The following is a 288,358-nucleotide window of genomic DNA, read 5'->3' on the forward strand; positions in this document are numbered from 1 at the left end:
AATTGGGTATCTAGTTAATGTGCCCCCAGTAAAGTACATTCTTTTTAACTACATGTATATTGGACAGGAAAAACTGAGCAACTGAATAGCTGAACATACATAAGATGTATATATCTAACCACTTCTTGTGGTCATGTACATTTAAAAAAACCCCTTTCATATTAAACCATGCCTATTTTATGTGAAAGAGTTTGATACAAGTGTGTATCCACAGGCTGCATTTGTCACTCTGCAAAATTCCTGAACTGTGAAGAGACATTATGTGTTTTCACCTAGTACTGTGGCAAAACTATATAATCATCAGAAACAAGAAACAAGTGCAACAATTCATACATCACTTTTTCATTTTTAATTTAGTTATTATTGAATGGTTACAGAGCAGGCACTACATTACTTCAAAACACTGTCAAGTATCTTTGAAATAAAACTGAAAAATAACCTCTTCAGCTCAGTATACATACACGCATATACACACACATACACAAATTTATTTAGAAAATCTGTACATACGTGTTTTTCAGGAAGCAATTCAAAGAACCGTACCACAAAGAATTAGTTTCTGTACTCTGACACACCACAAATTATAACCCATTTTTCTGAATATAGTGTTTAAAGACACAAAATGCCATGCGGTGCTATTTAGTAGAAAATGAACCGGTAAACAACCTATTCAGTGCTAAAACAAAACACAGACCTCCTTAAATAAAACAAATGCAAATTTATCGGAAATCAGAAATACTTATTGTCCTTGAGTTAAGCAGGCCCCAGGTACTTGTGTTTCCTTAAGCCTATATCCCCTTAGTAGACAAGAATGAGGAAGTATTTGACTGCGAAAATCCAGAATACTTTATTTCCTATTACTGGCTGCAAAGATGGTTCAAGAAAGGAATATCCTTGTTGAATCTGAGTCTGAAAGTCCATCTTCTTGATTAACTGCCTCGTAATCACCCACATTTTCAGCTAATTCAATGTCTTGATCATCATTACTCTCTGCACTGTAATCAACTTCTTCAAGGAAACGAGGCTCATCTTCCTCCAAAACATATGTAGTGGGGCTACAACGAATAAGAAATTGCATTAATATAATGAACAAGAAGTTATGTGATTCACGTTAAAAGTTTTATTTGGAACAATACAATCAGACAATGTCCTGTCTCTTATCCTGACATACCATAATCCAAAAATTACCTCAGAAAAGGGGTGGTTTACTTGAAATCCTGTTGATTTTTTAATTGCACTTAAAAACAGCTGGGACCCCAAACCACATCTGTAAAACCGTGAACTAATTAGTCAGTCATACACAACTCATTATCCAAATGTGCCGTGACAAATGAGCTACACATTATAGACCTACACTAATAGCCTGTAAGAACTTCATACAAATATAGCAGTATCAGAAGTTGTTGCAGAAGGATACAACTGGGTGTTCTAAACAAAATTGCTTCCACTTAGGAGAGAAAAAGAGTGAGGAAATTAACCTGTATCTTTGGTAAGATGCATCTTTCATTTTACAGGTGGGGAACTCAATATACCACAAGGATACACGTTTTGCATTAAGAACCTGTGGAAGAACCTGCAAAGGGATACAATTTTTCTGTGCTTTCATCCTGTGATGCTTTCCGGCCTACGAAGTCACTACCTACCAACACTTCTTCTAAGAAGAAGAAGAAAAAAAAAAAAAAGGGAAAATAAAAGTTTAAATGTTTCATTTATTTAAAGAACAAAATGAAAGGAACTTCACCAAATATATCACGTTCCAACAAGTGCACAGCTTTGTTGCAACTTCTATTTCTAATCACTTAACACAGTGTGCACAGAGCTTGACTGACACCCAGGCTGATCAGTGAGGATATTGCATCCCATTAGCATCATGCTTCATATTTAAGAAAAGTCAGATTTTTTGGCTGCAGAGACCCGATCCAGTTCTGCTCTGTTTTGGTTGAATTCCATTTGGGAGTTCCTATAGTTTGGCCTTCTGCCGTTCTGCTGTTTTGCAGTGGCCTCTGGGCCTTTCTGCCTTTTTTCTTTGTGCTCCTCCCCACCCTCCAGCTCGGCTGTTCGGGACCAGGGTGCTCTGTCTGGGACTGGCTTTTTGGCATGGGCAGGGTTCATGAGGAATGGCATTGAGTATATTTTATTTTATATTCTATTCTCCATTTTGAAGATTATTATTAGTAGTGTATTATTTTGTTATTTTATTAAACTGTTTTTATCTCAATCCACAAGTTTCTCCCTTCTTTTTCCAATTCTCTCCCCTCTTTGGCAGCGGGGGATTGAGTAAGTGACTATTGTGGTTGCAATTGCTAGCTGGGTTTAAACTGCAACACACAGATACTGATTTGTTAGCATTTGTATGGGAGGAATCCGCACTGCAATTGCAGGATAGACTGTGTAATTCAATTCATGGGAAATGGAGCTATTAAATCTGAATGTTGGCCCAATATTAACTAATAATTCTGAATACTGAAAGAGAAAACTACAATGAGCTATGTCAATGACAAATATTTTATTAACCACTAACAACAGGATATTAATGTATTACAGTAGGCACTTATAAAAATTCATGTTAGTGAGGTATAATATAGAACAGTAAAGCTCTTTAAAAGTTCTATCCACTCTTTGTCATTATTGGAAATTAAACTCACATAGCTGACTCAGTTAAAAAGAAAGCAACCAAAAAAAACCTATTTTAAGGAAAAAGCACAGAACCGGACACACAAGCAAACCAAATAGTTAATCTCTTCAAAGTGGCTTGTCAGTTCATAGGATATGTCCTACTTCATAGTGCCTTGAAAACTAGACAGGTATATGTATTAAATATAGACTTTTGTTTTATTTGTACAAATGTATTTTAGTTATTCACATCTGTGTTAGCATGTAGGCACGCCCCTAACTTCTAGAAGTTCAGTGACTGTGCAGTCTTGAAGACAGTATGTCTGGTGTAACACATTTTAGACATTTGCTCTGGCATGTGTACATTCAAAATTCTCAACCAAAACTGAGGGATGCTTTTCTATGGCATTTCCCATTTAATAAAATAAAAATTAACATTATAAATTACGTTCTTGGTTCAAGAAAAGTGCCATTACTTCGCAGTTTAACCTGAGCTAACAATCACAACCATGATAGCCACTCACTCACTTCCCCTCCACCCCCCCAAATAGGGGAGGAGAATCAAAAGGGAAGGAAGAAATTCATGGATTGAGATAAACACAGTCTAATAGAATAACAAAATAGTACTAATATACCACCACTACTAGTAATATCTATATATCTATCTATATCTATATATATATATATGTAATGGAACTATAAAATGGACTAGTGGACTATAAAAAAGATACTCAATGCAATTCCTCACAAACTCCATCTGGCTAGTCCTGGGAAGAGAGAGCACCTGAGTGCTGAACAGGAGATCCCAGGGAGAGAGAAAAAAGCAAAAGGACCCAGAGGCCACTGCAAAATGACAAAACGCCAAACTAAAGGAACCCTCAAATGGAACTCCACCAAAACAAAGCAGAACCTGAACGGTCCCTGTCTCTCCAGCCAGAAATTCAGCTCTCCTGAAATACAAAGCATAAGGCTAATGGTATGGAATACTCTCACTGATCAGCCTGGGTGTCAGTCAAGCTCTGCCGCATCCATGCTCCCCTTCCCCGCTGCCTCACATCTGCAGACAGAGAGCCCAGAAAGGCCTTGGCTACTGGACCACAACTAAGATATCAATAAGTTCTTACATTCTCTTTGTTCCAATCCAAACGCACTGGAAAGTTACTTAAGAAAAACATTAACTCTGTCCCGGGTGTTCTGTTGTTGTTCTCAAACTAAATCCTAACAACGACGGTGCCAGCTACAAAAAGGGAATGTTTCTAACTACGTGAAGAAAATTAACTTGCTTTCAGTCAAACCAGAACAAATTAGAGTAGGTGAACTTACGTTATTTTCAAAGCTACATAAACCTTTAACACAAAACTGGCTCTGATAACTGCCTCATCATTATCTTAGCTTTCTACTACCTTCCAGGACAATGCAAAATAATTCTCAATAATTTATTATAGAAAACAAATATTGTGATTACAATTATTAACATTATTTTTTCACACTCCCTTTCCTGAGTCTTCATTCCTTACATAATGGTATCTGAATACTTTCTATATTCAAAAGAAAAACCTGTGTCACATACAAGTCATGTACATTTGCCTTCCCATGTTTTCTTCTGATCTAGAAAATGTTAACTTTGGATATTTAGCTCTCCGGCAATCTTTATTCCAAAGGTCAGCATGAATCTGTAAAGCGTAATTATTACTCTCCTGTTTTGCTGAGGCTGAGTCACAAGAAATGTAAAAATCAAAAGAACTGAAAAAAATTCTTGCTGTTTAATCAAATTCTTTATTTGCCTCCCTGCCGCTCCCCACCCTCGGCATATGTTGTGACAATATATTTTTAGCTGCCGTCATGCTGATTCTATGGATTTTAATTTCCTAACTTTTCCCTTGGGCTGTCTCTAATTAACTTGCTCAATAATTCCTCTTCCTCTACTCCTACACCTCCTGCTTTTCCTTTTAAAAGGAAACCATTATTTTTCTCAGGTTAGCAGAAGTTGTTTATTACACAACTACAGTTCCGTAATGTAAGGGGTGCCATAATCTGTGTATTTTCTTTGAAGTCACAGCAATCAAAAGAGAGTACAATATGAAAACCTGAAGTTTTGAAGACTTGTTTACCTAAACAACGTGTTATAGGTAAAAAGATGAACTCCTGATTAACACACTTTATACAATACTGTGGTCATCATCCCTTTCATTTAAGGAAAAGTATTTTCTACATCATCTGCCATTGAACACACTGCATTTAGGAAGGAATACAACTTTTTACAATTACAATATCTTGCTATGTTTTTTCTTATTTGTATTAATGCTCCGAACATATTAAAATATACTATGTTAGTGAATAGGTTTATTTTTTCAAATTAAAATTTTATTTGTCCCTCAAATGATATACTTGGATTTTTCATTATCCATATGACTCAATTACAGACAAATTCATGCACAAGCCAGATGCAACCATGACCGATTTCAATCCCATCAAGATCAGCAGTTTTCTGAGACTACAGGGGAAGTATATACATTTTAAAACTTTGAAAGAAAAAAAAAATTATAAATATTCACTGCCAAACTATGGAGAGTTGCAGCTACCTGAGGAGCTGGGAAAGGAAGGAGAGAAAAAAACTGAACAACTAATGATTCCTTTTAAAACCGCATTTCCAGGGCTGTGAAAATTGTAGAGGAGAAAAGACAGTCAGGAAGTATCACAAGGGAACTGTTTCTCTATACTTTTCCTTTTAATTTCCCTTTTCGATCTACAGTGTCTTCCAGGGATCAGCAATGCTGCTGCAGCAGGCACCTCACACAGGCGGGTACATGTGCCATCCCCTTTAGGAGCTCTTCACCTATGTGTTTTTCCCAAGTAGTAAGGATATTTCCTCAAGGGAATTTCCAAAGCTAAAGGGAAGAACAACACGTCCAACTCTTTTCTAAGCCATAAAAAGCTGGGTATCCATATCCTCACTTTTGGAGTTACAAAATTTCACTCCACAGCTTAATAAAAAGTAATATTAGCACTTTGTGCTGCTGCCCTGAAATACTTCTTGTGAAACTCAAAACTAGATTAAATTAGTTGGATTCAGCAATCGTTGACTGTAGCCCACACTAATATTTACATCATACCACCAGGAGTGGAATAAAAGCTTGAAAGACTGTATGAAGAATATATAACAACTTGTTCATCATACTTTTTTCCTCTCCTGTATTACTAGTTTCCTTATTTTTCCCTAAAGAAGACAAACAGTACTCTGATGCTACAGCCTACACAGAACCAAAACAAATCTCTCCCACTTAGGTCAGAAGAAGGTCTTGGTGCATGGGCACTGCCACCAGGTCCACCAGTAAAATTCTGGGTCTTATTTTTGATAGCTTTTTCTTCCACCCTTGTGAAAGGGGCAAACAGGACAAAAGTTGCAGCATAAAATGACTTCTTTTAAACTAAGTTGTACTCCTTTTAAACTAAGGTACTGGAAGAAAGGCAACTAAAAGCCCAAATGCTTTGAGAGTAGCATGCAAAAAACTTTTACTCCCAGGTGAAGGGGATTAGAAGTATCCAAATGTCTGGGCAAAGTTATTAAAGAGTTATTAAGGGGGAGAGAAATAAAGTAGGAGAAATCCAGTTTCCTTCTGACAGCCTAGAGAAAGACCCTTTGCAAGATCTTGGACACATCTCACCGCATGTACTCCCCACCACTTGCCCCACCAGTCTGATGTCTTTTCTCAAGTGTAAGACTAAGTGCAGGAAATGGATTTTTATCAGTTTTTTTTCTTTCCCACGGCTCCTTTTGGCAGTCTTCTTTTTCTACCATTTTCTAGACATGCTGGGTCCCAAAAGCTCAGTCTGCTTCTCTGCTGTAATTAAATGAAATTAACAAACAAAAATACACCATGTTCTAGAACACACCAATAAGCCTCAAAACAATCAATGAAATGACTAGAATTTCCAAAAAGAGGTCAAGTTATTGCGCAAAGGATAATTTCAGTAAGTCCTAACAGTTAGGCTGCAGTCATGTGTTTTTGTTTCAGTGCATACAGACCCTATCAAACCTGTCAGCATAACAACTATAATTCTTACTACAAGATCAGAATTACATTTAGTCTAATCTTTTTCATTTGGAACTTGGGAGGAAACATTGGCAAATGGGTTTGAAATAATTAAAAAAAAATAAAGTGTCTAATTCATCACTTAAAATGTTAAAGTGCACTGCCAGAGGGAAATAAATCTACTTACTGCTTTATTTTTCTTTAGTCAAAAATGTTTCAGACATAGTTCAAAATGAACTCATGGAAACTCAGCCTATGTGTAATGAAATACAGGTGGTATATTTTAAAATATTAACATTTACTTGGTCATTTTAAGTGCAACCAGTACAACTAAAATGAATTTGAGAAACCCTCAAAGTGCTTCTGTGTGTTTAGTCTTTAATGTTTAAACTTGCCTGCTTATGCTCTGAAGCATTAAAACTGTAGTTTTGTTCAAAGCAACATCAGTAAAATCCAAAATATAAAGGAAATAACTACAATCATCCGTTGCTCTACTCTAACATTACAGAGACATTACCACTATGTAAAACTACTCTTTCATACTTCTTATTAATGAATTTTCTACCTGCATTTTCTGTGAGTAGCTTCTCATTCACCTCTAATGTTAAGTAGTGAGCAGTGAATCATGTAAGTACAAAGAAAGTATAAGCAGTACTTTTGTTATAATAGAAAAATGGGAGTGTAAGTCTGTGCATATAAAGCAAGGAATTACATGACTATCTTCTGATCCACGACTGCCTCTGAAGATAAATACAAATTAGCTTTATAAATTTTACTAAACAGAAGCTCTTTATTTATTCCTAGCACCCAAGTGAATAGATACCTAATAAATACATAACTCAGCTGATAGATATTTTTAATATCTTGCCTAGAGCCATGCAGCAACACTGAAACTTCAGCACTTTGGATATAAGGGTTGAATGGATACACAGATGAGAAATGGACAACATACTGCACAGACTGGGCATACACGTTTCAAGAGGTGTAAATAATAATCTATTTTTAAAGCAATAAGAGGCAAAAATTTAAATATATCTTCTGTTAATTACAGAGAGAGAGACTTCTGCCGCACAGAAAAAGCAAACAGTTCCTTATGGGGGTGGGAGGGCAGAAAGGAAACCCAACCAAGCAAACACTTCCTCCAAACAGCAGTGAGATCTCACGCTGCCAGGTAGCCCAATTCCGTGCTTCAGCTGCAAGGGTACCTAGAAATACCAACCATGCACTTCACTACATTTCATTATCATTGGACTGCGAAGTGGAAAAAAGAGCTCAAGAGTTTGGTGAGCCTTACTAGGTGCCACTAGGAGCTGGTAGTCATTGTATATCTAAGGAAATGAGTTGCAGCCTTCTAGCAAACTTCTGGAGGGCCTCTCACACCCCAAGATGACAAGAAAAATTATTATGGAATCTGAGTAAACTGCAACATCTAGAAGAAGTGTCCAGTCTTCTTTTTCACTGTTCAAGGGAAACAGAGCATCGTTTTGAAAACTTGTTCAGTGGTCATACAAAAATATGCTTCAATAGAACATAACCTCCTCCCCACCGCAAGCCCCAAACAAACTATGAAAGACCAGGCGGAAATCCATGCTGAACCATACTTTGGCTGTTAAAAACTGAGTATTCCTCAAGCTTTCATTTTGAGAAGGAAAGATCTCAGCAACACCTGTCTACTATTTCCTCGTCCAGTACATCCCGAGACAGTACAAATTACCAAATGACGACCGTGTCAGCTACAAAAAAGGAATATTTCTAACTGCATGAAGAAAATTAAATCACTTTCAGTCAAACCAGCACAGTCCCTTTACAAAGAATAAAAAAAGATAATGTGCAACCATATATGATTATAAGATTTTTATTGCTAGTAGCGGAGGTACTGTGTACAAAATTATAGTTTCTTGCTTAAGGAAAAATGATGTATACACATGGCTTCTAACGCACATTACACAGATTTAAAATTTAAAAAAATCAACCCAGTTAGTTGCACGGCAAATGTCTGTTATGCATAGAGATGGGTCATTTCTGTCTCAGAAGGATATGACAGTAATAAAAAAAAAAAATTTCTTCATATTGTTCTAGATTTACTAGCGAAATATTTTGCCAGGCTAAGTATTAGGTGCTAAAATATTTTCCACTGTTTTTAATTAGAGATGATTGCTTAGTTAATTTTCGTTAAACAAATCTATCTGACAATGCACCAGCAGGTACAGACAAATCAGTGGCTGTACATAAGGTTGCCATAGTTATGCATAAACTTTAAGAAAATTCACCCTTGAAAAAAAAGGACAGTGTGATATTAGGTCAATATTCCAGTAATGAAACTGACAGGAGTACAGTTTGCACTTTTCTCTGAAGAACTTTCCCTTTTAAGTGTCTGATTCCACTCCCACTTTTTAAATAAAAAGCATTTCCATTGAATTCAATTAACTAAGTCTCTGTATAAATAATTATGATTATCAAATCACTTTTAAGATGGGGTCAGAACGTATAAAGTCAGTTTCAATGCCACATTTTAAAGACAAGTTGTTGGAATTTACAGGTTTAGTTTTTCCATCACAGAATCTCACATACTTTATAAAGTATAATACTTTATATCTATAAATGTGCACTGAGAGCAAGGTACCTATTTTCTCACTTTATGCTACATATTTATCTATTCTAGTGTTATTAAAGTAGATTTATATTAATAGATTTATACTTACTACTAAATTTAAGATATAAAGCTATCAGACATTAGCAAAATCTAAACAGGGTTAACAGATTTCTTCAATCAAGTGCAATACTTCCTATGTCGATGTTCCTTATCTGATAAAACAATGTAATTCTAACCATGCACAGAATCTGATTTTTTCCCATGATCTTAATTTCTTTAGCACAGAGCATTTCGTTAATACCCTTCACCATCTGTAACAGTGTAACATGCAAAGCTCAAGATTAGGGGAAAATATTTTTTTTTTTTACTTTTTTATATAAAAATTAAGTTTCAAAACATTGAATGAAATTATTCAATGATCTCTCTACAACTTAAAATTTGTCTTGCTGTACAATTACTTTTGCAATTTTCATGACCTGGTCTTTTGGGATGGAGCCTGAACCTTCCTGGTTTTTTAAGTTCCTGAGTACCAGTTACCTTCCTCACAGAACAGGATTATAAACAATCCCATGTACAGTCTCAATAATATTTACTTTATTATGAGTCTCATGTTATTTTTCATCTATGCTCACATGTGCTAAGTCAACTACATTATGTTTTTGCAGTAGTCTGTTATTATTGCTTTCCGTAAATGCAGTATAAAACAGTCCCCATGCCCCTCTATTCCACCAACAAAGCATAAATTAGGTCAGAAGCAGTTTTCCCAATCTCCAGCATGGTCGGACTTTACATGCAACTCATTTTGGTACATAAGAGTTTTTCAAAGAACCTGATCAACTTGTGTACCAGACTAACTACTGAAACCCTGTTCCAGAATCAGACCATAACCATTACCTTTACTGTAAAGTTTAGTTTCACTGAAAGTGGAAAACCTCTCTCGATAAATGACTGTGCTGATGTCCTGGTTTTGTTAAAAACAAGACCGGTTCTCTTTTAGTGATTTTTCTTTCAGTTAAGTTCTTCTAGGTGGCTGTACTTTTCTGAGTTTTAGCCTGCATATTTTTCCTAGGATGCTGTACTCTGTGCTGATAAAAGACCAACAGAATGCTGAAGAAGCTCCTGTTTATATTTATTACTATGGTAGCTAAGAAAACACTGATAAGTTTTCCCACATTCCATTGTGAGAGGGGCGTGTTTGAGTAGGGGTGGATGGAACAGGTGACTAGAACTGACCAACTGAGGATCAATTAAGTATTCCACCCCATAACCATCATACCCCCTATATAAGAGCATGATCACGAGGGTCACTCTCTCTTCGACCATGGCCAGCATCTGGAGAGGACCCTGTCTCTCTGTCTGTGATCTACAGGCCCTGCATCCCTGCAAACAGGTTCCAGTTTGCTGTGAAGTCCCACCCATGACTTCGGGGGGTCCAGAGCTGCACCTGCTGGAGCCGCCAGCTCCACACACCCAGCTCCTGCTGTTGGAGTGATGCCAACTCCACACTGAGCACTTGAGATTGGTTTTGTATATTCTGTATATATTCTCTACTTATTAGTAGCATTTAGTAAAACCCTTTAAAATCCTCCAACTTGAAGTGTAAGTCTCTCTTCCTTTCCCTTTATCTTTCTTATCATCTTTCCTATCTAAAGGAAGGGTGGCGAGAAATGAGGGGATAACAGGGAGCGTCTGCCACAGTTTATTGCCGCCTTGCCTTAAACCTTGACAGCTGATCTACTGAAAGGTTCAAAAATATTAGAAAACATTAACTCTGTTCCTAGTTTAACGTAAGAACTAGCACCAACACTTAAGCCAGGCACCGGTGCTTCTTTAACACAACTGCACCTAATTGTCTCCTGTTTGCAGATCAGTTAACCAGAGTGCTAACACATAACGAATTGCTTCTGCCCCCCCACTACCCAGGAAAGGTCAAGAACTATAGTTACGTTTCTCACTCACTTTCTTCAAATGTCCTTAGAACTGAATTTTTTTGTGCATGTGTTCATGTAAAGCGGTATATTAGAAGGCTGACCGGTACAGGACTCCTCATCCTTTTTTATCCCATTCTGTCACAAAAGTGTTTCTGATGTCTTTAGCTCTCCAGCAGATACTATGGACTCATGGACAACATTCCTCAATTCAACAGGTGCTATTTTAAGGCCACTCCATCATGAGTAACATTAACAAGCTGAGAAACCCAGCACATAATGATTTGTCAAAGGACAGCCACTAACTAGCTGTGAACTGGGATGCTAACTTTCTCCAGAGAGACAACATAAAATACAGATTCTGTATCTGAGGCAGCAATTAGTATCAAGATATGTGGAAATCTGGGTCTGTTTCTCAAGTTCACCCTGATTATTAATTACTCACAACCACATCCTGATTCAAAATGCTGTAACTGAGGTTTAGTATTTAAAAATATACATTTATACTGAATCTTTGTTCTACTAAAACTGACAATGATGTAACACTTTTGAATGGGAAAAATATACTCTCATTAATATGTAATAGTAGCTGCAAATGAAAGGAAAAAAAGTAAAACTTTAAAAAACTGGACAGTATTATAAAGAGGCATAACATGTCAGTATTAAATTTTGAAGTTCAGCATGTTGCACCAATGCACACAAGGAAGTCAAGAAAGCAACACATGCCTACTGTTCAGAGGCTATCTACAGTAGCTGTCAAGTGAAACATACAGCAGAAATGCCAAGGCACGAGTAGCTTGGCTGTGAAAGTTCTGAGGGAGAGAGATGCAACTAGATGGTGATGTTAAAGCCTTGTATTCTCATTATCTAAACTAGCACTCCAATTTGAAGCTGAACACAACACCAGCACTCAGTGTCTTTTGAGGACAGACTTAAAGACCGCCCCTTCGCACAGAACAGCTGAGGTGGGAAGGGACCTCTAAAGGTCATCTTGTCCCACAGCCCTGCTCACACAGTGCCACCTACAGCAGCTTGCCAAGGATCACATCCAGAGAGCTTTTGAATATCTCCAGGTATAAAGAGCCCATATCCTCCATGGGAGACTTGTTTCAGCACCCTCACAACAAATACATAACACCATCATATATGTATATACCAGGCTTAAATGGAGTTTCCTCTATAGTTTGTGCTCATTGCCTCTTAACCTGTCACCAGACACCACTGGAAAGAGCCTGGCTCTCTCTTCTTTACAACCTCCCTTCAGGTATTTGTACACCTTGATAAGATGCCTTCTGAGCTTTCTCTTCTCCAGACTAACAGTCTCTGTTCTCCCAGCCTTTCCTCCTATGGGAGATGCTTCAGTGCCTTCATCATCTTAAGGGCCCCCACTGGACCCTCTCCAGTATGTTCATGTCTCTGGTACTGTGGAACCAAGAGTCTGAAACAATACTCCAGGTGTGGCTTCATCAGTGTCAAGGAAAGGGGAATAAACACATCCCGCAACCTCCTGGCTACACTTCTCCTAATGAAGCCCAGGATACCATTATTCTTCTTTGCAGCCAGGGCACATTGCTGGCCCATGTTCAATGTAGCATCTACTATGACCCTCACTGCCTTTTTCTGCAAAGCTGCTTTTCAGCCCCCAGGATGTACTAGTGCATGAAACTGTTCCTCCCCAGGACTTCGTACTTCCTGCTCTGGCAGGGGGATTGGACTGGATGATCTTTCGAGGTCCCCTCCAGTCCCTAACATTCTGTAATTATGTGAGTGTGTGCACACTGTGGAGCATTGGTCTTGTGTGGTCATACAGTAATAACAACCCTAACTGCTATATCAAACCTCTAGTTTATTAAATATTGCTGGAGTGCTGACTGATTTGGAATTCACTTCCCAACCCCCCACTCCAGCTTGCCTTGGTTTCTGTAATTTGGTTGCGTTTTTGGTTCTGAATTAAAGGTGATCTAACCTTATTATTTGCTTGGAGTTGCTTTGGGGTTCTTCTGTGACACATGTGGATATTTCAGTGAATTATATGAAAGGAAATTAGCAATAGTACACAATAGCCTAGCTAGAGCTTCAGAATTGGCAACTTAATAAGCTCACTACTGATCAGATACATTCCTTTTGTGACCCAAACCTTATTTCACATCTTAAACTCTTTAAATGTTGTTATAGATCTCTACCAAAGGAGAAAACGTTTTTTTAAAATAAAAAAGTTTGGAAGAAAAACTTAACAGTTATTACTGTGCTTTTAACTCATGTACTTAAAGTTTGTCTAAATACATTTTTAATGCTGTAGACAGTAATATTAAAAATGTTCACAGAGACAATTGAGACCTAAGACTTACTGAGTTATACTGCATATAATAACTCTCTGATGACATTAAAATTGCCAGTGTTTATCCCAGCAACAACTGTGACACAGAGTCTAACTCCATATTTATAGTTTTCTTCGAAAGTCTGAAGCAACTGAATTAATACAATAGATTTCATGTATATATTCAGATTGTTGTTACACTAACAGGTCACAACACATGAACATGATTTTTGATGAGTACAAGAACATTTTTGAGAGAATCTTTACCTCATTTGAGAAATGGACTTTTTTCCTGAAAGAAAAAGAAGTAAATATAATAAATGTGTACTACCTTGTCACTTTACAGCTCGACTCAATCAGCTCATTTTCAAGATCCAACAGACTAGAAGGCAGATCATATTCCAAAGGTGAGGACATTCTTTTTAAACGCAGCAAGCCAACACAGAACTTTGCTCCCATCTCCTCCAGTTCTCTTGTCCCTATCTGCAATCCCTAATTTAAAAATAAGATTTAAAAACACAAAATAGGTACATGCAGATGGACCCACATATACTGTAGAATTACTATTTAAAACACATTGTTATTTTATTTAATATACACTGTTGCTTTAAAGACAGAACAAATAATAACTGTAGAGTAAACAGAAAGGGTATCAGCAAAAATTCAGAGAATAACTACAAGATTCCTCTAATGCTGAATGGACATTTCCGTACACATCCACATTTCTTTGGAGCTGCCTGGTCTATTCATGTAGCACATCAATATTAACAGGGCTTAACCCAGTGGTACTGGTAGAGTGACAGAGATCATGTCCAAGTTTGTGAGTATAAATTATTTTTAAAACCTAAGACAAAATTTATAAAAAGGGATTTCAAATATAAGATTCTTCAATGGAAGTTCCATCAGAATGCAAAAATGAGTTAATTTACATTGTAGCTGTAATCAAGCTAATTGCTATGTTCTGACACCTAAATAAGACCATTTAAGGCAAAAAAGTTACTCCTTCACACAAACTTCTCTTCCCCTGCTATAAGTTAGAAGCTACATGTGTTAATTCTGAAAGCATTTATTCATTTAGTAATTAAAAATAACAAAGTATCAAGAGCCATAGCTGTTTTCTAACTTGAATGACATACGAAGGCATTCTCCTCTGCAAAGAGTATTTAGGAGGCAGAAATTATATCATAATCTCCAAGTTTACTTATGTGATAAAGCCTCCCATCAGACAATTCTACACTTCTAATTTAGCAGCGTGATATGTAGGGACAGAACCTCTGACCTCAACTACTTTATGAAAAGAGAATGATATTCCAGAGTGATCCTGAACAATTATGGAATTGGCTAGTACTGACTGTACATACATTAACAAATTCAATGTCACAACCCAGTTCAATCTCACCCTTTGCAAATCCTGTATCTCAGGAGAATTTCAAAGGATTTTAGTTTTAGAATCTCCTAAGCCTCTTAAGGTAAAGGGTAGTTAAAAGGAGTTTTGACAAAACCAGCAGGGAATGTGAAGAACCAGGAATTGAAGCTAAATCACCAAGTAGGAAAATACATGAAGCCAAAAGAATGGAGTAGGATTTTTTTTTACTAAAAGCTAAAAACCAGACACATATATGTTGCCAAACTGACACTGTATTTTAAAATGCAAGTTTAAAAGAAAGTGTTATGTTGCTCTAGAAATGGTACAGTCTGCACATTCTTCATGTACTTCTGTTTTGAAGATACAAACACAATAAATGGAAAGCTGGATTTTATTTTTCATGTGAGTTCTTTTTTTTCCTCTGTACTCTTCAGAAAGAAGGTGCCTTTTAGTTACAAAAAAGCTAAAGTTACATCCACTATTCTAAACAGTGCCGTCTCCAGACAAATGGTGCAGAAGAAACCTGTTAGCAGTGAACAAGAGTTGGATATTTGAGTATTATTGTTAATTGTAATACTACTTACCTCTTTTATAATGCTTCTGTGCTGTAGGTTTCAAAGCACTTTATTAATAAAGGAAGAATTATCCTCACTTTACAGATGGAGAAATGTAGGCAGAGAGGGTTGAAGCGATTTGCACAGTGTCTCACAGCATGTCACTGACCCCGCTGGGAACAGAAATCAGTTCTCCTCACTCCCAGTGCAGTACCTTATCCACAGAGGCCAATTTTTTGTTTTTGTTTTGTGTTTGTCTGCACGTCATTAACATTCGAAGACCCCAATCATAGCTGGGGCTCCACTACGCTAATCACAGGAAGACACAGTCCCTGCCCCAAAAAGATTAAAATAACATTAAGGACAAGAGGCAACAAGTATGCAGAAGAGGAAGGAGAAGGGTAACAGTAGTTTCACTGTTACGCAGATTACTAACGTGCACAACTTGATGGTTCAGAAACTTTTCCAATCATTGTCTAGATCTGTTGCTGAAGAAGTTATCGTTAGTTGGCAGATTCTTCATAGACAGTGTAATAAGAGTGGCTTTAAGTTGAAAAAGGGCAAGAGTACAGTATGAAAGTGCAAAGACAGTTGTTAGAAAGATACATAGCGTGTGCATGTTCCGTGGCTGCTATTTTCAGCACAGCAGAAAGAGGATGCAACTACAGAGAGACCTAAATGGATCATATTGGAGGTGGATAAATGTGAAATGTTTGGATGATACAGTTTGAAGGGTCTACATACTTGTAGGCAAAAGCCCATGCCGAAGTCTAGATTGGCTTCTCTAATTTCTTAAAATCATAATGGAGAATGCAGTACCACACAGCTGCCAAATATCAAATTTCTTAATCCACTGTTATCCTTCCATCAGCCAAATGTCTAAATTTCCAAGAAACAAGAGACACAAGTTCTATGTCAGGAAATAATAATGAAGAATTGCCCTAAATGAGAGACCTGAGGTGAAGTTAATTTTCACTGAAGCCTTAATTACACTCCTCTTTCTTGATCTTCTAATCACCTTCATCTGTTGTTCTAGTACCTCTAACTGTGGTCTACTGAAGTTCCTTAAGTGTCACAATCACTTATTTCAAGCACAAGTTACCTGGAAGTAGCTGCTCTTTAAAAAAAAAAAAAAAAGCACAAAACTTAATTCTTTTTTCTTTATATTTTATATAACTATCTTTCTTCTAGATAGTAACATTTTGGATGGCTGGTTGAAGTCTTCCTTACTAAACATTTCATGAAAACATCTTCACGTGAATGGAGCATCTTGGTGATGAACTTTCACAGAACCATAGAATTATAGAATCATTTCAGTTGGAAGAGACCCTCAGGACCATGAAGTCCAACCATATCCTAACCTAACTCTAGCACAAAACCATGTCCTTAAGAACCTCGTCTAAACGCCTTTTCAATACCTCCAAGGATGGAGGTGTTGCTACCTGAAGGCAAAGATGGAAAACAAAGGCATAACAGACTGTGACCTCAAGCTGAGAGGAATATTCCTGTAATATATACTTCATAAATGAAAACAGCCATAGTAAGATTCGGAGAAGTCAGTTAGACAGTATAACATCTTGTTCTTCTGCCTTCTTATTCAGCAGAGCCTACAAAGATGTGACCATTTTTGAGAACTCAAAATCCAGAGACTGAAGAATCATGGTGATGAAGTTGATTGACTGAATTCTTGTCTCCTGAAGTCTTCTCTTCATGTGCATCATAAAATTGCCAGACAACAAAAGCTTGATTAACTTAAAAATTCAGTAATACCCTCAAACGTATTAATCTCCAATTAGGAAAGGGACTGGTTTCAGTTTTCAGGTGGTTTGAATTATTGAAAAAATTGTTCTTTTGTCTAGCATCTTAGTTATCCCTCTACAGCAGATACTGGAGCATCTTTTCACCTGAACATTTGCTGTTCAATATCGTGAATCACAGATGACTGAGTAACATTTGCTGCAAAAAATCTCAATGCTCTAACAAAGGCCCAATGCAAGCAGTTAAAACAAGATTGCTTCCAGCAATAACTCTGTCACCAGGAATCCTAAATTCAGGTAAGAATTGCTAACTTCAGTTCAACAGCTTCCCGGCTGGACACAGTCTACCATAATTGTCTGAGTAAAATGAACAAGAATAAAAAGAAAAAATGATGTCCTGATATTATCCAGCTTTTGCAAAGACTCAGCATTTCTTCTACAAAGAACAGAATTGTTCAGTAATACTCTTTGTGCTTTGAACAAAATTCAGTGATTATGTCAAACCAGAAGAAGACTGGAAAAGTGCTTCAGATCTTTAGGTGATACACAGTCCAGATCCTAAGATCTGAATTGTCATGTCCTTTTAGGTGGGAAGTGGAAAGGGAGGAAATTTCTACAGTTTGACTGCTCTCTGTGTTTCAAAATAACATATTGTGGTGCTAATTAGATGACGTATTTCTTAAGCTTATTCACAGAGTTCCTTGCCGCACTGTCTCCATCAGAAAAAAAAAAGACTGTACCTTTTCATGTCTTTGACCTTCTCATTGGAGAAAGGTTTCTCTTTTCCTGTCCTGTCTAGTCACTTTGGCCTCTTGGATACATCTTCTTAATAAGTCTGAGCATTATCATAGTAAAAAAAAAAAAATGAAGAATCTTCCTGTATGTTCAGAGGATGACTAAGGCCTCACAAATTGTTTTATTCCAAATAAAATGAATGTCAGAACAGCAGTTTGATCTCATCATCTAGCTTATATTACATAGAAGAATATTCTTCTGAGTAAATGATTTTTCCACAGACTTCAGCCATTTTTTTACTTCTTTACTGAAGAAGGGTTTTTCAGGTTAAGTATCTTGAAAGTTTGTCCACAAAACATCTTCAATTCACGTTTCTTAAGAACTTTCTGCAGCAACACTGCTACAGTGATGAAGGTTCATGTTTAAGAATATTCTGGAAGTTTCAAAATAAGTAGTTTGGATGAGTTATCCTTATCTGAGGCTTGTGGTCATTTTCTTGATTAGCATTCCTAAATTCTATTTTCAAGCAGAGGGAACCGTGACTTCTTCCATGAATGTGATTTTAAAAACTTGCTTCAATTTGTAGCTAAATTTAGCCCAGTGACTAAAGCTGAAGATCAGACATTAGGGTGGTTTTTCTCCTTTTTTTCCCTAAGAATATTTTATTTGAAGTAAGTTTTTTACTAGTGAGATACTACAAACAGAATGACCATTTGTTTTCAAATATCCAGCCCTGTTAACACTTTGGAAGGAGACAACTTGAAAACAAGTTTGAAGTCAAGAAGACAAACAACTATGATGACTTCAGAAATGTGTAATTTGTAGTCCTGGTAACCTGAAAGTATTTTGATTCATGAGCCTGTTTCTGCAGCTACACAGGAAAATTCTGTAAGGGACACTACTAAATATCTGCTGAAGAACCATGAACTGCCATGGTGAAGTCTGAAATTGCCACATGTAAAGAAATTTTTATTCTATTATTGACATTTATTACTAGTGATTTTAACAATCTACTGGAAAGAACAGTTCTGATTTTTTTTTTTATTACATGCATTCATATATGTTACAAGGAATAATTAATATTTGTCTTGTTAAAACAGCCAATAAACAGAACATACTTGTGGGGTGGGTTAAGTGACAGATGAAGACTATTCTGCAACCTATGATATTGTAAAATACATACTTTCACTCTAACATTAGTGTACACAGATCTTAGAAGAGTTTTAGAAGTTTAAAGCAAGCAAGCACGTGGGGTTATAGAACAAGATAGCAATGCAAATGGAAGAAATTATAAAGCAAGCACAGTTTAATGGTTATATTTTCTTACCTTATATTTGCCCTGGTCACATCCACATAATGTGCTTTCCATTGTGTAGCTCCTTTGTACTCCTATCTCTCTCCATACAACAACTCGTGCTGTTGATTCCTTGGACTTTTCCACCACAAAGCTGCAGCTGCCCATGCAGAATGCTGGGGCAGTTTGACTCAGGATCTTGGGGAGTGCCTGCAGGACAATAATTTCGAAAATACTGTGACTATTTTATTTCACTTATGGAAGCACTTGGGGAATATGCAATCACAAACTGTTATCAGAAAATTCTGCTGCAAGTTCAATTAAAAGAATAAGAATGAAAACATTTTTCCATCTTGAGTTTTCAATACCCAGTGTGTTCAAGTGACAACAAGTTTGACACTTCCTACTTACTAAAATCCTCTATTTCAGCTTCAACCACTAAAATGGAGTGTTAGTCATGTGGGTAAGGAGCAGGATACAAAAGAATTCTTCAGGTGATAACCATCTCCTCCTAATTCACTGAGATAACTTTGCTAACTAAGTGTACTACACACTCCATTTGATCCAGTTTTAGACCACTTCAACAATCCAATTTTCAGATTTAACACAGGTAGTATTTTATTAATACATAAAATTCATCCAAATTCAGCAAAGCACTAGGTGCATATTTAACTTCAAGAACATGAATCAAAGTTCACTATAACTGTTTACACGATGGCTTTGGAAAAATAAACCATTTTGCAAAATGTATGTATTTGACTAATGCTAAATAACTACATTCTCTCCAGCTTTTACTTGCATCAGTTAAGCCAAATCACATGACCACTTTGAATTCACTGTTTCAATAGCATATATACCATTATTAGTGTAAGCTTGCCCAAATATTTCAGTTCACCTTTTGAAACCAAAAGGCTTTTCCCCACAACTCTCATTGCGTATTGTCTTCTGCGCACTGGGACAGTGCAGCTGAGGTGACAAAACCCCGCATAAACATGTTGAGCAGCAGCCATGAACGGCACCAGATTCAGAATTCAGGAAATGATACAAGAAAATCAAGGAGAGAGAGAATTTTTGTAAAAGTGAACAAGAGTTGAGAAAAATCTGAAAGCATCTGTACTCGTTTACATTCACAGATACACAGCAAGCGCTTTAACGTGCATTCACATGCTTTCAAGTTTAAGTCTGCATCTCCTCAAAAAAAACACGGCCTTTGGAGGCAATAGGTTGCACAGATTTGCAGTTGCCACAAGGCGGCAGTGGAGTTACACAGAATAAAGAGGCAACAATTCTTGAAATCTTTCGGCGTTTTCGAAAGCTTATACAATGCAGTGAATGTTTTTTGTGCAAGCTTGTTATCTATATATATTACAGGCACATGTCTTAACTACACATCTTTATAAGAGGAACTTTGCCTATTTCCATACACAGAAATGGGCATTTCCCAGAGCAATTCAGTTTTTTATTTTCTTGCTGTTAGAATATTGTTTGCCATGCTTAAATGACTTTTTTTCATTCAGTAATTGTAAATGAACAGAAGCCTATTTTCCACGTATTTACTGTAACAGTAATGTTGAACAACAAAAAAAAGCATATATTTGTACAAAGACACCCCTGCCCCCCCAAAAAAACACTCTACTAGCATCAAATCCTTACCTGTATTGGTGCACAATGCTTAAAGCCTTTTGAAATACTTTGAAGTACACTCATGAACTAAAATTATTTCATTCTAAGTAAGTCTTCTTATGTTATAAGGTCACTATGTACACAGAATAATATCGGGAAGTTATCTGAAAAGTTATTACAAAGTGAAAAAAAAAAATACATCTATTTTACAAGTGAAAAAGGTACAAATGTCAAACTTACCCTGTAACCAGGGTCTTCTATCACATCGCAAGAGGCAACATTAACATTTGTGTGCCACATTGTCTCTTTGACGCTGCAGCCATACATAAACACATTCTTTTTACGAGAGTGACCATGATAATCACAGTAGACCTACAACAAAAATGAAGGTAAGGCATACAGAATTAACATCTTATAAAAGTAATAGAAGGACAAATAAAAATTTTTATTTGTACTACTGAAAGTTCCAAAGAATGAGGAACCTATATAATTTACTTGTGTGTTAAGACAGAAAACATAGGATTCATCTCAGGAAGGTTTAACCTTCTACCCTAGCAAATGAAACAGGTTTAGGTCTAAAGGTTTGCAGAAGACTGGTTCTCCAAGTAAAATTTAACTGTGGCAGAGTTTAGAAGACCATATTGAAATGTTTACTTTACAAACTAGCTACACAGACACGGTTAAAAAGATTCAGAATTGCTTACACACATATACTCACCAAAGGTAAACGTTTTATGGCAGCCAGATATTGCAGTAACCCTTTAGCATGGTAAATAGTGGGATGCAGATCTGGATTTGGTTTTTGCCACTGCCTGTTTAAATCTTCTCCACTTAAAGAGCAACGGTGGCTATTGTGGGGGGGTGGAAAAACGCATCATGTAGTCTGTATTATCATACTTTTAAATAAGCCTCCCCCCCACCTCAAGTTTTCCTTGTCACCAATGCTTTTTTGGAATGAGTCTGGTAAGCAATAAACTTCAGTTTTCTAACATCCCAAACAATGGAAGGGTTTAAGGTTTTTTAAGTTATGTTACACAAAACTTAGAAATAAAGTAGCTTCTTATATGAAGTCAATTGTAATCTTGCTTAATTGCTGTTGAAACCGAAGTGTTGTGCTTCTATTCTAGTTCAAAATCAGTAATTTCGAATATATGCTATCTTGACAATTTTGCTGTCTTGACTTCTGTAATACAAAAACTAACATCAACCAGAAATCTATGACTTGAAATATAAAGTTGCTAGGAGACAAGTAGCTGTGAGAAAAAAGAGAAAAAACAAACCAAAAAAACAGCAAACAAATAAACATCATCTCCGTATTCAGTCAATTATCAGCAGTAACCTTAAACTTGCAGAAATTTGTGTTCACGCAGTCATATTTGGTACATTTGTCTTTAGATTGTGTCTGTTTAGACAGATTTCTTAATTGTTCCTGTACTAAACTTTCGCCTGTATTCAGAATGATTTAATTCCAGGTGTTATGTTTTACACATGTTTTTACATATATAAAGACCGGGTTTTATTAAAATCCATAATTGGTTTGATTTTATTATTTTGTTCACAAAATCTTCTAAAATAACCACCAATAATTACATCAGAAAAAACTGTAAATTCACCATCCCAAAATTTCCATATCATATGAATTCCCTGTAACCAAGGAAATATAGACTTCTGAATGCTTACTTATCACAGTATCAAAAGGTTCTGAAATATCCCTTAAATGTCTTAAGAAAAGTGGTAGCAAGTGAAAGAATTACCATAAATAACTTTAATTACATCAGGATATTTTCTTACCCTTTCTCTTGCATACCTATTAACTTTCCCCCTTTTAATAACATTTCACAACAGCCATTTCCATAACATCCTGATAAAAACTATAATATAAGAAAGAGAAAAATTACATAAAAAGCTTTATCAGATACAAGGACTGTTCTTTTTCATGAGAACCACAAACTTGTTCAGTTTTTCCTCAAAGAAGCTGTGCTGTTATGTAACACTATAACTACCTAACACTGTAGTTTAAAGAGACAATTAAAATGCCACAACAAATCACATAGGAATGTTTATCAGCCATGAATAAATAAAAATTTATTTTATAAAACTGAAATTCATGGAATAATGCATCTGCCTTTAAAAAGCAAAAAAAAAAAGGAAAAATCCTAGCAATTCTGTAAGTGGTTTTTTTCGTATTAAGTACATTGCATTTGTATGTTGCTGGGATTAATATTTTTTTTTTTAAATAACAGATGCAAAGACTCAGTAGTACAAGTTACATATTTGTGAGTAAACTTATGCTTACTTTCCATTGATGACACCATCTGGATTGAGCATGGGAATAATTTTGAAAATGTAAGACTCTCGTAAACATTGGGCACTTGGATTATTGCTCATAAGGTATTCCAGCGTTCCCTTCATAACCCAGCTCGCATTAGTCTCTCCAGGATGTACACGAGCAGAGAGGAAAACATAAGGACGATTCCCTAAAAAAAGTACAGAAGTACAGTTTGTTCATTGAAAACAGGCAATAGCCAGCCTCATCTATTACAAGGCAAAATACAGTACCAGTATTATTGATAGAGTTTGCCAGAACATTGTTATAAGGACAGTTAACTACATAACTCTCACAATGGAGCTCTACATTCAACCAATTATACAGTCACAACCAGTTCAAGCCAATAATTATGATGACTTTGATGCCTTTTTTTCCAATAGCAATACCGGAGTGGAGGAACAAACCAGGAATGCTGTCATAACTAAAGATCCTTTTTAATCACAGTAGCTTAGATATAAGCCTTGTGTGAGATTTTTTGGCAAGCAAATAACCTGAGCATCTGGAGGAAAACATTACTCAGAAGACAGGTATTCTTTTCGAAGAAGTGTTGTCTGCAAAATGTAACATACAAAAATATCTAGCAACTGATTTAAAATATATTAATATATATACTCTTATATATCCAGACATAAATATCCTTATTTGACTACCACAAATAAATATTAAATACAAAGTAAATCCTGAGTATTGATGCCTCTTAATTTCATGAAATTCATTAACCTTGTTTTACATAGCTATTTTTACAATGCACAACAGTTAATACTATTTTTTATAATAGAGAGATAGTTTTACATTATTTTCAGATGATGACAAAGAAAAGTCATACTTACTGAACTGACAGATATGTTCATAGTAATTGGACTCTGGCATGGCTGTAATAGTGACTAAGGGACAACTGTTGCCAGCCAAAGTCTCACAGAGAACATCTTGCCGAAAATATATCTGTTGAGGGTTGTGCATAGATTCCAGCTTGTGAAGATGCATCTTCACCCCAAAAATAATGAAAAAATACTTCAAATCTTTTGCAGTCACATACCGCAGCCTATTCCACACATACTATTTAATCAATCTTTCTGTTTTTCTAAACAATGTTCAAGTTTCCATCATACATGAAATATCATCCCTTACACATCTGACTGACCGAATACTTCTCTTTACAGAGCCTGTTTTTTAAACTGCTTCAAGAAGATGAAGGCACAGAAGGAACATTATTTTTCTAAAAGACGATACTGTAAGGGTATGTGGAGAGTAAGAACCTCTGCTGCATTAAGGTTATCTGATTAGGGACTTTCTACTGCAGAAGGGGATAACCCAAACCATAGCAAAGACTAAAGTCTCTAACTGATGGGCCATTAAGAATTCACAGGCAAAGCTTTGGAGAGGGGTACCTGAGGGATAAGGGGAAAACAAAAGGAACAAAAGGATTTGGGATATTCGAGGGGAGCCTGTGGAAAACATATGCACCTGATCCTTACAGTCTGCTCTGAGCTACCTCTCTGTGCAGCCCCACTCCTCATCCCATGCATTCAAGTGCTGTCTGGACTAGGTGCAACTAACAAGACACGTGCGAGTGGATTTGGGATTGGTAACTGGAATAATCAAAGGTCTCAGCATCAGTAGCTGCAGAGGCTAGACCTCTTGGAAGCATCTCTGTTGTCACCACAGACTTTGTGTCCAAATTGCCACCTACTATTGGCATTGAAGTGAGTGGACTTGGTGCCAGCAGCTGGAGCTGCAGGCAGTGTTGGCATACTTTGTTCCATGGTGTCAGCAGCAGAAGCAAGAGGGGGTCAAAGTGCTAGCTGCTGGAGTGGGTGAGGGTCTTGGTGTCCAGCCACTGCAGCAAGAACAGTATGTGTCCCAAAAACTAGCTGGTGGTGTGATAAGGGTGAGTGAAGCAAGGGAGGGTGTCTCAGTGCCAGCACCTACAGTAGGAACAAGAGTTACCATCCCATGTGCCTGGTACCAGCTGTCAGGGGTGAGGGGCAGCACAGGCCTCTTCCCTGACACTAGTGTGGCATGGGGAAGTGCATGTGCAATTTGCCAGCAAAATTCAGGGTCAATTACCCAGAGAGTGTGAGGCCCCAGGTCGAGACAAGGAGTATCAGGTGGGCAGAGTCCATGCTGGCATCTGGGAGGAACCACAAGTGCACGAGTGTCTGTGAAACGAGTGTGTGAGTGCACACATCTGTTTGATAGTGACCATCAGGCTGGATTACCCTGCAAGTTGGATGCCTGCACAGTAGGTAAGAGAGACAGGGATCCAGGCAGCGGTATGGCACGGATGGGCCATGCCAGTCATCCACAAATGTGTGTGTGCTTGTTATTCTGAAGAGTGGGTGGGTGTGTACTTTTGACTAGTGAACAGCAATCCTCATCAGCTGGAGAGGCGGAATACTACTTGGGTGTCTGCAATTACCTTCTAAGCAACTCTTGATAGCGTTACACATGGGTGCTGTTGAAGGCAGCACCTTGTCTGTGCTAGTCTGTGCATGCAGCCATGATGGGGTGGGGCGGCATGCGCAAGTGCATGTGTATGTGTCTCTCTCTCTCTTTTTGGGATACATACTCATACTTGCTAGTGGCTGAGCCTACATGCAAGGAGGAAAGCAGCAGTCACGGTCCAGCAGCCTGGAACAGACACCCCCAGGTCCTTTGGCTGGGCTCCAGCAGCCAGGAAGGAGCTGTTGGAGGGCAGCTGCTCATGACATCCCTGACAAGTACCTCTTCCAGGTGCAAGCATGGCTTAGTAAAAAGCATCATGCAACGCTTTTGCACAGGGGCCACTGAATCCTCAGTTCGCTATTACTGCTAGGACAGAAACAATCAAGAGACATTGCAGACAAAAGTCTTGCTTAGTGCTAAAAGCTTCACAACACTTCTTTGGCCAATTCATTATCCTAAAAAGGTTTCTAATTGTCTTAAATATAGTAACATGGATAGGTCAGTTATGAAGAGTTATATGTAGAAAAGCAGGATATGAGTCATTTGACTCAAACACAAATCCTTCGTTCAGTTAGCACTGTTTCCAGTCAATTATGAATTACAATGCCCAGAAAACTCATTTAGCCCACAAGCAAATATCAATTTTATTTTTCCAGGGACTGTTCTTTAGAATAACCTACACATTTCACCAGTTTAAACACTAATATTTTATGAAAATTCTCCATTTTTACAAGCATTTTGATCTTTATAAAAATAAAAGAATTCACTTGTGAATGCTTATGTTTCACGTTGCCCAAAATATGTAACAGATCATAATCTTCTCACCTTTAGAGTTGAATATGTATATGGATAATGATAAGCAAAGTAGCAGACATCATCTTTATGCTGAAAAGTCACTGTGAATGTAATTGTGTAATACGATTTTCCTTTCTGACCTCCAGCAGCAATTGAACTTCTTGAAAAGTGATTCCTAAGTGTAAAACAAAGATAATAAACACATTAGAATGTTCTTTGTTAATATCATAATGTGTGTTCAGGAATAACCAATAAGACCCAGGAAAATTTTTAGTGATTGTCTCTCTCATCTGCTCACATCCAGCTTACATACACTGGTTCCCACCATCGGTAAAGATACTTCTTTATAGCAGTGATACACAATCATTCATATTGGAAAAAGGCAAGTAAACAAACCAAACAACAAGAACAACAAAGAGGAAGCAAACAACTGTTGTCCAAGAAACGTAATGTGTGGATATGCTTTATCACCTTATTCTGTGTTCCAGGACTGCTCTACAGTGATTGCACCACAGAATACAGGAGCCTAATTGCAAGCACCACATGATCAGTATTACTGGAAGTCACTATTAGGATTTCAAGAAAGCATGCATATATATGTTCCCTTAAAAGCTTCTCTGGAACAGTACGCAATTTCTGACAGAAGTACAGACGATGAACAGCATAAATGTTAGTAATGTGCTAAAAAAGTAAGAATCTATATATCTTAGCCACTTCTGCTACTCTTGGTGGTAACCCAGGAAGAAAACTCTGTTTAAAACTGAACTACTAAAATATAATTATCAAACTCAAAAGCAAATATTTCTCCTCAAAAATTGTACCTCATACTAACCTTCAGTGTAAGATTTGCTGTATGTTTGACTGGTGTACTTACTTATAGTAACAGATATCTGTCCCAACACGAGTCCAAGATGGTCGAGAATTTAATGCTTCTTGAACAGAATACATGAGGGGCTGCATACCTTAAATAAAAAATGCATCTCACTTTAACACTTAATATTAACCATCAAGATCTTAGCAGTAATGGACAACATCAACACTTACATGAAAGTGTATGAACTATCTATACTCATTAACTTGCCATCATAGAGTGTATTTTCATGAATGTCTGAGTATCGTACACTCTTTCAACCAGGGGACAGAAGATTCTTCCCTATCTCCCCTCATCATGTCCAAATTTTCAGAAAATAACAAATTAAAGAATAAAAAGAATCACACCTACAGAAGACCAAAAAAAAAATGTTTAAATGAAAGATGTAGTTAGCATGAATGGTAATCTACAAGAAGTCTTGGGTCCTCCTACACCCAACTCACCATTACGAAACGGATTCAAAGAGAATATTAAAAATTTGATATTACTACACATTCGGCTGGATAGCTGGGAAAAAAACTGATGTCTAAGGACAACTTTTTTCTAAAACAGTAACTCTTTAAAACATATTTTTGGAGACTATACTTACATCGAATTCTTAATATTTAGTTGGAGTAGAAAATAATACATACTAATTGAACATTGTTTACTAGTTAAATCAGCCAAATATGTTCAAATTAGCCAAATATATTCAGTGATTCAGTCAGTATCCTTAAAAAAAACAGAAGTAACCATCAGGTAAGCAAATGCAAAAATGAAGACCTAAACTGACCAAGATTAATAAATATTTAAAAGCATCTTATTACCAGTGAAACTACCTGATATTCTTGGATTTTATCAATGTGAATTGTACAATTATGAGAAAATAAGAGTATGCTGTTACTCTGTCCTAAGAGTTTGAGCTTGAGGCAGGAGAGGCGAGCTTCTCCTCCCTCCTTCCTAAAGAAAAAATTTCAGAAAATCCAGCAAGAAAAAACAAAACAAAACAAACTTCACAAAATAAATGGTTTTAAGCTGAATGACACACACACCCCGCCCGCTTCCCAACAAGTGGAAAATAGGCATATTCAGTAAGCCAGTACTTTTGGATGAGGTACATGCAGCAAACACTACTTGCAGGAGACTGCAAGGGTCACCTACAAAGGCCAGCCTTTCAAAGGAGACTTACTTTTCCTTCTCACATAACGTGCTTCTCTTCCCACCAATAAGACAAAACTATTTGAGAATGTCTCCACTCACTTTCACATCTGAAAATACACCTCTATTCAGAAAGCAATTAATGACACCTGTCATTCTTCTTCCACATATATGCATCAACAGGCTTTGATGCTGTCCCCCTGACAGTGGCCTTAGAACAAACTTTAGCTGCTGCCACCAGTAAATTTCTTCTGCTTTGGCCTGACTTACAACAAAATATCATTAAAATCTGGCAGCCAATGTTGTAAGACATTTTTCTTCTTTTTAACTGAAACTTGTCAAAACATTTTCTAGTAATACTATTAAAAAAGAATCTGATCTGAGAACATGAATATTTTACTGATCCTGAGGCAAAGGGAAGGAAACAGCTGAGCTGTTTAGCACAGGTATTTTTCTACATATTTCTTCTCAAAGTATGGGAAATGTATCTTACCGTAGTTAAATTGACTGTTTGACTTTTCACAGTTAATGATGTTAAACCGGTAACTGATGCCAGTTTTCATTCCACTGACTTCAAAGTAAAACCATTGATGATAATGATTGCTATTTATATCCGAGTTCAGAATTAGATCATACTCATTTCTAAAGATAAACAAAAACATATCAATGAGTCTTTTAAAAGCAGAAATAAAGGCCTTATGTGTGAAAAGAAGAGCTGAATTATCTTACTTTCTGATCTGAATAACTTTGCGCAGGTTTCCAGATTCAAATTTGGAATTAAACTTCAAAACATCTGCTTCCTCTGGTACTGAACAGCTATGAGGAGAAAAAGGGATCAAAATGAAAAAAACAAACTTAACTAGAACAAACACATTAAGTTTATTTTAGCCCTTGCTTGGTAATTTAGAAATTATCTTGAAGCTTCCTCTAAATACAGCCTGGACAGAAGAAACAGTTACATCAGATGAAACTATCATTGAAGTCTGTCAAAATAGTACTGCTTTAAGTATTATAACACAAATCATATCACAGAGTAAGCAGAACAGGCTTAGAAAATGCGCTGAATATTTTTTTCAGAAGGGTAAAAACTTACCTGAAATTATCAAGGTCATATACAACCCTGTCTATAATGTCATTTTGATGAATCAGTCTTTCAATATCTTGAGAGATTTTTGTCCTAAAATAAAAAGCAGAGTTCCCATTTAAAATGTTGCATACTGTTTTCAATCACAAAAGAGGAATTACCTCATACAAGAAAGATGACATGAAGACATTGGGACAGATTTTCAGAGAGATCTCAGCCTCAACCCCACTTATGTGCACAAGCTGTAAGTGTACTTAAGTTTGAACACCTGCATTCACAGCTGACTGAGTCCAACATTTTTATGTGGGGGAACTGAGTTTTCATGCACACAACCCACTGGGTTTTATCGTATGGAAAAAAATGCAACATTTCATACTTTGTACTAGAAGCAGGAATCACTCAAACATTACTTATGTTAATACTTAAATCCAGGACAGCACTTGGTAACATTAGTAACTTACGCGAGTCCTACCATAACTAAAATTAAAGGGTTTTAGAAAGTAGGCCGTGCAGTGAGTGTGTTAGTGCACTAGCTTTTCACCTCTGGAGATCTAGGTTCATTTATCGACTAGGTAACAAATAAGAATGAATTTGGTGATGTCAGTCAAATGCCAGGTGAATGTTTATCCAGATCATAAAACCATTGCACAACTGGCAGTATCTAGGTCCTGGTTTGGAAAAGTAAGAAATTGCTGCAGTTCAAGAATGAAATATAGTAGCAGAGCTGTGTTGAAAAGCTTGCACAGCACCTGCAATAAGAAGAAAAGGAAGCAGATTAACAATGAAAATAAAGGAACAGAGCGGCAAAGTACGTTCAGGCTGGAAATTCTCCATTTAATTAAAATAAATATTGTTAACAAATGAGAAAAAGAAGGTAAGTGCACAACTCTAGTGCCTTGTATTAAACCAAAACTAACTGGAAGAGTAAACAAGTCAGGACTCCAATGTACTGACAGAATTGAAAAGACGCTGACACACCACGATCTATCTGATCAGGTTCAGCTCAGGGCAGAAGTACAGATTTTTGATCTTGCACTTGATCTCACACAACTCCTTAGATCTCAGTATGCCTCAGGTCTAAAGGGTCATAAAACTTCCTGTCATCACAGGAGTTTTGCCAAGAGAAAATCCATTAACGAATATGAGGCATTCAAATACCAGAGCAATAACCAATGTAGACAAAAAGAAAGAAGAAATAGTTTCAAGATGCACAAAAAAGGAAAGGTAGCACCAGACATTTTCAGGTCCCAAAATAAAAAAAAAAAAGGAGGGTGGAGGGAGGGAGAAAGAGAATCTATTTTAAGATAATCAAAGGAAAAAATACAAAACCAACACTGTTGATGTGCAGCTCTGTGCTTATAGATTAGTCCTTTGTAGATCCTGATATACCTCATGATCACTTCTTAAGTGTCAGATGATCAGAAAATACTAAAGTGACTAGAAAATACGAAAGCGTGCAGCAAAAACACAACCTAAATTTTTAAGGAAAGGAAAAAACTAGGAATTTAAACTCAAATATACAGAGTATTGAATTATATAATAATTCTTTCCCTAAAAGGTAGAATGATATAAGCCACTTCAGTTATTCTCAATGACAACAGTAATTCAGTGAAACATTTGGAGAAAATTCCATGTTACTAAATGCAAACAAAAAAACAAAAACACACTCCAAAGCACGAACTCAAAAGCACTGCATCTCTGAGCATATTGCTAGACTAAACCTCCTCCCAAAATTCCACGCATTTGTCTAATAAAAGTAAAGAGAAAAAAAAACACTCTCACCTCGGCTCCCTCCTAACTTTTTCTTAAATTGTAATTTGGATGGATGGATGAAGGGAATCATTTGTTTTTTAAGAAAGACTTAGCTGATGAGCAGGTTTCAGTATAGGTTGGGAAATTACATATTAGAGAGCAGTGTAGGGGAAAGGGACCTGGGGGTCCTGGTGGACAACAGGATGACCATGAGCCAGCACTGTGCCCTTGTGGCCAGGAAGGCCAATGGTATCCTCGGGTGTATTACAAGGGGGGTGGTCAGTAGATAGAGAGAGGTTCTCCTTCCCCTCTACTCTGCCCTGGTGAGACCCCATGTGGAATATTGTGTCCAGTTCTGGGCCCCTCAGTTCAAGAAGGGCAGGGAACTGCTGGAGAGGGTCCAGCGTAGGGCAACAAAGATGATTAAGGGAGTGGAGCATCTCCCTTATGAGTAAAGGCTGAGGGAGCTGGGTCTCTTTAGTTTGGAGAAGAGGAGACTGAGGGGCAATCTCATTAATGCTTACAGATATATAAAGGGTGAGTGCCATGAGAATGGAGCCAGGCTCTTCTCAGTGGCAAACAATGAAAGGACAAGGAGTAATGAGATCAAGCTGGAACACAAGAGGTTCCACTTAAATTTGAGAAGAAACTTCTCATTGAGGGTGACAGAGCACTGGAACAGGCTGCCCAGGGAGGTTGTGGAGTCTCCTTCCCTGGAGACATTCAAACCCCACCTGGACACATTTCTGTGCGACCTCACCTAGGCGTTCCTGCTCCAGCAGGGGGATTGGACTAGATGATCTTTCGAGGTCCCTTCCAATCCCAAACATACTGTGATACTGTGATTAAGGAGAGCATAAATCCCACTGAATGCCAGAAAAGTGTGAACAGAGCCTTAGAAAACTTAAAAGCTTCTCCATGTCCCCCTACCAAACTCATTTTCACCACCCACCTGTAAACTATAAATTTCTAAAAAGATTAAGCACTCTTTAAACAGGTTTCCTTTTCAGAAATTTCTTACATTGCGGTAACAAGACTGAGTCATTTGTAGAAAACCGAATTCTTAGAACAGTGTGCCTTTAAAAGGTGATGCAGGATTTTTGATTGAAGTTTTTAGCATTATTACCTGATATTTCATTATTGTTTCACACAAGACCTAAAAAAGTTACTTTCAATATAGAAAAGACAACAAAAATAAAAAATTTACAAGTTACACTTAAATATACTCTAGAATTACCTTCGCAGTTTAGAAATCAGCTTTATGTATAGCCACACAAGTACTGTTTGTTGGTTAAAAGTCAGAGTTAATAAAGTGCTTTATATACACAAGAATAATGAGCACTGGAATTACAAATTTTATCTGACTTCACTGAATCTTACTCAGAATTAATTCAGAATAACTAAGTACTACAAAAATATACATGAAGATTTGCAAGATTTTCTTAAAATGCAGTTCTTAGGTGATTTCTGACTCAAGACTATCTCCCTTCTGATTCAGCTGAATGTATTTAAGAAATAAGCTTATAGGCAAGATTCTTCTTCAACACTGAATGGTGCTTTCTAGTAACAGTATATTCAATACATCACTAGTGTTTCAACACTTGATCATTTCAGTAGAAAGAACACTTTTTTACAAAAGTGGTGAAACAGCAAAAGGATTTTTAATTATACCACGTAAAGACACTTAATGTCTTTATTATTTTAATAGCTAAATGTAAACATGAAGAATCTCATGAAACTGGTTGAAGTATGAAGCTGAAAGCATTTAGCCTAATAATTAAGCTAGTGGTAAATATTATACCTACTATTATGTGTTCTGCTAACATGTTCATTTGTCTTTATAAGTAACTTGCTATCCATATGAGTCAGCTTGTCATACCACCTCTGCAAATTATTCTGAAAAGTCACATCACCCTTCCTCATCTTCCAACATGTCACAGTGAAGAAACAAAGAGGTGTGTTGATGTACTGTTTTTTGTTGGTTTGTTTTGTTTTTCATTCAGTGTTTATTGCACATCATTCGCCAGGACCTAATACACAAACTGAATCCTCAGCATTTGTTACCTCTAAATTCCGTTACACTGCAAACACTAAAACAAACACTTAAGTGTATTAATTTTTTTTCATTTTTCACAGTACATTTTCCTGAAAGATAGCTTTGTTAGAACAGCAATGAGAAGAGCTGAAGTATCTTTAAACCACTAACTGTCCAATCTTTGCTAAGACTTGAAGAGAGCATTCAGGCTGGTGGGTTTTGTGTGTTTGTTGTTGTTGTTGTTTTCAGTTTGGTTTTGTTGTTTTTTTTTTCTTTTCTTTTTCTGTGTGTATTGTTGGTGGTGGTGGGTTTTTTTGTTTGGTTTGGGGTTTTTGTTTGGTTTTGTTTGGTTTTGTGGGGTTTTTTTTGTTTTTTCGTTGTTGTTTTTTGTTTTGTTTTTTTTTTCCAAACTAAAGAATTGAGATGGGAGATGGTGGGAAGGCAGAAAGGGAGACTATAAATTAAACAGTATTTAGAAGCTGAATTACAGAATTCGCAATTACAGAATCAGATTGTGTTCTTGTTTATGGCTCTGCATCGATCAATGCTGCTCCACCTACCTTCAAACTGCTTCAGACTATTCAATGAAATAGTTTTAGACACCGAAGTAAATATTGTATATGTGACTGTTAATCTTACCCTAAAGACTGTTTCTCAAAGGAACAAAAACAACAACAAAAAAGGAGTATGGTAACTCACCTCTGCACTCCATATGGCCTCTCCAGAATAGGCTCCTTAAATGGGGGTGGAATATGGCCAAAATAATCTGGATAGGCCACTTCTGAATATTCAGGAATAGACTTTGTGTTTTTTACCATTTCAATATAAAGATCACAGTCATGAACTGGTGATACATCAGAAACCTCAAGCATGACTTGTTCCCCAGATGAACTAGATCTGGAATCCTCCTCCTCTGAATCCACTCCAGCACAGCAGAGTTTTCCCAGCTGGACAGATGATCCTTCAAAGAGGCTACTTCCACAAGGCGAAACATGTTCACAAGGTTTACTACAAGCAAGTGTGGTAAGGCTAGCTTTGCTTTCCTTCTTTATCACAAAACTTGTACTATAATACTGATCATTTTTTGCATTGTTCTGCAGACTGATTCTGTCCAAGCCTTTCACAATTTCTTGGCTTAGACACTGGCATGATGGAAGGAGGTTTCTTTCATCATCTTGCTGATGTAAACTACTGTCTTTGATCCTATCTTTCTTTGGTAGTTCCAGAAAGGCTGGCCTTCTATTGTATTCCTCTGTCAATAAAGGATTGCTTTCCTTCAAAGCAACTCCTTTGATTGACTGCTTTGCTTCAGCAGGGTGCTCCTCTCCTGCGGTAGGAACAACAATAGGCCCACTCATATTTGCATCAGGTACAAAAGGCTTTGGTTCCTTGGAAACTAAGTCACATTCCTTAAAAAATAAAAGAGAAAAAAAATAAAAAGCTTTATTTGAAAAAGTAGTAAACAGTTCCTAAAGTTTTGTTCATATTAGAAACCCTTCTCTTTCATTTTTTCTGAGGTATGTTTTGCAAAAATCAAAAATAAGTATAATTTAAAAAACACCAGTTATTATGTTTTAAACTTACCTAAATCTAGCAATAAAGTTTCAGCTTTTCCAAGAAAAAGGTGTCAAAGCAATAAACAAGTAGATCATCAATAACAATTTATCATGTAATTCAACAGCTATTTTAATGAACTACTTTAAAGAACTGCACAGCATTTAAGAAAATATCTCATGCAATGAATCTTTGTCAAAAGTCTCGTGTCCTTTCTTACCATTTTGCTTTCTGCAGTGCACAGTAATCACAGAATCACAGAATTATTTAGGTTGGAAAAGTTCTTTATGATCATTGAGTCCAGCCATTAACCTCACACTACAAAGTGCACCTCTAAACCACGTCACATCTTTTAAACACCTCCACAGATGGTGACTCCAACACTGCCTTGGGCAGCCTGTTCCAATGCCTGACAATGACTTTGGTGAAGAGATTTTTCCTAATATCCAAACTAAACCTTCCCAGCAAAATTTGCGGCCATTTTTTCTCACCCTTTCACTTGCTACTTGGGAGAAGAGACCAGCACCCTCCATGCTACAACTTCCTTTCAGGCACCTGCAGACAGCAACAAGGTCTCCTCTCAGCCTCCTTTTCTTCAGGTTAAATAGCCCCAGTTCCCCCAGCTGTGCCTCATCAGACTTGTGCTTCAGACCTCTCACCAGTTTCAGTGCCATTCTCTGAACTCTCTCCAGCATCTCAATGTCTTTCTTTTAGTGAGGGGCCCAAACCTGAGCACAGGATTTGTGGTGTGGCCTCATCAGCAGCAAGTACAGGGGGACGATCACTTCCCCAGTCCTGCTGGCCACACTAGTTTCAATACAAGCTGGGGTGCTGTTGATTTTCTTGGCCATCTGGGCACACTGCTGGCTCATTTTCAGCTACCTGTTGACCAACATACCCATGTCCTCCTCTGCCAGGCACCTGTCCAGCCACTCTTGCCCAAGCCTATAGCGCTACTTGGGGTTGTTGTGACACAAGTGCAGGACTTAGCACTCGGCCTTGTTGAACCTCATAAAACTGGCCTCAGTCCATTGATCCAGTCTGTCCAGATCCCTCTGTATGGCCTTCCTACCCTCCAGGAGATCAACACTCCCACCCAACTTGGTGTCGCCTGCAAGCTTACTGAAGGTGCACTCAATCCCCTCATTCAGATCATTGATAAAGAGATTAAACAGAACTGGCCCTAATACTGAGCCCTGGGGAACACCACTCGTGACCAGCGGCCAACTGGATTTAACTCCATTCCCCACAACTCTTTGAGCCCAGCCATTCAGCCAGTTTTTTACCCAGAGAAGAGTGCACTCATCCTGGCCATGAGCTGCCAGTTTCTCCAGGAGAATGCTGTGAGATACAGTGTCAAAGGCTTTACTGAAGTCTAGGTAGGCAACATCCACGGCCTTTCCCATATCCACTAAGTGGGTCACCTTGTCATAGAAGGAGATCAGGTTGGTCAAGCGGACATCAGAAAACAATTTAATTTTCCTTTATATCTTCACACAGTCCCCTTCTCTGATTAAAGGAACCCATAACATTTAACTAAACAGCTCACTATATAGCACTCTCATATGTAGCTCTAGAACTACAGACTCTCACTTTTTGGCTAGAGCAACTACCCACCCAAAAAAGATTGTCAAAGTGTATTCCAGAGTTAACCCATCACGATGAGTAATGCCCTGGGAATGATATACTTTACCTGAAAGTTTTCTGAAAGTTCTGGGAAAAATTGCTCATACATTTTCAGTTCTTCTATGGGTCTTCCCAATTCTTGTCTAGGTTTCAGTTTATCGATATCAGTCTCAATATCATCATTCTGAAAGAACAAATTAAGTTTCCATCCAGAATAAATGAACTTCTGAAATAATTGCATTCACCTTTTACTTCTGACATGGTGATGCTTTAAGAGCTGAATATCACTATTTAAAAAATTACCTAAACTGCATCTTTCACCATGAAGGTTTAAGCAGCTCAGTTTCATTAGCATGCCAATGCCTCCATTTCACCAGAAATATTAAAAACATCTCAATTTTCTTCCTTTCATCCAAGTGTATGATGCAAAGACATCAGACATCAGACTGCACTTAACATATGTCTTTGCATAATCCAACTGTTGTAACCTGGAACACTGAGATTTCATCTGACTGTAATGACAAAGGAATAACTGTTTCTATGGAAGATATTCCCCTCATCAGGGCTCATGAGAGCCTTGAATAATATTTATCATTCCAGTCCAGAGACAGGCAATTCAGTTCACTCCTGAATATATGTAACATAAAAATACAGAATACGGCAGTCCTGACTGGCAGCTGGAGTGCAGAACAAGACCTTCTCAAAGTGATACAACCATGAAAGGTCTTATCTGTACCTCTACAGTTCGCTGAATTTCAAAGCTACCTTACTGAAACACTGACCTAGTCCAGAGTGATGGAAAATGTCAGAGTAGTTCCTACATACTGAGCAGCTTAGGTGGGAATAGCAAGCTGAGAGAAACACACATCAGCAACAGAACATAGCTAAAAGAGTATGCTGTTCTGTTCCACCATACTCCAGACACACCACGTGTGAAGCAAACAGATTTTGATAAAACTCTTGAAGAAACCTGAATAATAAAGGTTGATATTTTCAAGAAGTATCCACCTTAAGTTTCATTAGTTTTTTTTTGTTTTAGAAATTGCCCTGAAAACCTCCTCAAGGTCCTTCTAACACTTAAAACATATGGCTGTATATATGACTCAAGCAATTTAAATAAAATAAAAAACTGTTATGCCCAAGTTTTGTGTATTAGTTTTGTCTCATACCAACCTTAAAATGTTGGTCCTTGTCATCATCATTTTCGGTTTCAATTTCTGATTCTGTTTCAGCATCGTCGTTATCATCGCTTTCATCTACTACATCATCCACTATGGTACAAAAGAGTTTTGTAAGGCACATTATATATTTACTGCAATACATATCCTCAAAAAAATTTTCTGTGTTCTGGGTTTATTTTCTTTTTTAGTTACCATGTGAGAAAACTGTATAAAGCAACTAGTAAACATTAATTACTATTACCAGATCTACAAAACAAAGTGCTTGTTTGACAATACTGCAGACTCAATTTATTACATTTCCACTCAGTTTTAAGTCAAAACAAAGATTTCTACTTTAAACAAAAGAAAAACCAAAAAACAAACACCTCCCCCTGCCCCCATAAAGACACATACGAACAAAAACATCAGCAAGACAGATGGCCATTAAAAATACTTCAAAATGTGGATGTGCCAAGAACATCTCAGCACGGCTTGAGGGCCACAAAAAATGAGATGACTAATACATTTTCCCAAAATGATAATGACTGTGTAAAAAAAAAAAAAAAAACAAAAAACCCAACCAAACGCTCAAGTCTCAGCAGCATTTAGTCATAGGAGCTATCGCTCCAGTACCACATAAGAGTGGGACAGAGCACCTTCTCCAACGTTTTTGGCTTGCTTAAATAGGGCCTAACAATTTTAAAAACAAAAACAAAAAACAAAAACAAACAAAAAAACCAATCTGAAACATGTCACTGGAGATTCAACCTGTTAGAAAAATACTCAAGAGTGGGCACTGCAACTGCCTAGCATGGACAGGTTGGGAACTTCAGATTATCCCCAAAGCATAAAGCAAGATGTTATTTTTCAGACATGTGGAACTATTTGGATACTAATGATTAATTTCTACTAGAGTTAGAGACAGTACACTGAAGGATCTAGGACTTCCTCCTTTTTTCAAAAAAAGAAAAACAAGAGGAAGCAAACTGTTACACGTGACAAATGAGAATTGGCTATCTCCCTAATATGTGGAAGTGGGCATTAACTGGTTATTCTGACACAGATTCTGCTTATTAGTGAAAATTTTTATCTTTTTCTGGATATCTCATGTAGTCTGAGTATCAGGGTTTTTTGTTATGTGTTCTAAAAGAGTGTTTTCCATGCAGGAAATCTGCCGATATTCACTTACAGATTACCCAAAATACTGTATTAAGTAGAGGTTTAATTTCTGTGGATTTTGGAACACACTTCTGAATCTATTTTCTATTTTGAAGACAAAATGAACTCTAAACACCTGCAGCTTGAATCTGACCCATATGAACCCCCATCACACAATGGTCTTCTTCAGATTAAGATCACATTTTGTTTCAGGAGATATATTATAGAGTCTGACTTTGCCTCTGCATTTTAGAGCAACTTTCTAACAGCAGCTTCATCAGTTGCTTACCCAAGTACCAAGCTGTTTCACCGTATCTGCAAATGCATTAACCATTAATTACCCAAAAAAAGAAAGGTTTTCACAATAGGATGAATTTATTTTCTACAAAGCACCATAAAAATGCTCTGCAGACAAGTGCTGCCTAAGAGACCACGACAGTCCAAGAAGACAGCTCTACTTTTCTCACCATGCAAATGAAGGAATAACCACAACAATTTTTAAAAAAACCAATGCTTCAAATGGCACATGTTAATCTGAATTCACTACATCCAGTTTACCAGAGTGACACAGAAATCAAGGAATATATGCTCCTGTAAAACAGGATGTACCTATATTACATTTCACATAGGAGAACATATATGGTGAGTTAAAAAGAGAGACCATTAAAGTTTGTAGACTAACATGTACAGTCTGTGCTCTACACTTCAGAGTTTGATAAACACCATGTTTTAGTTCCCTTTTTATATTTCATACCTTGGAAACATAACTATTTATGTGTAGACAAAATTTTCATCAGTTAAAACCTAACATTAGAAATTAGTGTTCCACACTAACAGTCACAGACCCTGTGCTAGCTAAAAAGAGTCTCAGAATCCAAGTTTTAGTGGAGAACACAAAAAATTGCTATTGATTTCACCTCACATAAAGCAATGTTAGACATACTCAAAGACAAAACATTACAAAATTAAGATACCATCAGGAGGCAAATTGTACAGCTGAGCCACAGGACCACTGGTAGGAATAACCGGGAGTTGGAAATGGAAAGCACTTTTAATCGTTGGTAAAGGAAGACGATTTTTAGGAAAACATTTTCTCATTATTAGGCTGGATGTGTTGACAAGAGGATCAAGAGTTCTTACTGCAAGGCACTCCTATTAACAGGAAAATAATTAAGACAACAGAAAAGTATCTCTCAAACTAATAAACAAATGACATTTCTTTTAGAGATTTCTAGAATTCACTAATAGCAAAGTATTTTGTTTACAATAAATTTTACTAGTATCTCCTTTGAAGACCCAAAGAATTTACACCAACTCAAATTCACTTTTTTTAAAAACCCAAGCTTCTAAATAAAAAGACTCCCCTTCAGTTTTTCTAAATTATGTTCGACAGTCCCTCCCAGAGACAGTCACAGCAAAATAAGAGCAAATGTGAATTTAATTCTGTATTCTTTCATTCTGCTTTAGTCCAGTACAGAAAATAATCCTTACCCCTATAATCAGGAATGACCATGAATATCATAAAATAACAAATTTGAGGTCAGGATGTGTTTTTAAAGCCAAAGAGGCAAAAACAACAAAAACACAACTGAGATAAACTTACTTGTGAAGTGTTGTAAAGAATTTTCATCCCATTGGCATCAATGAATGCTTTTCTTCCCAGTTTGATACTTGTAACGCTTTTAATGCACTGTAAAACTCCTTTACGTATCAGCATGTATCTGTGTCGACTATCATGATGGTGCCAATCAATATAAATCGTTAAAAGCACCTGCACATATCCTTTGTCTACTGCTCTCCTGGCATTTGTTTCTTTATAAAAGAAGTTAGGAAAGAAAATTAAAAATTGCCCACAGACTTCACTACTGTTTTCAAATAAATGTTAAAATTATTATTTTTACTCAAGTAACTGAATTGTTTCATTTTAAGTAGCATTTTAGTCATGCTTAGCAGAATTTTACATTAACCTAAACAGAAATGACTGAATAACTGAGGCCAGCAGTCCACACTTCATTCTTCAGACCAACACTGCATGTTATTTTCATGGTTTGCCAGAACAGTGCGTATTACACTTAAAGTCAATTGTAAGATACCATCAGCTAGCAAATCTAAAAAAAAAAAAAAAAAAGCATACCTATCTCCATGCACACACACCGTGTGTAGAAACAAGATTTGAAACAAACTTCTTACCTACCACTTGTAATCCATACAGTTTTGCAGCAACTATGACTCAAATTTGATAACTCAAAATACCTCTACCCTAAATACTGGGCAATCAGTATGACAACTGGACTCTACACACCAGAGATCAGTGTTTTTACAAAAAGATTTATTTATATTAAGTGTAGGAAGCTACAATGCCGAAACTCCTCACAACTGGGTAAGACATCTCAAAACAAACACACAAGAACTCCTGTTTTAAAGACACACTTTTTCAACATTGAATTTCTTTCCCCAACATTAAAGTTGCCAATTTACAGAATACTGACAATAATTTGGAAATATTTCTTTCCTTAAATTTCCTGAGGAGAAATTCCAAAATCAGTAAACACACAAATCTGTAAGACTACAGCATCACACTGATGAAACATAAAAAAACTCAGCATCCTGCAATAATCGGTACAAAGTTTCCTGTCATTCGTCTGAAATGGCTTTCTGCAAATCTAATCATGCCTCGGTTCTCCTCCAACTCCACTAAAACTACTAGGAATGCTGTATCTTTTATTTAACTGTTTGGAGAGAATGGGTTTTTAATTGCCTTATCAGTTACAATACTGGTGCAAAATCTACAGAGATTACATTTGTCAGAACCCACTGCTGCGAGCCAAGATAGCCAATGTCTGGGAACAAAGCATCATTTTGTTACCTTTGGTTCCATTTCATGAGCATAACTGACAGATTTGTCATTAGGTCTCAAGACCTAGTTACTCAGAAATGTACAGAAACCCTGTATTTTACCCTGCAGATATTTTCAGATGCATATATAAAGAAGATGCACTGGAGTTAAGCTATCGCTATCCATTACTGAAGGGCTGAGGTAACTGTGAAAAGTTATTTCTCCGCCTTGCATCCGGATCAGTTCTGCAGAAGCAGTACAGCCTTTCTGCTGCATAACTGAAGAGACAGTAACTAATTATTAAACATATATGTATATACCACACAAATCTTAAAGCACCAGAGACTGCAGATAAAACTGTAGCCTTATTTCTAAATTTCCGAGCCTTGATTTTGTTTTGGTCACAGACTTCATATTAGTTTTATTCTGTGTATATGTATACACGCAAATATATATCTCAACTAAACAAACAGTTTCTTGTAGTCAAACACTTACTTGATTTTAGCAATGCAGCAAGTGTGTCTAAAGCAACCCTGTCAACATAACAAGAAAAGTCAAAACAACAACCAACCAGTAAGCTTAATCTACAACACTGTGAAGCTATACAAAATATTTACTGCTAACAGATTTATTTGGCGTCTATTCTCATGTTTCCCTAGGTGCACTGTATCAGACTTTACTTTTAAAATTTGATTTTACTAAAATAGCATGCATCTCCACTATATTTGAAGTTGGACAGTGAAATTTAAAAATATCAATGCAATGGCTTGACAAACTTTCAGCCTTTTCAAAAAATACACCATAATTGACAATGTTTATGAACCATACTCAATGGATGAGACACTTCTGAAACTCCTGTTTTTATATTAGCAGTAGAACAAGTACTTCCACAAAGCAAAAGACACCATTTTAGAAAACTGTAGGTCAAAACTGGCAGCATATGACTATATTGAGGATTAATATTAATCAATCTGTACTATAATACAGGATTGGCAGTGTAGGATTTTTCTTGTACACAAAGATCTTGCCTCAGTTAACTCAATATGTACAACTAGAAAATGTATGTACTTATTTTTACCATGTTTGTAAAGATAGACTTCACACATCTGATCTTAGACCATAAACAAGGATATCACGATTACTCACATCATGGAATAGATAGTTCATATGTCTAATTTTAGCTGGGGCTTAAACAGGCAGGGCATTTTTTTTTTTTAAAGATACTCCAGTGACCACAAATACTAGATTTAGATAATATGACACTATTTTTTGTTCCAAAGTTAGAATGTGAACAACATGAGATTATTATTTTGCTAACCAGATGAAAAATTCAGTTTTCCGCAGGTATGTACTTCCAGAAGATGGTATTGTATAAAGGGCTACCTCCAGTTATCTATTTTTATCCTAAATCCACTTTAAAAAAAAAGAGAGGTGGAATATTACAGACAAAAAAATAACATTTATATTCTTTTAACAGTACTATAACTAGACATTATAATATTTTGTGTTACTCAACTGGGTAAATTTAAACCATCAGATTTGTAGTTCTCCTTCTCACCTCCTTTCACTTCAGCTTTCCAGTTACGAGTTGCATTTGGTTTATCTGATATTAATTTTTAATTTACATTTAAGTTTTGAGATGCATCTATGGTTTTTCCATATATTATATTAAAGAGACCTTACTTACTTCATAAGGCTTGTGTTCTTTTTACTAAAAGGGCCAATGATCTTAAACATCAGTTCTACTACTCCATGCTTTCCCAAGGACACTGCATTTACAGCTGAAAGAGTTAAAAGCAATCCGTTTTAAGATAATGTAATAAGAAAAGCAGCAGAAGAAAAAAAGATCAATATACTCAAACTAAAATCCATGAGAGTTAATTTTGAAGTACAAACCATATTAGACATGTTTGTGCTTTAACACATATAATGACAAGCAGATGCTGCTCTGCACATAATCAGTGTGATAATCCAATTCTGATAAAACTTGGAAAAGACAAAAAAAGCCCAAACCTTTACAAATAAAATAATGTACTGCTTCCAATGCTTGCTTCTGCACTTTTTGTTGGTAAGATAAACTAGAAAAATAATTTCCTTCTAAAAAAATATCACTTTTTATCAAGAAGCAGGGTTTCTAAAGCTTCAAGTCTAACAAGTTCTATGACTTGCTATTGTCCTTCATTACCAGGATAAACAGGCACATCCACCAAGATTTGAAAGCCAAGTGTTCACTGTAAAATTTAGAAATGCCACTGGTATAAGCTGTCCTGAGCTACATTACACATATATGTCCTCAGAAAATAAAAAAAAAATTTACTTGAAAGGGAGCAAATTAAAAGAAACGACGTTAAGACCTACATTTAAGAAAAGCATTCTAGATGTAACTATAGTTGAAGTAAAATGCTCATTGCAAATACAAACTGCTGAAACAGGCACAGAAATTCAATTCCTGACTTGAGTTTAGCTGTATGCAGTCCTAACAAAGAAGGAAGAGAACAACTAATAATTTAACACAATGTTTCTATAGACATATCAACAACAAAAGGGGGGCTAAGGAGAACCTCCATCCTTTAGTGGATGCATGGGGAAACATAGTGACAGAGGACAACAAAAAGGCTGAGGTACTAAATAACTTCTTTGCCTCAGTCTTCAACAGTCAGAACAGTTGTGATACACGTCCCTGAGCCAGAAGACAGGGACAGGGAGTAGAATGAAGCCCAAATAATCCAAGGGAAAATGGTCAGCAACGTGCTACACCACTCAGACAGAGACAAGTCAATGGGATCCATCCAAAGGTACTAAGGGAGCTGGCAGAGGTGCTCACTGAGCCACTTTACATCATTTATCAGCAGTCACGCTTAACCAGGGAGGTCTCAGTTGACTGGAGGTTGGCAAACGTGATGCCCATTTACAGGAAGGGCTGAAAGGAGGATCCAGGGAACTACAGACCTGTCAGTCTGACCTCTGTGCTAAGGAAGGTCATGGAACAGATCATTCTGAGTGACATCACATGGCACATACAAGACAACCAAGCAATCAGTCCCAGTCAGCATGGGTTTATGAAAGGCAGGTCCTGCTTGATCAACCTGATCTCCTCCTATGACAAGGCAACCCACTTAGTGGATGAGGGAAGGGCTGTAGATCTTGCCTACCTAGACTTCAGTAAAGCCTTTGACACTGTATCCCACAGCATTCTCCTGGAGAAGCTGGCAGCTCACAGCCAGGATGGGTGTACTCTTTACTGGTTAAAAAACTGGCTGGATGGCTGGGCCCAAAAAGTTGTGGTAGAATGGAGCCAAATCCAGCTGGAGGCCCGTCATGAGTCGTGTTCCCCAGGGCTCAGTATTAGGGCCAGTTCTGTTTAACCTCTTTATCAATGATCTGGATGAGGGGATCAAGTGTACCCTCAGTAACTTTGCAGGCAACGCCAAGTTGGGTGGGAGCTGGAGGGTAGGAAGGCCATACAGAGGGATCTGGACAAACTGGATGGATGGACTGAGGCCAATTGTATGAGGTTCAACAAGGTCAAGTTAAAACAAATCCTGCACTTGTGTCACAACAACCCCAGGTAGCGCTACAGGCTTGGGGAAGAGTGACTGGAAAGCTGCCTGGTGGAAAAGGGCATGGGGGTTTTGGTTGACAAGTGGCTGAAAATGAGCCAGCAGTGTGCCCAGGTGGCCAAAAAGGCCGACAGCACCCCAGCTTGTATTGGAACTAGTGTGGCCAACAGGACTGGGGAAGTGATCACCCCCCTGTACTCAGCACTGGCGAGGCCCCACCTCAAAGCTTCCACATTTTAAAAGTATTGAGACTTTATGAATTACATGTGCTCATGCGAATGTCCTAGAAACATAACCTTATCAATCAGCAAATCAGTTCTCTTGGAGGAATGTAGTTATGTTTTCCATTTCTTCCACTTACTTAAGAGGCTTAATGGCCATTTTGAGCTCTAAGGATAAACTTAAAGACCACCTGGCAGACAGCAGAGGCACTACAAGAACCACACTATTTTCATCAACTTCCTACTGCCTGCCCAGACAAGGAATTAGGCTCTTGCAGAAGACTATTAGTCCAGAAGCAGGGCACTTCAACACAAAAAAACAAGGGAAAGGTAAAATAAAGAAATAAAATAATTTCTCTGTGAACCAAGTTTTGAATTAACAACCAAGAACAAAATAAGAAAAAGTAAAAAAACCATGAATAATAAAGAGAACAATTATTTAATCTGAAGTGCTTTTGCAAGCACAACACTAGCATTTTTTAATCTTAAAGCATCAGCATTTATGCAAATTAAGATTACTCAAAATGTCGCACATCCAATAGCACTGCTCAAAACAATCTCAAATATATATAAATGTACACACACACTGAACAAAAACCAAAGATACACAAGAAGTACAAACATGCTTCGCAGCTTTCATTAGAATTCAAATAATTTTATATAAAAAGCAAATACTCAGATAAAAATAATTACTTCAAACATCAAACATTAAACAAGCACTTAGATCCATTTTTAATCATATCTAGGTAAAAATTTTAATATCACATGGGAAAGAAAATAATTATCTGCCGTACTTACAGTTAGTTGAGTAAACTCTTAATACTTGAAGACATGGTAATACCAGCCTGTGGTTCTGCAAATTCTGCTTCACTAAATTCAGTGGTATGTTTAGGACACCATTAATTCTTGCTTTCATGCCAATCTTTTTGTCTGACATGAAAGAAATGCAAAATCAATCACATTAATTTTGAAATCATTATCAAAATATAAAAAATAAATGAACTGTGAATTCTTTCTACTGATAATGTCAGCTCTGTGTATCTACTTTTCATAATTTTTTCCTCCCCTCTATTTTACTTCTCTTTTTATTCTCCTCTACCAATTTTGAATATATGGATGTTTACAAAATAGAATTTTTTTCTTAAGTTTCAAGTATAAAACTGTGAAGTGTTAAGCAATACTACTTAAGTATATTATCATCACCTTTTGGACCAATTTTTGCAAGAAGGGTATGAAGAAGCACCATTAATTCTTCGTTTAGTGGAGAGTCTTTGCTAGCAGTCAACAGCAGCTGCAATAAGATCTGTGTCCCTCCTTTAGTGACCAAGACGCTTGCTCTCCAACCACCACCTAGAAATTAAAACTCAACCGATTTCTCCAAAGCTAAAGAACAACTAAGTACCTAAGCTATAGTTATCATAAAGGAAGTCTTTAGAACAGCAATATTTTCTTCATATGTGACTGTACTATACAAGAAAATGCTGGACTTAGACTCATAGCAACATAAATTATTTGCATATAATCATTTGAAAGGTGACCTCAGTCTTCACGATCTTTTCATTCTGCATATAAATCAGCTTTAGCAAACGTCAGAAACAAGCAAACAAACAAAAAAACCCACCACCAAACACATGCACACACACCAAAAAAATCCCCAAAGACTGCAGAAGAAAACAGGAATACAATCACAAATTGCTTCTTAATAAAAACTTACCAACTGAGACTACCTCAATGAGAATATTCAATATATTTAGAATAGTTTGAGGATCTTTTGTATTCTGCAATAGAAACCACAGAGATTTCTTTGCTAAATGTAGAAGTTAAATACAGTGGTTTAAATACTTAAAGCTCAGACAAATTACCACCACAAAATTAAACAGAACTTAAGATATAGCCACCCAGCTAACCATCCCAGTATGAAGCCTGAATGAACCACAAAACCAATTAAAATCAAGTTTGTAGCACAGCATATTAATTAGAACTGACAGTCGCCAAATAATTTCTTAAAATATTTAAAAATAAAGGGAGAGAAATTCTTAAAGACCATATCAAATCATTACAGTACTACGAAAGTTTTGGAAACTAGCTAGGATAACAACATATTTAATAATATGGAGCCCTAAGATAAAAGGAAAATTTGCTATATACCCATAACCACACAAATTAAAAGGTGTTACCTCTAGGGTTGACAGGATAACGTCTATTCCAGTGGAGCCCTTAGAAGTCATCTCCTTCCTGGTTTTTTCTGCCAGCAGGAAAAAGATCATTTTTATTTTAATATATTAGCTTGAAGGAAAAAAATGTGTTCATATACAGATTGATCAGAAAATCTACACTGCAAATAATAAAACCTATTAAAAACTGCATATATATACATAAAACTAAAATAAATAAAATACTTAAGTGATTTTAAAACTCATTTTTGCTTTCACTTGTTCAACAATCTTGTCATGCCCTAGAAAAAAAAAAAATCTGTAAAGAAAAAAATCTCCAAGAAAGCTCTCTTCCAGTTACTTCTACCACTCATAGATATGTGAATACACACATATATATATACACTGTGAACTATTACTTAAATTGTAGCTGATGATACAAAATTTACTCAGTGTAACCAATACCATCCCAGATAGCACTGAACATGGCCCTAAACAGGTGTTATCAACAATCAGTGACAAAAACAGATGGAAAATCAAGTTCACCAAACAGAAACAAAAAATTAAAAGTCTAGCAAGGAAAAAATACAAGGCTCACCAGGAAAACTACTGAAACCACAAATGTAGACATTTACCTTGACTCTGAACCAGATGAAGGATCTTTGAGGTAACATATCTGGCATTGCCTGCTTCTCCTGATACAGTGTCCAAATTGATCTTCTCCAGCTGTGACAGCAAAGATGTAGTCCGAGAACTGGCAGAAATACTACAAGAAAGATTTTTTACATTAGTTTTTCCATCTAGATCAGAGGAAAAAACAACTAACAACAGAAATCCCATGTCAGTAAGGGGAGTGGCTAATGTGCCTTCATATTTTATTTCGATTGGAAAAAAGTCTGAATTTTCCTTAATTCTGGCAAATTTACTGATTTTGCAAAGCCTGCATTGCAGCAGACTAATTATATAGAACATCCGCAAGAGTAACTGTGAACAGAGAAATCAGTTGCAGCAAATAAAATCCAGATACAAGTACAAATGTTATTTACCTATGTCAATTACCGTAACTTACATTTAGTATAGTTTATCTTAAGTATCAGGATACTGTATCAAACCTGTCATTCTGGCCACAAGACTGCTTGTCTTACAGGCTGGTTTTTTGAAGTGAAAGAAAATATTATCATTCATAAAGTGAGCAAACCAGCAACCACCAGCTGAAGAAAAAGAACACCATTTTGAAGAAAAAAAATTGTAAGATGTCCAAAGCTATAATGAGAGTCTGGATTCATTCTGCAAACAAGGTTACTTTGGCCTGACATAAAATTGCCTTGAAAATGTATTTTAATGTAAGAAACAATTTCAAACCTCATTTTCATTATACATAGGTAGATTGCACAGAAAGAATAAATGTAAATATTTACAGTATTCAAAATAAAGTCAATCTAAAAATTGTTTTGTTTGGTCTCCAGTTTTAGATTATAACAATTATTCAGAATAGTCTTGAGATTCACATTCCCACATGAAAGTAAATTTTAGACAAATGTTTAATATTTGAATTATAGTAATGTAATTACCTAGAGGAAATAATGGTTTCCAAGGATTAAACTATCTTGACTTTTCACTTTTGTAACATTAGAGTCCCAAAATAATCAACAATAATTCATATTAAACACATACTGTTCTGACTATCTGCAATAAAACTTAAGTATATAACATCAGTTTTATAAATACCGTCAGTTTTGTTTATAACAATGAGGAATTATTACTCCTTAATATATATTTTACATTTGTGTAAAGGTATCACACCTAGAGTTAACTCTACTAAAATAATTAGTTTAGATGTGGACAAAAATGTTAAAATCAAGGAAAAAAAGTAGATGATGGCAAAGGATGTACCGCTGTGAAAGTAAATCGGTATAACAGCTGCTGAGGAAACTGCTTCCACCACTTTTATTTTTCCACACTGACATCTAAATAAGAAGCAGAAGCAAAAAATAGTTTGGGATTACAGATACTTACAAGATGTTAACATGAGTAATAAGAAATGGTTATACTTACTATAGAACTTAAAATAATTTTATATTGTGAAGTATATCACCTTCACTGTTATTTGATAGGTTTTGATTTTAAAGCATCTTTCGATGTAAAATAGATCTGTTCTGGTTGCTGAAATACTTTTGTAAAAGTAAAGCATCATCCCTACAAACCCTTCTCATTGTCCATATGTTAGTAAAGCTTCGAACACATACGTTGTATTCTAATGCCACTGTCTGGCTCATGGGACCTGTTACTCTCTCATACATGAAAAATCAGATGAATTTTCAAGAAAAACTCAAACCACCTTTGACTGTTGGCAGCCTCACCCATTCGGTTTGTTCTTCCACGATCCTCTGTGCAAAGAAGATAAAATCGTTGACCTGCAGCTACTCAGTTTCTGCTCCTTGACTCCCACGGACACAACCACTAGGTTTGCCATCTCCGTCTTTCACTACTTAACCCAAACCTCATGAGTTCTGAAGACAACCAATAATTACTATTCTGGAATGGATTTAGACTTCCTTTGAACATTCTAAAGTGAAGTTTACGTGGCTTATTTGATGCCAAATACTGTATGTCTCTGTAGGCATGAAACTCGTTCTCCATCCTAAACTCAAACGCCGTAGCTCAAAATGCCCCTCACACCACCATCTCACTTGCAGAAAGGAAGCTTGCCCTTCCTCTCAACTGTTGCCAAAGCATATAGCACAACTCTAGCTAACCAGAGAGCTTTGTGGATTTCCTTCTTCTCTGATTAGGAAAGCTATGAGTAGATATAGAGGAAGCAACTGCCCAGACAGTGAGGAACATGGGACTTCAGGCATTCACACTTGAAACAGAACTCCCTCAACAAGAAAGTATCTTCTCAAAGAAAATTTCCTCACTACAGGGACATTTCTTCCAGTCCCATCAGCTCCAAAAAGGTTTAGGCATTCTTACTCTGGTTATGAAGAAATGCTAGATTCACAGCTCTCCATTACTCACTGTACACTACCTCCACTACACAAACGCTATAACACATCATTACACCTTTCTAAGTGTCTGCTCACAATAGTAACTCTACTATGGCTGTTACGGCGGCTCATAGAAACTCAGTTACCTTAGAACAGTTTTCAGCTATTCGTCTTGCAAGAATCCTTCCAAAAGGTAACAGTCAAATGAAGTAATCAGAAGCCATCTGTTTCCCAACTGCACTTCCTTCCTTTTAAACTGCTGTTTGTAGTCGGTCAGCACACCAACATACCAGGAAGCATCTTCTTCTCCCACAGCAAACCAGCCTCCTGTATTTCAATATGCCACAGACAGCCTTTAAAAAACTACTTTAAAGGAGGTGGGCTTCTTGGGAGTTTGTTTTCTTTTTATTCCAATGCAAACCATTTCAATTTTTTTTTTCCCTCAACCAGTTCCACAGTTACCAAATAATCTTTAGAGAGCTGATACTTCGATTAGTCCAGAGCTATCTCTGTACATTAAATTCACCATAATTTATTCATGACTTAAGGAACAACTGTTTTGAATTGCAGGGATGGAAACTTTCATTTTAATTCAATAACCGAAGAAGAATAAACAGCACTTAAGCAAGCACTCTGCAAATATCTAATATTCTTTGTGATAGTGTACTTTACATACTATGATTAGTAGTATTTCCAAGAATAAACATTGCTGATGAAGAGTTTGACTTTGCTTATCATAATGCCCACGGAATTAACATGCCCTAAGTAGAAAAATGTAACAGTATATTTACTACTTCTTTTGATCCATCTCTCAAACAGGAACAACCAATCTCTGATATCAAGCTGTTCCACTGTTAATGTTGGCAAAAGCAAAGATGATTCTACATGCAAGTATGTAAATTCAAATTTTAAATCCATACCAAGACATAAAATGAATCTGCAGTAGAGCATGTCCTTCATGCAAATTCATCCACCCATTTAGAAAATAACTGGTATTTCAAAAAACCAAGACTGCAGCCAAAATTCCCTATTTTGCTACCTTTGGATTGCTTTTTTTAAAATCTGATCAGATGGTTTGATTTAAGAAGGTAGTGTAACGTGTGCTGGCTTAAGAAAACAGTAAGACTCAATTTCAGTTTTCAATAGACTTTCAATAGTTTCCTGATGCTTAACAGACACATTGCCTTCCATAGCTAATCTCATAACTTTTTCAAAAGTTTGCTAAAACAAGGTATCATTAAAATAACAAAGCAACTTTTCAACTCTTGAAATCTTCCGTAATCTCACTCTTTTTTTGTCCTAGCTGTGTGTTGGATTGTGGGATTGTTGGACAATGATATAAATCTTACGACAAAATCATGTGTTCTTACACAGTATTATATACTTGCCCTTTAATTCCTTCAGTAGAAATCATTTTATGTTTTGCCAATATTTGTATAAAGTTATTAACTGATAATGGTTTCAATTAAATTCAATGTATGTTTTATCTTTGAACATGTCGAACTAAATTCTTTCCGTTTAAAAAGTTATTTATTAAATTGGAAGCTACTTTATACTAATCAATATTGACTCCTTCAGTGTTCCAAGACATCAACTAACACATTCTTACTGGGGACCCACACATTATATTTTATTTATCTTATTATTAAGATGAAGACTGTTTCTTCACAAATCTCATATAGCTTGATGTTGAGAAGTCACTATAGGTTTAAATTTACCTTTTTTCAGATGATGTTTTTAGTTTGTTCATATCGGAAATCTGATTCTTCAAATCACCATCTCTGATAACCTGGAAGATATTAAGTAACTACAAATTATCAACATCTTTTGTTCTTTAATGATGACATACTACTACTATATTTCATGTGTCTACACTAGAAATACTAAATACGTTAACTCACATTGGTTATACTTCTTGACACTGTCACAAGCTGTTCTCTCTTCAGTCTATTTGACCTAGTTTTTAAAATAAATTCTTGCAATATAAGGATGAAGTATGATTCTGCTTTATAATTCAGTCCTACCAGACTCAGATAGTCTAATTCTCATAAAACAGAAATTTATATCAGTTGCTTAACAGACAATATTTTCATGGCTGTGACAAAATCTAAATGAACAAAGCTTTTGCTGAAGTTAGCAAATACACTTCTTCAAACTTACTTGACAGTGTTGTGAGATGCCACAACATACTTATGTCTGACTGCCGTTTCATAATTAGGATAACTAGGACTAGAGGCACAGTGAGAAAGATGGAGTGTTTGGTGTTCTTATTTAAGCAAGACCTGAATACATTTCTTGGACACAAACCATATCGTGCTAAGGACTCAATTTTCCTATCCTTTTAAGGAGTAGTGTCCTCAGGGTACACTGCTTCCTCAAACAGTGCCTCCAAGCAATTAGGGTTGCAGTCTACAGGACCATTAACTGAACCTCAGCACTTCCATTTGAGATCTCGTATGAATGACAAATACTCCCACTGTAAAAAAACAAAACCAAAAACAAACAAAAGCAGTGTTCTCAAATGGCACAGTGGTTAGTTTCGAGGCAGAACATGGAGGAAAGGGAAAAAACAATGTTCAAAGATATGAGTGGTGAGAATGAAAACAAAGCACTTGTTCTCTTGGTATATACAGTCAAGAAATTCAGTCAAATACACACACAGACCACCCCTCCCCCCAAGAGAAATCTGTAATACTTCTCAAAAATCCTTATTGTCAGTATATAAAATAATCAGGGGTTTATTACTGGTAAATTCCACTCTGCCATTGCTAAAAGCCTAAAGCAGATGAAGTATGAAGCAAGCTTACTTCCAGACTTACCTGAAAGCAGAACCTTTTCCCAGCAGCCAGGAAGTAAATGCTCAGCTTTTCCCAAGAATTCCAGCTTGACTCAAGTTAACAGGTGTCCTAGATATGTCCAAGTACCCTTCAAGTGTAAACTATCTCGACTTCCTTTAAAGACAATGAATAGTTACAAGAGAATAGCTGTGTCCACAACAATGCAGGCAATTTCACAAATTATAAATCTGGATTATTCAAACCAGGTTGCAGGTCTTACTGGGGGCAAAATTTTAGATTTAAGCAGCCAAGTGCCATTTTGCTTGCAGCGCTGACCCGCTGTCAGTGAGATGATGAACAGTCTGCTAGTGCCAACAGTGTGTACAGGTTATAGTGTACTGAACTGCCGTACAAGCAGAGCCAGCTACAGAGCTGAACTATCTTGAACTGCAAGGTCTTACTTTCTTTTTCTCTAAACTCACCACAAAGTATTTCAGTAAGCATCAAATGCTCTAGGTCAACGAGAAAAGACAAGCAAATAAGAAAAAGCAGAAGAACATCTGCAAAAAAACCCAGAAGGACCAGGGAGAAAAAGAGATAGAAATGCATATATATAAGCAATCCAGAGCGCTGTGGTGGAACATTTATGCATACTAAAGTAATAAAATCTCTCTTTAATATTTTATTAGGTGATGCAAAAGTGACTTCCAAACTATTTTAAAAGCTTCTAATATTATCCTTATTTTGAACAAAGGATTAATAGAAAGGTAAAGGCAGAAGGTGCGTGAATCTCAATTCAAACATACTTTTAAAACACATTTAATGCCTCTTGCCTGCCAGTGGTAGTAGAGCCGAGGGTAAATTAGCATCAGCTTTTCTACATTTGAAAGACAAAAAATGACATTAAAAGAAAAGAGCCTCAGGTTGGAGGGGAACAGAGGAGAGCAGGGAGTGTAGACTAGTTAAACTTCAAGCTGATGTATGCAGGATTCTGTGCAATCTCTCCCTGCCTTTTCACATTGTCTGTGCAACGTTATACCCTTCATCCTCCTACCTGCACAGGGGAAACAGGCAGCTCCTTCACAGGAAATTTCTCCAGACAGGCATGGTTCCAAACCACAAAGCTGCACTCACTGCAATAATGCTACCAAAACTAAGATAAATTAAATGGACTTAAGGAAGTTATACATAATTTTCACCTTTTCACTTCAGAGAAACAAAGACATGCCTTATGTTACAAGTATTTTCCTCCCTTCTTTGTGAATTCTTTGTCACTAAGCCACTGACTCACCTTCTCTGCTGATTCATCTTTTCAGCCCTATGAAACTCCGCCATCCACTGGCAAAGCTCTTGGGAAAGGGCAGGGGATACCCCCCAATATTGACCTTTCATGTAAGTTTTGGCATGTGCTGAAATGTAATGGAGTAACACAGAACCCAGACTCCTACTTCCTCAATAAATACTCTAACCACAAAGCTACTGCACAAAAAGGCAAGCACTATCACAAAAAATTATTTTGCTCAAGACAATGGTTGAAGAAACAAACTGGTACCATTTCGTTAAGACATCACATTCAAGCATGTCTATTAGGCATTACTGGGAGTGCCTGTTAGGCTACAGAGGACTCGTAAGAACATCATCTTCCTAAATATGAAGCCAATTTACATGCATTAGAAGAACAACAAGATGCTCAGCCTCCCCAAGCCAGCAATGGTTCTGGTCAGATATTGTAACAGGTTTCAGAGGACATTTTACTGACACAAGATGGATATCCACCTACATGGAGGGGGGGGGGCAGGAAAGGGGAGTTAGTAATTATGTTACTGTGCTCTTAATTATCAACACTACTACTATTCTACTCACACAGGTGACTGGACCTCAGGGCCTGTGCAAGAAAACATGACAGGATTATGACCAAGGTCACAGAATCCAGATGTCGCTATCCTGTTACATAAACAACCTCAACTCTAGTTCTCTTCATGTGAGCGAAGACACTTCTAGATTTGGGCTTCTCTTTACTGAATGCCAGGTTTGAGGTTTCCTCCCTTACTGCAACCCCTGAAGATCACACATCAAGTACTCATGATGTTTCTTGTCCAAGGTGTTCACTAGGGACACCAAACAAAACCCTCTTTCTTCCTTGATCTCACCTATCTGTATCTGATTCACAGTCAAAACTGGCTCCTGATTCTTCCAGAAAGCAGTGTCTCAGTCTCATTTTAGGCATGCATTTACTTACTGGTTTGGGGAAAGAGAAACTTGAAATGCAATTTGTCTCAGAAAAATAAGAAAATAAATGAAAATCCCCTTCTCTAAAATCAGGCCAGTGCCTGTCCCACTTCCCTTGTTTTGTCTTCTCTCCTAGAGAAATCTTTTTTTTATTTTCACACAAATATTGGGAACTTCATACCATAGTAGAAAGCCACCTAATTATCAAATTTACTCCCCATCATCTACCTAATAATGGAAAGAAGGAATTAAAAAAACTCAAATGCTACTAACCAAATACTTTGCATGCACTGCCACGTAGTTCTCTCTGCATCCTCTTTAAGATTCTGGTATTTAAACTGATGCATGTATTTTCGAGGAAAGTGAGCATACCCCTTACTTACTGCAAACCATCCAGGTGGCATTTCTACATGCTCTGAACAACCATCTTTAAAAAAAACTGAAGAAACCCAATTAAACTCTGCACAGTAGTGCATGGCTCTACTGCACCAAAACCTGCAGTTAAGTGTATTCACTGTAAATTGTTTTCCCTTTTATTTCCCATTAATATCTAACGGACAGCAAAGACAGTAGGCATAAAACCAAACTCCAATCCCTACTCTATGAAAAAAGGCACAGTCACCATTACAACATGTCAGTCCTGAACAGTTTCATTGCCATTTTTATAACATCACATCCAAAAGAAATTCTCATATGTTAAACACACAGTAACGTCACAGCTGAGTCTCAAAACTTTTAACCAACAGCAGCTCTGCTTTCATGGTTGCACTTTTTTTTCTTTTTGTTTTTCATTGGAACAGGAAGTTTCTAATATATAGATTTAAAACATATATCTACATTTGGGAATTACACTGGATTGTCTTGCCATCAAGCCCATTTTCATGCAATGGAAAATCTCCCCAAAAAGTATGTTCTCAAACAACCGCCATGAAAGACAAATCTACCAGTACCTGGCCAGCTAGTGGCAGGCAAAGGGGGCAGCACCAGTCAGACAGGACAAAATGACTCTGCAACAAAACCAGCCATGTTCAGTAACAACATGTATATAGCATGCCTGAGAAAGCCTGAGGCTGAAAAAACTCCAGTGTTCATGGTAAAATCCTGCAATTAGAACCCTCTCAGGGAAAATAAAGGTAATCTGTCTGCTACTGAAGCTGGGAGACATTCTCAGTTTAAATAAACAAAATTCACATGCTTCAACTGACAAAAACGCTTCAACATGGAACATGTCTGTCTTGGAAGCGTAAGTGTGACTAAAAAATTTAAAGTATTTTTGTATTTTATTTTCTTAAACCTTTCCCAATCCCCAAGCCCCGTTCTCTTCCCCCCCCCCAAAAAAAAACAACCAACCAAACAAAAAAGTTTAAAAAAAAAAAAAAGCCAAAAAACACAAAAAGCCAGAGACCTCTGAAATCTCTGAAATTTTCCCTGGTTAATATCAGGACATTCCTACTTTCCTGCAAAATGAAGACAGATCTTTTTATCAAATGAATAGTATACTTTATATATAAAGAAAGGCCTATTTTTCAAGTCTGTTCACTATATATTAAAATATTTTATGATCATAAATGAATTGCAAAAATCACATAAAGATATATTCCTGAAGAGACAAAACAAAGTTTCAGTTTTATTGTGTATATCTACCATAGTAAGTCTGCAAAACCTGTAAGATTGTTCATCTATATATATTTCCACATTTTGCTTTGTATCCAAAGCTAGATGCATCCCAAGGTGTTTTCAAAGCCAGAGCACAGACTTCACTTAACTCATCATGATACTATTGATTTGAAAGGTTAAAAAAAGTAACCAGGAACAAGTAAAAAGGAAGGAATCCAACATTCAGATGACAGAATTGTGTCAAAAAGCAATGAATTTAAAAAAACAAAACAGAGAAATGAGTATGAACTGGAAAAAAAAAAAGTAATAATTTAAAAATTCATCAAAACCTTCCACTGGATCAGGAGACTGCATTCTTGGGCATGCTACCTCTTACAGAAGTACATGTGGGTCCCCCCAGTCCCAGTGCAGATTCAACCAGAAGCAAACTGGCCTGTAAGAGGATATAATTTCACACACCCCGAAGTCTCAGAAGCTGTCCATAGGTCAAAATACTCTTTTTCAAGACACTGAAAAAGTCTGTTTAAACACGATCATATAAAAAAGACCACAACATTCTTTGGGCTCTAGGCAATTGTAATCCCAAAATACTACTTGTGGTTTACTTTTTAAACATACAAGTAAATTGTTTGCAGGAACAGACTATTTACCTAAGTAAACAGGTCCTGTATTCAAAATCTAGGATGTGCAGCAACATGTGACAGCAAGAGTCACCGTCCCAGTACCAAACAGCAAATTACCCAGAATTCTTGTAGAGAGCAGGTCAACACCATGACAACCAGCATCCTAAATATCCCTGCACAATATGGAAAACTGCAGTACGTTACTTGAGATTACACAAGAAACATTCACCAGGACGGCACAGTGCTCTTCCTTTGGCAGTAGTAAGAATCAGTCACTGCTACTAACACAGTCGTGCTGCCTCCATCTCATCTTCTTGTACCATAAGTAGGACAATCACCTTAACCAAAACATGAGACCTAATGTTATATTAAAACTCCACAGACCACTTCAAGATGCCAGTTATTTGTACAAAATGCTTCATATCCTGAAAGCTCAATCCACAGTAAAACACATAAAGATTTTGGGTATCTATAATCCAAATTTAAAACTCGAGTGATTTAAAACCTGGGGAAATCCTCCAAGCTTCACAATTAAATTTCAAGTTGGCAAATCCTACATTGTACTCAACCACAATCTAGTAAACAGAACACATATACATAAAGAGTTATAACTAATGTGGGAGTGAAAATCTGTTTTCTGAAGTTGCCTCTTCCTAGCCCAGTTCCTGAACCTTCTTCTGAAAGCACTGGGAAGCAAAAACATAGACTTCCCACCCCATCCCAAATCTGACTTAATGGGCATCTCATAGGACCTAAAGTCCCAGCCAACAGCCCAGAGAGAGAATTTTCAGTACTGGTTGTTTCTTAAATTAAATTGTAAATTAGGACAGAATGGTTTGAAGTACACACTAAACAGTTACCTCTTTCTAATACTTCAACATGCAGCAATACAAAAAGCTTTTAGTGTCATAAAAAAAAAAAAATAACATACCTACAATACATTAGAAGTGCTTCTTCTATGAGAAAAAGTTTCTTCAAGATACTACAAAAACTACAGATACTTGTCTTCCAGATGGAATTGTAAGACTTAATGTGCAAATGGCAGAAGATAACTGTTTATTCTATGACTAAAGCTAAGCAACTCCTCTGAGCAGAAAAAAAAAAAAAAAAAATCTAAGTTTTTGCAGGAAAAGAATCTGATTTTCAAACTCAAAATAAACCAAAAAGGCTAACAACCTTTGCTAGCCAAATAAAAAACACTTTTGAGAACAAGGTACTGCCTTTTCCTTGTACCTTTTGCTATAAATATGTATAGTAGGAAACAAATAAGTCAGTTGATTAGTTTACCCACTGCTGCATTATAGTACAGTACTGACTTTTTGATGTGACTAGATAAACTGCAGTAAACTCCAGACATTCAAAATGACATACATAAAGCTTTGCAGCAGGCTGAAGCACCAAAGCCCTGTACAGCAGCTTGCCAACTATGTAATACAGCTGATTACCAGTACACTGTTATGGAATAGACTGCCTTAGATTACTGAATTACTGGGTATACTGCTTCTTATAGAAGTTGATTAGAAAAGGCTTACATAGAATGCATTCAGCGTAAGTAAGTTTGCTTACTGTAACTTTTGAAGGCTGTGAACCCTTAAACTTTCTTCTTTCCTAAGTAAAAAAGTCTTCAAGCTAGAAGACAAGGGGAGCTACGACCCTGGAGATAATCAAAGGAATAGAATGGTGTCTAACAAAGGAATATTTTGGCTGTATGTACAAAATAGCAACTGGAGGTCAGACCTGTAATTGACAGCCTGCCTGACAAAAAATATGAGACCAAATGAAGAATGGGAAACTCCCAAACGCTAATTTTCCAGTTGGTTTGGAGAGACATGCACAGAGTGGGGGCTTGGATTGTGGGGGTATCATTGTCCAAGATTTTCCTGGTGAGGGTCCCTCTTCAGGAGTTCCCCAAGTCAAGCAGCTCTATGCTGTATCTTGCAAATAAACTAAACCAGGGAAAAGAAACTTCCCTAATGCCACTAACCAGAAAAAGAAATTCTGATACATGTAGCCAAAAAAAAAATCTGTAAATATTTAATAGGGATTCCCTTAAAAAAAAAAAAAAAAAAAAAAAATTCATTGGGAAAAGAGCAAAATAAGAAAATGACACTTTATTTCTTGCCTGAAAAGAAGCTCATAGAAAGTTACTAGCATAGCAAGCGTAAGGTTACTCCTCAAGACATGACAAACTTGCCATCACTAGGCTCACAGACTATCACATTCAAAACTTGCATGATTTAAGCTGACATAAATAATACAAAAGTCAGCTATTTCTTGCTCAGCTAGCATAACCCTTTTCATCAGGCAGAAGGTGAATGGCAGAGGGAGGAAGTGGCAGGGCAATACAAATAGCCAGGAGGGAAAGGACAATCATAGCAGAAACAAAGCATTTCTCTACTCCAAATACTGAACAAGAACTGGAAACCCAGTAACTTTCCCCAGCTCTTGGAAATGGTTCAGCGATGCGGTGCTAAATGTCAGAGGCACTTTCCAGCACCTAACCCAGTGCCTCTCCTTTGGCTTACATTGCCTTACACTGTCTTGATGGCTAAGGTCAGTCTGTAAAGAAACCAACCCAAATATCTAAACTTGCTTATAGTTCACCAGATGAGTTAGAGCAAACTCTCAAGCCTGGTTCTAATCCAGAAGAAAAATAGAGGAGTAGAGGAAAAACTGTGGCTCCATGTTGCAGATTTATCCCTTCAAATATGCTTCCAGCCCTTCAACCTCTGTAGTATGCGAAACCACAACCATCTTACAATCCATAAAACTTGCAGCAACAAATTCCCCTTCCAAAACCTTTATTTGTACCATTTAGCTTATGAATTATACGTGAAACAATTAGAACAGTATTACCTTCGTCCAGTATGCAAAACCCTGGGCATTTTGCTTCTCATAAATTGTAAGGTTTTTTTAAAGACATGCTGAAAATCAGTATATGCCTTTTAACACATGAAGCTTTTAGGATGACAGTTTCAGAACTGTCACCTCTGCAGCTGTTGCAAAAGAATGGAAGGATGTTTGAGTGCTTTCCTCCTCCCCCCCTACTTCATCTTTCTACATTTAACTGTTACAAAACTGTATTTCCAAATGTGAACTGTGCTGAATTGTCCATGTATCCAGGGCACACACTGAACAGTTCATAATCTTCTTGATGCTTAGCACAGGATATTTGACAGTTAAGCTGTGGATAGTGGCAGGGCTTGAAAACATACCTAGAGACACAGTGCCATTACAAATCTCTCCTAAGCCATCATCAAAGCAGCTGCCTTGCTCAGCGCTCTCACACTCACTCCAAAAATCCTCACTTGCCCTCTGAGTCCTTTAAGTTAGAGTTTAAACGCTTCAGTTACTGCAGTTCTATTCCAAAGCCAGGGTGACCTGAGCAGCATTCAGTTTTTTCGGACATAAGCAATTCATATCACAGTAGCAATCTCCTAAGAGCAAGCAGCTTGCAGATACTGGAATTCAAGGAGGAGTTTCAACTAACACATCAAGAGCCAAAAAACAGGTGGTTCCCAGCTATGTCCTGCAGAGTATCACCATGAATTTTAAATACTGTGAAGTCTCTAATCATAAGATACATTGCTGACAAGTTGTTGAGTGACAAGCTGAATGTGTTCCCTAGACTAAAACCTAAACATGAGGTGAAACAGCAAGCTCCTTCTGTAAGCCAAGAGAACTTCAGACAGCATTCTCCCGAGTCTTTCCTCTCTAATGTAGCTTCTCACACATAATTTCAGGCAAGTTGCTCCCAGCAGAAGTAAGCTAACTAATATAAATCAGCTGCTTGTCTACTACCAAGAGAACTGAATATTTTTCAAGTTCAAAAGCTTCCATTTGGAAGACAATTTGTGAATTTCTTGACTATGAAAACTTAAGTATGAGCACTGCCATCTCCAAAACCTGAACCGAAAGCTACACCTGGAATCAAGTAGCACTTTACACAAAACACAGATCAGGTATCACTTCACACACTAAGATTACTCCTTGGTTTGCAATACTTGCCTTCCTTAAAAAAAAAAATTTAAAAAAAAGTAAAAAAAATTACAGGAGAAACCTATTTTTATGAAGCTTTCAAAAGCAGTAATGTACTTCCCTTAATTTAGGCTGGCATAAAAAAATACCACAATAGTGAACTAAGACGTCAGAAACTAACAATAAAAATTGTTCTGCTGAACTAGGGGCATGTGATAAAATTATCTTGACATTGAATAGGAAGGTCTCCAGAAAAAGATATTATCTTGCCACTCCTCAGCCCCCAAAATAAAAAGATACTCCAGCACAGACTTGCACTCACAATGCACATCATGAGGTACAGTCTCCAGAAAAACTTAGGTCACAAGTATGATTTCATTCAAGGATTACCCAGAAGGTGGGGCTATGCCATCAGCAGCATCCTGTCACCCATCATTATATGCAGCAGTGAAATACACACTGAAAGCTACCTGAAAAACAAGGAAATATAACCTATAAATGCAGTTCACACATGCATTTCTCTAAAAGAACATCATCAGTGGAAATACACCCGTTGGAAAGCTAATTTCCTCATGACAGAAAAAATAAACACAGAAAAATCAACATTCATAGCACAAAGCAATACAGAAGTTTCATACTGTTTTCAGACCATACAGCTACATAGAAGAACCTCATCTCTGCCCATAATATACCACAGAAAACTTACAGCTGTAACTGTACATAATAAAAGCTCATCCAAGTCAGGATCCCTGAATATCTGACAAAGCTCAATGTCTGAAAGCAGTTTATGCTTAAGAAAAACACTATCCCACCCTATTCCTCAAATTCTCTGTCAAGCATTTGAACTGACACCTACAGAAATATTTGCTATACTGAATTTCCACAGCTGTAAGAGAGGACAGGAAAAAAACCAAAATGTTAAGCACTTCTACCAAAGGAGCTTTAAGCTAAACAGATGTTGAGCTGGCTATGTCGCATGGCACACGAAGAAAGTGTAATTCCAGACGCCGTGTTTTCCGCGCAGTACCTACACGAGGTTACACCGCCCGGGAGAGGAGGGGGCCACACAGCCACGGCGTTACGAGGCCAGCGAGACAGGGCGCCACCCACAGCCTTTCCGCTTCGCCAAGCATAAAAGTTTCTCTGTAATGCCACCTCGCACAGCGTGGAAGCGCGTCCGAACGCACCACGGACCGCATCGTACAGCGCGGACGAACAAACACCCTTCGGCCACCGGCAGGCTCAGTGCCACTAAAACACCGGCTCACCCGACCCCCCGGTCAGGCCCCGAAACCAGGCACCGCTCCTACCGTAGGGCCTGCAAGCACCTCCGCAGGTGCGAACACGCAGGGCGCGGCTCTCGGAGGGACCTGCCGTGCCCGTGTGACCTCACGTACACGCGCCGCTCCCCGCCAGGGCTGGGCCCGCCGCCCGGCACGGGAAATAAGCGGCACGGGGCTGGCCGCCGGACTGCGGGGCCCCGCCCCGGCCCACCCCGCTCTGCCTCGCCTCAGCCCCGGCCCCTCCCCGCGGGCGCCTCGCGTGGCCCTGTCCCCGCTGCGGCCCGGCCCACTGCGATGCCCCTCGCGGGGCTTCACCTTGGCGGCAGCCGCCGTCCCTGCGGGACCGGCGAGGCGGCAGGACCGGTGCCCCTCGCCCCGCGGCGCTCAGGCGGGGGCGCCGTGCCGCGCCGGGGCGGCGGCTCCGCGCTGCGCCTTCGCGCTCGTCATGCGAGCGGCGGCAGGAACCTGCCCGCACCGCACCGCAGCGCGTCACGGCCCCCGCCCCGCCGCGGCCTCGCGCAGGCGCCCGGCGCCGCCCGGCCTGTGCGGCAGCGCTACGCCGCCGGCCAGCGCAGGTCGGGGAGCGGAGCCGGCGGCGGCGGAGGAGGCTGGGAGGGGAAGCTGGACAGGCCCTCGTTCGGCCACGGGCTGCCTTCCTGCGGCCCGCATCGCATCTGGTGCTACGGCTGGCCTTCCCTGCGGCCACCGAGGTGCCTGGCAAAACTTAAAAGAAACAGCCCTTGAGTGAAGCCTGGTAAATTGAAATTCAGTTCACATATAATTTCTGCCCATGATAAAGGCACAGGTCCCTGACAGAAATACACAACGTTCCTTTCCCGATAACATTGTGTAACAATGGACTTACCCATTCTAGTTCTTATTCAGTAAAAAGCAGATTTAAGATCCTTTAAATTGTACAGACTTTTATTCACCTTTCCTTTCAAAATACACTTGGCTACGGCACCTGCAACTACTGTCTTACACACAATTTCTGGTATCACAAAGATACTAGAAAGTTTTCTACTGCCTAGGAAGTAACCGCATTTTGGGTAAGTTGGCAACTTTTCCTTAGGGCTGATTCAACTCAAGAATGGTTTACAGTTACTGCTCGTTACTCCTTTAACTCAGATGGTGCTACAATGTTATAAAGTCCTGCTTATCGTCCACACAACGGTCCACAGATGATCTGCACAGTGAACACACACATCAGTACCTTCCCAACACAGAACAAAGCTGCTTTCCTGGCAGAAACCACACAAGTTAGGTGCAGGGAACCACTTTTGCATAGCTGTGACAGGCAGGAGATACCAGTCCTCCCATCTGGGTCTGGTGTAGCCAAATTGCATCAGTCATTTCTACCCATTAAATCAGGAAAGTCAACTAGAGTTATGGTGGAGCTAATTCAAGTTTAAAGTGGTATAACAGAGTTCTTAGTCCATTATCATATGCACAAATGCTTGATTATGTTTTCTGAAGTCTCCTTCCCAACATATTAACATGAATGGATAGAAATAATTAAGCCATATAACCAGTCATCCTGATTTTATTACTCATTTGGTCTTTCTCCAGTGAATAATGCAACATTAATTATGCTTCCTAGAACTTGTAAACCTATGGGTTACAATCAGAAAATACAAGTATATTTGGAATGAGAACCCTCCCTCTCCTACCTTAGGTTACTTCAGTTTTCTACCATGAATTAGAAGAATGCAGGTAAACAGAACACAGGAATTTATCAGCACACTGGCAACAGGTAGGAACAGTCTCACTTGTTTCATAACAGTGGTTACATTGGACAAGAATTAAGAAAGAATATTTTAAAACAGCAAACAGTACAGCTACAAGTTTTCCGTGTAGTTCTATTAATGGAACTGTTTTAAATGCATAACTTCGTCTAAGGCAAAGCAAAAGATGTGGAATAAATTCAAGTATGACTCAGACAAAGACAAAAATAGTGTCAAGCAGGCTCTGGCAAGTAAAGAGCAAATAAGGAGGGTGTAGATAAAAATCTCTGTTTTTTTAAATCTGAAGTCCAAGTCACTTTACTTAAGTTAGTTAAGAAAATAATGTTTTAAAACAGCTCTGTATGTGTCCTGGCACATGAAAGAAAAAATAGGTACAAATGTGAGAATTCTCTACTGAATAAAGAACATACAGCAGTAGACCAAATTATTTTAAGACTGGCAAGAAGTGTAATTTAATTTAAGAAAGAACAAGTGATAGTAAGGTGCTTAATACAAATACTTGTACTGGTTACTGAAACCCATTAACTTTTCTCACTGTTAGTGTAAACAGAATGCAGAAGAAGTTTTCTTTTGGGGGGGAGATGAGAGCTGCAATAATCTTAATTACTTCACCCAAAAGATTGTTCTATGCAGAACTCCTATTTTTACTAGCAAATATCTGCTTGTGGGAAGTTAAAGTTCATTGATTGATTGAACCTAGGAGTTTGTTGTTTGTTTGTTTTTGTTGTTGTTGTTTGTTTATGTTGGTTTTTTTTTTTTGTTTGGGTTTGTTTTTTGGGTTTTTTTTTTTGGTAGATAAAGTGATTCCAACTTTAGGATTTATTTCTACAGAGAAGAAGTTTATCTTTAGAAAACCTGACTCTGGTGTACAAATGCAGTAGCAGGCCACTGCTGTTCTTATTTATGTAATAATTCTCTCAAATTCTGATGTGGTTTACTTACTGCAGAAATCTGCCCTACCTTTGTTTGGTTTTGAACACATTACTGTGTGCAAAAGTGAATAGTTTATCCATTGAATCTTTTCTAAAGATATACTTAAAAGTAACATTGAACAGAATGCAACTCTAAACACTTATGTGATGCTACGAAGTTAATATAATGGTTCATTTTTCTTTTGATTTCACAAAATTTCACTATTTCAAGTATAAGCTTTGACAGGCACACAAGACTACAGTAAACAATTAACATTTTATTTAGCCTGAGAAAATAACTAATCTGTGGTGTTCTGCAAATAGGATGAAGGCAAATTATATTGCCGTTAAATGCAAACTTGACAGGGAGCCAGGCACCCTTCCCTGCAAATAGCAGCAACACTAATACTGTCTTGTGGAGCAGAACAGGTTCCACAAAAAACTGAGTCTCCGATTTTGGTATTTGTAAAGAATTCAGTCATAGAAATATACTTCTTAACAGGACAATCCAAGCACTTAGAAAAAAAGTTAGAAATCTATGTCAATCTACGCACAATGTGGAAAGGCAAGGACCTCAGAGGTGCCCATCATAAGTTAAAAACGCAGCTTTTATGCTTACACAAATCATATTGCATTAAATATGCTGATGTTTACACAGACAAACAAGTTTTCAAAGACAGGGTCCCCACTCCCAACGGCATGTTTATAGTCTGTTAACTATGCAAGCTGTACAGTGTGACTTTCAGGATGGGGCCATACAGCTAAAAAAAATCACAGATAATTTTAAAAGTTAATGGTTATTCCCTCTGGGAGCAGGAAAAGCAAGGAGAAAAGAAAAAGTTATTCAATATATTTTAATAGGTAGCAATGTATAAACATTATTAGATCTTTTCGTTTTCCTTTGTAAATATCACCTGGCTAGTTGTTGTTCCCTATTAAATCTTAACCTGTAGTAGTCAAATCTGCCTTGTCTCTTTCTATACTTCTATGCACTGAACATATCCAGTCAGTTCCAGACAATGAACACTGCTATCAGCCCTCCTTAATTCTGAAAAAAAAAAATTCCCTCATTTGAAAGCAAACACTTGTCTCTACATACACACTGGAGAATTTATTTTTGGATTTTATCTCTAGATACGCAATTCTTCCTTGACTATTACAACACTTGGTACTTTTCCAACATAGCCTCTGTTCTTCTTCACCTTTGAGTAGATCTTTTGTGCTCTATTATGTCTGTATTTCAATGCATACAAAAGCATTTCAGTTTAACTTCACATCTGTGGTTCATTCAGCTACTTCTGCTTTTGTACGACGAATGAAATAACCCATCAATATTCTTTGTACAGAGTAATTCAGATGTATAGATTTGTATCCTGGTGGATATTTTAATCTAAGTGTTCTGGGGACTGGGGGTGGGAATGAGTGGGTGTTGTTTTTCAGTGCAAGAAGGGGACAAATTTCTAAAGCGATGTACCATGTTTCAAAGGCTCACACCAAGTCCACCACTTTTTTCCATATACCTACTGACAATCATGTTTAATTTATATATGCAGGATATTAACACAAGAATAAACCAAACACCATAACCAAGAGTGAGTTTCATGTGCTTCAGTAAACAAGAACCTCCATACTCACAGTTAAAAACAAAACAAAAATGCCTATCATTTAATTTGTGCACTAAGGGAAATATGTTGCTATTTCTTCATGTCCTGACTATGATCATAGGTATTTTCAGCTATATCAGTGCACCAGATTTTGACAGTTTATATTATGACAAAGCTGTCAGCTAAGTATTATAAAGCTGCAAACTGGGGCAGTTTTTCAGGTTGTTTTGTTTTTAGATAGGCCCTTAATCTGGAATAGCTTGTGGTAAATTCCTCCATATACAGAGATCCTATCCTCTTCCTTCATCATTATCACCTGGCTACTCACTGTTCCCAATTAAATCTTAACCCATACTAGTTAAATCTGCCTTGCCTGTTTCTGTACTCCTATGCACAGGCACGTTAAGGAACAGCAAGAATTAAAATAGACTTTGGCTCAGCTGAAGGTCACCTTCATTCTATTTATGAAAGTATTTGAATACCTTTACATCTCCATTTTCTTTTCCTCCCTGTACCTATTACTTCCCTTAATAAGGGCACGCAAAGAAACAGTAAGCTCCTGAAAAATCAGATGTACTTTAAGCAAGGCAAAAGGTAAAGAATGATCTTCAAAATTACTACAAGATACCTGCTTCTTGGAGTGAAAGCTAACCAAGCGACATCTCTTCCCACAATGAACTTAAGACACTTCTTGAGGGAGAGGAGGGTTCTCTGTGTTATTCAGAAAATGACAAATGATATAATTTTGTACAAACAGGTCAATGTGTAACTTTACATGGTTAAGATTCTTGGTCATTAGAGGAAGAAAGGATACTTACCTCCTAAATCTACTTCAATTTATTTAGCATGTTTTAAGAATAGCATCCAGAGCATACATTATAAACATAATTTATTGGTAAATTATATTTTTCCGTTTGATTTAATTAACCTTTGTGCACATAGTACTTCAAAGACTGTAGATGCCTTTTTGCTTACATTGGTTAAGATGCATTTTACAGGATTTTTTTTTTCTTAAGCAAACAGTAGAGGACAAGTTTGCTCATTTCTCCTCTCCAGTATACTTAACAAATTCATAATGCTTTAGTATGGGTTCCTGCAGTGTAAAAATATACTCTGTATTACAAAATCATACAAAATAAATCACTACCTTCAGAATTAATGTAACATCACTTTGGAAAAACAAAAATAGTAGGCAGTCAACTGACTACATCCTAAACTGGTACATGGTTAGCTGACACTTTTTTAAACAAAGCAGCCTATTTAAGTCAAGTATATGATGAAGTGTTCTTACTGTATTACAGGAATTCCACAATTAACACTGAAGCAAGTTTCTAGTAATTCTTACATTTAATCTATTCCCATTTCACCAAGAAGGAAGCACACAACATGTTCTAGACACAACTACCAAGAATTATCTGGAAGTTTCTTTTCTTTCCTGTTTCCTTAGCCTTGAGGACTACCCCACATGTGTGGGACCCACAAATGTGTGCATGACTAAGAAAAAGAGGGATACTTTTGTATTAAACACCAATGCATTTTAAATACTAATAACTTTTATAATCTGTCCCCCCAGAAAAATAACTGTGTGTCCAGAACTTAAAAATAAGTAAAAAGCCACTTCATTTCTCTGGATGTTCCCATGCAAGTGTCACATGGACCAGAAGTTAGATCAGCTCTTCACAGCACTGTCAGTGCACTTCATTGTATCGTGTCAGGATAAAGTGCTTTGATGTTCTCAAAACAAAACATCGCAGCTTAAGGGTTACTGCACTGAACATGTGCTAACTTTTTTAATTGCTATGCTTATTTCACACACACACGTAATCAACCTGCTGTTCATTTTTGATGTCTGGTATTTTTGCTAAGAGAAATGGTAACTGCTTACAGTTAGTTATGATGCATCCTTTGGTCTACTGAGAACTGGACTGAGATCGTCACGATTACTTCACAAAAACCAGCTCATAAGTGCTACTATTCAGCCTGCACAGAAACACAAATAGGTATTTGCTAACAGAGGCATTTGTAACAAACTTCAACCATACTACCTTTTCAGAAACTGATTTCCATTCAACATTGGAGTGTTTTATTAAATTCATAGTTAAATGATTATTAGAGATTATTATATGGGCTACAGCCCTTCCCTCTTGAAATTAACAATTTAATTCCCTAGAAAATCGTCAGTCTTTCTACAGAGCAGAGTGCTGGTCCAGGTATCACTGTTTTCTGTATTAAAGGAGATACACTCAGCTTTCATTTACAGATGTTTTAACCATTATCAGGTTCAATAATAATGATCTGCTCTTTGCTACCATAACCTTAAGATCCTTATAAGATATCTATTATGTACGGCTGCATATCACCCCAGGAATTATGTGTAAGTACAGTGTAGCTGTGAACCACCAGACATTTTAATAGGTATTGAACTAAAGACAATTCTTCCAGATGAAGTAGGTGCTGCCATCAGTTTAACAGAAGCTGACACCGAGTTTTCTCCTGTTGCTTTCTTCCATGTACAAATGCTCCGTACTTTGAGTACGTTGAATGGAAAGGGTGATGGGTGAAGTTAGCATTTTAAGATCTAACTACTTCCTCCTAACCTTGGAGGCAAAATCTACTTAAGCTAGCTTCTGCTTTGTTAGTAAAGCACATAAACTGCTGTCCTTTACGCTGGTGATCTTTGGCAGAAACACCTGAAGCATTCTGTTTGTGCATTTTGAAAAAAAAAATAATGATCAAACCCACTGTCAATGGCTCTAAAGATATAGCTCCTTTATCCATTTTATGCCAGCTTGTTCCCCCGTCCCCGCTGCCCTGCTCCCCAAACGGAATAACCATCACACCTGAGTAAGCTCTGCAGAGAAACACTGTTATGTAATCTCTAACAGATACGTTTAATTAAAATGGAGAGGGCGAAAGGAACGGAAGGAAACGGCTGACATTAAAAACCAAACAAAATAATAATGATATTAATATTAACCCCCACACTTCAAGTCTGCTTTCAATACGACAACTCAAATTCGGCAAACTGCCAGAACGACCGGCCCGGCTGCACCACGGTGGCCTCTCCACCCACGACCGCCAAACCCCGCAGCCAGCCCTGCACCTCCACCAAGCGGACCGGCACCGGGGTGCGACCAGCCGGCGGGCACCGCCAGGGACCGGACTGAGGGTGGGCACCAGCCGCCCGCAGAGGCGGAGTCCGGCCACCGCAAGCAGTGGTCCGCGACGCCGTACGGGACAGACCTAGAGACGGGGACTCTGCCGTCGCTAAGCGGCTGAGTCCCGCCCGCCTGCGGGGCCACAAGCCGCCAGGCCTCAGGCCGTTCATCAAGACTCCTTCCTCCCAGCCCAAGCCGGGCGCAGTCCTGCTCCTGCTCTGCGAGGACACTCCCACCGTTCTCCCCGGGGACTTCCCCCCGCCCCCCCACGCCTCTCCGACACAACAGGGCGGCTCAGGGCACCCTCACCGGCACCGAGCTCAGCCCGCTCCTCCCGCCTGCTGTAGCGGCCGCCGAACGCGGCTGCCGCCACGCGCCCTCCTGCCCTTGGTTGCCCCGCGCCCCAGCCCCCGCCGCGCGCCGCCGGTGGTGACAGGCGCGTGCACGTACCAGCGGAGGGGGCGGGGCGCGGAGGGGCCCTGCGGCGCGTGTGCGCCTGCGCCGTGACTCCGGGCCCGGGTTCGCGGGTTGGCGGTGGGGGCTCAGGCAGGCGTGGAGTGCAGGTGGGAGCGGGCCGGAGGCGCGGGACGCGGTAGGTAAGGCCCCCGGCCCCGCACGGGGAGGGTGCGGGGAACGGGGCGACGAGCGGCCGCCTCCAGCCTCCCGTCTCGCCGAGGCGCCAGAGTCAGCCCCGCAGAGGGAGAGAGGGAGAGAGGGAGGGAGGGACGGCGGGGCGAAGAGAGACCTCGGGGGCGGACGCGGCGCCGGTGCCCCGCGGTGGTGCAGGCAGTGAGTCGGGTGCCGCGCTGGCCCTTCCCCTGCGCCGAGGCGAAGAAGCCGCCCAGCCTGTCAGCGGGCAGCCGCTCGCCACGCCCGGTGGCCGCCGTGGCCAGGCTGTAGCTGACCCCGTGCCTTAGCATGGCCCTGTGGGCAGCGGGGCTGCCTGGGCCGGGGTGGCGCCGGGTTTGGCGACAGGTGACTTGCGGGAAGAGGAGAGCTCGGGAGAGTCTGTCAGTGCTGGCGTTAATGGCTGAAATTCAAACGTGATTTCCGTTTATTAGCTCCCCACGTATTTCGTCACCACAGCCCGCTGAGCTTCGCAGCACCTGCGGCCGCTTGCGAACCGGTGAGGTGCTGGCAGGGTGCGAAGGGACTCCTGGGGCAGCGTCCAAAACCCCTTCCATCCCCCACACCCCTTTGTTTTCCTTAATTGCCGGTGCCGGGAAGGTCTCGTGTCACGGGGGCCTTTGTCTGAAGCTTCCGTGGCGGCTTCGATGAAGCTGTTGAGAGCTCGCCGGGCTCGTAGGTGTCTCTTGCAAGATCCCCGACGAGATGGGAGGAGGTTGAGCATTGCTGTTGTCTCACAGGCAGACTGACTGGAAAAACATAAAATTCTTCAGGGCAGCCCCATGCATCGTGAGGTTGTAAAAGCAGAAAAACAGTTTGAAATAACTAGCTGGTGAAGTTTAAAAATTATATTCCGGTCTGATGTTGATTGATGGTGCTGAGTTAACCTCCATCATTTTCTGCTGAAAAAGTCAGAGGAAGCATGCCCATTTTCACAAATTTGTTTGGATACACATTGCATAAATAACAAATTTGTTTGTGGCCTGTTTTTCAGTTCCCTCTTTTTAGTTCCTTTCACAGGGTGGTGGGGGAACATGCATTTCTAATACTGTGAAATAACAACAAACAAAATTGTGGTATGTATGTCTGTTGTAAGAGAGGGTTTTGTAGCGTTGTTTACCATTGTATTCTAAATTTGACAGCATGCACTTTATTATGGCTCAATACTGCTAAAGTTTTGATGACCTTAGTTTTCAGGTTTCATAGCCCACAACCTAGTTGTAGAGAAACTGTGAATAAGAAAACATTTTTTTAAAATAATTATTATTAATAAAGTTTTTGGGGCTGTTTTTATGTAATGGTAGTTGTTTAAATGAAATCAGATTAGTTAGTCTCTCTCACCTGATTCTTGAAAAGAAAAAAAATTACTCTCATGAAGGACTTTCTCTAATTTGTGCGTAATATGCGGTGTCTCTGCAGATTTAAAGGTGTGGTATCATGGTTATGAAAGCTTCAGCTGAAGATGATGATGCAGGGTGGGAACTCGGTATGCCTAACAAGATGGAAAAGAATCATACAAGCTGGGTAGATATAACCCAGGATTTTGAAGAAGCTTGCAGAGGTGAGTTGTGCTGCTTGTGTTCTGAGAAAACTTAGAATCATTTGGAGGACTAAGCGTAGTTCTTTGGGGTGTTCCAAGCAGTAGTTTGGCCCAGGTTCAATCACCAGATGAATGGACTACATCAATATTGTGTTTCCCTGTGTTTAACTTGGAAACATCAGAAGAACCTCACCTTGCTTCGTCTTTCAGATTACATTATTATTTTTTTTAAAGTAAAGTTTTTTTTGTCTTATGCAGTTTTGAACCTGCTTTATGTCTTTGCAAAGACATTTTCCTGTCTCTTCTGTCAAATGTCAACCTGATTTATCCATGCAGAATCAACACTGTTTTTTTCCTGTATGTTTTTGGATCTATAGGGTCCAATGATGTCCTCATTTAATTGGTCAGTGCATTGTTTTTCATCTTTGAAACAAGGCTGAACTGCTGAGGACATGCAGTGCATCCCAATCACAGGGAAGCAGTTGCTTCCATTTAGACAGTGCCTTTGTTGTTATTAGATATTAGTGCTGGTTTACTGTGACAGCAGCCTTACTTTTTCAACTGATTTTATGATGACACTAGGGAAAAATAAACCTAAAACTGCAAATTACTACACAGACTATTACATCATAAGAAACACGGTTTAGTTATGCTACCAAATAATTAATGTATATTAGTGATATACTATTTGTACCCATCAAATATGTCTGAAGGCTTCAGCAAGTGTTTCAGTAAGCATGCCTGCGAAAAGTTAGATAGCTGCCTAAAGCAGCACAGAAAACTGCTGTCCTGTGTTCTAGGCTATTCAGATACTCTTATTTGGTAATGTGAAAATAACAGACAGGAATGAGGAAAGACTGTGGACAACCAGACTTTTTTTTCAGTCTTGCAATCATGAAAGTGCTTAGTAAGTGAAAGCAAATGAAGATGGAGTAGAAGTATCTGCCCTGTTTCCCACACCTTGTTTTCTCTTAGCATAAGACAGTTTGTTGAGTGACAGGACTATCCTGGAAAAGTTGTACTAGAAAAGTGATTGTAATTATTTGTTCTGATCTATTCCTTTGTAGAACTGAAGTTAGGAGAATTGCTTCATGACAAGCTGTAAGTATGCCTCTGGGATAGTTCTGGTTTTTAGGTGAGATTAGTGCAAATATATTAATGTTTACTATTAAGTCATGCAGTATCATGTATACTTTTTTAACTTTAAACAGAATAGTTGAAGTATTAAGAATGTAATTTGTACTCAGCAATATGTATATCATGCACCTATATGAATTCTGCACATTTCTCATGGTGCATGTATAACATTACATTTTTGGTTAATCGGTGTAGAAGTTTATAGCACGTCTTACGATCAGTGGTGTTGACCCTACTGAACTATTTTATGTGGACATTTTTTTATAAAAACATTCCAGAAAGACAGTAAACTATTAGATTTTGTTGCCTTAAGTGTCAATAACATGTTTAGGATAACCAATTCATGTACTTTATTGTAACTCTTAAATGACATGCTAAAACAGAAACTGAGAACTTTACAGATTAAGAAAAAATATATTTCAAAAAAACCCATGTGCTAAGATCTTACTGAATTCATTAAAAAATTATGTGAGATTTAAATATTTTAAAGATAAAAGTAAATTGTTTAGCCACATGAGTTTCTTCACTTGCATAAAAAATAAGTGCTTATTTAAGGCTAATAGCTCAGAGAACAGAAGCACACTGTTAAATGCAAACCTGCTTAAAAACGTGTGGAAGGATGTCACCAAGCAGTTACTAGAATCAAAGCACGTTTTTTGAGGTATAATTTTATACATGAGAGCATTTCAGAGCAAATATGCTTTTCAAAATCAGAATGTACTGCGCACATCCAATTCCCACAAAAATCCATATATGCAGATTGAGTCCTGAAAACCAAGTTTTTGGATCTAATCACTTTATGCTATTAGATAATGTTAGCTATTATGTCAGTGTTAACTCTTGCAAATCATGCAATTGTTTTTGCAGAGCACTGGCTAAATCCTGAACCAGGCCTTGCACATTAGCTGAGACTGTTCTTTGGAGGTGCTGTTTTACTCAGTTTTGCTCATAAACACTATAATTCAATTTCAATGGTATTACACTTATTTAGCACTCTAATAACATATAATACAGGTTCAGATATCAGTTAAAGATATTATTTGAATACAATAACATAAGAATAATGAGGATCCACAACATGAATGTAGTCAATCACAAGAAACAAAACTAGAGGCCTCTTACTTCATGGTACTCACAAGAAATAATCACTTGCCTGGGTTAGGTGAAGATTCATTCAAGGATACATCCACTAAATAACCACTCACCCAAATGAGGAGGTAAGGTGCTCTCTATCCTAGGAAGTCTCCTTAGATGGTGTTCCTGTCTAAGGAAAGGGCTCCAATTTACAGACCTGCAGCTCCGAGAGGACCACTCAAAGGGCGTCTTCACCAGGAACCCCGTTTTATAGTCTGGTCAGGTGTGGCTGTGGGCATTACAACATAGTCCAGAATCTTTGGAGCTTCTCTGGGCACCTCTGTTGTTGAGGACCCTGTCAGCTGACTGAGGGTCTCACCCCTCCTGTCCCACCAGCTGGTAGAGGTGAACTCATCCTGCCCTGAGGCAGGGGAGGATGTGACTGACAGCACCTTGGTACCACCCTAGTGTGTACATGGGGACAGGCACAGTGGGCCACAAAAGGTGCTAAAGAGCCGTCAGCCTCCTCATTGAAGGCTCCAAATCCCAGGGGAATGTGCAACTGCCACACAATCCAACCTGTGACCGCAGCCATCTGACAGTCTACTTTGGAGTGGTGGTGCAGTCACCTCTTGCCTCCAAAGTCAAAAGGGGGCATTCTGTTGGTGAGTTTGAATGCCCACTGTGGATCATCATACCTTATGTGTCATTTTCCTATTACACATTATCATTACAAATCAACCTACAATAGAATAGAATAATGCAAATTCTAACAATCACTGTTATTAACAAATACTGGAGAAAGTGGGTTAGCTGTACTAGTAAGGAAAACAAATGCACTGAAAGTTTTTTCACCAGTTAGTCCCCAGTCCAAATAGTGTAAATCTGTATCATTCTGATATGCCAGTGCCTCTTCCTTTGGTCTCTTCTGTTTCTTTGTTGCCCTCTGCTGCAGGGACAGATGCTGTATCTCTGGCATTAGGTCCTGCATCGTGTTTGTCCAACTCATAGTCATGTTTAACACATTTTGCAGGAAGCCATTTCAGTCCTGTTGAATGAAGAACATGCACGTATCCCTTTCCCCAGGTGATTAACTCTACAGGCCCTTGCCACTGACTGTTGTAAAGGGGATCCTGATACAAAACCTTTGGTCTCCGAGATAATGAATCTGGAACACGGAAGTGTTTGTCCACTGCTGTGATAGAGGAAGGAGGCATAACATGATTCAAAAAGTTCGAAGTATATATTGCATTGTCTAATTGTTCCTGAGGCGTCATATTCCCCCTTTTTTGTTTTAATAACATCTGTTCCAGTGTGGAATGGGCCTGTTCAATAATAGCGTGTCCAGGGGGAGAATGTGGAATATCTGTGACATGCAAAGTACCCCGTTGCTATAAAAAAATATTGTGTGGATCTAGCAGTGTATCCAGGACCATTGTCAGTTTAAATCTGATGGGTCATGGCCTATTAAGACCTGAATCCACTCTTTGTGTTTTTTGCTCAGAGTAACAATCAATTCTAGAAGCTGAGTAATAGTTTTATGGAAAGAATTGGAGGAAAAAAAAATCCATTCCAAGTATATCAGTCTGTTAGCATTCTCTTCATACTGTCCTACAACAGCCACAGATTGTTTTTCTGTTGTAACTATAGACAAATATGCAAGTCCAATCAAATGTGGTCAGCCTGTAAAGTTGTCAGAAAGCTGTTCATCAAAGTCTCTAACTCCATTTTGGCTTTTGTATTTATTGGGTATTGTTTTTCCTTACCAGATTGAAGTCCTGTTTGAGTTCTATCAATGTAGTGTTGGCTTTACTGATATTTTGTCTGCCCATACTATTGGAAATACAGCATCCAAAATTTCCTTGGAGTTTTCCTGCTTGCAGCAAGCAGATCTGCACCATCCAAGCATCTTCTTATGGGACATGCAACTGAACAGAATTCTCAGAAAACATTATTTAAGCTTAGAATTTACTTAACAAATCTTGACCCAAGAGAGGTATAGGGCTTTCTGGCAAATACAAGAATTCATCTGTTAAAACTTTGTTCTGAATTTGGCATTCCGTTGGTTTCAAAAAATAGTCTTTCTGTCTTTCTTTCCCACATTCTCAAAAACTATCATGGTGAATTTACTAAGAAGTCTCTTACAACTAGTTACCCCAGAATAAGTCTATTAACAAATATTTGGTTTAATTTCCCAGTTTCATTAGAACGACGTATCTGCTGGAGATGCCTTTAAATTTCACCCTCAGACTGCTCCACTCAGTATTACAACATCGTTGCAGTGGCAGGGAGAGAAAACCCCCCTTTCACCACTTCAAGAGCCGGCAGCCAGGGTTTTGTTTTTTGTTTTGTTTTGTGTTTTTTTTTTTTTTCTTTCTCTTGCTGCAGTTTAAATACAGGCAAGACCATGCAGGTGGCATTAATTGCTGGTGCTAAGGGAGAGCTGCCTGCTGAGTTTATCTTGCAGCTTGACACAGGCCTGAAATTTATGTTCAAGCACTACAGCACAGGCCTGGGATATTTTGCTTTTTTTATTTTTCCATTTCACTCCAGCCATAATACACTCTATATGCAAGTCTGATCAACTGAACAATAGTTACATTCCTCAGCCCCATTTACTGTTTGCAATGTCTCACAGATATCAATAAACAGCATATTAACCATCAATCCATTATTTTCATTTTCCTAGATCTAAATCAATTCATATTCTAGCAACTTTTAAACACAACCTCTTCCAAGTTCACATCCACCATAGCATTTAGTTTTATTTCCTATACCTCCAACTAGCACATAAATTCAACGCGAATCAGAGTTTAACAACTTAAATTCTTTTCTGGTCTCAAAATCATGAGATAACGATAAGAGCAATTACTCTAATGTGTAAGGATACATCCTAAAGGGGAGCAAGGTGGTATTTTAGTGGCAGAACCGGTTCCCATTTTGTGATTATCTCCCCAAACAAAATTCTTTTGGTACCAAATATAAATATGCAAATTAAAATACTGCGCTCAGATATGCAAACCAAACACCAACTTCAAATATACAGATGGATCACAGTTACACTGATTCAAGACAATATCTCGATTTTTGCATTGCACCTTTGAACCGCTTACTGCTCAGCCAGGTGGAGGCACCGCTGGGTCTCCCTGACAAAACAGGTCAGTGCACGCTGGAGCCCAATTGGCACCTGCTCCCCGCTGCCCTAGCCAGCTGGACTGGGCAAAGCTTTTATTCGTGCCTTGTCTGGGATGATACTACAGTTATCCCAAAATCAGGATTCTTTATCAGGTGCACGTACAAAAGAGCCATATTTTGTATACCGAGATGCGACACAGCCTATCACAGAGTTGCGCAAGTCTGGATGTTGGAATAAAGCTAGCATGCTAGAAAGAAAAGTAACAGCTGTCACACACAAAATCTTGTCATCACATTTATGCAGTAAAGAACTGAAGTACTCACCGTCTTCTGTATAATCACAAAATGTACATTTTGAGTCAATGGATTCTCATGATTTAGCAGTCTGTGAACTTACTGTTCCATGTAACAGGCAAAGACTTACTAAAATGTAATATGTTTAAACAGGTATCTACAAAGAAAACAGGTTAATAAGGAAAAGTATCTCGCAGAGTTCACCAAGTTTTCTATGACCTGTGTGTTATCAGTTAATTCTCTCCCAGCTTGTTGAAGTTCAGACCATTCCACCTGTAACACTGTCTGAAATGATTCAATGATCTCTTGTAGAGTTTTATTTTTGTCCTACTCTTCTCGCTTTAAAACAATTTTAATTGCAACAAACTGTTATACTTCAGGGGTCTATTCTCCGGACACTTTTCCCAATCATCTAACTGACACAGCAGCCACCATTGATTATAATATTTCATAAGATTTTCCTTCCTCACATTTCCAAGTGCTTTCCTATTCATGAAGGGGTTACTGTGTGCTGTATAAGCATCATGAAAATCTGAAAAAGGAGGTGCTGAGGGCAGTTTTAGACTCCTGATCCAGCTCCTCACAAATTTCTGCCTTATCTTTACACAGCTGGGATGGCATTAATGATGAATATAAAACTGACTATTTTTTGGGATCTACAGAGCCTTACTCAAAAGGATTTGTGCTGTCAAGACTCAAATCATTATCAACCTGCTCATTTGTGTTTTTCTGTCCATTCTCCCCTGTTTGCCCTTGCATTATTTGTTCTGCTGACCGCAACTGCGATAGTGCAGAGTACACAAATCTCAAAGTTACGTGCAAACCATCGGGAACTGTAAAACCATCACCTCACTCAGAAACCAAACTATATAATCTGTCCAAGGCCCTTTAGTTGGAACTGCTGTTCCCACAATGTGCTACATACAATATTTTTTTTACGTAATAAAGGCTTGTGCAGCAATTCTGATTAATATCTTATGTACCAAAGATGAGGCACTATATCCGTTCTTCTGTAGGTCAGTCTGCATTTGGTGTGGTTCTCTTGAAAGCTTTCGTGCCTTAACTATGAGTGACCCATTTTCACATGCAGTATTTTTTTTTATCAGTTTTCTTAACATGCTCATTTTGAACAAAGTTGCTATATTCAGTGTGTGTTATTGTCAGTCTGTGTCATACATATTGTCATTCATTTGTGGGGGACATATCTTGGGGTTTTGAATGTGGTGTAGAAAGAACAGCTGGTTCAGTTAATATCAATTTGTGATCTTTAAAAAGATTTTGTGTCATTATGTGTAGAAACAAGTGTTCATAGATTGGGATATTTATGGGATATTTAGCTCAGTAGTATTCTTCAACTTCAAAAAAAAGGCGAATAGCTTTACTTCTACACATAGATTTTCTTAACTTGTTGAGAGATGCTCAAACTCCTGAAAGCCGTGATCTCTGAGGATCAGTAGTGATGTTAACGTACTGTACCTTTTTGTCTGTGGTCAGAATACAGTGTACTCAGTTTATCATCATGTGTACTTTTACGTTGGCTTGTTAAGACGATTTTGTATAAAAAATTTACATTTAGAACTTTTTTTAATTGGTGTTCTTAGATTTGGTCTTTTTGAAGCCATGTCTGCCATTGAAATGATGGATCCCAAGATGGATGCTGGTATGATTGGAAACCAAGTTAATAGGAAAGTTCTTAACTTTGAGCAAGCTATTAAGGTTCGTATGACTTTCCTGGTTTTGCCTCCACTGTCTGTAAAAGTATGAAATAGTTTTATCAAATTGCAGTTAAGCACAACTCAGTGTAACTAATGTTTTCAGTCTTTACTTAAAATTGATTTTTTTTATTTTTGATAGTTAAGTAAGAAATAGCTTGCGATGTTTACCTTTTCGTTACTTACATTATCACAGTGACACTAATTCTTCCAGTGAAAAGTACTGTGAAACTTTTGGGTATTGATTCCCTATATAAATACATTTTTAGAAATGTTTTTTCAAGTCACCATGTGCTTCCTCAAAGCACATTATATTAAGATGTTTTGGTTAGTCCCTCTATAAGCTGAATGGAAGCAAGCTTCCTAACAAAAGATGAAAGTAACACTTCATGAGATTATCCATTCATTAGCCTTGAACAGAAGCTGACTAATTTAACAACGTTGAGAGTACAGATTAACTTTTGGTGCATGGTCAAGTTAAATTGGTGGAGACAGGTTGAAAGACTTTCTGTTATTTTGGAAAAAATAATGCACTCACAGAGGAAAGAATATTTTTTATTATAGACCAATGTTTTGAATGGACTAAGAGAATTATGTGTAAAATATTGGCTAAGTCATGTAGAATGTATGCAGAATTGCATACATTGGACAAATAAAATGAAAGAAGTAGGGCTGCTGCCTTTTTGGTCCTGACCTTGGAGGCAGTAAAACTTTACAAGTATCTGCAGTGTAAAAAGCAGTCTTCAAAGAATGGGTCCTGCATATTATTCCTTGTTCAGTTTTTATTATGATTATACATACTGTTTTGTGATTTAAACATTGACAGTTAACTCTTATTGGCTACTCATAAATCAGAAATTTTATTTTAGCTTTCTCTTTGAGCAGCTTTTCAGAATTTGAGGCACATAATGAAGCTGATCAGTAAAGCTAATGGTATACATGTATTCTGAAGTCTTAACCAAATTGTAGTTTCCTTTTCGGCCTTACAAATAATACGTGTTTTGCTTATAGGCTTCCATAGCTTTTAAGTTTCTTTTCTTTGTTTCTTAAGGATGGCACGATTAAAATAAAGGATCTCACTTCACCTGAGCTGGTAGGAATAATGGATACATGCTTTTGTTGTTTGGTAAGGATTTCTTTGCTCTTAATATTAGATTTTTTTTTGCTTTCAAAGTATAATCTCTTCTATCCAGTAAAAAGAAAAAAAAACCAACCAAACAACCAAAAAAAAAAAACAAAAACAGAAAAAAAACCCAACACGCACCAAAAAAAATCAAAAACAAAACCAGAAAAAACAACCAGTAGAACTCAAGAAAAGAAGATTCACCAAGCACAAAATACATACTTATATTTTAATGTCCATGTAGGTATTTGCATTGGCTCTTATAAGAGGTATAGTTTTGATTCTGGGATTTTTTATTATAAGAAATCATTATGGAGGAGAGCCGGTAGCATTTTGAATAACGTAAGAAGGTTTTATAGTTTGTGGTTTTTAAATGTATGGTATCTGGTTGCCTGCTGTGTATTGGTGTTTGTGTTGGCCAGTGAGCTTGCAGTAACCTACAGTACTTGTTGCTCATTTCTCTACAGTCAATATTAACTGAGCTTACAGGAGAATTTTGAAGAAATAAAAAAAAAAATACCTAAATCGATGTAGAAGGGAAATAAGTGAATTATCAGTTATTTGTTAATTGTGATTTTTTTCTATTTGTGTCTTAATTTCATCAGTAAACTACACAAATTATTTTCAGTTACTCTTTAAAATGACATCAATAAAATTAGTTTGCTTTTTAAAACAACAGGTAATATTAATTTGGTCAAAAAAAATGTAAGGGTCACTGTGTACTTGATATACGTAATTCATATTCTTCCCTTCCCACCCAAATACTGACTTTTTTTTTTAAAGTGAGAGCAGCCATTAAAAATCTGATACTACTGTGTTTGATGCTATTTCGAGACAAAAATAATGTTTTAAATTTCTGAAACTTTTCCTGTAGCTTAAAGCATCATAAAAGCAGTAGATAGAAGGATCGTGAAAAGCAGCTCTAAGTTGTAGAAAAAAACATGCACAGTATTGTTGAGTTGTTTCATAGCAAATTGCATTTTTCATTTGGTATTTATATAGAGGAACCTTTTGAATCTGATGGTCTCTTAGGTTAATGTCTTGTCTAAGTCACAGAGATTAGACCTGAACACCAGAATTTGATAGTGTTCTAGGGTTTAGTACCTTACTGCCTGCGACAGCCAGCAGACGGATAAAGGTTAAAGACTGAGAGAAATTCTCCTTCCCTTTTTTGCTTGATGGAAGGTTGCTGTGATAGGGACTTCCTTAATGACTCACTGAAGCACAGTAAGATGAAAAAAGAATGTAGATATAAAAATGAGGACTTGGATGTCATGAGTAAAAATTTAATGTTCTTTTCCCTAGATAACATGGTTAGAGGGACATTCCTTGGCACAGACAGTATTTACTTGCCTTTATATTCATAATCCAGACTTCATAGAAGATCCTGCTATGAAGGCTTTTGCTCTAGGAATCCTGAAAATCTGTGATATTGCCAGAGAAAAAGTTAACAAAGCTGCTGTTTTTGAGGAGGTATGTGTTTCAGTATCTTCTATGTAACATTATACGTAGGCTCCATAATGCAAATAAAACAGTGTATTAGAGAGATTTATTACTGTTTGACTCAAGGATACTATAGGAGCAGCAGTTAATCCTTCTAAAAGTATTAGACTTGATCTCTTTAAAATGTTTTCTTCAATGAAGGTGTTGCATGCTCTTTTCTGTTTTTTGCTTGAATATTGGAGTTACGTAAATATTTTACTCAAGAAGCAATGCAAGTCTTGTGGCAAATGAAATCAGTTTTACTTGAGGTTTTCTTCCTGTTCTTTTTTTTTTTTTTTTTTTCTACTTGAGATAACCATAATAGTCTTTTATCTGAAATGTCTGTCCAGCAGTGGAATCAGAGTCTGGTTTTCTGTGCCGAAGCAATTTTTATTTCCTCAGAGGTTGGACTAGTCCCTTCATATTGACTATATCTGAAATTGATTAAATAGTACTTGGCATTCATAGTTCTGGTAACATTTTGATAGGGTGACACTTGATGAAAATATGAAGGGCATACTGGTATTAAGGATTTATGCAGAAAATAATTACACCAAGCTGGATTTGGGCTGGAAAGTCACCCAAACCAAGGTGTATTCAGTTATGCAGAATGGAACCAAACTTTTATACCTGATATAGTTAAACAAAACCGCCCCAAAACAAAACAAAGAAAACCACACGCACACACACACACCCCCCACAAAAACAAACAACAAACCAACGCAAAACAGACAAAAAGAAAACCCTGGAGCCCAACTCGAAAATGTAACTACTGCTCTTTATATTTTACAACATACTGTTTTGATTTTTATTTTTTAGGAAGATTTTCAGTCAATGACTTATGGATTTAAAATGGCAAACAGTGTGACAGATCTCAGAGTTACAGGTAGAGTTTGTGCTTTCTGTGTGTCTGTCTAGCCAGTGTCTTTCTCTCAACCAAACCTAATGAATTGTTAGGAATCTCAGATGTTAAGGTTTTTTAATTAGTCCTGTGAAAATTGATGGCTTGGTAAAAAGATCAAATTATTTTTCCTTGAAGAAAAGGTTCAGCTGTTTATTTGTGAAATGCCTGAGCAAGGGAAGTGCATTTAGCTGTGCCAGCCAAGTGGCCGCATATGAGCTCATCCAGGACTGAAACAGATAAAAACCATTGAAAAGTGCATTGCTTGAATTCTGCTTCTCTGCCTTGGAGCTTGTTGTGATCTAAACAGATTGCTTTTGAGGAAAAAGCAATCTAGTAGTTCTAAAGCTATGGCTACGTATGTTGTTAGGTATATACATAAGTATATAAGTATATATTTTAATACACTTTTTGATACATACTTGAGCTTTCCCTTGATTTATTTTTACAAAATTTGTGAACACTTTAGCTTTGGGTCAGTCAGTCTATACCCTGATTTATCTATTTTTGCAAGACATCTCCACCATCCATCACAAGAATATTTTTTGTCTAATCTTTGGCTGATGGGTATGTAAAACACTTCAAAACTTGATTTTTCCTGCAAGACTTTTTTTCCTCTGAGTGGTGTATGCGTACCTAGGAATGCTTCTGTCACGGAGGCACCCCGAGGCTAATTTAAGGGACAACAGGGTCCAAAACAACTTTTATTAAACTGGTGAGGAACAGGGTTTTAGCACTCCGAAAGTGACTTAAATATAGGTTCGGGTATCAGTTGAGGAAAATTATTAAGGGGCAGCAACTAATACAACAGGCGGTCCACAGAGTGCATGCATGCGGCTTCACCCAAAACAATGCCGGAACCACCCCCGAGTCCCAGAGGAGTACACATTTGCCTGAACCCGGTGCGGGATTATTCTTAAAGAGATACAGGTAAAGCGTACGCTCGTGATTCCGCAAGCGTAAATTTATAATGCACTCGCAATTCTGTGTGGGTTAATTTACTTACACATGCGAATGTGCACGGAATACTACACGTGCTTATGTGGAAGCACGGGAGGAAAATACACTCGCGATTGTGCGAAGATAAATTTATAATACACTCGCAATTGTGCGAGGAAATAATTTAAAGTACGCGTGCAAATGTGCACGGAATAAAGTTACACTCGCGATTGTGCGAGGAAATAATTTAAAGTACACGTGCAAATGTGCACGGAATATAAATACACTCGCGATTGTGCGAGGAAATAATTTTATACGTGCTTGTATTAAGCATGGGAAGTTACACGTGCATATGTGCGCGGAAAGGATAAATATACTCGCAATCCTGCGAGGGGTTTTACTCACACCCGTGGCGGCAAGGCAAGCGGGGTCTCCATCCCGGGGACGAGAGACCGGCGACAATGGGCCCAGTCTCGACGAGAGAGTCCCGTTTTATACTGGCTGATCAGACCTGACTGTAGGCATTCTAGAAGCTTCTCTGCACCCCCACACCGTGTGTGAGGTGCCCCTGAAGCCTCCAAACATCCCCCACACTGGTCACAGGTGCCCAGCAGCTCACTGGTGCCTCAGCACTCCCTTCTCCTAATGGCCCTGGCCAGGGTGCTCTGGCCCAAACAAAAGAAGCTGTTAGCCTCAAGTAGCAGAGAGAGGGAGATGTGCCTACTCCCTCCATACTGAAGGAGGTGGGGGGAGAGAGGGGGGTTTGCACTCTGCCACAGCTTCTCAGCTTATAATTGTGCTGTGACTTTCCTAGGTATGCTAAAAGATGTAGAAGATGATCTCCAAAGACGAGTGAAGGTATTTTTCTCATGTTTTTCCTGTAAATTATACTTCAAATGTACTTTACATAGGCTTGGGGGAAGTAGTTGAGTTATGAAGAATGGAGCAGCTTTGTCTTTTAATGGTGGTGGTTTTTTTTGAGAACTGCCATTATGGTTTGTGTAACATGCTGGTAGTTTGCCTTCTAGCTAAAGATGCTGGAAGTCTTCAGACCTTTCCAAATTCTTTGATAGTTGCTTCACTAGTAGTAGGTGGAAGCATGGTGTAGAAGGTGGGCACAAAAAGTATAGATTTTATTTCTGGCTTTTGTGCAGATATACTACGGGATGTTAAAGAAGTCACTTAATCTTCCTTTACTACGGTTTGCAATATAAAATGTTTGTACAATTTCCTTACCTATTTGCAGAGTGGGCTGAGGTAGGAGTCATTGCTATAGGAGAGTGTTGGATCATTCAAGTACCTAGATTATATATTAAGAGGGTTTGAAATAGAGAACTGATTCTTTAGGGTTATTTAATGGGTGGATGTTCTGGAGAGGGTGAAGGGATTTTATCAGTAGCTTCCATTTGCGATTTTTAAGAAATTATTTGAAATGCCTTTACTTTCCAGAGCACCCGAAGTCGACAAGGAGAAGAGAGAGATCCAGAAGTTGAACTCGAAGTAATTAATTGTTTACTTTTTTCTGGATTTTGTGAATGAGTACATCAATACTTTAATCAGTAGTTATCAGCTCGTGAGACGTGTGTCATCAATGTTGCCACTACTGTCATATCTGAGCTACTCTAAACATGACCCTGAGCATATACCAGGCTAGCAGGTAGACTTTTGTGCTGCCATTCTGGATTGTTGTGATCGTTCTAGATGGATCCCAACCTCAGAATAGTGGTGCTACTGCAGTTCTGCCATTCATGCGCCTACCTCTCAAGAAAAAGCCATTAGCAAAGTAGGTGGTCTTATCTATCTTCTGCTTTCGTCCCTCAGTTTCCTTCCCAGCAGCTTTTAGTGCTGCTGGCAGCCTCCCTGTCCAGGGAGAAAGTAGGAAGAGAAGGGGAAAGCAGTGTAGCTCCTTCCAGAAAAAGTGATAATTGAAGTAGTTGATGTGGTTGGTTTAGAAGAGTGTGAGTTTCCTTTACTGGGAAAGGTTATTTTCTTCAGAAATTATTTGTAACATAGATCTTAAAAAAAAAAAGAAAAAAAAGTTGGTTTAATAATTTCTAGTTGTTCACTTAAGCTGAGGTTTCAATGATATTTGCATAGGAGATAGCTATACAGTCAGTGATTGTGCTTTACCCAAAGTATTATCTTATTTTTTGTGTTAGTGCTTCTCTGACAGCAGTACAGATTTCTTCTACGAATTTGATAACTTTCTACAAAATCATACTAGACACTGTATTTTTAAGGCTAGGGACCATGCCTCAATAAATCATTTTTTTAATAAGTTTCAGGATTTAATGTGTATTTATTATTAATATGCAGTATATTTTTATGACAGCATCAACAGTGTTTAGCTGTGTTCAGCAGAGTCAAGTTTACCCGGGTACTGCTGACTGTTCTGATAGCATTTACCAAAAAAGAGGTACGTTCATTTGGTGTTTCTGTGTTCGCGTTGTGATCCTGTGAATTACTCGTTTTTCATTCTCTAAGGTGAAGCAGTGTCGAGGGTTAAGATTGTGGGGTGACAATCAAACCCTGGCAGATGTATTGTTAACCTCCTCTCCCCCCCACTTCCCCCTTTTGCCCCTCCCTCTCCCCCCTTCCCACTCAGGACAGGCCATCGGGAGGGAAAGAAGGACAGAGAGAAGAGAGTTGGAAAAGTTAAAGATGTTTTACTAATGCTACTAATAAGAATAGAGAAAATAATACAAAATATACAAAACCAATCTTGTAAGTCTCAGCAACTGCAGAGCCAGCACCCAAAGTCCTGGATTAGATTCTGTAGCCAACCGGAGCTGGATTCAGTCTCTCACTAGGCCTCCGTTCACAGGGACGACCAGCAAGGTCCTCTCCTAATGTCAGCCATGAGGAAAAAAGGAAAAGGGGTGAGATCCTCGTGATCTCCCACTTTTATATGAAGTATTCACGTGAATGGCATGTTATACACTATTGGTCAGTCTCTCGGTCATCAGTTTCTCGTTGCCCCTCTCGCGAGATGTCCATCTGTGCTTATCAATAAGTTTGCATTCCATTGCTAGGTTTAACCAAAACATGTGTTGGGTTCTCCAGGAAAATGCAGCTAACATGAAGGCTTTAGCTGACAGGTAAAAATTCACTAAAAGAGAAACTTGTTTTTTAACAAAACCAGGACATTCCACCCCTTATAATATGCCATTCACTGAATACTTAAACCTTATCAATACAATCTATCAATACAATCTAATTAATCACTACTACTATATATATATATATATATATATATATATATATATATATATATATATATATGTACACATATATATATATATGTACATATATACACAGGAGTAATTAATCAGTGGACCATCCTTTGAAAAGTTCATTAAGTTCATTTTGTCACAACAGTCTCCCAGGGCAGGAAAAATCGTACAAGTGCATCTCGTGACCACTGTTTGTGGGTTAAGGACACCAACTTCGAAGAAGGTGTCGGGCGACACTTCAAGAAGCTAGCTCTGGTTTCATCATCACTATCTTGATCTGAAAAACACTTATTAAACACTGTTAGTACGGCAATTCACATCATACAGTTCAGCATTGCATATTTTCACCTAAAATCAAATCCCCTTGAGGTACATACCGAACTTCTCCATCCGTAAGCATCACCCACCAGGTGCTGCCAGGTCCCTGGGCAAAAACAGTCCCACGAATAGGTTTGCCTTTGCCTGAGGCAGGAGTAACCCAGACTGCCTTTCCTAACATATTTTTCATGTGTACTACAGGGACTTTATCTCCTTCTACAGTCCGTAGAATTTCTGATTGGGCAGCCCCGGCTCGATTGGTTGATCCCCTAGTGTTGACCAACCAAGTGGCTTTTGCTAAATGTGAATCCCAGTTTTTAAAGGTTCCACCACCAAGTGCCTTTAGTGTAGTTTTTAACAAACCATTGTACCTTTCAATTTTCCCAGAGGCTGGTGCATGATATGGAATATGATATACCCACTCAATACCATGTTCTTTGGCCCAATTGTCTATAATACTGTTTTTGAAATGAGTACCATTGTCTGATTCAATTCTTTCTGGCGTACCGTGCCGCCAAAGGACTTGCTTCTCAAGGCCCAAGATAGTATTTCGGGCTGTAGCATGAGGTACGGCATATGTTTCCAACCATCCAGTGGTTGATTCCACCATTGTAAGTACATAACGCTTACCTTGACGTGTTTGTGGAAGTGTAATATAATCAATCTGCCAAGCTTCTCCATACTTATAGTTTAACCATCGTCCCCCATACCATACAGGTTTTAACCGTTTTGCTTGTTTGATTTCGGTGCAAGTTTCACATTCATGAATAACCTGTGAAATAGTGTCCATAGTTAAATCCACCCCTCGATCACGAGCCCATTTGTATGTTGCATCTCTACCTTGATGCCCTGAAGCATCATGGGCCCACCGAGCTAGGAAAAGTTCACCTTTATGTTGCCAGTCCAAGTCCACCTCAGCTACTTTAATCTTAGCAGCTTGATCTGTTTGTTGGTTGTTTAGATGTTCCTCGGTGGCTCGACTTTTAGACACATGAGCATCTACATGACGAACTTTCACAGGCAGGCTCTCTAGCCGAGCAGCAATGTCTTGCCACAGTGTGGCAGCCCAAATGGGTTTACCTCTGCGTTGCCAGTTGCTTTTCTTCCATTGCTGTAGCCACCCCCACAAGACATTTGCTACCATCCATGAGTCAGTATAGAGATAAAGTATTGGCCACTTCTTGCGTTCAGCAATGTCCAAAGCCAGCTGGATAGCTTTCACTTCTGCAAACTGACTGGATTCACCTTGTCCTTCAGTGGCTTCTGTAACTTGTCGTGTGGGACTCCACACAGCAGCTTTCCACCTTCGATGTTTTCCTACAAGACGACAGGATCCATCTGTGAACAGTGCATACTGCTTATCAGTCTCTGAAAGCGTATTATATGGTGGTGCTTCTTCAGCACGTTTTACTTCCTCCTCATCTGGAGACATCCCAAAGTCTTTGCTTTCTGGCTGGTCTGTAATAACTTCTAATATCCCTGGACGGTTGGGACTTCCAATTCGAGCTCGTTGCGTGATCAGTGCAATCCATTTACTCCATGTAACTTCGGTTGCATGATGTGGAGAGGGAACTGTCCCTTTGAACATCCAGCTCAGCACCGGCAGTTGAGGTGCCAGGAGGAGCTGTGCTTTAGCGCCGATCACTTCTGAAGCAGCTCGAACTCCTTCATATGCTGCTAGTATCTCCTTTTCAGTTGCAGTATAGTTGGCCTCAGATCCTTTGTATCCTCGACTCCAAAAACCTAAGGGTCGACCTCGGGTTTCTCCTGGTGCTTTCTGCCAGAGGCTCCAGGTAAGTCCATTATCTCCGGCTGCGGTGTAGAGCACATTTTTAACATCTAGTCCAGTTCGGACTAGTCCAAGGGCCACCGCATGAGTTATCTCACGCTTAATTTGTTCAAAAGCTTGTTGTTGTTCAGGGCCCCACTCAAATTGGTTCTTTTTACGAGTCACTCGATAGAGAGGGCTGTAGTCAGGAACATGCATTCTCCAAAAACCTACGACGCCCAAGAAAGTCTGTGTCTCCTTTTTATTAGTAGGTGGAGACATTGCTGCAATTTTGTTGATCACATGCATTGGGATCTGACGACGGCCATCTTGCCATTTTATTCCTAAAAACTGGATCTCTCGTGCAGGTCCCTTGACCTTGCTTCGTTTTATGGCAAAACCAACATCCAAAAGAATATGAATTATTCTCTCACCTTTCTCGAAGACTTCTTTTGCTGTGTCACCCCATACGATGATGTCATCAATATATTGCAAGTGTTCTGTAGCTTCACCTTGCTCCAACGTGGTCTGGATCAGTCCATGGCAGATGGTAGGACTGTGTTTCCACCCCTGGGCCAAGCGATTCCATGAATACTGGATGCCCCTCCAGGTGAAAGCAAACTGCGGCCTGCACTCTGCTGCTACAGGAATAGAGAAAAATGCATTAGCAATGTCAATTGTAGCATACCACTTGGCTGCCTTTGACTCCAGTTCAAATTGCAGTTCTAGCATGTCAGGCACAGCAGCACTCAGTGGTGGTGTAACTTCATTCAGGCCACGATAGTCTACAGTTAGTCTCCACTCGTCACTAGACTTACGCACTGGCCAGATTGGGCTGTTAAAAGGTGAGCGAGTCTTACTGATCACACCCTGGCTTTCCAATTGACGGATCAGCTTCTGGATAGGAATCAAAGAGTCTCGATTGGTGCGATATTGCCGGCGATGCACCGTCATGGTAGCAATTGGCACCTGCTGATTGTCAACCATCAGCAGTCCTACAACAGAAGGGTCATCTGAAAGACCAGGCAAATCAGACAGCTGTTCAATTTTCTCAGTGTCCACAGCTGCTATACCAAATGCCCACCTATACCCTTTTGGGTCCTTAAAATACCCTCTCCTGAGGTAGTCTATACCAAGGATGCACGGAGCATCTGGACCAGTCACAATGGGATGCTTTTGCCAGTTTTTTCCAGTTAGGCTCATTTCAACCTCTACAACAGTCAGCTCCTGGGATCCCCCAGTCACTCCAACAATATTGATGGATTGCGTTCCTTTATAATTAGAAGGAATTATTGTGCACTGAGCACCAGTGTCCACTAAAGCTTTGTACTCCTGGGGTTGTGTTGTACCAGGCCATAGTATTTGTACAGTCCAATAAACTCTGTTATCCCTTTCCTCCACCTGGTTGGAGGCAGGGCACCTCTAATTCCTGTTTTGCACAGTCTCTGGGTGTGAATTAGAGGTTCCTTCAAGAGCATCAGAATCTCTTCTGCTCCTTTTGTAAGCTGGAGCAGCCACCTTCCTAGGAGTTTTTCCTTTTATCTCACGTACTCGTTCTTGAAGTTCTGAGGTAGGCCTTCCATGCCACTTATTCATGTTTTCTCCCTGCTCATGTAGGAAGAACCACAGTGAACCTCTTTTTGTGGGCTGTCTCTGCCCTCTCTCTCGAGATTGGAAACGCCTTCTCCTAACAGCTGAAACATAGGTTTGTGCAGGTCGTGAACGGTACAAGTCTTCTCTGAGCTCTTTGATTTCTTGCAACAGCTTTTCAAACCAGTCATCAGATTTTTCACACAGTTTCTCCACAACGGAGACACAAGCCTGTAGAGAACCAGCAAGGCTGTCCTCAAAGTACCGGAGCTGCTCAATCACTTCATTAATTTCTTGTACACCTCTAGCTGACCAGACCATTCCTGCCAATGACTTATCATATGCAGGTGGTGCACTTTGTACAAATCTGCGCCACATAGATTTTGTACAATTGATTCTATCTGGGTCTGTCCCCTCTTGGCTGTTTGGTCCTAGATAGATGATCTCTCGCACAGCTAATTCTCTCAGGAACTGGATACCTCTCTCCATAGTATTCCATTTCCCTCACTTGGACATACAATCTTCCTTGTAGGGAAATCTGACTTTCATAGCTGCCAGGAGTCGGGTCCAGAGAGTAGCGGCATTAGACTCTCTTGAAATTGCCCTATCAATGGTGGAATCTTTTGACAGAGATCCCAGCTGCCTGGCTTCACCACCTTCTAATTCAATTGTTTCTGCCCCATTGTCCCAGCATCGCAGCAGCCAGGTTAAAATATTCTCGCCTTCACGACGACTGAAGTCTTTTCGCAGATCTCTCAGCTCACCTGGAGAAAAGGACCGAGTGGTGGTCACTTCATCTCCACCCTGTCCTGATGATGGCTCTTGGGTTGATGTTGGCCCTGTGCCATCACCTGCTGCACGGGTAGTCTTTCTAGTGACTTTCTTACAACCAGCAACTGATGCTGATATGGGTTCACCATCATTTGATTCATTTTCAGAGTCTGAATGACTGTCACAGTGATTGCTGTGGTTACAGCAGCAACAGTGCCCAGTGTGTGAAGACGGGGGGGCTGCCTTGTTAGCCTTTGAGGCTGGAGAAGTAACGTTATCTGCAGCGACCTTGGCAGAGGAGCTCTGCGGAGGAGCTGTAGCTTCAGCCTGTGAAGCCGCGGTTGGGGGGGCAGTAGCTGCAGCAGCAGCTTTGGCTGTTTTGCCTTTTCTCGAGCGTCTCGGAGTGCTTTTTGCTAAAGCTTCCGAAGACGCACCGCAAATCTCAGGACTAAAAAGAGACGCAAACCTCCTATTGAACCTCATTTCTCTTAACAGTAACACAAACTGACACACGTTCAGCAAACCAGATAACACCATCACAGTTCTATCAAAGCTCCAAGGATATTCAAAGTTCTCTAAAACATTTGCAAACTGTCCTAGCGAAAACACAAAAGTATTGTTAGTCAGCCTTTCTAAATATTCGCTTGACCAATTAGCAAATATAGAGCCATTCTGCTCTTTAATCTCTCCTGGAGGTTTTTCAAGGTAAAGCAGAAGCGAGTAGAAATTCATTAGCGGCTGCAGTGTAATGAAATAAACCAGTGCCATACCACACAGAATCATCATGACCGCTATCCAGTTTCTTGTTGTTATATAATGAATACTTCGATTTAGAAAGAAACACCAACACAGATATGGGATCAGCGAGCACAATGTAGAAAATAACTGATACAACTTTTGCCAAAACATCTTTAAATCAATGTAATTCACTTTGCCTTAATACCACTAAATAATATCCAAATCAAACAGACGCGCCAGTATCACAACTCTATGAGTTGGCACCGTGCCAAGAAAATTGAAAGGTACGTCAGAGCGGTAGAAAAGCCAAAAATCTCCAAATTTACCCCTTTCTCTTGCCCCACGTTGGGCGCCAATTATCTGTCGAGGGTTAAGATTGCGGGGTGACAATCAAACCCTGGCAGATGTATTGTTAACCTCCTCTCCCCGCCACTTCCCCCTTTTGCCCCTCCCTCTCCCCCCTTCCCACTCAGGACAGGCAATCGGGAGGGAAAGAAGGACAGAGAGAAGAGAGTTGGAAAAGTTAAAGATGTTTTACTAATGCTACTAATAAGAATAGAGAAAATAATACAAAATATACAAAACCAATCTTGTAAGTCTCAGCAACTGCAGAGCCAGCACCCAAAGTCCTGGATTAGATTCTGTAGCCAACCGGAGCTGGATTCAGTCTCTCACTAGGCCTCCGTTCACAGGGACAACCAGCAAGGTCCTCTCCTAATGTCAGCCATGAGGAAAAAAGGAAAAGGGCCGAGATCCTCGTGATCTCCCACTTTTATATGAAGCGTTCACGTGAATGGAATGTTATACACCATTGGTCAGTCTCTTGGTCATCAGTTTCTCGTTGCCCCTCTCGCGAGATGTCCATCCGTGCTTATCAATAAGTTTGCATTCCATTGCTAGGTTTAACCAAAACATGTGTTGGGTTCTCCAGGAAAATGCAGCTAACATGAAGGCTTTAGCTGACAGGCAAAAGTTCACTAAAAGAGAAACTTGTTTTTTAACAAAACCAGGAAAAGCAGTTATTCTGTAGCTTCTGTAGATTTGAATTGATGTTGCTGCAGATAAAGTGTTGGATAAAGCCTTACAGTGGCCACCATTCAGTTTTTGTTCATTTTTAAAGAAAACACAGGAAAGGCTACTAGCTGACATTACTGTGACCTTGCAGGGAGACAGAATATTTATTCTAGAACACTTAAAGAAAAATATTTATGAGTTTTGGATTACTCTGTTCACACCCATGAGCAGAACTTTTTTTCCTTGAATTCTGTCCCCTTCTGTGGAGTTACCTGACAATGGGCAGTGTTTTTTCTGTCTCTAGAGAGTTGATAGCTCTTCCTTTTGTGTGATATTGCATTTTTATCTACACTGTTTTCATCTGAGAAGGGGAATATATTGGCTTTCCATGCAATTTGCCTGTTTTTTTTAAATAAAAGATTTCCTCATTGTTGAGTGGGAAAGGAACTGCCTGTTCTCGGGTAAGGAGAAAGAATCATCTGAGGTAAAGCTGCTTTTTCTCAAGAGCTTTGTCTTTATACAAAGATAAATATCTGTCTCTTGGTTATTGTTATTTCCATTTACATAAATAAATAAACATTTCTCTTGCTTAAGTGGCATGGAGTCTTTCCCACATATTTTGCTGTCAGAGCAGCTGTATACAGCTGCTTGATTAAATTGAAAGTGACGTGCACATATCATTGATAGACATCAGTCTTGAGGAAAAAGTGATTGGATGGTTGATAGCAATTGCATTCTGAGTATAGCCATTAGTTGTATCAGAAGACAAACTGACATGTAAGTGATCTACACTGACGTACAACCAAATTCTTTGTGAACTGCAATGAGTTAATAATCTGTGCAAAATCAGATTATCTTAGTGTCGCTAAAGTCAGATTACTTAAAGTATAAGTTATTTACATCATGGACTACTTTGATTTGAATTAGATCTGCTTAGCAACTTATTCTTTTAGTAGGTTTGTGGATGCTATAATACATTAATGTGTATTACTCAGAGCTACAGATCTTGTTCAGCTTCTATTAGATCTTCAGAGGTTTTAAACATCTTCTTTTCTAAAAGGAGTCAAGTTTAATTTGACTTGAGATTTCAAATATTTCAAGTTCCATCAGGGACTGTTAGTCCACTGTTTTTTAAGATTTTAGATTTTATGGAGAGCTGTTTTAAATGGTACCCAGTTTGCTACCAGATCTGGAGTCACAAGACATAAGAAAATTCAACATGTCAGCAGATCATGAATCAAGATTTCTAACGGACATCTGGTGCCTTCTAATGTTATATAGTGATTTCATTTTAGTCAATAGGTTGTGTTTTGTCTATATTGTCAATAATAGGATTTTTTTCTTTGCAGTTGGAGTTCTGCCTCATTCGGCAGAAGAGTTTTGTGGCCTTTTTTGCCCACCCCGCCCTCAGTCCTCCAAAAGCAGAAGTAGAGGACTTTTGTGTAGTTTATACTCAACTTTCAGTCATAATTATTGTTAAGGCTTATCTCATAGAACAAACAGTGTACTACTACTAAATATATGTATAGGTATGTAAAATATAAAGAACAATTTATTGCTCAAAAATCAGTTTAGTTGGGGTTTTTTTCAGAACTGGTTGTGTACAAGCATTAGAATCTTGATATTCTTTTTTTCTGATACTAGCATTAGTTCTGTGATCAAAATATGTTGAGTCATAATGTGAATAACTTGTTACCTGCCTTTCAGACAAGTGCAGTTGCAGAAGCTCAGAAACTAATGACTCAGGCAGCTGACTTGCTTTCTGCCATTCACAATTCATTGCATCATGGTATCCAGGCACAGAATGACACCACTAAAGGAGGTATCACATTTTAAGATTTTACCATTTTTTTCCTTTCTTAAATATGCCATGTTGATAAACTTTAGTATCTGCATATATTTTAAAAATAATTATTATTTACTTTGAACCTGTTAGGGGTTTGCATTGTTTGATCTTAATTTTATTTCGCTAAATGATGGTTCTCTGGAAAACAACAGTGTTGCTTCAATGCCAGAGATAGCGTGAACTTTTAATGAAGTGTATTGCACTTCAAATCAGTGTATATGCCTTTTTAAAATAAGAAAGACCACCTCACTGTCTGTACAGGTATATGCTGAGGTGTTGAGGGTTGGGTTTTTTTAAATAGCAATCATTGTCGCAGTTGGGTAGTTGGTGTCTCTGGAAGTTAAATGTTAGTTTAAAAGTTCATTTTGGCTAATTGAATAATTTGTATTATACTTTAAAGCTTGAAGTGAGTTCTGAAAACTCAGCTTATATGCAGCTTTTCTCTCTCCCCTCCTCCATTACTAGATCATCCTATTATGATGGGCTTTGAGCCTCTTGTTAATCAGAGGTTGCTGCCACCAACTTTTCCTCGATACGCAAAAATAATTAAAAGGGAAGAAATGGTCAATTATTTTTCCAAACTAATAGACCGAATAAAAACTGTATGTGAAGTAGTCAACTTGACTAATTTGCACTGTATACTGGTAAGCATAAGTATTTCTTATTTATAGCCAAAAATACAGTCTTAAAATGTAACTTGCAAAAAATCATTCCATTTACGCATACTGAGCTGCGCATATAAATTTTTTGGTGTTTCTCATTGTTATGTACAGTTTCACAATTTGGTGTTTTTCCTGATACTTAATAGTTTTCTTTTTTTGACAAAGACCTTTTCTCCTCTCAGATCTCCCATTTTTCCCCATAACCTGTTAAATAATTATACATGTTAATGGCAGAGTTCAATCAAGTTCATTTCCTTGTAACTGTCTTTGAAGAGCTGCATCTACAGTAGCAGAACTTCATTCCTTGCTATATTAATGATTTTTTCAGCTTCAGTAAGCTGTATTTTGCATATGTACCTATAACACGAGAGAACACTTAATACATTTTGTTTAAGCATGTAATTCCCCAAATAGCTATAAAGTAAGCACCTGCTTATGTTATTTCCTGAATAAGTGTTTTTCTCAGTTACTGCCTACAATTATTAGAAGATACTTAAATGCTTGAAAAAACTTGTTACCATGTATGTGTTCACTGACTGAGTAAAGAGTCACATATATGTCAGTTTGAAGATCAAGCAGAAGATCTTTTGTCTTCCTATTCCTGCTAAATTGATTAAACTAGTGTTTGCATGAAGCATCTGGCAACAGTACATTGTGGTTTTGTTACATACCTGGTTCAGTTATGTTGTGATCTTAACAGTTTAATAGTATCCTTTTTTCTATGCTATCATCCTTCTAATTATTGCATCTGAAGAAGAAAATTCAGAAACTTTTTGTTCTGTTCAATTAAATGTAATTTCAGGAAAAAATAGAATTTAGCTTCATAATGTGTTCTATTTTGTTCAGATTATTCATGCTTTCTTACAAGTTGTATAAGCTATGCTATGTGTATGTATGTGTGTTTATGTGTAAGAATTACAGGCGTATTTACAAAATTGCGTATATGTGTATATATAAAAATGCAAGTGTGTGTGTGTAAATATATATTAAAAAATTGGCATATTAACCTGAATTGTCTTTTTTTTCCTAAATGTAAATTAGGATTTTTTCTGTGAGTTTAGTGAGCAATCACCATGTGTTCTTTCAAGATCACTGTTACAGGCAAGTCCCAATCTATGTCTTTGAATAAAATACTTCTGCATTCATTCTAAATATGGATTCATAATCTTGTTTCAAATATTTAAATTATTTGTGTATCACTTATTAAGTGGTAACGAATTTTCTGGAGATACTTAACTATTAGGCATATGGAGGCTTATATTCTGATCTAATTTTTTAATACATTTTAAAATAATGTTGCTTAGATCATGTTAGTACATGCCAATTAAAACAGGAAGTGTTAAAATATTTTTTCTGCCATAGAACTGGGCCTGTACATGCATTTTTGTTCTCTCTATGCTGCTTCAGTTTGGGGCTATTGTTTGTATTCATTGTCCCTGTTTGGACTGAAATTCAGGTATAGACTGCCTCTATTGCTACAGCAGTAAAACTGATGGTTAGGGCAGAACAGTGCTTCTCACTGCTTCACTTAATCTTGAAAGTATAGAATATAACTATTGGCAAGTAATATGTTTTCACAGTGTGTGTGTGTGTGTGTGTGTGTTCTGACTTTCTACTACATGTGTTTGTGCAATCCCTGTGGATGCCTGACAGCAGAATTTTTTCCTGCGCCTGGTGGGGAACCATGTAGGAAAGGGACACACGACTTGTGGAAGAGAGTGAAATGAACATCAGAAGCAACTAATGAAAGCTGTAGAATCTATAGGGGTAGAAAAAAGCCTGCATTAGTCTGAAGAATTACCTTTATTTGCCTTCAGGGAAACCACATAACCTATTTTATACTGATTTCAGAAGCATCTATCTGATTAATCACCTTTAAAAGTCCAAGAAATAAAATGATTTTGCATGCATTGTCTTACACAAGTAATAGGACAATAATGGCAATACCGGAGAAGTGACAGATCCTGACATGCCTCTATTTCTGAGTCTGTAGCATTGTAGCTAGCTGAAACATTTTAATTCTTTAAGCAATCTTACAAGTTTCTGATATAAAATATGTACTGTAAGAGCTTTCTATTAATAATTTCTAAAGCATTGCTTTTAACTTAAAACATGTTTCTAAAAAACACATTTTCACTTTCAGACAACTTTTCTGGTAGATAACAAGAAGGTGTTTGGCACTCATCTCATGCAAGACATGGTAAAAGATGCTTTAAGGTCTTTTGTCAGTCCTCCAGTACTTTCCCCAAAGTAAGTGGATCTGAGTTTACTTGCATGTGTTTACATGTCTGATGTAAAAATACTTCTGCTTAAAAAAATAAGGACAAACCTATAAAGAATATATACATTTTGTACTTACGAGTGCTTAAGTATGAAGGAGTGACTCACTGTTGCTGCACTCACGTTTCTTTTTTAATTTTGCGGTACATAGACTGGTGGCATTTATAAGCATATGTATGTATGTGGATATTTTCCTTTTAGGTGTTGTCTTTACAATAGTCACCAGGCAAAGGACTACATTGATTCCTTTGTGACACATTGCGTTCGGGTAAGTGTTCATTCCAATTACAGCATCTCTGTGTGTATATGAGCACTTCCAAGATTTCCTTGCTTTTGAAAATGAGACCACAATTTTTAGATACATGACATGAAGGCAAAATTGCAGAAGTTGACCCTCTTTAAATGGTAACACTTTTTAAAAAGCCAGTATAGTCATTGCTGTTTGTTTTCTGTATTATGCTTCCAGATATCTCACTAACATTTCACTTTATTAGAAATCTGCACCTACTACCTCTTTAAAGGGTAGCTTCATGTCACAGGAAAATGCATGCACTAGTAAAACCAAAAATATTTTTACGTTCTCTCCAGTTTGAAGTTTTAAAATTGTTTTAAAAGTTTCAGTTATTGAATGCAGCACAATGAAAATATAAGAAAATCATAAAATAATAGAATGATTTAGGTTAGAAAAGACACATAAATAAGATCTTTGAGTCCAACTATTAAACTAACACTGCCAAGTCCACCACTAAACTACGTCCCTAAGCACCACATCTATGCATTTTTTAAACACCTGCAGGGATGGTGACTCCACCACTTTCTTGGGCAGCCTTTTCCAATGCCTGACAACCCTTTCTGTGAAGAAATTTTTTCTGATATCCAATCTAAACCTCCCCTGCTGCAACTTGAGGCCATTTCCTCTCATCCTGTCACTTGCTACTTGGGAGAAGAGACCAGCACCCTCCATGCTACAACCTCCCTTCAGGTAGTTGCAGACAGTGATGAGGTCTCCCCTCAGCCTCCTTTTCTCCAGGCTCAAAGTCTTTTCTGTAGTGAGGAGCCCAAAACTGAACACAGGATTCAACGTGCAGCCTCACCAGTGCCAGGTACAGGAGGACAATCCCTTCCCTAGCCCTACTGGCCACACTAGTTCTGATACAAGCAGGGGTGCTGTTGATCTTCTTGGCCACATGGGCACATGGATTTAGGCATAAGAAATATCTCTCTTACCCCGAACATTCTGTTCTGATCAGATTCCTAAAGATGCTTGCTCAATTTCAGGTTGACTTGTGTGGAGAGAAATAGGCTCTTGCATCTTGATGGGCAGTGGGCACAGGCTGAAGCATAGAAGGTTCCCTCTGAATATGAGGAGAAACTTCTTTACTTTGAGGGTGATAGAGCACTGCAACAGGCTGCCCAGACAGGTTGTGGAGTCTCCTCTGGAGACATTCATAACCCACCTGTACACATTCCTGTGTGATCTGCTCTAGGTGAATCTGCTGTAGCAGGTGGGTTGGAATAGATGATCTCCAGAGGTCCCTTCCAACCCAAACATTCTCTGATTCTGTGATCACTCAGAGAGCTTGCTTGCCTGCTAGCTCGCACTCCCTAAGGAGCTGTAAGGAACCCACCTCCTCATATAGATATATTAAACAAGTGCCTAAATCAACATCATAGTACTTCTGTAGCTTTAAACTTGTGTTGAAAATTTCAAACTACACTCTTGTTTCTTTCAGCCATTCTGTAGTCTGATTCAAATCCATGGACACAACAGAGCTCGTCAGAGGGATAAACTGGGTCACATTCTTGAGGAATTTGCTACCCTCCAGGATGAGGTAATGTCCTAGGCAGCAGGCCAGGAAACTTTTCTTTCCAGGTATATTCCTACTGGAGTGGAGCATGTGGTATTAGATCCTAGATCAATGAAGCGGCTCCTTTGTCCTAAAATTTTTAGGACAAGGATTCCTCAAATGCAGACCAGGAAGTCTATAGTATGCATCCAAAGACTTCCTGTTAGATCTATTGAACTAAAAGTTGTTGCATTTTTGAAGATTAACTTTGTCCAGTAAGTAGACTTCAAGTAACCCTGCTATGATGTCTGTAATTTACTGGCAATTGCCCTGCTTTTAGTCTCTGTCCTGCTTGTAACTGTCAGTCTGCAAGATGTAACCAGGGAGAGTTGGATGAGCCATGTTTACCAGACACCTTTGAAAATTCAGTCTTACAGCTATGTAAGATGTAAACTGCAAAATTTAATAACGAATTTTAAAATATATGTAAATTAAATCAACTGATTTTGAACATTTCTGAAGAATGGGAAGTGAAAGATTACAGGGAACGGTATATTTCTACTTGCTGGAAATGTATTTCTGCAGCACTGAGAGGCATGAAATAACACAATATTTTCCAATATGTGCATGCTGAGGAGAACAGGCAAGGAACTTGGAGCTGGGGGGGAGATTTTGTGGTCCAGGTTCTCTTAAGATGGTTTTGTTGGGAGTTTGTTGCAATACTGCAGCTGAGACACACTGGTTTCACTTTGTAACAGGTTGTATGGGTTGGTTTGTTCGGGACTACTGATAATATTCCAACTGTGAGAGACTTCATGTCTTCTTTACAATTACTTTTTAAGATGGAACTGGCTTTAGCAATATTTTGGTTTCCCTGGTGGGCCACAGTGTGTTTCTTGCCTGTTAAGTTCATAAATTAAAAAAAAAAAAAAATATTGCCAATATAGCAAAACTAATAACAGGTTGTAATGGGTTCTGAGTTTCAGTGTTCATGTGACTGCTAACAATCTGTATAGAAATACTCTTAAAATTTTAAGTTTAAAAAAACCTGATGTTATTGCTGTATTACTGCATAGAGTATTTGTGGATTTTCTGTGCAGCAGAGTTTACTTACGTGAGTAACTTTCCGGTTTTCTGACAGTTCTAGACTACAGAAGTGGCAATATCTGTAAAGACATATTTCTGTCTTTTAATCTGGAGCATGGTTTCACTGACCCAATTTGTATTCAGTTTTTAAGGGTTTTTGTTCTGGCAGAACTTGGATGCTGTTTCCGTCAAATGTTCTTCCTCCCCTGTTACTGTCCTTTCTTTTTCAATAGGCAGAGAAAGTGGACGCAGCACTGCATAGTATGTTACTGAAGCAGGAACCACAAAGGCAACATTTGGCTTGCTTGGGCACCTGGGTCCTCTATCATAACCTTCGTATCATGATACAGTATCTTCTGAGTGGCTTTGAGTTGGAACTTTACAGTATGCATGAATACTACTACATATATTGGTAAGAGGATGCTTTATTGACAGTTGTTGGAGGGGTGCTCTCACAGAGCTGTAATTGGGGGGGTTGGACTAGATGATCTTTTGAGGTCCCTTCCAATCCCAAACATACTGTGATACTGTAATTTCAAATACTTACATGAGTGAATTCAACTATGCTTTTTTAATCTCAGACTTTCTTAACACAGTATTTAGTTTACTTATTCCTTAAATTACGAGTGGAAAAAAAAATCTGTTGGGTTCTTTTCTAGACTTACTAAATAGTGTACAACTTCTTTTTTAAAATAGTAATTCACTTTCTATTTAGCTTTTTAAAACTGTCTTCTAATGACAATGAATGAAAAATGTGCCCATTTTGGCATAAAGGAGAATGCAGGAGGAAAGCCATTTATTTTATTCTTTTCTGTCTTTGTAGTACCAAGACCAATAGTCTTGTTGATGTCAAGTATTTTTAAAAACACGTACTGAGTTTTAAGTTGTGACTGTAGTCTGACAGCTGTCTAGGTAAAAATAACATTTTACTCTGAGTACATTTGAAGAGTCAACTGCCTGTAGTTAAGATGATTGCACTGTTATGGAGTCAAAATGCTTTTTTTTTCCACTTCTGTTCACATGGATTATTTTTCGTGGTGGGTTGGTCCAAAAGATAAATTATTTTAGATGGTTCATTTTTTGATTCAGCATTAAAAATTTGATGTTGAACCTTCCTATGTTGAAGTGCTTCTACACTTACATATTTTGGGGGGGTATACTTAACGTTTTGTGGGGTTTTTTTGTTTGTTTTTGTTTGGGGATTTCTTAGTTGGAGGGGGTTGTTGGTTGTGATGGGGTTTGCTTCATTTTTTTTGTTGTTGCTTTTTTGTTTTGCTCTATTATTTTTTCCTGTAAAGCTAGCAATAAACTGTTATTAAATAAGCTGTAAGCCTTCTTTCTGAGAGATTAGACTGAACTTCAGTGCATCTCATTGTGTTTCTAGGCTGTTTCATTAGTAAATTAATTGAGAAAATTAATATTCCATGTAGCTACTAAAGGTGGCAATATTCTTTAAGTTATACCTCAATAAATAATAAAAAGCTTTCTGTCAGATGGTATTTTTAGCTGCCAGTTTTTCCCCCACCATGTTAATAAAATCACTTTTGTTTGAAACTGTTGTGTCAACTGCTTTATCTCCTTACTCTAAGTAAAGAACAAAAAAGAGGAAATTTCTGAGAGGAAATATGCAAATTAATAATTATTTCTCAATAACTTTTCTTCTGAATTATGGCCACTTGTGAAGTATTATTTCTTCCTTCATGTGTTCCAGATCTGTAATTTCTACTCTTTTAGTTTCCCTAGTCCTTTTGAGCTGAAGTCAGTCAAGAGATTTATTTGATGTGCTTACTAAGAAATCATTCTTAAAGATTTGTCTTAAATCTTTTAGAATTGCATGTGGATTTCATGTTCCTGTGGGCTTGGTCCTTTTATTATTCCATGGCTTTTTAATGCTTGAAAAAAATCAGTAATAACCTTGTTTCTCGAAACAGTAATTCCTAACAAAAGTAGAAGAGATATTAACATAGTATCATTTTCAAAAATGCATCATTTACAGGAGGAAGAATTCTTGAAAAATTTGATCTTATGTGGGTTTTGAAATAATAAGAAGCTTAGACTTGACTTAGTTAATATGTAATTAATTTGCATACCTTGAGCTGTCTGTGATTGAATCTGTATGGATTCTTGTTTGGGGGAGTGGGAGGAACCAAAAAAAATGCAGAACACATGTTAATCTGTTGATTTGAGCCATGCAAAACAGGGTTTTTACTACCCTAAAAGTTGTCCTTTATCATTGGTTCTTTGAATAAACAACTTAGCATTCAGTGAGGATATGTGCATTATGAATACATTTTGTACTGTCATATGCAACAGCTACATACTGTTTTTACTGCAGGTATCTGTCAGAGTTTCTCTATGCCTGGTTGATGTCAACACTGAGCCGTGCTGACAGCTCTCAAATGGCGGAGGAGAGAATAATGGAGGAACAACAGAAGGGTCGTAGTAGTAAGAAAACGAAGAAAAAGAAAAAAGGTACCTAGGTGTAGAGTATAACTCAGACTTGTAGAATTAAAAATCAGAATTTATAGTCAACACTGATGTGGGTAGGAAAAATGTCCTCAAGTTTATGAAGGCTGAATGTAAAACCTTATGACTAAAAAGGTCAGTCACTGTGTAAGAATTGCGCATTTATTTATTTATTTTAAAATAGGTCTTTCAGAAAAAGCAGCTTATTTATATTCATAGCTTCACCAATCCTGTTATATGTTGTGTCTTGTGAGACATAATTAACAGGTACAGAGCCATTACTTTTGAAAAGTACTACTTTTCCACGGCCTGTAATTCCTCCAGAAGTATGGGGGTTTGTGACTGTAGCTAGATTCAAAGACTAAACTTTCAGTGTATTTCTGTAATTTCTGTTTGGCTTCAGAAGGTGTTCAAGCACGTTTCTTAATTTTACAATGTTGAGTTGTCCCGTTTCACTTCAGTGGTAGTACTGTTGTGTAAAAGCCCCTTTAGAAGCTCGTGCTTTCTCTGGTGTATATGCATGAGGGAAAACGAGAATTTCCCTTCCTATATCATAGCTTTCTGTCTCTGTGTTCAGAACTGCAAGCCTGCTATCGAAAAGGCATCCAAAACCAGTGTCTATATGGCATTTGGTACAGATTTGCCATGCCTAAGTGGCTACTAAGATTGTAGTATGTTGGAGTGATCTTAGCATTGCAAATAAACAATGTGCAGAAGCTCGCTTTCACTCTTTGCTGTTCTTTCTTTTTTGAGTGCTTATCCTTGTCTTCTTTTCAAGGGATACAATTAGATGTGACCAGCTCAGGGTAATAGCAACTAAATTCCCTTGTCTCTAGAAGTTCAAAAAAGTAGTACTGCATTTTATACTTTTTTAAAAGGTGCCAAGTATTGTACAATCTGGCACTAGTTAAATACTGGAAATGAAAGGGGAGCTTAAAGAATGTTATCAGAATGAAAATCTTTCTTAAATTGATAAAAATGCTTTAACCTTATAGTCTTAGAAGTTAAAAAAAAAATCCATGAACTAAACAAACATGTCTCTCAGCTACCAGTTTTAAATTCTAGACAATTGTTTAGTGTTGTATAGTGCCATACTAATGCCATGGACTGTCTGGACCAGTTTATCTTACTGATGGCAGTATGGTATTCCTTTGACTGCTAAGTATGTCTTTGAGATATTTTGTGTAATCAGAAGCCAGGTGAGCAGAAATGCATGTTTGTGCTTTTTATGTTTCAGTTTTCTTTCATTATTTTAAAACATAATTGGGAATTATATCACTTTCTGAAAATGTGAAAGAACTGTTTCCTTCTGAAATTAATATGTGTACTTACGTTGAATAAAAAAAATATTTTGTGTGATATTTGCAGTTCGCCCTCTCAGCAGAGAGATCACCATGAGTCAAGCATACCAAAATATGTGTGCTGGGATGTACAAGGTAATTTATTTGTGCTTGCTGAACAATGGCTTCAGTTTTTTTGTAGTAGGAATCAAGCATACATTGCATGCCTTTTTTGTTTTTAGTGGGACTGGAAATTATGTTCAGGTTCATAATGTGATATAGTAAATTCTATACTATTTTTCTATCTTTCTAGTTATAGCTAAATCATAACTTTAATCTTGCTCATAGCAAACTATGACATAAAGCTAACGCTTTTCACTGTATTTATTCTTTCCCATTTAGACGATGATTGCGTTTGACATGGATGGCAAAGTAAGAAAACCCAAGTTTGAGCTGGACAGTGAGCAAGTTCGATATGAGCACAGGTTTGCTCCATTCAACAGTGTTATCACACCACCTCCAGTGCACTACTTGCAGTTTAAAGTGAGTAATCTTGAAACACGGTGCCACTCATGCTTTTATGAAGGTCATTTCCTCACCTACTATAGACATTGTTTTCATTGTAAAAAAAAAGCTTTTACTATCTCAAAATTCATATTGAAGTTTAAGTCAAAATGGCAAGGAATTCTAGCTTTAGTTGTGTGCAGGAAAAATATATTGCTTTGAATTCTTACTAAAATTAGACCTTTAGATATTTAAAAATTGAACTGATGGTGTGGTTTATGAGATGCTTGGGTTGGTTTGCATGCAAATAAAATCTCTTCAAATTCTGTTGGCAGACTTTTGGGCTGTGGCTATATAGCAGAATGTTTTTAGTACTGCTGTAAGCAAACAGGAAAATGAAACAAAAGTAATTTTGAGTGTAAAATCACGAAAGTGTTGATTGGAATGGACTGGTGGAGGCTTGTCTTGTCCAGTCTCCTGCTTGAAGTAGTTGTATAGATCACATCAATGCTGTTTTTGTCTAGCCAAGTCTGAAAAAATCAAAGGATGGAGATTTTCCAAACTCCTTGGTTAGCCTGATCCAATCACTTTTCTTGGTCCCTTTAGTCTTTGGATAACCTGTCTGAGGTTTACACTATTCACCTTTTTTCCTAGTGTCCAGTCTGAATTAGTTAAGCCACCATTTGTGACCTCTCCTCCCATGTTGTGTTGCCTGCTATTAGCAAGGAGCACAGGTTTGTCCTCTGACAACTTTGTAACTACCTTTCAAGTAGCTGTAGGCTGCTGTTAAGCTTACCCACTAGTGTTCTTGTCTAACTGAAAAAGTCCAGGTCCATTGACCTCCCCTTGTGGGTCACAGGCTCTGGGCCCTCAGCCATCTCCAGATCGCAGCATTTTCATAGACTGGGTGAGTCACAGAATCACAGAATGTTAGGGATTGGAAGGGACCTCGAAAGATCATCTAGTCCAATCCTCCTGCCGGAGCAGGAACACCTAGATGAGGTTACACAGGAAGGTGTCCAGGCAGGTTTTGAATGTCTCCAGAGGAGACTCCACAACCCCCCTGGGGAGCTTGTTCCAGTGTTCTGTCACCCTCACTGTGAAGAGGCCTCTTCTCAAATTTAAGTGGAACCTCCTCTGTTCCAGTTTGAACCCATTGCCCCTTGTCCTACCATTGGTTGTCCCCGAGAAGAGCCTGGCTTCATCCTCGTGACACCTACACTTTACATATTTAGAAACATTAATGAGGTCACCCCTCAGTCTCCTCCAGACTAAAGAGACCCAGCTCCCTCAGCCTTTCCTCATAAGGGAGATGCTCCACTCCCTTCATCAACTTCGTGGCTCTGCGCTGGACTCTCCAGCAGTTCCCTGTCCTTCTTGAACTAAGGGGCCCAGAACTGGACACAATATTCCAGATGTGGTCTCACCAGGGCAGAATAGAGGGGAAGGAGAACCTCTCTTGACCTACTAACCACCCCCCTTCTAATACACCCCAGGATGCCATTGGCCTTCCTGACCACAAGGGCACAGTGCTGGCTCACAGTCCTGGCTCAGTGTCCAGCACTGGATGCCATATTTCAGATGTTACAACACAAATATTGAGTATAGGATGATAACCTTCCTTGGTCTGCTGGCCACACTCCTACTGGTATAGTCCTGTATGAGGTAATAAGGGCACCTTATTGACTTGTATTCAACTTGGTGTTCACAGTAATGCTGCTACTTATCCAACTGCTTATTTGCCTCTACTGATTTTAGGATTATTCTGCCTCAGGTGCAGAAACTTGGACGTTTCTTGTTAAACTTAGATTTCTGGTGGCTAAACTTCAGGTTTCTAAAGGTCTGTCTGAACTGAAGCCATACTATTTTGTATGCCAGTCACTCTCCCTAATTTAGTGTTCTGAACAGTTGTAGTGGAAGTGATTTCTTCCTTGTAATTGAAGTTTTTTATCTGCAATCAAAAAAAAAAAAAAAAAAAGAAGTTTTGGACAGATTCAATATCTCAGCTGCTGTAAAGTTGATTTGAACAAACAACATCATATACTTTTTTTTTCTCCTATTTTTTCTTGTAATTTCACATCCTGCTGCGTGGCACTATTAAAGCAAATGAATGACAAGTTGTTCAGGGGAGTGATTGTTTTATCAAGAGTATGAGAGGCTCATTGCATCTTGTGGCACTATAAAATAATCAGTAAGAATTGTAACTGTAGTGCTGCTTGGTAGTTTTCAACTTCAGTATTTATTCTTAAAATATTTTTTAGTTGGCATAACTTTTTTCTTGAGCATTTTTTTAAATTAATGTGATAAAAATACAACTTGCTGGCAGATTATTTTAATATGTATTTATGTATGTCTGTAACACACCAGGAAATGTCTGATTTGAATAAGTACAGCCCACCTCCTCAGTCATCAGATCTCTACATGGCAGCTAGCAAACACTTCCAGCAAGCTAAAATGATTCTTGAGAATATTCCTAATCCAGACTATGAGGTAAGACTGGAATACTGGGAAGAGGAGTATTTGCTTATAGGAGAATAACTTTGTTTTCAGCTGCATCTCCTTGAAATCCAAAGTGTACTTTGTCAAAATGCTGAGCAAAGCTGAGAGCTTCAATTCAGGAGTTAACAGGGGAGGGTGGTGGCATCTTACACAGTGGCTTGTTTTAGTGCATTAGGTAACATAATCAGGGTTGTGCTCACTGTTCCAAAACATCTCCCTTCTGTGTGGCTTACATGCTTGATAGCAACTTAGTTCCTTCTTGCATGTTGTCTTCTGGCCCTGTTATAAAAGCTTATCAATTCTAACAAGAAGGTGTCACATGCCTGTCTTGCTCAGCTGGAATCTGGTAATTCGCAAGTACTCCTGAAAGGTGGGAAAATAGGTTTGAATGTTTTCAGGCTGAAAAGAGGATTGAGTCTCGTGCTTGTTTCCTGCAGTAGTTTGATAAATGAATTTCCTGCTCTCGTTATCCCACAGTGTTGGGGGTAGATACCTGGAGTCTGTCTAAACCTCTATTTAGGTTAGTGCCTCAGAACTTGCCATAGTTTGACAATTTTTGAACTTAAGCATGGAGAGCAGTGGTTTCTGTGGTCTGTTGAATAAAAAAGTGACTCTTAAAATCAATCCTCCCTTCATTAAATTTCATTAGTCCAGCTGTTACACTTGAAAGCAAATCCAAAATGCCCTCATCTCTATTATTAAACTGATAATGTAAGAGACTGCTGTATTGTTAGAGTATGTGAACATTTGAGTGTTACTTTTAAAATTACTTTGAGGTCATATGCTTTCACTTGAAAACTTGTTGCTGCTTTCGATTTAGGTGAGTCGAATTTTAAAGGTTGCTAAACCCAATATTGTGGTCATGAAGCTGCTGGCAGGAGGCCACAAAAAAGACTCTAAGGTAAGAAAATGCCAGTTGATTTGAATGTGAAATTTACTATTACACGCAGTGCTACCACAGATCTCTTACAGCTGAATGAGCAGGTTCAGGCCACAGTTACTCTAACTCTTGAAAAAACTGGGAAAGTAACTTAATCCATTTTTCCCTTGGAAATAGTTTGTTGCAGTTATTTAAATATGGAAAACTCTTGTTTCTAAATGTTTTGGAAAAAAATTGGGAATTGCGTGAGGGATAACGTACAAGTACAGGTGTTCCTCAAGAGCAGGAAGAAGGAATTGGTAGCAGCATCTCAGCAGCTTGTGCGAACACCCGTGGGAGAGAGCTGGCTGCCAGGACAGCGGGTGCCACGTGGGTCACAGGCAGGAGGTGGCCTTCAGACGTGCTGCTGAAGAGGCACACTGGAGAGGCACACCAGCACCCTACAGCTTTGTGCCCATCACTACTGAAGGATGACTGGTGTATCCAGAAGTGGGTCAAAATGTTTTTCAGATAGTAATTTAAGGAGCTAGGATTATTTTTCTTCAATCTTTTGCTGCTTAAAAGTCTTTTCCTTCTATCTGCAGGGTACCCCTTATTTTGAGATTAAATTCAATAGGTACTGCTGTGTAATGTTTAAAATATTTTCTTTCTAGGTTCCTCCAGAATTTGACTTCTCCCCTCATAAATATTTTCCAGTTGTGAAGCTTGTTTGAAAGGCAAGAGATTATTGTTAGGATACCTGAAACATACAGATACCAGCTGTAGGATGGAATATCTAGTGCTGCACCCAGACTAAGAGGAATCTCCAGGGTAAAAGTACCTTTACGTGGAATATTTTAGTCTGCTTTCTTTTACGTGATCTGAATGATAACTGCTGTTTAAGTGGTTTGCATGGTTTTACAGGTGAAACAGATTTTAATAAATTCTATTATTGAAAAACGTACCTGAATTATTTACACATTTTTATCATAAATCACATTCATAAATGAGCTCTGACAGAAAGTGGTGGTTTGGGGATTTAATAACATTTGGGACTGAACAAAAATAAAACAGAAAAGCCTCATGTCTTCTACGCACAGCTGAGCTACTGACATTTGGCTTTGAACAAAGCCACTTGGAGAGATTGTGAGTTTCTGTATATTTTTCACTTTGTTGCATCAAATTTGCTCACTTTGCAAGTAGAGAGACTGAATTCTTTTCTTGCCAAGTCCTGCAAGCTAAAACAATATAGAAATTGAGAGCAGGTAGAAACTAGTCATTTATTTCCTCCTGCACAGAATTTAGTGACTTTTAGGAGGTATTTTGTCTCAGATATAGAAGGCCTTGAAGACAGTGAGCAGTGAAGTAAGTTACTTCTAGTTGCAGTTTGTTCCTTGCCAAACAGGAGAAGCCCCAAACCTACTCTTTCTTTCCTGGAACAGTTCTTCCTCCTGCATATGTGAAATAAGAGGTTAGCTGTTGTGTTGATCAACCTTCTGTCACAAGAGGGAAAAAAAGTTTAAGAATCATAGAACATCAGGTTGGAAGGGACCACAAGGATTATTTGGTCCAATCCTTGTCAAAAGCACAATCTGTACAAGATGGCTCAGCACCCTGTCCAGTTGAATCTTAGAAGTGTCCAGTGTTGAGGAATCCACCACTTCCTGAGGAGATTATTCCAGTGGCTGATTGTTCTCATTGTGAAAAATTTCCCTCGTGTCCAGTCAGAATCTCCCCAGGAATAACTTGTACCCATTAACCCTCATCTTTTCCACGTGGCTTCTTGTAAAAAGGGAGTCTCCATCTTCTTTGTAGCTACCCTTTAAATACTGGAATGTGATGTTGAGGTCTCCCCTAAGCTGTCTTTTCTCAAGGCTGAACAAGCCCAGTTCTCTCAGCTTTCCCTCATATGGTGGCTTCCCTGTCCTTTGATCATCTATCTTTGTGGCCCTCCTCTGGACCCTCTCCAGCCTGTCCTCATCTTTTTGTAAAGCAGGGACTGAAACTGAACACAAAGGTGACTTATCTTTGATAAACCATACTGCCAAGTCCTACCATAAAGACAAATCCTCCAGGTTTCACTGTGTTGGACAAGACAGTTCTTCCTTTTGGTGCAAAGCAGCTTTCTCCATAGTGAGGAGTTTGTAACTCCTTCACCAAGAAAGACATTTGTTTGTGTTTCTCCTAATATATAGTTGTACTGTGGAATAATACCACTTCAACTCAGCAGCACTGCTGAACTAGAGCTGAAAAACAGTGAAGAAAGTCTAAAGTGGAACACCAGCTTGCCTGCAAGCAATTCACAGTTTCTTGAAATAAGCAGGAGCACTGCCCTGAAGACATAACGTTTCCTCACTTGGCTGCATACCATTTTACATGGTGACTTATCACTATTAAAACACTTTAATACTTCTCTGTAGTTGTCAAAGGAATGAAAATCCTAGAAAGTGTAGTTGTAAAGACGGCAAATTGGTTCTAGTGCAAGGCACTGAGAATTCTTCTGGCTTTTGCTGCCTTCTTGTAAACAATCACAAAATTCTTTCCTGTCTTAGAAAATGTTGAACAACATGACAGCAGGCCAAGGACAGCCTTTGGTATTTCTCCAACAGAAGCAGCAAGTATAAAAGAAACCCATGTTCCACATGATTTATAGAACAAAAAACCAATAAAACCAAAACAAACCCCACACAACAGGAACAATCACCTTTCCCATTTTCATTAACATTAGAAGTGGATGAACTATACAGAATAAGTTAAATACACAGGAAGATTATTTTTATTTTAAAATGTTTATCTAAAATCTATCAGGCTTAGTCTTTAAAAACCAAGGACAAGTGTTATTTTATCCCCAAGATCATTACAGCAAAGGAACCTTCCCTGCCTCATGCAACTAAAAATCATAGTGATAGACAACACTACATAATGTAAACCGTAATTCCAAATGAATCTATTGTTTTGTTCAACTAAAAGTCCTTTAGTTTTAAAACTCTATATAGCAGATATACAGACAAGCCCCTTGTCTACTAGAAATCTACCACTCTAGTTACATTCCTGTAGCATTTGAAGCCATTGAGAATAAGGTTGTATTCCTTTATGCTTTGGAGCAGCAGGTTTTCTGACCCCCTCCTGTCAGGTCTAACAAGTGTGTTCAGTACAAAGGTGGTCTTGTTCATGGAGAGGACAAGATCTACCTGGCTAGTGAGAAACCCAGTCAGGTTTGGGTACTGTATAGAAATATAGGCAAAACAATCCATTTTAAAAGAATTCTCTAGCAATATATTAATTACCTTAAGAATTTTGTTTGGGATTTTACCAGGATCAAGTTAAAGCCATTCATTCAACCTGAATACAATGTTTCACTGTACATTTTATATAACATATGCTCTTCAACAATCACTATTAAATTCCTGATAAATTCCTCACCTATAAAACTGTTCGCAGATTAAGTAAATCCTAAGAAAATACACCTTTTACTCAAGAATAGAGGTAAACATTTTGATGTTAAAACATACCATTATTTGAAAAAAAAAAAACAACAAAAACTTAATAGCCCAAGTTTCCCAATACACATCAGTTAGAAGGGATGCTTATACCTCCTTTTCTCTCCTGGTTACAAGCGTTCGTTTTCCCTGTTATACTGACCAGCAGCCCAGACCAGTTAAGTCCAATTTAAGTAAAAGACACAGGGCAACCAAGAGCTCAATAATGGAAGTCACATGGAAACCACATACATTCTCAGAAGAATTCAAGTTACACATGGCAAGTCTGTCAGTGATCAGTCTTTAGGCTTAATAGGCACCATGTGACTTGAGCTCTGCCTCTCGCTCTGACAACTAATGCTCTCTTCATACACAAGCATATTTAGGCATCTTAAGGTACAGGAGCTGTAAAGTAGTACACTGAGGAATGAGACACCACAAAATTTGTTACAAAATGAAGTGCATTAAAGACAAAGCCAAGACAAATTAGTATTTTCTTAAGTGAAATTGCTAGTTGGGAAGTTAGCTGTATCCACCAACAGAGGTGTGTTCACACTCACAAAGATTGCTCCAAACACAGGGGTCAGTCTTGAGAACAGATATGAATACAACCTTAAAAACAGCTGGGTACATGTACACACCATGCAGGCTGGACTGCAGTTAAGGGTGCCTTAGTGGTAGTAGAGAGTACTTCTAGGTTATCACAAGTAAACTAGTTTCTAGTTTACATTCAACAAGTTTCAGAAAAGACAAAGACTACAGAACATTAACAACATGAAGCAACTTCCTTAACATTATGCATAACACGGGACTTCACAACAACTACAGTTTCCCCTGTGGGAGACATTGAGAAGTCTGGTAAATGCACGGTCTGGTTTACCTTCTTCAAAAGCTTAGCAGAGAAGATGAGTCACTTCGAGTAGCTGAGATGATTGCTGCTCTACAAGGTGAGAATGTGCCTTTCGACTTTTTAGCAGAAGATAGTGGCTGGGTGGAGTAAAGGGTAGTTGTAGTGCACCATTTCAGATGGGTTTTGTCACAAAAAGTTTAGGAGTTTGAATTTTTATACTCTGAATGTGTATAAGTTAGCCATAACTGAACCATACCATAGTACTGATCTTGTGAACAGCAGTCCAACAAAGCTTTCAGAAAAATCTTCCTGCTAATCTCTTAAGAAGACACTATTGTCGGAATCTTTTTTTTCTAAAAAAAAAAAAAAATAAAAGCTAAGAGCACAACCAGGACAGTGTTTCAGCCTGGTTACAGATAGTGTAAGCTAGCAATTTCATTTAGGAGGCCCAGGAGAATGTATCATACTGTGTAATATCTGAGGACCACAATCATGGTTTCTGAGTCTTATCTACATAGCAGTAAAAAGGTGCCAGAAGAGGCACAACTGCAGCATGGGCCATTTTTCATCCTTCTCATGGTTTCTCAAGGTAACTTAGCTCCTCTTAAAAATAGGCTGGGGACTTCCCTACTGCATTGCTCAGGAAAGAGATCCATCCTTGGTAGTGGAGTCTTTCTCATCTACCACCAGTCCACACATATTACAGTATGACTCTGCAAGTTGGCAAACTTCAAAGTTACTACACTTATTGCTAGTTAGTGTCAATTTTATAATTGGTAGGAAGGAGAGAGTCATTGCAGAAGTAAAGATGCTTTAAAACAAGCCTCCAGAGATTTAAGATTATTTTTTTCACCACTGAAACAGTACTGAAACTTCACAAGAAAATACCACTTCATTTGGGCACTTATTGAAGCCTTGAGAAGATAATCAAAACATTATCAGATCACTTTGCTCTTATCATTGCTGCAATTATATGAAGAGGTGACTAAGTTGCATCATTAATCTAATTTCTTCACAACCTCTGTCGTTCTTCACCATGCTCCAATACGTGGTTCTTTGTATCTTCAGAGTTTTGATCTAATTAGGAAAAAAAAAAAAGGTACAAAAATCTCTTAAGAGGCAGAAGTGACAGCTCTTCATCTAGAAAACAAATCTAGAACACAGCAGGAGACATTCTGAAAGGACTGTTAAGTACTGTATAGTAAAGCTACAGATACTGCCCCTTCCCACCACATATTAAACGGTGGCTTCAGTGATGCTTTCAAGAAAATAGGTCACACTGTCAACATGAGGGAAAGCTCAAAGAAAAAAGGGAAATTAGCTAGCTATGTCTGCTACAGGATACCATGCAAAACATAAGCTTAAAATTTTCAGCATGTGGTACTGATGACAGGTTAAATCTTTTTTTATTATTATTTATTTCTTTTTTCGCTTTTCCATTTTCAATCCCTGCAAGCGCTGCTTGCGTGTCTGTTTCTGATTCAGCTTCATTCTTATCTACATTGTAATCAACATCCTTGTTCTGGTTCAATGCTTCATGTTCCTGTTTGTCTAGAAAAACATTAAAAATAATACGTTTTATGGTATACCTTAATGTCATCTGCACATGAAACAGTTACTGTAACAATGTTCAACAGAATTTACTTCACTGCTGAATGAACTGCTGTTTAGAGTAGGTTTTCATACTATTTTTCGATTTGGACTGTTAAACTTCAGAGCAGGTGTTGCTGTAAATCTTTTCTAAAGAACTAGATAAAAGACAGAAACTTCTGGGATTTTGAAAGTGTAATAATATTCTGCCAGCATTCAGATGGACAAAAAGCAAAAGCATTGAAGAATTTCAGAACACATTAAAGGACAGCCTAAGGAAGAGTAAAACCTGAAGCCAATGCTGAAAACTTGACTATGGTGTTGCTTTTAAATGTATTGCCACCACCACTAAAACATCTTGTCTTCCCTGCTTCTTGTTTTAGTTTGTCCATCAAGCAGAAAGCTGTGACCATAGCATAAAAAAGTATTTTATGCTAACTTGACACAAAAGTGCTTTGAGATATTTTCTTCACCGAGTCATACTCATCTCAAGCAACTTTTATGACTATCTTAAGATTTCTCTCAAACCTAAATGGAAGCATTATTTCTGATTGCCAAACTACTACTCTTATTTTTCAGTTAACTAGGTAGGAAAGAACATAACAGCATAGAGGTATAAGCAGATGCAGTTAAGAGAGACCAGAGCCTCTGGTTCAGACCATTCTCAAGCCAAGCCCTCTTATTAGTAACTGGCTTAGAAACAGGCTTGAAAATTTTTTGCCTTATGTTGTCCATGTTCAGACCACCACATCAAACAGATTTTTACAGTTACAGACCCAAAGGTCTCAAACTTATTTTAAAATAAGCTTTTATTGAAAGAGAAGATGCTCAGAAATGTGGAAGAACTCTTTCTCTACCTTAGGCTCCTTCAGCTACAAGGAACCTATGCAGTAAGGTATGGTATTTTTGTTGAACAATCAAGCTTGAAGAACATCCTACCAGTCCTTCCAGCTCACAGAAACCCTGACCTTTCCCAGGCTACATGACAGAGCTTTAACCTGCATAATTTCAGTGATTTTTTTACCTAATCTTTCTGCTATTGATTTCCATTAAAACAGAAGCAGTTCAGGTAACTTGTATTCACATCTCTTCAGGGGCAGCCTGCTCTGGCCAGCATCTTTTTGGAACAGTTGGGAAAAACCTGCTCTAGCAATGCAGATGAGATTATTTATCCCTGCCAAGTTATCAACAGTGTTAACAATCACTCATGATTCTATGAATGCATTTACTAGAAAAGCATAAACAGCACTTTTGTGGGCATTATTTCCTGCTCTGACTGTCTTAAGGCTGCTTCTTGATTACTCTGAGCTAGTAGGTCCACCTGAGACCAAGTTCCTCGAGACAGTCAGAGGGATGTCTAGGTTCTGGTCATGTTTAGGCACAACATCAATATTCTGCTGCTCAGTGCTGTAGAGACATGAGGTTCTGGGTCACATGTGGCTGATGCCACAAACTGGCACCTTTGCAATTTCTGATATGCAACTTTGCAGACTCACAATAATGAACTTCAGATACCTGAAGTCTTAAGGTTGAGCTTGACTCATGCTAGCTTATTTTGAAATAGGGACAGCTAGCATTTACACACTGACGCTGCAAAACATCAATACCTCTCATCAGTGCTTTGGATGGTTAATGCCTCATCCTTTGCAAATGCATCAGATTCTTATAAAGCTGCAACACCAAAAAGTAGGGCTCATCTCCCCAAATGCCTTGTACAGCCAGTGGAGAGAGAGACTGGAATGCTACCACGGTGATGCAGAGGAACCCAGCCTGGCAGCTCCATGCTGCACAAACAAAAGCCTCCAGCTTTACCCATGTCTGTAGCAGACTGCTGGGGACTGACTACCCTTCTGCATCTCACACTAAGCTTTACAAAACCTCATACTGAGTCCGTCCAGCTGCCACCACTGTTGCAGAAACCGTGCTCTACTCCACACTTCTATTTCTTTACTGTTCTTAACAGTACATGACATGCTACCAACCAGGCTTTCCAGGGGGTGAGTCATCCTGCTTAGCATTGTAGTTTAGGAGCTGCTCCCTCTCAATTTCCTCGCTGGCAGCTTGCTCTGCTGCCAGCTGTAGTGCATCTTGCCCTGCCATCTGTTTCCCATCTTCAGATTGATTCAGCTCCACCTCTGACATCTCCTTATGACCCTCAGCAACCTTGAGTGAATCCTGTGGGTTTTTCAGGTCACTTGAAAGCTTCTCCTCTTCTGCCTTAGGCTCTTGTTTTCTGATGTCAGTTGGGCCCTTTATTATTTCTGTGAACAATAAAAATGATTCTGAGTAAAAAACCTAATGCCTTTCAGTGGTGGCACATGGTAAAAGCCTTCAATAAATACTTCTTTATCCTTGTCATTCAATTCTTGTTTTATCTGTGAAAGAGTATCTTCCAACTACATCAGTTCCAAAGAGAAATAAGATATCCCATGTTTTTGCTATCAGGAACAGCTAAAGAATGAGATTTGTAGAGTCTACTGTGACATTGTTTACTGTCAACAGATTCACACTTCTACCTACTTAGAATTTTGGTATGTGCAGTTAATAAATTAGGCAGGTGAAACAAGCAGTTTAAATAAAAAATTCAGTGTGCTATGTAAGCATCAAGTTTCTGTGTTTTACTTCTTGTTACTAACTCCATAGGGAGGACTAGCAGGCTAGATGTGCCAAACTTAGTAAGAAAGTAAATTTTAAATGTGCTTGCAGATCATTTCTTCCAAAAGCAGGGTATTAAATGATGAATATGACTACAGAATTGTAAATATTTGTATTCTCCTTTACATATAACATGTCAATTACGAAAAAACCGAGCCAGTAGGAATGCTGATAATAGTTCAGTCTACTGGTGTCACTTCTTCCATCGTAATCTTGTGTACAAAGATGTTTTTTAAATGCTTGATTAAACATTCTTAACTAGTAAGATAGTGATTTTCATCTCACCTTTAGCCTCCATCAGGTCTACCTTTTTTACTGTAGGTGCTGCGTCAGGTATATCTTCATTGGGTTTCTGCTGTTCCAAGTTAGCCTGCTTCATCTCGGTTTGCTTCAAGGCTGGCAGTTGAATATCGACCTATATAAAGTCAATGTACATAGACAGGCATTGGCCTATATAACCAATAGATTTTGGAAGGGAATTAAAAATCGGGTAAGAATTCAGTAGGGGAAAAACAATCCTAACACACTGTGAAATATTTGGACTGAAATAAGGTGATGGAAGTACCACACAATCTTGAGTGTGCAGTGATGTTTCTATATAACAACACAAAACACTGGGAGAATTTAACACACCATCTTCAGATCTAATCGCAGCTGTCGAAGAGATTACTGTTCTTGGTTAGCACTTCACAAGAACCACTACCTATTATTCTCCAAGGGTCACAGAACTGTAACACCACACATTGCTCCACTGTTGCCTTGCTATCGTGTCAGAGTCAACAGAGCAGTAAACAGATGGCATTAACTACTGTTAGTAATCTACGGGGACAGGTAAACTGGGTTTCGGCATAATAAGACTTCAATTAAGGAAGCCTGTACAAAACTCTTCTAAAACTATGTTGAATGCAGGATTAAGAGATGAAAAATCAACAAACCAGACAAGAATATCTGTTTAATGTGATGGAGCTTACTTAAGAATGTATTAAATACTGGTACTAGACTGCTCTCAGCATCTGGCCTGCTGGAGGATTAATGACTAAGATGTACACTGCCTTGAAGATCTTTCAATTTAGCAATTAAAATTCTATGTACAACTTTTACTCATATTAGCACTTAATTTGCTGAGAGCTATGTCAATTCAGTGCACACAAACACTAAACATTAGATGTTCCTGGAACCCACGTTGTGCTGTACCAGCTTTGGTGGAAAAAAAAAGAGACTGTTATAAAACTGTTTGTTCTATGGGGATTTTTTGGTTGGGTTTTTGTTTTGTTTAAAAATAATATCAAAAGACACAGAGGAACAACAAGCATACAGACATGTGGAGATGTAAATCTTTTTATAGCTGGTACCATACAAACGAATAGGAAACCTTATGGTATGGAAAGTCGTATGGTCAACAGAAAGTCTGTTACAATTTCTGGTAAGACCATAGCTACCCATTGTTCTAAGCAGGTTAATAAAACACTAGGTTGTCTCCAGTCTTCATGCAATTATTTGGAAAATGTCTGCAGAAAGAAGCCGTTAAATAACCAAGAAGCCAAAGTTGTAGAGGATTTGTAGGACATAATTACTTGGCTGTTTTGAAAATGTTTAAGCTCAGTCAAAGCCAGGCAGAGCTCAAGACTTTGGGTCAACACCATGAAGTCCAACATCAACAACAAATAATCTAGCATTAACTCTTCTAAAAGCTTGAGAAGCCATTATTACCAGACTACTTGGTTATTGCAGTACGGATATTCAGAAGAACTCCACCTTCCGTCATTAAAATAAAAATGCTGTATTTAAAAATGCTTCTGTTTTACAAATAATTCAGCCTCTTGAGGTCACTCTCTACAGCTGAAATCATCAGAAACTGAACATAATACCATTTTTCACTTTTTCCTGGGCATGAATTCTTCTGTAAAAATACAGAACGTTCACTTAATAGCAAGAAATTATCTCTTAACTAAATGTGCAAAAGCCCCTAAGTTATATTACCTTAAATTTCTAGCTCTGTCATTTTTAAGGACAGTGTCAAATAAATTAAAATGGTGCATGCTGAAAATTTAAGTTGAAGTGGTTGTATAAAAAGATAATAATTGGAACTCAACTGAAAAGTATACATTGTTCTTTAAAATACAGAGCTGTAAGAAAACCTGCATATTTACCACACAACACTCCATCTTCTTCCTCTGTTTTATTTTAACTCTGATCTTTCCATTACATAAGCATTACAGCTTACACTAAAAACGCTGGGTAAAAACAGAGATTTCCTCAGGGTCACCTTGCATTAACGATAAATAACCCAGCATTTGCAGAAGCAAAATGTTGGAATCATTGTGCAAATGAACAACTGAGAAGGTTGCAGCCTGACATACACAACATCGTCACAAATACTAGGGAACACAAGAAGACAGAATTTATTTAGGCTGTAGCTATATTAGTGGTTATTTCATCTGCAGACTAAACGGAGAACAGGGAACCTGCCCTGCCCTGCCTAACCTACTGCCTGCTTTGAGTAAAGATGGTCTCCAGCTATGGGACTTGCTGCAGGAGACCGAAATTGTCCTGCAGGGGGGCTTCACCCAAACTCCTCAGGTGCCTTCTGGGATTATTTCCCTTCAAAATTGGAAATGGTAAAAAGCAAACACTCAGACCGCAAAACAAAACAAAACTTTCTGGTGCAAGTAATTGCAATGAAACTGTGCTCCAAAGCCATGCTAGAAATTGAGTTGGCCACCCCTCTAGTATGGTTTTCCCCACGTCAACTTTCCAAATAGTATTTTTACATCTTGACATTAAACAAGATACATGTGTGTGACAAACAAATTATCATCTCCAAATAATGGGCTTTTTATTTACTTACTACTATATATTTACTATTACTATTATTTTTCCTCAACACACAAAGCAACTAAGTCCTTTAACGAAGTCAAAGGAGCAGTGAGCCAAAGCTCAGCAGTGTTAAATATACTTTAATGGGCTCTACACCACTCCCAGCATCACCTCTCAAATTCTGCCCATCTCAGAAACACAGTGATTAGGAGTCTCCTGTAGGATCTTCGCCTTGATCTGTCCTTGGAATCGCTCCATTTCCCATAGATCAGAAACATTCAACAAATGTGAGAAAAGCAGTGCAAAACTTCAGGAGATGGGCTAATGCTAGTTGAAGACAGCAGAAAGGTAGAAAACGCCTTAAGAATTGCAAAGAAAAATATTCTTAAGAAACTATCCAAACCGTACCTGGCCATTTTTTTTTGAATCTTCTGATAAGTCTTTGTTTTCTTGGATTTGTGCTACATCACCACCCTTTTTTGCAAGCTCATCTATCCTTTCTTCACATTGTTCTTTTATTTCTTTCATCTGATTGATGCACTGTGACCTGAAGAAAACATGACCAAGTGAGCAGTTGTTAACTTTCATCCACACTCTTCTAAAATGTTCTTTTGTAAAATGATTTTTTTTAAATTTTATTATTTTCTTAGTTCTATTACCTGTGCTTACATTTGACAACTCAATAAGAAAAACTGGGGTGTTAATCTAAGTGTTCAGGACAAACTTGTGGTGCAGGCGGTCCAAGTTCTAACGGAAGAAATTAATTTAGACTGCTTTAATTAGACCAGTTCAACAAGCTGGGTGAATTTTCTTGTCTTTTGCTAACAAGTTTCAGTTAAGTCAAAATAAATGTTGATCCTTGAAGCCTTTCTTAGTATGGAAACAGAAATACAGATGTATGCCTTGATCCAACTGTAACAGGGATGAGCAGCGGTGGGTCTGAGTGGATCCTGATGAGAAATGCATCATGCTAGAGGAAAATGTGGTGAAAAATCATCATCGTGGTCAGCACTCCCTGCACTGTAGAGCGTGCCCAAGGAACAGCCTTGGTGGAGGACCACCCTGCTTCTCTTCCCTGCTGGACCCGGAAACAAAGGAGTCTGTTAAGGTTTTTTTAACTCTTTTTGTCTTTCTCCCCTTTGTTTTTTTCCCCACTCCAAGGTAACATTTGAGTTCAATGTATACCACCAGATACAGACCCTGAAAACAAATCTTTCTGCATGCAAAGCCTCCCTCACCTCCTGTGAGCAACAAAATGGTCAAAATACTGCAAGTTTTACCTCCTCCTCACTAAGACAGAAGGGGGATTAATTTCTGTGCCTGGCTTTCGCAGAATGTTAATAACCCCTGTGTTACAGCAGATCCTTCAGACAGGCATGTTCTAGTTTCTCAAGCTGCTAAAAAGGTACTACCGAATCCAAGGAATTCTCAGGGCACGTGCCCTCTATGACAGCCAGACACTAGTTTTTGTTGCACTTTCACTCTTCTCCACCCACACCTCCCTTTTTAAAAGCAAATATCTGTTCTGTAGCTCACATCCAGAAAGGAAGAGAAATGATAGACAGATATGCTATGAACTGGCAAATTAATTACCTTTGTGAACTGACAAATTAATTACCTTTATTACCATTTGTTCTTGAGAAGGCTTTATTCTGAAGTCTGTTTTTGCTAATGCTACTAAATGGAAGAATCATCAAAATAGAAAGTGCTTCATAAGTTGGTGAATATCAGAGACAATAAAACAACATTAGGTTTGAGTTACGCACCCATTCACTAATTTCTAGGAAATAAAAGAACATCAGAATTGCCTGCACTTCAGTTTGCAAGCTTGAGAAAGATGCAGTATACAGAAAACCTGAAGTTGGAGACAGAGCAACCTTTCATAAATGCTCTTTCATCCCACATTGTGCATGAAAATAAAGTTATTATCTGTGTCAAATCCTCATAATTTTTAATTTTTTATGTGTGAAGGAATTCCCTTCTTGTAAAAGTGCTTTCTGGAGATTTTAATACTTATGCATACAACTTCTGAAGCACAAGAACAGCACTAGTTTCTCCACCTCATCCCATCGCTATGACACACTTCAAATGGGCAAAAACAGTGCTCTTAAATTCAGTCTCCATGTGTGTTTCCACTCTTACAAGGTCACACAGAGTTAGTTTCTGCAATAAACAGCTCACCTACACACACACAAAGAAGCTCAAGTTATACCCTCCCCAACTGTTCCCAGGGCCATCACAGGAGCCATCAGCCCATCCAAGGCCCATGTCCATGAGCCCAAAGGAGCACAGAAGCACAAGGGCAACAAGAAGCCTAAATTGCAGACTTGGAATAAGAACCAGTGTCCAGACCACCTCAGAGTCCCAGGGCTGTCCCAGGTCAGAGTCAGCCTCCATCTCAGGAGTGAAACCCATAAAGATGAGTCAGCAGGACCAAAATGTCACCAGACCTGGGCAGGGGACACATGATGGGATGCAGGTGTAGAACAGGTCAGGATTGCACAGGAGTTATTATAGGACCAAAGGCTGGGAAAGGGATGGATCTCTACCAGGAACAAGCACAAGAAGAGAGACACATAGGGGGATTAAGAGTTGGTGGCATGTAAACAGTCAGCTCTTGCTGAACAAGCTCTACTGCAAGCAGGCAGCACTGGGCACCATGTGCACCAAGGGTATCTCCCTAAGTCGACTGCTGAGGAACATGCACTCCTTTTGCAGATTATAGCAGAAAACTCATGTAAATCCTAACCAAGCTTGCTCCAAAAAAATGCTAAGATGAAAATTCAAGACTTGGGCATGAGAAAAACAATTCTTTTTGTGCCTTCAAAGTTAACAAATTTTGTTCTTATGCTTTCCACACACACAGCTGATTTTATCACTGTACCTCCCGGTGCAACATCTGATTGTTTAAAAAGAGTGATTTACGATGTGTGCAGTTAAAAAAAGGCATTTGACTTCTGTCACCTTTTAATAACATTTTCAATTATATGATAATACTCTCTCTTCATCTCTCCACTGGACAAAGTGTACTTGACACATAAGGTGCAAAACTGTCACCCATGCAACTCCAAGTCAAAGGAGGAAACACTGGCATAGCACAAAAGCAGGTCTAGTGCCCCCTCCTGCCAAGGTTTACTAAGGATGAACAGAGATGAACACATTGTTTTACTCCTAATATTTGAGGGGAGGGAGGAAGACAGATTAAAAATAACATTTTGAGTGTTTCTAGTAATACTTGTTTTTCTAGGCCCATAACCACGTTGGGAAAAGGTTATTTGTAAGCATTTAAAATGACACTATTCAGTAAGCATTCAGTAACAGCAAAGAGGAAGGTGTGTAACCAAGTACAATCAGTCTGTTTCTACCGACTACCAGAACACAACGCAAAGTTAGTAATGTTAATTACTACAACAGTGCAATATTAATGTTCCAACATCTCCCCTAAAGGTATGCAACAAGTAACAATTAAAAAAATATATTTATGTATGCTCCTGCTAGAATTGTATGAATGCTACAAGATGCTCATGCTATAAATAATTCCACCAAAAAATGAGTTCAAATTTTGTTTTCCTCAGTTGCACAACTACAAAAAAACCCCAGAAATAGAAAATGAACACTTCAGTGTTATTCAACAAAGTGAGAGAAAAAGTGTAAGTCCTGACTGTTTCTACACCTACCCTGACACAAATAAACCCATCTTCACCAATGTAACTTGTTAGCTCTTCACCTTGAGCCAGCCTTGTCCCTGGAGCTGTACCCTCCAAATCCAACCTTCTGCTAAACAAAGAGGGATTCTTTACAGTACACTCCCACGAGCAAGGATGCTCTGTCAGCAATTTCCTCAATGGAGCTATACTTGAAAATATTTCACCAGACATGGGCAGTAAACCTGAGTTTTCAGAAACCAGACTCGCTGCATTTTCCTTCTGTTACTCTCCCATACACACGTATCAATCCAGTGCTCCTAGGATGCACCACTCATGTAGACCATGACTGTATCGTACATACATACACCTACAGATCCACTTATTCTTGCTGATCTCAGCCTTATAAAGAAGATGCTGGGAAACACATATTCTAACTAGCAAAGAATTACCAAGAGAAATCCAGGAGTCCCAGCTCTGTCATGAACTAAACAGCAAAGTGATGGTGTTTAACAACTGTGGTACACAACAAGCATAGAGGGAAAGAGTATCTTAACAGATACCTAAGTGCAACATGGCTTAACCAAAGTTTGGTACAAACTTAAGTCTCCAACTTCCTTCTACTTTTCTCTTACAAGTCCTAAATTATTAGAACTCCACCAAGATGATCCAACTGGGTCATCATTACTAAATAAGTAATAATGCCCTAAAAAAAAAAAAAGAATACACAACCAACTGGTAACCTGTAAGTATCCCAAAACCTCTAATATTTATCCTTAATTCTTAATCAGGGAAAAGAAGAATAAAGAATTACTTCAAGTTTGGCCTGCAGAATTCATGTTCTTTAATTGCCACATTGAGATTTTAGTTATCATTCCTAAAAAGTCTGGCGAAAGAGCGGCTCCTGGACAAATACTTATCACTAGAGCAATTATATTCTTGTTGGAAAAGTATTATGAGAACACGCAAACAGCAAATCCTGTTGGTTTTCTACATCCACACACCAGAGGGAAGATACAAGAAGATGTGAAGACAGGTAGAGGGAACAAGAACATTACTGAACTGAAAGAACCCAGGAGAAATTCCTAGAAATAAGAAAAGTGTATTTTAAGTGTAAGGATACTGACAAGCATTTGTGTTCAGTTATCCATGTCTCAACAAGAAACATGACTAGGTATGAACTGTAATGCAGAACACATGGCTCTGACCATAACTGTACCAGAAATTTTCTGAGACCTCCAGCAGCTCAATGAGGTTCAGCTTCTCACTGGGTATTCCTGTATCTTAGTTTTTAAACTTCTCCAGAGTTTAGCCTCATTGTGTTTCAATTTTCCGCCCAACTTAAGAGTTGAATGAGAATGAGAATGCTGCTACCTTTTTCCTCCTGCCATGGAAGGAACATTAAGAAGTATGGGAGAAATCTGTGGATACTGAGATGCCATGTGTTGCAAGATCTATGCTCTTCTCCAAGATCAACTGTGAGTAGTTTCAGAACATGTGACAGGTTTTATTTTCTCCTTAAAAATGTGTATTTACTAACAGCACTACAGCTATCATAAGAATACCCCAGGTTATAAGCAAGTCACCTACAACTCTGGAAGCCATCTTTCAGAAAGAACATACTCACAGGTCATATGAGAACTTCTTCTCAAGGTTGGTCTGGTTCTTCTGAAACCAGTAATAATCTGTCTGCAGCTTCCCATATTCTTTCTGTAACTCTTTCAATTGTTCTGACCAAAACAGGATTAAAATATCCATTAAAATACACATACACATCCATACCTACACATTACAACAGAAGTATCAAAAAACAAATCAATAGTAAGCATGCTAACGCTAACTCCATCTGTCAGGCTCACTACATTTTGTACACAAATGCATAGATAATTGTTGCATTTATTCATCAAAGATGCACAGGACTGGTAAAAATAGGCTTTCAGCCTAACATATTAACAAAACCAATGTAACATAGATTTTTTACCTCCTTTTCTTCATAAGGAATATTCTAACTTGTTTGCAAGACCTTGCTCTGCTAAGTTTCAGTTCAGGAAATCTTTAGGTCTGTGAAATACTAATCAGAACATAATATGAAATGGTATTCATGTTTATTAGCCATCTGAAGACAAGTTTAAAATGCTTCCCTCAAAAACAGAGGCATCTATGATTTAATTTTCCTCCTGATCAAAAGCTGTGTGTGAGGGCACCAGAAGAAGGCACCACAACATATTTACCTGTTTATAGAACTGAGGATCTGTTCCCCAGGCTTCCTAAGAAGTACATTGTTAATCACAGTTTTGAAGCACCAACATGACTAGAAACGAATTAGACCAAGTTTTCCTATTTAATATAGGATTTGGTGAATTCCCCTAGCACTAAATGTACAAAGCAAACACATCAGGGACGAATGCAAGAACACGCTGCAAAAGGTAGAATGAAGAATAAATATATTAACAATACACATAGAAGCTAGTTTTATCCTGCATTATTTTATATCATAAGGGTCAGGAGTCCTACATCAAGCACTACATGGACAAATCCTTCTACTGCTGAGTCAGATTAGTCTGACACTTCACTGAACTGGAACTATGCAGATGCAGGATCTAAGTCGCCACAGTTCCTGCGCCACCTCTGTGACTGGAACACGGCATCCTCAGAGACAACAGAAAAATGCACGTGTTAAAAATAGGTGGCTTAAAAAACAGTATAAGAGCTGCAGAGGGGTATCATGACATACCTCGTAGATCCTGGATCAATCGTTCATTTCCTGTAATGTTTCTTATCAGCACTGCCTGGAAGGATCAAAACAGAAAATGATGTTTTAATTGTAAAGGTCCTGTGCCACCATTAACACTATAAACAACACCAACCAAAGCACTTGTATGATCTTTTCTTTATGAAGTACTAGGTTACAGCCAAACACAAAAACTTTAAGATGCTCCAGAGATTCACTACTACAAACAACTAACTCTTGTTTTAACCCAGATTTCCCATTAAACTGGGGGGAATTAGGAGAGGAAAACAGTGCTGTACACTGCTTTATTCTGCTTTAATCTCACAATTCCAGTCACAGTTAGATTTACTGTATTTATTCCTTGAAGGAAGAAAACACCATAGCACAGCTTGCTATCAACTACCCTCTCACCAGGTAACCAATACAAAAGCACCGTGAAACCCTTGCATTCCACTACTTCCCTCACTATCCTCCTCCCACACTTTGATAAGAAGATGCTGGAGTGATCTTCTTCCATTCCCTCACTTCTCTCTCTCTCTCATTCTGAAGAGGCAGTCAACTTACATTTCATCTCTTCTTCCATCGGTCCTGCTCTGCTGACACATATATACACATGACCCAAAAAACCTGAATACTGACAGGACTATGCCTCAATTAAACTAATTCCTGAGAGACACATGCCAGGATAACACACATCCATATTCAACATCTACAAAGTCTGGTGCAGAAGAGTCTTCTTGAGACTACAAAAAGATGAGATCCACTGGCACTTCAGATACAATCCAGTCCAGCCTTAGGAGCACATCTCTTACATGCCACTGCCAACCTCCTCGTCATCCTTCTCCCAGGAAAGCACCCTCGATCAGGGTTCATCAAGTTGCCAGTTTCCACATATTTCTGCACAAGTACTGATGTGTACATAAATCCACACCACTTTAATGCGAAGAACTGCATCCATTCTGGCTGCTCAAGTGACCTTGAAACTCTGACGACGCTGTCAGTGCCTTTTTGCACAAAGACTACAATAGCAAGTGTTGGTTGATTAGGAAAAGCAAAGTGTTCAGTCAATCTGAGTGGGACAGCACACAGCAGAAGAGTAGATTTGTCTTTTTTTGACCCTTTAAAGAGTCCCTGCTCAAAGAGGTGGTCATTCCTACATCAATGAAGAGGCAGTTGTTTTCAATCCAATAAAATAAATATTCCTACACCATTCTACACATACAGCCGGGTCATGAACACCACTGTGAAACCTCAATAGCAAAGGACTTGTTCCTTTGCTAAAAACGAAAAAACAATAATAACAACGTGAATAACAACATATACCTAGGATTGTTTAATACTTCTCCCTCTCCCTTCTCATAGGACAGGTGAAAAAAAAAAAAAAGCTCCAAATTTGTTTTCACTGGTTTATCGGAGAAAGGAAGTTAATGTTTTCATGGAAATGCCACATTTTGCTAATGCATGAGCAATGTAACCAGGTTGTTCTATGATTATCAGCCTCAGAGTTTCCAGCATTAGCCATTACCAGAAACTCTCAATGGACTAGAAAAGTCAGTATGACACAGCAATTTTGTGTTCCCACAGTTTATTGTGGTGTGATTATTTTTTTCTTAAAATGAAACACACAAATACCAGGACCACTTATTTGACAGTAAAGCAGAAAAGTGTTAAATGTTTTGTACATTAGGACAATAGTAACTGTGATTAGCTGAAGTGAATGAAGTTATTTGTCATACAAAAAAGGCTCCTTGAATCACAACAGGGGGAAAAAAAAAGCAAAAAAAGCATGCCTGGGTCTTTCTGGATTGCATACAAAACTTCCTTTTGCAAATGTCACACCTACCTCCTGAATATGTGCGTAAGAGTCCAGGAAAAGAACTCATGAAAATCTAGTCAGCTGTTTACATTGAGCAGGAAATATTGTTTAATAATTTACAGGACGGATCTCCAACTGCCATCTTCCAATCTGACTGCATCAATCAATCATGTCAGGTTTTCTGTTCCTCCTTCTGTCATCCAAGCATTAACTAATCTTTACCTCATGGCTGTGACTTAGACAGACATTATTTTCTTTTGTGGTTTTATGCAGGTCAAGAAAGCAAACTGCTGGGAAGCACTCAGCAAACACAGGCTAAAATTAAGTTCTAGGAAGAAACTCACATTTTAAATTTCATTCAGCCCACGAAACAACACCTATGATCCCAAGAAGTGACAATCCAGCTTTTGGAAACTCACTGTATCATTGTATCAAAATCTGATCGCTGTGACAGAGTAACTCTGTAACATAGAACCAGCTCATTATATTTGCAAACATGGTATGTCTTCCACAGAAGTCCTTGTAACTACCCCTGAGGAAAAAGTCAATCTCCTGATTGGAGCCGATGCTATGGACAGCAGGTCCTCAGAAAACAAAAAAATCAAAAGCAACACTGCCACCAGCAGTGATGGAAAAATCTTGCTACAGCTTGACAGCAAATTTTTTAATTACAGTGGCCAGAGATATTTTTTCACCACAGATACAGAAGTCATACTCCACTTAAGAAACACAAAAGTTAAAGTTCATTCTACAAAAAACAACCAAACAAACCATAATGCAGGAATACCTGTGAGGAAACCTTGAGATAAATTATTTCAAAGTATATGTTTTGAGCACATTCGCTGAACTATTTACAGGTATTTGATCCAATTAATGCCTTACACAGTACCCTCCATAAACATATTAATTGGAGGCATTACTATACTAACTCCTTCAGCATTTTCTACCATCATAAACCAAGCTAACCCAACCACACTGAACTGACATATGTGCTTTCTAACATTGACTGTGCACAGTGTATTGCAACAGGAAAAAGGAATAAAACAGCAAATAACTTGATGACAGTAAACACTATTTCAGGACTAAAATCTAAGAAAAATAGGGACTTTGCATTCACAAATAATAGCTCTCACAAGGAGAAACAGATGAGCCACAGCATCAGTAAATCAGGTGCTCAGAACCAAACCAACTGGGAACGAAGCAAGCTGGGGATGTAACATCTACACATGAAGAAACAAGCAGAAACAAGCATTTATAATTAACGAGGGGGAAGAAGGGCATCTATTTCAGGATTAACTCAAACTCATCTAAATCCTTACTGCAAAAAGAAGGAGATGTTCTGCCTTGCATGCCCCTATTGCTCCCTACCACCATGCTGGTAGCACAACATAAGCCATATTTTGATTATCTGTTGTTCATTGCTTAATTGTGACTGGAAATTCCCATCCCTTTCTCTATTTTTGCAAATGTACATCCCTGCACACACCCTTCTAGTAACACACATCAATTCTTTTCCCTCTTTTTACTCTTCTTCACCACTTGGAAATGATCTTCAGGAGTAAAGAAACTATTTATACCAGTCACAAAAAGCTTTTTTAATTCTATGACATGAGACTAATGGCTAATTAGGTACTAGTAAGCGAGGGAAAAAAACATTCATAAATAAGATCCCTATTAAAATATTTCTCTTTTAGGTTGCTGCACAGTCCTACCTACTTCAGTGGAGGAGCACCAATTGAATCAAGTCTAAAACAAATTTCAAGCCCAAAATGAAGGAGACATTGCTCATTTAAATCTGTTTTGCACTGAACTGAATTCCAGTCAGAAAGTAACATTTTTTCCATCCTCAAGAAAAGGAAAAAAATCCCCAAACACATAAATTTAAAATAATAATTTTTAAAAATCACAAACAAAAAACCACCAGAAACAAAAACACACCACAGCTCTATTCCCAAAGAGTGACTCTGGTGAAGACCAGGGACTCAATCTTGTGTCACATCCTCTGCTAAAAGCAATCAACACACTCCTTTTTTGTGATAAAGGACACATGCACCATGACATGGCACAGTTCAGCCCTCAAAACTGAAGAAACCACTAGAATTGTTAAGGATTTCTTAACACTCTCAGTAGAAGAGAGAGGTAGTTGAAACATGCGAGTAAGAAATTACTTTTACTGGTGCCAGGAGTGGAGAAAAGAAGCCATGTGCAGCTACAGGACTTTCAGGACATTGTTATATATCATTAAAACCCAAAAAGTAGGCAGTGTAAACAAAACAGAACCCTATGATGAGAGAATCTTAATATAGAACCTGTACAGATATATGTACTATACTTTCTGCTTTCCTTTTTGTCCATTCATTTTGCTATGAAGCAGTTACCTCTCAAGCTCCACATGCTCTAAATTTCTACTGCTAGGGTGTCTACAGTTCAGCTAGTCCCAGCCCATCCATTTTCTTTCTCCACCATGTAAAAATATATTTTAAACAGAGGTAGTCTTCTAGACCTCTGCTGTTCCAGTTATGAGTATGCAGGATGATTTCTGTTGGTAATTTAAGTCATGGTACAGCAAGCAGAGTGGGGCACAAGGCAAAGCTTGCTTTTCCTTAAAGCCTTTTCAAAGCTAGAAGATACGGCACAGTTTGGTTTAAAAAAAACACCAAAAAATCCGACACATAGGCACCTTTTCACAGCAGGTTTCCCTCTCTCTCCCCACTTCCCCCACTGTCGTTCCTTTTGAGCGAAGCCGACTCTCTGCATACCGATAGGTATTTTGTCTCAGAAGGTTGTGCTGGGAATTGAAATTTTCCCAGCAGGAGGGGAAGCGAGAGCAGCTGTGGCCAGTGTTAAAAGACACTGAGCAACAGCACAATGACGTGCTTCACATATAATGTACAAAGCTTGGCCCCTCTCCTCAGTAAAACAACACGTGGGGTGGGGAAGAATCACGTAAGTCCAAAGAAAATGACAAACTACAAAAGCATGTTCTAGCAGTTAAAAATAAGAGAGATTACACTTATTGTTCTCCTGTTACACTCTTCAGAGAGACTATTGTGACTGTGTACATCCCAGAAGCTACGAGTCCTGAATAACAACCATATAGAATATTGTTCTTCAGAAAATTGCTCACAGATTACAAACAGCCCTTTTGCACTCCTGCTTCCTTATCTGTTGTTGCTAAGAGTTCACGTAAACTCTCTTGATCTCTCCAGTCTATTTCTGTATGGATTTCCAGAAGACATTTGCTAAATCTACATTAATCCTTAAAAATTCAAGCAGGTTTTTTAAAAGCAGCCTGGTGACAGAAGTGTTTTATGCATACTCAGACCTAAGAGAACAATTACAACAGCAGTTTCCCAGGATTACATTGCCTCAGTGGACGGTGAGCCCACAGCGTATTTCAGGCTCTGACTACCTCCTACCTCTATGCCCTCATCCACCAAGTAGCACAGAGGCAGAACTACTAGAAAAGGAGGCAAATTTAACTCAAAGTGGCTACCACAATGCCACCGATATTGATCTACATGTGGCAAATACCTTGCTGGTGTATTAGTTTGGCATGAAGCCTAATCAGTGGCATAATTATGCTGTATTTTACCAGCAGAGTAATAAAACACAGCCAGTAGAGAAGAATTGCAATTAAGATGGGTCTCAAATGCTACCTGAGGGTTGCTTTAGGTCAGGAGTCCAGATTGTGAAAGTTTGCTCCCGTACAGATGTCTTCAATAAACAGAAAAATCAAAATTTCTCCATGAAAAAGTGAGGGTTTTGAGACAGATCATTCACTCCTACACATCAGCTGAAAGGATTTTCGTTTTTGTTTAAGAACAAGAAAATCCTGCTTATCACTCAAAGATCTGTTTACCTAGTTAAACAGTTTGTATTACTTTAAAAGCGAGTTGAGAGACCTGGGATTTGGATCTGCATTCATCCTTCCTGGACTAGGTAAATACTTGCTGCTAATCCCCATGGGGTAAATAAAGCTCAGTTCAAGGACCAAGTTTCCCATAGCAATCCACAGAGCCGAAAAAACAAGGATATATGTGTGCCTGTGTGTGTATACAAATATGTATGCACTTGTGCATATACAACACACTTATACATGGATACAGATACAGACACAAAAAAAAAGCACTCAAACAGTCTTCTCTTATATTCCACACCCCTCTGTAGAATAACCTCTGATCCAGGACAGCTGCTTGAAGTTTCTTAGTAAGGAGAACAAAGTTTTCCTTCTCTTCCCAGATGTCATACAAGGAACATTCCTAAATCAGAGTGGATGGATCCATGCCAGCCTGGCGGATGGCGTCTTTTGACAAACACATAGGTTCACTGTAAAGCAACACTATACTCTTAATTCACTGACCTGGAAAACAAATATGTATGCAGAGTATTAGCTAACGTGTCACAACATGTCACAAGAGCAAACTTTGAATTTGCCACAAAGTGGTGCACAAGCACATACACACCCATCCTGCCACTTTAGGCTCCTGAAACAGAAGACAAAAGATGAGTCCACTGGAGCACTTCAATGATTCCTACAACTTCAGCTCCTGGGGTTTCAACAGCAAGCTTCATAGAGTATTCTGTCACTGAACAACAGCGTTTTAGGGTGATGGAGGGAAAAGCACTTACAAGGAAGGAACAACTATGCTACATGTGCCCCAAAATCCACCTTGCCCAGCCTGCTGTCTCTAACACTGGATGCCAAATGAACACCAAGGCAGCCATAAACTATAGTATTTTTCAAGCAGCAGCTACATCTGGTTAAGGAATGCTTGGAGCCAGATCAAACACCTTTTTATTGAGTGGTAGGGCAGATGTTCATCCAATGTTATCCAGTTGCTTTTTAACCCACAAGACCCATTGCAACTGGGTATTATGGATGTCACACACCATGCAGCTTCACCATCTATCGCATGGAGAGCACTTCTTCTGCCCAACCTGAACTACAACTTGCTGACCGCACTTGAAGCCCATCAGTGGATGGAGAACAACCATGCTTTCTCTTTCCCAGCCACAAGCACTCTCCAGAACCATTTGGGACCCTGGAGATGCCCATAACAGCTTTCCTCAGCTGGTTCACCTGGATCTTGTCCAGCCTGTAACCTGCGGTTTCCTGTAAACTACTGTACAGCTTTGGGTATCCTCCTTGTTCTCTTCTGCATCCCTTTCTCAGCATCCCAAAACTCCATCAGTGACCTTCCCACTCTACAACAACTAATCCAGTTTGTTTCTAAGCTACTTTGTAACTGCTGCCTTATCATTCTCTCTTGTGATAACACTGTCTTACCATATAGCTGCATAATTTCTCTGGAAGCCATGCGTGCACAGACACTCACAATTCCAGGTGTGAATGCATTCATTAGCCTCCCTCATCCTTGTCACTGACTCTTTCACAAGGAAACTCCAACAGACTTTAGAAGCAGGATTTTTTTTTTTCCAGAAGCTGCTTTGACTCCTCCCCAGACTACCACATTCAGCCTCACATCCAACAGCGTTTTTGGTTTTGTAAAGTACTTCTTACCACTATTCCTGGCACAGATGCCAGATTTAATGGATGACAGCTCCTACCTGTCCTCTAGACTCAAAAATACCACCACTACAAAAAAGGTGAATTGCATGGTACCAGTTACGTTTGTCTGGTACCACAGTAATTCGAAGAAGAAAGGCTGCACAACATGCTTGGCAGAAGCAACATTTCATCCACCTGAGCTTCCTCAAAACTCCTGAGTGAGCTCCTGTCACCAGCTCTCGACGTCCGCCCATCTGGCCAGCCTGCGCTGTAAACTCCGTGGCCACCACTTCCAGTTCCAGTGACTCTGAATACCTCTGGTTACCAGAAAGTCTACTCATGAAAAGAAAGCATAAAATGTATTTATCTTATAAAAGAGACTGTAGAGTAAATTAAGCAAATACTTGGTTCTGTTTCCCTTTTTGTTATCTTTTTAAAATTTTATTATTTTTTAAACTCATGCATGGGCTTTCACTCTTTGCAGGATGGAATTGGAATGCAAAAAGATTCCAAAATAGAACAAAGGGCTTCACCAACATGAAAAGTGGAGTACCCTCCCAGAGAACAGTAAACTCAACTACCACAGTACTCAGTAGCAACACCCACCATTAGGAGGCAGAAGTGACAAATGCTGTCTGACTATCCTTGGGCATCTTTTTAATACATGCATTTAAAATAAATAAATTAACTAACTAACTATACCTCACCTTTTTAAAGTATACACAAAGATTAAAAAACAACGACAGAAATTATCAAATAAATATATTTGTCTCAAAAGAGTTAAAAAGAATTGGTTTATTATTTCTTTGAAGACTTTGGATAAAAATGATTTAAAAATAAATTAAAAATATATGGCGCTGATGTGCATATTGATGAAACAATTCCACCTTCCTTTTTATCCATTTTTCTCTTCCTCTCAGTCCTTCAAAGATTATTCTGGTGTTATTTTCTTCATATACTGCAAGTTTTGAGCAGAGAACCATCACCTAATGGTCAACCTGAAGAGCACCTGTTACCATCACCAGCTGTGTCTGTTCAGTCTGCAGAAAAGAATAATCCTGGAAAGCTGATCTATAAACTTCAGTCAAGAGACTCGACAGGAGAACCAATAAACCCAGAATAAATACTCTCAGCTAAACACTTCAGGCAACAGTGAGGAAAAGTGATATTAATGACTAACAGCCACACCTGAGGCGGCATTAGCAACATGAGGAAAACACACAACAAAACGGTTTGCAAGACACTACACAGCAGTGATTGTACACCCCACCATTTAAGTAGGTACGTTCATACTCTTCACAACAGACTTTGACCCCTCTGGCAATGCTGCACTGCCAAGAGCACCACCACAAAAGGCTACTCGAACCTTCTGATGTCTCCCAGTGCTACTGCGTTTTGGAGGCCGAAGGCCAAGGTGGCACAAAATTTGTAAAGCATTTAGAAATAAACGTCAACCATTTATGCCTACAAGTATATACAAATATATTTGAGAATACAAATACATCTGTTCATGCAGCTTCTTCTTTTCCTTAAGTTTTAAGACATCAGTATACAGGAAAGAAAGCCACAGGCCCATGGTTGATCACAATGATTTACAGAGGGGGTAAAGATTTTATTCAGAAGCACTGTTACTTGCAGCTTCTAATATTTCACATATTATACAATGAATTTTATAATATGCATTCAATGCCCATTTTCTAACTGTTACACTACGATACATAAATTAAATGTTTTGCAACATCAACACTGACTGTATGCCCATCAGTTGGAACATTAGAGCAACCTTAATCTGTCACAGATATTGTCTTGGTAAACCAGAGTCTCAGAGAAAACCACAGCTAGAAAAGGACCTACCTTCTCTTCTTGATGTGCTCTCTTGACATTTTCAATCTGAAAGCTGTGCAAGGACTGGATTTTGTCAATTTGCTGTCGCTGCTTCTCTAGTTCCCCTTGGAATTCGTTCTTTTTCATCTCCACAGCACCCCTCTCTGCTGCTGCCCTCTGGACTTTGACTTCCAGATCCATGATCCGACCCTGAGGAAGAGCAAATTAGACGAAGCAACAGAATCGCTCCCCCCTTGTCGGGCTCTTTTCCAATACATTCAAGGAGTAACGAATTTCAAAGAGCTAGCAATGCTAACATCATCGAAGTGTTCTGTCAGTTGGGGACACCTGCCACACACAGTTCTACATGAATTAACAGTACAGCATACTCTCTAGAGACTATCAAAATTTCAGTTAAAAAAAAGAGAAATGCAAAGCTGCCTCAATACATCAGCTTAAAAAAAAAAAAAAGCCACCCCAAAAAAACCAAAAAACAAACAAACAACACATTGCAGTCTGCAATCTTTCTGAAGGACAAGGTCAAATAACTTTTTAAATTTAATCCAGACAACTCTGAAGTCACTTCACTTCCCACTGTTGATCCTGAACTAACTCAGAGGGAAAACTACTCTCTCAAATCAACAAGTTTCCCTGGAAGATCTGGGAAAGCGTAGAGGGAGGACATCACTGCTCAACTTTTACATAAACAACTGACATATGGCTGTTACACAAAGACAGATATAAGCCGAAACGCATCATTCTTCTTGATTGTTTAAAGACCAGTGGCAATCAGAAGAAAATTCAACACCACCACATACTCCACATATAAACACAGAGACATACGGTAAGGAACGAAGCCTGATGCTATACCACCTTGTTTCTTTTTTTTCTTTTTTAAGTATTGATTTAGTTTTGCAGGACACTGTTTCTAAACACTTCAGGTTTAAAACTGCTCTTCGGCAGGAAGGAAGAGTACAAAGACACATGGGCTGTGAAGGGTGAGCGGGAGGGTCAACAGAATTTACCCAGGTAGAAAGACCTGGCGATTCCTAGTGGATCAAAATGTAGATACAACAAAAACTGTCCATCTTCTAAGACTCCAAGAAAATGGAGCAAATCTTCTTACACCACAGTACTCTGCATATTGCTGCCCACCTACTCTGCTTCTCTGCCACAGAAAGCGAGAGAATGGAGAAGAGAGTGGAAGGAAAAAGATTTGCAGTTTATCTGGAAGAGCAAAGGAAAGTACTTACTCCACTCCAGTCATAATAGCTGCAAAGTATTGCCAACAAATGAAGGGGGTGACAGCAAAGCTCCAGCAGTACTGACATAGCTACAGCCTGCTGGTAGCCACCATCCTGAGGCCACTGACTAACGGGAAAACACAGGATGATGAGAGCCCCAGAAGATGGGGCATCACACCTTCCACCAAGGAAAAGCTGAGACATACCCTAAGCGCACAGCCAGAGGCACGTGTCCTGTTTGAATCATGCCCACTGAGGTGAAAGACGAGGTCACTTCCTACAGCTGTCAACTTGGTGCCAAGATTCAGCTCAGTTACAAAGTGGACACAAATTCAACACAAAAACTGGGGAGGAGCTCTCATCAGCCATATTGAATCACCAGGTTGTTAGTTCTTAGGTTTGTGTGTTAAAAACAAGACGGAAAAAGAAACAAAACAAAACAAAACAAAACATATCCTGCATACACGGTCACAAAACAGAAACTTTATTCACATACTCAACTTCAGAAAGCACGCTCCAGAAAGAATTAAAGCCCAAGCTCAACAGTCACAGAAAAACACAGTTACTGTCACAAAACTGGCAGACAAGGTAATTATTCCATGTAAGTTGTGCGCCCACTTTAGGAGAGGTTTCTAAGAAACACAAATTCAGATTTTTAAACACTGTTTCTGAACAAGCTAAATTTCTTTGTACTTGGTGGGAAAGTATGCACACCTTCTTATGGGTCATGTAAGAAAAAAAACTAGGGAGATGAGCAAATTGCAGATGCTCATTCGAATTAAAAATGGAGTGTCAGTCTCAGCATACAGTTGGGAAGAAAAACAGAGAATGGCATTTGTCACATCTGTAAACGGAAACAGCACAAGATAGCTGAATGCTTTGGGTAAGCAGAAATGACAAGTGTCAGAAATGCAGGTCTTCAAGTTTTGGATCCCTCTCACCCACAAACTGGCATTCCTCCCATTCCTCCTAGCTCCCACTACTGATAAGCAACAACTGTAATATTTGTGAGAATTCCTACAAGAAGCTGGAGCTCCTGGCCCACCATGTGCAGGGGAAGTGTTGTCCTTGTGGACTATGTTTATTACCCACACAAGTACAAGATGACATACAGAGCAATAGGAAAGTTACCTGCAGATCCACGCTGCGAGAACTTGCAATCCAGTAGTTAAAACCCAAAACAATGATGCACGCAATAAGTGCGGCCACGAGGAGAGGCGGAGACTTCATCCCTCTGCAGCTGTTTCCGAGCCCTACCATTTCAAGAAAAAAACAAGCCCAGAGAACCACAACAGTGTGGAAACCTGCAAATTAAAATGGACACATTATATTGCATCCTCCACTATTATTTTATATATACAACAGAACTTTCATTGCAATAATGCAACTCCTCTCACATGAAGGTACTACATCAAGCAAGAAAGGCACACTGCCTAGATATTTCCATCTGAAGGACAAAGAAAAGCCATCTCACACTACTAGCTTGTACATAAAGCTTCACATGGACTTGACAGGAAAGTCTTAAATATTCCTAACAATATAATAAAAATCTGCAATAAACAGAATAAATCAGCCATCTTTATATCATATATTCCACCCAAAAAGCTAATTAGACAACAGTGGTCTACAGATAGAGGACAGATTCCTTGTTATTCTGTTTCGTCACAAAATAAACGTAGCCTCACTGTTTCAAGAGTAACTTGCACTTTGCTTCCCAAACCTGGGGAGTTTCAACTTGTTCCTCCGATAATACTATTTTAACTTTTTGGTTCCAAGCTTGTAAATAAATAAATAAATACATTAGATTGAACCACAATACTTTAATACAAAAATAGAAAAAAAAATAGCAGACACTCCATTGACTGTAATCCATAAACTGTATTAAGAGAAGTTTGTTTTGATCCTCAAATGCTTTCTCTGCTCCTAACAGAAAATAAATAACCTTGCTTTAACAAATGAGCAGTACCAAGGGCACTACTGGTTGCTATTGAGACTTGGCTTGTTTATGAAAACAACCCATCTTATCAGAAAAGCAGGGATAAGGGTATTTCCATTCTGTTCTAAGTAGGTCATATGCACCCTGTGAAATTATAAAATCTGGTCTTAACGAGTGCAATAGCAACCAGCTCAATGAATCCTAAAGCTCCACTAAGAATCTTGGGCAGAGTTTGTAACATATTGTTCTCCTGTAAACTTAGATCAACTTTTTTTCTTTTTGCACTCCTGCAGATGGAAGCCAGAAAAAAATTAGCACAGAACATCAAACAGACAGCAAACACGGATGCATCACAAGACACTAACTAAATCTGAAAAGGGTACATTTACTATTAATACATTATACAGTCTCTCAACGTGCATGCTCTTAAATACACCAACTTCTTCTCTACGGATGCAATTCACAGGTTGTAGTGTATTTAAAAATTAATAAATGGTAGCAAAGCTCAAAGAGTTTGCATGTGGACCTACCCGGTGATCACAGGGCACAAAGGTGATGCCAGCAGTAAGCAAGTACCAGAAACACTGATTCTTCTGCATGTTGACTACATTAAATCCTTCAACAGCTCATCTACACCTAAGTGTGCACAAGTGCCCTCTGCAAAATCGTAACTTTGCATTCAATTTAAGATAAAAACCTCTTTTCTCAGCAGGGAGTACACAATACTGCCAGACTGGTGAAGGTTTTGAATCTACTTGTTTGAAAAGTTTGTAAATTTGTATGTATTTGAGGACAGGGTATATACAGAGCCTAAGGGTAAAACGTGGCCTCCTGAAAATGCTGCCTCTTCGTGTACATATGCACACACACAAAATATAGACTCCCCCAAAAAACCAAAACACAAACACAAACAACTACAACAACAACAACAACAACAAAACCCCCAAACAAACAAACAAAAAATTATGTATATTTGCACAGGTCAAACACCCCAAGCTCGAGCTTCTTGTCTAAGGAACCTCAGCTGTGGAGCAAACCAACACATGCAGCACAGCTCCAGTGGACAACCATGGGGCCACGTCCAGCTGAAGCAGGTCAAAAGAAAAAGCAAAGGCATAAAGAGGAACCATGCATTTTTGTTGTAAAGCGAAGAAAACAAGATACAGTAGACTAAAACACACACAGTCATGCACAAATTTCCAATACAAAGCTAAGAGTTGCAGAAACACGTACATCTTGCACAGACTATTCTCCTGCTGTGCCATCCTAAGAGGAGCGCCTGAGAAGTACAGAGCCAGAAGTACAGAGAAGTAAGCCTTCGCCTCACACAAATTCCCTGAAAATCAAGAACCACACATCTCCACAGTGGTGACAATGAGAGGTAGAAAATGGGGATGATCAGCACTGCCTCATCAGTTAGGACAAGATAATGAATTTACTTTTGCTTACTAGAATAAAATATTACATTTCAAAAAACCTACGTTGGCACCTGCCATTAAGTCATTCATAACCTATTCTTCACTGTAAGAGTATTAGTTGGTACACCTGAAAACATGGTCTGTAATACAGAGTGCACCACACAAAGTCTTACTTGAATAAAATAGTTGGTATTTTCCTCCTGGCAGTTAGAAATAGAGAAAGTAGTCTGTGTTGTCAGCAGTAACAACTTGCACTGTAATTTAACTACTAGATAAATATATGGGACTAGCTGTTTAGATCGAAAATTTTCAGAGGTAAAGCAAAGGAAGAATGGTTAGTCCACCATGCAGCTTAAAACACAGGCACAAAAACATGATAAAGGAATGCTGATACACTTACAGAGTACACGAATCCAGCAGCCTTGGCAACTCTTCTGCTGTTTTCAGCTATTAAAAATAAGCAGGCAAGAAAGCTATGATTTCACTGAAGCATGTTTGACTTCAGTACATTGTTCTCTCTAGAAAACCCATTGTTGTTTGCCCTTAAATAATTTATGTTAATGTGGAATATATTTTTATGCTCAACAGGAAAAAGGAAGAGTGAAGAGATGAAACACACAAAGCATATTCTATCCAAACAGCACAGGTCCAAAACAGTTGCAATGCTGATATTCCCACTCTCACCAGTTTAAAAATTAAAGCTGTTTAACTTTCTATCATGGATACACACACGCACACATTTTGGAGGAGAGATACGCAATCTCAGTTACTACATTTACACAAAAATGTATTTATATATGCTGTTTTCCAGGAAACATCTGGCTTGGCACAGTTATTTTGGTTGAAAATAAAATACATCTCTGATTTTATAAGTAAGAAAGTGATTTTACTGAACATGAAGGAATCCATCTTTCAGTAATGTTTACTACAGATGTGAAAATGAGATGCTGTATCACATGCATAATATTCTACATTTGGTAGAGCATAAAATTCCTGACTTCTGAACAGCAGATTTTATCCTTCTGCTTTGCCAACCTAGCAGTGCTTCACCAAGCAGGAGATGTTTTACATTCTGAGAGATTCAAGCAGATTAATATATAGCATACTTTTATTTCCCGCATAAATATAATATACTCTCAGTCTGAGCAATTCCTTCTTTTACTGTACTCAGCTGAAGGAGGATAGCTGGTATCCTGCAATCTGCCACTACAGATAATTAACAATCATGATTACTAAGTATCGAGACTAAGACATCAGAGGCAAAGACTGAGCAAAACAATTTGTGCACTTCGGAGTCCCAGAAGGAAAACCAAGTGTCTCTGCTCACAACGCCCAGCTCCATGTATTTGCATGAGACCTGCCAAGCATCAAAAAGCAGAACAGATGAAGAATTCAATAAAAGCAGCGCACAGCCCAAGGGGCTGTGGGTGAGTGGTGGAGAAGAATTATAGAATCATTTTGGTTGGAAGAGACCCTTAAGATCATCAAGTCCAACCATAATCTAACTCTAGCACTAAACCATGTCCTTAAGAACCTCATCTATACATCATAAGACTTCTTCTCCAGACTCCTCACCAGTTTCGTCACCCTTCTCTGAACTCTCTCCAGCACCTCAATGTCTTTCCTGTAGGGAGGGGCCCAAAACTGAACACAGGATTTGAGGTGGGGCCTCATCAGCATTGAGTCCAGGAGGACAATCCCCTCACTAGTCCTGCTGTCCACGCTGGTTCTGATACAAGCCAGGATGCTGTTGGCCTTCTTGGCTACCTGCGCACACTGTTGTCTATCAACACCCCCAGGTCCTTTTCCCCCAGGCAGCCTTTCAATCACTTTTTGCCGATCCTGTAGCACTGCCTGGGTTTGTTGTGACACAAGCGCAGGACCCAGCACTTGGCCTTGTTGAACCTCATGCAGTTGGCCTCAGCCCATCGATCCAGTCTGTCCAGATGTCTCTGTACAGCCTTCCTACCCGCCAGCAGATCAGCACTCCCACCCAACTTGGTGTCGTCTGCAAACTCACTGAAGGTGCACTCAGTTCTCTCATCCAGATAATTGATGAAGAGATTAAACAGAACTGGCCCCAATACTGAGCCCTGGAGACCTCTTGTGACTGGCCACCAACTGGATTTGACTCCATCACAAGTCTTTGGGCCTGGCCATCCAGACAGTTCTTTACCCAGCAAAAAGTATGTCTGTTCAAGCCAAGATTTACCATTTTCTCCAGGAGAATGCTGTGGTGTCCAAGGCTTTACTGAAGCCTACGTAGGCAACATCCACAGCCCTTCCCTCATCCACTAAGTGAGTCACCTTGTCATAGAAGATCAGGTTGGTCAAGCAGGTCCTGCCATTCAGAAACCCATGCTAGCTGGGCCTGATCACTTGGTTGTCTTGTACGTGCCATGTGATGTCACTCAGGATGATCTGCTCCATGGCTTTCCACAGCACCAAGATCAGACTGACAGGCCAGTAATTCCCCAGATCCTCCTTCTGGCCCTCCTTGTAGATGGGTGTCACATTTGCAAACTTCCAGCCAAGTGAGGCCACCCCAGTCATCCAGGATTGCTGATAAATGATGGAAAGTGGCACATCCAACAGCTCCCTCAGCACCCTTGAATGGATCCCATCTGCCCCCATACACTTGTGTCAAAGCCTTTTATCCCCCACCTGCTCACCTGCCTACCAACCACCTATTCCACCACCCAGCCAGTGCTTGGTGAAAGCCAGCCTAAGTCAGGGAAGTATACGGAGACTACACGCAGCTGGTGGAGCCACTGAAAAGCGAAGGCGTATCTTACCTGGAGGTCTTTGCCTCCAAGTGAGTACAGAACCTTAGGGAAACCCCTTTTGAAAGACAGGGCCATGACCAGCAACAAAAAAGAGGGAGAAAAAAAAAAATGACGAGGACCTGAGGGCTACTGGACAGCGCTGAGAAGACACACAAGCCCATCCCAACCACATCAGCTGACAGGCTGTCCCCCAGGCAGGGGAAACCTCCTCCTACCAAGGGACCCCCACAAACAGACAGTGGTACCATCCTCATGTTTGGCAGACTCCTCAATTTCTCAGTGAGATTCTGGAATAAATTACCTGTTTTTTCAGATATTGCTGTGAAATTCCTACGTCTGACTGCTTGAATAAAAATATACCAGCTTAACCAAGCAAGCTAATCAAAACCTCTTCCATTGACAACAGTTAGCTGACACTTGACTAAATCACACTAAAATGTACTAGAAACTTTTTTTATCAAAGAAAACCTGACCAAAACCAACAAAAGAGCACAACATGTTTCAAAAAGTAATTCTTAAAAGAGTGAATCAGAGAGCAAACACCTGTGCACCCAGCCTTCCAAAGAAAAGGTGGTGGTTTGGGGGCAGGTGGAAATGGAGAATTGACAAAAATGAGCCCAAACCTTTCATTTTTAGTTTTATATGTGGTTAACATACAGTAGCAATCATCCTTGAAATATAAATGCAATTTTTCGTTCTCACTCATGGCTGAATGCTACCCACAAGTATTATCATTCACAGTCACATGGTGAGAACCTGTTACAGACAGCAGCAACCTTTGTGCTTGCAAGAGTGCACTGACTGGCTACAGGGGTCAGGAACTGGGTCTAATACACTGTCATAAAACACCACACACAGATTTCTTATCATCCTCTGCAGCAACGCTGTTTGTGGGTGCGTTTTTTTGCAAGTCAAAAGGGGCCAAGGAGTTTCTACAACAAACTCAAGCCTGCTGACCACAAGCTTTCTCAATACTTTCCATAGGAATTTAAATAACTAAAACAAAAAACAAACACACACGCAAAAAAAACCCACAACCCAAACAAACACATACACCAAAAAAAAAAAAAACCCAAACCACACGCACACAAAAAAACCCCACCTCCTGAAACATCCAGCAACAGCCAGTTTTCGAACTTCTGTACTGGTGCACTTCAAAGTGGCAACCACCCAAAAAAAAAAAAAAAATTCAAACACTGATGCCGCAGGTTGTCACTGAGTCACTGCTGCCCAAACTATCAAGTTAAACTTTTCACAGGAACAGGAAGAGTAGAAGCATTTATACCACAACACATTCAGCAACTGCACTCTCATCCTTCTCAGGAATAACTATCATTTGATAACTAAATTCAAATCATAGTTTTTCCTTCTCTAATGCATTTTAAACTAGAAGTAACAGATCAGAGAGAATGAAAAAGAGGGTGACTGTTGTTACCACTCATCCACTAATTATTTTTCAACTCAGGAAGTCTCTCTTCTTTCAAATTACTACTTTACATGAAGCCAGTAACCAACTACCCACAGAATCCTGACCTTTGTCTGATTAAAGAGACTTACAGGTGTGCAGCTGAACAGAGGTTCAATGTAGGTATCTGTTCTGATGAAGGAAGTTAGGTAACCAAGAGTAACTTGACGAAGTTTTCCAAAATACCCACACAAAGTTTCCAGACATGCTGTCTAGGTGTACTTGCAGATGATACTACTACTGCCTGAAAATACTGCATATGAAAATAAAATTAAACAAGCAAACGTATACACCAGAACAATCTCAACAGTTGATCAGACACTTCATTTCTGTTTATGACAAGATTCTGTTGTTTGTATCTTTCCCATGCAACATGGACTATCTTGTTAGGATCACAGTTAATAGGACATACTCTCAATCTTAAAAAATAAAATATTTGGCAACAGTGTACAGTAAGTTTAGATATGTGGTGAGAAAATGACAAAATTGCTACCATCTCCCCAGCCCTGCAACACTACACACATGGTTTCACTGTAAAACACTCACACACCCCCTAGAAAAAAAAAAAATCAACATCACAAATAGTTCTTTATGAGCAAAGTGCTGTTAAGATGTAAGACGAAGGGCCATTTTAAAAGACTCAAGCTAAAAGAGCAAGGTTAATTAAAAACCTGATCAACTACTCCCATCTTTTAAGTCGACAATGGAATCCAAGAAAGCAAAGCAAGATAAGTCCTCTGGGTGCAGGAAATAAACACAACATTGATGGTGTACCCAACAGCTGAGCCAACATTGCTGAGGAGGTGGGGGAAAGACTTTTGCAAGCAGAAGTGGGAATGCCTCTGGAGGCACGAACTTGCGAAACGCCATCAGCCACCCCGGCGGGGTAAGGACAGAGAGACCCCCACAGCCGCGTCTGCCCGCCAGAGGGAAAGCAGCGAGCCGGCTGAAGCGAGGCTGTCTCTGAAAAAGGAGGGGGAACAGTTTCAGGTCACAGCCCGGGCTGGAAGGGACCTCGACAGGCCATCCGGTCCGACCCTTCCCGGGAAGGGGCACCTGGGCCAGACTACCTCACCCTGTTGTGGCCCCTTCTGATTTCTCACACCGCCGTTGTTCCTACCTTCACTGGGAATTGTTTTGGGCTCAACACCTTCCCCTCTGTGCAGAAGACCCAAAGCGGGAAGACTGACTTGATAGAAAAAGTAATATAATAAAGCGCTACTATTGTCAGGCACGCACGCAAGCTGAGCCCACACGAGCCGCCCCGGTACGTTCGCTGGCACCCACCCGCGGAGACGGGGAATCTCCCTCGGGACGGAGCCCGCCCGGGGCTGTATCTTGCCGCCCGCCTCCCGCCGACACCAGCGGCTGCCGCCCCGCGCGGGAGACGCCGCTCGCCGCCCCCCGCCGGCTGCTGGAGCCGGCCAAGCCGAGCCCGGCGAGGCAGAGCCAGCCAGACGGCGGCAGGCCAAGGCTCGCGGTCCCTCACGCCGCGCCGCCCACCCCAGCCCGGCCCGGGCCGGCCCGCCTGCCTCCGCCAGCCGCCTGCCTCCGCCAGCCGCCTGCCTCAGTCGCCGCAGCGCCCGCCGCGCCGGGGGACGGGACTCCGGCAGGCCCGGCCGCAACAGCCCCCAGCCCACCCCGCGGCGCCTCGGGCGCTCACCTCAGCTTGCCGTGCCGAGCAGGGAACGCGGCGGCCGTTGCCGCGCCTCCCGCAGCCCCCGGCGCCCGCTGCGAGGGAGAGGGGCGGCGGCAGGAGGGACGGCGGGCAGGGGAGGGGAGGCGCAGGGCGCGGAAGAAGCCTGGCGGCCGCAGGGACAACGAACGCTGCCGGGCAGCCCCCACCCAGCCCCCGCGCCACCCCACGGCGCTCCCCGCCTGAGACACCGCGCGGCCGCCCTGCGGCTCGGGAGGGGAGCGGGACCTCCCCTGTCCCAGCGGTGCCTCCGCCTCAGGAGCGGTCGAGCTGGGCGGCGGAGTCCGGGCTGCGGCAGAGCCGCGCGTCCACGCCTGCCTGCGGTAAGCACCAGGAGCAGCACCCCCAGCCCTGCCCGCCGGCCTGCCGTGTCCCCCAGCCTGCCCGTCCCCGCCCAGGAGCTCAGGCAAAGCCCCAACCCCATTAGCCGAGGTGAGAATTTCCAGTCCCGACCACAGGGCCTTGAGTTTCTGGGAAGCGACGTGTGGGAAAGTCTGCGTGTCGGAGATGAGAGGCGAGTGAAATAAAACTCAGACTGTTTTAATATTTATTTTTGACAGCCAGAAGTATGAAGTGGGTATTCATTAAAAAAATCTAAAAGTAAAAAGCAGCAACAAAAAAGTTAAGCAACGTGTTTCTGCCATGGTTGTTAGCTCAGATGGGCATTGTCCACCATCTAGATCTGCATGTTGTCAGCTTTTGCTGCTGTAAGATGAACAGAGTAAAAGCAGAGTATAAAAATTGCTGCAACGGCAATTGTGAAAAATGTGAAGAAATTTATTGATCTTTGATAGAAGCTATTATTTTGAGATCCATTTCTTTGATGATGTGGTAGATCTAACAACAACAACAACAACGAATTCTAACTGGACAAAGCACAAACTTAACCAAAGTGATCTTCCACATGTCTGAAGATAATGCTGAATACAAACTTTTTTCCAGTTCTTGAAGACATTTTAAAAAATACTCAGTGTAAGACCTGCATTTTAGCTTTTTCATAGGACAGATTTTTTTTTTTTTAACACCATAGCTTTGTCTATCTCAGAAACAGATTTTTGTTCTGACAAGTTCAAAGCCATGTTGGATCATATCCCTCTAGTTAGGGAGATATGTGGTTTCCCAAGTGGAAGCTTTTTTTCTCTTCTTTTTCAGTTTTTAAGGAAAAGTGGATCCTTCGTTAGCAGCCCAGCACAGCTTACGTCTAGAATTATAATTTGACTAGAAATAGGGTTTCCAATGTATAGGGAGCTGAACTGTTTGTAGAGATTTATAAAAACACAATAAGACTCAGAAAATAATTCATTTGTCTTTGTCAGCATGACAAGAAGACATTAAAAATAAATACTAGTGCAAATATTCATTAGGAATAACTCTGCAAGCAGCAAAAAAAATGAGGACTGTCTGCAGTTGGGAACACTGATTGACTGATTTTGCCCTGCTTACTTACAAGCAACTAAAAATGCTGGAGAAATAACCCCATTATTTTCCCTGGCTTGTGAGGTTATCTTGAGTAGAGGCAGTTCTGTCCAGAAAATGGAGGAGGGGGGGGAGGGAAGGAGGAAAAAAAATCACTTAGATACAGAAATGACTGACAAGACTCAAAACCTTATTGATTATCAAGCTGATCTTCAATAGAGTGAAGATTAATTCCAGCACCGTCCGCAGTATGGATCCAATGAAAATAAGTTAACTTAAAAAAAAATACAGCACTACACAGTTTGCAAGTTTGCAAAAGTGATTCGAAGAACACATTTGAACACAGAACTAGTTCAAAATGTTCATAAACAGTCATCACTTAACGGTGTTTCAGAAAAAAAGAGTGGCTGATACTGGCAGAGAGGAAGTTGTGAAAAGCTCAGATGCTACACAGCAATGGTTCTTACATGGAAAAAAAACAGCTCCTCTATTTGATCTGAAGAGCCATCATTTCTTTTCCTATTAATCAATACTTCAAACTACAACTATAACCAATCTTACACAAAAATTAATAGAGTGTGCAACATAAATAAAAATGTACCTCTTTTTAAAAAATTAATAGCCATGTATTTTAACAGAGAACTAACAAAAATACATGTTTTTATCTTTGAACATAAACACAGTAAAGCAAAGAATGAGTGAAAGAAAACCGCTCATTTTGGTTTAGAAGAACAAAATGGATGGCATTCAGCAGCCAGACCACTCAGCACAGTTTCCTGTTTGCTGCATATTCACAATCCTATGATGGTCTTTCAGAACTATATTCTAACCTTGCTTTGAAGCCGATAGGAACACACACCTACATATGTTAATCTGCAGAAAGGCTGAGAATCTCAGCAAGACCTCTTGGAACCCATACTAGAAGCAATACACTTGATAAGGGGTTGTCTCTATGGGCATCACAGGGACAGCATGACCCTCATCCCAGGAGAGAGCTGACCTTAAGAAAGAAGCCAGATTTGCACTTAAAAAACACTACATACTAAGGCTGAGTGTTGGTGACTTACTGCTGCCTAAATGCCGTGTCTAAAGTGCATCATCTAGAAGTAAAGCAATTTGCAGAGGGCTGCTGGAGGTGGTTCGCTTCTACAATTTGTATCTGTTCCAGAGGTATTTGTGAAAATGAAAATTACTGTTTAAACTGAAGAAAATTAGATGTTCTTTGAGAAAAAGGGATTAAAAGCACCCAAATCTAGATAATAGTTGTTATTTATCATTAGATTAACTGAAAACACAGCAATAGATGTGTGATCATTGATTATATATAACTGACATAGCACTGAAACCAGGATGCATTCACGTGCAAAAAATTGAAAGTCAGCACATTAGTCAATGGTGGAGGAACAAATCTTGTTTTGTCTGTGTCAGAAAAAAATTAAAACTCATGGTGGTGCACATTTTTTTAGCATTGAGAGTTATCTCATGAAAGATAACAGTATTCTGCAGATGCCTTTATTATAGGAGTTTTGTCATGTTTCTAGGACTCTGCACAGAAACTTCGTTGTAAGCAGTAGGTTTTGCTAGGTGTTAAAATATCCGTAAAAAGAAAACACCTGAGGTACAAAGTACTTTGCAGTTGATGCTATGAAAAAAGTACATCTGTTTTTTCTTAAACTCCTGGACAAATAAATCAAAAGAGTTAATCCATGTGAAAGATTGTTCTGAAGTGTGGGCATACTTTACTGTGGGTCGCTGACATATAGTTACTTGACTTGTACAGTCTACAGCTTTTAGATATTACCGGCCCAGTGATATGTGTCTATGCTTTCTGTGGTGTTTCTGATATCTCCATGAATGTAAAACACTAATGCTAACCACCCCCCCCCCCCCCCAATACCTCTCTCTTTTCTGTTTTAGAAAATATCTTCTGATTTTGCATTGTGTTTTTTTCATTACCTGAAGTACAAGGATGCTAATTATTTACCTTTATAACATATGGGGAAAGAGCTATACCATTTTTAAGTGCCATGTTGTGACCATTAAGAAGGCATAGATCAAACCCTGCTTGATTAGTTTAGGACCTTCTGAATGTTCATTAGCTAACTAAGGTCTATTACCTCAGTGGCTTGGATACAGAGTACATCTCAAATACAAAAAGTGTTTTCCATGATTCCGTGCAATCTTGTGTGTTACCTGAATTCCTGAGTGCCTATAAAACGTAGCTGTAATCACAAGATCTGTTGATCACGCAAACAGCTGATCTCTTCCTTGATCTGCCCTGTTTAAACATGTGTGTGAGACATGTGGATGTAACCTTTCCTTCAAATTCCATAGTTTTCTGCCTACTTATGAAGAAGTGCATTTTTAAGTCACAATGCCTTGCAGTCAGAAGAGAAAAATAAATGTCTTACTATTCCTCTTCCATACTACAGAAGGCTCTCGCTTCATCTTTAAAAGATACTAAATGTTTTGTTCTATCCGTGATAGTCAAGCAAAAAAGCATTGGTCTAGCAGAGAGACAACAGATTTTAAGAACTTTGATTTGAATCCCATCCCTGCCATTGGTTTCCATGCAGCTCCAGGCAAGTAATTTAAAATCTTAGGTTTGATAATGATTGTCTGTCTCATAACCAGGGAAATTACATAGAGCTGTTATGGAGTGAATTTCGGCAATCACTTTTCACTTTTGTATATATACTACTAGTACCCTGCATATTTTTTAATGAAATGAAAAATCAAAGCTTACATACCATGTTAGCTGTTTCCCTTACTACTATGTCGTTCATGCGTCTCTTGCCTTTAAAACTCCTTGAACTGGTGGTATTTCAGATAATATTTAATGCCCATCCTGGAACAAAAGGATGGACAAGGATTTGTTTTTTATGGAAGCTTTCACAGCACTAGTACTTATAACTTTGTATTCTTTCTTCTTGTTATGAAAACACAATACACACATATAAAAAGATCAGCCATGAGAGCTAATGAGAAAAGATTGAGTCTTACAGAGATTTCTAAATGCTGAAGAACTGTAAGAATAACTCAAACTTCTGATCTAGACGAAGCAAGATTTAGGGCATTGTTTTTAATTTACCTTTTTGGTCACACAGAGTAGCATCGTAACAACAGACTTGTTCTGACTTTCCAGATTGAATGATCTTATGCACAGCCCTCTCCCCACACCTCCACCCCCATTAAAAAAAAAAAAAAAAAAAATTTACATTACAGAGGTACAGAGAAAGCAAATGTAAGAGCAATTGTCTTGAAGTAGATCCTCATCTTCAGACCCTACACTCACACTGAAATTTAACCGAAACTATGGTGTTAGCTGGGCATACTTCAGGAAAATCCTGTCCCTCTCAAAGCCAAAAAAGTATGGTCACTCACTTCTTGAAGGCCAAGATTTTATCTTGTGTCTTTTCTAGTCAGAACACCATTTCAAGATCAACCAACGGGGAAAATGTCCTAAAAGACCAAGCATGAAAACCAGTGCTTCACTGTGTTAAAGGTGCTGATTAAACTTTTTTTTTGACAACAGCAGACTTCTTGCTGTGCTATTCACTTCTTCCTCTCTGAAGAAAACTGAGAGAGAGGGATTTTACATCAATAAAAGAAACTACACGCAAGTATGTCTTACCTAAAAGTTTACTACCACCTAATAGTAACTGAAAGAGATCTAAGTTCTTCGGACTTGCTTATCAGTCCTACATCCCAGCCTCTTTTCAGTTTTATCCTCTAGGAACTTTTGGCTTTTGTCTGTTTTTTAGCTTTCCTGTCACATGACAGAAAAAGAGCAACTCTCAAAATGTTTCAGAGAAATAGATTACCTTGAACCATTTTTTATTTCCTAACATTGTTTTTCTACTAAATGGTAATCTAAAACAATCCAACTCTTATTACCCTTTCATGAAAAAAAAATTAATCAAACCAGAAGAATCCAAACCATCATTCTGTGTCCTCAGAGCCACTGAAAACTTTCTGGTAGAACAACACTGTCAAAACCAGTTCTGAGATGAACCTCTGGACACCCATAGCTAAAGTAATGTCAGAACATCATTATCAGCCAACAGAGGCATAAAAATTGAAACTACTTGAGAAAGGCATTAGCCATATATTGGTGAGAGTTAGGTCAAATGCTTTACTATACTATACTCTGCACAGCATCCAACGGAGTTAAATGTTTAACACATTCCTTTCTTCCATATACTTAAATTGCCAGACATCTCTCTCTGCTCTTGACAAGTCTTATCCATGCAGTGTCATGCATTGCAGAGTTTGAGGATCCTACCTTTGAAGGTGTGATTCTCTTGAACATCTGATCTAACCTGAATAAATGAACTTTTGTAGTCTAAGCCTCCAAAAGGTTTATAACATTGCCCAAAAGAATTAACATGAAAGCACAACAGGGTTTCATTATTTAGTTTTGGTTTTGTTTTTTGTTTTTTGTTTAATTCCATTAAGTCAGGGCCATGCCCCAAAGCTGGATTTATGTACAATGCTTTGTATTGAGCTGGAATTTAGTTGCTAATTGGAAATGGGAGTAATTATGTGCTTATATAGGGATTAGTATTAGGTGGTATTTTCTCCTTCCATTTTAAAAGAAATCCTTCTGAGAGCTTCATCTAGATTCCAACTCATCTGTGCATTTGCAGAGATAGAAACCTTCTATTTAGGTATTCACTTTGACAGGTTAAATCAAAACAAGACATTCACAAACAAAACAAGCAACAAATAGGAAACAGGGAACGCTTCATTAGCCTCTACAATGTTCTCAGAAGAATTGTCAGCTGAAATCTGACTGCACTCTTGCATGACTGAGGCACAGACATGTTATCACAGATTAATGATAACAGGGTTTTTTTTTGCCTTTCCCAGCTTTTGTATGCTCTCACCAAGAAACCCTGGGTGCTGGCCCTGGGCATAGCTTCTGTAAATGGCATCACTCTGTCTTCTTCAGCTTTGCAGAGTTTGCCTCGACATATCTGTTCTCTTGTTTAACTGCACCGCTTTGTTTAAGGAAAATACCCAGCATGCTCTGATACGAGAACATACAACTTAATGGTAAGTCCAGGCTAACTCTAAGAATTACAGTTATGCAGGCTGGTCTTGTTAGAACAAAATCAACATCTGTTTACCATCTGAAAAGGTGCTAAAATGCCACCTTCACAGTGAACATGTTGACTTGGAGAACTGGGTATCTCTGCCCAGGATCCTTGTCAGATTATCTGTCAGCTTCACTGCGTGACTTCGTTCTGTTCACCTCACTTCTAGGTCTTTGGTAGGTTGACAGCTCCCTTGTCCACTCTGGGAAATAGGTTTTTCATTCATACAATATCTCTGGAAGTTGCTTCAGAAGGCTTATTGATTAGTGTTATATTACTCTTCAATATGGGTTGCTGCCGTTTTCCCAGGAAAAGTACTACCTGAAGGCAATGGCTGTATTCACTCTTGATGGTTCACCTTGGATACCTGTGTAGCCAGAATTAGGTCATTCTCTTTCTCTTGTGAAACAATGTATAAAAGACTGAGTCCCTTATTTTCAACCTTTTTAGTTTATACGTTTGTAAGCCAGTAAGAGGAATGCAATGCATTCTTTCCTATGTATGTTGCACTGGTGGACAGATTTTTGTAATACCTATTGCATATGCAATAAAGGATGCCAGATTTGCAAGCATTGCTGCAGCCTTGTGCATATATATACAGTCACATAAACAGATCACAGGCTGAACCTGTTTTTCCTAGAACATGGGCTGCCATTTGCAAAACGTATGCCTAATTGACTGAAATTCAGGAAGTACAGGTTCTAGCCTGCCCTCTGCTGTGCACAGTTAATGTACTAGTCAATCTTCTCTATTCCTCGATAAGTCAGAACAATAACGCTTTTTCCACGTAATGAGGGCACTGAGAGGCTTAGTGTATCTGGGACAGCACATGGCTAGTCCAATGTAAATGCATAAAACAGGGTAAAGTTCACAAAAACTCCCTCCAAGTCTTGAATATCCACCTAGGAAACAATGGTCTCAGTCCATATTTTCTTGAAAGCTGCCAGTGGCACAAAACCGTGATTCTGCAAGGACAGACAGTGGTAACCAAGCACAGTTTTAGCTAGCTTTCCTCACTTCAGCTTACAGGAAGCTAGAACATATAAGGATCATTTTATAATTTTTTCATGCCAGAGTTTGTGCTAGGTAGCAGGATATGGTAGACTGCCTGTATAATTACCTGTCAGCTGCAGTATGTAACTCTGATGGTGCTTCTTGGTGCAGTGGTCTGCTCTCTATAAAACACAGGCTGATTTACACCTCTTTACATTAATTCTGCGCTATCTTGTACAGAATACATGTATTGCATGTACAGGTATAGGACAAAAAGGGAAACAATGATAGAGGTCGTGTGAGAACTGCTAGAAGTACTTTGGAAATGAGGGTGAGAAACTGAGGATTATCCAGCAAGGCAAGGTATCTATAAATCCAGGGGAAGTAGCAAGACAAAATAAAAAGTATTTTCTTTTCAATTTGCAAAGGTTCAAAGCACAAGTTTCATACAAAGGTATTTGTATATGCAAAGGCAATTCTGTGTTTTCTGGGACTGGTGCCTGCGAGGCACAAGTGCCTGTGTGTGAACCTGATTTCCATCTGATGGGTCGCAACAGGGAGCTAATATAAAATGACAGCCTTACCAGTGATTTAGCACCAAGACAAAGCAAAACATTTCCACTAGGGCTGCTGGCTAATCATCCACACTTGGGCTGAGATTTCTGACAATATTAACTCACCGTCTGCATGAATCAAATATGCTTTTGCCATCAGCAGCTCAAAGATGGTATGTACAAGATGCCACTGAAATTAAGCAAATAGTGTTTCCAAGCTCCCAACGTAGCAGCAGGATTAAGAATGCATCACCTTTGGAATGTGCCATGTCAACAGCGTTTCCAGCTTTTGTACTGTAAAAATATGCATACCACAGCAAAGTCTGAAGGTTCATGTTGGATACTGCCTCTGTGACAGCCCGTTGCTTCTAAAAACCTGCAAGAATTGATACGGCACAACAGGCACACGTGTGTTTGTTTGTTTTTGTTTTGTTTTGGTTTGTTTGTTTTGTTTTTAATAAAAAAGCATCGCTGATAATTGAAGGGAAAGAAATAACTAGCAAATAAAAATGCAGTCTATGAAAATAACCACGAGATGGTAACAGCCACATAGTACGGGTATCTGTTGAATTTTCTCAGTTATACTGGATTTCTTAAACCGTGAACACTGATGCAAGTGTTATACATGTGAGCTCAACAGGCTCATCTGTAAAAATGCTACATAAGTTGTGAGCAACTGTTCAAACTCTCTTACATCAAAAAACACCAATGAGAAACATCCTCCACAGTCACTTTGCTCCAGTTAGCAGAACACGTCCTTTATGTTCCTTCTGACAAACAGGTGAGACAAAATTAGGATGTTCACAAAAATCGTCAATATGGTTGACAGTAATCTTCAGTCAACTGGTTGCTGCATTGTCAAATTTTATTCTCTATCTAAAGTCAAGAAGCCTCTGGTGCTTACTGAACTCTTTTGCCTGATTGCTTCTGCATTAAGGTTGTAAAAGAGAATACTGTGTGGTGGAAGAACCTTTTTCAGGATATTCATCCACTACTCTGTGCTGTTAATAGTACCCTCTGCTCACCAAAGCTATAGTGAGACCTCTGGCCTCTAGACTGTTGTAGGCAAATAGAAAAATCTGCCCTGTCACATAGAAAAATAAATACAGAATTCCTAATAAAATACTGTAGTTTGCGCTATTTGTGCTGACCCTGATTTACACAGCCACGGGGGCTGCATCAGGCTTCTATAGTCACAGTCTTCCCAGACATCAGAAAAATGTAACATTTGGGAAATAATGCTTTACAAAACTGTGCATATAAGGCGGAGTGCATCGGGCCTTTGGGGAGCTTCCTCCACGCTTTGTTTCTGGGTGAAGTGGGAGGGCTTACATCTGCATGGGTTATCACCATCAGAAGGGCAAAAGAAGCCAACCTGAAAAGACTCACCAGCACTTGAATCCTATGCCATCACCACTATAAAAATTATGGTTATTTTGTTTCTAGAGCTTCCCAGCTCAGGAGGTGAGATATTGACAGGAAGGAAAATGCTAGATTTTGAAGAGTTCTCGGAGTCTCTGCTGTCTCTGCACCAAGGATGGCAATGCTACTTTGCTTGTCAAGTGACCCATGCCTGTGAAAGACTGACACTTTGCATCAGAACAATGAAATAGCACTTCGGACCCTTTGCTTTTAAAGGAAGTAGAAACAACAGTTCTGATTTCTATTCTTATGGGGTAATTGCTGTAAATTGGCTGTCTCCAAATTCTTTTTGGTCCTCATGCTCTTTTGGGTCTCATCTCTGCCTCTTCTCTTGATACTGTAGTGGAAGCTGGTAGAGCTGTTGTGGAAACATATATCCTCCATGACAAGATTCCATCAGAGCCTCCACATTAAATTATGCTCTGTCTGGCTTGCTTTGTTGTTTTGTGAACAATGATCATAGCAGTGGAAGCTGGAAAGTTATGGACTTTATTGAAGGTAATACATTGTTCCTGCTTCTGCTGCCTTCTTTTCCTGACAGAAATTAAGGCATACCTGCAACTGTTCTCTTCAGCAGTGGCTACAGTTACCATTGAGAAAAGATATTGTTTAGTATTATGTTCTATCTTTCCCCTGGAAGATTACATTTTTTCTTGGGGACTACTGATGCAAACAGAAGCAGTGGTGTAAAGTACAATGCTAGCAGTGCTAATTATATCATTGACTTTGTATAGGAACAGCTGGCAAAAGACTGTTTGAAGCACCAGTGATCACCCATGGCACAGAGATGCGATCCTTCTGCTATACCTAAGAAGAGGAAGCAGGACAACAGCTGAAACACAACTGTGTGTGGGTGCCTTGCTACCTTTTGCCTGCTGTGGTATGCTAGGGCTAACAACTCCTGAAGTCAATTCATGTGCCTTTGCACAGCAATGAGCTGCCTTCGGTCCAACAATAAACTGCACATAATCACCTTTTGTGAGCTAGCTGCCCTGCGGCACAGAGACACACAGCTGGCCCAAATAGTCCAGGAGCTCATCAGATCTGTGTCTCATCCACTGCTCCACCCTGAACAGCTCTTTGTGTCCACCTCTTTTAGAAGTGGATTCAGAGCTGGCCCTGATCCAGCATCCATAGACCTTTATAGATTTGAAGGCTCTAAAAATAATGCATTTCAAATAATATACTCAAAGCAAAAATGTGACAGCACCCTGGAGCACAGTTCAGCACAGACTATTCCTCTTGGTGCCTCAGGAGCACTAAGTGGGGACTAATTGCATTGATCATTTCTCTTCCCTGATTGTATGAACATAATGTTTAAGAGTTTGGGATCAGATGCACGTACAAGCAATTATAGACCTGAGAACCACTTCCCCAAGCTATTGCTGCAAACAGACTTTTGCCTGCCCCAAAATACTCCAGGATACAGGAATGGTGCAAACATTCCTGCTTATTTTCCAATGGCTGCTCAGCAGTGCACCAAGTCTGCAGGCCTGCTGTTGTGCATGATCTGTCAGCCACTTGCCCTGGTAATATTATTTTCCTGCCTCACATGGACAGAACTTTTCAAAATTTTCCCTTATGACAAAACCACCTTAGCAGGGAAAAACAAACAAACAAACAAACAACACACCCCAAAACCCCGCACAAAACCAACAAACCACAAACAAAAAAACCCAAACCCACCAACCCACCACCAAACAAACAAACAAAAACCACAATCTCAAACATTAGAGAAAATATGGGTTTCCAGGCTAGGCCTATAATACTTTCCTGCGTCAGCTTTCTGAGTGATTACAATTTCCAGAGGGAATGAGCATCCAGAGTGCATTTAGGTGTTTCCATTCAGATTTAATCATCCACTTTGCCTCTACAGAAGACAACCCCATGAAGCAATTGGAAGAAAGCCTAGCAGCCGTTCTTCTGTGAATCTCAGTTTGTGATTTGTACCACATCTTCAACTCTTGCCATGATTCAGGCTTTAGCATTTTTTTTTTCAAAAACCTGCAGCCCCCTACTCTATTCTTTGCAGTCCCTCAAGAAACCAGAGACAGTGCCTTGCATCTGCAATACATAGAATTTATGATTTTTGGTTGTGACAATCATTTAGATGTTTATGCTACTCTGGCAATGCATAGGAATTTCCACAATCAAGAGAAGTATAATTTATATCTGTTTTGGGGCAGTGTGCGATTTACAGGGCATAATAAAAGATACAAAATACAATAGCTGTTGAATATTATTTCCAGCTGTGATACTTTGTGTGACCTTGGGAGAACAGACTCTATATTTAAAGTCTCCCTGCGTATATTTATTCCTTATAGTGGCTCTAATGCTTTTTAGCTGGTGAAATTATTAGTTGTTGAATGTGTATATGTGCAGTGTGCATACAACAGAAATGTTAAGGTACAGTGTCATATAAAACAAAGCAAGTACATTAACAAGCTAAAACAAACAAGACAGAAATATTTAAATTTACACTGGGAAAACAACAACAAAAAAGAATATTATCTTGTAAAATGTTTTGAAACTTTCTGTTACACTGCTGTGTTCATGCTCACAGCTTGAGTCGCAAAGTGCCAGTTTCTGAGAACCTGGGACAGGCAGTGAAATCCCCACTGAGATTTCTATGTGGGAGCATGAATGCAGGAGAACACTGTCACTCTCGAGCATTACTTAAAAAAAAAACAATCACACAAGCTAATAAACAGTGGAAACTTGTTTCATGTCATAACAAATTGTTGCATATTTTAACTTGTTAGATATAGCAAATCTGTACAAGGCAAATGGTTACTCCACTGTATAACAGAGGGAAACTTCTGCTGCATCATGCCACCCCTTCACGTTACTCTTGAAACATAATGACCAAGCAAGATTTCAGTGAGGATTATAAAGCTCTGGTGGATATGGATCACTTCTTTCCAGTGTAAGAAATGTCCCTGGTTCTTTGTGTTTTACATATAATTCACAAAAGAGCTTGGTCTTCTGTTCCCTCTATGGCATAATTTTATAGTGAAGCTGTGCTTCGGATGTGACAAAAAAACAACCCACTGTGACACAGCCATTCCTAAATATGCAAGTCATTACAGCGGTGACCACCAAGTAAAGAAAACTGGTGTTGCCATGTTGTTAGATCAGAGAAAGAGGCAGCCTTAAAAGGACAAAATAAAGTCCTTTTTGCTTTATGTATTCAATTTATTGCATGAGAACACACACCGTCTTTGTAAGCCTGAAACATCAGAGAGCTGAAAAATTACTACAGTGACTTGAGGGGAGAGGTTTAAGATCAGCTTTAAAGATATAACTTCTAATCATCTTGCAGTATAGCAGGATTCAAAGACCTGCGTTAGACAGTGAGGCCTCCCCTGCAGCATGCAGGCAGAGTGTGGTGAGCCAGCTCCAACACCCTGCGTGGAATTAAATAATGCACCTCAGAATTAAACATCCAACATAACAACCATCGCTGAACGTTAAAAATCCCACATCTTTTAATAAAGGTAACTACAGGTGAGGGGTAATAGCTCCAATGACTCCTCAAAAGGTATAGCAGACACTGGAAGCTTGGAAAAATAGACTATATTTCTACTACACAGCTTCTGGTTACTCAGTTTCAGCAATGATGTTAGAATAATTTGTATTAAAGTCTTTGCTATAGAAACTACTACATTGATAAAAGCACAGATACAAAACACAAGTTAGAGTGCCTTCATCCTTCTCATTTGCTTTCTTTCTATGGGCTCCTCTGAAGACTTAAGCAATTTTACTTGTTTTAGTTTATCTGTGAATTTTAAGCATCATAAATAAAGAAAGCCTATGCTGACCTCCTGGACATTATGCAATCTTTGTTGTATACCAGAAATTCTGTATTTCCTGCGAATTACAGACTGTGAACAATGACAATGTTACAACTGAAACACAAGCACTAGTTTCCTTTTGTTTTATAGGCACTTGTGCTAAGATCTATGCAAGTTTTAATTTATGTTACTTATTCTATTCCAGCAGCATAAATTCATCTAAATAGAGATAAGATTCATGTTTTAAGCATGTTTCTATGTACAGAAGGAATCAGGGGTATAGAGATTGCTTTATCATTCTGCAGATAACTTTACGAGGAAAGGACACTCTCCGGTGTCACGCTGCCATCAGGCTGTGATGCAGGAGTCTCCAGGAGCTAAGGCACAGTCTTGCCTTTGAGGAGTGCTAAAACACCTTATTTTTTAAAAAGAAGGAATTATTTCTGTAGCAAATTTATATTATTGTCCTTCAGCTATAACCCTTTTGCACGCTGTTTTTCAGAGGCTGTGCTTTCTCCCAGCAGTACATGTCTGGGGAATCAAGCTACATCTTCTTGCAAACTGAAATTCTAAAGCGGCGACAGCTATTATCAGAAAATAGCCAGGATACTCATTCAGTAGTTATCTTTCTTATGTCAGAAGAAATCCATTTCATGCTTTATGGTCCTAATCCAAAGTTCACTGAAGCCTGGGGGTTTTCATTAATTTTGATGAATTTCAGATCAGATCATTTAAAAACAAAACAAAACAAACAACAACAATAACAACAAAACCACCCAACACAGAGTAGTTCTTCACCACCTACCTGCCAGTCTCTTGAGCGGGGACACAGTTAAAGCTGAGCAAAGTAGAACCCAGCTGAGTTTTCAGTCAGCTTTTTCGCACAGCCATTGTACATATGAGAAAAATGCTTTATGCCTTTAGAATAAATCTCAAATTCCTTCATAGCTCTCAGCCAGAAAGGACAACTACTGGTGGGCAGCTGAGGCAGCTTTGGCACTCTTTTCTCAGGTGTCTTCATAAATACCATGTGGTGCTGCAGGACTGCACCCGTGCTTGGTATCTCATCCTTGAAGAAGTGACTGTTTTCATCTGCTGTGTTTAACAGCCACATGCGCCCTCAGGGAATAACATATTTGCATGGTGAAGACAGAAGAAGAGCATCATTACCAGGCAGCTACCAGCAGTGGTGACCTCTGAGTAGTTGGAAGAGAATGACTGTGGCTGGTCTGAGCACCTGGAAAGAAGGGAGTCTTTTTGGCATAGCAACACCAGTACACTAACTGATTAGCAATGGCAACCAGGCAAGCCAAAGATGTTGCTGACACTTGGAGACAAGGTTGTGGGTCTGGCAGAGAGATCTCCTTTGTAATCAGGACTGAGGGAATCCTATCATAAAAGGGGAGAGTCTAATGTGCCAAAGAAGAATGAAAGAGGAGGGAGGAATACAAGTGGGAAATTTATCCCTGAAAAAAATCATACTGAAGGAGGTGCTGTTCGCCAGGCATTTGGAGGCAATGACTGCTTCATGACCGGCAAGAGTAGACTCTGAGAGAAAATGTGATTAAAAAAAAATTAGGCGCTGTTTGGAAAGAGCATAGAAGACAATGGAGACATATATATAGAGAGATGGATGTGGAAAAATTAGGAGAGAGAGAAATAAAAGGAAGAGAGACAAGGAAGGACAGACTTGAGTTCCTTAGTCTAGACAAGGCACAGCCTGATTAGGTAAGTGGGCTGATTAACCAGGAACATGGCTGCTCTCAGGATCACATCTGAGCCAGGGATATGTCAGGCAGCAGTTAACTGAACCAAGCTCCCTAGATTGGGAATTGCAGAAAAAGACATACTGCTTGTTATTTAAACAGCAACTTAACTATGCTCCTGCAGAGACAAAGAAATACACCTACTTCATTTGTCTGAAGGCTTGTGTTTCCCTCCAGCTGCTCCACATCCGAAGAACAGTAAAACATTTGGGAGAGTCATTTTGTCCTGCTGTTTTTGTACGGTGCGATGAGGTCATACTCTAGGCTCAATTTCAAGCTGCTGCTACAGTTTGAAGACTAATAAAAATAATAACATTTTAATTGCCTACAGCACTTGCACTTTTACTTACTTTCTCTACTGAACTGCAGTCATTCCCATTTAAATCTGTGATGTAGAACAGGATATGCAGGATAAATAGAGAAAACTGCTGAATCTCTAAAATTTAAAGGAAGGACATTGTGTGCCTTCTGAGTTGTTCCCTCTAGTATCTTGGAAGGTCTGTAATTTGCTTCTCTCAAAAAATGTTAGAAGGGCTCTTTCCTCTTCACAGTTACCTTTATGTAATTCCCATTGCAGTCCCCTCAGATTGTGGAAGATCACATATGGTATTTGTAATACTGACAAAAAAAGAGTATTACTTATGTTGTCACATGAGTAATATGTTAACACATAAGTAATACAACCCTTTCTCTAAAATAAGTGGGAATACACTGTAACAAGGCAAAACAGTGACCTCTGCATGCTATAATTTAAACTGATGTTCACGACCTACCTCTTGCAGTGAGGTATCCACACTGATAAATGCCTACATTTTTGGTTGTTATTTTTTAGAAAGAAAAATATAGGTCCAGTCCTGCTTCCACTGAGGTAAGTACAGAGATTTCTACTAATTACAAAGTCGAGAGGAAAAATAATTTGCATGCCATCATCACTGTTTGGCAGTTACATTGCCAGTCTCAATCACCATGCCAAAAAATGACAGGACATCAACACTTAACAGCTGCATGCTCTCACAGATATGGGTTGCTGGCAGATCAGAGAAGACAGGTTTGTACTGATGCTGCCTATGTTGCGTCTGTTACTTGAGTAAAAAACATCTTATTTCAGCTTGTTTCGGCCGTGAGGAACTGGATGCTATGCCAGTCTTCAGGTGCAGGCTCACCTATCCAAAAGCCTCGTAACGATAGAAAACATACAGCCTCCTCTAGATAGTTTTGTGGAGATCTGAGCTTATGTCTGACAATCCACAAGCTATATAAACTGGTTTAATTTTTCCTAGTTATGCAGGAAGGCCACCTAGAGCCAGTAACTGATGTTTTTCTTAGATGTGTGTACACACACACAAACACACAGTAACATACGAAAAACTGATACAAAGCCTAAAGTACTTTGAAGTCATGCAGATGGAGGAGGGAGAAGGGGAGAAATATGGAGAAAGTGTTGCTTTGACACAGATTCTCCATTCTGTTGTTCAAGTAGGATCAAAGGTCCTCTGGTGTGGCAACCTCTCCACACAGAATTGTCACAGTGTACGCAAGCCATTAGCTGTAGAAGACCCATAAAAACCCCCCTGTTACTACACTTCAGAGCAGATGTAGAGTTAAAAAAGGCAAGGTGCTGTTCATTTGAGAATCCAGTGCTTTGCTCAAGTGAGGAGAAAATTGTTCGCATGAATTCAGCTCCCACTGAAATCCAAGCAAAGTTTCCCAATTAATTAAACGTCACAAGCAACTGACAAACTTCTAAGTATTAACTACATCTCTGCACAAGGGCCAAGTGTAACACGTCATGGATCTGAGAGAGTTCCCAAATGCTTGTCATGATTTTGTATATGTTTTTGATATTTCTTGCAGGGTTTTGTGGAAAAATAAATGCTTGGTGTAAATAAATGCAGCAGATCACAGAATCGTGGAACGGTTGGGGTTGGAAGGGACCTCTGGAGATCATCCAGTCCAACCCAGTTACTAAAGCAGGTTCACCAGAGCAAATGACACAAGAATGTGTCCAGGCAGGTTTTGAATGTCTCCAGAGAAGGAGACTCCAGAACCTCTCTGGGCAGCCTGTTCCAGTGCTCTGGCACCCTCAAAGTAAAGAACTTTCTCCTTATATTCAGGTGGAACCTCCTGTGTCTCAGTCTGTGTCCATTGCCCTTCATCCTGTCGTTGGGCACCACTGAGAAGAGTCTGGTCCCATCCTCTTGACACCCACCCTTGAGATATTTATAAACATAGATGAGATCCCCTCTCAGCCTTCTCTTCTCCAGGCTGAACAGACCCAGCTCTCTCAATCTCCTCATAAGCACGATACTCCAGACCACTTGCCTGCTTTTGCTCTGATGAAAGATATTTTTCCATGCCCCAGATATTCATACTTCTATTATTTGGAAATAATTTCAGAGTATAATATCTGATTTCTTATATTCAGGAGCTGTTTCTTGAAATTCAGGATCAATTATTTTCCTTCTTTTAATTTTTTCTCTGTTACTTTTAGGTAATCCCATTTGTGCTATTCTGAGACATCCATAGAGAATTATCAGTACAGACTGCACCATCAGTAGTGTGTGATGTAGAAATCAAGGAAGTCTTGAATGTTGGCTAGAGACTTTCCTCTTTCCTGAAATATTGTATTTTGCACAATTCCTCTTAATTGAAACACTTGTCTTGAATCAAAGTGGTGTAGGAAGGCAATTTTTGATGGAAAAAACCATAAGGGAGTGTAAGTTTTTGCAGTGGGTCACAAACATCTGCTTTTTTGTGCCTTCCAGCAACAGATATTTTTGACTTTGATTTAGACAGCTGTTTGACATCTTCAGATATGAAACTGTCTGGGGTTCTCGTTCCTGTTCATGGTGATTCAGCATTTTCCTTTGCAACATCTATTTGTGAACAGCAGCTACCAAGAGGAAACAAAACCATTATTCAGTTTATGCCAGGAAGATGAGACAAACACTATTTTTTTTTTTTTTCTCCAGAATAGAAGCAGATGATGGTGACTGAAATTCCGTGCTCATAAATACTGAACCTGAAATGTTAAGCCACTATGAATTCTGGTATCAATTATTTTTTCACTAAAAAAAATATCAGTACAAATGTACTTGTGACTCTTAGCCTAGAATATCTTTGTACTCTGACAATTCCGCTGTACATACCAAACAGGACTTTGAGCAAAAAAAAGGTTGGTGGTGTAGAGTTACCTAGCCAATCAGCCCATTAAAAAAAAAGAAAAAGGATAAAGGAAAGCAGACTACACAGAAAACCCACAAACTGGTTTTTACACTGTTACAATAATCACTTTAAAACTAAGAGAGAATGACTGTTCCTTCTGCTCTGTGTCTTCTGGAAGCAGAAGAAGAAAAAAAGTGAAAATGATTAGAACAGGATTAAAAGGAGAAAAGATGAACAAGAAAAAATACAAATGCCCAAGAAGGAGTCAGTCCCTTATTCCTCAGTGTCTAGTGAGCTAACCATGGTGCTTCTGTACTATGCATCACAGTACTTTGTTCACCAGAGTTTAAAAACTTCTCAAATATGGCTGGATTTCTCACTTTCCTTGTGAGATGATTCCCAAGCCAAAAGATTTCAGCAGCAAGCTTATCTTAAAATACTAGATTTTCCTTACTTAGTGTAATCCTTTTTTCCCCTGGTTTCCCTTTTCCTGCCATAGACAAATCCCCTGCTTGCTTGCTGCCCGGACATCCTGGTAGATCAGCATTTTCCTCTCTTTGCCAAGGCACACCGGTGCCTTCTCATCTCAGTTTCTGGGTTTACCTATTGTCCTTCCTGCTGTTGCTGTGCCCTCCCCTGAATTCATCTTCCTGCATGAAAAAGTCGTGGCTTTCTGCCTGTTTTTCACTCTTGCCTCTGTGGTGGGCTTGTTTTAAACAGCAGATGACTAGGGGGAAGATTCTCAGGCTGGCAGGGCCAGAGGTATCAAGCAGAGCAGAAACAGAGCCACATCTTTCACAGTGCACCAAAGCACTCCCTGTGCAAAACTCAGCTCTGGTGGTTCACAGCAAACTGCTGTTTTCCAGGAAATATTTTTCCAATTCATAATAAACCAAGGTTTCCATTTTTAGAACTGCATGCATGCAGAAGCCTCTTTACAGCGACATATGGGCCTAATTATGACACAGGGCTGTTTTAAACAGTTTAAGTACAGCTCTGTAAGATGCAGGATGGCATCCAAACCTAGAGTTCAACACCAATTTTCTGAGTCTTTTTAAACTGCTTTGCAGTTCCACAGTGGGCCATGTCCATCAAAAGGGAGTAGCGAAGATCTATGTTACATGTTTAACGATCTTTGGGTTTAAGAGTTGCAAAAGCACTTTAATATTCTAATTTATTTGCAAAAACCAGAGGTTCTTCGTGAAAATATTATTGTGGGTAGCAACTTATGATATCGTTGCAGCTGGTATTTTGGGCTCCCTAAGACATGGGCAGTTGATCGCTAGTTCTTCTTGAGAGGGTGTTCTCAGGGGATGGGTACACAGTAACTTCCTAAAATGGCTTCAGTGAGATTTGCCAATGTTTGTTTGGTTGAATCTCAGTTCATAGCTCAAATAGTAAAGGCAGAAATTCAGACGTTTCTCAAGGGGACGCAATATGATTTCTCTTCTCAACAAAGCTTCCAAATAGCAATTGTACAGTATCACTTTCTATATCCAAGTATTTGATTTTCTACTTATTTATTTTGGAGCAGTATTCATTACATATCCGCTAGCAATAAACGTTGACTGTATAATTCATGTGGCTCTCATCTGCAAACAGGAGGACAGCACTCTGCAAATCTCTTGTGAAAACAGAGGTTGGCAGGAGGGACCGGTTCCTGTTCCCTGTCACCTACATGCGTCATAAGATCCCACAACATCATGTTAGCACCTTGCCTTTTCTCCTTATTTGAATATTTGCTTATTTTAAAGCTTCTTATGTGAAAGAAAATCAAGGGTGGAAAACATAATTAACAACAAAGCAATATAATGTAAGCAGTTTTGCCACACTCCATACAACCGTTCAGTATTTAATCAGAAGGACTACTGTGATTAGGAATGGAAGGTCTATGTGAATGACTCACCATGAACAAATTAAAGATTAAAACACATGGTTCAAGAAGGAAGTGGCTGGCTCCAAATCCTCTGTACAAACTGAATTCTGCTGCTCAGGTTATTCCAAATTTTTGAAGGCTGCCTTGTTTCATTAGCTAGTAAGGGGAACTTATTCCTGCTGTCTGGACTTGGCTTCAGTTAGCTAGAGAAGGTATTTTTCATTGAAGTCATATGCAATAAAATCATTATGCAGTCATTAAAAACCCTAGATAAGTAAAGTGGAGGGGGTGAGAGTATTTCTGTTGCGAATTTAGACTATACTGTTTCATGAGATTCTTTGTCCTACTGGACTATGCCAGCCCAGCAAGGAACTTCTCTTACTCTAGAAGTTTAAGCTAACTGACAGAAAAAAATTGGTGATAATTTGGAGCTGGACACAATATTAATGAAGTACGTTAGCACACTATTACCAAGGAGTTGAATGGTGAAAAAAAACAATTATTAAATAAACAAAGCTGGTCAGAAAGCTGTGCTCTGCTCCTCCACTGCTCTTTGCATCTCGAGCTCTGACTGGCACTTTGCATTTTGGCAGTAATCTGCCATCCTTCAGAAGCAGGTAAAGGGGAACAGAACAGAATACAAAAAGAACCAACAGCACAGCTGAACGATAATTTTCATCAACATAAGCAAAAGTACCCAGGTGTTCGGGAAATGAGATGGGAAACTTAGAACAGGGGTCTCAGGAAAGCAGTGATTTGCCCTGTGAAACACCTGGACTGCGGAGACAGCAGGTGGCTGTTCTGTCAAGTGGCACTTCAGCCCAGTCTGTGGAGAGGAGTCAAGGGTGAGGGCCCTGCCTCTGGACAGAGAGGGTCTGGGACCGCTGGGTTGCACCACATGAGGAGCTCAGGGAGCGCTGCTGCAGCCAAGGCACCCAGCGGCTGGGAAGCGGCCTGCTGAGAGGGAGCATAGGAGATGAGGTGGAGACCTCTTGCTGAAATGCAGAGGTTGGTCTTCCCTTGCTGTAGCACTCCTTAAGAAAAATGCCAGATACTGCGTACAAAAACAGCCATTCAAATGCTGCCCAAACCCAAATGCATGTGGAATTGTGCTGAGTACTTGCACTTTTGCTCACCATGTTGAAGCAGCATATCACGTATTTGTTAAAAGTGGCAGTAAGGAATAAAGTAGGCCAAACTGCCCACTGTCTGGCAGATCACTTACAAAGAGCTGTACTAGTCATGACAAAAAGTAGTTTTTCAAGTACTCTTTTGGGGATTCTTTTGGGACAAACACAGATATGCACACTCTGCCACATGAGACAACTCATAGAATCATAGAATGTCCTGAGTTAGAAGGGACCCACAAGGATCATCGAGTCCAACTCCTGTCCCTGCAGATGACAACCCCACAGTTCACACCATGTGTCTGAGGGTGTCGTCCAGTCTCTTCTTGAACACTGTCAGGCTTGGGGCTGTGACACCTCCCTGGGGATCCCGTTCCAGTGCTCCACCACCCTCTGGGGGAAGAACCTTTTCCTAATGTCCAACCTAAACCTCCCCTGGTACATCTTCCTGCCATTGCCTTGGGTCCTGTCACTTGTCACCAGAGAGAAGAGATCAGTGCCTGCCCCTCCTCCTCCCCTTCTGAGGAAGCTGTACCCATGATTAGGTCTTCCCTCAGTCTCCTCCAGCCTGAAATGGAATTCTTCTGGCAGAAGAGACTGCAAAATTTTAGTGTCATAAATAATCTAATAAATGGCCAGGCAGCCAGAGTAAGCACAATAGTGGATAGTGAAGGTGCTGATTTAAATAAATGGGAAGAATAATTATTAACATTAAAAACCCCAAGCCCAAATGAAAAAACCCCAAGTGAACAGTAGAAGTGACTTACAGCAGATTGAATTCAACTAAAAAAAAAAGAAAAAAAAAATGAAAAAGAAGTATGTTTCCTCGATATTAAATTTCACAGTCCCATTACCAGTGTCTCATTTTTTATTTTGGAGTTCAAATTTATTTTGTCCAATCATCTGTTGCCAGGATAACTTGCATATTGAGCTGTGCGGTGTTTTCCTGAACGTGTTGTCCTTGAGCCAGTCAAAGAGAACTTTAAAATGGGGTGGTCAGCAATACTGACTTGCTGGTGCAAACAGGTGTTTTTTTACAAGTTCTGTAAAAACTCCAGCAGAAAGGTAACTGTGGTGCTTCAGACTGAAGGATTTGGTTCCCTCTCTCCAGCATCATGAACATGTAACTGTATCAACAATCTCTAGCATTTTTCCAAAATTTATAACAGGAAAAGGAAACAACTTCAGTGGCGGAAAGACTATACCTAAGAGAAACTCAAAACGTGTCATAAACAGAGTAGGCTATAGTTTATTATTGCCATTACACAGCACTGAAGTGGAATGGCCAGGAATGCCCATTGACTCTAACCCTCAAATTGCCCAGCCGATTGAAAACATTTTGTGTCAGGAGTTACGTTGCTCAAAATCATAATCCTGCATTAAAACATACCACAACTACTTTTTGGCAGGTAGAAGCCTTCAAAATAAGTATCTTGCCTGTTAGCATGTTTACCCCAAGAATGGTGTGTCATGAAGTTTAATTGAAGTCTATGCATTAACAGTCAACCCTTCTAGTATGCAAAAATACCCTCCCATACATAGTTAATTTGTGTGTGCGTGTGTGTGATATGTTTCTATGCTACTCCAATGCTGTTACTACTTGGAAAGGTTTAATATTTCTGATAAATATTAAATCAGGTAACTGTAATATTGTATCTCTTTTGTAATCCCTGCATACAAATGTATTCTCACCCTCCAGTGATTATTTATTAAACAGAATCAGTCAAGATCGTAATATTTCATGTTCACCAATAGGCAATATTTATTATTGTACTGATAACTCTACATCGAGTATTGCACAAAATTATAATGGACCAATCAACAAAACCAAATTCCGTGCAACTGTAAATAGCGCTTTAACAGAATTTCAACACATTGTGCGTTAGGTGTCTTAGTAAAGTGACAATTCAGAGGATTATTTCATGGGAGCATGAAAGTGCAAACTCCCATTCAATGCATGTACACAAAACAAAAAGATTGCTATAGGTGCCACACGTCTAAACAAACCCCAAACCCGTCCCATCCCCCTCACCACCCCAAAACAAGTTAAATGAGTAAGTACTAGCACTCCTAGCAACCGCCAGCCAAACCACATTCCAAGTCTTACACACTTGCAAGACACACAGAAATGCCATCCGAGGAAATGCCCTTAGCTTGGAGCTTTAGACATACTGATTCAGCTGTATCACATTAACTGTGGTTTTTTTGTTTGGCAAGACTGAAAGAATTACAGCACTATAAATGCACTTAGCCAGTATATTCCCAGTAATGCAGGCATTCCTATATAAATTAACTATGCACAACAATTGACTGTTGAAGGAAGTAGTGTTTTTACATCAAAAAAAGGTGATATAGTATACAACCAAAGTTCAAGTATTTAACATTAAACCTTAGGTGTGGAAATTCTGACCTTCTGTTCCTGTGCATTACATAAAGCAGACCTAGAATTATTTTTTTTTTTTAAATTCTTTTTCTTCCCTCTACATCTGTTTCTAAATGGCTTAGGTAAAGGTCTAGGCAGAAGGATAAAAATGTAGCTGCCATCCTATGTCTCCAGCACATTACTGTTCCGAAGTTCTTTACAGCATGTGGGTACTTGACCCCTGGGTTTTCAACATTCGGCCTTAATACTCTCAGATCACCCCCATCTCAACACCTTCTTGTCTTTGACAGCAAGATCTCTGTTGTCCGCTACTTTTTATTTGCACCCTTTCCACCAGCTGTTCCCATCACTTGCCCAGGCAGACACTTTATCTCCTGTTCCTGCACAACAGAGCAGCTCAGCTGCCCAAGGTCATATTTGGACAATAGGAAAGGAGGAGACAAAAGGCTGGAACAGCCCTTCTCTTCTACCAGCTTTGGGGGAGGCCTGGGCAGACATATATGCTTCTGCCTGAGCACCAGTGGAAGAAGTGCTGAAGACCTTATTAGCTTGAAAAAACACAGGTTTACAAAATTTTGGAGAAAGTTGAGATTCAAAAGAAAAAACAGCCTCCTATAAACATAATATTTTAATTACTGTCTAGAGTAATTTAAAACAATTATGAAATACTAGGGGTTTTCAAATTATCAATGCCTTTTTCTCCTGGTACCGAGTTAATCTCAATACAGGAGATAAACATAAACTACCATACCTATAGAGAGTTCAAGATGTAACAAAATTAGTAGTAGACATGACTGCAAAAAAGTGTAATGAAAAGTATAAGATTTCTCTCAAAAAGTAAGTGTCCATGGCTTGTGGTGCACAGACAGCACATTCTGTGAACATGGAGAACCATAATCTAGAGGCAGTTCTACCAACTTCACAATTTAAGTCAAGAACAATAAATGATGCAAATGTGAGAAACAAAGTCAGTGTGTATCCCACTTTAGTACTCAAGTGCCCCAATGTATTTTGTATTCTTGAAAGTGACTAAGTACAGCAGAAAATGTGCCTTCTGCAAGGAATGGAACAGAATTAAAACTGGTTTAGTCCATTTTGAAGTATTTCTACAAGCAGTGCTATGGTAGCCTACCACTATATTAATACATGAACTTGGTTTTGGGTTTCCCAGGATTTATGGGAAAATAAACCACCAGAAAAAACACACTTAAAAGATGAAAGCACTAGAAAACTGCAAAAACATAGGGAAGTGTGAACAGAGTGGACAAAGAAAATGACAAAGGAAAAGAACAGTGACATTTTATTTCCTTGGCATGTGAAATTACAGAGATGTTACTACAGCACTTACTGTTCTTACCTTTTGGATCCCAACTCATCACAAATCACAGCATAACTACGTCAGTGGTAGAATTTAACACACAATATACATTTTCAGAATGATTTATTTCTCTTAATGGTATCCCCACTTAATAATATCCCCACTTTATTGCAGCCTACAAACCTGCAGAAAACGCATCTGCTTCTGAAAGCATAACAATAAGTGTTTTGGGGTGTTCAAAGTCCAATAAGTAGTCCTCAGATTTCAGATGTTAAAGCTTTCTCCACAGCCACATGTTCCTTTGATGTTTGGATTATTGAAGACAAATTCACTGGACAGTTTGTCTTCTACATAGTCCATTTCAGTGCCTAAAAGCGTCAGCTGTGCCTTCTTCTCAATAAACACTCTAACCCCTTGAAGACAACAAAGAAAAAGATAATTATATACATCAAAATCATAATTCACTTTAAAATTCTCTTTTGATTGTAATGAAAAAAACTGAATCTAAATATGAAGACTACCAGTATAACTTGGTTTCCCCGGCGTAACATAGGGCACTTTCATTGCTGTTTTTGCCCATAAAACTCCAGCAACAGTGCAGCACTCTTACTAGTGTGTGCACATGAATGTATGTTTTGTTTGTTGGGCTTCTTTGGGGGGGTGGAGGACAGGGCATGAATTTAAAACCATGATAACCAGGGAAACAAGCTGTAGAATTTCAGGACAAATTTCAGCTTCTGTACTTAAAGCCCATGCACTACAGTCAGTAATCCATTTCCTACCATTTTTGAAATTTGTGCATCCAATAATATGCCCCAAAACCTTGAAAAAGCAAACGTTCGTCTCTCAAAACAATTATTTTTTTTTTTGCTCTCCCAAAATGACTAGGTCTATATTAACTATAAGTAATACTGAATCCTACAATAAGGCAGATGTATGAACTTTCAAAGATGTCACAGCCCTTAAGGATTGAGAGTAGTTCATCTCAGGAACCAGGAAGAGCTCCCTTTTCTGAAGTATACAAAGTATCTACCTCTCCCGAAAGTTACTGAACTTTAAAACTTCAAATCTGACATAAAGCTGTGTGCAGACTGCTCTGGCTGCCCACAGACTAGGAAATTTAAAAAAAAAAAAAAAAAAAAAAAAAAAAAAAAAAGTAAAATTGTATCAGTAAACAGCAACAAGAATCCATTTATTTATATGAGAGATTGCTGGAAAGCTGTTTCACCATGGTAGACATTGCAACAAAACATATTACCAACACAAGTCTGCGAGCAACTGGACTGAAATCTACACCTTGATGGGCTAAACCCAATGAAAGAGTTCGTGGACCTGATCCCTGAAGCAGTCACTTACTACCCAAAAGCCAGAAAATTTGTGCTGGGATTCAAAGCCAAGAGATGACTGAGTACAGAGCTACATAAAAGTTAGAGCCTTCACTAGATAGCTGTCTAGAAGCAAGCAAAAGAAAACAGAACGCACACAGACACACTTGAAACACTGTCTGGCTTTGGAACTCGAGATCTCTGACCTTACTGAGAGAAACTGCTTTCTTCATCCTTAAGATCCAAACCAGGAAATTTCTTCTGAAAAATGTGTTTTCAGGCCTGTAAAGCTAGAGCAGCTCCGAGTCAACAACTCCAGAAGCAGCTGAATTTGAAATCAAGAGGCACCTGCAGAATTCGGCGGCAGTCCTGATCCCACATAATCTGGTTCAATGTAAAGTTACAACTAATTCTCTGTTTTAGAGAATAAAATTTATGAGTTTGCCAAAGGTATTTGGAATATAGCTGGAAGACAGGCTCTGCCTAGCAGCATAGCTTCTGTAAGAAAATAATTGCAATATCCCACTTATATTCAAACCTCTCACTTTGCCATCAAATTAATATTCCTGAACATACTATAATTGAGTTCAGCAATGCCTACAAAAAGAACTCTGGGACCTTTTAGAAAAATAACAGAAATCAAAGCACTGTTATGCTTCTGTAAAAAAAAAAAAAATCTCTAACAAAAAGACCACTGTCAAAAATTTCTATAAAAACTGGAAAAATGTATAGAACTGTGCTGGTTTTGACTGGGATAGAATTCATTTTCTTCACAATAGCTTGCACGGAGCTATGTTTTGGATTTGTGCTGAAAAGAGACATGTCTTCATTATTGCTGAGCAGTGCTTACACAGAGCTGAGACCTTTTCTGCTCCTCACACCACCTCATCAGTGAGTGGGCTGGGGGGCCACAAGAAGTTGGGAGGGGACACAGCTGGGACAGCTGACCCCAAATGACCAAAGGGATATTCCATACCCTGTGATGTCATGCCAGCCTATAAAGCTGGGGGAAGAAGAAGGAGGGGGGGGACGTCCAGAGTGATGATGTTTGTCTTCCCAAGGAACTGTTACACGTGACAGAGGCCAGCTGTCCTGGGGATGGCTGAACACCTGCCTGTCGATTGGAAGCACCGAATGAATTCCTTGTTTTGCTTTGCTTGCATTGGTTTTGCTTTACTTATTAAACTGGACTATTTTGGTGGAGTAGTATCTGATGTAGAGACTGCAAGGCTGTGGATTTTAACCAACCAGTTACTTCAAAACAAAAACTAAGATGACAACAATTCCCGTAGCAGACAACTAGGTCCTCTTGCTGTAATTCATTATTCCAAGTAAGTTCTAACATGTACTTTAGCAAACCTGTAACAGGTTATTTTCCCCCCCACCACAGAAGTTTGCTCTGCTGCATCAGCAACTCACCATCTTGAACTACTTCTTCATCAGAGTCTCCTTTTGATTTTGTATATTCTAATGTGTAAGAAAGTCCATTGCATCCTCTTGTGCGAACACCTACTTTCACGCCTACCTAAAAAACAAAACAAACAAAACCACCACCACACTCATTAGTTTTTAAAAACCTATTCAGGAACACCAGGACAAAAACCATGCAGAACAACAAAAAGTTGAAATTTATTATTTTCCACTGCCTCAAAGAAGTGAATTAGCTTAATGGATTAAGAGGTAACATTTTTTTTTCCTTTTACAAAATTGACTGTCAAAGTAAAAGCAAACATTTGTTACTGTGGATCAAGCCCTAAAGTGTGTTAAAGTTTTGAAGTAATAACCTGTTTGGACTCTTGTTGGTGCCTAGTCTCATGAAAACAGGCAAATTTCAAAGACACGTACTTTTGGGACTTCCAAGTTTACTCAGATGCTAATTCAGGTGCTATGTTAAGATTTTTGACAGTAATTTAATTATGAAGCTCTGAGACAAGTGCAGTTACTAGTTCTTCACAGAATTCTTGTAATGACACCAGCAGAAAACCTACTTCAAACCAAAGTTTCAAAAAACGTAATTTGATTTCTTCATTAACTTTATTGCCAGTCTCACTTAAAAAGAAATCTTCTCCTTAAATCAAGTATGTTTGTTTATTACTGTTTCGACAGACCTTAAAAGTCAACCTAGTCATTATGATAGTAACATTCACAGTGTCCAACAATTCTGAGGAAAAGAGTATCTGTGTAACTATATACCTAAGAAGAGGTTTTAAAAGAACAGATAACTATTTGTGCACAACATTTCAAACTATCTGTACCATTTTCCTCACCAATGCTTCATAATTGAAGAGGAAAATTATGTTGTCTATATCTGTAAGCAATGTCAAGATAAAAATGTAACAAAATATATCACTTGACATCAAGTGGGATCTCAGACAAACAGCATTTGATCTTTTGACTAAATAGCTTTCTTTACAGGAACTGCTACAAATAATGGCTGGAAAATGCAAACACCATTTATAGCAAGAGGATGACTGACTAGCTAAGCTGCAGACTCACAGCATCCTTAGAATGGTTTAAAACATTAGAACAAAGAGTCTAGTTAGTTGCAGGTATACAGGAAGCAAAAGAAACAACAGGCCTTTTGTGAAAGTTAAAAAAAGAGATATTATTCTTGAAATACTTACTGCACAGGAGAAAAACTAATGCTTGTTTTTTAATGGCTAGAAAGCAAGACTCCCTGTGTTTTTCCCCCAGAAGAAAAGATGACAAGCTCAATCATTTATTTTGAGAAATACTGATCACTTAATGAAATACACTGTCTGGCAGCCTTCCTAAGAATTAGATGTCCAATGGGTATGAATCTGCCTTTATTATTGTATACTTCAAAATGACAATTCCAACAGGAACTTAATTAAAAACATGTTCCTATCAACAACTGAAGATCCCTTTCCCTACCATAAGTCACTGCTATGTCATACTAAAAGGCTTCAACGAAATATAGCTCAAAAATATCCTGGAGCTTAAATTTTTTCAACTTTATCCATTTCAAAAGTAACTGTACAGTGAGATGTCATTACAGTCTGGTATTTCCTGCATTTCATTTTAAAAAGAAACAAAGCTTGATATATAAAGAAGCTTATGCATTCCTCTCAAAAAAACCATGCCAACACCGCTAATGAACACCTCCGTGTTTGTTTCAAACTTCCAAGTTAGCTAGAAAAGTTTTGCAACCATGAGCTGTGCTAATATCTTAGCACAGTCTACAGACTGGCCCTGTGTTTACTTACATGCTCAGGTTTATCTTTAAGAAGCTCTTTTATCTTCTGAACAGCTGATGGGGTCTGAAAAACAAAAACATACAAATCAATTTGAGTGCTTTTTGTTTGCAGTGGGTGCTTGCACGTACTAAAGTGTGCAACATACTTAGTTGGACTATACAAAATTTCTATTCCAGCTATGTGCACTGACGTTTTCTTAGTTTACGTTTGCCTCTTATCTGCTAAGTCCACCATCAACATCAGCCACCTGTCAGTGTTGACTAGCCTGTGTTCTACTTGAACCCAATGGCTGATCTGAAGAAATCCACTTTGCTGTAAAACAGATGACTGCTGAATCTAATCTATACAGAACACAATACCTCTTCACTCCCATCCTCACCCACACTACCAGAAAACAGATAGCTCAAGAACTGCAGTCCTTAATATTAGGATTTTTTTTTTCTACAATTCTGCAGTTCTGCTCTTCTGAAAATCTTTTCGCATACACAATACAAATAGAAATCAGTTAGTCACAGAAGTATTTGTGGCCTACTCCTATCTTCTCACTAACCTAGAGAAGAACTGTGACTTTACAACAGATAAATTCACTGTTCATACAGCTCTAGCTGCAGAAATGCAAGAACACCACACAAACACAAGAATTTCTATTACATGCTTACAAGTTTTTAAGATTCTGAGAAAAGTAAAAGCACTAGTAATGTGAAGTTCTTACCAAAAGCAGACTTAAACACACACGGCAAACTACAAGCACATTTACCATAGAAAATAATTTTCTAACTACGGCTATTAACCTGCACTTGTTACAGAATCGCTACCGAACAGACTGAACTAGATGTGCCCAATTTGCCGCTGCTCTGAAGGAACCGACTGTACTTTCCGCTGTATTATCCCCAATACCGCCACTAGTAGCAAACGCGCTTCCTCAGTGAACAAAAAATACAAAGCCTCCTTGGCAACAATCTACCCGACAGCTTCTCTAGATAAGGCTTTCTTTTTTTTTTTTTAAACTTTTTTTAAGAAATACACTTCTTGAGTGGCTGTGCAAAAAAGGCCCGAAGGGACCGCGCTGCTGTTCCCCTCCTCCCGCTGCCCGCAGAGGCTGCTGTGCACGGAGCCCCGGGCCCTTGTCTCCCGCGGGATCAGCCCGACGCCGCAGCCCCCTCAGAAGCTCCCGAAGGGGTCGCCGCCCCGCGGCCCGTTACTGGGGAGCCAGCCCCGCCGCTGCACGCAGCTGGCACCCGCCCAGGGTTAACGGCGCCGGCCCTCGGCCGCGACACTACTCGGGCCGAGTCCCGCCCCCGGCACGGCCCGACGCTGCGGCGCCAGCTCGGGCAGGCAGCGCTGCCGACTGCGCAAACAGGCCGGGCGGCCCTTCCCCGTCCCGCCCCGATGTCACCGGCGGCCCCGGCGCGGCTGCGCAGCACCTGCCGCGGGGCGGGCGGCAGAGGCCCGGCAGCCCGGCCCGGCCGTGGCGCAGTTCTTCCCCCCAGCCAGGAGACACGGGACACCCAGTGGGCTGAGCGCTCCCCGCCCGCGGCGGCAGCGGCACTGACCAGGGTGAGGGCGGCGCGCGTAGCCTGGATCTTCCGCTTGCTGACGGCGCGCACCGTGGCCCTCACCACGGACGAGGCCGACGAGGCCATCGCCCCCCTCCGCCCCGTCCTCTGCCCTCTGCCATGGGCACCAACGGCGTCACGCCGTGACGTCTCAGCGCACGGCACGCTTCCGGCGCCCGCCCCTATTGGGTAGCGGTCCGTGATGGGCGGGCAGCAGGCGCTCCGCCCCGCCGGACGGCGCTGACTGGCGGTGCGGGGGCACAGGGGCAGATCGGCCCCGCAGGCAGGAGCGCTGCTCGCGGAGATAAGCGGCACGCTTGGCCAGGGCGGCCGCAGCGGGAGGCCCATGAGCTCACAGTCTCCACCCGCGGGACATACGGGTGAAGAACAGGGACGTTTCCTGCGGTTACCCAGACAAGCGTTCCTGTTCGACAGGAGGCACTGGCACCGCAGGCACCGTGTGCGGACTCGTCCCCCGGCGAAGCCCACAGAACCCAGGGACCGTGGCCGGCACGTCTGTCCCGGGTGACGCTTCCTCCCGTGGCCCCGGGAGGGCCCTTCCCAAACCGCTCCCAGCGGCCCGGGGAGGTACATGTGTGTGCGGGGGGACCCTGGCAGCCCTGGCACCGAGACACTAGCACGTTGCTCTGAATTGAGTTACAGCGGTGCCAGAAGGAAAACAAGGACCTGTTCTTCATTTCCTTAAAGATGCTAGATAATACTTAAAACCGGCATTTATCTGTATTTACAAAGTCTGAGCACAAGCAACATGTCCACATTTCATGATTCTGGGCTTACTCATTTTGAAGAGCTTAATAAACGCGCAGATGATTTTTGCATACATAATTATGCCACTACTCTTTAACGAGACACGGGACTTATACCTCAAATACAGAGAAGGTAAGCGTATTAAAAAAGTTCTGTTTCCTTCAGCTACAAGAAATGTTCCTTTCACACACCATTCCTGCAACTTGGGCACACCACCTCGCCTAAAACACACCCACTTAGAGGTGAGGAGGCTTAAAGGCACTATCAGCCTGAAGCTAAGTCAGTGGTATGTGTGCTGGGAGGAGGGAAGCTTGTGCATGAAAGCAGCAAATACCTTCTTCGTCATTCACAGTCTACCACACAGGCGTGAAGCGCGTTACCTTCTACTTACCCAGGACACCTTGCTCTTCAGTTCCCTCTCTGCTGAATCAATCTCAGCATGAAAGACTGAACATGGGCAATAAAAAGTCTTTTCTCTAAAGTGCTTTTCATCTTCAGTACATTATCAAAAGAAGCTAAAAAGCAAAAGTCAGCATTAGAATCTAAATAGTTCAAGTGAATAATGAGAAATATTATTGATAACTTCATTAGTATAGGAAAAAATATCTTCTTTGCTAGCAAGCTCCCATTCTAAGCAGCTATATCAAGCCTCCAAAAGTTACTAGTGAAGATCATTTTTGATGCGATTTGTAAAATTAAATACACTTTGTGCATTAAATACACTTAAATACAATTCTTTAATGGATGAGAAAACCTGTTTTCAAATATAGCCATGAAACAAATCTCACCATAAAATTAAATTAGGGGAGATGGGTGCATGTTAATCTAGTAGTTAGGTAGCTGAGATTAAATTGCCTGTTGAAGACTGACAGTTAACTTTGCTGCATACCTGAGAGTTTTGTCCTCCTTTATTCAGCACTGGTAACTAACTACTCATAGCATAAGACATTTCCAGCTTTGAAACAGGCACATCAAAAAAATCTGGAATTCCTGTGAAATATGACAATAGCACTTAAAAAAAAAAAAAAAGTAAAAGCAGGGACTGAGTATACAGGTGGTTCAGAAGAGGTCTTTTGAAGTATTAATTTATTAAGAGGAATTCAGTTGTAAATTACTATTTTGATTTATTACTATTAGTTTTGATACTGTTCTTTTTCTATAAACTTATTAATGCAGTGTATCCTTTCAGAGGGTTTTGTATGTGGAAAATGGCTTCCCTTGAAAATATACTCCCATAAGGCAAGCAGGATCTTGGGTATCAAGAATTGTTATGAAGAACTTACTGTTCTTCAATTTCAATTTTCAATCAATTTTACAACAAATTAATCCAGCAGATGTCTATGTCTCCTCAATGGTGTTTATTCTGTATCACATATCATTCTGTAAATTATAACTCTTGAACTTACTCTTTAAACAAACAAAGGGTTTATTACTTACTGGTTTAATGCTTGTAAAATATAACCCAAGTTTGAGGGGTTTATTTTAGGGCTATGAGATTAGTTACTATATAGAATTTGGAGTTGCATAAGGAAGCATGCATGCAGAAGGCATGTCAGCCTTTCTTTTTTTGGAGGATATGAATGAAAAACTACAAGAATGAACTTATTTTTCACAGAAAAACTGACAATTTCATATGATGAAATACGCTATAGAAGACAAAGTTAGAATTATTTTGTTTGTTGCTGGCTAAGATTTTGCTTGAAATATGTTGAGGAAATAATACACTTTTTCTTTTTTGCAGAAGTTGCACATCTATAAGTTTAGAGATAGCTGGCTACAGATGGATGGAAACAAATGCAGGAGTTAGGATCTGTAAGACTACTTTGGCAATTCTAGCTTTGAATAGAAATAGATTTAATAGAAATAGATGAGTAAGGGAAAAAAACCGACATTTCTAAAACCAGATAATTCTAATAAGGTCAGAAATACTGAAATCTACAATGTAAGAAGAAATACGGAAACTTAAGTCTGTTTTTTTTTTTTTTTTAATTTATTTCAAAGTCATAAATAACAGTGGTTTGAATTTTACCATGTAACTAGTTATTTCCTGAACAAGATAAGACGGTACATTACCAGCTCTGGAACGACTTCAAGTAAAGCTCAAGTTCATACTCCTCCTTAAATTATTGGCTGGTACAAGGATCCTCTTCACATTTTATGAAAATGGACATGTGTTTTCCCCAGTTGCCAAATATAATACCTCTATACCTTAAAGCATTTTTGTTTGTATCCCCAAGGCTTTGAAAAAGATTCTTAGCAGCATCAAACAAGACTGACCTGTTTCCCAGTCTTTTCTCTTGTACACAAGCACAGCAGCAAATGAACTCCCGTGTCACAAAACAGAAAAAAAATCACAAGAAATCTCAATGGCATGGCTTGTCCAGAGATTGTTTTACGTATGTTTACTACTGCCTATGTTTTCAGTTCTCTACATGGAAAAAAAAACATAATGTAGCAGTCTACAAAAATTTCAAACACTTTTACACAAGGATTCAGTAAACACTCAACATTAATAAATATTATTTGTGCCTTCAAAAATCAATTCTTGAAGAAAATATAATGTATTTGGCTTGCACACAATTTTAGTGCATTTTAAAATGCTCAGGTGGAACAACAAAACCTTGAAAACAGTCCATTTTTTGTACCTGACCTTTTCTATATGATTTACCTAGTAAACAAATACAAAACATCATGGCTTCCTATTAAAATGCTCAAATAATCTATTTAAGAGCAAGGTCCATACTGAAATCCATAGTTGCTTGTACTAGCAAGTTTAATGAAAGATGGGTGTTCTATTTCAGATTAAGTTGAAGGTTGTCTATGCTGCTGTCCTGTGAATCCAGATGCTTTAGCCAAAGTTTGTTTGTTTGTTGTTTTTTTTTTTTAAGTGAATGAAGGGCCTGTATAGGAATTTAATAGTGCTTAGGATCCCTCATTATTCTTGTTGGGTCCTCTTCTGTGAGGCTTTTCCCTGAGTCATGTATTTGCTGGAAAGGCTGCCTAAGATTGGGAGGAAGAAAACATCACTCTTTACAAGTTTAAAAAAGAAAAAAAAAAAAGACAAGACAAACCATCTGAAACAATCAGACAGGAGACAATTAGTGTTAAGTCAAACTATAATGAAAGCACACATAGCTCAACTTTAGATCGTTAACTACTGGAAGACAGTAGGAAATATTAAAATACAAAATCAAAAACAATTTTTTTTTTTAACTAAATACCCAATGACAAATCACTTTGTGTTTAAAACCCCCAAACTTAAAGTTGAAAAAGCCTTGCAATGAAAACAGAAAATTCTCCATCTTCAACAAAACTGAGAATTTAATTAATTTAATTGCAGTTTATTTTTCAAAATTTTCTAAAGACTACTTATGTCTGTATTCAGGTACCTCAGAAAAGATTTATGTATTTTATGAAAAAAACACAAACTGCTAAAAGGCTTGCAGAGATGCACTAGAAACAAAAAGTAATTAAGAAAAAAAAAAAAGCTGCTTTAAAAATCTTCATGGTCTCTGTTAATAAAGCGTGTGAAACTACTGTAAGGAAGATGCATTTGTAACCATGTGTCTCACACAAAACATCTCTGATCCAGAGAGAGTACACAAAGGCCTTTATATTATCTGGCTGCTACAATGAAGTGTAATTCTAACTTCTTTGCATTTTGGCAGCTTGGACCAAGGATATGCTTTGATAGTGTCTCCTAAGTTAGTTGATCATGTGGAATTCTAGACAATTACTCAGAGGAAGCCTCACAAGAAAGCACTTCACATGTTGTGAAGAACTCCATGTATGCCAAAACAAAACAGAAGAGATTGTTAAAAACTCACCATATCCTTCTGCAAAATAAATCTACCAGAGTTATAGACAAAATACACAGAACTGACATGCCAGCTTTGCTTTCAAAACAAATCTGGAAAAATGCACACTTTTCCAGGGAAAAAGAAGTGGCCTCACTTCAGAATTATCTAGCAACCTGCCCATACTGCTGCTTTGTTCAGCAAATTACATGGTGTTTCCATAAGGACTGATGGGAAAAGCAAGTTAAAAATACATTCTTTTACAGAGAATTTGTGAGCTGAAATGAAGACATACATACCTGACTGAGGACTCAAAAATACTTTCCCTTTTTGTTTCTTTTTTTCCTCATGGATAAGCACTCCCTATAAACAATGTATATGCATTGATGAATCAACAAAATTCAATTATGGCATCCCGCAATAAAAATAAATTAAAAGGTTCTTCTTGAAAGCATAATAGTGCTAGTTTTCCTTTCTTCGTATGGACTTTGGAGCATTTAAAGGGAAAAAATCTAAGAAAAGAGACATGTGGTGTCTACCTGATTTAATCGACCAGCATGTTTAGCAGCACTGGTTAAAGAAAGGGATCCACACAACACTTCTGGTTTTGAACCACCTGAAAAAAATAATGTAACAAAAACTTGTTAATTTGAAACTAGTTACTATTTCAGGTAAAAATACCAAAATACACATAATCTACCTTCATAGTATGAAGATCGTAGGACTTTGCTATTTTGCTCAGTTTTATGATGTGGGAAACTTCCACAATGAGGTGAAATACATCTTTAGCTAAGCATGTAAGTTAGGAACCTACACTAAAGTAAGCTCTGCATCTTCCTCCAGAATCAGAGGGAGACAGGGAACTTCAGAGAATGAATGAAGATAGAGTGATAAGTTAATTGTCCATAGTCTCATAATATGTTTGTAGCACAGCAAAGAATGAAGCCAGATCTCTTAGGTTCAGTTGTTCATAGTCCTCTATTCAAATAGAGAGAACACTTTAAGGAGTAAGCAAGCAAGCAAAAAAAAAAAAAAAAAAAAGACAAAGCCCAACCTACAGCAACTCTTTTCAAATTCAAATACAGTAATTCCCAAAATACAGATAATAGACAAAAACACCTACTCCAGAATTCAGTATTTTAGACATCTGTACTGTACAGACGCAGTACGGTTCTCACATGATGTCACAAAATACGCCAATGTTGCTGACTATTAAACAGTCAGGCATACTCCCCTTCACCTTGGCAAACTCTATCACGGCAAATGGAATGGTAGAAATAAATGATCAACGAGACACGGTCAAAGAGGAAGAAACTCAGAAGTTAAATTTAGACTTGACACACACTTTCAAAAGGCCAGAAGCTGAATAAAATAGGACTCCAATTGTTAAACATCTTTTCTGTCCACTCAACACTTTTAGTGGCCTATTGAACTAAGAACACTATTTATAAACACCTTGAAAGTTCTGAATATATTTGCATCGTTTTCCTCCCACTTCCAGCACTCTGTTAGCACAGTCTTATGCCCTCTTCCACCAATTAAAGCTGATTAAGAGGAGTCTCCTGTCTAAGCCAGACAGAACATTTTAGCTAGTAGAGAAAAGCTGGTATGAAATTACATTAACACAAAGGATTCCTCTCTGTACTTTAAGAGGTCAAGTCATGACTGATCTGTAGAGCAAGTTTTTCAGCACAAATTTTAATGCTCCTAGATTTACCTGTGGGGAGACAATAACACTGTGTTCCTTTGGAAGCTAACTAAAAGTACCATTCACTGTCTTTAGGAGTCTCAGTTTTATTTTAGCATAATTTTCCTTTACAACACAGATGATGAAAGATCTGTGTTATCTGAAAGAAGACTCAGATACTGCTAAGCAAGTATTTAATAATTTCATTCAGGTCTGTTGGACAGGATGTAGATTTGGGGACTTTTTTGTAGGTGTTTTGTTTTGTTTTGTTTTTGTTAAGCCAAAGTTGCAAACTGACCCATGAAAAATAACACAGCTTGCTGTATCCGTCCAACTGCTGAGTTGGCAGAAACATTCTTTATTTTCTTTCATTCACAATATTCTACTTGAGCAATCTGTACACTTTCACGGTGACTTCAGAGTCTTTATGAAATAATTCTGGTTTAGGTGATGTGAAGAGCTGTAAGTCTAGCTTTTGTTGCAACTATGTTGTACTGAAGAAGCAGCTGTAATGTGAAATGTCAGCAAACTCTTACATAGTGAGGAAAATGGAACAAATTTCAACATATTAGAGACTCATACCCTTGCTTTCTATTACAAGCATCATACCTGCTCAGAGAAACCATGTCAAATCTCTTGGGATATAGCAAAGTTCTGAAAGGTAGCTGAGGATGAAGGGAAAACTGACTAAATGTGACTACATTTAAAAAAAAAGACATAGCATTTATATGATGCTGTTCAAAGTAAAAACCTTACCTGTTAGTCAAGCCCTGTTAAAAATACCAAAACCAAGCTCTGTTCAAACTACTCAGCCTCATCAGTTTCATACCTGCAGCTCCTTTATACTGTGGGCATTCCTTTTTAATATGCCCTTCTTTTCCACAGATAAAACAACGTTTTTCTCTTAAGTCTCTGTCTTCCAGGCGCTTCCACTTTTCTGCTGATTGCCTGGGAGTCTTTTCTCTTCCAGTTTCCACGACTACCCTTGCCAGTTTCCGCTTTGGAGGTGTACATAGATGCATCTTCCCTTCCTTGACTGAGCACTCCTTGTCTGTTTTAATCGGAGCTCCCTTGTCCTGTTTCATTCTTTTCTCCTTGCTTTCTATGTACCTCTGGTTTTTGATATCTTCGTGATCACGATGCCTTCTTAGCCTGCAGAAGGAGAAAACAGTTCATAGGCCTTGCAAACATGCACAGAGTAAAAAACAACAACCAATCAAACAAAATTAACCCTCCCCAAAAAAAAGAGAACTCCACAAAACGAAGTGCTGTCTACAGACAACAGATGTACTCCATTTATTTCTTCAGTGGATAAAACTGAATTAATGTACCTGCCCCTTTGAGTCTCCTACCAAACAGTGCTACACCAATGTAACATATATTTAACTTTACAATTAGATTACAATACAAACCTAAATTCTCATAATTATATCTAAAAATTGTAAACACAACAGAAAATCAGGGTGCTAGAGTTACAAGGACAGCGGAAGAGAATAAACATAAAGCAAAATACTAACAAAGTGTAAAAAACAGATTTTTTTTTTTTAATTCTTGTACAATTCAATCAGAAATCTCACTTCCTCCTCCTGAAACTGTGTATATGCACAGTATTTCTGAAAGTTTCTTCTATGGGAGAAGCTTCTAACATTCTGCATGACTTAAGGATCAAGCAGTGGGAAAACAGCTACTACTGCTAGACTAGTTTTATCTAACTTCTTCATCCATGACCTAGAGAAGGAGACATCAGTGAAACCTCCAAGTCTGCAGATACTAGGCTCTTTCGCTCAGTCAGATGCAGTGCTAATGTCAAGCAACTTCAAAATAACTCACAATACTGAAAGAATGGGCTAAAGAATGACAGATGACCTTTAAGGTGAGCTTCTTGTTTAAAACGGGAAAAAAGGAAGATCCAGGGAACCACAGGCTGGTCAGTCTCACCTCTGCCTAGCAAGATCATGCACCAGATGTCCTGGAAACTATACTAAGGCACAAGGAAAATAAGCAGGTCATTGGTGACATCCAACATGGTTTCACTAAGGGCAAATTGTGCCTCACAATTTGGTGGCCTTCTACAGTGGGGTTACAGCATTGGTAGATAAGGGAAGAACAACTGATGTCATCTACCTGGACTTGTGCAAAGCATTTGATACTGTCCTGCACAACATCCTCAGATCTAAAATGGAGAGACATGGATTTGATGAGTGAACCACTTGGTGGATGAGGAATTGGCTGGAAGGTCACACTCAAAGAGTTGCCAGTCAATGGCTCGATGTCCAAGTGGAGACCAGTGAGGAGTGGTGTCTTTCAGCAGTCTATACTGGGACCAGTATTATTTAACATCTTTGTTGGGGACACAGACAGTAGGACTGAGTGCACCCTCCGGAAGTTTGCAGATGACACCAAGCTGAGTGGGGTGGTCGATAGCCAAAGCGAATGGATACCATCCAGAAGGATCTTAACAGGCTTGACACGTGGGCCTGTGTGAACCTCATGAATCTCGTGTAGCTCAACAAGACAAATGCAAGGTCTTGAAACCGGGTTGAGGTAATCCCAAACACAGATACAGGCTGGGTGATGAGTGAATTCAGAGCACCGATCACCCAGGACTTCTCCCCGTGATAAATGACTTGGGGGTACTGCTGGATGAAAAACTGAGTATGAGCTGGCAGTGTGCACTCATATACCCAGAAAGCCAGTCCTGGGCTGCATCAAACATCAATCACGGGAAGTGATTCTCCCCCTTTACTGTGCTCTGGTGGGACCCCACCTGCAGTACTGCTTACAGCTCTGGGATCCTCAGTACGAGAAAGATATGGACCTGTGAGAGCAGGTCCAAAGGAGGGCCATGAATATGATCGGGGGACAGAGCATCTTCCCTTTGAGAACAGGTGGAGATAGTTTGGGTTGTTAAGTCTACAGAAGAGCATGCTCCAGGAAGACCTTATAGCAGCCTTCAAGTACTTCAAGGAGGCCTACAGGAAAGATGGAGAGGGACCATTTATCGTGGATTGTAGTGACAGAATGGATAAAACTCTAAGAACAGGACAGAAGAGATAATTTTGTTGCTACATAAAACCATGGTGTGCCTACATCTGAGTACTGCATGTTGGTCTCGTCTCAATATTTTAAGAAGGAAGTAGTGGAGTTAGAGAAGGTACAGACAGCTAAAATGATGAAGAGAGCAAGTGTGTAAGGAATAGATATTAAAAAGGCCAAGAATGTCCAACCTGGAAAGAAGCTAGAGGGTGAACACAATCATGGCTTACAACATCATCAAGGCAGTACCGTCATTAACTAAATCCCACAAAGCTATACCTATGGAGCACTTACAAACCTAAAATGAGATTGGCTTTAAACAGATGAAAGAAAGTACTACTTCACACATGAGTTAGCATACTTATGGAACTAGTTGCCATAGAATATTAAGGAAAACAAGACTCAGGTTTAGAAAAAAAACAATCAAAAAGGACAAAAATAATAACTCCAGTCCACACCACGAGTAATAGCAGACCAGGGTGCATGAGAAAACAATAGAGAAAACAGCCTGCTAGTTTGCTCTGTAGATGGCATCTCCCATTGCAATGGCTGGACAGAGAACTCAGATGTATCAATTGCCCCATTGACTTTTACTTTAATGTTTCATAGAACACAGCTGCTTACGTGCAATGAACTGAGGTTTCACTCCAGAATGCAAGATTAAAAATCCACTACATTTTGAGACAGCAGTTTAGACAGTGAACAGACTTCGGTAACACCTCCAGCTTGCTTTGTTTTGAAACTATCATCAGCTACTGTACTTGCAACTGTTGAAGTTGAATAAATTCCAAAATTAACAGTTCACAATTCTCTATTGTGTAGCAGAAAGGCTACTTCATCCAATCAGATGTAAGTAGCTTTTTAGCTACTTATATGAAAGTGCAGGTTATTTTTTATTACAGCTTTTAACATAGACTCTAAACTAACGTTAGATTTTTCCATTCACTTTACAAGTGGGCAGAAAGGCTTTCAAGATTTTATTCTCTTGAAGTTTTATTTGCCAATTTTCACTGTTTTATAGACAGTATGTCTTTAAAGAACTTTGTCTTAACTAGGAAAAATACCAGTTTTAAGCTTAGACAGTTCATAATACAAAGAGCAGGAAGATCTGTTTAGCATTCATTTGTTACAGGACGATAGTTGCTGAATTTTGGACATCTGGTTACTCAGGAGGAGGAAACCTTGTCTTAGATGTTAAACAGAACATTGTTCTCATGCATGTGTGTAAGAAAGTAATGCTGTGACATTCTTGTCTTGCTTTTTGATAGGAATTGCATGATTCTGTGAATATGACAAAAATATGTCATGCTAGTAGCAGCAGGATTATAGAAATAGAAGCTATTAAATGAAAATATTTAAAATGCTTTCATGAGTGCTTTTCACAGCACACAGCTATTCAACTCTGCATTTTGATTCTCTTTGAATACTGCTTTCCTATATACTGAAGTGCACAGTCAGCATTACTACCTTATGCTAAGTAGTTTTGCAGCCTCCTGTGAAAAGCTTCTGTTAAAAACCATTAAACATGATGCTGGTGAAAACTAAGTAGTGGCTCAACAGAGACCAAAAATTAGAAAAACCAAAACTATCCACCACTGCCAAAACTGGTATTGATACATTTCCATTTCAACAGTAAAGAAAATAATCTGCAGCATGTACAAGTTTTGCTTTAGCATTACTATCCTAATTTTTCTTCTACACAAACCTAAGGAAATGTTCCACACAGCTGCCAAAGCTATACTTACTTTCTTCTCATGGGACAATCTTTCATGAAATGGCCAATTTTACCACAAATTCTACAGCATCTATCATTTGGTGCCAATTCTCCTTCTGTTAGTACCTCTGGATCAAAAAAATACTCCTGAAAAAGAAATATTTCATTTGAAATGAAAATCCATACACTTGGGAATAAAGACAGATAAGCACATAAAAATCAGCAGTTAAGAGTCACAGAGAATAAACCTTGTGTGTGCAGCTGAACTCTTGAAAACCGGATGGGACTAACTGGCCACTTGCCTCATCTTTACAGGCAGTCTGATGACCACCAGCTCTGCCAGCTCTTTCTTAAAACTGCAGTTTTAAGAAGTGGTAAGCTGGTTTTGACAGAGACGAAAATAAGCCTGTACAATGAAGCTCTAACTTGATTAGTATTCTGCAGGTTAACATATTTTACATGGAAACAACATGAAAACAGCACTCAGTAATAACTCCTATAAAGATTTTAGAGTACTATTGAAACTTAAGACAGAAGAGTTTAAAGACAGTGTATCCATACTCCTCTAAGTAGCAAGTTACACACCTGAGAGCATGCACATACTCCTCTTAGAAGCAACTTACCATTTTTGATGGATATTCTTTAGGAAATGCTTTTACAGGGGTACCAAATACCCTTCTGCCATTGATAAAAGCCTTCATTATAAAATTTGTCACTGAGGAACAGGAAAAAAAAGCCAGAAAACATAATTCAAACATCAAACAATACAGTAAAATAAGATCTAAGACTAGATCTTCACTTTGTATCCAGATTTGTTAACAGGAGACTTACTTTTTCTTGACAATCCAGCTCCAAGATTGTGGTTCAAATCAAATGGGTCTGTACAAAAGGCATTACAGGCATTACTCAAGATCAGGGTAAGATCAGCAATGTATACATATGCATGAACAACCCAAGGCAGAATTAATATACTGAAATTTAACTGTTTGCTGACTTACTGAAAATAAATAAAAATTTCATGGACAAAGGATCACAGCCGTCCAGCTCTGAACTGACTGAAGTATCATAAAAGAATAAATTGAATATGCAGGCAGGAGTGTGGAAACTCTTCCCATGAAAGTCGTATGGGCCAGCAAGTGGTTTAGAAAACATTTCTAAAACATGTCACTGAATTTTCTTCATAAAGACCATGGTGTTACTTAGGGTTACATAGGGTTAAATTAGCATGTAAATATGGAGTCATCTAAATTTAGTATTTGTGAGAAAACATCAATGGCATTACAGCTGATTTGTTTTCCAAAGGATTTGGGTAAATATCAGCTACTGTCTTCACAGAAAGTATGAAGTATGCTTTGCAGTTTCTTTTCAGTAGGAGGAAAAAAAAAAACCCTAGGAATAAATTTTTAGCATTACTGAAACTCAATGGGAATTTTGTGATGAGTACATAAGCAAGTAACAATTCATAATCTAGTAAAAGAAAAATAAATAAGCCTTGTAGAAAGACCAAATTTTTCACGTGGGCATTGAAGAAATTCCACATATTCATGTGCTTTTACCTTCGATTACTATGTATTTGGAGGTCCACTGCTTCTTGAAAGTTGTAAGCAGATTTTTTCTCCTAATGCAGATTACACGGTCTTTAAAATCAAATTCTTCTGTGTAGAAACGGAGCAATCCCAGCCACAGCTGCCCAACAGATTCAGTGTTTTTGCCATACTCTGGCCAAACAACTGACTGAAAATGACAGAAATATTTTTACCTCCAGTACTTACATTAAGTGGAGTAATTTGCATAACTTGGAAACTTAAACATGTCAGTCTAATTTTATAAAAAAACACAATTCAGTTACACCAGAATACTTCCCTTGCTTTCATAATTGGTATTAATAATTGAATATTTGTTTTAAAATATTTTTAAAATATTAACAGCAGATTTTGCAGAATTTTTTTTCCACATACAAATTACAACAAAGGATATTCTTAGATCTTTACAGCATGGGATTGGGATTTTCAAAGCAATAGCTACTCCACTTTCATTTCTATATTCAGCCACCATATGTGATTGCCTTGAGGCCTCCCTATTCTTTTCAAAACAAAGGCCTCACTAATGGTGTCTGTTATGCCTTAAACAGCTGGTTTTTTGCAACTTCTGAAAGGAATAGTCAAGTGCTATGGAGACAGAACTCCTGTCTGTTTCGTGAGGTCTTTGCAAAATGAAGCCATAAATTTTCGAGATAAAAGCATTAACAGTGTTTCTTCCTTGAGGCCTACTCAAGGCCTCAGTCCTCATTCCTGATTAACCGGCCTGGAACCAAGACAGGGTCACTCAGCAATCACTGAGTAATAACAAATCACCAGCTACCCCTAGAGGAAAAAATGACGTACTTTTAGGTGCTTTTGAGACTACCAAACTATTTTCCTAGACCACCAACCTACTGCTAGAACGATCTCCTTAATTAGCAGGAGGAGTGAGCAGAGGGAGATGAACCACCCTCTCCTATCTCGAATACAAATGGACTAAATTACAAAAACTGCTCACTCAGGACAACGAGTGGGTGCGCAGCATTATTCAAGTTTCATCGCACCCATCACCATGAGGGCTACAGAGATGGATTGATGGATTGATGGATTGACAGATACTTGGAGTGGCAAAATCTTACCTTTCTTCTCATATCTTTCTCTCTCTTTTCTCTCTTAACTTTATTCTGGGCACCTAAGGGTAATATCATTTTGAGTTTTGTTGCTGAAGACTTGTTCAGTTTTCTGACACAGTTGCAAACTTCTGCCAACCACTATTTACTATAATTCTGCTGAGGTTTAAGTAAATTTGTGATTTAAACGAACCCCTCGAGTAATTGTTGCTACTATCGTTTACTGCACAGAGTATTCAAAAGTTAACTCTGCCCTCACCCCACTGAGTGGTACAGGACACCATTATTTGAAGACAATGTTTCTTAAAAGGAATTCTTTTTAATTTGCAAAGCTACAAGTAACACCATTTCAAATTAACCTTTCTGATTTACTCACCAACTCCTCTATCTTATCAAAGAAATAAACGTTCCAGCCATCAACTAAAATTTCAGGTTTTTTTGGTTCTTTGTAGATCTGAAAGCATAATATTAAACTCATTAGAAGGGCCCTTCAGATTCAACACTGACATTCTCCTGGCCAATACAGTGTACAGATATTGGTTTCTTTCTTGACATACTGTACCTCTTGAAGAACAGGGATGACAGGTGGATTTGTCTGTTGAAGAAAATAAAGCACCATAAGAGTATATGCATAAGAAGAAAGGCTACCTCGAGATGCATCCCCAATGTCACATATCTAGAAAAAAGAAACACGATTTGTATATTTTATGGTTATGATCTCTTGCTGCAGACACTACTGCTTCTAGAATGTCTGAAATATACATACCTTTGTAAAGACTTTCATTGTGTAACACAGATATTTTACTCTAGGATCAATAGCTGCATATGAAGACAGGAGTCTCGTGTTATGCAAGGCCTATAAAAATAAGAAGTCATACAGAAAATACAGGTGCTCTGAAGAAATGAAGGAATAAGCTGAAAACAGGAAAACCAAAAACTGTAAGTTGTGTGCTCAAGAAATACAGATGGAAAGCCCTGTGTAGTAGAATGTATATTGGGAAGGTAAGCATTCAACGATGAGGGTATCACCTGCTCTGTCTAAAAGCTGATCGACATCCTTAATCTGAGCAGAAGGTGGTACAGAGCAACATTTCCGGAACAGGACTACAGAAAGGGAATCATTCATCTACTACTGCATTTTCAAAATATTTGGTAGAAGGTAAGTTCTTGAACTAAGAGATTTGAAACATGAGAGCTATCAAATGGCCCATACCAGTGTGTAACTTCAAGAAGAAAACTTTCAGGCTTACTACGTGGGTGAGGTGTCTTCCTTAAGACTCCCCTTGAGCTCATACAAAAATTTCAGAAAGTTTAATACTTGGCTCTAAAGCTTACTTGCCTTTGATGTTTCAAGGAACTGGGTTTTGAAACCCAGCTCAGAAAACACTGAAAAGAAAAAAAACAAATTTGTTTTAAAAATATTTGACCAAGAACTTGGTTTTTTTTGTAAATACTAACACATGTTCCAGTTCAGGTGAGCTGGGTTCAAAATCATTATTCCAGGGTTCAAGGCTAAGCAAGGGCTATGATGGGAAGCAGGGTGCAGAAAAGCTGAAGTTGTATTATTTTGTCTTTCTCATTTACAGAAAAAATCTAAATGACTGTTTCTTACTATTACTAAAGAACTCATATATTTTCTTAGAGAACTGACAACTCTGAAGTCTTAATCGTACAATTGACTCCACTCACAGTCAAATAAAAAAAAAAATTGTTCCAAATCTAAAACTGCAATAGGTAATTGGAAGCAGCGACTACTGAACCTCAACAAAACCATCACTTCTATCTCAAGAAGCAGACCCACATTCTTCTGTTAAAAAAAAAAAAAAAACAAGAGAGAAAGAGATAACACCTTACCAGAGTATTATATAAACTGATGTCAACTTCAAGACCACTTCTGATATGGAAAAATTTGACAATTGGGACTTTAGCAGTTGTTATAGGCAAGACATTTTTTAAACCTAGGATGAAATGTTTAATTACTGAATGACTGCAATACAGTTATAACAGTATTAAATGCTCTACTACTAACTCCCAAGTGTAGTAAAAAGGCTAACAAACAAAATCTTAGTCGATACCAAAACTGTATTTCAGTATTTTAATACTAATTTTAGGCATTTGTCAAACATCATGAATCTACTAAATGTACTATATACAAATATACGTTTAGTCCTCAAATAAAACAAATAACAACCTAAACATTACAGAAAAACAACCTTAATAGATCGTTCACAGTTCACTCCAATTAGATTAATGTGAGATTCACCAAAACAAGCACTATAAAAGGATAATTTATTGTAGAAAAAAACAGAACTATCATTACAGACTTCTTTTAGCTTACCTTTTACCATTAGCTTATTAGGCACTGAAGATACAAATACAACATAACTACTAACTTGAAGCCTCAAACTTCAACTTATGGCTTGTTCTTGTGCATCTAGGTTATAAATATACTACCTGTCCAATTCAGATGTGGTCCTATGACATTATAAACTCACAGACCTACATGTGCAAACAAAAATATATCCAAGTATTCACAACATATAACTTCACTCTCACTAACATTAAGCTCTTCAATATAGCTTTATATTCATGATTTTCATCTACAGTGCCCTGCAACATTCATACTACAGCAACCGAAGTCACATGAACAGAAGCATTTATTTTAATTTTCAAGAAATTTACCTGACTGTTTCTTGAGAACTTTTGCTAAATCTTCGATGATTCTGATGCAATCAAGTCCCTAAGACATAAAGAAAAAAAGTTGAAGGTTGTATCTGCTACAAGTGTTTCAGGCAAACCTTTTATTACTTGGCATTAAGGTTAAAGCTGTGTAATTAAGAGTTTCGTATTATACAGAATTATGTGAATACCCAAATTGACTCAAAATAGCACTTTTAAAGTAACACTAGCTAGTATCTTAACATAGGCTTACAGAAAGTTTATATTAGGCATGAAAGGAGATCGATATCCTTTTCCACTGTCTCCCACTCTAGTTGTTTATGCTACCAAAACATGTAATTTACCTGCACAGCTAGTGCTAGAAGCAATGGTAGCACACAACACAGAAGAAAACTGACTACTAAGAGTTGGTCTTAAACTCATGCCTGGACCAACAACAAAACCCCCTAAAATAATCTGCCTTTGTGGCATCTGTGTTTTTCTCCAACCTGGGACACAGCGATCCTGGCTGTACATACAGACTGGGGCATAAGATGCTGGAAAGCAGCTCCGCAGAGAAGGATCTGGGGGTTCTGGTTGACAGCAAGTTGAACATTAGCTAAGAGTGTGACCTGGCAGGCAAGAGGGCCACTCATGTCCTGGGGCGCATGAAGCACAGCACTGACAGCTGGGCAAGGGAGGTGAATGTCCCACTCTGCTCTGCACTGGTGCGGCCTCACCTGGAGCACTGTGTGCAGTTCTGGCCAACACAGGATAAAAAGGACATAAAGCTACTGGAGAGTGTCCAGAAGAGGGCACGAAGTTCGTGAAGGGTTTGGAGGGGAAGCTGTGCGAGAAGTGGCTGAAGTCACTTGGCTTGTTCAGCCTGCAGGAGACTGAGGGGGAGACCTCATGGTGGCTACAGCTTCCTCACAAGGGGAGAAAGAGGGGCAGGTGCTGATCTCTTCTCTCTGGTGACCAATGACAGAACCCAAGGGAATGGTGGGGAGATTTGGGTTGGACATGAGGAAAAGGTTCTTCACCCAGAGGGTGGTGGAGCACTGGAACAGGCTCCCCAGGGAGATGTCACAGCCCCAAGCCTGACGGTGTTCAAGAAGAGACTGGACGACACCCTCAGACACATGGTGTGAACTGTGGGGTTGTCATCTGCAGGGACAGGAGTTGGACGCAATGATCCTTGTGGGTCCCTTCCAACTCAGGACATTCTATGATTCTATAATAACCCGAAAAGCTTTTATAAAGTAATACATTTTTAGACTATATACACAATATAACCATAAAATTTTGCATTTATTAAAGATCTTTTCAATCTACCTCAGCAGTTTCCAGCCCATCCATTGTCATACAGATATCAAGGTCACTTTGTCTGAAGCCAAAGCCATTTTTTGAAGAGCCAAACAAATTCAGCTTGGTTCCTGTAAGAGATATGATGGGTTATAACCACATACCGGCACAAAATCTCAAATTATATGTACCTTCCAAACACTGCATATCTTTTGATGTAGGCATTAAAACATTATTAGCTTGTCATGCTGCATCAAAACTTCCTTTCTTATCAATTTTGCTGATGAGGAAAAGATCTCTAATTTTATTTCTCATATGAGCAGCCTGATAGATCCAGAAACAAGTTAGGTTTTCCAATCATTAAATCACTAGTATGCAGGTCCAGCCCAAAATCTGATAAAATATGTAACACCATTCTTTACAGAGATTTTCAGGGTAAGGGACCCATCTGTCTATATACCAGGCTCCACCCAAAATTCCTTCTGCTAATTTTGAAAGACTGAAGTCCAAGTGTTACTAAGAACTCCAGAAACAAACAAACAAATGTATTAAAATAGCTAAAGTCTGCAGATAGGTTATATGTATTTTAAAATATTCCAAACCCAGTAAGTTTCAATAGGAAGGATTACAAAAAGCTTGTTTTTTGTAAGAGCAGATACAACAAGAAGTCTGGCTAAAGAATAAGGCTAAAATAACAATTAGAAAAAAACGTTTCACCACTGCTTTGATTGTTTTCTCTTTAATTTGCCATTGTTCCTCCCTACTACTGTGTTGCATATATGACTATTTCAAAAATACTTAAACCAAAGCCTTAAAAGACTTAAAACAGAAATTAATGTAAAGAAACATACCAATGCTGAGCAACAATATAGGTTAAATGTTCAAAACTAAGGTGTTTATTATGCTGATTTGATATGTTTTCTTGGAAAACACTCAAATATAAACACAGAAAAGTATAAATATAAAGCTGGAACTGGCTGTTTACCTGGAAAATCCTGTCTAATGCAGTTTTCCAAGTTTTGTCTTATATGTTCCCGAGCCTGATCCTCTACAACGTTTGGAGCAAAATCATCTAAAATAAAATTAAAAAAAGACAACAATTCTGGCAAACTGATCTGTAGAACGAGTCAACAGCAAAGATTCAAATGAAAAAAATGAGGGGTTTACAGCAGGGGAAGGGGAGAGAAAAAGCAAGAGAAGATTCATATGTGAAGGAAAGAAACCAAGGATGAAGTAGAAGAAAAATACCTGTTCAAAGAAAAACATTAATTAGACAAATAATGCATTTTGTCTGGTCAGAAATGGTGAGAGAGAAAGGAGGAAAGTTGGGTCACTCTGAAAAGAACAAAAGTGGAGAAGTATTACAAAACAGCATTTTTATTCCATTTTTTCTAGAACACTGAAACTGTTTTAGTAAACACTTTGTTTACTAAAAATCATAAGTTAATGAACAGTCATGAAATCTGAAGTAGCTAAAAATGTAAAAGCATCAGTCAAAAAATTCACCCAAAATTAAACTCTCAGAAATTATATTAAGATGCCTAAACAAGTAATCAGACAGCCAGTGCCTAGGTGAGAAACCTAAACATTGTGTATTTCTCTAGATACAAACCACTCAGTAGTCCTATTAAAGCCCTTGCAAATCTTAGATGTGTATCTAAGAGAGTTGGATGCAGTGTAGGAAATAAATTAGTCCTCTTTATAACACCGTCAGTCTGTGGGTATTTCATTATTTTTTGCAATTGTTTTTTTACTACACAACAATATTCAAATGAAAAAAACTTACGGTAACATTGGACACAAACTTGATCTAGAATAACTGAAAATTTGGGTGTCAACTCAGGCAGTGGGTCAAGCTCAATTTTCTTGAAGTCTTCTGGACAATCCCTCTTTAAATGACCTTCCCGTTTGCACAAGCTACATACTACAGTAGGAGACTGCATGAACAGAAAGCAAGATTGGTTTTAAAAACTATAATGCTTTTATGAATTTGAGCAACACTTTCATATAACTGATAAGAAAACATAAGCAATATGTTTAAGTTCTGATATAGCTTGCTTACCTTGCCTTTTGTGAAAGCTGGTTTACTGAATTCATAAAACAGTTCAGATTCTAAACACTGTTCTGTTGCTGTGTTCTCTTCAAAAAGGCTTCCCTTCTCAGCAAGATCCTCTTGACTCAAGTTGATCCTCAGAAGTCCAGCCACATCTTCATCAAAAAGTTTGTCCTCATATTTATTTGGGATGGAAAAATCATCTTCTTCCTCTGACAGTGCATCATCATCTCCAGAGGCAGTGTATGTGTTATCTAGTTCATCTCCAGCTCTTATGATCATACCACACTCTCTCTGGTTTAGAAGATTTGGTTCTTCCTCCTCATCATCTGAGTTAATAATTTGTGATATATGACTCCGCACTGAACATAGGAATTTTTGGGGGTATTCATCCAGTTCATCAGTACCCTCAGTGCTCTCCTCATCGCCATCGATCTTGTCATCCATTATACCACTGCACTCCAAGCCAAACTCATCACTCTCTGTAAGTGCAGAGTTTTGAAAACCTTCTAAGTCTGAAGTACTACATGTCTCAATATCATGCTCATTCACTGTAACAGGGAGATCTCCACTATCACTGTCTTCATCTATTCCCTCCTCAGTAGTCAAGATATTATTCCACCTTCTTTTATGTTCTTCGTGTTCTTCCTCCTCTTCTTCCTCTTCATTTCCACTCTCTGACTCTTCACAACTCGGTTTAAAATCCTCATTATCTCCAGAAATAACCTCCTCAATTATACAGTCTGAATCTTCATGAGTAATTCCCAAATTACTCATATCATCAGCCAGTTCTTCTCCTGTGAAGCTTTCTGAGCCATCATACGGTTTTGATGGATGAATTCTATGTGCCTGGGGCACACCTATAGCCTCCTTTATACAATCTTCCACTACAGTCATGTTTGTTCTACCATCCAAGTTTTGCAATTCAGAATTTTCATGCTTTATAGCATCTTTTCCATGGTCCGGCATTTGGGATTTATCCTCACTGGCATGCAGAGATGATTTTTTGCTCAAATTTGCATTTTTTTTGTGAGGCAAGGCAAAATATTTGTAAGTTGCTCTCAGGCAGTGAAGAATATACTCATATACTAGCTGGCTGTTCAGAGTTCGTGCCACATTCCTTTTGACCGAATATGGGTCTAGGAGAAAGAAAAAGTGGATTAGCAGTGCAGAAGTTAAACTCTTCAAAAAACAATACACTTACATCCTTACAAAATTTGAATATGCTACTGTTAGTTACCCTAAAACATTGTGTAGGAACGTAAGATTTATGAATTGTGCTGAAAACAATTTTTAAGTCCATTTAATTACTTTTGAAAATGTTACAAAATACCCAAGAGAAATATTACATAAATTGATTTTTTCCAAAACATATTCTACTATATTATTGCCAATCATAGTCCAAAGTTGAAAAAAGTTATGTTATTACACACCATGTCAATAGCTTAGACAGTACCCTAGAAAATTAAAGAAACATTTATTTGAACTTTGTCGATATATATACCTTCCACAGCAATGCGCTTTTTAGGCCAGTCCTTCAATTCACGAGACACTGCTTCTTTGAGTCGTATACTAATAACCAAATCAGCCATATTGAACTCCAAGGCATAGAAACGAAGCAGTTCTACCCAGAGCTGACCCGCAGGTGTAGAACACTGCTGTCCTGAACCAAATACTAAGGGAACCTGTCAATTACAGAAGAAAATAATAATATTTAATGCACAGGTGTTTAGCTGCTTTTTACCCATAATGTGATATTACAGAATTCATAGCTGTTTCTACACTGTCATAATTGCAATAAAAATGGCAGTTAAAAAAATGGAAGAGGGTAAAAACTCAGATTATGAAACTTCAAAATGAAAGACTGCAGCAATGGTAAAGAATAGCATTGATGATTAATAATAATTGCTTACTTAAGTTTTTATGCTATAATTTATAAATTTCCAAGAAAATACCACAACTAACCCAATTGGACAGAATGGATCACGTACCCTATTTTTTAGCAAAGCTTAAGTTGTATTGTTAACTGTCATGACATGCAATTATCTAGTGATACTGTTCTTGCAAAGTTCTTATAAATAATTTGTAAGAATAGTTCAAAGCTAAGAGGAATTATTTTTCATATGCTTAATCTAATTCTGAGATAAAATTGCTTGAACTCTATAAGCTATATTATTCTCCCCTGACAGATTAAAACCCAGTGTCTTATGAAAGAGTTTGAAACAACACCTAGTTTCCTGCTAGCTTCTTAGCACCAAAGGGTAAGCAGGGTAAGTGTGGTATCAAGCAGTCATGAAATCTCTTAGTTGAGCTCCTGGTTTCACAACATAGGAAACAAAATCAGAAGATGGTTCTTTTTTTTGAGAACAGCAATGACTGCTAGACTAATACAGAAGTAAATTAAATGGTTCAGACCTTGCCCCTTCTCGGGGAAGTTTCTTCTGGCAAATCAGAATCATCAGTGGGGTTATGCTCCCAAACCACAGCATCATTCTCGATTTCCTTCAGATTAAAATTAGTTAATTTGTTTAATGAGAATCCTCCGATCTAAAGGAAACAGAAAAGGAAACATGCAGCTAAACATCATATGAGCTTTAAATCTTTCCCCCCATCTCCCCTAATGGCAGTAATCCAAACTAAAAGAGAACAAATGGATGCCATGAATATAACACCTGAGTTGTGTCCCAGAGAACTGCATTCTGGATTTGCATCCATAATACAACTTCTGATATCAAGATGGGTTTCAGCCTCTAACCCCAAGAAATACATGCTCTGAACTCCTAGTCTGATCCCTCAGGCAGATACTGCACCAGTGTGATGTACAGTTGTGGTCCACATTTTGAAGAATTAGATGTCAAAAAGAAGACATTTTTTGGGATGTAGTTATGTGAATTCAGAGTCCTCAAGAGTCTTGAGGAAAGGCTGAAAAAATGAGGAAGTACATTGTCCATTACCAGGAAGTGCATTATTCAATGCCCAGCTCTCCTTACTCACAAAAGGGTAAACAGAGCACTTAATTCAATGACTATGATTGTGAATTGCATCCTTACAGCCAAGCATAGACAACTGAGGTGTAGTCTGGCTGAATTCACATTCTTTCCAAATTCCTGCAGAAATGGCTGGCTTATGGCTTGCTCAAAATAGCAAGAGGTTGACAAGTTACACACCACCACGAGTGACTGGTACTCTCATTCCTACTATTTGCTGTGTTAATACACATACCCACGATCCCAAATAGACAGGTAGAAAAGGCTCTTTCCTCTGTTGCAGAAAGAAAATAACCATTAAAGCGAACACATAAGGTGACAAGCCTCCCTCTTCAGGATGATCAACACAGCACAACTGTAAAAACAAATTGTGCAGTCATTAAAGTTTTGAATGAGATCATCAAAAACTACTATTATAATTGCTGTTCAGAAGTCTGTCACATTAAATACTGACAGAAACTCAGAAATCTTTGACCTCTTGTGAGATGGACTTTGCTCTCAAGGCCTGCATATTTACTGGAGTAATGTTATTACCACAGCATTTTCAATGTTAGAGCCATAGGATGCAGACTGGTCAAGCAGACAGCATATGGCACATTTGCAAAAACGATGACTCATATTACGTAAATACAGCATGAGTAAAAAGTTTTTCAATGTTCTTCTTAAATCATATTTCAATTGCAGGCACACAAAGTCCTGGAATAAGATATTTTAATTCACATAAAGTTTTTAACTACATCTATAAAAAAGCAGCTTTTTCTTTCCTTTTTTTTTCATGATGGATTAAGTTTAGGGGTAAACTGGTGACTCCATTTCATATAGATTACCCTGACTTGTTTGTTAACAGAGCAAGATACTTAACAGTCTGCATGCCACTGGCTGAAATTTAGAATTCCACTTTTGAAACTTCATGGAACATCGTAACAGACACATTATAGTTATACCATTTCTAAAATTTACAATTTATAAAAAAATTAAATACCCTTTTTCCAACTCTTTTTCTAAAGACAGTTTCAACAACTGTTTTCTAAACACTATCAACAGTCTTACCAGCATAACATCAACGTTCATTCAAAATTTACAGGGGAATACAAATGACTCTTACCTTTGCCCAGTACCTGAAGGCAATCACTAAAGGTACTACAGTAGGTTCCAGTTTTCCAAGTGTAGCCAAGTGGTTTGTTGTCAAACAAGCATTCTCATTCCCTGCACTCACTTTACAAATAAGGCCACTAAAACCCAAAAAGAAACAAAGTAAAAGATCTTGGAGGTTTTGTAAGAACAGCCATGGGTCAGATGACATCTCACATAACAGTGTAGTAGAAGGCTGTAAGGAAAAACTTAACAGCCTCTCGTTATCTACATTAGAATAAACATGGAAAACTAATTTCATTTATGATTAGGTTGAAAATACATGTACTAAGATTTTCTGTAAAAGTGTTTTCAAATACAATTCAAATGTAAGTATTTGTTTCTAATGATATTAATTCACTGAACTAAAAAAAATACGGTACTACTTTCCTTTACAAATAAAAACCATCTTGCTGTACCACACCCATCAGAAAACAGTTTCCATGCTGTTTCCACAGCACAAGAAACATTTTCAAACAGTGAAAGATCAAGGTGGCAGCAAAAAATTGGTAATATTTCTGTATTGGTAGCTCTATATGGAATGTTTCATGAATCCTATGTGATATCCATTACATGGGCAAAATAAAATATTTCACTTTTTCTCAAGATGCTAGTATAGCTAAGCAAGCTGCTCTTGCCCTTACAGAAATCCATAATTTAATATGGTATTTACATTACCTATAAGGAAGAAAGTTTCTGCTTAAGCAGCTATCCCAAATGGAAGGGTTAGGGTACATGCTGGAAGCCGTAATGGTTGAAGGGATTGGGAAATAACACAGCCGAGGACAGAACAACCCTTACCCTCTTATTCTAGGCTAGGAATGACTTGCCCATGAGTGTTAGTTTGTGTTTCAAGATCCATGGAACTGTAATAATTTAGTACAGAAAGGTCATTTTTCAGATGTTGGTATATATAATTTACATTGCTATACACTATTAGAACACACAAAGTGACAACCGAGACCTTTGCTTTTCTTTGCACACCACCACTGGTATTCTAGCATGGAAATCTGCATCAACTTCCACAAAAGATTCTAGTGAGGAGAAAAAAAAAAAAAAAGAAGCCATGTTAAGCACAGTGTTGACTAAAAATACGAAGTGGATGCAACTACAGGAGTACAGCTAGAACCTCAACTTCTTAATAAAACAACTAATTTTGAGACAAATAACTCAGTACATTTGATAAATTAATCCTGTCACTCTTTCAAAGTAAGGTTTTCATATGTGATGGGAAGAGTATGGTCTATACTCTATGACAGCCACTGTTAAACAAAGCATTATGTCAGTCCTAGATAGAAAGAAAATACCCAAGTTTATTTTTCCCTGGTAATTCAGAAATGCTCTATGTATGAATTAATAATCATAGGAAAAGAGACCACAATCTGAAAGTACATTACCAAGTTTCTGATCACATGCTAGAAGAGCTTAGATTGCTTTCTGTACTATATGTGGCTCATAGAGCAGTCTGGGGAAAGAAAGGCAGCACAGTCTACCTGAAGTTTAATGATATCTTCACTTACAATGTAGAATAACACCTCCCACTAGAAACTTCTCATATCAACACAAATAATGAGACTTCAATAGTCATAGAACTAAATACCAAACCAAAGTTAGTTGTGCCAATGTATTATTTCCTGCAGTATTTTTCAGTCTCCTATCTTTCTTAAAATACAGCATGTGGTTCACCTGTTCAAATGTGGAATTCAACAATACTAAGCAATAATAATTTAACGGAATTGAGAAGGCAGCATTTTTTCTTACCACTGTTCTGGAGACTTTCTTGCACGACTAATAGAACATCTGGTTGAGTCACCTGTCAATAAAAGCAATAAAGTTGTTTTCATAGCCGTCAAAAGTGATTTCCCACAACTAAAAAAAAAAATTAAAATATTGTCCCTAGGCCACATCCATTTTCTCTTCCAGAGAGGGCAGGAAGAAGGAACAGCAACTGAGAAAAACCTGCTCTTAGTCCTTGGTTATCACTAAATTATATCAAAATTTACACAAAGTCCACTTATTTCGAAGAAAAAAAATAATCCTGGAGAATTTTTAAGTAAAGCTATCTTTACCCCTATCAAATAATTGGTTAGAGAAAGAAAATAAAACAACAGAAATATTATTCCAGTGTCAATGAATATGACTGTCTTCTGAGATAGTGGATCTACCTCACATCAAAGACTGGAACCATAGCTTTTTTCCAACTACAAGGTGATTTAAAAAGATGGACCCAATTTCAAATTAATTTCAGTTTGCAATTGAGTACATCTTTTTGAAACACCCTATATATGCACTTTATGAACTTGGATCATTCTTTTTCCCTGTAACACTTGCATCTTTGTTTCCTAGAGGAAAAGCTAAATTTTAACTATGAGAATGCCAAATCAACTACAGCAGGAGTAAGTATGGAATCAAGAGGTTTTCACAGTCCTTCATATCTTTTCCATGTTCAAGCACAAAGATGTATAGAGACAACTAGCATGACAAATCAAGACACTAAATAACTTCACCTATAAATTATGTAAGATGGTTTCATGGCTTAAAAATAACCTAGCAACCAAAATCTCTGATGTTTACACATTGGTACAGAAAAAAGATCGTGGAAGTGCCATTTAATCCAGCTGTAAGAGAAGATATAATGATCTGTCTCATAGGACTGCTAGGAGGACAGATGTTAGTTAAAGTGTTTTCCATTTTTCAGAAGGAAGATTTGATAAAAGACAAAGCTGTATTATACTGCCTGACCATCACTGGTGTATGCAGCAAGGAATGTTATCTTAGTGTGGTAGCTCTGTTTTACCCAATGCATTTTTAGCTACTATGACACTGTAAGTTATATTTAAGCTCTAATTTACATAAAGGTGCAAGCATTGAAAACCACTTAGACATACTTAAGAAAATAGTCTTACTTACACTGGCAGGAAACTGGATATCTATGTTGACATCTGAAGTTTTGAAACCAAATCTGCTATAGGATGAGCCATACAATCTGAATGAGCACTCTGCAACGATAAGAATGATACTGCATTTACACCACACCACCAAATCAGTAGCTTCTTTACATCATTCAGTAGATCTCAAATCCATACCTAGTTTTGATAACAACAGGAAATCAAGGATGTTCCAAGAGCACAGAACTGTGTTACTAAGTCCTGCCTTCTGTGCTGTTCCTAGTTAAAGGCTTATAATGAAGGCCAATGACCTTCATATTTAAAATTTAGCTAGCCAGTTTTTAATTAAGGTTTCACTTTGTGTGCTGTACTGTTTTGTTTGTTTTTAAGGTTGCCACTTCTAGAATTTAAAACAAATTGCAAACAATACCTGGCAATTTTTGACGCAGTAAGTTTTCCATCATTGTTTTAATGTTAAGCCTTTCTTCTTGATCTTCACTATTTAAGCCAAACTCCTGCACTACATTTTCAATAGCAACACCAATGGCTTTTATCTGGGAAGGTGTTGGAGAAGGCAGAGCGGTCAGCAGCTGTTCTTCTTGCTTTTCCTTTAAAGATAAAAAGACTGATGTTTTAATGATTTTCTTGAGGTGCTTAATATACTGGAATGAAAGCCTGCCAACTCATCCCAAGTAATACCACCACAGGTTTTTCCAGATAATGGAGACAATTGGAAGAACATCAACAAAGTAACTCTGACAGGTATAAAGAATTGGATATTCCAGGAAACTTCAGTAATGTGCAGAGGTACATATACATGTATTTGGAACATTTTAAAAGTCACCAATTCTTTCATCCCCTATGAAATGGGAAAGGGTAGGAGTTAAAGAGGAAGAAATAGAAAACCTGCAGAAGACAAATATTTTTGTCCATTTCAAGCTGAGAAAGCAGAAGGAACAGAAGACAATTTAAAAAAATAGGAAGTAAAACTGAGGTTATGCTGGAAGTTATTTCGATATTTATGTTCAAGATAAAACTTCTTCCTTCACATATAAACAAGTCTGTAATACTCCATAGTTCATTTACAGAATTTCTGAATTGAAATCTTCACCCTGACGTATAGGTTATAATTTCTAACTCTGCCATACCAAGTATATTCACTTCTTGCTATTCCTCATTGCTCTGGACTTGATAAAATACCAATCTTCATTGTTGAAATAAGCCAATGAAATATAAACTAAGAATACACATAACCAGTCAACAAGATGAGTCAGTTGGTAGAGCTTTTTTATTATACTTCGGTCACCAGTAACAAAATATTACTGAGTTATACTTGAAATGAGACAAATTAAATTCCAAAACTGACAGAAAAAGTCCAGCTCCCAAGTTTACTCTTTTTACCAGTATCACAAAGAAACAGTTTTAAAGAAGATTCAAACATGGTTAAAAAAAAACAAAAACAAAAACCAAACCAAACCAAAACAACAACAAAAAAAACCAAACAAAAACCCAAACCAAAAACCCAAACCAACCAGCAGAATGATCTTGGAAGCAGTGCAGTTTCATAAATCTGCATTTTATAGTTTTTCTTGTCCTTAACTCACCTTCAGGTTTTTCTTGTGTCTTTTCTCTTTAATATGCTTATGAGCAAAAGCCACTGACTCAATCAAAACATCACACAGTTTGCAGGTGTATTTTGCTGATGGGTAGCTTCGAGGTTGCTAAAATAAAGACAGTAAAAAACCCTAAAGTATAGAAAGATATTACTTTCATTTTACTCAATACCATTGCAAAGTTGAATGACTGTAACTCTTAGGTCCAGAAATACTCACTTTAGCTTTCCTAACTCCCTCTTCACAGTAAAAAAAATTGCATATCAGGTATAATACCAGAAAAGTGGTAGTATTGGGTCAATCAAGGCCAATACCTTGTCTTTTACACTGGAAAATACGCAGTTCCCATGGAAAAACACATTGACTGGACAAACAGACAAACTTTTCTGGTCCACTGCCCCAGCATCTAGTAATCTGATTTTAATTCAGGAACTAAAGCAACTGCCATTTTTTGTGCTTGCCTTGATGCCAAATCAAGATTTATCATCCTAAAACCCAAAGGATAACCTGCCTTCTCTTGACAATTCATTAACAGCACCAATTGCGTACACTACATCAATTCTATATCTAAACTTTCCAGCTACAGCCAGATAAAATGCTCAAAATGTACCTTCTATATTGTATTTACAAACAAAATAATACAAAAGTACTATACAAGTAAAGACAGTGGCACCTTCTTCAGTCTGTAAATGCAGTCTCGCTTCAATCGTTCTTCGGCTTGCTGCAACCCTAGAAGTTCTTTTGCCGACAGCACAGATTCGTCTATGACTGGATCATCCACTTTCTCTTGATCGCACTCAACGTTTCTAGTTCTTGATCTTCTTTGTTGCCTAAGTTTCTTCATTTCTTATAAAGAGTTATGAGAGCAAATAATGTCAAATAACTTCAGAGTACCACAGAGCATTTTCTTTTTTCTTTAATTACCACTCTGCTAATGGGCGAGTCAAAGATACAAATCGTCTAACTTGCATAGTTTTATGATCTGTTCTCTGCAGTCTGATAATAGCAAGAGTGTATATTTATGTCATAACCTTTATGTCATATTTATGTCAGTACCTTTGTTTGAAACTACTAAAACCCATTTATTTGTCCCATTGAACTCATCAACCTCATCTAGATAGCTTTGCTAAAATCAGCAAAAGAGCCTGAAACTCAATGCAATAGATTTCACTGCCCAGTTGAGACATAGCTGTATGTCATTATAACAAAAAGGCAGAATATATCCTAAGATGACAGGATGTCTAGTCAGGCTTAGGTAGACAAACAAAATAGAAAGCAAACTGATCCATAGACCACTATGAATATCACACAACTAGTGAGTGTAAGATGATCTGAATTACTTGTAAGAATTAAGAACACTACAATATAGAACTGCCATGGCTTAGCTGACATACAACAATTTATTATCACCAGTAATAACTGCATGTTAATGTCACTTGCCTTTCAATTAAACCAGCATATGGATCAGTATTGCCTCCACATTATTAAACAGACAAGTGAAAACAAACAAACGCATCAACCACTATTGGCTATGTAAGTCAATAAATAATGAACTTGCTAAGTATTTGTACACATTGCTTAATACAGCTGTGCAACTGGCAGAATAAACACGCTTAGAAAGCTTGTTATGTTTACAACAAAACCTCTGTAACAAATTAATTTGAACACCACTTCTACTTTTACGCAAACTTTGTCACAATTTTGAAGAAGGAATTGCTACTTGTCCAAAGAATATCTGTAAAAGTAATCTCAGGAATTAATCTACACAGACTAGATTTTGACACATTACCTTCCATTTGAACAGCTATACAGGATGTCCAGATGCATGGAATTTCTAAAGTTCCTTGCTTCTGAGGAAGTTTATACAACTTCCTCAGCCTCCAAAACCCCCATCACAGCATGAGGTTTGAATATGCAATAATAATAAAAATGAAGAGAAAACACAACTTCTCTACCAAATACATTTATAAAGTTTCTTTCCTGTGACCCCAATTTTTGTCTCTAATAACAGGCAAAAGGGAAACAATCTGGTTGTATATTTACAACTAGTTGTTTGATTCGGTTCACTAAATAGCATGCCTGTGCTAATGCTGTAAACAGGAGCAGTGCAAGAATGGTAATGTAATTTATTTCAGCAGCAGCATGTTTATGCTGGAATAAACAGAATGAGGCTTAATAGGTTGCAGGGACAATACTCCAAAGGAAGCTCCAAGGAGAAGAAATAGAAGTCTGAGTCTCTGAACTTTACACACCTCTTCCATTTTCCATGGTGACTTTCCTGCTCAAACTCTTAAGACTTTCAACAGTCATTTGACTACATTTTTACTGATCAGTGTAGACTGAACTTGGAGAAAATGTGTATTAAATTAACATCTCTGAAGGAAAGCACATGACAACTACCTACTTACCAATTACTTCTGTAACCACAAAGTAACTTAAAAAATTACAAAGTAAAGAAGTATTTCTAATATTTGGTAGTTACAGTAGGGACAATCTTATTGTAGCTTAATCACTAAATGAAGTAGTAGAAGCAGGCTAAAGTTAGAACTCCTGCAAGACAAAAAATCAGTGCCTCAGAGACTGGGTAGACTCCTTCATTATGAGCTACAGTAAAACTAAAGGAAAGGGACAACTGCATGAAAGATTTCAAGTAAAAGAAAGATGTAAAATAAAAATTGTTAGTAATTATTTGCTATGTGACATAGAACTTTCGAAGGAACCTCAAAAGGTGAGCTATGCTGTGCCTGTGTTTCATTGCATGATGAAATGAACCTTGTAAATCCTGAGCAGTGCTCACCTAACCTGTTTGTACCCTCAGGTACAAACTCCATGAGCTGCCCAGACAAGCCCTCCAGTACCTCACTAGTTTTACCATTAGAAACTTTCCATTTATTCCTCATCTGAATCTTTCTTGCTCAACTTCAGGCCCATTGCTTTGTGTCCCATCTACTGCGAAGACACAAGCCAGATTACTACATCAGCTTTTTAACACCTTTCTAGACAGCTGAAGACTGTTAGCATGCTTCCCTATCCTCTACTTTTGCAGAAAGATTGAGGATTGTTTGCAGTTCATGTAGTTTCTGCTTTTTATGTGCCCTGGCATTCTTCTTGCTCTTCTTTGGACTGTTTCTATTTTATTCATCCAAGTGGGATGCCAAAGCTGGATAGAGAACTGCTATTAAATTTACTGAAGACTGACAGAAAGAGGAGTACTTCAGGCTGTGAGTCTGTTTCCGTGCCTCACAACACCACGATGCTGAATACTCATTATCATCTTCTGATACACTATGATTTCAGGTTCTTCTCTGAAAAAAATATTACTTCATAACTTTTTCTCCTTTATTTGTACAGTTGACATTTTGTCCTGGTTTTGTTAAAAACAAGTTTTTCTTTTAGTGAATTTGACTGTCAGCTAAAGCTTCATATTAGCTGCATTTTCCTGGAGAACCAGACACATGTTTTGGTAAACATAGCAACGGAATGAAAACTTATTGATAAGCATGGATGGACATCTCGCGAGAGGGGCAACCAGAAACCGGTGACCAAGAAACTGACCAACTGTGTATAACATTCCATTCACGTGAATACTTCATATAAAGTGGGAGATCACGAGGATCTCGTCCCTTTTTCCTTATGGCCAACATTAGGAGAGGACCTTGCTAGCCATTCTTGCGAACTGAGGCCTAGTGACAGACTGAATCCAGCTTCGGTTGGCTGCAGAGTCCAACCCAGGACTTCGGGTGCTGGCTCTGCAGCTGCTGAGACTTTCAAGATTGGTTTTGTATATTTTGTATTATTTTCTCTATTCTTATTAGCAGCATTAGTAAAACATTTTTAATTTTTCCAACTGTCTTCTCTCTGTCCTTCTTTCCCTTCCGATCGCCTGTCCTGAGTGGGAAGGGGGGAGAGGGAGGGGCAAAAGGGGAAAGGGCGGGGGGAGAGAGGAGGTTAACAATACATCTGCCAGGGTTTTTGTTGTCACCCCACAAACTAAACCCTCGACACATTTCTACTTAAATAATGGCACTTGAATATATTTTTTTTGTATTTTATCCTCTAGGTAGGTCATTTATCCAGCTGTACAATGTTATTTTATTAACCTTCCTGCTTTCTGCAGTCAGTTCCTACCAGCTCCACAGCCTATTCAAATTTAATTAAAACAAAAAGCATGCTGCCTTCACTCATTATCAGAATAGTGTAATAAATATCAAACAGAATAGAATTCTCGTAGATGTTTGCTGAATACTCCCTATCATTTTGACAAAATCCTTGGTATCTTCCGAGTATAGTTACCTAATTAGCTCTGCAGGTCTCTTGTATTAATTTAATTTATAGAAATTTCCTCTAGTTTACTTACAGGACTGTCACATAAGAGTGTCTAAAGTACTACAGTACTAGTATTAGCAGTATCTACCAACTGCTTCTCCCACATCCATAGGGGACTGACCAACCTTTTAAAGAAATAAATTAGAAGGACTTGGTGTACTTTTTTCTTGACAAATCACCCAGAATCACAGAATGTTACTTAGTGGAAGGGACCTCAAAAGATCATCTAGTCCAATCCCCTCGACAGAGCAGGAACACCTAGATGAGGTTACACAGGAATGTGTCCAGGCAGGTTTTGAATGTCTCCAGAGAAGCAAAATCCACAACCCCTCTGGGCAGCCTGTTCCACTGTTCTGTCACCCTCACTGTGAAGAAGTTTCTTCTGATATTTAAGTGGAACCTCTTGTGTTCCAGTTTGAACCCATTGCCCCTTGTCCTACCATTGTTTGTCACCCAGAAGAGCCTGGTTCCATCCTTGTGACACTCACCCTTTATATATTTATAAACATTAATGAGGTCACCCCTCAGTCTCCTCTTCTCCAAGCTAAAGAGACTCAGCTCCCTCAGCCTTTCCTCATAAGGGAGATGTTCCACTCCATCATCTTTGTTGCTCTGCGCTGGACTTTCTCCAGCAGTTCCCTGTCCTTCTTGAACTGAGGGGCCCAGAACTGGACACAATATTCCAGATGCGGTCTTGCCAGAGCAGAGTAGAAAGTGAGGAGAACCTCTCTCAACCTACTAACCACTTCCCTTCTCATACACCCCAGGATGCCATTGGCCTTCTTGGCCACAAGGGCACAGTGCTGGCTCATGGTCATCCTGTTGTCCACCAAGATCCCCAGGTCCCTTTCCCCTACACTGCTCTCTAACAGGTCATTCCCCAATTTATACTGGAACCTGGGGTTATTCTTGCCCAGATAAAGACGCTACACTTTCCCTTGTTATATTTCATTAAATTTTTCCCTGCCCAACTCTCCAGCCCATCCAGGTCTTGCTGGATGGCAGCACAGCCTTCTGGAATGTCAGCCACTCATCTTTTTTTACCTTTCAAATACTTATAGTAGATTACACTATTTGTTCCAGAATGGATTCCCAAGATTAAAGTTGCATACAACTTTTTAAATTCCACTTTCCTATATGCCAGTAGCTCACTCTTCCTGAGTAAGTTCTCAGGTATGATTGCCACTGGTTCCATAAATCCTCTTCAGTGAGTTCCTGATGTTTCACAGAACTAAGTTCATTACACCCAGCAAATGCAAGAACTTGGGAAAGGATTCTACTCTGCTCTCTTCTCATCCAAGGTTAAGCCTACATGTGCAACTTCTATCAATGAGAAACACAGGGCATCTGTTCACAGTTTATCTTTTAGTGACAGCTGTAATAAAGGAAAAGGACATTTAATTCCTGGACTTTCTGGTATCAACCAGCAATAGCTTTCCTTCTCAGCAGGGGGAATCAATACTATCTTCGGCCCCCAGTCTCAACTAAAACAACGCAGATTTCTTGCTAAAAGGCAGTTGTTCTGTGCTAGCTGCACCTCATCTGTGCCTTGGTCTTTCTTATTTTATATAATTATGTTCTCTTTAAAGCTTCCTCTTTCCGCTTTTATCTACTTACACTACCTTCTGGTACTCACATTCAATGAAGATCCTATGATACTGATCACTTTATCCTCCTGTACTCATTTGGAAACATACTACAGTCTTGCATGAGGTACAGAAAACAATACTACTTATAGATTTCAAGACGTCTGGATGTGATTGGTGTCCTGGATTCCTGATTTACAGATCTGGATTAAGAAATTGATCATAATTATTGTACCAGCAATTGTTATGTTGCAATGTGTGACCAAGTATTGTGTTGCAGTCACTAAAACAGTTTAGAAAAAGTAGGATTTATCTGATACATAGATATATGCAAATAAGTCCTAAAGGGGAGAATTGTATCCAGTATCATTTAAAAGAATGAAACCTGCCAGAAATTGCAGTCTGCTCCTCTAACAACGTAAGAGTGATTTGTGAAACACATAATCACAGAGACCTCTGATCTTGCAGCTTCAGACCTTCTGAAGCCTGTACAATTAGTTGATTCTTGCATTAACACATATCTCAAGACATAATCACAGAATGTTAGGGATTGGAAGGGACCTCAAAACATCATCTAGTCCAATTCCCCTGCCAGAGCAGGAACACTTACATAAGGTTACACAGGAAGGTGTCCAAGCAGGATCTGAATGTCTCCAGAGCATGAGACTCTACAACCCCCCTGGGCAGGCTGTTCCAGCATTCTGTTACCCTTACTGAGAAGAAGTTTCTTCTCAAATTTAAGTGGAACCTCTTGTGTTCCAGTTTGAACCCATTGCCCCATGTCCTACCATTGGTTGTCACCAAGAAGAGCCTGGCTCCATCCTCGTGACACTCACCCTTTATATATTTGTAAACATTAATAAGGTCACCCCTCATTCTCCTCTTCTCCAATCTAAAGAGACCCAGCTCCCACAGCCTTTCCTCATAAGGTAGGTGCTCCACTCCCTTAATCATCTTCGTTGCCCTGTGCTGGACTCTCTCCAGCAGTTCCCTGTGGCACTGTGAAATAAAGTGTCCTTTCACTGGATTTTGGTCATTATATGCTAAAATGATTAAGTAACCAATACGCAAATGTGTAACCAATTGTCTCTTTAGGACTGCCCTGAGTAGTGATAAAATTTCATTTATAATGGCCACTACTTTTCTTTCTGGTATGCTGGCTTTATTACAGCATCCAGACTTGCACAACTCTGTAATAAACAACATCTTGTCTCTCTGTGCTACAAGTTGCCTTTTTTTTTTTTATTTTTTTTTTTTTTAATTTTTGTACACCAGGTGTCAGAACCCGGTTTCTGGGACAACACTCCCTTAGCCTGTTCTTTCTTGCATTTCAATACCAAGGGCTTGTATTCTCATTATTAGTAGCAACTGCCCATAGGGAAGTTCAATGTTCATGGAGAAACGGTTTTGTGTTATTGCTGTATTATTGTTGCTAGTATTAAGTTCTCATGATACCTACAAGGAATTTTCAATCTTTATTAATGTATGTTATTACAGACCTCACTGGTGGCTCCAAAATCTTACCATGTATCAGCCTAAGTGAAACATCCCTTATCAACCTTGACAGATTCAAACAAATTGTACCTGGAAAACCACAAACAGGGACACTACACAAATGTACAATCTACCTACTCTTACCACTTACAAACACAACACAATTTATAAAACAATTTCTGTATCATTTGCTGTAGCAATTTGTTTAAAGTGCTGCAGTACAGCACAGGTAGCAATATATGTATATATACACAGTATAGCTTGCAATACATGACAGAACAAAAATTATTTTTTTGCTTTACAGTGAATCTTCAAGTTTTACTTTTCACTAACACACAGATAAAGCTACTTTACTGGATAGGTAAGTAAAAACAATCAAACATTTTGATTACCAGAGCTTCTTTGCTGCATGTCTGGCATATCTTCATCCACGAACTCTTCCTGAAGCTGCCGTCTTACATTTCTGTTTCCAGAACCTTCAACCTCATGAAAAGAGTCCTTTCTTGTCCTGCTGTGCACAGGAATCCGGGCAACAGATCTGTACTCTCTCCAGCTGTCAGAAGTACCATGGTGGTCATCAGATACCCACTTCTTAATTTGGTCTCTTTGGGTATCATTTAACTTTGACCCTTGACCGTAAGTTGTGTTTTTAAGTGAATTTGGGCTATTCAAAACACTACGTGGCCCTCGCCTGGGGCTGCTTCCATAGTGACCTAGAGCTCCCTTCTTCTTTTGCAGGCTGGTATCTATTTTATTGCTATGGCCATTTCCATATTCATCCATGACTCGGTGGTCTTTCTGTAAAGGACTTCCTTTCAATTGTTCTTGATGCAAAATCTCCTGTTCCTTATTTTGTTTGGCAAAGTAAGGTTTTGCAGCATCTCCCATGGTTATTGCTGTTCAATTTAGTGATTCCCACCTAGAAATTAAAAAGTTAAAAGTTGTAATTTCAAATTAATCATGTGATAAACACCAGTTATTATTTGTTGTGGAAACCTCAACAAGCAAAGCCCTGGCTCTGTAATACCATTAAGGCAAGAAAGTCTTGGTGTAAAGCATAATTTGCTCCAAGCAATCAAAAGGCAGTTCAACACTGCTAGGTTTCTCCTCTTAAAATATCTAACACCTATGGATGGTTCACAAAATGCAGAAACAGCCTATGGCTTTTTTGGGCATTAAGGTCTAGACACCTTTAGGACAGACAACTACTTTTTAAAGTCTACATCAGAGCCATAGCCCCATACAGGAAAGCTTTAAAAGAATGAAGGAACTTGCTCACATGTTGAATATGTAGGAGGCAATAATGAGGATGGCCCCAAAGCCATTCTAAATCATCTGAATATTTTCCCTTCCCCACAGCAGACACTGTTCATCTTGTTAAGAATGAAAATTGTGATCAGAGGAGACAGATGTAGACTTTGAGCAGCAATCCATCTGTCAGGCAAATCTGATGCAATGATTAAGAAGCAATGCTGCACCGCCCAGTGCAATCTGCACATTCTATCTACACCACCATTCCAAGGTCTTGCATTACTGGGTATTAAGCACTCATATTTCACACTATTTTAGTATTCTCAAAAACATCTGGGTTACCATATACTTACAGTAAAATATTTCCAGGGAGCTATAACTTCAATGTTAGCACAAACCTGTGTGGATTTTGAAAGGTGGGGGTTACCTACAAGAGACTGGCTAAATATAGGTAGGCAGAAGCAGTCACATAACAAATTAATATTAAATAAAGCCACATACAATCAAACAAGCAAAAAAAAGGTTTTCACTTTCAGAAGACATGTATGTGCTTAAGAATGTAGGGAAGACTGTAGGGCATTTACAAGAAGCACCTAAACAGCAGGAAATGCCCTTCTGTTGCCTTTAATACAAGAGTAGGGTACCTGTTCTTCTTAAGGGGTTTGTTTGGGGGTTTAATTTTTTAAAGCTCTGCAGCCCCCAAAGGCATTCTTAGCCATCTCCACGTCTGTTTTCTATAAGTTGAGGCTTTTAGTGTTTAACCTTCTCTCAAGCAGAGGAGATTGTTTTGCTCTTATAAGTGACAAAACGGTAAGATTCCTGTCCTAAAGACCTGAATGTGTAGCCTGTTACATGCAACCGTGGAAAAGCAGCCACTCCAGCAAAGAGCTGGAAGAAGAGCTTCAAATGGCATGAACTGAACTTGCTTCCTATTCCACGAAAGAAACTGCTCTCAAATCTGAATTTCAGAGTGACCTAAAAACAGTCATGCCCAGCAGCAACACCCACACCCAGCCGCCAGGCCGGATGACGACACGCTCCCCACACTGGCAGGGCGCACAGAGGCGAAGTTCACTCTCGCCTCCGGATCCCGACCACCCCGCGACCCGCTGGCCTGCCCGTTGCAGGGTGGGCTGCCCCATGGGGGTCAGCAGCAGCGCCGCTGAGGGACTACTCGGCTCTCTGTAGGGACAGGAGCAGCGAGCGGCGCCGGCCAAGTTGCCAGCGGGACCCAGAGGCGGGTGTTAGGACACTGGCCTTCACCGCCCCCACGCACGAAACACGCCACGGGGACCGCGCCTCCACGCGGCGCCCCTTCCAGTCCTCCCAGCAGCTGGAGAAGGCCCGCAGGCCCCCAGCTCTCTCCCACCTCGCCCCCAGCCCCGAACAACAGAAGGCCCGGGGAGCGGACCGGCGGAGGCCGGAGGAGAGCCATGGGGCCGGTGCAGGGCAGCGGCGGGGACTGTGGTGCACCAGCCCCCCGCCCCGCTCGGCCCTGCCCCGCCGCCTCAGCCGGACAGCCCGCGGGTGGAGAGATCGACGAAGGGGCGGGCGGGCCGCGGCCTAGGCCCGGGAGGGGGACAGGAAGGGAGGCACGGGGGCGGCTGAGGGGGAGAGGGCGCCGGGGGACACCGCCCGCTGCTGGGGAAGGCCTTGCCCGGCCACCACCCGCCGGGAGAAGGGCACTCACCAGCAGCCGGCCCGCCTCCTACCGCCACCCCGCCATTGCGCCGCGGCGGAAGCGGCACCAACCCCTCCGGACGGCCGATCCGTCCGGGTTTTCCGGCAGCCCGGCCCCGCCCCCCGGCACGCACCTCGCCGGAGCCGCGGCCAGGCGAGGCGGAGCCTGAGTGAGAAGCGTGAGGTTGATCTATAGGTTAAACTCGGTAGCGTCCGGGAAAGCCGTGTGGACGGGAGGGCACGCCCAGCAGTGCCCCTCGCCGCTGCCTCAGCGCGTCGCTTCGCTTCCGGCGTCCCACCCGCGGCGGAGCGGGGTCGGTAGCCGCCGTGTCCCAGAGGGATCTCCAGGCAGACTTGTGGTGGCGAAGGCTTTGTGTCACGGCCAGCCCTACCAACGCAGGACCCACCAGTTGGCGTGGAAATCTCTTCCCTGCAGCTGGGGGAACAGGGCAATTAAGGTTCTGTGGAACCCAGCTAAATTAAACAGGTGGAAGGTGTGCGCTGCAGCCATCTTCCTGGAGATACCACAGTAAATAAAAGGATTGGCAAGAGCAATGATAAAACCAGTACAATATAAGCAACTACTGCAGAATAGCCCGTGAGTATAATGTTGCTTTCCTGTCCATGCGTACCAAACCCAATTGTGTGTAGCCCGCGTGTCTCGTGGAACTGGCCACCCCACTCGCAGCAGCCCGTGTTCAGAGCAAATCGCTCACCAGAAACACAAATTACAGGCAGAGGGAAAACCAGGAGCAGGCGGGAAGGCAGACACGTACCCAGTCTCCTGTAGATTAAAAACGTATTCTCTTACCACTAAATTACCCTTCTCACTGAATTAAGTGAGCTGTGTGTTTTGTGAATATTGCTTGCTCTGGCTCAACGTTTTCCTCATACAGGTTCTTCCTGTTTCTGCATGCCCTCTTCATTACCTAATCGCAGCTATTTTAGGAGGGTCTCTTGCTGCTGCTCTTTTGCATTCATATTCATGGAAATGTGCTCTTAACCCAACTCCTGAGACGGTCCTTACAAGAATTCAACTTCCATTCCAATCCAGGCTTCCTGAGCAAAATGTGCACAAGTATACATATTTGAAGGGAGGTAAATAGTAGAGACTTCCCGAAATTACTCAAGGTATCTTTCAAAGGCAGAACATTGTAACTTTTTAGCCTTTGCATCACTACTCGGGAGTTATTTTTGCCTTCCTCTATACAACGCCTGCAAAACAAGAAAAGTCTCCTGGCAAGATGCTCGATGGAGACGGTCTGGCATGAAAGGATAGCTTAACTAACAAAAAACATTGCTGTGAGCAGATGTGTCTGGGATGTCACACAGAGGAATGTTTCTGAGCCCTGTCTTGCCTCCCTCTTCCATCAAATTGTTTCAACAGCTGCAAGCTCGGAACATTTCATGTCATATTGACTGCGTTGGGTCAAACAATGTTTGATTTTAAGGAAGCCCGTCACTAGTGCACCTGTGAAAGACTGTCTCAAGTTCCTGTCTTTTTTATGAAACTGGAATTCCTGTTGTTTTTATGAACCTCGAAGATTAAATTTTATATTTCAGTTAGATAACTGGATACTCAAATACTAGCATTTCCTATGATCGGACAAATACAAGAGGAAGTGAGCTAAAAGGGTCAGATATACTCAATGCACATGATACTTGCAAGACCCAGTCTTTCATTGGCTGAGATTTATTTTTTTCTAAATAGGCAACATGAAGATACAATAATCAGCTTTGCGAGAAAAAGTTAGAATAGTGAGTACAAATACGCTGAAATAGGAAAGAAAATTAGCAGATCTTGCTAAATATACCTGGAATAACAGAAAAGAGAGAGAAAATGAAAAATATTGAAAGAATCCAACTCACTAAATTAATTAAAATGAGGCAGACACAAATATGTCATAAAACTGAACTTGAAAAACAAGTCACAGTATTAGGCATCACAGAATCATATTTTATTTTAAAAGAGAGATAGTATATGGAATTTATTAAGTACTAGTTTTGAATCTACCACGGACTTTTTGCTCCATCCTGAGCAAGTTATTACATTTCCAGTTTCTCCATAACTATATTACTTAGCTCAAACAAGTACTGGTTTTGTTTGTTTTGTGTGTGGTGGGGGTTTTGTTTGTTTAGTTGGTTGGTTTTGGTTTTGGGGTGTTTGTGTGTGTCTGTGTGTGTTGTGGGACACATACTGTTTTCCTTTTGGAAAGCTTGCTCAGCAAGGAAAAAAAAAAAAGAAAAAAGAAAGATTCTGTGTTCTTGTGAGACAAACCGGGCCAATTCAGGACCAGAAACCTGCCATACCAGTGCTAATGAGCATGGGATTTCCCAGGCATAGGAGTGGTAGGAAGCAGAGGTGGAGTGCCTGTTTTGACTGTGACTCAGCCGTCTCTTGGAGCCTCACCCCATATCTGCTGTCTTTGTCACCTCAGCATTTCACTCTTGCAACACTCTGCAGCTTGAAAAGCTACTAAGAAGTACTGAAAATGTTGCTACTTGTCTCTAAGGGCGGGTTGCACCACTTGCAGATAAGTCAGAAAAGCAGTCTGACAGTTATTTTTAGGTGAGATTTTCCTGAAGACAGTGGACCTGACCCATTTACACCTGAAAAGATGTAGTCACTTCCACCATTGTAAGCACATGACGGTTGCCATGGCAGGTTTGTGATAGTGTGCTATAATCAATCTGCCAGTCTTCCCCATATTGTTATTTCAGCCATTGTCCTCTATACCAAAAAGGTTTTAGCTGCTTCACTTTTTTGATTATGGCACACGTTTTATATTCATGGATAAACAGTTCAATAGCATCAATAGTCAAGTCCACCCTTTCATCATGAGCTCATTTGTTTGTTGCATCCCTTGCTGAATGTCCTGATGTGTCATGGGCCCACTGAGCTATAAATAGCTCACTCTTATGTTCCCAGTCCAGATCCATCTAAACAACTTCAGTTCATAGAATCGTAGAGTCATAGAACCATAGAATCATTCCGTCATATAATCATACAATCATAGAATGGTTTGCGTTGGAATGGACCTTTGAAGATCATCTAGTCTACTCCCCTGCAACAAGCAGGGAGATCTTCAGCTAGATCAGGTTGCTCAGAGCTCCATCCAGCCTGGCCTTGAATGTTTCCAGGGATGGGGCATCTACCACCTCTCTGGACAACCTGTTCCAGTGTTTGACCACCCTCACTGTAAAAATTTCTTCCTAGTGTCTAGCCTGAATCTCCCCTCCTTTAGTTTAAAACCATCTCCTCTTGTCCTGTCATAACAGGACCTGGGAAACTATCTGTCCCCATCTTTCTCATAAACACCTTTTAAGTACTGAAAGGCTGCAATAAGGTCTCCCTGGAGCCTTTTTTTCTCCAACTTGAACAACCCCGACTCTCTCATACTTTCCTCACAGCAGAACTGTTCATTTTTGTGGCCTCTGATCATTTTTGTGGCCTCCTCTGGCCCCTCTCCAACAGGTCCATGTCTTTCCTGTGCTGAGGGCTCCAGAGCTGGACACAGGACTACAGGTGGGGTCTCACCAGACCAGAGTAGAAGGGCAGAATCACCTCTCTCGACCTGCTAGCTACACTGCTTTTGATGCAACCCAAGGTACGATTGGCCTCCTGGGCTGTGAGTGCACATTGTCAGTTCACATCCAATCTTTCATCCAACAAGTCCTCTGCAGGTCTGATCTCAATCCCTTCGTCCCCCAGCCTGTATTGATACTGGGGACTGCCCTGATTCAGGTGTAGGACCTTGTACTTGGCCTTGTTGAACCTCATGAGGTTTGCATGGGCCCACTTCTCGAGCTTGTCTGGGTCCCTCTGGATGGCACCCTGTTCCTCAGGAATGTCAACTGCATCCCTCAGCTTGGTGTCATCTGCAAACTTGCTGAAGGTTCACTTGATCCCACTGTCTATGTCATTGCTGAAGATATTAAACAGTAGTGGTCCCAGTACAGACCCCTGAGGGACCACTACTTGTTATGTGTGTCCATCCAGATGTTTTAACATTGACCACTACTCTCTGAGTATAAACATCCAGCCAGTGCCTCATCCACTGAATAGTCCACCCATCAAATCCATACCTCTCTGATTTAGAGAGAAGGATATTGCAGAAGACCTTGTCAAAGGCTTTACACAAGTCCAGATAGATGACATCTGTAGTCCTTCCTTTGACTATTGATGTAGTTACTCCATTGTAAAAGGCCACTAGGTTGGTCAGTCAGGACTTGCCCTTGGTGAAGCCATCCTGGCTGTCCGCCATGTGCCTTAGCAGAGCTTCTAGATGGATCCATTCCATGATCTTCCCAGGCACAGAGGTGATGCTGACAGGGTGGTAGTTCCCAGGGCCCTCTTTTCTATCCTTTTTAAAAATGGGTGCGATATTGCAATGTTTCCCTTTTTCCATTCACCACTGGTCTTCACCTGACTGCTGTGACTTCTCAAATATCATGGAGAATGGCTTGGCAACTACATCAGCCAATTGCCTCAGCACTCTGGGGTGTATCCCATCAGGTCTTACAGATTTATGTATGTTCAGGTTCCGCGGGTGGTCACAAACCCAATCTTCTCTTACAGTGTGGGCGCCTTTGCTCCCGCAGTCCTCACCTTGCAGCTCATCCACTGGAGAGGTGTGGGAACAGAGGCAAAAAAGTTGCTGAGTGCCTTAGCCTTTTTCTTGTCTGTTGTTACCAGTTTGCCATTCTAGCAGTCTGGTCCACCTGCTCGTTGCTTGAATGTTCTTGAGTGGCATGGCTCTTGAATATGTGAGAATCTATGTGACGTACTTTTACAATCAGATTCTCCACCCAAGCAGCAATATCTTGCCACAGTTCAGCAGGCCAGATGTGTTGGAGAATGGCTTAGTTGTACGAGCAGAGCCTGTTCTGAAGGCCTTAGCATAAGCAGCAAGACTAGGCCGCAGTGGGAACCGCTGACTGTTTCAGTAAGATCAGCAAGGTCACTGAGACCTTGGCAGAGTTTCACGAACAGCTTTCAAGAGCACAAGAATGTAGAATAAGCATAGCTAGCAGCTGCAAGTAGGAGGACCATGCAAATGTGACTGTTAGAGCTTAAGCCAATTAGTAGGTGACAGGTATGCATAATTATCGTGAACTGTATAAGTATATGCTATTCGGGCTAATAAATTGAACTATGCTTTATCACTCATATTGAGTCGACCTGCGTGTTCCTCCGCCACTCGAACAGATGGGCCTACCTTTGCACTGCCAGTTGCTCTGCTTCCATTGCTGTAGCCACCCCCACAGAGCATTTGCCACCATCTATGGGTCAGTACTGGGCATTTTTCTCATTAAGCAATATCTAAAGCCAGCTGGATGGCTTTCATCTCTGCAAACTGACTCATTTCACTTTTTCTTTCAGCAGTTTCTGTGAGTTGTCATGTAGGACTCCACACAGCAGCTTTCCACCTTCAATGTCTTCTGACAATATGAAGGACCCATCAGTGAATGAGGCATATTGCTTTTCATTTTCTAGTTATTTGTCATCCAGTGGAGTGTCTTCAGCACAAGTTACCTCATCTGGTGACACCCTGAAGTTTCAGCTCTCTGGCCAGTCTGTGATGACTTCCAGGGTTTCCAGGCAGTTGAGGTTTCTCATTCAAGCCCATTGTGTGATTGGAGCAACCCGTTGACTCCACATAATATCATTTGTATGACTTGTAGAGGGTAAATCCAGTTCAGCACTGGAAATTGAAGTGCCAAAAGGAGCTGTGCTTTGGTTCCAACAAATTCTGAATTGGCTCATATTCTTTCATATGCTGCTAATGTTTGTGTGGTGTTTTTTTTTTTTTTTTTTTTTTTGTTTTGTTTTGTTTTGTTTTGTTTGTTTTTTTTCAGTTGGAGTGTAAGGTATGGGAAAGCAAGATGTGCAGCTCCAGCCACCTGGATGATAAAGGAAGATCAATACTAACATGACCATCTGGACGGTCAAAGAAATAATACTAACATATTAGATCATAGCAAAATATAAAGGGCCTTGGACAGATTGTGTTGAAGTACGTTTCTCATAATTGTAAAAAATTATAGCCCAGATTCGTGAGAATGGTATCTCGGGCCAGATAACTGCCCCCAAGTGCATGGGATGTGTGAACGTCCTTGGGCCTGGACTGTGAATGAGTGAGAATGTAATTGAAACAAACATAACGTGAGTGTGGTGTGTTTTTAATAACAATTATTGGCAAAACATCTTAGGTAACATCATAGTCCAGGCCCATATCTGTAACTGCTGTAAGTTGTCAATGTCTAATAAAGGCCTCAGCCTAGCTTAGCTCTCTGCTCTGTTTGGCTTAGCACTCCTTCCTGAACAAGATCTCTGTCTGTGTGTGCATCTCTGTCTGCGTTCTGGTGCGTGCCATTTCTGGTCACCACAAATGGTGTTGCGTGCAAGTGTGTGACCCTTGGAGGCTCTTCATCGAGCAGTGTGTTTGGTGGCGACCACGCAATCTGATGGGTGAGTAAATTTCATTTGTGGCCACATTAATCCCTATGGTATTAATAGGGACCAGTAGTCCTCATGGAATGAGAGAGCTGTGGGATTGCATTAGTATGGGGCAAGCCGCTTCTCAGGAACATAAATTGTATTTGCAAGTTTTACTGCAGATATTACGTTTTTCTGGGTATCGTATTTCTGAGAAGCGAGTCGCTTCGCTCCTGGTATGGGTGGAAGAGAATTGTGCCTGGTTTCCAAGTGAGGGGATATTTGACAGTAAAATTTGGAAGCAGGTTGGGGAACATTTACACATGCAAAAGAATTCAGGTCTTTCAGTCCCCGATGGTTTGCATGTAACTTTGAGATTTGTGTACTCTGCACTATCGCAGTTGCAGTCAGCAGAGCAAATAATGCCAGGGCAAACAGGGGAGGATGGACAGAAAACCACAAATGAGCAGGTTGCTAATGATTTGAGTCTTGACAGCACAAATCCTTTTGAGTCAGGCTCTGTAGATCTCGAAAAAGAGTCAGTTTCACATCCACCATTAATGCCATCCCAGCTGTGTAAAGATAAGGCAGAAATTTGTGTGGAGCTGGGTCAGGACTCTAAAACTGCCCTCAGCACCTCCTTTGCCTGATTTTAATGATGCTTATACAGCACACAGTAACCCCTTCATGACTAAGACAGCAGAACAGAAAGGAATTATGCAAAATGCTGTGAAAAGGCTATGAAGCACGGTGATTTTTCTTTTGCCTTTCCAGTTATTTACAAACCAGAACAACCACCAGAACATGACGAAATACCTGTATCTGTGTATTGCCTTTCTGAAAAATCAAGCAGCTTGTCAGGAATGTGAGTTAATTGTTTTATTGGTTGTTGTTACAGTTAATTCTTTGTGATATTGTTTGTATAAGTGCACTGTAAGCCTTCTCCCCACTTTTCCTCATGCTACAAGATGCTCTGTGCTTTCCCCCTCCTCCCTCCCTCTTCTCATGGTTTTTACTTATGAGATGGGGTCGGGAATGTCTGTTTACAGTCGCGTTCCTAAGAAATTAGTATTGGGAGGTGTTTTAGAACATAAGAAAGCACTTGGAAATATGAGGAAGGAAGATCTTACGAAATATTGTAATTAATGGTGGCTGCTGTGTCAGTTAGATGATTGGGAAAAGTGTCCGGAGAATAGAACCTTGAAGTATAACACTTTGTTGCAATTAATATTGGTTTTAAAACAAGAAGAGCAGGACAAAAATAAAACTCTACAAGAGATCATTAAGTCATTTCAGACAGTGTTACAGGTGGAATGGTTTGAACTTTAACAAGCTGAGAATTAACTGATAACACACAAGTCACAGAAAACTTGCAGACCACTCTGCAAGATACTTTTCCTTATTAACCTGTTTTCTTTGTAGGTATCTGTTTAAACATATTGCATTTTAAGAAGTCTTCGCCTGTTATATGGTACAGTAAGTTCACAGAACTCTAAATCATGAGAATCCATTGACTCAAAATGTACATTTTGTGATTATACAGGAGACGGTGAGTACTTCAGTTCTTTACTGCATAAATGTGATGACAAGATTTTGTGTGTGACAGCTGTTACTTTTCTTTCTAGCATGCTAGCTTTATTCCAACATCCAGACTTGCGCAACTCTGTGATAGGCTGTGTCGCATCTCGGTATACGAAATATGGCTCTTTTGTATGTGCACCTGATAAAGAATCCTGATTTTGGAATAACCGTTCTATCATCCCAGACGAGGCATGAATAAAAGCTTTGCCCAGTCCAGCTGGCTAGGGCAGCGGGGAGCAGGTGCCAATTGGGCTCCAGCGTGCACTGACCTGTTTTGTCAGGGAGACCCAGCGGTGCCTCCACCTGGCTGAGCAGTAAGCGGTTCAAAGGTGCAATGCAAAAATCGAGATATTGTCTTGAATCAGTGTGACTGTGATCCATCTGTATATTTGAAGTTGGTGTTTGGTTTGCATATCTGAGTGCAGTATTTTAATTTGCATATTTATGTTTGGTACCAAAAGAATTTTGTTTGGGGAGATAATTACAAAATGGGAACCGGTTCTGCCACTAAAATACCACCTTGCTCCCCCTTAGGATGCATCCTTACACATTAGAGTAATTGCTCATATTGTTATCTAATGATTTTGAGACCAGGAAAGAATTTAAGTTGTTAAACTCTGATTCATATTGAATTTATGTGCTAGTTGGAGGTATAGGAAATAAAACTGGATGCTATGGTGGACGTGAACTTGGAAGGGGTTGTATTTAAAAATTGCTAGAATATGAACTGATTTAGATCTAGGAAAATGAAAATAATGGATTGATGGTTAATATGCTGTTTATTGACATCTGTGAGACATTGCAAACAGTAAATGGGGCTGAGGAATGTAACTATTGCTCAGTTAATTAGACCTGCATATAGAGTGTATTATGGCTGGAGTGAAATGGGAAAATAAGAAAGCTAAATATCCCAGGCCTGTGTCAAACTGCAAGATAAAATGAGCTCCTTGGCAGTTCCTGAGCAGCTCCTCCTTAGCACCAGCAATTGACGCCACCTGCGTGGCCTTGCCTGTATCTAAACTGCAGCAAGAGAAAGAAAAAAACAAAACAAAACAAAACAAAACAAAACAAAACAAAACAAACTGGCTGCCTGCTCTTAAAGCGGTGAAAGGGGGGTTTTCTCTCCCTGCCACTGCAATGATGTTGTAATACTGAGTGGAGCAGTCTGAGGGTGAAATTTAAAGGCATCCCCAGCAGATCCATAGTTCTAATGAAACTGGGAAATTAAAGCAAAAAATTGTTAATACACTTATTCTGGGGTAACTAGTTGTAAGAGACTTCTTAGTAAATTCACCATGATAGTTTTTGAGAATGTGGAAGAGAAAGACAGAAAGACCATTTTTTGAAACCAACAGAATGCCAAATTTGGAATAAAGTTTTAACAGATGAATTCTTGTATTTGTCAGAAAGCCCTGATAGAACTCAAACAGGACTTCAATCTGGTAAGGAAAAACAATATCCAATAAATACAAAAGCCAAAATGGAGTTAGAGACTTTGATGAACAACTTTATGACAACTTTACAGGCTGACCACATTCGATTGGACTTGCATATTTGTCTATTTATAGTTACAACACAAAACCAACCTGTGGCTATTGTAAGACAGTACGATGAGAATGCTAACAGACTGATATACTGAAAAGAAGGAAGGGAGGGAGGGAGGGAGGAAGGGAGGGAGGGAGGGAGGGAGGGAGGGAGGAAGGAAGGAAGGAAGGAAGGAAGGAAGGAAGGAAGGAAGGAAGGAAGGAAGGAAGGAAGGAAGGAAGGAAGGAAGGAAGGAAGGAAGGAAGGAAGGAAAAGAAAAAGAAAGAAAGAAGGAAAGAAAAAAGAGAAGGAAAGAGAGAGAGAAAGAGAGAAAGGAAAGAAAGAGAAAGAAAGAGAAAGAAAGAAGGAAAGAAGGAAGGAAAGAAGGAAAGAAGGAAAGAAAGAAAGAAAGAGAAAGAAAGAAGGAAAGAAAGAGAGACTATTTTTTGAAACCAATGGAATGCCAAATTTGGAACGAAGTTCTAACAGATGAATTCTTGTATTTGCCAGAAAGCCCTATACCTCTCTTGGGTCAAGATTTGTTAAGTAATCTGTAAGCTCAAATAATGTTTTCTGAGAATTCTGTTCAGTTGCATGTCCCATAAGAAGATGCTTGGATGGTGCAGATCTGCTTGCTGCAAGCAAGAAATCTCCAAGGAAATTTTGGAGGCTTTATTTCCACTAGTATGGGCAACCAAAGTATCGGTAAAGCCAACACTACACTGATAGAACTCAAACAGGACTTTGTTGCGGTAAAGAAAAACAATATCCAATAAGTATGAAAGCCAAAATGGGCTCACAGCTAATGCCATTTAGCAGATTACTGTTACATATGTCTCATCTTCGGTCGTTTGAAATATGTACATGTTCCTATAGATACTTTTTCAGGTATGTTTTGTGCATCTGCTCGTACAAGTGAGAAAAGCAGAGATATTCAGCCTCACTGGACCTGCTGTTTTGCTATGCTGGGAGTGCCACAACAGGTTAAAACTGACAGCGGTCCTGGATACACTGCTAGATCCACACAATATTTTTTATAGCAATGGGGTGGTTCACATGTCACAGATATTCCACATCCTGGGCAGGCTATTATTGAACAGGTACATTCCATGCTGAAGCGGATGTTATTAAAACAAAAAAGGGGGAATATGATGCCTCAAGGACAATTTGACAATGCAACATATACTTTAAATTTTCTGAATTGTACTATGCCTCCGTCGTCTGTCACAGCAGTGGAAAAACACTTTCGTGTTCCAGATTCACTATTTCAGAGACCAAAGGTTTTGTATCAGGATCCCTTGCACAACAGTCAATAGCAAGGGCCTGTAGAGTTAATCACCTGAGGAAGGTGCATGTTCTTCATTCAAGAGAACTCAAGTGGCTTTCTGCAAAATGTGTTAAACCTGACTATGAATTGTACAAACACGACGCAGGACCTAATGCGAGAGATAGAGCGTCTGTCCCTGCAGCAGAGGGCAACAGAGAAACAGAAGAGACCAAAGGAAGAGGCACTGGCATATCAGAATGATACAGATTTACATTATTTGGACTGGGGACTAACTGATGAAAAAACTTTCAATGTATTTGTTTTCCTTATTAGGATGGCTAACCAGCTTTCTCCAATATTTGTTAATAACAGTGATTGTTGGAATTTGCATTATTCTATTCTATTGTAGGTTGATTTGTAATGATAATGTGTAATAGGAAAATGACACATAAGGTATGATGATCCACAGTGGACATTCAAACTCCCCAACAGAATGCCCCCTTTTGACTTTGGAGGCAAGAGGTGACTGCACCACCACTCCAAAGTAGTCTGTCAGATGACTGTGGTCACAGGTTGGATTGTGTGGCAGTTGCACATTCCCCTGAAATCGGCACTCCTTCCCTGTACAAGATCTCTGTCTGTGCGTGCATCTCTGTCTGTGTCCCGGTGTGTGCTGTTTCTAGTCACCGCAAATGGGCTTCAGACCTCCTGTATCCCCAGCTCCAAAACCCCAGGGTTGACCTCAAGTTTTCCCTGGTGTTTTCTGCCAGAGGGTCCAGGTGGAGTCATTATCCCTAACTGTGGTGTAGATCACATTTTTGAGATCTTGTCTTGCCTGGACCAACCCAAGAGCTACTGCATTAACTTTCTACTATTTAATTTTTTCAAAGGCTTGCTGCTGCTCAGGGTTCCATTAAAAGTTTTTCTTCTGGGTGACTCCATAGAGTGGGTTTATGATGAGGCTATAACCTGGGATATGCATTCTCCAAAAACCCAGAACACCTAAAAAAGCTTGTGTTTCATTTCTGTTGGTTGGTGAAGACACAGCTGTTATTTTGTTGATCCCATCCATTGGGAGAAGACAATGCCCATCTTGCCATTTTATTCCTAAAACCTGGATCTCCTTACTTTGCTTTATAGCAAAACCAGCTTTCAAAATAATCTGGATTATTCTTCTTCCCTTCTCAAACACTTCCTCCACTGTGTTGCCCCATGCAATGGTGTCATCAATGTACTTCAGGTCTTCTGGAGCTTTATCCTGTTCCAGTGCAGTGTGTATAAGCCCATGACAAATGGTAGGTCTGTGTTTCCACTCTCAGGACAGTCAGTTCCAGATGTACTGGACAACCCTCCACATTAAAGCAAAATGTGGCCTGCATTCTGCTGCCAAAGGGATCGAGAAAAATGCATTAGTGATATCAATGGTTGCATGCCATTTGGTGACCTTTGACTCCAGTTCGTATTGGAGTTCTAGCGTGTCTGGTATGGCAGCATTAGGCGGCAGTGTGAAGGAGTTTGACAATGGAGGAGTTTGCCTTAGTTGATGAGGACTGGATTAGGGAGCAATTATGCAATCTGGACATCCATAAATCCATGGGTCCAGATGGGAGGCACCCGTGGGTGCTGAGGGAGCTGGCTGAGGTCATTGCTAGACCACTCTCCAGCACCTTTGCCAAGTCTTTGGAAATGGGAGAGGTACCTGAGGACTGGAGGAAAGCAAATATCACTCCAGTCTTCAAAAATGGCAAGAAGGAGGACCCGGGTAACTACAGACTGGTCAACCTCACCTTCATCCCTGGGAAAGTGATGGAACAACTTATCCTTGGTACCATCGCAAGGCATATCAAGGATAAGAGGGTCATTAGGGAAAGTCAACATGGCTTCACGAAGGGGAAGTCGTGCTTGACCAAACTCATAGCCTTTTATGAAGACATAACGAGGTGGATAGGTGATGGCAGAGCGGTGGATGTGGTCTACCTTGACTTCAGTAAAGCATTTGACACAGTGTCCCACAGCATCCTCGCAGCTAAACTGAGGAAGTGTGGTCTGGACAATCGGGTAGTGAGGTGGACTGCGAACTGGCTGAAGGGAAGAAGCCAGAGAGTTGTGATCAATGGGACAGTCTAGTTGGAGGCCTGTATCTAGTGGAGTGCCACAAGGGTCAGTACTGGGACCAGTATTATTCAATATATTAATCAATGACTTGGATGAGGGAACAGAGTGTACTATCAGCAAGTTTGCTGATGACACCAAGCTGGACAGAGTGGCTGACACACCAGAAGGCTGTGCTGCCATCCAGCAAGACCTGGAAAGGCTGGAGAGTTGGGCAGGTAAAAATTTAATGAAATATAACAAGGCAAAGTGTAGAGTCTTGCATCTGGGTGGGAACAACCCCAGGTCCCAGTATAAATTAGGGAATGACCTATTAGAGAGCAGTGTAGGGGAAAGGGACCTGGGGGTCCTGGTGGACAACAGGATGACCATGAGCCAGCACTGTGCCCTTGTGGCCAAGAAGGCCAATGGCATCCTGGGGTGTATTATAAGGGGGTTGGTTAGTAGGTGGCGAGAGGTTCTCCTCACTTTCTACTCTGCCCTGGTGAGACCCCATCTGGAATATTGTGTCCAGTCTGGGCCCCTCAGTTCAAGAAGGACAGGGAACTGCTGGAGAAAGTCCAGCGCAGGACAACAAAGATGATGAAGGGAGTGGAGCACCTCCCTTGTGAGGAAAGGCTGAGGGAGCTGGGTTTCTTTAGCTTGGAGGAGACTGAGGAGTGACCTCATTAATGTTGATAAATAAATAAAGGGTGAGTGTCACGAGGATGGAGCCAGGCTCTTCTCGGTGACAAACAATGGTAGGACAAGGGGTAATGAGTTCAAACTGGAACACAAGAGATTCCACTTAAATATGAGAAGAAACTTCTTCTCAGTGAGAGTAACAGAACACTGGAACAGGCTGCCAAGGGAGGTTGTGGAGTCTCCTTCTCTGGAGACATTCAAAACCTGCCTGGACACATTCCTGTGTAACCTCATCTAGGTGTTCCTGCTCTGGCAGGGGGATTGGACTAGACATTGTTTTGAGGTCCCTTCCAATCCCTAACATTCTGTGATTCTGTGATTCATTCAGGCCCTGATAGTCCTCTGTTAGCCTCTACTCTGTTAGATTTTTGCTCTGGCAGTGTGGGACTATTACGGGGTGAATGAGTCTTACTGATCACTCCTTGACTCTCCAGTTGCTGGATCAGCTTATGGCTGGGGACCAGGGAGTCTTGATTGGTGTGATATTGTTGCCAGTGCACTCTTACGTTTGTGACTGGCAATTCTTTAACCCACAGCAGCCTTATCACAGACAGACCAGGGAAGCTAGGCATCTGTTTAATCTTCTCCAAACTCAAAACTATACCAAAAGCTAACTGCTAACGTTTTGGGTCCTTGGAGTACTCTCTCCTGAGGTAGTTTATGCCAAGGATACATAATGCCTCTGGACCAGTCACAACAGGATTCTTTTGCCACTCATTCCCAGTTTAGGTTACCTCAGCATCCAACACAGGCAGTTGTTGGGATCCTCCCATCACTCCAGAAATACAGATTAATTCTGCCTCTTTGTATTCTGATGATATTAGAGTACACTGTGCACTAGCGTCCACTAGAGCTTTATAATCCCATGGGACCAACTTGCCAGGCTATTATACCCTCACAGTCCAATAAACCCAGTTGTCTCTTTCCTCCACCTGGCCAAAGGTCCCTCTGATTCTTGTGAGAGTCTTCATTGCTTGACTTTTATAACTGAAAAACAGAAGTCCTTTCATCAGGGTCAAAAGTGTGATAAGCCCTACTACTCTGACCAACAGATACTGGAGCAGTAATTTTCCTGAATGGATGCTTTTTGGCTGTTTCTTTCCTTGCAGTTCTTGTACCTGAGCTTCTAGTCTCCAGTCAGGTTCACCATCCCACTTCCTTGTGTCCTCCCCCTCATCATGCAGGAAGAACCACATGGTAGCAGGTGGTATGCACCATGGGTACCTTTCCCTTGAACAGAAAAAGCCTGACTCTTAGTAGCTGAGACATTGGTTGGTGTGAGTGAGGAAGACCTACCTTTCTTGTATTGCTCAGGTAAGTCTTGGGTCAGTTTCTCCACAGCTGAGACATAGACCCATAGGAAGGAAGCAAGATTATCTTTATATTCTTGGAGTTGTCTGGCCAATCCATCCATATTTGGTGCCTCTGTGTCTGTCCAGCTCATTATCGCCAGGATATTGGGATATGGCATCAGTGCATGTCATACAAACTTTCACCACATGGACCACATGCACCAGGTTTCATCCTGGTCTTTGGATATCTGTCATCCACATTCTTATAGATCAGCTCTACCATGGCTAATTCCCTCAAATACTAGATACCTCCCTCAATGGTTGTCTGTTTGCTCCAGGGATTTGCAAATTCTTCTTTCAGGGGATACCAGTCCTTCACACTTGACAGAAGTCACCACCAGAAGCTGAGGTCTCCTGCCCTTTTTCCTAATTCTTTTGTCAACAGCCTCATTCTTAGCAAGGGATGCTAGCTGCTGGGCTTCCTTACCCTGTAATTCCTGACTGTTGACCCCAATATTCCAGCATTGAGGTAACCAGCTGAGAATTTTCTTACCTTGTTGACATCTAAAATCTTTTTGCATACCTTGCAGCTCACTTAGCAAAAGGGATCATATGGCTTCTGTCTCATTTATGATCTCAGTTTCTTCCTCCTCCTGTTCTTGTGACTGTTGTGCTGCAGAGCAGGCTGCCTTTTCTGATTCTTTCTCTGACTCCCTCTTAGGAGAGGCTTCTTCATCCCTCGCTAAACTAATTGACTTCTGCTTCTATTGTTTCTCTTTAGTTATAGAGGCAACTTTTATAGGCTCTGGTTTATCCATGGTGTCTGTTGGTATGTTTTCAGATGCAGAGATCCTCTTTTCTCCTTGAGGGTCTGCTTAACATCAAACAGCACTTGGTTGGTGCTGGCCAGGCCCCAGCACACTGCAGTAGTTGTTCCTCTTTGGAATAGCCAGGGAATTTTTTTTTTTTTCATACATTCTATTGTTTCAGCAGATTCCTATAGTTGTTCAGGGGTGAAGCTCCAGACTATTGGAGGTGAGGAGTTTTCTAGATACCTGCCCATATTCTCCCACATGCCTTGTCCCTCATGGCCACACTGCCGTGGGGCCCGGGTCGTATTCCTAAGTAGCTTGTTAACCTTATAAAAAGCCAAAACAACATCCTAAGAAGCTCCAATATAAGTATTTTAACTGCCCAAGGATGTTCCAGTTACTGAGAAGTTATTGTAATGAAGGAAAAAGCATCATAGAAGAAGGTGGTGGAGGCACTGTTCTTTATTTCCTCCACAAAAAACCTCTCAGAGGGAGAAGTATAATTGTTAATTGTCTCCATGAGTTGGTGTCCAAAGTACAGTAAGGCTTCAGTACAGAGCCCAAATACCAGATACAGCTCCAGGCTAGTGTTTTAATAATAAATTTCTGAGGCAAAACATTACAAAGCACTACAGAGCACAGCAAACTGCGAAAGCCAACACCATTCTTCAACAATAGAGCATGGTAGAGATCAGCTAATATTGAGAATAGATTAATCAATATCAAGTACCACAACTGCTAACATATAAATCCCTTCTGATACACTCTGGTGAAATCTGTATTATCTAAAGCCCATTGTGCCCCACTTTAAGCACCAAAAAAGACTGTTGTGGTTTAACCCCTGCCAGAAACTTAGGCTCACACAGATGGTCACTCACTACCTCCCTGTGGGATGTGGAGGGAATCAGAAGAGTAAAAGTGAGAAAACTCCTGGTTTGAGATAAAGACAGTTTAATAACTAAAAAGTAATAATAACAACAGTGATAATAAAGAGGAAAACAGGGGAAACAAGCCCCTGAAACTACAAAGAGATAAAACCAACCAAGCAAACAAGAAAGGCAAATGATATAGATGCAAACAGTTGCTCACTGCCAACAAACTGTTGCTCAGCCAGTCCCTGCAGTCCCTGAGCAGTGCCACCCCCACCCCCAGTTTTGTTTCTGAGTGTGATGTCATATGGCATGCAATTTCCCTTTGATCAGTTGGGGTCAGCTGTCCCAGTTGTGTCCCCTCCCAGTTTCTTGTGCCCCCCCCGCCCACTAGCTGGTGGGGTGGTGTGAGGAGCAGAAAAGGCCTTGACTCTGTGTCAGCACTGCTCAGCAATAACGAAAAATTTTAACTCCATCGCAGCCAAAATCAGTATACTCAGTCAAAATCCTGGATGTTCACAACATTTTGATTGAGATGCTCAAATATGGACTTACTAGCAGAGAGCAATCTAATGAAAATCTCCAGGTGTTAAAAATGATTTAGAACTAGTCAGAAAGGGTATAAGGTATAAGGCAGAGAGGCCTTACATCAGCTGTGTCTTTACATCTGGGAGCCTACTGGGGAAACGCATGCAAACCCTACCGTAAGCTGCACCTCGACGTGAAGGGAGACTGGGACAAAATACTGCCCGTCTTAGAAGCTAGAAGACCACGGCTGACCTCAAGCCCCATACATTGCAGCTTGATTTCTGCTCACTAGATGGCAGCAGATTCAAAAGAATGGCCGAAAAATGCGCTCTGAAACTGCCCGTGAAAACAGGGTTTTCACTTAGGCAGTGAAATAAATGTGCAATAATAAAATCTAATTAAAAATCTAGGTAGTCTGGCTAAGGACAACAGGGGAGGAAAAATGAAAGCACAGGCTACAGTCTGGTCTGGAAAGTGGAATCTTCTGCCACAGTTTCCATCCAACTTGTGCTGTGTCTGCCCCCCAGGCTGGGGTTTCTGCCATTCCCCAGGCTCACCAGATTAAAGCTGATGTGCTTGTGCCTCCCTATGCCACATCCAAGTACTCGTTCTCGGTGGCAATAGCATCTGAGAGAATATTTCAGAAAGACTTTCTTATTCTAACATACTTTCACCTGAATACTTTCTTCGCCCTGAAGCACAGAGACTGTAAAAAAGAGGGAAATACATTTAGCTGACTATCTTCATTGTCTTAAAAAGCTCTAGATAACCATCATACTTGATCTTTCATTGAGAATGGATTCAGTTGCCTCAGACTTACAGCATGCCTCTACGTGTTATAAAATGTGTAACTCAAGAAATAAAGGACCTGAGGAAATGTTTAATAAATGGAAATGCTAACAGCTTCTGTAGGTGGACTGTCAGAAGAGATGTCTGTCCAGGAATGTGGATCCGTAAACTTCATTCCAGTTACCAAAGTTTGTCAATACAATTGTCACAGAATCACAGAATGGCTGAGGTTGGAATGGACTCCTTGAGATCATCTAGTCTACTTACCTCTCTCAAGCAGGATCAGCGGCATCAAGTTACTTTGGATCATGTTCAGTTGTGTTTTGAGTATCTTGAAGGATGGAGATGCATGTACTCTTGTATGGAACTGTTACTCCTCAGGGGCAGGACTTCGCATTTCCATTTGTTGAATTTTGTGGGCTGATTTCTCCATCTTGTCCTGGACCCCCTGGTGTATCAGCATGCTTGGGGTGCACCACTAGGAACCGGCCTCCAATTGAACTTCACGTCATTGATCACAGTCCAAAAGCTAGAAGGTGAGAGATGGGCCAACCCTCCTAGCAGAAGTTTACACAGCAAACCTGTTGTGCAATGTAAATCGTAAAATGTTTCACACACTGGTACAGCTTGCACTCATTCCCCTCGTGAAATAAATGATACTGGCAAGGGGACTTTCTAATCTGCAGCACTGCATCTACAAGGCTTTTGCTGGCATAAGCAGAAGGTGTGATTTTTCCATGGCACAGTGGAGCATAAACCAAGTAATGAAGCCTGTTTGTGACGCTGTCCCATGGCAGACATTCCAGGATATGTGCTCACTCCATAAAACAGATGTCTCCTACTCTCAAAGCAACCAGGGGATTTTGACAAGGTTGCTGATGTTATGGAAAATATTAAGCAATAATCCCTTCCATCGACCTAATTCCCAGTTCCTCAGATAGCTAAAAATGTTGTAAGTCTTTTATTATAGTGGATAGTTTTACAACCCCCACATGTTTTTTAGTTCCCTGGTTAACGGATTTTTTAAACACTATAATAAATTAGAGGTACAGAACATGACTAGTTGCTCACTGTGAGAAATTCTTGTTGTAAAAAGTATATAGATAGTATTGACTTTCCTAATTTACTGTTTATAAGAAGCATTACTTTGTGAAAAGAATTAAAGACTTTCATTAAATACAGCCTAGCTACACACAGGCAGACATACGTATATGTGTGCATATATGAATATGTAAGTATAAGGGGTCACATACTCAGTTCATTTGAACTGATGTATTTCTATTTACTTCAAAAATAGAAAATAACCACAATTCAGGAAACAATACAGGCCAAAGATCCTCTTACGCCAAGATTTTCTCAAGATAATTGCCTATAACACCTGGGCTGTAAAATTAATAGCTGTGCACTCTGTGTAGTCAGAAGTACTGGTCTTCTTCCAATTCAGTTCCTCCTGCAATCGGTGGTGGTGCTTTATATGTCTAAAAATCAGTCTGGCTGTGTAAGACCTATATGCTATCTTTAGGTATTTAAGCAGAAAACGTTTGCTTAAGTTTAAAAGTAAACCCTTTTTATGGCCATGCTTTTTTACTATGGGTTGTTACTAGTAAGAGGCTCTAGGCAGGTGAAGAGGAATAAGGCTTTGTAATTTTGTTCCATGTGGGGGGAGTTTCTCATGGTTTTCCTCCATAACCCACTTCTGTAGCAATAGCAAGCTACAGTTACACAGCAGGACAAGACTCAGAAAATTATTCAGCCCTGAACAGTATCTTCTGTGTCACACAGCAGCATGGCACAGGTGTAGGCGAAGGGACCTGTGTTGGCTGTGATCTCCAAGGGCTCATGTCAGGACCTGCGCTTCATCCTATGCTTTGTCCTGTGTCAGCTACCCCAGTGGCAGGACAACACATCTTCCTGCAGCTCCAGCTCCCATCCCTGGCTGCTCTGGATAAACAGGAAAGGCCAAGCTTTCCAATGCAAGCATGTTGGAGGACAGATGCTGGCTGGCCTGTTTTTGCCGGAGGGGCATGTGGAAGGTTTTCAGGTGTCCATTGGGAACAAGCACTACCTCTCTGCTGAGGTTGCCAGACGCCTGAAAATCTAACATAAGTATCTAAGTCCCCAGAATCTTCCCAGAAACCATTTCAGGCTGGAGAACAGGACAAAGCTGAAGAAATCAAAGAACAGTTCTGTTTAGAGGCAACAAAAAGGAATAAAGAGAACTACTGAATAAAGTAACTTTCTTGGACTAGTTTTCCCTTCTGAGTCTATGTGTTCTTAAGAGTACAGCTGACATGAGTAAATGTGGTTTTAGCTCCAGTCAGCTTTAACTACACACTGCTGGCATTTGGACAATTGTTAGCATCATCATGGGGTGGTTTTCCAAGCTGTGGAGACACATTATATCGACATGGGAGAGGTCTGCCCTCCTCCTAAAGGAAGCAGGACAATAATTACACATAAAAGACAAACAAATCTACTGTGTGGGTTGTTTCTTTATTTTTATTTATTTATTTTTTTTAAATGCTTATCAAAATATACCTCATATAACATCCAGTGCTAGAAATATGTTGCATTATCTTTTCACATGCATCAAGTTATTTGTATTTGGGCAAGTTTGAAAAGCCCTGTGAGTACATCAGGAATGTAGGAAGATGTAAATATTTCTGAAATGGGGAAACCAAGGAAATGGACAGTCTTAAGTCAAAAGCTTACGATTGCCTTTCTGATGTTAGATCGTTAGATATGTGGATTAGAGGATTATTTGGAAAGAAACAATGAGGTTTTGCCTGGACATATTGATACATATTGTTATTTACAGTTTCCACAAAAGTGTGTAGGCAGTTTGGTTGCCAAAATCAGAGATGCAACTTTTTACACAAAACAATGCCAGTTTTTTTGATATATGTACCTAGTACATTTGCCCTTAGTCTGGAGCAGATTAGTTCTGCCTTTAACAGTTCCTTTGTGACAAGTAACAGTGAGACAACATTATAAATTAACTCAGAGGGGTTTAAGGCTTCTCTATAGCACAGGGAAAATTGAATTTTGCTTTTCTATGGTTGAAAGCAGAAAGGGGGCAGAAAGGTGAGGTTTTATGTTAGTGGTAGGGCTGGTGCTGGCGAGGAGGATGCAGGTAGGGGAAGAAAGTTGGCAGGGATCAGTTGGCGTCAGGAGAAAGGGGCTTAGAGGAGTGCCTGTTGGTTTCAGGGGGCTATTGAATGGGGAAGGAGGGACAAGTGGCATTTCAGCAAAATTTTTCGAGGAACATGGCCAAAGCTGCAGAGAGTTATGTCTGAGAGAGGTGAGAGATCTCTGAGGCCCTGCGATGACAGACACTCAGGCAGTATGAAGGATGTCAGGTTGTCACACTCTTCTTATCAAAGGTGAGCATGGTCACAGCCAGGGAGCAGTGCAGGCAGCTGGGTGATGGTGGAGGCAGGGCCAAGACAAGAAGCCTTTTTGTCTGGGAATGAGGCTCCCTCATTAGCACAGACTCCTCCAAAGCCACATTTTGCTGTTCTTCATGGCTTCAGATGTTTCATTGGTCTTTTGCCTAGCTGTTGCTTAATATCTCTTTGACCCTTTCATGCCTGCTGGGGATCTGCAGGATGAGTGGGAGCAGTCACAGGGAGAAGACTGCACTGCTTATGCTCCTCTGGAACATCTTCCCCACAGAACCTGATGAAGAGTGCCTTTCTTGTGTGACTTCTTGGTACTTGGATGGAGACAAGTACCAAAAGGAGCTTGATGCTTTGGCCAGGGGCACCCATTTTAAAGGATATTTCTCTCTCCTTCATCTTCCTCTTGTCTTCCCCAAATTTGCAACATCAAGCTACTTCCTAATTGTCTAATGTTGTTCCTGAGGTTGTTAGCTTGTATTAATAAAAAAGCTAGAGCTCATAGAGAGTGGATAAGGTTTTTTATCGCGTTTCAATCATTAACAAAAATCCCCCCAGCCACAAATTTATATTGCCCCAAACAAACTTTGCTTTGTAGTAATCCCAAAGGCTATACTTAAGAAGAGAGCCTTCAAAATCTTTATTAAACAATTAAACGATATACAAATTTTGAATACATGAAATCTTGAGTATACATCTATTAAAAATCTTGAATTTACAGTCTTGCATATATATCTGGAAGTTATTTGAAGCACAGTCATGTCGTGATACCCTTTATGCACATTGCATTGTAATCTGTAGTATTTCTATTCTGTTGATTTGATACTGTGGAATAAAGTAGGCTTCAACAAGAAAATGAACTGGTGCTATTTGGTTCTACACAGTATTTCACTGGAATTTCAATAGTTGTAGTAATAATGAGAAATGGGCTTGGGCCAGCTCTTGAGGGGATGACCAGCATCTTTATCCTTTGTTTGTGACGGATCTGGCTGTGTCTCTGGGAACACTTGTGTCTCCCTATGTGTTACTGTGTTTGGGATCATGCAAGGGTATGCTGATGATGGCAGCTTGCTGCTGCCATACCACAAGAGGGACACAAAGGCACACGTTGCTTTCTACTAGTCCCTGTGAGCTTGAAGGATCCTTAGGTTCCAACTTGGATTTTCAGAAAGCAGATTATTTTCTTTCAGTTTTAGTTTTCAGGAATTTTACTACAACTCACCTATAAGCTTCCCGAGGGAAAGTCTGAGAAAGGCTCTTATGAAAAAAGGGTGCTTTGGATAACAAATGACTTTAAACAACTTTGTCACAGTTGCATAGTGTACTGAGAAGGCTGTGTGGCATCTAGACTGATAGTTGTAAATCATATGAAGACATTAGGATGAAGGCATCTCTGCTTATGTATTATACTGTGGGTGCATACAAGAGTCACAGAATCAAGAAAAATATTAAAGAAAATTAGCATCTGGAGTTTTCCCTTCATTAGTGTTTTTTAACATTTAGCCAAGAAGACAATTGCAGATGTGATGAGACAGTTTAATAAATTAGTGGAAAATCTTATTAAAATAAAAATTGGTCCATAAATACAAAAAGTTGGAGACACTCTGAATTATACTGCTTTGCTGCTGCAGTATCTCACTGTTCCTCCAACACCTCTGCTGTTTCTGAAATGTACACTGCATGTGCAGCCAGGCTATCCCTTCTGAGGCAGTGAAAAACATATTTGATATGGACTAGTTTGTTGTGGAAAGAGCAGCACTGCCTGGATTTATGCTGCCTCAGTGGCCTCATCAAGTAGTCCTGAGAAATATCTCCCTCAGAAAAGATCTCAGATGCCTTCTCCTTTGGGACTGTCTACCCTTGTATCTTGCACTGTGGCCAGGAGACGTGAGAACAGGGTTATGTCCACAGGGCTGACTTCTGGTGCCCATATACACTATTTTAGTCAATATAAATAAAATATATGTTTTTCTTTTTACAAGAAGAATTTCCAGCATGTGGCAGGGTGAGGGTGGGGAAGGGGAGGACAACTAGGGATTTTGCTGCAGTGACAGCTCCTTGTTCTTCAGCTGAAAATCTAATGCTAGCGAGTGGTGATGTGGCCATTTGGCATCATTGCCAAAGACAGAATACTGTAATATTGTGCTACATCTGGGTAGGACCCTCAATCTGAGATCAAGTTGAATTACTAATGTTAACAAACCCAATGTGTTATTGGACGAAGAAATAGAGTGTTATTTATGATTTACTGATAGGGCAGGTGGGCCCAGGGAGTGATTTCCCTGAGGTCATGAAGTCATCAAAAGCAGGACCGAGAGCCGTCCCCTTCTAGGCTGGGGAGGAGAAGAGGTGGTCTTCTCCACAGCTTTGCTCTTTCCATTCTATTTTCACCCTCCAAGTCACACACTGAGGCTGAGAGGCACTGCGAAGCCATAGACATGCTTCAGATATGCATCCACCACAGAAGTACTGCAGGGACTGTTCCGTACTCAGGATGGGTGATACCAAATTCTACCCAACACAAGAAGGCTGCCAGAATTCAAGTTGTATTTTCACCTCTGTGCTGTATACAGGGACTATACAGTATAAAATGCAATGATAGACTGACATTAAAGACAGTTCCCTTCCCTCTCTGCTTTTTCTGGCAGCAGCTGAACATGCACCGACAACACACCTTCCATTACTAATATTTTGAAACCTAGAGCAGGAGAGTGCCTCAAACCGCAGCCTTATAACGTAATGAAGAATACACACAGCTGGAGTAACAACCACATAATTATTTAATTAGTTTTTGACAGCTTCAAATTGCACAGGCGAAGGAATGCATGAACCACACATGGAAGCCTGCCAGCAAAGGTTTTACACGTACACAGATGGTTTTAGCTATTGTAAGTGCAAAGCCAGGTTGCTGTACTTTTACTGCAAAACCTAATAGCACATCATGCGCTGCAGAAGTTATATCAGGGGAATAAAAATGGCATGTGTCATTATTTCTTCCCCGTTATGTCAGAATGTTGCTTTTGTTGTATTTAACTTCCCATAACCAAATGCCATGAGACAAAAGATGGGACTATTTTAGTACTAATTTAAGTAATCTGTAAAGTAACAGGTTTTTTTCTTGTTTTTTTTTTTTTTTTTTTGGCCTAATAAGCTTGAATAAGCAATTATAATACCACTAATTAACATTATATATCACTTTCTATTTTAAGGTCCTCTTATGGATATGAATTAATTAACACCTCTGTTGGGAAGTTAAACATTGATATTTTTATTTTGCAAAAAAAAAAAAGAAGAGTAAAGCTGTAAAGAGTAAAGTGTAATAATTTGCTGGAGGCCACAGTGTGATTCAGGGAAAAAGAGTCATCGAATTTCCTCAGTTTTCATTTGACTTTGAGGAGAGCTAGAGCAAGAAATTTCGATGCAGAAATGAAGGAAAAATAATTGCCTGCAACAAAATGGATGAGGAGGGCACTAGCATTAGTGGCAATCTGTCTTTGGAAAAATAGATTATTCCAAAGGGGAAGATAATAATTTAGAAGTGAAGTGAAGCCTAATGTACTGTAAATATTTGCTCTTCTGCTGCTGCAAAGCCAACACCCATCTCTCAAGTCACTCCAAAGTGTTTATAATTTCCATGTGTTGCGAGCCTCATGATTTTATATTAGAGGGGAAGTGATTTCTCGTGAGTGCACATAATTAAGGCTAACAGTTAAAATAAAACATGAATTAATTCAAAACTTCACTCTGCACTCTAAATGAACACATATGTTGTCTGAGGTTTAAAAATTTAAGTCCCCCTTTTTTCCACATAATAGTAGTTTTCATATTTTCCAGCCTTTGCTTTTTATGGTTCTGGCTGGGATAGGAAATGCTAAAAGCCCACAAGAAAAGGCTATTCCCATAGAGCCGTGTGAGATATTCACAACAAAAACCTAAACCATGTTGAACACATGTGGTTTCAAGTTTCACAAGAAAGTCAAAACTCAGACTCTGTTGAAGTTTGTAACATGGTTTGACTGAAACTGGTGCTTTTTTCAAGTAAATCTGGTCAGATTCCTGGTTTTGACTTGAAACCATGCAAAATTTGCAGTTTGACAGGGTCTGAGAAGAAGTCTTTGGGCCTGATCCTGCTGATGCTTTGAGGGGGACGTGCTGTGGATGAGTGGTGGGTGGAAAAGATGTCAGGGCTGTGGTGCCCAGCTGGTGGGAGGGTGGCGAGGGCATCAGCTGGGGCTTCAGGACTGTGAAAACAAGCACAGCCTTGGTGGGTTTCCTGATGCAGAGAACCGTAGCCGAGAACAGTTGTGTGGAAGTCCTGTGGCTTACAGCTCTTGTGGGAGATCCTGGAGAGCTCCAGCACACCCCTCAAAGGCCATCTTGCTGCATCTTTTCATGTACTCCCAGCATAAGCCTGAGAATAGAGGTTGGGAGACACCAAATACTTCAGGGCTGTATTCACCACTACCTTACATCTATAGGGTTTGTGTGGATATTATTGCAACCACAGGGAAAACACAGCTTTATTTTACTTACAGAGATCTCTTTGACTAAGGAAATGAAAGACTGTGAAGAAATACTTAGCACCTATGGTGAAGCCATGCACACAGAAATCTTTGGAAAAGCTAATTCCAGTTAAGAATATTTGCTTCACTGTTCTGCAATAACATACTGGAAATTAGCATCTAAGAGGTACACACTTTTTAAGAGGAAAGAGTCACTTGGTGATGCTGCAACCTCAGTCTCTGGAGATGCATCACAGTAAAAATGATGAGCTAAATTCCAGTATTGCAAGGATGGATATCAGAGCAGATTTTTTTTTTCTTGTGTATTCCTAGAAACATCTTTAGCTGAGTTATTAATACTACTGTAAATTACTGAAACTGAAAGGCTTTCAAATCAACCTTACCTTTAATTTTCTGTGCTGCTAATTGCTCTTCAAAATTCTGTCACTGTAAGCAACGAAAATAGGCTAGAAAACTTATAATCAAGGTTTTAATAATATGACTAAAATGGAATACTACCTTTATAGACAGGTTTATTTTTTATCTCATACACATAGATACCAACACATTCTCCCACATATATTGCTGTGTTTGGGAATACTTAACTGAGAACAGAGCAGATGGTTTCTGAGTACATGGAAAAACAGCGTATGTCTGTGTATTAGGTAAGACCTCTGTATCAGACTAATGAATACTGAGTATAGTTTCCCTCTTTTCTTTAGTGGTATTTTGAATGTGTAGTTTTGTGAGTTCAGCACAGTGAGGGCAATAATTACACTCACAAATAAAATATATCTCTTTACAGCTCCAGTTCTTCCATCTGCACTCTGATTAAGCATAAGTCACTGGGTTTGTTCAGTTTGGAGGAAACTAAAAGAAGACCTCATCGTGGCTACAGCTTCCCCACAAGGAGCAGGCAACAAACTCTTCTCTTTAGTGACCAGTGACAGGACCCGAGGGAATGGCAGGAAGATGTGCCAGGGCAGGCTTAGGTTGGACATTAGGAAAAGGTTCTTCTCCCAGAGGGTGGTGGAGCACTGTGAGGTGTCAAAACCCCAAGCCTGACAGTGTTCAAGAAGAGACTGGACGACACCCTCAGACACGTGGTGTGAACTGTGGGGTTGTCATCTGCAGGGACAGGAGTTGGACTCAATGATCCTTGTGGGTCCCTTCCAACTCAGGACATTTTATGATTCTAAACATAGGTCACTCCTGTGAGTGATAGTTTATTACCCTGTCACTATTTTTATTTTTTTTTCAAGATGCCTGTGTTTCAACTGTAAATGACGTGATTTGCTAACAAATCTAACACAGCATAATTCTGCTCTGAATCTTAGCAAATGTCCACAGTGTGCAACTTCCATTATTTATGCCTGCTGTTGTTCCTTCTAATAAAAATACTAAAGGAAGCAGACACCATCTCCACCAACCTTTCTCTGCAAGATTCAGCCCAACCACATATTTATTTTGTCTAGAACCAGCTGAAAATCTCCCAGATGACTGTGAGTGACAAACAAGTGTCTTTGTGGTTTCTGCCATGATGCTGTCTTCTTGTTCAAAAAGAACTTGTGGGAAACACCCCTGAAACAGCCTTGTTTTCTTTTAACACCACCCTTTCCCCTCGTGCCTCCAAGAATCACAGAATCACAGAATGTTAGGGATTGGAAGAGACCTTGAAAGATCACTTAGTCCAATCCCCCTGCCGGAGCAGGAACAGTTAGATGAGGTTACACAGAAAGGTGTCCAGGCGGGTTTTGAATGTCTCCAGAAAAGGAGACTCCACAACCCCAGAGAAGGAGACTCCACAACCCCCCTGGGCAGCCTGTTCCAGTGCTCTGTCACCCTCACTGAGAAGAAGTTTCTTCTCAAATTTAAGTGGAAGCTCTTGTGTTCCAGTTTGAACCCATTACCCCATGTCCTACCATTGGTTGTCACCAAGAAGAGCCTGGCTCCATCCTCGTGATGCTCACGCTTTATATATTTATAATGAGGTCACCCCTCAGTCTCCTCCAAGCTGAAGAAATCCAACTCCCTCAGCCTTTCCTCATAAGGGAGATGCTCCACTCCATCATCTTTGTTGCCCTGCACTGGACCCTCTCCAGCAGTTCCCTGTCCTTCTTGAACTGAGAGGCTCAGAAAGCAGAAAGCAGCTGAGCTTTGGTGATGTTGAGACTGCTGGCAAGTTATCGCTGCCCTGCACTGCCAGTCCATCTGCATCTGCTTCTAACATCTTCCCTTGGCTGCAAACTCTTTGCTGCTTGGGCAACAGTGTCCGCACTGCAACAAGCTGTGAAGCAACATCTACCACCTCCTGGAGGTCCACTCCAGTGTCTTGCTCATCTTCACATGGGCCCAGGACATGAGGCTTATTCCATGCTGAGCACTCACTGGCTGCGCATCTGGTTACTCTGTCCCTTTGCAGGTGACCACAGATACAACATGAGCACAGACAGAAAATGCTGAAGGGGTGTCCTGAGGCTTTTATGGGGTGGAGGTGACTGGTAGGAATGAGAATTGTAAATGCTTATCTGGGCTCTGCTACTTGGGACAGTAGCCTGAGAAATTCACAGAGTGTGAAAACTCCCTTTTATTCATAGGACAGTAATCATCTTAAATGTCTTTAAGAAAAGAAAATGTAGGCGAGTCCAATTTACTTCACGATGGCAGAGTGGAAATGGAAAATTCCATCTGTTTTGTTTCACCACCAAAATTTATTTTACACTTATGCTGCAATATTTGTTCAACATAATTGTAACAAATAGTGAAGAGTAATTCAGCAAGTGATTACAAAAACCCAGGAGGGGCATATTTTGTTTAAAATTTATATTAATTTGTAATGATTGCATTTGAGAATAGCAATATTTCTGTTTGGAAAGTTTCTTACTTAATTCTAAGGCTAAGTTATGCTGAATTGCTAGTATTTAACAATAAGATCAGTAGATCTTAAAAAAAAAGAGAGAGAAAGAGAGAAAGCAGAAGCTGCTGTGGATACTGCCAAACCACTTCTCAGCTTTGTATGATCAAGCACATTGGCCAGTTTCCCACCACAAAATCAGTATAAATAGCTTTCCAAATGGCTTAATTTTTTCTGGTGCTTTCCACCCCAATATTCTGATGGCACTTTGATAACCTATGAAAAATCTTTAAAAAAACTTTCTTTCAAAAGGAGATTTAAAAGTGTTTTGTTGCTTGTCTGTGCAACATATTTTTTGTATTTCTTGATGCTATATCAAAGGTCCTGGCTTCGTACTGGCATTCTCTTGCTTCTAGGAAGCCTGATTCTGTCCCCTTTCCTCAGAGCTGACCAGCTTCTCGCTTGACAAACAGCTTCATTCACTTCAGCAGCTTGGTGGAATTAAGCACACCACAATCTTACCTTTAACAGTTAGTGTTTATTATGTTGACTGGTTTCTTCCCTCCTGAAATGAATTATCACTATTTCATAGATTTTTCCACTAGGAATTATTGTGTAGAGTTCCACATTTAGTGTCACTCCATGCTTGAAAACTATTTGCAGTGCTTATTTTGGATTACAACTAAAGAGCAAGTTTTGATTGAAAGAATGGCTGTGACCCAATCATTAACTACCATACATGTCAATCTGAAATGATGGAAATAATTGCCATTGACAGTTTTACTTTGTAGAAGCGTATTTTCTTCCCTTCAGAAACTTGTTTTATCTTGGTCTACTGGAAAAAGTGAACAAACACAAGGAAATGCTTTCAAAATTATCAGCTTCTAAAGAACACCAGTAATCACTTTGCATAATCCACATCTGGGCTCAATCCAGTTTTCCTTAATTAGCTACAAATGCAATGCCTGCTGCTATGTCTCAATTTTTCACTGCATGTGCCTATTAAAGTGGAAAATGAACTGGATTCTCAAGTTAAAGAATATTACTTAGGTAGTTAAGTGGATTTAGAAACTATGGCATTCCTTGTACTATAAATAGTACAAAGGTGATTATTTTTCAGCTTTTACAGCCAGGACACTTCCATTTTGTGAAAATCACAATGGCTACATACCCTAGAAAAAAGATATTTAACAGGTCAGTAACCAGTAAATCACACACATTTAGGTCTTCTGTTCATCCTGTAAATACAAATATTATTGTAAATATTATTGTAAAACAGTGAGTAACTATAGCATCTCTGAGCCTGAAGTCATATGGCTGCCTTTCATGTTTCCCTTGTTAAGGCTGGACGTGGTATTCACATATATCTTAAAGCCCTTGCTGCACTTATATTGAGGTGCTACAGTTATCTGATCCTCACTGCTCCAGAGGTGACGCTGTTGTCCAAAGGACAGGAAGATCAAGCAGGTAACTTGCCCTAGAGTATCCCTTTGCTCTGAGATCTGAGATAAAGAATACAAGAAGTAATGTATTTTTCTTGCACTGGGAAAAGAAAACAGGTCCTCATCAAACTTCTGTTGAACTTGTTACTAAAGGAAGATGTGTCCTGCTAAACATGCAAGTGGTGTACGAGTAGCACAGATAGGTGAAGAGCATCTTCCAGACATCTACAACTACTAGTTTTCTCCCTGTGTCATTCACGTGTATATATATATATATACACACATATATATACACATATATACACATATATATATGTATTGCATCAAGTTGCACCAGGGCAAGGTTTAGATTGGATATTAGGAAAATATTCACGGAAAGGGTTATCAAGCATTGGAACAGGCTGCGAGGGAAGTGGTTGAGTCACCATCCCTGGAGGTATTTAAAAAGGATGTAGATGTGGTGCTTAGGCCACAGTTTAGTGGTGGACATGGCAGTGTCAGGATTATGGTTGGACTCAATGATCTTAAGGGTCTTTTCCAACCTAAACAATTCTGTGATTCTACAATTCTATGCATCATTATCCAGTCACAACATCCTGGTTTTACCAATGGTTGCCCATACAAGAAATACAAGAGTGTCCCTTGGTGTCTTCTTGGCTGGAGAATGATTTTGAAGTGCAGCACCTTGATCCCTGGTGTCAGTGTTGCCATCTCCATCCCCCAATGCTCCCTATTCTGAGCCTGTGCCAGCCCTTGGGAAAAATTATCTGCCTTAGAACTTTTTTTTAAAAATTCAAAGCTGCAAGGGAAAACCCAACAGAAGTTAAAATGATTTCCTGTCTCTTCCTCTGCTTTCTTTTTTTCCTCACATTTTTCCTCATGGATGCATTGCTAAAGGCATGATCCAACCCTCAAACAAGCCAATGGAAGCCTTTCCAAGTGCTTGACGATATGATAGATCAATATCTAAATGGAACTGTAAAAAAGGTTTAAAAGCTGATTTTGCTAAAGGAAAACAATGTAAAAGCATTTGGCACTTAGACCAAGAAACATGGTTGCTAGGTTTCACCTTGACTTCTGCATCCCTGGGAACAGATCTGGCAGGCCATACTGCTACTTCAGCTCTGGTCTGCAATGCGCGGGGAGGAAGCACAGTCTTCAAGTTCAGGTCTGTGTGCATGCATCTGAGGATCTGCTTCACTTCCCTCCTGCTCCCAACCCACATGCACCGTACGCCTCTTTGTGAAGATGGACTCAACACTGTTTGTAGATACTTTGCCATGGAGCAGTCCCTCAGTTCAGAAATGGCTTAATTTGAACAAAATAAGTAATTATTTGAATCTTTCCCTCCCTGCTACCCTCTGCCTGTGCAAACCTGATGAAGCTCTTTGAAAGTCAGTGGTGTTACGTTGCTGTAACTACAGTACAATGCTGCAGGGAGCAGCAAGTCCTGTTCTCATCGTCCATCGCACAGAGGCAGCAAAGTGGCTCCAAACGTTCCTAAGGAAGGAGCACGGACACAGCTGCCTCCACTGCAGCTGCATGGGGCAGATGTGAAACGTGGAAGCTCAGCCTGAAGGAAGGACTCTTAAAACTGAGAATTAGGAAGATGTTTCTATTCTGTTCCAAAATAACTTCTTTCCCCACTCCCATCCCCCAAATGTTCCTCCCTGTCCTTCAGAACTCAGAGCACACAATAATCTCACACTTGAAATATATGATTAAGAGATACCCGATCTCTTCTTGGGTGTCATGGGACAGCACTGGTGCTTTGACTAAAACCAGGCTGATTTATATGAGTGGAGGCTTTTGTTGACTGTGACTATGCAGAGCTTGGCCCCTGGCTGCAGAAGTGTGCAGAAAAATCTGTTCCAAAATACGCTGTTCAGCTGTGTCAAACCCCATTTACTAGTGACAGCAGTTGGGACTTACGCTATTCTGCTTTCCAGAATGTGCTATTAAGGAAATGAAGACTAAAATAATTTCTTCTGTTCAGATTTTCAGTTGGTTGTCTTAGGTAAGATGTTCTCTCGGAAATTTTGTTTAGTACTACCCACAACTATTTCCAAATTAACTAAGTTTGTTTTCTAAAGAAGGATTTAAAAAAAAAAAAAAAGTTAACAACAAATTGGAACCTTATGGACTATTAAAACTGTCCTCTAGAAAGAAATGTCAGCATGATTGATATGTAGAAATTCTTTTTAAAGCCATTAAAAAGCTGTGTTCCAATCCTTGAGCTCTTAGGAGAAACCTCTCCAAATTGCTTCCTGTTGTCTAATTTCTGGAAATATCCTGCCCAGAAGCAACACAACAATAGAATCATGTCAGGAATACAAACAGCAGGTGAGCCACATGCATCAGGGATTGTGGGGGAAATGGCTTAGTTTGTTTGTTATTCAAACATTTTGTTAGGTAAGAAGATGAGAAAACAATAGCTGGAATCTCTAGATGCTCCGAGGAAATCACTCACCTCACAATCATTACTGTGTCAAGGACACCAAATCCCATGCGACCTTGATGACCCAAACATACCTGGCCGAACTAAAAGTAGAAAAGAAAAACACATTAAAAATTTAGTTGGTAAAGAGAGAGGTAATCCACTGGAGTCATTAGGTGATATTTAAGTTTCGATGAAAAGCTTTTATTGTGAAATACACACACACAGGGGTGTTGGTGTCTCTCACAAATTTCATGCTATGTTGATGCTCTTTCTTTGATTATACTTCTAATTCAGTAAATAAACCAAAGGCAGCAAGGGAATTTTTCTGAAAGCCCCAAAACTGCTTGGCTCAATTTGTTCTTGAGACATAAATGTGAATTATGCATGCTTGTTCCTACCTGTGAGCTGGTTGGAGCTGATGGCAGGCTGGGAGTGCAGCTGTGCCAGCCTGGCAAAGTTACAGCGGCAGCAGGCAGCTGCCTCATTTTCTGGCTCCTAGCAGTATGTGGGTGAAGAAAAATAATGTTAGCGTTTGGCTAACATCACACGATGGCTTCCAAAATATCAGTTCAGCAGGCTTCTCTCATCCAACAAAAATGGGCTCTCACTGGGTATTAGCAGTAACACACACACCCCCACACCCATAATCAGTGGGTGTAAAATGTGAAAAGGACTTTTGCCAGGGAGCGTTCACATCCAGAGCTGTGAATGGGAACTGCATGCTTGGAACGGAGGCATGAGAACGCTCTTGCTGTTTGCATCCTTTTGTTCCTCTGACATTTTGGGATTTTGTGTGGGTGTGATGACAAATTTCCCCTACAGCCCGCAGAACCAAGTCACGGGTTTAAATGTAGGCTACCGGAGAAGGATCACCCCTCAGAAACACAGCTGTGGGGAAACAGAGAGCAAGCCGTGGTATGTGCCGGAAGGACTGAGTTGTGCCCAGGCTCCACTGGCTTGTTACGCTCAAAGTGAAGGAAGCAGGGAAGCACTTCAGCCCGGTGCACTGTTCTTCCTCCAGTACATCCCACTGCCACGGCTGCTGCCACTGCTGGCTGTTGAACAGCCCAGAGATGCCCTCTCCAATGCTTGAGGGACACGTGGAGACACACATTAGCACAGCTTATACCTGTATAACTGCATTACCATTTGCACAAAAGCATGTTGCTTCTGCCTTGCACTGAGCCATAGCATAAATGAAAATTGCCTCCAAACCACTGAAGAACGCTGGTCCAGGAGGGTTTGTTTTGAGTGAGCCCCACTGACAGCAGCATCAGGCTGTGCATGTGGCTTCACGGACAACTTGAGAGATGGTGAGAGCAGGGAGACTGCAAAGGTAGACAGACACATAACAGTTTAGCTGAGAAGAAACTAAGCCAGGAGTAAGGGTGAGATTTGGGGATTGTAAGTCTGATAACCCAGCTTGGACCATTGTCCCAGGGAGGGTTGTGGAACAGAGGGCAAGGAAGGGAGAGCATGACGCCATGGACTGTCACCCGAGTGTTGTTAGTGCTGGAGCACTTTGTGAGTCCAGGGAAGGACAGTGAGAACAGGAAGTTCTATCTATTATCTACTCATTACTATACCAGACTTTGCAAAGAGGTAAAAAAAGACACGTCTCAGTTATGGCAATATTTCCTGCTCTAACTGAACTCCAATTTAATACCATCAAAAAGTGAGTTAGGGGATTTGGGTGAGTCTCAGTCATCAAGTGAGGAATTTCACATCTGAGATTGTCATCTGTCAATACCAAGTAGACTATAGATCTGCAAAAGAAGAAAGAAAAAATGCCGTCAGATGACTACAGATGGAAAAAGAGTAGAATTCAGTTGCAGTGGACTGGGCTGCTGTATTTTAGGTTTGAAATCTGTTTTCTCTAAAACCTTTCTTAGCCCTATGGAAAGAAAAGTCTCCATCTTCTCCTTTCATAATGAAAAAGAAATTACTTTGGATTTAAAACATCAAATAAAATATGTGAAAGAAACAAATTCAGAGCAATATTGCTGTATAAAAAGAAAACTGAATCTGTTATGATGCAACTATATACTTGAAAGTTTTTTTAATCTTAGAACTGTTCTGCAACATACCATTCCCAGATACATATGATTGTACTGATATCCAGAGTTTTAAATATATAATCCCTGGTATATGAAAATAAACATAGACCTTCCTACATTTTAGGTCGTATTATGTTTTGCTTAGGCTGGCAGAGGAGAAAAAGAAAGGCAGAAAGGAGAAAATGGAGAAGAAGTAATTAAAAAAATGAAAATAAACCACTAAGTAAATAATAAATAAACCCCCTATGACTTAGAGAGAAACTGAGAGCAGCGAGAGGGGAGAAAAAGCTTAACACAAAAACAACGGAATCCAAAGCTATGGAAGAGAGTCTTTTACAAGTTTTCTCCCTCTGACAATTTTAAAGCAGAATGGCCTTTGTTTTGTTTCAGTAGAAGGAAGAGAAGATTCAGAAGTTGAACCTTCATCAGTGTCCTGAAGAGGGTGGTGGGCTCTAGAAACGTTCACCCTGAGGAGGGTCCTTCTGCCCTCTGGGAAAGCCTGCCTCCACAAAGTCATCACATCATGCTCATAAATCAGAATTATGCTTGCATTGACAAGAAATCCAGACTCAGGCTTCTAAATGCATGGAGAAAGAAGCAAACTATCTCTAACTGTGGTAGCAGTGATATAATGTAAATGTTTATGACTAGGATTAAGATACTTTAGTGTTTATGGCCTAAGTACAGATACATTACCTACTTTCCAGCCTACTGGACAGTAACTGCTGTTTTTGTTACCTGTTTGACTACTTTATTCTTGATCTCTGTCATAAACCTCAGATGTATGTCACCTAGAGCTGTTCAGATGATAAATCTGCTTCCACTTCTTCTAACACCTCCATCTTTACAGATATTCATTGCTATTACTAGTGAAGAGCTGTGCCAATATCTTTAGCAGTGAAGATTAATGCAAAGATATTGCATAGCTTCTCATCAATATCTTCATCTGCCCAAATTATACTTTATAGCCTGCCTAGTCACCAGACCTCTGCCATTTTTTTTTCACAGGTTCATTGATTCAGGTACATCTAAGTTATCTGGTAGTGTTTGTTTTTAAGCCTTACGCTATTTGCCATGCAAATCCAGCTTAATCCTTTTCTCTCCCAGATCCTACTCTAATTTACGTTCTTGTTTATTGACCTCATCGGTGTCAAATTTCTAAATTCTGAAGACTTTCTCTTTTCCTCAAAGAACGTTGGTGCTATCTAGTTACACTGGTAAGTCTCTTGCCTCTCTTGTATCCTTTCTTATTTGGTGGTGCGTACATTTTCTGAGTCTCAGTAGTGATCTTGTATAGCTAAATTACTTTTTGGAGTTTTACTTCCTTTAAGTTATCAATCCTCAACCTTTTAGTGAAGGCTTCTCTAATAAAATATTGTTCCTTTCAGAGTCCTTTTATGCGTGTAAAACCTAACTATAACAGCTGCTGCTAGACAGTTGCATGAGTCCTCTTCTTATATGAATTAGCTCTTATATATCTTAAGACTAAATGAAAACTATCTTCACCTTCTGCTGCAAAACTCTTCCAAATAGCATGTACTTAGAGCGTTAAGAAATTGTGTGTTTACCTTTGGGGCCATTTGGGGAGACTCTAACAGCAGACCATGGAGCTCTGTTATGAAGCCAAAAAGCTTCTAGTTAAAAGGCCTACACCCTTACATGATTGAAAAACACTGCCAATTTTGCTAATGAAGAAACTGATAGCAGTCTCACATTGTTCCCCACCATGTGGAGCCCGTGCTGGAGGAAGACAAAATCCAGCTGACAGAAGAGAAGCAGTGGGACAAGATGTGAGGTTGTTCTCTGTGCTCCGAAGCAAGCGTGCACACCCTCTGTCTCTGCAGTTGTGTAGGAAACAATCCTTCTGCAAATGTAATAGGCCCAGGCAGGATCTCTTGGCAAAGCATATTTTAATAATGATTTTGCAAGACTGGGTGTTCTACCTAAAGGCAGGCACGCCGAATAGGGCAAAAAGCCCCTGCTTATATCTCCCCACAATCCCAGCCGCAATTTCCCTCCCCTGTTCCCCATTGGTTGGGTACTTCAGGGTTTACAGACTACCCTGACACACACAATACCCTTCCCCTTATCAGTCTATTTAAGATATAGATTCCTGGTACTTTGGCTACACTTCCCTTAAATTAACTTATCAGTACAGGTATCGGTATGTATACAGGTGTCAGTACATATTCCGGGAAGAGACTGTGTATTACATTAAGAATTCATAGTCCGACGTCTCTCAGTCCTTCCCCTCTAAATGAGTTAGTAAATACAGGCATCAGTATGTATACAGGTGTCAGTCCGTATTCTGGGAAGAAACTGTGTATTACATTAAGAATTCATAGTCCGACGTCTCTCAGTCCTTCCCCCCTGCTAGGGTCAGGTGCCAGGTCCTCAGTTATGTAGAAACAACAGTTCTTCGTTAAATGTTCCTTACAATTTCCTCCTCTCTTGTTTTATACTTTTGTTGTTTTTGCATTTTCTTATGATACAGTTCTATAGGTGGCTTCAAGCCTAGACAACATGATTTCACATTTTTCTTCTGGAGCTATGCATTCGCTGTTCCTTCTTTCTTCTTGTTCTTTTAGCAGGATCATTTTATCTGAGTATGGCAGTGGCCCTAAAGGCATTTGCTTTGATAGAGCTGTCTCAATAAGGTGTTGAACAAGTCCTCGGACACACAGAATGATGCAGCATGCTGTAGAAATCAGTGCTTCTGTTAATACGATTAAAGAAGTAATTTCTCTCAATTTTCCAAAACAAGATTCTAACAATCTCATGAGTGGACTATCTATACCTGAATTCTCAGCCAATTCTTCTGCTGAAGTTGTGGTTAGACATGTATCACCTTTTTCTGCCAACATCATATCTAGGACCGTGTTATTTTCCCATGCCATTCTACTAGTAGCATCTAATTTTTTGGTGATTCCTTGAACTGCTTGTCTAGTATAACTTATAAATAAATGTTATTTATCCCATCTGCATTCTTGTTTGTAGTTACCTACCAAAACAAAAAGGACTCAAAACCCACAGCTACTTGATTTCTTGCTTTGTGTTCCTTGGGGACCCCTCTGGGGACCCCAATCTAATTGAAATAAACCCTGTCGTCAAAGGAAAACCCTAAGCTCCTTTTTCTGTTGCCCTGATCGATCACAGTGTTCAAATGCCAAGGTAAAAGGAATTGCCAATTGTACAATGTCACAGGTACCTTCCCTGTGGGGGATAAAATGGAATGGAGGGTTATCTTCCCACAGTACCACCAAAGATCCACTCCAGAAGCATTTGAGGACATATGAGGACCAACTTCCCGTGTCTCTACACACCTACTCATGTTCCTAGGAACTTGGTATCATTCCTGCCCCGTCGTGAGAGACAGGCAGTATGATTTCCAATTATTCCTGAAAATGCCAGGGAAATTTTGATACTTTTCCCTGCGAAGCTGGAAATAGTAGGGAGAGAGTATGACACGACTTATTTCCCCATGCCGTAGAGTCTTGGTATAAGGCTAAGATGCACTCCATCCACTGTCAATCTTCACTCCATCCCAGAGCGAAGGGTACCACTTGGGCCACAGGCCTTCCTGCTGCACAGGCATAGCAATTGCTCTTGTTTAGGCTTTGCACCATATATTTGATCCATTTTACCCAGGCATTTCTATCTCCATATATTTTGAACCTTCCCAGGGCATCTTTTCTACTAATGTCTATTTGTGATCCATAAACCCCACTTACTGAATCATCTGCTCCCTGTCTTGTAATTAGCAAAGGGTTGCACTGCAGAGACTCACATCCTGGGAGAGATTGTCCTTTAGATAGGATAATTTTTCTTTTCAACTCTATAACTGTTCATTGCTCACTGTCCATCCACTAAACTCTGTGGTCCAGATAACACTGTACCAGGAGGGGCAATGAGAGACAGCAACAAAAACTGTGCACTTATTTAAATCATCCTTAGACTCAGTCCCCTTGGACACATGTTTGTTTTCATAACTCAATTCTCTTTAGCTCTGTACATCCCCACAGTTAAGGATGTGGCAATCATCTACTCAAATTGTTACGGAACCTTCAGTTTCAGTGATGTTTGTTAAGTAGCCCATTTGTAAATTCTACATATACAGGATTAACAATCCCCAAAAGTTTCGTTTCATTTTCATCTCTGTATCTTTAGTCGTCTGTATCTTTAGTCGAAGGGGTTCGTCAGTTGTCAATACTTGCCACTCGTCATTGTCCTTTGGAGGTTCAATTGGCTCTTTAATCCGTGTCTAATGAGTCCACTCTTTCTCAGCTGGTTGTACCACTGTCTTGATGATCAGCAGAACTTGAAATGCTCCTTCCCAATCTGGCTGAAGCTTCATTTCTTTCCAGGATTTGACCAGGACCCAGTTTTCAGGCTGAAACTTGTGAGCTGCAAACTCTAAAGGCAGAGTTTGTGCCAGAAGGCCTTGGTGCCTGAGAGAAGATAGACAAGACAATCCGAGTATACAGTTTTTGAGAAATAAATCCTTAGTTTCAAACTGTGGAGGTCCACCTGTTATTAAACTTCTGCTACCGCTGCCGCTGCGGCAGTGCTCAGAAGGAAAGCTTCTCCCCATCTGATAAGGTGATCAACCAACACTAGTATGTATTTAATTTGACCAGCTACAGGTAAATCAACTTGAATATTTTGCAAGAGTTGTAAACTTGGACTCTGCCCTCCTGCAGGCTGCTTTTTAAGTGCCTTTTTATTTATTCTTTTACAAACCACCCATTTTTCACAAATTTGCTTGGCTATAGTATAAATTCCAGTATTATGTCACACATTGCTTGTGTTCCCCGATAACTTTCCTGATGTAAAATCGCTAATACCTCCCTCATGATTTGCTTGTTTAACATTTCTCTACGATCTGGGAGTACCCATTTCCCACTCTGTTCCCTGGCTCCTAATTCTTGGAGGACTTCTTTTTATTTTTCATCAAAAACTGGAATTTCCTGTGGGGCCAGGACCTCAAGGGTGAGATAACTTACAGTTATTACTTCAGGTTTTAAGGCTGCTTCTCAGGCCATTTCATCTGATAACCGATTTCCCCTAACACAAAAGCAGTTTCCCCTCTGATGTCCATTAACATGTACTACAGCCACTTCTATTGGTGACATCAGATTACATAACACTTGTCCAACTGGTTCTTCATGAACCAATTCTTTCCCTGTACTATTAATTAGACCCCATTCTTCCCAGATTTTCCCAAAGGTGTGCACTACTCCAAATGCATATCTAGAACCATTACAGATGGTACCTTCTTTTCCATCTAACATTTGCAGTGCCTGGTTGACAGCTTATAGCTGGCATGTTTGAGCTGACCAGTTAGGCAACCTTCCCGTTTCTTATTTCACCACTCACACCTTCAATGATGGCACACCCATTGTGTCTTTTCCCCTGAATTATCCTTGAAGACCCACCCATCTGTGAAGAGGTGCAGCCCATTGTCATCTCTCCACAGGAAAGCAGCAGGGTTTAATTTCCTGCTTTCTTTCGCCAGAAGAGCGGTTACTGCTGCAGTTTGCACACACTCAAGACACTGTGTCTAAGAGCTTAGATAAGTGTGCCACTGGCTGTCGCTTCCCCTCAGCCCACTTGCTGGTGGGGCAGTGTGAGAGGCAGAACAGGCCACTCTGTGCAAGCATTGCTCAACAATAACAAAAACATCTCTGTATTATCAACACTGTTTTTAGCACAAATCAAAAAACATAGTCCCAAAGTAGGTACCACAAAGAAAATTAACTCCACCCCGGCCAAAACCAACACAAGCTTCAAGGTAATATAATAGCTTTCAAATTTTCTCTTTGTCACCCCCCAGGCAGTAACTGTGCTTCCACATCCAGAGCCTGTAAAATATTTTTCTCTAATAAATAAGCTGTGGAATCTTCTACTAATATATTTCTTCCCCATACACTTTTAATTCTTATTATCACAAATAGGAATTTATTCATAGTCGTCTCTCCTTCCCCCCTGCTATCCCATTTATTACAACTCTTTCTTCAGTTTTAGATCTTTTTAGGGTAGAATTTAGAAGGGATAGGGTAGCTTCCGTTTTTACTAAAAGCTAGACCTCATTACCTCCTACTTTACCAATTATATGCCCTTTTGTGATTTAAACCAGTTTCCCCACAAAAAACAAAACAAACAAACAAACAAAAAAACAAACACCACCAAAAATATTTTCAGCCCCTCTGATTTTCCAAAGTGTATTGAGTTTTCTTACTTTAGTGATTTCTAACAGTTGCCATCCTCGGGGTAAATATCCCAGATTTCCACAATAATAGCATTCCATTTTCTCTCATTCTCTCACTTTTATCATCGACTTCAGTCTAAATCTTCTGCGTTGTTTTTTTTTTTTCCTTCCAATCTTTATCTTTCGCTTGCAAATTCCTAGCTAAAGCTGCTGCTAACAAATCAATCTCCTTCAACTTTTTGCTCCTCTTCCTGACCATCATACACAAACATGACCACACTCAGAATTTTTGCAAATTCTTCCTGCCAACCTGGCACGTGCTCTCTGAAATACTTCCATAGATCCACAAACACACTTGCTACCAGTTCATTACAAAGCCTTCCAAAAATCTTCCCCAGTCGGTGCTCCTCTGGTTTCTGTCTACATTCCTGCACTTCAGTTCAATTTACTCTTATCTCCTCAAAAGCTCGAAAGCTTTTATCAGATTTTTAATCACTGTTTGGCAATTACCTCCGTTTGTTTGATTATTATAATCTCAATTACAATCACCTTGGGGCCAGGCAGTTCTTCCCTGTCTGTAGGGTTAGTTCCACATTCTTTTAAATGACAGACCAGCTCTCTCAATAACAGGTTAATATCGGCTCAGGATGGATTATATCCCCCCAAAAATGAGAAAATAATGATGCACATCGAACCCCATCTTCCCTTAAGAGTTTGATTTCCTCACACAATCAAATTCCCAGGGTGCCAGGGAGTGCATCCATGTAACACTGGAGGGCATTCACATGTACATCCTCCCCCTTCACACTTCTTCCCCTGCACACACATACACACACACACACACATCTGCTGCTGGCTGTACTGCAAAATAACTGTAGTAATCCCAGGGTAAAACCCAGCAAAAGCAGTAAGGACAACAAAGACAGTTGGGGAGGGAATCGAGAGGTTATACAGAAAGCAGAGACCAGCTCTGCAAGCACCTTAGTTAAATTACTCCCAACTGTAGCTAAAATTCCCAATTTTTCAATACCTCGGCCCAGGGTGTCCCCTTTTCTATGCCAAGTTTTATTTCCCATCACTAAAAAATTCAGGGAGACCCTCCCATTGAATCACGAGGTTCAGAAAGGACCCCTTGCTTTCTAAACTCCTTCAGGAGTTTAGGTGCAGTTGGATCCAGTCCTAGTCCCAGACTTGGTGAACGGTTTATGTCTAAAGGATATTTTCCCATTCTCAAAAGAGACTTGAACTTTTATGTGCACTTTACACTGATCAGGCCACACACTTTACACTCGTAAACATGCTGCAGCAAGGGAGGGACTGGAACCCACCCTGGTATGGAGGAAGATTTAAACCCCCTACAGTTTTGTTTGTTTGTTTGTTTGTTTGTTTGTTTTTGTTGTTTGTTTGTGTTTTGTTTTTGTTTTGTTTTGTTTTGTTTTATGTACCAATTTAGATCTTGGCATAGCCAATTGTCATCAGATCCGTATTTTGGTCAGAATACCTTCCGCTCTATTATGGGCTATTTTGTCCAGACAAAACACAATACTTTATCATTTTCTATTTATCCTTCCTTTTTGTACATCACAAGTTTCCCCAATACCTTAGAATCCTCCCTAAAGGACTGTATGGAGGAATGTTATCATTTTTCCTTTACATTTCCCATTCTGAGTCCCGAGGCCCCTCCTTCCGCCTCACCCCTCCTCTCAGAATGCCGCTGACCACCAAGGTAATGCTTAACAGTCTGTTTTCTTACCTTGGTCTGTGCAGAGTTGTCTGGTTGCTTGTATTGTGCCTACCACTTTTTCCTTTTACCTTTCCCCTATGGTTTGCAGAGATCCGTCTTTTTCAATACAGCCTCAGGATTTCTGTCGGTCTCTTCTAGAGTCCCTACCGATGATCCACAGGACCGTTGAAATCAACGGGTCGCGCCTTCCTGTCCTTCGGCGATAGGGACCCCTGAGATGACGACGTTTATCCCGGACAAGCCCCCAAATCTGTAGGAAACAATCCTTCTGCAAATGTAATAGGCCCAGGCAGGATCTCTTGGCAAAGCATATTTTAATAACGATTTTGCAAGACTGGCAACACACAATACCCTTCCCCTTATCAGTCTATTTAAGATATAGATTCCTGGTACTTTGGCTACACTTCCCCTAAATTAACTTATCAATACAGGTATCGGTATGTATACAGGTGTCAGTCCGTATTCTGGGAAGAAACTGTGTATTACATTAAGAATTCATAGTCCGACGTCTCTCGGTCCTTCCCCCCTGCTAGGGTCAGGTGCCAGGTCCTCAGTTATGTAAAAACAACAGTTCTTCGTTAAATGTTCCTCACAGTTGTGAGCCTCCCCTTGGCTTCACGCTGTCCTTGTTCCTGCTCACCCCATCGAGGGCAGCTTTGCCAGCAGAAGAGTTGCAGCAGGAAGTCCTGCAGCTCCCAAGCCTGCTGGAGGGGCTGGTGGGACCTCCTGCTGTGGGTAGGGAGGCTCTCTCACAGCAGCTTTCCCTCACCCTATCCATTAGTTAGTTGTCTGCTTTGTTTTCCTGAGTCATCTTCTGTTCCCCTCTGCTCACACACATCTCAGCCCTGCCCCGGCCTCCTGCTCCAGACAGATGCTGTCTCTGTCACAGGCCGCATCCCAGCAATCCCAATGGCTTCCCAAAATCCTTATGCCGAGTCTCCATGCCTGCATAGCTCTAGCTCCACATCCCACTGCCCCACTACGTCCCCTCACTCTCTTTTGGGCCTCTGTGTGCCTCCTGTCACAGCCCACATGGCCAAACACCACCCACATCCCACTCTGTCTTACAGCATCTGTGCCTACTGCCAGCTGTCACTGGGTTATCTCTTTTGAAACACCCATATACTTGATGCGCCAGGACTTAGCTGGCATTGTGATTACATGCAGCAATGAATTACAGCTGGCCATTATAATTGCAGATGAGCACACTCTTTCTGCAGAGGCTCTGTCTTCTTCAAGCAGTGATGGATGGATTTAAATCCTTCTGTCACCACCTTCTAGCTAGGAGGGAGGAGGTCCTGACATGTCTTCCACTGTGGTGGTTTTGCATGCAGATCTGGCTGCATGTCAGAGGAAGATTGTGGAGGCCCTGGAGCTAATGGCCCTGTTAATTAATGGGAAATCTACCTACTAGGTCTTCTATCTGGCTTCTTGCATTGCTCCTGCCAGACATGAGCCATAAGCTTGGGTTCCGCCCCAGAAATCCATCTAGGTGCTTTGTGAAACTAGCCCTGTTTTTCTTCCTTGTTGTGAACAGATGATTTAGTCCAGTGGTGCACAGGAAAAGAGCAGTTGCATTCAACCTGGTGTCCAGGTTTAGAAGTTATATAGCTCATTTTGCTTTGCAGACCTCTTGGAGGCTGGGGTGGTTAAGAGCATGAATGAATCTCTACACAAATCTTGCTGGTTGCACTTCAATGTACCCCCATGGGCTGCATTTTTCTTGTAAACTTAATTGCCTGAGATTAGGGTCTATTTCCTGGCACTACTGCTGAGGTTAGAAATTCTTTTGTACCTGGAAAGCTTTTGCTTGGTGGTTCACGTCTCACCTGCAGAGAGTCCGGGGCTAGTGGTGACAAAAGTAGCTGCTCTTTGCACTGGTCCCGGAGGTGTCCTTTGCAGAGAAGAAATGATGCAGGTGGATTCAGAGGAGAAATCCCAGCACCAGGGACTATCTGGCCATTGGGAACCTGCTCGGATGCCTGTAGGTGGCAGGAAGAGCCCACCTCGCTGCTGGGGTGATGCCGCAGACATTGCTTGCTGCCGCAGGAGTTTACGAACTTGTAAGAATATAAGTGAGGGTTATTCTGCGGTAGGAATTACATTTTAAGAGTTTCTTGTCCACCAGCAATCCCACTGACGGGGCCTCGACCACAGGATGTGTTTGCTCTGCACCACAGGCTTTTGGTTTCGTGCTAAGGTTAGCCACTAAGCCGTTCCCTTCCTTTCACCCTGGGTAATACCATCCAGGGTTTGCTTACCTATGTAGCAAGAAGAGGTTTACATGTTTTTGAAGCAATAAAGTCAGGCTGTAGCAGGCAGATATAAGGAGCACCACATAAAACAGTTGGAATTTGGGTGCCTGCTCCGCTGGCATGCTAAAAATATGTTGGTATGAGCTTTAGTGGATTTGATTTTAAGGCACAAGTCAAAAGACTGGATTTTTTTCCCCCTGGCTGTGAATTCTTTGCTTGTCTTTACCCCAATGCATGTTACAGATGAGCACCAGAACATGCCCTTCAAATGGGCCTGAACATTAGTTTGGAGAGTGTCAAAATGTGAATGTACTGGGTGTGTACCAATGTGGTTGGGTCCAGCTGCTGTGACCAGAAGTGAAGACAAGGCTGCCTTTATACCCTGACTAACCTTCACCTGGCTAGGGACTGACAGAAACCCTTCACTCACATAGGTTTGTTTTCCGCCCTTTCTGTGTCTGCATACACCAGTAGAGTATTCTCCCCCAGGACAGGTCTCTTCGCTGGATGCTTTGCACGTAGTCTCAACCTGTGCTTCAGCTTCTCCCTCAAGAACTCCCTGCCCTAGCAGGAAATACCAAGCAAATGATGCTGAACTACGTGCTGTGAGGAGCTCTGCTTTATCTGCTTTTTTTTTTTTCTGTTGTAAATGTGCCTTTGGGCATTGGCTTTAGGTTCTCTTTTCTCCCCAGAGCATGACAAAGAGGACCTCAGAAGGCCTGTTGGCTCTGGCTCTGGGTGTTTGGTGTGGATCAAGTTATGCAATATAGTTCCATGACATCTGAAATCACATTTTTGGTCCATTTCTTGGTATTGTAGTTAACATCCACATGGGGAATTCTTGTTCTAAGAACAAGAAGCAGTATCCTAATTTCCAGTTTTTCTGTGACCTCATTCAATCTGAATGGTGTCCAATATACCTCCAGCCATGTCATCTACAAGGATGAAGGAACCGAGTTTTTTAATGGTGGCACAGGTTGCTTAGGTAAGCTACATATTGATAACACGAAATCTTCCCGACAAGTAAATCATCACCGGAAGCTTAAGAACAATAATTACCGCTTAGTTAGAAAACAATGTTATTTTCATTGCACCTGTCATTTAAATCCTATGATTATTCTTCAAAGTGATATTACAGAGATTTCACAGAGTCACAGAATGTTAGGGATTGGAAGGGACCCTAAAGATCCCCTAGTCCAATCCCCCCACCGGAACAGGAACACCTAGATGATTTCAAATGGGATCAATGGTAGTATTATGCACCTGCAGAGTGATTCTCAATTCAAAGAGCTTTGCCAGCATTGATTTGGCCTCCCAGCACCACTGCCCAAGCAACATCTAGATGAACTAATCCTGGTTATTAAGTTGTTCTCAAGTCTGCAAAGAACCGAATGCTAATGATCCTGCTCAGTTTACCTCCATTCTTTACCCATGAAGCAGTCACTTATTCATTTCAAAAAGCCTGAAATAAAAGGTGCTGGTTTTAAGTCAGAGGGGAAAGTAGTGCCTATGTTTTCCTCTGTACATCTGGGTGTAACTAATGGATTCAAACCTAATGCAATATCAGCTGTGATACATAACTCCTTAGTAATCAGACATTCATGCTGCCAAAAACCAAACCCCAAACCATATGCATCTTGATCTGTCCTGTCACCCTTATTTGCTCTCCATTGTAGTCATCGGTCAAGATGTGTAGCTCTGATAGGTCATGAACTTGTAAATAACACAAAAATGTTGCAAGTTGTATTATTTTTTAATGTCGTTGTTGGAATTCTCAGGGATAAGTCCCTAAATTTTGAAGGAAAACTCCAAGAGCACAAATAGCAATTTTGAAGCACAGAATAACATGGTCTGTAAGTTAGTCTTCATTAACAAGCACAGTGTGTGATAAAAGGCAGCTGCAAGGGAGTAAAGCAAGTTCTTTACTGTCTCTTCTATCACATTTCTTAGGAGCATTTAGTTTACAGTAGATTAATGTCCTAACCCCTTAGTTTATTAGTGTGAAACACAATCAACCCTATGTAATAAGATTAGACAGTAGGAGCTTACCCCAGTGCTAATTTTTAATCAATTTTCCACCAGTTAAAACATATGATGAGAGCTAGTAGACTGGAAACTGAATATCTGTTCATGCATCATAGGAGAGTCATCCTTATTTTTCACAAAACCAATCAGTTGCAAATAAATATTTCATGTGCTTTACATTTTTGTGCTGCTCCACTCAGATCTGGGTTCTTAGCTTTAAGAGGATAATAAAGCTCAAATGGTTGGAGAACATTACCAAACAAGACTCAGTAAGATCCTGAGATATGAGAGGTCTGATCTGATTACCCTGCATACAGGATTAAGAAATGATGGGCAGGAAACTTCAATTTCTGCTGGAGACAGTATTGATGTTGCCCGTTGTTCTCATCTGTAGCTCTTTGTAAAGAATGACAAAACACCCAGTGACTTCAGCCAACTATTCCTGAAACCCCGGGGTGGTAATAGGAAATTTTCACCATTGCTTAGTGTTGCATATGATCTGATTTCTACTGCTTGTGAGCGTTGTCTTAGACAGGCTGTTACAAAATCAGGATTTCAGCATGCAGCATGCAATGCTGACCACTGCATGCTTCCCTGTCATCCATGCTCAGAGGGACGTGTTCCTGTGATGGAAGCCTCCTGTAACCTTACTATCAGGAGGGAGGATGTCATTTTCTATGAAGTGCATGAGGGATAAAAAGCTAAACCTCTTATGTATACTTAAAAATTCCCTGCTGTAGCTTGGAGAGTAGAGCTTACTTAACATGAGGTGTTACAGTTCCAGGAAGAGGGGAAGTTAGCTTTGCATAGTGGGAAACCACTGTGGCTACATAATAGTCCCATTAAACAGGATTGCATGTTCCCTTGAATTCTCATATAAAAAGCAGTCTCAATAGCAAATCTATAATTTTTCCCAGTGGCCACGTTTTATCAAAAGCCTTCAGTATAACAAGGAGCTTGTCAACAACAGGAAAGTAATTTTGTCAGTTGAACATGCTATGTAATTAAAGGATTAACATTTTCTCTGAAATGGAATTAAGAAACAGAAATGGGTCTGAAGTTAACTCCTTCATGGTTAGATGACTGGCCAGGGATTTGAAGGTGTAAAATTTCATTGGGTAATGTGCTTTTTGGCTAGAGCTGTGCAAAATACTGCTGTGAAGATATTTTGGACTGAAATATTTGGAAAAATTTTCTGTCAGAATTTTGATGGAAGGAGACTATTAGAGGAAGAATGATGTGAAAACCTGGAAAGAGGACAAAGAAACGTGTATTTTCCAGTCCAGCAATGCTTCAGTCTCCTGCTGCAGACGGTGATCGTAAACCCATACACATACTCGCTGGCATACGCGTTTACCTAAGTTTGAAAATATGCAAATGCAAACTCTGAGAAAATACACCTTTTCAGTTTTTACATATTCAACATGGCAAGTCTCCAGTATTTCATAATAATTCTGTGTAACTCATTGTTTGGGTAACAAGCATGTCTGAGCATCACCCTCTTGCATGTGGATTTCTGGGCCTGCCCAGAACACCCAGACACCTGTCAGTCCCGGCAAGGCCATGTGTCTATTTTGTTACTGCCTTAGTTACGGGTTGTACATACTGAGACTAATTTTATCTTTCTTTTTCACAGGACGTTAAAACTCTTGAAATTATCACTATTGTTTTAGCGAAAAGTATGGCATGGAAACACATATATTTTTAAGGTGAGTTTCTCACAAATATTTTGAGAGATTGTTTTACACACAACTTCGTGTGTCCTGTAATAAATTGCAGGATTAACCACTGAGCAGCTATTAGAAGACTACATGCATGTTCCTGCCCAGATTACTGTGAACAGCTTCTGTTTCCTCTCACTTTTGACTCTTGGGATGATGCAGTTCCCATGTCACTGGACTAAGGACACCGATGGGTCATACCATCTGCACAGACATCTCATGCTATCACTTTTTCTCTCACCTCTCTCCTTTGCCACTACTGAGATCACCATCCTTTCTTTGCCACCAAGGTTCATGACCTGAATGATATCTTGATGCTATCTTCTGCTTTGCTTCTAGCCTTACTTTTTGCTTGATTTGTAGCCCTGGGCTATACCTCAGCTCCTGCAGCTTCCTTCACACTGGAAGAGGCAACTTCTTTTGCTTTTTCTCTCTGCAGACAAAGCTGTGGTCAGGACCTTCCTCAGGTCTTGCTGTGCTCCCTGATGCCTCCTTATATGCCACCCATGAAGATCTCTCTGTCGTATCACCATGGGTCCACCGTGGGTTTCTGTACATCACAGGGTCCGTGCTAGCTCTGAATGGGCCTGTTTGGGAATCAGGAGCTGTTTAGTCGTAACAGTACAGGGGACAATTCTTGTTATTCATCCCTGCCCCACTTATGCCTGGCAACATTTGTGCTTCCTTCATGACTACCCTGGGTGTCTTTGCAAGGTAGTTTATTATGCTGCAATGACACACTTTACACTCAAAATGTGTAGTTTTCTTACTCAAGGCTTGGAGAATCAGCCTTTCTGCTTATTCAGTGGTGCCCTTTACTTTTGCATGTGTCCCACTCAGTTTGCTCCATGACTTGTGACTGACATGCAGCACCAAAACCATGAAAAATATTCTCCGTCAACTCCAAATATTTTTAGAAGACTGTAATGAAACTAGAAAGGTGAAAAAATATATGTCTTTTGTTTGTGGGATGAGACATTTTATTTAATCTCTTTTTTTTAAAGATTTCAGTGCCATTAAATAAAACCAAAACTGAAGTAAAGTTGGAAGACTTAATTCTGAAATCATCAAAATGCTTTAACTACATCTGCTGTCTTTGCACTAAAAAAGGCTCTAGGTGTAAAACTCCAGCCAGCCATATGCAGCAGAAGAACCTGCACACTGATTTGTGTGTCTGCTTGTCATGGAGGTGTCCCTGCTATCCTTTGTCCCCATCACTAAGTATGAAATACCCGCAGCATGGTTTCAAATGGTCTTGACTTTCCCTCAAGCCTTTGCCTCAGACTAGCTTCTGTCACAATGTCTGAGGTTAAAAAATGATAGCTTAATAAACAGTAATTTTACAAACATTTTGTTTGTAATGTTTTATCTTAACACAACGGAGTTGGTGTTTTCCATCAGCCCTTTGCAAACACTTTGCAACAGGGAAGGAGACTTTGGACAGAACCTATTGGTATGACACTGTAATTTAAGTGGAAATATTAGAGTAATTTATTAATCCTTCAGTTCCTTATCACCGAGTCAAATGTAGGCTCAACATGAATGAAAATCACAGTGTGCTGTGCTCTGCAGGAAGGCATGGGTGGTGGGATGGGTGCTCACACACATGCTCAGAAACACACACACGCTCTGCTGCTTTGCAACACTGCAGGCTTTCCCCAGCTGCTTGAAAAGAAGACAGACTTGTGCACTAAGGAGAAACGAGGATCTTACATGAACTGTCTGTGCTCCCACAGCAGATACTTCATTGCATTATAGAATTGTACTATAAGAACTAATACTGCTGGGGGAAGAATTAAAACCCTTGTTGATTTCCTTTTTGGTAAACCTAGACCTGTTTACTTCAATAAATATACAGGACCCTAGCTCTACATTCTTTCTGCTTTTACACGAGTAAAAATAATGAGGCTTTGCAAGAAAATGAAAAGCTTCTGCTACCTCCTTTCTTTTCAATAAGGAGTTCTAGGCATTTTAAAAATCTAAAAGGAGCCTCAGCAGGTAAACAGACCTCATGTTTCCCCATTTACTTGTTTGGAGGACCTAGCTTAGCATAAGAAGACTTCGTGCAGGGAAAAGCAAAGAAAAAGCAGCTGATACAGTTTGGGAACAGTTAGCTGTTTATTCTGCCCTGATCCATATTTTTTGTGCAGAACTGTGTGGCTCACTTCTAAATCTGAGAGAGCCCGAGGGTTTAAAGGATAGACAGCAGTTTGGCTAGGCTGTGTCCAGACAGACACAGACAAGAAGGATTACCTGTGCAGTGCTGATGCCCTCTAGATAGGTGATTAACGATCATGTGTCTCCTGACACTGCTGCAATGTTGCCTTTGCTCTCATTCATCTCTCATTAAAGCCAATCAGAAATGTTCTGCTAACTCTAGAGGCAGCCAGCTGAGACCCTGCTGTAAAAAGGTCTTAGAAAGGAGCTGTGACATAGAAACAAGCCAGTCCCATCCCTGGTTTTAATGCATTTAATGCTCAGTGATTGCTACAGCAGAAAATCTCCCCCCAAGCTTTGTGCACATAATTGATAGGCACAGTTTTTCAGCATGCTGTGCTGCTGTTCTGAACTGCTTTGTAATGCGAGAAGGGATAGTCTTTTTTTTTTTTTTTGCTATAAAAATGCCAGGATCCACTTCTGGCAGGCTGGTACTGTGAGTAATAGTTCTGGTTAAGTCTCTAACCAGCAAACAGCATCAGGTCAGGCTCAGCAAACTGAAAACCAGCTCTATCAACAGACTACCATAACTTCCCTGCAGGAATTTGCATGGCTGCTTACTATACTCAGACATGAAATAAATTACCCATAATGCAAGTTGTTCTCTCCTGAGCTTTGTGGCTCGCAGTAGTGCACACCATCCCCAATTTGAGCTGTGATAGTGCAGCTGTGCACAGTGCAACCACACTGCCAAAAATCCTGTCTCGGATGAGGTCTCTGATGATCAGTGAATGTGTCTGGGGAGTGGAGGTCAGTGTCAAGGTCTGACCATGTTCCACCTCTCAGACTGAGGCTCTTTGGCTGGGAAGAGCCATCATGGCGAGGCTGGATGCAAGGGCTGGCCCTCTGTCCCCAGGGAGCTGCGTATCATCAAGAATGCTTGCTCCAGCCCTGCGCCATGGCTGTGGACCACTACCTCTTGATCCAGACCCTGATCTGGACCTGCTGCTGTGCTCTGGCAAAGGTCTGGAGATGCTGTGGCAGAAAAAGAAGACTCTCCTGGCAGGTCTGAAAAACCACCAGGATGCATTGTAACAAAATCCTTGGGTGCAGCTAGTGGACCATTTCTGGTGTTTAGAAACTGTTCTGGTGACTCTCACATCCTCATGAGGAATGTTTTTTGACATTGCAGAGATAGAGCATGCATTTTTAATGTCAGCTTACCACTGGTACATATTGAGCATAGCTTTCTTTGGACTTTCACCTCACCACAAAACTATTAACCTATATCCATACTGAGACAAAACCTATATTGATGAAACTGTTCAAATACACTGTAATCTAGGACTACTTGAGAATAAAATAGTTTCAAAGTGTCTGAACTGGCCAGGGTTGATGGGGCTAAACTGTTAGTCCACATTGGCAAACTATACTGACCCATTTTAGTCTAGGGTAATTCCTTCTGGTATTTACAGAATCACAGAATGGCTGGGGTTGGAAGGGACCTCTGGAGATCATCTAGTCCAAACCACTTGCTAGAACCCTTTTAACTTGAACGATTTTAAAACACATACAGATTGAGTCTTAGGAGGTGAGTTCTACCCTAGAACTAGGATTTTTCAGGCTCTGAACTGTTTTTTAACAAGAAGCTGCTATTTGATGAAGTTAACTTAAATGGCTAAAACATTTGCTTTCTGCAAAGTTTTTGTGCTGAAAGTGAAAACTTGAGCCTGGCAGGATGGGGTGAAGGCTGGTCCGTCTCTTCCAATTTGGAAATCTCAAAACACTTTAAATCAAAAGGAACTTTTTTTTACCTCCTCACTGGGAAACATTACCCTTTTCTTTCACCCACCGTTCAAAAATTTCTGCATTGCAGTGATGCTTCATGGAAATTGTAGTTCAGCTGCCCCATGCACCCTCCCATCTGTCAGGACGTTTTGGTGGCATGTGTAATGGACACAATCACCCCATTGTACACCATGAGGGATCAGTCAGATTACAGTGCAAAGTCAAACCATAGTTGAATGGTTGTCATGTGGGAGCAAGAGTCGTACAACTGAAGCACAATTTTCTGAAAGCCACAGAGTTTGACCACAGTTTGTTGTCAAACTGCTTCCAAATGAAAAATTTCTTCCTAGTTCAACATGCTGAAATATTTTCTGTAAGTTTTCCCAAGGCACATTTTCAGTTCTGTTCAATGTTTGCAAAATCATGTAATCAGCTTGGTATTTTGAAAAAAGGGAAGCGGTTGCCTGAAACTAGTTCTTAAAAAAAACTTTAAAAAGGCAGCTCAATCTATTCTGTAAAATGGCAACCAACTGTTTTGATTAAATTCTCCTTGAAGCTTACAAGAAACTCTTCTTTGATCTGGCAAGTTACACTCATACTTCATAGCAAATTATCCTTCCAGTAAAGCATAATTTATCCAGGCGCAATACCCATCTTGAGACCCAAGCAATGTGCAAAAAGAGATAGGTTGAACTCACACTCTGTACTGAGTTATACAAGAGTATTAGCTTGAGATAAGAAAGATGTGTTCACTAACTTCAAGAAATTATATCCCCTGCAAAATTTAAAACTCAATGGATACTTATCAACAACTGTCATTTTGACTGTGTAGGAAAGGAACAGTTACATCACACATAGATGATTTTAATCAACTGTACAGTAAAGTTGAAATAGTGGAATCTCTTTGTTATTTTATGTTTTAAGCTTAATCTGGTGCCTCTAGCTGAAAACAATATTTTTAAACATTGCTGCTAATTATTAATATAATACACATAACTTAATGCTACAAAACTATGCTAATAACTTCTTAAATATTTATACTATATATACAGTAATTTATCTTTGCATTTTGTATTGAGTTTATGTGAGATAATCTCCTCTAGGATATCTAAACAAAGCATCTAATCTATTAATTGAAGCATTTTAGAAGTGCAGTTTACCTAATATAACCTTCACTTTACTGAACCCTCTGCCATGTATTTGATCTATCATCCATCTCTGAAGGGATTTGACAGTCTCTGTGGATGAAGGACTAGCACAATGACTCATAAAATTGTGTATTTTTTCAGGATGGTTCCCTAGGACTGCACATCAGGTGTGTTATGTGGACCTTGGTCCTCTCTTTCAATGTTACTCAAGACATTGACCCTCAAGATTTGGCTGAAACCATGGTTTAAATGCACAGCTGGTGCTTAAATCTCAATGGATTAAGTAAAACACCAAGAGACTGTAAAGCACTAGAAAAAAGCAAAGTGCCTTGAACAGAATCAATTCACGCCACATAGGAGCTCTACTTATGCCTTCCACCCTTAGTTTTTGTGGTTCTTCTCTTCCTTCTGGCAGTTTCTGCCCAGGCACAGAGATCACAGGTCTGGCATCCTGCTTCGATGGTGTTTGTCATGTGTCCCGAGGACCTATGGATCTGTGGCACACTGCTCATTCAGTGCGGTGCAGGGGTACTGCTTCATGTGAACTGCGTTGGGTAAGCACTGAGATCACAGGATGTTTACGCAAAGCATATGAAACCCTGAAGCTTAGATTATGCAGATAAGAGATCAGATCAATTGATGACAGCAGGGCCTGCAAGAAGAGACATGACTGAGTGACAAGATATGCCCAGAGCTCTGCACCACTCTGACATGGGAGCGCTGTGACACATGGGAGGTGACACACCATCCCCTTGCTCTCTGTTCCCAGGTGTGTCAGATGTGATGTAAGGGCTTCTGCCCCGACACCTGCAGCCCAGTTTTATAATGAGAAAGTTGCTCTGCTGGGACTCCAGGAGCTTGTTCACTTGGTCCTGCTGGCACATAACAGCTAAAATGAACAAACCACTGGACAATAACAATAAACAAATAAGGTTGTTCAGACAAAAATATTATGGAAATCACAGGTGATGCTCATTGGTAATCAAAACTCAGAAATGGAGGTATGTGATAAGGAAAGCTAAAAGTGGTAAAAAAATCTCTGATGCATAAAGTTGGTTAAAGGGAGTAATTCTAGAAAAATTTCTCACTGTGAAATGGTCACTTAGGATGCACAGAACGGAAGAAGATCGTTCAGCACTGTAGCTTAAAAGAGCTTTTCTAACTTGCTAATGTTGATTTTCTTACTAACCAAGCCTGAGAGACTAGCAGAGGACTGAAAATTCTGATTTAATGCCAATATTTTAAAAGTAAAGAGGATAACCATAGTATGTATATAGCTGGGTAGCCTGGCGTAGGTAGTGAAGTTGCAGAAAGGTTGTTACAGTAAATCATTTGAGATAGTTTTTTTGATAACAGGCCTTGTAACAGAACCTTGGTGTCTTTTCTGAGGAAATTTGATGTTTGAGAAAGATAACAGTGATGCTATCTTATCATGATCATGATGATTGTGTTTCACCATTGTGTTTTGCCCAAAGCAGCCCTAGGGTTTGCTCTGCGCTACTGTGACATCTAAAATGCATGGAGACTGGCAACAGCCATTTAAGCAGTTTGGTAGCACATCAGCCAGTCTAAGCTCTAATGTCTTTTAAGGAGGAAAACAGGGGCTACCAGCCCCTGTGGAGTACTATGGAGCTAGATCTGATACGCTTGTGTCCTATAGTCAATAAGCACAGTTATGAAGCTGCAGAGTCTACATTGTTAGTCTTGCACAGGTAGCAAAGAGAAACAGTAGAATATTTGACTGAGTCCCATTTGGTATACAGATAAAAGAAACACATTTCAGATTTAGCATTATATTAAAAATCCATTATATAATAGACATATATTCAAAATTGATTGAAAATAACTGAAAACAGAAACTGTGCTAGAAGATCATTCCCAGTATGCTTCTCAGAGATCTGATTTTGGCCAAAAGATGCTCAAAGACTTTTTCAGTGTATGGGGAGAACTCATGAAACCAGTGCTAGTGAAAGTGGGAAAGAGTACAAAAAGTGGCATTTGTAAGCCATGGAATGCTTACATCATCTATATGTACTGAGAGAGTCAATTGGTGAATAGAGCAATATGTCAGCTCTGGACCATAATGCTAGAAAAACAGTAAGGATAGAATATTCTCATAAAATATGGCACTTTACTCTGTGGATTAATCTGAAAAACACATAAAAATCACATTAGGCAACCCATGAAACATGTGGTCTTATGGTAACATAACAGCCAAGTTTGTGAATGCCATCCTTCATTGCAGAATCAAGAGGCAATCAAAATAGGAAAAAGGGTATTACCTCTGTCTCCAACACGAATAAGAACACTTCCAACTACAGACCTTGTTCTCTCTGCAAAAAGGACACTGAGAAACTGGACTGTGTTCAGAAAAGTTTTATAATCACAACTTAGGGTCTATAAAACATACATGACAGATTAAGATTTAAGAAACTTAGTTTATTTTATTTTTCCAAGAGAAGATTTGGAGGTGAATTAATTCCAGCCTAGAAATGCTTACATGGAAAAATACTTCAGATAATTGCAGACACTGATTTAACAGAAAAAAGTCATATTAAGATCAAGTGGCTGAAAACTGGTATGAGACGAGCAGATGAAAAATGAAATGCAAATCTCTAAAAGAGAAACTACTTAAGCTTTGGAACCATCTGGCTATGGATGTGGTGCATTCTACCATACCCAATGCTTTTAAGTCATAAATGGATATTTTTTTTTTAAAGATATACATAAAGCTCAAACAGAAAATATAATGTCAGTGCAGAAGTTATTGGGCAAGGTTTTCCTGGCTTGCAAAAGGTAAGGCTGTATGATCCTAATGCTCCCTTTGAATGTCTGGCTCTTTCTGTTGACCACATGAACATGACAGTAGTATAGCTAAAGAGGATCTATGGTTAATTGTGAAGCTTGAAGGATCCTCTAGGTCAAGTTATTCTAGAATTCTATCCATGTTGCCTACACAGCATTTTACAAAACATTTTTAAACAGCTGCTCTATATTTTCAGAGCAGGACCAGCTGAAACTCATCAGAAGCAAGATATGACTCTAACATCAGTTATGACGACCACTCTAACCTCATGTGATCATGTTTCCAATGACTGGGCACATGTGGCAAGCCCTAAACTGGGATTCACAGGCTTCACGCATGAACTGTGAACTTTAACATGCTGAACTCAAAGGAGCCCCCCAGACATCTCTAATGTCCTTGAATTCAAGACATCTCAATATAACCCACCAATAATAATGAGAAGCACGTATAATATAATGTGCGTGTATAATAAATAAATGCACGTATAATATAATGTGCTCTGAGCACTTTTGAGAGACAGATGAGAAAGTACTCTGCAAGGCTGTACATTGGTGGGTGTACATGAGCTACAAATACAGGGAGTGATGGAATAGAAGTTATATGGTTGTGGATTCAGAGCTGTGATTTCATGGCCAAAATATAGTAAATCTGCAGATCTCTGCAAATCCCTAATTTTTCCTGCAGTTTTGCTCTTCCTGTGTTATATAGACAGGTGGTCTACAGCAATCATATATCCCTAAAAATACCACAAAGCTGCCTTTGAATGATTCAGATCCAAGTAATTCTGCGTACAGTGACTACAGCCAAAATCTCCCATCAGCAATGCCCCGTCCTCCTTGCCAGAAGCCATAGCTGTACCCCGTGGCTCCTGGTAGACCCATTTTCCTTCTGATAGGAGCTGATTGACTTTATTCAAGTCCACCCTGCCTCACTGTGGGGACATAGGTGGGATGGTAACAACTGATCCAGATGGGTCAGACATCACCCAAAAGCTACCTGGAGCAGCTGCTGATGGAGGAATGACTTGGGGTGAAGGGGAGGACAGGGCTGCTGGGGGCCAAGGTAGTTCAATGCAGCTCTGCTGATCACTGACCTGCTGTCTTCTCTGGGAAGACTAGTTTTTTGCCACTGAAGTTGTAAGCTCACCTTATTTTCTCACCCTTCAGGGTGTTGTGTACCTTTTCACCCTTCAAGGTGTTGTTGGTCCTAGCTGCAATGTGACACATCCCAGTATCTGACCAGCACACACAACAACCTGCCAGCCATCTCCAAGGAAAGCTTCCACAGGGAAGCTACAGTCCTTCAGATGTTAGCCAGCACAATTTCTGTTTTCTAAACAGAGTATTCTTCACCTGCCCTTTAATCAAATGAAACTGTTTATTTGAAGAAAAAAATCATCCAGGGTGTTCTCTACTATTTTTCATCCCAAATATTTTTGCTGGGGTTTGTGAGTGATGACTTGTTCATTCTTACTGTCCTGTGTCAGGTTAGGTCATGTCTTCCAAAAGAGCAGTCAGCTATAAATGCTGGGTATAAATCCTTGAGGAAGGCTATTTTTTCTGTTGACCCTGTAACTGGAGCTTGTTACATACATTAACAAGATTTTATTTTCATTTTTGTTCTCTGCAGTGGACACTTATCACTGTTATCTCAGCAGCCTCATGAAGCATGTTCGACCTGCCTGTTCCCTAATTGCCTATCGCTGAACATAGAGATTCCTGATGATGAAGAATAAGAAACCCTCTTAAAATCCAGACCAAACTATTGCCCTTCTGCCTTTGGATGTTTTCAGTGAGTCATTTCCTCTTCTTTTATTTTGTGGTTTTAAGACACCATGATAGGAAAATCTGATTTCCAAAAAGTAATGGCAAAGTAGAGAGATGGTTGACGTGGTCTAGTGCTGGCCATAACCCTGCTTTGAGGTGGAGGTTGGACTCGATGACCTCCAGATGTCCCTTACAACCAGCATTTCTGGAGGTCTGTCAATCTAGGCTTAAATAAGTCACCTCTCAGAGTGCAGAAGGGACAAATGCAATTTTATTTCCTAGGATGAAAAAGCAAGGTGGTGTGACAGAGCTGTGTAATCTGTTCCTGTTTTTATCTAGAACAGGTTTACCAGATTTGTGTCAGAAACAGTTTACATGGATTTGCAGCTCCTGAAGTGTGGACATGTATGGATTTGGACAAATCCAGCTTCTCCTCACCCAAAACCTGTTTTGAATCCAAAACAAGGTTCAGAATCAGTAGCCCTATGAATATTTGCGTAAGTTCATCTTACACAGGATATGGCCAATAATATATAATGTAGTTTAAGAAGGATTATGAAAGATTTTGATAGGAAAGACTTTTGAGAACCACTAATTTCAGCCATGAATTCCTGTTAATTAGTTTCAGAAAACTAAGTTGCTCATACTACGTTTGGATGATTGATGTGGTGAAAACTGTTGGTAACTCATCAGTTGTACATCCTTAACGCCTTCTCAAGAGTCTTATGTTACTTGGCTTGGCATTTTTCCATTTATTGGTAGCAGTCAGGCAACTCAAATACATTCCTTTTTCATCCACTTAAACTGCTGTATGGGATCAAAGCCAACTAACGTATCAAGTTAGGGCATAACAAAATATAAAAATAAGTCTTGTATTTCTTCTACTTTTCCTGCAAGATAATTTTAAAGGTGTGGCACTGACAGTTAGGGTAGAAGCAGCATAAAATGATGTTGCTTAATGCACTGAGTTCCTAATATCTATGCAAAGAATCTAGCAAGAAAATAAATCACCCATTGACGATTTATGCCAGCATGAACTGGTGATAGAAAAAGAATGAGGTGAGAATCAGGCCCATACAACTTCCTTTTTTGATTCACTTGGATGAGATTCCAAATGCCCACACACTTAGGCATGATTATCCTCAACTTGCCATTTTGTGCAACTTCATTTGGCCAGCTCCATATTTAGCAGAAACTGGAGATGTTCCACCAAAGTCCTATGGAGAAAGCCAGCTGATCAGAGCTCCATAACACAAAAGAAAGCTCAACACTTATTGGAATGTATAAAGAGAAAACTCCCATCTCTTCCAAAACTCACATTAGAATCTGGAAACTGTGCTAAGGATTTAATTTAGCAAGTTTCTTTCGCAATAGCCCACTCCCCATGAAGACAATAGTGTCTTCTATAATTTCATTCAAAACCCACTCTTTTTTTTGATGCTGTTGTTGCACAAAACAATAACAGCTATGCAAATTTATTTTCTAGCACAGGCCTAGAGTAAAATCCGGGTTTAATGAGGATTTTGCTACTGATCTCAAGAGCAGATTTTAATGAACTCTGCATGCACACTTGCATATGGACGAGAGCTTCATTCAGTAACCCACACTTTTCTTTCTTTCTTTTGCTTTGACAGAGCACGTAGTTTCTTATAGTGATCCAGCTATCCTTTGTAGTGAACTTGCTTATCAGACTATAAATTCAAAATTCCTTTAGAAAAGTTTGCAAAACAAGACTTATAAAGATATATGAAATATATCCCCAGCTCCCTGTGTACATATGCTGTATGGCATACCATTATATCATTTTCCCTGGGTCTGCCATAAAAGGCAAGAACTTGAGTGTAGAAGTCAAGGGGCTGACGAATGTGTGTAATTTAGTGAAACTATTGGGCTAATCCCCTTACCCCCACCCTCTTGGCTGAGCTGTGAGAGCCATGAGCCAGCTGGATGAACTCTCTAAAAGGAGGAACAGATACCAGCACTCTGATAAGAAACAGAGCATTCACTTGTCCTAGTTACAGTCGGGAAACAATCAGCACTAGTTCTCTCTCACAAGAAGGATGACTTTCTTGCATGAAAGATATAACTAGCCCTGTATTTAACAGCAGGGCCAGATCCATTGAAACATATGGAAGGACCTCTAGTGGCACACATTATCTTTTATTTCAGAAACAAAGCTTTGCATGTTTGGACCCTGCATTACCCAAACATTTCTTAGCTATCATAAGGGAGGGAAAAAAGGCTTTTGATAAGTGAAATGCAGAAGCATAGCCTATTCAAGTTCTTATTTACATCCGAATTTGTCTTCATGCTGGTGCCAGCAACAGACAACAGCATATCTGAGACCATATCCTAAAGGATTTTGGTGCCTAGATTAGAACTAAGGTGCCCGTTCCAAAGCTGCAACACTGAAACCTCCTGCAGCTACAGCGTACCTTACAGATACATGAAAATCGTTCACACTTGGTGCTGTGTTAATGCCTATGGTTCATAACAGCATGTATTGGTGAATGTTCATGGGCACTTCACATATGACAGTGCAAAATAACTTGCAACCTAAACAGCAAAGGCCACCCTTAATCCATGAAATCCTACCTAAGGTTCCCAAAGGCACATGTAACTTTGTTAAGCGTTTGCATTACAGAACAGAGCTTAGAACACCAACAGTGGCAGACATGATTTTATATTCAAATAATTGTTTGTAAGTGTCGAATTAGGAGACAAAGGACAGTGTCCATTGCCATTTATATAATCTTACCTGAATCACTTGCCCAAGAGATGTGAGGCATTTTTTTCCTGAGAATTTTGAAGATGTGTTGTTAAGGAGACATTTCTTTTCTTACCTCACTGCAGACTGAAATACTGTAGAAACACTCTCCAAGTCTTCTAGCTGAAGTGGAGCGATTAGTAGTCCTGTATTGGTACAGGAGAGAAAGCCCATGAGAAGGACAGAGAATGGAGGCTATAAAAAAATGCATGATCAGCTATGGAAACTGAATTGAACTTGCCATATTATATTGGCTTGACACGTTGTGTAGTAAAAAACCATGAAGTTCTGAAAGTACCTGAATTCTCTAGGCAATCTAACAGAAGTCTTTGTCATGTACTTTTGTTGATTCATCAAATTTCTGGTTAACTTTCAGTCATAATTAGATTCCTGGCTACTAATTACATACAAATATATTGAGGACAGGAAGATGACTAGGAATAGTCAGTATGGCTTTAGGAAGGAGAAATCACTCCTGACCAAATGAATAGCTTTCTGTGATGAAATGACTGGCTCAGTGGATAAAGGGAGACCAGTGGATGTTGTTTATCTTGATGTCAAAGAGTCTTTTGATACTGTCTCCCACAGTAGCCTCCTAGACTCATTGATGAAGTATGGGATAGATAAGCGAGCACTGAGTTGGACTGAAATCTGGGTGAACTTTCGAGCTCAAAGCACTGGGATCAGCAGCACAATGTCCAGTTGAAGGTCAGTCTCTAGTGGTATATGCCAGGTATTGATATTGGAAACAGTGCTGATCAAAAGCATTGTAATAACTGTGACACTGAGATAGAGTGTACTCTTACCAACTTTGCAGATGATACATAACTGGGAGGAGTCATTGGCAAACCAGATGATGGTGCTGCCATTCAAAGGCACCTGAACAGTCTGGACAAGTAGGCTCAACAGAATCTCATGAAGTTCAGTAAAGGGAAATGTAAGGTCCTTCTCCTGGGGAGGAACAATGCCAGGCAGGCACTGGGAGCCTGCTGGCTGGAAAGCAATTCTTCAGAGAAGAACTTGGGGGTAAACACCAAACTGATCATGAGACAGCAATGTGTCCTTGCAGCAAAGAACTCCAACAACTGGGAAGAACATTGCCAGGAGGTCAAAGGAGGTGATCTTTCCCCTCCACTCATCACTGGTGAGAGGTATCTGGAGTGTTGGGTTCAGTTCTGGGCTCTCCAGTACAAAAGAGACATAGGAATATGGGAGAAGGTCCAGTGAAGCACTATGAAGATGATTAAGCAACTGGAGTACCTCCTAAAAGAGAAGAGACTTAGAGAGTTGAGGCTGTTTAGCCTGGGAAGAGAAGGCTCCAAGAGGGATCTTATCAGTGCACATGAATATAATACCTGATGTAAGAGCATAAAGAAGAAAGAGTCAGGCTGCTTGTAGTGATGTCTAGTGGCAGGGCAATAGGAAATGGGTGCAAACTCAAATTTCTTAAATGTAGGAATTTAATTAATTTATTTATTTATTCTGAAATGGTGGCTTGACACTTGGACAAGTGGTGATGTCTCCATCCTTGCAGATATTCAAGACCCAACAGGACAGGGCCCTGAGTAACCTGTGCTAGGGTGATCCTGCTCTGAGCAGGGGTTGGACTAGATGATCTGCAGAGGTTGCTTTCTGTCTCAGCATGCTGCAGTTCTGTCATTCTGTAATGCTTAATTGCAACATGACGCTAGGGAGGCATGTATGTTCATGACATTCTTTTCATCTTCCTTATCACCACAAAGACAGAACACCAAAATAAAATTATTTGGAAAAAAGTCTTCAGTATTAAAGAAATATCTTTGAGAAATGATTATTTTCATCTGTAGGGTGGACATGAGGATTCTTTTTCAGTGAGGTGCAAAGCAGCTCCATGGCTGCATATCAGTAAATAATGATAAGTCTCATGGACTAAGGGAAGGAAAAATGGAGATTCTCTTGGTAGCTGAAAGGCTGGAGAAGAGAGAAAGCAGGAGTGAAAGAGAATAAATGACATATCATGGCTGACCAGGTAATACCATTTATTTAATTGTATTTCCATTGCCTTTCCAGTACTGTTTCCTCTCTTTCATAATGCATTCTGTCTTTCTACTCTAAACACTTAGAGGCACAATCCATGCCTTGTTCAAACAGTTTAAATAAGACTAAAATTGAAAGTAAAATACTTGTCTGGTCCAACAACAAATCCTACTTTCAATCTTGTTTTTAATCTGTCTATAACAAACACTGTTTTGTTTTTTACACAAAACAACCCCCAACTGATCCATAGCATCCAAGAGAGGCACTCTTAGCTAATTCAATACTGCAACATTTCCATATAACAAAAATCAACATTGGAATTTGAAAAGCCTTACATAGGCCATCTGTGTTATGGGTTTTAACATACATTTTTGATCCTTGCTTCATTCCAGGTTTCACAGAACATCAGGACTGATCATCAGGTTTTAATGGTAGCCCATGAATGTTCAGTGATCTCCTCAAAACAAGAAGTCAAACAAGGGTCTATATTCACCAATTTTTTGTTTGACAAAAGTCAAACAAGAGTCTATACTCACCAAAGTTAAAGCTTGCCTAATCCTTCTGGAGCTTTTTACCTCCCACCCAAACGGGTGTGAGATCCAGCTGGCAGCAATGAGCTGTGCATGTGCACTCAATCCCAAACATAAGCCCCTGCCAGGGCAGAGAAGCATCTCACTGCCCCAGCATGGAGCTGGATACCTGGCTTGGAAGGTGATTCCCACTTCAAAACAGCTCTCAAACTTTGCTAGATTTTCTTGTTATTCACCTCTTATATAGTTATTCACTCTAAAAAATTAGTGGAAAGCTTCTATCTCAAGCTTTCGGTAATGAAAGTTATTTTAAAAAGACAAATGGGGTAAACAGCCAATATTTTTTTTTTTTTCCTATGCAGACTGTTTTAACCCTCTTCGTCACTTCTAAGAGCTAAAAAGAACTGAGGAATTCAATTTTGAAAACAATTTCTTCCGTAGACGATGACAAGCAGCCAGGGAAGGGCTGTTAGTTGCTGTGTAAATCAGTCCCTGCAAGTGTTCAGGCTGGTCACACAGCTTCTACTTGGAGAGGGAGAGGATGCACTCTGGCAAAAAGCACATCCATGTAAAAGAAGATGTTGTTTGTAATGCAATACCACCCAGCAGCTTGGAGGTTGGTCTTGGTATATGTTGGACAAGATAACCATTGCAGGTATTCTGAAAACGGCAGAAGGGCTGAAATAATCTCCTTGAATGGAAGGAAACCAGTGCCTCTTTGGATCAGTCATTACTTCTCTGTGCTGCTTCAGATTTAAACAAAAAATATTTCTTCACTCAGTCATTTTCTACTCTATGTCTAGACACTCCTGACATGTCTGCTCCATCATGGCAAGACATCTCCCATCTACCAAGGCCAAGCTTCCTTTAAATACCTTAGGTCTGCAGAAAACTTTCTTGTACTAACAGATATTTTCTTTCACTGACTAAACTGGCTTCTCACAAGAGTGAAGTATGCTCATTATGTTTGTGTTTGGTTTATGTTTAGGTTGGGTTTTTTGGCCAACATAACAGCATCTTTTCAGGCATTCTGATATCTGCAAGCGTTGGGGAAGTAGTTGCATTCCTGAGAAATAAAGTAGGAGAGAGATAGGTCTTGCTGTTAAGTTGAATGCTTAGGGTAAGTTATAAGAATATAACTTTCCTTCAGGTAATTTTTCAGGCTACTGCTGGAACCTGTCTGGCATAAAGTAGTTCCATGCCACTGGAGCTACATGATAGAGCTGAAAGGCATCATAGATACCCCGCAGGGGTGCCATGTGTTCTTTGTGGGGAGGAAGGTGGAAGAAGTGTCCTGATATTACCAGCGAGGAGATGAAATAGCGATGAAACCCTGTTCCCGTAAGCACCATCCTCTCAAGTTTCCTGTTTGTTAGAGTAAAAATCCTTTGGCATAGGAGAATATGGTTGAAACGGTTTCTGTCACACCATGCGGTGGGATTAGGAAGAAGCACAGGCTGCAACTCAAGAGGCTATTCACTATTATAGCTTGCTAGGGGATCTAGCTCCTGTTAGGTGGCATGTCTGAGGTCAAGGGTTGTGTTGCAATCTGCCTGAAAATGCCTGGGATGGGTTACAAGGAAGACTGAAACCTGAGCAACTGTATTTGCCTTGTGTTTAGTGTGGCAAGTATGAACATCCCAAAGTCCAGGCTTAAGTCCTTCTGAGTTGGAGTCATGAATTGTACAAACTAACATTGTGAATATAGGAAAGAATTTGGAGTTGAATACAGATCTCATTTGTTTGTCAAAATACGACAGCATCTCTAGTGAGTAGAGCTGTTGGAGAAAAATATGTGCATATATTTACATGGATGAGAGCTACCTTAGCTGCTTGTCTTAATTTAACCCCAGCCAGCAACTGAGTCCTACACAGCCACTCACTCACGCTCTGCCTGCCCCCTGTGGGTTGGAGGAGAGAATCAGAAAAGCAAAAGTGAGAAAACTCACGGGTTGAGATAAAGACAATGTAATAGGTAAAGCAAAAGCCCTGCATGCAAGAGTAGCAAAACAAAGAATCAATTCACTACTTTCCATTGGCAGCAGGTGTTCAGCCATCCCCAGGACAGCCAGTCTCCATCACATGTAATGGTTACTTGGGAAGGTAAATGCCATCACTCTGAATGTTTCCCCCTTTCTCCTTCCTCTCCCTGCCTTTTATTGCTGAGAATGAAGTCACAGGGTATGGAATATCCCTTTGGTCAGCTGAGGTCAGCTGTCCCAGCTGTGTCCCCTCCCAACTTCTTCTGCAGTTCCAACCTACTCTCTGGTAGGGTGGTGTGAGAAGCAGAAAAGGCCTTGACTTTGTGTAGGCACTGCTCAGCAATAACTGAAACATCCATGTATTATCAACCGTGTTTCCAGCTCAAATCCAAAACACAGCCTCATACTAGCTACTATACAGAAAATTAACTCTGTCCCAGCCAAAACCAGCATGCTGCTCCAATAGGAAAAATGTTTTAAATTAAGAGTTGTCTCTTTATTTCATGGAAGTGTGGTGTGGTGCAAATAACAAACACATTGAGGACCTAAAGTGCTTCTTAACAGAGTGCTTGGAGCCCTGACTATTCTTGGTATTCTCATCCTGCTGCTGCTCTGGAATCCACTCATAAAACAGTTTCATAGGAGCCTCTTTTCATTTCATATGCCTTTTGAGGTACAATTAGTTCTCAGAAGAAAGTGTTCTGTATTCAGATGTAAATTCACAAGTCCAAGCTTATTTCTGCCGTTTTAACTGATTAAATCATCTATCTGTATGCCTGGTTTTATTGGGACAGTGCAAACCATTTTTAAGTCATGCAAAATATATTTTTGTGGATCTAATTTCCTGGAAAGCTGCCAGGACCTCTTGTCTCATTTGAGTATGGTGTTGTGGGAAACAAACATGAAGAAGAGAAGCTGCGGAAAATGAGGTATTGATAGAACTGTTAGGAAATTTGGGTAAAATTAGACTGTTTTACAGTTTTCTATTTTACAGAACATTCTAGACAGGTTTTTAGTCATGGATATAACATGCCTCTACAAATGGGAGGTTACACAGCACATAATGAAAAATGTTTTCCTGACTAAAAGGTTTCATTTATATCTGTGCCAGAAATAAAATAGTCTCTGATTTACAGTTCTGCTGGCTGAACAAATTGTTTGGTGTGGAAACTTCAACAAAATTTTATGGCCTCACTTTTCTCATTAGGCATCTTTCTCTGTCCCCTGAAAACATACTTCATGCTGAATTCAGCCCTCTTTGTTCCTTCTTTCGTTTTGCTGCTGAGTTTGATCTCTTCAACATGGTTAAGTTAGAGTTTCAGCCATTATATCTGATTTTGTTGCCAAAGTCTTCTTTCCAGGAGTAAGACTTTTCCTCCTGTGCTCTTGTTTTCCTTAAACAAAAAAAATATGAATTTTATTTAGCATATCTTTTGGAAGTCCTTTCCTTCTGGGCATTTCCATCTGTTTAAGTCCTTCTGGTACATGTCCCTGTTTAAAGTCAAGTACTTTTTGTGACTACATTAGCCCTGATCATACCTGCCATTATCATATCACCAGTACCAGTTTTATACTTCAGGTGAGATCCCAAGGGGTTTGATAGTTTTATTCTGTTGCTACTAATTACTCTTCTCTTTCTGTGCTCTAATATGAACACTCTTGGCTAGGACATACTCATTCATGCTGCTGTGAATGTCGTCTAACTGATCCAAGCTATCACACCATCCAATGTGGAGTCATGGCAAAGATCTGGGAACACCTTCCAAATGAGCCTGAACCTTGTACTGTCTGGCAGGCAGTATTCCTACTGCAGCACAGTTGGACATCCAGGCTAAATACTCTTGCATTGTAGCATGGCCAGGTAGCCCAAGCATGGCTCTGTACGGAAATAGCTATGCTCTTTCTGGGTCTGGGATGTAGTGACATCAATGGTACTCCAGAAATTCCTGAGTCTGGGATGTACTAACATAGATGGTACTCCAGGAATCTCTGTGCTGATCTCTGTTGTGCAATGCAGACATGCTCCTGAACTCCCAGTCCCCTCTTTGCACAAAGACACAGATATGCAGCTGTAGATGCATAAATTTTACCCTTCATTCACGAAAATATTTACCTTGTCATTAAAATTTGAATCTATGTTTCTCAGAATCCTGAACTGGCAAGATGTTCAAGAACATGCTTAAAACTCACCAAATTGCAATTTATAGAACTTGCAGCATCCACATAAGGCAACTGTTTCTATTTTCATAGAGAGAATGAACACCTGAATAAATATAATCATGAAAAGTAGCATAGCTCTCCAAGAAGTATAAAATGAAGTTAATATGTGGCTTGATCTTCCACTGTGTGGTTCGTATCATTGGTTATACTCTTAAATCTCTCCCGTACTGCAGATCTGGTAGGTATGAACAGTGAATCCTAAAATGTGACACCATAGGTTCTCTTGCCAAACCATGTAAATAGACACACGTATAAGTGGCACTGTGGGAACCATGTCATCTGCATTTTTTCATCTCTTCCTGCAAAGGACCTTTGTCAATATCCCAGAAGACAGCAGTAAAATTGCATGGGCTTTAAGGAGGACCACCTTTTCATTACAGATAGCTGGAATCACTGGCAGTGGAAAGGTGCTGCCTGGAACATATCCCTCAGGTACAGTAGGGTCCTGCAAGCAGCTCTGTCACTTCCATGTTGACTTTTGCAATAGATTAGTCACAGGCCAGACTGATTTCACTAAAATTCCTCTTCTTGAGGTCTGATTTACTAAGTATTTGCAATACAATTATGAGTGAAGAATGGGAAAATGATGTGGTAGAAAGTAATTTGCTGACTGTATAATGACTCAGATGCATCAAGAATAAAATGATCAGACTTTTGCTAAAGTCTTAATTTGCCCTTCATATAACTGTGTTACTGATGTGTTTTATTATCCTACCTATAAAAGACACATAGAGAGGGTCTCACTTTTTCTGGATTTCTGGATGGAAGCATAAGAATCCATCACTACTAACTAGACACAGTCTCTGCTACTGCCAACATCACTTAGTCAGAGGGTTATGCTCATAAGTATTTAATTGCAGTCTGGAGGTAGAGTTCTCATCATCCTGCAAGATCTAGCTCACAGATATCCCCCATTTTACTTTGGTGTAGGAACCATCCACATCTGGTCAATCCTGAGGACCTCTTCACAGTGGCAGTATGAGTGCTGTCTTCAGTTCATAAGTCATAATAAACACATCTGATAGCAAATAAAGCAAAACCAACCCCAAAACAACAAGTCTGTCCATCAGAATTCCTTCCACTGGAAGAAACTGTTTGACATTTAACCTCAATGGCAACAGAAAAACCCCTTTGCCGTTGCTCAGCTTTGCTCACAGTCTCAATAATGAGGATAAGGCAATTGTGGGTTCCACCCTGGGGCACTTTGGTCATTGGTGCCACATATGCCTCAGTCCCCTGCCCTCTTTAGCAGCACATTAAATGCACTGAGATGGGGCCCTTCAGTGCTCCTGCCTACTTCAGGACAGCAGCAAGTGTCTTTTCCAGCTTCTTTTTGCTCTCCGTGTCAGGTCACTGGGGAACTGTCCAGCAAATGAGCACCTTCTAAAATCAAGATGGCTTGGAGATTTATTTCGTGCCAATATGTCTGAGGCCCAGCGGGGGTGGAAGAGAAATAGTTGTGACTTTCAGGCTAGGACAAAGCTCAGCAATTCAGGACTGAACAGTAATTAAAAAAAGAGAGGAATCACAGAAGAGAAAACTGTCCACAATCACTATTACAGCCCCTGCAGCTGTTCACACCACGTTCAGTGCCACAGATAAAGAAAATGTCCCAAAGAGCAGGGTGTTAGCAAAGGATACAGACCTTTAGGGACATTTTTACTTGGTGACAAAAGTTCTCAGAGTTTGAATGTGATAGACACAAAACTCCTAAAATCACAGCATGAGTATTGAGACAGTTAAGGAATACTTGATTCTTTAACTCAGAAATTCTTAATTCCTATCTACTTCCTGCCTCTGGCAGCACAAGAAGTTCAGTGCTGCTGAAATGAATGTGAACACAACTGTCTCCACCTGTCTATCACAGGACTTTGCCTCAAGCACCATTTTCCTCATCTCAGTGTTCCGTGCTGATCCTTGCCATGCCAACTGCCCCAGGAGGGATGCTGCAAAGCACCATGGCACACGGCTCCTCCTCTTCACTTTGGAAAAAATTGTTAAAAACACTGAGGACAAGATCAACTCAGCACCTGTTTGAATCACAGGTGGGTGGAATCTTCTTAAGGGTCTGTGGTTTGGGAGATGTTACAGTCTGATGAAAGCCCATCTGGAACCACTGGGGATCATTACACTTATTTTAGTCAATCACAGAATAGTCCAGCCAGATTGTCTAGATTTAGATAGCTCTGCACAGAACAGGGCTGTTAACAGACATTTTGCTTGTGAACAGCTCTTTTCCCTGCCAATGTCTACAAGTGCTTCTGTTATTCTGCTCTCCTAATAAGTGCAGTATTAAAAATGTTTTCTGTAACACTGAACCACGAGACTGTTATCACAAGCTCCCTCCATTCTTCTGGCTCAAGAGAGTGCAAAGATCTTGAATGTTTGTGTATAATTATGAAGAAAGACTGTAACTTTATGCAGAAAGTATTGATTTCTGTTACATTAAAATCAGTGACAATTAATTATGTCTCAGAGTGCTCAAGTTTCTGGTCTTGCCAAAAAGAATTTTTTCTCCATTTGGAATGAAATATAAGCATCTTTTCTGAAAAAGTGTGTAAGTGCATGTGTGTATGCGCCTGCTTTTCTGATCCATTTGTACATTTATAGTATTTTGGGCAAAAAGTGTTTCAGGCAAGAAGTATTTCTCACTCCATTTTCACATAAACTATTCAAAAATTACTGTGAAGACTGGCATTTCTCCCACACATGACTCAGGGAGGTTGTTCTGCCCCTTTGCAAAGCACCAGTGTGTCTGTGCACCCAGAGCAGCAAAATTGAGATTGTTGACTTGGATTGAACACCAGCTAGAACTAATGTTTGTGGCTGGACCAAGGTACACTATAGCACTGGTTTCTATTGAAAACAAAGGCACAGGCGCACACTACAAGGGTGTATTATATCATCATCAGATGTTTCATATTATTCCCTGACAAAATAATGCATCAGTATTTATTATGAAAACTAACTGATTTGGTCCTGTGTCAATTTTATTTGTTATCAGTGCGTTTTAGTTTTTGGTGGAACTTTGCCAACTTTGCCTGTTCTCCTTGCTCCAACCAAGCCTCTGAAAGCTGACTTTCACAGGCTGTCTGTGATTAGACAGTGGGGTCTCTGTAAGTGTGGTCTCATATGAGCAGCTGTATGTTTTTTCTGTAGAGGGAACTTGTCATTAAAAAACTGAGAAGATGAGTGGGTGGTACCTTGGGCTGTTTTTCTTTTAATTTGGCCCTCGTTTACTTTAGACACTATGAAGGAGTCCGCATTAGCTGATGGTGCCCACAATTCACTTGTACTGATGAAGACAGCTTGACAGCTGCATAAATCACTGCTAGATACCACTAATAGATTGCTGCATACAAATTTGTACAGGACCACCCAAGCACAGCTTGGGGGCAGCCCACAGTCACACTAAGCTTGCACATAAGTACAGTAATGCAAATTTGCTTAACTCTTCGTTAGCATTTTGTATAGTTTTTCTTTTAAGGAAGGTATCATTGTTTCTCCACTTGCTCGTAGGCTACTTGCTAGACAGGTGAATAAAATTACCAGTGTCCAGTGCTTCCCACTATCAATAGCTGTGGACTTGAAGTAAGTTTTATGTGTTTGTTCATGTAGAGATACCAGCTTGCTTCCTCGTCTTGAATTGTACAATCTGGCAGGAGGGAGAAGGAGAATGAAAGGGATAGGGAAAGAGAAATGAGTTTCTAGCTCAGTATAGAGAGAAAAGCTTGGGCAGGGCAAAGTGTTCATTAAATAGCTACAGTATGCTGCCTGTCTAACAGCAAGGAATTGTATCCTGCCATCTGTAATTAAAGACACAATGGAGGTCAGGACTTGGTAACATACCCGTCAAAAAGAATAATGCAAGAGCAGGAACTTGTTTCTAGTGGCTGTACGTGCAAATCTCGATGAGGAGTTTAGCTGCCACATTGAAAGCTAGAAAGCTATTGATCCGCTGCCACCTCACATGAGCCAAGCCCTGGGAAGTGTTGATCAATAGCAAGGTTATGTTATCCATCATGGGACATGGGATTAGATGTTGCAATATCATCAGATGCTCTGTGTCATCTGCAGGACTCTCCAGGGCTGTTGCAACCGCCAGCTACTGACCCTGTGTCTTTCTGCAGTGGCAGCTGCTAATGGATTCTTGACCTTTTGGCTAATGACTACGGTATCAGCAACTTTATGGTTGTCATGTGCCCTTCTCACTTTAAAGAAATTGCAGGCTTGTGCTAACAGACTTCACTTTTCTGGCATTCCCATCTCAACCTGCTGCAGTGCTAAATTTCCTGTCTTTCTTCCCAGTATAACATTAATCAGAATGCCAATATAACAATATCTGAAACATTTCTTCCCTATCCTCTAGCTGTTACTAGAGATAAGAGTTTCTTAGATAGGAATTTCCATATTCCACTCTCACAGCCTG

At 39.6% G+C, this 288,358-nt stretch overlaps 6 protein-coding genes and 2 long non-coding RNA genes across 32 annotated transcripts in view; 4 read left to right on the plus strand and 4 right to left on the minus strand.

The window, feature by feature from the left end:
* Nucleotides 1-326: 326 nt before the first annotated feature.
* Nucleotides 327-63,489, minus strand: AGTPBP1 (ATP/GTP binding carboxypeptidase 1). 14 transcript variants are annotated; one of them, XM_065861166.2, is made up of 28 exons: nucleotides 63,340-63,466; nucleotides 62,132-62,211; nucleotides 53,337-53,468; nucleotides 52,236-52,306; nucleotides 48,166-48,296; nucleotides 47,555-47,622; nucleotides 47,092-47,155; nucleotides 46,581-46,727; nucleotides 46,176-46,307; nucleotides 43,284-43,377; nucleotides 42,092-42,129; nucleotides 40,364-40,572; nucleotides 39,735-39,912; nucleotides 37,616-37,713; nucleotides 36,510-36,626; nucleotides 33,962-34,671; nucleotides 29,485-29,568; nucleotides 29,121-29,207; nucleotides 28,885-29,033; nucleotides 27,258-27,345; nucleotides 26,414-26,558; nucleotides 23,974-24,127; nucleotides 23,111-23,291; nucleotides 21,533-21,662; nucleotides 21,055-21,186; nucleotides 19,225-19,401; nucleotides 13,817-13,977; nucleotides 327-1,055 (listed from the first exon to the last, which is right to left on the minus strand). In XM_065861166.2, the coding sequence occupies exons 4-28, from the start codon at nucleotides 52,265-52,267 to the stop codon at nucleotides 878-880; spliced, it is 3,684 nt and encodes a 1,227-aa protein (XP_065717238.1). In that variant the 5' UTR covers nucleotides 52,268-52,306; nucleotides 53,337-53,468; nucleotides 62,132-62,211; nucleotides 63,340-63,466; the 3' UTR covers nucleotides 327-877. The 14 variants fall into 14 exon arrangements, 11 of the variants coding, with proteins under 11 accessions (XP_065717238.1, XP_065717241.1, XP_071657833.1 ...); XM_065861169.2 differs by lacking the exon at nucleotides 62,132-62,211 and adding an exon at nucleotides 54,101-54,171 and having other exon boundaries at nucleotides 63,340-63,447; XM_071801732.1 differs by lacking the exons at nucleotides 62,132-62,211; nucleotides 63,340-63,466 and adding exons at nucleotides 54,101-54,171; nucleotides 63,052-63,210.
* Nucleotides 63,490-70,918: 7,429 nt separating this feature from the next.
* NAA35 (N-alpha-acetyltransferase 35, NatC auxiliary subunit) lies at nucleotides 70,919-110,071 on the plus strand. 5 transcript variants are annotated; one of them, XM_071802408.1, is made up of 24 exons: nucleotides 70,944-71,034; nucleotides 71,504-71,568; nucleotides 72,489-72,630; nucleotides 73,677-73,710; nucleotides 79,851-79,965; nucleotides 81,013-81,087; nucleotides 82,390-82,557; nucleotides 83,386-83,452; nucleotides 85,221-85,264; nucleotides 85,856-85,906; nucleotides 86,739-86,822; nucleotides 95,546-95,660; nucleotides 96,150-96,328; nucleotides 97,388-97,447; nucleotides 98,490-98,596; nucleotides 98,828-98,894; nucleotides 100,360-100,458; nucleotides 101,733-101,911; nucleotides 103,835-103,971; nucleotides 105,334-105,401; nucleotides 105,648-105,788; nucleotides 108,117-108,239; nucleotides 109,069-109,149; nucleotides 109,782-110,071. In XM_071802408.1, exons 3-24 carry the CDS (start codon nucleotides 72,507-72,509, stop codon nucleotides 109,839-109,841), a joined length of 2,178 nt encoding a protein of 725 aa, XP_071658509.1. In that variant the 5' UTR covers nucleotides 70,944-71,034; nucleotides 71,504-71,568; nucleotides 72,489-72,506; the 3' UTR covers nucleotides 109,842-110,071. The 5 variants fall into 5 exon arrangements, with proteins under 5 accessions (XP_065716521.1, XP_065716522.1, XP_071658509.1 ...); XM_065860449.2 differs by lacking the exon at nucleotides 71,504-71,568 and having other exon boundaries at nucleotides 70,919-71,038; XM_065860450.2 differs by lacking the exon at nucleotides 71,504-71,568 and having other exon boundaries at nucleotides 70,926-71,034.
* Nucleotides 110,072-111,865: 1,794 nt separating this feature from the next.
* GOLM1 (golgi membrane protein 1) lies at nucleotides 111,866-146,672 on the minus strand. 4 transcript variants are annotated; one of them, XM_065861327.2, is made up of 11 exons: nucleotides 146,538-146,672; nucleotides 141,024-141,070; nucleotides 140,439-140,484; nucleotides 138,401-138,573; nucleotides 136,056-136,235; nucleotides 126,877-126,931; nucleotides 125,770-125,872; nucleotides 120,907-121,045; nucleotides 117,967-118,096; nucleotides 117,009-117,287; nucleotides 111,866-114,513 (listed from the first exon to the last, which is right to left on the minus strand). In XM_065861327.2, the coding sequence occupies exons 4-11, from the start codon at nucleotides 138,527-138,529 to the stop codon at nucleotides 114,449-114,451; spliced, it is 1,080 nt and encodes a 359-aa protein (XP_065717399.1). In that variant the 5' UTR covers nucleotides 138,530-138,573; nucleotides 140,439-140,484; nucleotides 141,024-141,070; nucleotides 146,538-146,672; the 3' UTR covers nucleotides 111,866-114,448. The 4 variants fall into 4 exon arrangements, with proteins under 4 accessions (XP_065717399.1, XP_065717397.1, XP_065717398.1 ...); XM_065861325.2 differs by lacking the exon at nucleotides 140,439-140,484; XM_065861326.2 differs by lacking the exons at nucleotides 140,439-140,484; nucleotides 141,024-141,070 and having other exon boundaries at nucleotides 146,538-146,639.
* On the plus strand, nucleotides 143,196-159,875 carry LOC136115412 (uncharacterized). The gene is made up of 3 exons (XM_071802685.1): nucleotides 143,196-143,438; nucleotides 146,240-147,002; nucleotides 156,789-159,875. Exons 1-3 carry the CDS (start codon nucleotides 143,196-143,198, stop codon nucleotides 156,863-156,865), a joined length of 1,083 nt encoding a protein of 360 aa, XP_071658786.1. The 3' UTR covers nucleotides 156,866-159,875.
* A 9,644-nt stretch (nucleotides 159,876-169,519) lies between these two features.
* Nucleotides 169,520-177,933, minus strand: ISCA1 (iron-sulfur cluster assembly 1). The gene is made up of 4 exons (XM_065861426.2): nucleotides 177,580-177,933; nucleotides 176,036-176,089; nucleotides 174,228-174,333; nucleotides 169,520-171,896 (listed from the first exon to the last, which is right to left on the minus strand). Exons 1-4 carry the CDS (start codon nucleotides 177,928-177,930, stop codon nucleotides 171,748-171,750), a joined length of 660 nt encoding a protein of 219 aa, XP_065717498.2. The 5' UTR covers nucleotides 177,931-177,933; the 3' UTR covers nucleotides 169,520-171,747.
* A 2,936-nt stretch (nucleotides 177,934-180,869) lies between these two features.
* On the minus strand, nucleotides 180,870-216,443 carry TUT7 (terminal uridylyl transferase 7). 5 transcript variants are annotated; one of them, XM_065860643.2, is made up of 29 exons: nucleotides 216,217-216,329; nucleotides 213,668-214,194; nucleotides 206,543-206,715; nucleotides 205,861-205,977; nucleotides 204,687-204,864; nucleotides 204,279-204,367; nucleotides 203,130-203,181; nucleotides 202,333-202,402; nucleotides 201,343-201,469; nucleotides 200,473-200,592; nucleotides 199,666-199,797; nucleotides 198,755-198,935; nucleotides 197,260-198,389; nucleotides 196,984-197,134; nucleotides 196,183-196,269; nucleotides 195,228-195,328; nucleotides 193,917-193,974; nucleotides 193,089-193,192; nucleotides 192,001-192,090; nucleotides 191,797-191,910; nucleotides 191,611-191,688; nucleotides 190,141-190,318; nucleotides 189,416-189,463; nucleotides 189,208-189,299; nucleotides 188,616-188,731; nucleotides 184,664-184,986; nucleotides 182,687-182,763; nucleotides 182,447-182,510; nucleotides 180,870-181,350 (listed from the first exon to the last, which is right to left on the minus strand). In XM_065860643.2, the coding sequence occupies exons 2-29, from the start codon at nucleotides 214,161-214,163 to the stop codon at nucleotides 181,286-181,288; spliced, it is 4,611 nt and encodes a 1,536-aa protein (XP_065716715.1). In that variant the 5' UTR covers nucleotides 214,164-214,194; nucleotides 216,217-216,329; the 3' UTR covers nucleotides 180,870-181,285. The 5 variants fall into 5 exon arrangements, with proteins under 5 accessions (XP_065716715.1, XP_071658700.1, XP_065716714.1 ...); XM_071802599.1 differs by lacking the exon at nucleotides 216,217-216,329 and adding an exon at nucleotides 216,341-216,443 and having other exon boundaries at nucleotides 181,332-182,510; XM_065860642.2 differs by having other exon boundaries at nucleotides 181,332-182,510.
* On the plus strand, nucleotides 216,373-225,308 carry LOC139826533 (uncharacterized). Its single transcript, XR_011736652.1, has 4 exons — nucleotides 216,373-216,804; nucleotides 222,519-222,678; nucleotides 223,420-223,510; nucleotides 224,068-225,308. It is a non-coding gene; the product is annotated as an uncharacterized lncRNA (long non-coding RNA).
* A 57,458-nt stretch (nucleotides 225,309-282,766) lies between these two features.
* Nucleotides 282,767-288,358, plus strand: part of LOC139826470 (uncharacterized) — a 6,846-nt gene continuing 1,254 nt past the window's right edge. Inside the window, exons 1-2 of the long non-coding RNA XR_011736551.1 lie at nucleotides 282,767-283,013; nucleotides 285,797-285,974. This is a non-coding gene — a long non-coding RNA (uncharacterized lncRNA). The remainder of the gene's footprint in view (nucleotides 283,014-285,796; nucleotides 285,975-288,358) is intronic.

This window comes from Patagioenas fasciata, chromosome Z (genome assembly GCF_037038585.1).
Source record: "Patagioenas fasciata isolate bPatFas1 chromosome Z, bPatFas1.hap1, whole genome shotgun sequence".
NCBI classification, from domain to species: domain Eukaryota; kingdom Metazoa; phylum Chordata; class Aves; order Columbiformes; family Columbidae; genus Patagioenas; species Patagioenas fasciata.

Coding starts and splice junctions, on each gene's coding strand:
- AGTPBP1 (XM_071801729.1), bottom strand. CDS start 49,497: ATGTCAGTGTGGAAAAATAAAAGTGGTGGAAGCAGTTTCCTCAGCAGC. Junction 48,297..49,423: donor ACCGATTTACTTTCACAGCG/GTACATCCTTTG, acceptor TCTTTCTTGTAG/TATTTCTGCCAGTTCTCGGA. Junction 29,569..33,961: donor AGGCCATATGGAGTGCAGAG/GTGAGTTACCAT, acceptor TTTTTATTTTAG/GACAAAAATCTCTCAAGATA.
- NAA35 (XM_065860449.2), top strand. CDS start 72,507: ATGGTTATGAAAGCTTCAGCTGAAGATGATGATGCAGGGTGGGAACTC. Junction 79,966..81,012: donor ACTTTGAGCAAGCTATTAAG/GTTCGTATGACT, acceptor TTGTTTCTTAAG/GATGGCACGATTAAAATAAA. Junction 108,240..109,068: donor TTCCTAATCCAGACTATGAG/GTAAGACTGGAA, acceptor CTTTCGATTTAG/GTGAGTCGAATTTTAAAGGT.
- GOLM1 (XM_065861325.2), bottom strand. CDS start 138,529: ATGGTAGGGCTCGGAAACAGCTGCAGAGGGATGAAGTCTCCGCCTCTC. Junction 126,932..136,055: donor GAGCACATCAAGAAGAGAAG/GTAGGTCCTTTT, acceptor TGATCCTTCCAG/GCAGTGCTGATAAGAAACAT. Junction 121,046..125,769: donor AAGAAGTTCTCATATGACCT/GTGAGTATGTTC, acceptor TGTTTTCTTCAG/GTCACAGTGCATCAATCAGA.
- LOC136115412 (XM_071802685.1), top strand. CDS start 143,196: ATGGAAAGTGGCACATCCAACAGCTCCCTCAGCACCCTTGAATGGATC. Junction 143,439..146,239: donor CTGGAGGTCTTTGCCTCCAA/GTGAGTACAGAA, acceptor CGCCGACACCAG/CGGCTGCCGCCCCGCGCGGG. Junction 147,003..156,788: donor CCCCAACCCCATTAGCCGAG/GTGAGAATTTCC, acceptor GACTTTGTATAG/GAACAGCTGGCAAAAGACTG.
- ISCA1 (XM_065861426.2), bottom strand. CDS start 177,930: ATGGGCCTCCCGCTGCGGCCGCCCTGGCCAAGCGTGCCGCTTATCTCC. Junction 176,090..177,579: donor CGCGCGCCGCCCTCACCCTG/GTCAGTGCCGCT, acceptor TTTGTTTTTCAG/ACCCCATCAGCTGTTCAGAA. Junction 171,897..174,227: donor TGAAGAAGTAGTTCAAGATG/GTGAGTTGCTGA, acceptor GTTGTCTTCAAG/GGGTTAGAGTGTTTATTGAG.
- TUT7 (XM_071802599.1), bottom strand. CDS start 214,163: ATGGGAGATGCTGCAAAACCTTACTTTGCCAAACAAAATAAGGAACAG. Junction 200,593..201,342: donor CCTTCAGGTACTGGGCAAAG/GTAAGAGTCATT, acceptor TTGTTTTTACAG/TTGTGCTGTGTTGATCATCC. Junction 195,329..196,182: donor CATTAGACAGGATTTTCCAG/GTAAACAGCCAG, acceptor TATCTCTTACAG/GAACCAAGCTGAATTTGTTT.